The sequence below is a fragment of the Neopsephotus bourkii genome, unplaced genomic scaffold (genome assembly GCF_033783945.1).
Source record: "Neopsephotus bourkii isolate Nb327-2 ecotype Australia unplaced genomic scaffold, CSIRO-AGI_Nbou_v1 NB_212, whole genome shotgun sequence".
NCBI classification, from domain to species: Eukaryota; Metazoa; Chordata; class Aves; order Psittaciformes; family Psittacidae; genus Neopsephotus; species Neopsephotus bourkii.
Window position 1 is genome coordinate 1 of NW_026900724.1, and position 210089 is coordinate 210089.

At 43.2% G+C, this 210089-nt stretch overlaps 3 protein-coding genes across 5 annotated transcripts; 2 read left to right on the forward strand and 1 right to left on the reverse strand.

The window, feature by feature from the left end:
- Positions 1-530: 530 nt before the first annotated feature.
- LOC133207443 (granule associated Rac and RHOG effector protein 1-like) lies at positions 531-32668 on the forward strand (the record flags this gene model as incomplete). The annotated part of the gene is made up of 10 exons (XM_061344357.1): positions 531-632; positions 768-929; positions 3597-3755; positions 10577-10674; positions 11903-12028; positions 12534-13519; positions 24622-24787; positions 26289-26423; positions 31210-31288; positions 31816-32668. Coding segments are annotated over 10 exons (2337 nt in total), but the record flags the coding sequence as incomplete, so codon positions are not given.
- Positions 32669-48712: 16044 nt separating this feature from the next.
- On the reverse strand, positions 48713-71544 carry LOC133207444 (protein LSM14 homolog A-like). Of its 3 annotated transcripts, none has more exons than XM_061344359.1 (9): positions 71315-71544; positions 59824-59987; positions 58180-58312; positions 57355-57474; positions 55801-55977; positions 54567-54746; positions 52704-52875; positions 51048-51276; positions 48713-50083 (listed from the first exon to the last, which is right to left on the reverse strand). In XM_061344359.1, the coding sequence occupies exons 1-9, from the start codon at positions 71433-71435 to the stop codon at positions 50060-50062; spliced, it is 1320 nt and encodes a 439-aa protein (XP_061200343.1). In that variant the 5' UTR covers positions 71436-71544; the 3' UTR covers positions 48713-50059. The 3 variants fall into 3 exon arrangements, with proteins under 3 accessions (XP_061200343.1, XP_061200342.1, XP_061200344.1); XM_061344358.1 differs by having other exon boundaries at positions 57355-57477; positions 71315-71543; XM_061344360.1 differs by lacking the exon at positions 57355-57474.
- A 14348-nt stretch (positions 71545-85892) lies between these two features.
- On the forward strand, positions 85893-179829 carry LOC133207445 (transcription initiation factor TFIID subunit 4-like). The gene is made up of 9 exons (XM_061344361.1): positions 85893-87065; positions 99906-100078; positions 125802-126020; positions 136064-136255; positions 137778-137867; positions 139121-139378; positions 169744-169849; positions 173868-173982; positions 179341-179829. Exons 1-9 carry the CDS (start codon positions 85997-85999, stop codon positions 179534-179536), a joined length of 2418 nt encoding a protein of 805 aa, XP_061200345.1. The 5' UTR covers positions 85893-85996; the 3' UTR covers positions 179537-179829.
- The last annotated feature ends 30260 nt before the right edge of the window (positions 179830-210089 follow it).

Consider the following 210089-nt stretch of genomic DNA (forward strand, 5'->3'; position numbering starts at 1 on the left):
AAAGCTCCACAACAACAACAATGATAAGATAAAATAACAAGGGAAAAGAATACGATACCACCCGCCAAAAAATGAGTCCGACCCAGAAGACACCCTGTCCTTCTGGGTAACTCTCCGTTACATCCTGGACATGACATGCTGTGGTATGGAATACCTCTTTGGTCAGTTTGGGTCAGGTGTCCTGTCTATGCTTCCTCCCGGCTTCCCCTCCTCCCTGACAGAGCATGAGGCTCACAAAGTCCTTGGCCAGACCAAAGCATAATTGTTATCAGCTCTATTGCCAAGCCGAAAGTCAAAACACAGCACTGCACCAGCTACCAAGAAGGAGAAAAATGACTGCTACTGCTAAACCCAGGACAGACAGCCATGAGGTATTTGAGAATTACAGTATTGGAATCTTAAATGATAAGTGTGTATGCTGTAGAACTGAGTAGGGTAATTCCATGTAACAGTTCTTATATATGTATCCAAACGTGGTGACTGGTTGCTTACTTGCTGATATGCCTCTGCTATCTCAAGTTTTTGTTTAATGTCAGGCTTACAAAGTGGCTTTGGAGAGTTTAGGCCATTGTGAATATGCGCTGAAGGCTGGCTTCCACTTGAACCCAAAAGCTATTGAAGCAAGTCTTCAGGTAGGATCTGCTGAACTTATTCTCTCTTTCATCTATCCTCACCTTGAAAATAACTTTTTAAAACATATAAATTGGACTCATATTAGGATTTTCTAATTTCTTCATTTCTTGTAATGGATCTGTGTTATGTCCCAGGGTTGTTGCAGTGAAGCTGAAGCCCAGCAAACAGGAAGGAGACAGACTCCTCCTCAGCCCATTCAGTCTGAACTGCCCACTGTTCCTGTTCAAATAGGATCACATTTTCTGAAAGGAATATCCTTTAATGAGTCTGCAGCAGAAAACCTAAAGCTGAAAACGGTAATAACCTGTATCTAACCACAGGAGTGAATTGTAAAAAGAAACAACACAAACAAAAACCCAAACTTGAATCCCTTAAAATCCAGAGAACAACTGCAGTAGAATTTCAGTGCCAAACTTGTATTTAAAAGTACATAGTTTTAGCCTGACTTCCTGTGGAAGCAAGATCTTGATAACATTGTAGGTACACACCTGCTTCTGATAATGTTTTAATCACCAGGGCAAGTTTAGTTCTATATGAGAGATACATAGAAATCTGGGAGGCATTGAAGCTTCTGTGAACTTTTTGAAAATAGATGGGTTAGGTATCCAGAAGTGGAGGGGAAGGTGAGGCCTTGCTAATGGTCGTCAGAGCACTTATTGTCTTAGGTGCCAAAATAAGTCAGGCCCAGCCTAGTGCTGGGAGGTGGGAGGTATGTTTAAAAAAAAAAAATTGGAACAAAGCTCTTCTTGATGTCTTTTTAGAAACTTTAATCAACTGTTAAAAATTGTGGAGAAAACTCTATTTTCAGTATGAAGGAATGGAAAATATGTCCATGCATTCAGAAGTGATTTGGGCAATTTAAATCAGCATTTTCATATTTATTTATTTATTTATTTATTTATTTAATAAACCCAGTTCCTTGTTCCTGGAAGAATAGTAACAATCCATTGCTCAAAATGCTGCTGTTCTGCTGTCTTTGCAGTGCTTTTTGTAGTTTTAGAATCATAGAATCATAGAATAGTTAGGGTTGGAAAGGACGTTAAGATCATCAAGTTCCAACCCCCCTGCCATGGGCAGGGACACCTCGCTCTAAACCATGTTACCCAAGGCCTCGTCCAACCTGGCCTTGAACACTGCCAGGGATGGAGCATTCACAACCTCCCTGGACAACCTATTCCAGTGCCTCACCACCCTAACAGGAAAGAATTTCCTCCTTATATCCAATCTAAACTTCCCCTGTTTAAGTTTAAACCCCATACCCCTTGTCCTATCACTACAGTCCCTAATGAAGAATTCAGCATCCCTATAGGCCCCCTTCAGATACTGGAAGGCTGCTATGAGGTCTCCACGCAGCCTTCTCTTCTCCAGGCTGAACAGCCCCAACTTTCTCAGCTGATCTTCATATGGGAGGTGCTCCAGTCCCCTGATCATTCTCGTGGCCCTCCTCTGGACTTGTTTCAACAGATCCATGTCCTTTTTATGTTGAGGACACCAGAACTGTACACAATACTCCAAGTGAGGTCCCACAAGAGCAGAATAAAGGGGCAGGATCACCTCCTTGGACCTGCTGGTCACACTCCTTTTGATGCAGCCCAGGAAACGGTTGGCTTTCTGAGCAGCAAGCGCACACTGCAGCCAGCTCATGTTCATTTTCTCATCCACCAGCACCCCCAAGTCCTTCTCTGCAGGGCTGCTCTGAATCTCTTCTCTGCCCAGCCTGTAGCTGTGCCTGGGATTGCTCTGACCCAGGTGTAGGACCTTGCACTTGGCATGGTTAAACTTCATGAGGTTGGCATCAGCCCACCTCACAAGCATGTCAGGGTCCCTCTGCATGGCATTCCTTCCCTCCAGCATATCAACCGAACCACACAGCTTGGTGTCATCGGCAAACTTGCTGAGGGCGCACTCAATCCCACTTTTTATGTCAGCGACGAAGATGTTAAACAAGACTGGTCCCAACACCGATCCCTGAGGGACACCACTTGTAACTGGTCTCCAGCCGGACATTAAGCCACTGACCATAACTCTTTGTGTGTGGCCATCCAGCCAGTTCTTTATCCACCGAGTGGTCCATTCATCAAATTGATGTCTCTCCAATTTAGAGACAAGGATGTCATGTGGGACAGTGTCGAATGCTTTACACAAGTCCAGATAGATGACATCAACTGCTTTACTGCTGTCCATCAGTTCTGCAGCCCCATCATAGAAGGCCACCAAATTGGTCAGGCAGGATTTCCCCTTGATGAAGCCATGCTGGCTGTCACCAAGCACCTTGTTGTTTTTCATGTGCCTTAGCATGCCTTCCAGGAGAATCTGCTCGAAGATTTTGCCAGGCACAGAGGTGAGACTGACTGGCCTGTAATTTCCCGGGTCATCCTTTTTCCCCTTCTTGAAAATGGGGGTTATATTTCCCTTTTTCCAGTCGTCGGGAACTTCACCTGACTGCCATGATTTTTCAAATATGATGGCCAGCAGCTTAGCATCTTCATTCGCCAGCTCCTTCAGGACCCGCGGATGGATTTCATCAGGACCCATGGACTTGTGCACGTTCAGATTTTTAAGATGGTCTCGAACCAATTCCTCTCCTGCAGTGGGCCCAAGGTCTTCATTCTCACAGTCCCTGCGTCTGCCTTCCAAGACTTGGGTGGTGCGGTCAGAGCCTTTGATAGAGAAGACTGAGGCAAAGAAGTCATTCCGAACCTCAGCCTTCTCCAAACTGTTCTGCAAGTTAAGCAAAAATACTCTTTTATTACTTTGGAGGTGCATTGTGTTCCAAATAGCAGAATGTTCTTCTATATTTCTGTTCTGCAGTTGAGCTATTCTAGTTATACAAGACTGTTCAGAGGTAACAGATGCTGCAGTTGTCAGAAAAGCGTATAGAATAGTGCTAAGTACTTGTGGAAGCACTGGTGTTAACATTTCTGAATTGTGTGTTTAGTATGACAAAGTGTTCATTTTTTCAGCATGCGATGCTGCAGTTGATTAAGGAAGCCGGATGCCATAATGGACTTACACCATGGGATGACTCTCCTGTTACTGAAGTACTAAATCAGGTTTGCCCTTCCACTTGGCGAGGAGCCTGCAAAACTGCCGTACAATTGTTGTTTGGCCAAGCTGGACTGGTAAGTGACTATGAATTAGATTTGTTGGGGGAGAGGGGCACTGATCCATCCCAAAACTACCAGTTAGATGCCAGCACCTGTAATGAATGCTCAGAGCGATGCAGAGCTATGTCAGCCACTCTTGCCAATGAGACAGCTTTATTTGGAGCTCTGCTCAGATGCCTCTGTACAAATGCCCATAGTGTGGAGAATAAACGAGGAATTAGATTCTGTTGGAATCACAGAAACATGGTGGAATGGCTCCTATGACTGAGTGTTGGATTAGAAATGTTATAGGCTCTTGAGGAAAGACAGACCAGGCAGATGGCGAGGGGGAGTAGGTATTTATGGCAATGATAGCCTGGAGAGTATGGAACTCTGTATGGGGACAGGTGATGAGTAAAGAGAGAGCTTGTGGGTCAGGGTCAAAGGGAAAACTGCAATCGGGGACATGACTGTGGGGATCTGCTACAGGCCACCTGATCAAGAGGACTCTGTGGATGAAGCTCTCTATAGGCAGATAGGAGCAGCCTCCCATTCGCAGGACCTTGTCCTCATGGGGGACTTCAACCACCTTGATATCAGTTGGAGGAACGGTACTGCCCGTCACAAGCAATCTAGGAAGTTATTTGATTGCATGGAAGACAACTTTCTCTTGCAAGTAATAGAGGAGCTGACAAGGTGAAGTGCCATGCTTGACCTCGTGCTCACCAAAAGGGAAAGGCTGGTGGGGAATGTGATGCTCAGAGGCATCATTGGTTGCAGTGATCACAAGACAGTGGAATTTGGGATCCTCAGGTCACTGAGAAGAGCAGGGATCAAGCTCACTGTCCTGGACTTGAAGGGAGCAGACTCTGGCCTCTTCAGGAACCTGCTTAGTAAGGTTCTGTGAGATAAAGCTCTAGAGGGCAGGGGGGCCCTAGAATATTGGTTCATATTCAGTGATCACCTGCTTCAAGCATATAAGTGTTGTGTCCCAACAAGAAGGAAATGGGGCAAGAAGCCCAGGAGACCTCCTTGGATGGATAAGGAGCTGCTGAGGAAATTTCGAGGGGAAAAAAGAAGCTTGTGGATGGTGGAAGTGAGGACAGGTGGCCTGGGAAGAATACAGGGAAGCTAAGATCAGCTAAGGAAAGCTAAGGCCCAAATAGAACGGAGTCTGGCCAGGGATGTCAGAGATAAGAGAAAAGGCTTCTATAGTGTCATGGTTTAAGGCCAGCCAGTAACTCAAAACCATGCAGCTGCTTGCTCACTCCCTCCGTCTTTCCCTCTACTACCTGAGGGATGGGGAGGCAAACCAAAAGAATGTAAATCCCACGGGTTCAGATAAGAACAGTCCAGTAACTAAGGTATAATACAAAATCACTACTGCTACCACCAATAATAATAATGATGATGAGGGAAATAACAAGGGGAGAGAATCTGGTTGTTCACCATCATCCGGCAGATACCCAGCCTGACCTGAGCAGCGATCTGTGCCTACTGGGTAACTGCCCCCAGTTTATATACTGAGCATGACATACTGTGGTATGGAATACCCCTTTGGCTAGTTTGGGTCAGGTGTCCTGTCTTTGCTTCCTCGCGGCTTCCCATGCCCCTCCTCAATAGCACAGCATGTGAGACTGAAAAGTCCATCATTGGGGTAAGCATTACTTATCAATAACTAAAAGCACTGGTGTGTTATCAGTGTTGTTTCTAGACTGAAGTTGAAAACATAGCAATGCACCAGCTACGAGGAAGGATAAAAATGACTGCTGCCGCTGAACCCAGGACATACAGGTATGTTTCTAACAAAAGACAGACTGGGGATAATGTTGGCTCTGTCTGGAAGGAAATCAAAGAACTGGCTTCCCTGGATTTGGAAAAGGCTGAGGTTCTCAATTACTTCTTGCCTTAATCTTCACCAGCAAGTGATCTGACCATGCTGCCCAAGTCTTGGAAGGCAGATGCAGCAACTGTGAGAATGAAGATCTTGGGCCCACTGTAGGAGAAGATCAGGTCTGAGATCATCTTAAGGACCATGGGACCTGATGAAATCCATCCGTGCATCCTGAAAGAGCTGGCAAATGAAGTTGCTAAGCCACTGTCCATCATATTTGAAAAATCATTGCAGTCAGGTGAAGTTCCCAACAACTGGAAAAAGGGAAATATAACCCCCATTTTCAAGTAGGGGAAAATGGAAGACCTGGAAACTACAGACCAGCCAGTCTCATCTCTGTGGAGACCAGTAACAAGTGGTGTCCCTCAGGGACTGGTGTTGGGACCGGTCTTGTTCAACATCTTTGTCAGCAACATGGACAGTGGGATTGAGTGCACCCTCAGCAAGTTTGCTGATGACACCAAGCTGTGTGGTTCGGTTGATATGCTGGAGGGAAGGAATGCCATTCAGAGGGATCTTGACATGCTTGTGAGGTGGGCTGATGCCAACCTTATGAAGTTTAACCATGCCAAGTGCAAGGTCCTACACCTGGGTCGGAGCAATCCCAGACACAGCTACAGGTTGGGCAGAGAAGAGATTTAGAGCAGCTCTGCAAAGGACTTGGGGATATTGGTTGATGAGAAGATGAATATGAGTCAGCAGTGTGCACTTGCAGCCCAGAAAGCCAACCGTTATCCTGGGCTGCATCAAAAGGAGCATGACCTGCAGGTTGAAGGAGGTGATCCTGCCCCTCTACTCTGCTCTCGTGAGACCTCACTTAGAGTATTCTGTACAGTTCTCGTGTTCTCAACCTAAGAAGGACATGGTACTGTTGGAACAAGTCCAGAGGAGGGCCATGAGGATGATCAGGGGACTGGAGTACCTCCCTTACGAAGATAGTCTGAGAAAGTTGGGGCTGTTCAGCCTGGAGAAGAGGCAGCTTCGTGGAGACCTCATAGCAGCCTTCCAGTGTCTGAAGGGGGCCTATAACGTACTCAGGTGGGACTCTTCATTAGGGACTGTAGTGATAGGACAAGGGGTAACGGGTTAAAACTTAAACAGGGTAAGTTTAGATTGGATAAAAGGAAGAAGTTCTTGACTGTGAGGGTGGTGAGGCACTGGAATGGGTTGCCCAAGTTGTGAATGCTCCATCCCTGGTGGTGTTCCAGGCCAGGTTGGACAGAGCCTTTGGTGACATGGTTTAGTGTAAGGTGTCTCTGCCTATGGCAGGGGGGTTGGAACTTGATGATCTTAAGGTCCATTCCAACCCTAACTATTCTCTGATTCTAAATATTAATAAGTACAAGAACTAGAAAAAAGGCTATGGTTAAGTGGGATTGTGTCTTCACCTGCCATAGTTTGTGCTAGGATGCTGGGAGCCAGAAGTAAGGTATGGGAAATGAGGACAAGAAAGGAACTGCTTCTCAGCAGCCCTGTAGGAATATGCTGTAACTCAGGAGTTCTTGGCTCCTGAGTGTCTACATGCGGAATGCCTTGGAGGATGCTGCACTTTCCACCATTTCCTTTCCAGGGTGTTTCATTTTTCTGCACACCCAAGTCCTGCCCTGATGAGATCTGGGGAGTGGCCCAAGGCACATTCAGACTCGGGAGTTTGAAAATATCTTGGTGTCCCCATCTAGACATAACTAGTTAGACCTGCTGGTAATTAATGTGGTGATGTTCTTCAGGTTTATAATAACATTTAGAGAGTTCTCAGCATAAAAGTTACACATTCCCCCAAATGACAGTGCTGATATATGTAATATTACTTGTGTTGATTCATGAGTGTCTCCAATGCTTTTTGCATGAACCTCAGGTTCTGAAAGTAGCAGGTTTCCATCTTCAAAGACACAGTAATGAACTACCCACATGACAAAATACTTGCCAGCCTTCTTTCCTTCGTTCATTCTCACTTTCATTTGTTGCATTCTGGAAGGGTGTGAGGGTTGAGTTTTTTCTTTATTAACTATGTGCCATAATTTTTTACGAGATTCAATTATGCTTCAATGTAGCCTCATGCAATGATGAGAAATTGTAATTTGCTTCTTTAAAGTATTGATTGGGTGGAAATGAGAGAGGAAGCACTTATAAAAGAAGAATGATAGATGTCTGATGCACAGGAACCTATCCTCTAAGCACCCACCAGGCAGGGAGAATGTGTTTATTTTATTTTGTGTATAACTCAGATAAATGAATCATGGGACAGTGTTATGTAGCATTTGCTTTACAGCTTTTAGAAATTGAGCTGTCTGTATTAGTTCAGAATTGTGTGTAAATTTGTCATTCAAATGCCCAATTTAAAAAAGAACATGACTTGACAGTCTTGCTATCTTTAGCCTATCTTGTGTACCTTTTAAGAACAAACGCATTAAGACTGGAAAGCACAATGAGATGACTTAGTTTGCTTGGTTATTTTAGGCCCCTGGTTTTTTTTTAACATAAGAAATATTTTTTTAAAGTGCAGGTTTTCAGTTTTTACCTTAGCATATATATATATATATTAAGAATTGTGTTTTCATATTTGGGAAGAAATCTCCATGCTTGAATAAGCAATGTATATTAAAATAGTTGAATTCAGAAGATGAGTACAAAAAAAATTTGAATTGGCGTAATGAAGAGAAGGTTTAATTGAGTCTCTAGCCATCCTGTTTTGTGCTAGTAAATCTTTCTGTGTAAAAACCATGCATTGCAAAGCCCTGAATCTTGTAGTAATGTTTATATCCAGATGTCATAACTGACCAAATGTTGAGAGATGTTGAAACTGGTTTTAAGGCAGAGGGAGGGGGATAGAGATGGGATGGACAGAAGATGACACCCCCAGCAAAGCCCAGACTATGAGCACTGCCATGCACCAGAAGCTTCTGTACATCTGCACAAATCAGAATTTTAGTTCTGATTTGCATGTCTGAGATGCAGACAGGATTTTTTTTTTCTTGGGAGCTAAGAACAATAATTCCTAAGATATCTCCTTACCCCAATTATAATTGCAATATATCTGAATTGCAGATTACCAAATTACCTAAAATTAAAATGGTACAAATACAAGGAAAAAGAGTAATGGAGTTGCCCTGTGTCCTGGGTTCAGCTGTAATAGGTATTTTTCTTTTTCTTAGTAGCTGGTGCAGTGCTGTGTTTTTTACTTTAGTCTGAGAACACTGCTGGTAACACACCAATGTTTTTAGTTGTTGCTAAGTAATGCTTACTCCAATCAAGGACTTTTCATTCTCATGCTCTGCCAGTGAGGAGGGGCAGGAGAAGACAGAAGGAAGCAGAGACAGGACACCTAGCCCAAACTAGCCAAAGGGGTATTCCATACCACAGCAAATCATGCCCAGTTTATAAACTGGGGGAATCACCTGGAAGGCCCAGATCGCTGCTCAGGTCAGGCTGTTTATCGGTCGGTGGGTGGTGAGCAGTTACATTGTGCATCACCTGTGTTTATTGTTTTCCTTTCCCCTTTTAGTTTTATATTCTCTCCCCTTGTTATTTCCCTTGTCATGTTTATTATTATTGGCGGTAGTAATAGTGGTTTTGTATTATACCTTAGTTACTGGACTGTTCTTATCTGAACCCGTGGGATTTACATTCTTTCGATTCTCCTCCCCATCCCTCTGGGAGCAGGGGGGAAGAAGGGGTGGAGTGAGCGAGCGGCTACATGGTTCTGAGTTACCAGCTGGGCTTAAACCATGACACCCTGTTATTAAGTATTTTCATAAGTGGATAATAGCATGATGCTTTGTTGGCATGCTTAGACATATTTTACAAGTTTGAATAAACTTGCATAAATGCTTAGAGTCAACTGGACGAAAACTAAGGCTTTATGCTAAAATACCTAAAAGGTAGGAAGTAATTATGCTTGAGTGTCATTGGATGGTTTTGTTAACGCAAGAGAGAGAAAAGACTCTCAGCATTATTAATATTTCACATATCTTCATAACCAGCAGTAGACAGCCAGTTAGAAGTAGAACCAGTGTAGGATGATCGCAAAAGAGCCAGTAATATCCCTTGAGACTTATTTATACCAGAGGACTTTAGCCATTTCAAGAATAAATAGTACAGCTAATCTGCTAGTCACTGAAGCAAGAACTGCTGACAGCTGCCAAAAAGCTCCTGGTTCAGCATGACCAAAATAGGAGATTATGAAAACGATCAAAAAGGCTGACCTGTGCAGACTGGGCAACAACAGAAAGCATGAAACAAATATGGAACTGGTATTAAAGTTTAAATGAAGCTGAAGTGAATCCATTCCTCCGCTATTCCATAAAAAGAAAGATTGATTTTTCAAGACTTTTATCTTCCATGTATCTTCATGATGCCTTACAGAAGGCTCAGAATTCCACAAATTGAACAGTCACTTTTATATAATAAGGAAATAGTACTGTTCCATTAGATAGAATAGATAAATTGTTGGTGTGGGATTTTATAACCTTAAAAGGAAAGGGGGGCTGTTAAGAATTGTGAGCAGTGTGAAGAGTTTCAGAGTCTGTACTATTTGTCTATATCATACCATGCACTGCAGTTAAATTATTTAAAATATTTTGATAAATAGTTGTTTGGGAGCTATTAAAGTAGTAATAGTGCCCAACCTCTCAAATGTAGGGGCTGTCACATGAACCCTGATGACTACCAGATATTTAGGTAAAGCAGCTGGTAACTATGTTGTGATGCATAACTATAATATGTAATTGAGAATAATTAAGTCTTTGAAATATAAGTTACTGTATCAAGCTAATTTTTTTAATTTACTTTTAAAAATATGAATAAACTTACAATGACTTTGTGAGTTGATTTGTTTTTATCTGGTTATGTTTTATACCTGTAGCATGGCAGGTAGATGAGGCTATTGCATCTTGACTACAGTGGTGATAAAATAACTTGAACTGATTCTCAAAATAATTTGTTTTATTTTCATTTTCTCTGTTAGGTGGTTGTGGACACAGCACAGATTGAAAATAAAGAAACTTATGCTCCTCAGATAAGTTTAGAAGGATCCAGAATTGTGGTGCAAGTTCCATCAACTTGGTAAATAAAAATACTGTATTGCAGATTATGCTATTAACGATGACTGAAATATATAGGGGAAAATATTGCAGTACAAGTGAAAGAGAGAATACTAGATAATTAGGGCATATCTTAAGTTCCTTTATCTGGAATTGAGTACAGTTCCTGACAGACCGACAGCTGTGTTTTAGCAGCTGTCTCTGTACTTGTGCTGCCTCCAGAGGCAGCACAAGAGGGGCAGTGATGGGGCACTTAAGACATACTTATAAAGAAAAAACTTGATGATGGAAGAGAAGGTTTAAAAAATAAAAAATAATAATCCAACAATATTCCTGTTATGCTTCTTCCCAGCAGGTCCTCACAGTTCTTGCCTCAGGAAGGCCAGGAATTAGATGAGTTTAATGAGAGCTTTAGCTCTCTTCACTGAGCTGTTCTTTAGACATTGTCATGAACCTCAGAACTCTGTGGTCTGAGACACTCTGTCCCTGTCAGTTTAGTTGACTGCCTAGGGAAGAACGGTAGGATTAATCTGCAGTTTAGGTGAGGCTTTCTTCCCTTCTGAACCAATTATTTGGAATTAGACCACTTCCTTTCTCTTACTTCAGAGTACCCAGTGTTAGGAATTTCAGTACAACACAGTGCATTCATTTGAATCCTTGGTGAGAGCCTGTTACTAGTGGTACCAGTGGTATGTCCAGTAGTGAGAGTCAACTGATAGTCTCTTTACACAAATACATCTTTAATTCTTCTATAGAGTATAAACTGGCACTTCTTTGTTCTCTTCTTGTAAATTGCTGTGTTATGAAAGAACTAAAATCATGTGGAGTGCTTGAACCAGGTGTTGTGCGATATGGAAGATCTCCGCCTGCTGACACACAGTGAGAGTGGCTCTTCACCCCTTTCTGCCCAAATTATGTCTGCTCAGCTAAAGAGCTAATCATTAATTGTTATTTCTAAAATGAATATACAGCTAATCTAACTGTAAGAGTTATATAATTTAACAGTAGAAAGAAACTGAGGCTGAAGGCATAGTCTTTAGGAACCCTCAGTCATCCATACATAATGCTGCCTTTACTAGTTGCACCTCTTTAGGAGCAGTAATAGTGCAGCAGTTGGCCTTTTATTATCTGACTAGTATGGTAAAATTGTCTAAAGTAAAAAAACAAACCAAAACAAACCAACAAACAAACACACAAACCAAAACACAACAAGAAAATTTTTATTTTTAAGTTAAACTTAATGGTTACAGGTGTCTGAAAGAAGATCCAGCAACAATGTCTCTGCTACAGAGGAGTCTGGATCCAGAGAAGACTTTGGGGCTAGTAGATGTGCTCTACACTGCTGTATTCGACATACACAGGTGGAAGGAAGGAAGGTACATCTACTTCTGAAACTTATGCTCTCATGTTCTGGTGTCCTAGTTTAAACAAAGTCATCATTGAAAGATCTATACTGAAGAATTTCTTAGTACCGATTCATCAGGAGGGGAAAACAGTAATCAAAATGAGGGCAGGAAATTGGTATTCTATGTAAGCACCTTGTGGGTATGTACAGAGATACAGCAGTCTTCTTGAAACCAAACCAGCAGCTTATCAAAATGTGCAAAAATATTTGTTTCTCTCTTACAAAAATACTTGATTTTTATTTAATTAGTTACTATTTAAATCTTAAAGCACAATTAAAATGTCTTAATTAATGTAGTTAATGCTATTCCAAATGCCGGTAATAATTTTCATTGTTACCATAAGAAGTAATTGATGAACTCAGCAATTTTTGGTTTTGTTTCTTCCAGTAGCTACTACCCAAATACACATTTTCCTCTGAAGTACAAGCTCAATTATGTATTAGGTGGTTTGATATACATATTTTTGTTTATGCAGGGAGCAAGCTTTGCCTTGTATTCAGATCCAGTTACAGCGTGAAATCTTAGGCTTTGGGAATCAAGTTGACACGCCTTCTGGAAATGGAAGCAAATCTTCAGGTGGTCTGCAAAAGACATTCTCAAAACTGACTTCACGGTTTACAAAAAAAACTTCCTGCACCAGTACAAGTAATATTGGAAGTTACTCAATCCCCAATACATCTTCCAAAAATGTCTTCATAAGTTTCAACACGGAGGAGAAAGCTAAAATGCTCACTAACATAGACGCACGGTTACAAAGCATCTTGAATACTGGTAATTTCCCTAGGACTGCAGATCCACTGCAGTCAGTTCAGAACACAAATAACCAGCTAGTGAATGGGTGTCTAGTTCAAAGATGGGACAATTTCTTCAAACTGGATGATAGCAAGGATGACAAAGTTATGAATTTACCAACTGACCAAGAAATGCAGGATGTTATAGATTTCTTGTCTGGTTTTAACATGGACAAATCCCAGCAGACTTCTCCGATGGTGAAAAGAAGGAACTCTGCATCCTCTACAGCAACAGAACAAAAATCAGGAACAGTACAACAGCAACCGCAGTCTGTTTCTCACTCACCACTGCATCCTTCCCAGCAAGGCTTGTCACAGCAACAACAATCACAAAAGCAGCAGCAGCAAATGCAGTATTACCAACACTTGCTTCAACCCATTGGACCACAGCAACATGTACCTGCCAAATGGCTAACTAATTCCTTGAAGCAGCCAGCCCAAGCTGTTGGAGCTGGACTGTCTCATATACACCAGTGGAACAATCCTGGTTTTTCAGATTTAAGCTCTGATTTGTACAGCTTGGGTCTTGTGAGCAGCTATATGGACAATATGATGTCAGAGAAGTTAGGACAGAAACCACAAGGACCTAGAAATAACACGTGGCCAAATCGTGACCAAACTGATGGAGTGTTTGGGATGCTGGGAGAAATCCTGCCTTTTGACTCTGCAGGTATGCTCCTTTTTCTTCATTGTGATTTTTTTTTTGGGGGGGGAATGTGTTGTTTTTGTTTGGTGGGGGTTGTTTTGGTTGCTTTTGTGGTGGTGGTGTGTTCTTTTTTTTCTGTTTTGGTTTGTTTTGGTTTTTTTTTAAATAAGGCTCTGTCATGGTTTAATCCCAGCTGTTAACTCAGAACCACAGAACCACACCTCCAGGAGGGATGGAGAGGAGAATCAAAATAATGTAAACCCCACAGGTTGAAATAAGAACAGTCCAGTAACTAAATTATAATACAAAATGTAGTACTAATATTACCAATAATAATGATAAGGGAAATAACAAGGGGAGAGAATATAAAACTAAAAAGGGGAAAAGAAAAGAAACCAGTAAACCCAAGTGATGCACAATGCAGTTGCTCACCACCTACCAACCGATACTCAGCCCGACCCAAGCAGTGATCTGAGCCTTCCGGGTGACTCTCCCCAGTTGATATACTGGGCATGATGTACTGTGGTATGGAATACCCCTTTGGCTAGTTTGGGTCAGGTGTCCTGTCTCTCCTTCCTCCTGTCTTCTTGTGCCCTTCCTCACTGGCAGAGCATGAGAGACTGAAAAGTCCTTGATCAGAGTAAGCATCACTTCACAACACCTAAACCACTGGTGTGTTATCAGCATTGTTCTCAGACTAAAGCTAAAATGCAGCACTGCACCATCTACTAGGAAAAAGAAAAATAACTGTTAAGCTGAACCCAGGACAGGATCCTTTCACAAAGAATACTATTATTGCTAGCAATAACTGTCATTTCCTAGTGCTATTCACCAAATCCTAAGGTGCTCACAAAAGCCAGCAGGTATTTATATGTATGCATTCCTAGAGGAACTGAAGTACAAGAAACTTTCATTAAGAATGGGAACAAGTTCCTTTTTTTTCTTGTCCCAGCTAAGTGGTTCTAACCTTTCCTACATGGACCATATCAAAGTACTGAAATGGATACTTACAGATGATGTTCCTCCTATTGATAATTTATGAAATTGCTTAAAACTCAGCTCTTGAACTTGCGTATTTTACCTCTCCCCAGAATGATCCTTAGTGCTCTTTACCAATCCTGCAGTCTGGAGATACAGCCGGATTGCATCTTTTACCATGTCCCCGCATTTCCCCTCCATTACTTTGCAGTTCCATGGGAGTCATACTGGTTCCTGTTCCACAGCTGTGACTGCAGTGAGAAGCTTGGATGCTGAAGGGTTAGAGACTTTAAAAGAGCAAGTGCCATGTGGTTTGTCAGATGTGTTTGAACCACCAATAAATTGTAAATATAGAAGGATTGCTGTCAAAAGATGAAGTGAGATAAAATTTTATAGCCATAAGGAAATAACTAAATTGACTTTAGAGCCTAAGAGGAGGATATTAGTCAATTCTTCTGATAGTAGTACTAAGAACAACTTACAAATCCACTACCTCATAAATGTAATTTCTGTTGGCCGGGAACATTGCTACAGAATCCTTGTAGTATGCATGTAGGAAAATTGCCTGGAGGGAGTCAGTGCTCACACCAACAGGAAAACCTGTTATCAAGCCACAGAATCAGCTTCCCACACTCTTTTGTATGTGCATGTGTGTGAGGACTGTGGAGGCATCTCGGAAACCAGCTCATTTGACTCAGTTTTGATAATTATTTAGTCAGTGGAGTTTATAAAGCAAAAATAGGCAGTGTAGTTATGTTATCAAAAACTTCTTGACGATTTTGAGTCTGAATTAGTGTCATCTTATTTAAATGTACTCGTGCTATATACTTAAGGAGGATCACAACCTTTAAGGGTAAAATTATTTTCACTGAGAGCCAAATACATGTATGTGTAGGGGAAAAAATACATGTATAGAGAGGACTGGCATTTTTAGCATTTTGAATTTCTGTAGGATTTTCCTTTTGATCTTCATAAAGCTACTTGTTCCATTGGATATGTATGATGAATACCAAGGACTTTGATAATTTGAAGAGTTGATAAATAGTGCTGTCGATTAAGACATACGTTTCTACAGTACAAGTGATAAGTAGACAGTATTTAAGCCACAGGGCTTAAAAAAACAACAAAAAACCCTAACTTCCAATCAAGTAGATTCTTCCATTGGAAAGATAACTTTTCTTCATGTAACCTGCCAGGTTGAGCTGTGATGTAGGAGTTTTCAATTTAAGCTCTAGTTAGTGTAGCACAGAAAGCTTTAAAACACGAAACACTTGTTCATTTCCAGACTTTCTTGGGACTTTATACATTTGTCATTTGAAATAAATGGCAATACTTTATTGATAAATATTTTAGAACCTGAAAATGATGTCTCTTTTCAGATGAAAATGTGCTAATTAAGAATTTAAAAAATTGATGGCTTTTCATTTTGAAGGCTTAACTAATGACCAAAAATGTGTTTTGCAGTACTTTTATCATTTGTAAGAACTTGAGGAAGGAATGTTACAGTGAGAACTAGTAGAAGGAATGTTGAATTACTTTCACAGATGTGAAAAAATGAAGGCAAAAACCTCTGATAAAAAGCTGTTTACTTGATATGTTTTTATGAAGGTAAAAATTAACACAAGTTACTATTCTGAATATAAAAGTGATTTAAGACTTATCCAGAGGATAAAAATGTGGGCACCCTTCAGAATCTGTCTAGAATCTATCCTCAGATCTGAGGATCTGTCTATTTTCCAGTCTCATTTTAAATTGACATAAAGATATTTCTCAAAGAGAACAAGTATTAGTGGGAATATTTTGTTTCTGACAGCTTTCAGATAGCTTTGTCCCTTGCTTACATAATAAAGAATGTATAGAAAGAAGTTATTTTCTTTACTGACCTTTGAATTTGCATCCAACAAAACACTGTGGAGCTGTTTTCTGAATGTGCCAAATGAAAACGAGGAAACTTTTCTTCTGAATGCTGAATTGAGTGTAAGGAAGCCATCACATGAAAAACTGGTTTCTGCTTTGAGCTGTGCATACTTGTTGGATGTTCTTCAGTCTCCACTCTTAATTTAAAACTGAGACCAGCAATCCAACAGCTCTGTACTTCCTTCTACAATTACTAGGGTGGTGAGGCACTGGAACGGGTTGCCCAGGGAGGTTGTGAGTGCTCCATCCCTGGTGGTGTTCAAGGCCAGGTTGGACAAAGCCTTGGGTGGCATGGTTTAGTATGAGGTGTCCCTGCCCATGGCAGGGGGGTTGGTACCAGATGATCTTAAGGTCCTTTCCAACCCTAACTATTCTATGATTCTATGCATGTAGTCTAGACATTTTCCATAAATCCAGTCAAATTGCAAAGTTTTCCTTCAGGGGAGGAGAGGGGGGAAAGGCAAAAAGAAAAAGAAGCTGTGTGTCGTGATTTAAACCAAGCCAGACCACTTGTGCACTCACTCCCAGTGAGTGGTGCCAGGCTGCAAGCAATCCAGGCCCACGTTAGTGTCCCCCCCCTTCCCCGCTCCCAGAGGGATGGGGAGGAGAGTCAAAAGAATGCAACTCCCACGGGCTGAGATAAGAACCGTCTAGCAACTAATGTACAATACAAATCACCACCACTACCACCAACGACAACAATGATAAGAGAAAATAGCAAGGGAAAAGAGTACAATACCACGCGCCGAACAACGAGTCCGACCCGGCCGACCCCCTGTCCTTCCGGGTAACTCCCAGTTCCCCCCTGGGCATGATGTGCTGTGGTATGGAGTACCTCTTTGGTCAGTTTGGGTCAGGTGTCCTGTCTCTGCTTCCTCCCGGCCTCCCTTCCTCCCTGGCAGAGCATGAGGCTCACAAAGTCCTTGGCCAAACCAAAACATCATTTTTATCAACATTGTTCCCAGCCCAAAAGTCAAAACACAGCACTGCGCCAGCTACTAAGAAGGAGAAAAAATGACTGCTACTGCTAAACCCAGGACATTATCCACCCCTTATTCCATACCATTCATGTCATGCTCAGATCCCACATTTTCAATATACCATCACTCTGATCTCAGTGCACTTCTATCTTAGTGCATGGACCAATCCCTATAAAGCTGCTGAGTCCATCTGGTCCATGATGTCAGGCTCCATCTCTTGTAACAGTCTTTCAGAACAGGAGAGGCTGTGTGCAGTACTGGGGCGTGGCCTGCTGATGCTGATCATTCCCTTACTGTAGAACTTGCCTGGTTTTGTCAAAGTTCATTCTCTGTTGGGATGATGGTTGAAGGGAAGTCAGGGCTAGTCGCTGCTGGCCTGAAGACATCTGGTTGATGGGCTATTAAAGTATTACACAGCAGGCAACAACATACACTTAAGTTCATTGGTTGTTTTCCCCTAAAATTAAATCCCCTTGAGGAATACATCGGACTTCCCCATCGTCCCGCATTACCCACCAAGTGTATCCAGGTCCCTGAGCAACAGGAATCCCACGAGTGGGTTTGCCTTTACTTGAAGCAGGAATAACCCAGACTGTCTTCCCCAGCAAATTCTTCACATGCACCACAGGAACTTTGTCCCCCTCTACAATATGTAAAAGTTCCGATTGGGCTGGGCCAGCCCTGTTGGCAGATCCCCTCGTGTTGACCAACCATGTGGCCTTTGGTAAGTGTGTATCCCAATGCTTGAAATTTCCCCCACCCATTGCTCTCAGTGTAGTTTTTAACAGCCCATTGTACCTTTCGATTTTCCCAGAGGCTGGTGCATGGTAGGGGATGTGATATACCCACTCAATGCCATGCTCTTTGGCCCAAGTGTCTATAAGGTTATTCCGGAAATGAGTCCCATTGTCTGACTCAATTCTCTCTGGGGTGCCGTGTCGCCACAAAATGTGTTTCTCAAGGCCCAGGATAGTGTTCCGGGCAGTGGCGTGGGGCACAGCGTACGTTTCCAGCCATCCGGTGGTTGCTTCCACCATGGTAAGCACATGGCGCTTACCTTGGCGGGTTGGTGGCAGTGTGATATAGTCAATCTGCCAGGCCTGCCCATATTTATACTTCAGCCATTGTCCTCCATACCAAAGAGGTTTTAACCATTTGGCTTGTTTAATTGCAGCACATGTTTCACACTCATGAATAACCTGGGCAATAGTGTCCATTGTTAAGTCCACCCCTTGATCACGGGCCCATCTATATGTTGCATCTCTGCCCTGATGGCCTGAAGTGTCATGGGCCCACCGGGCCAAAAATAATTCACTTTTATGTTGCCAATCTAAGTCCATCTGAGCCACTTCAATCTTAGCAGCTTTATCCACTTCTTGGTTGTTCTGGTATTCCTCAGTGGCCCAACTCTTGGGTACATGGGCATCTACATGACTTACCTTCACCACCAGGTTCTGCACCAGGGCAGCAATATCTTTCCACAGTGCAGCAGCCCAGATGGGTTTCCCTCTACGTTGCCAGTTGCTCTGCTTCCATTGCTGCAACCACCCCCACAGGGCATTTGCCACCATCCATGAGTCAGTATAAAGTGCTGGCCACTTTTCTTGTTCAGCAATGTCCAGGGCCAGCTGGATGGCTTTCACCTCAGCAAACTGACTCGATTCACCCTCTCCTTCAGCAGTTTCTGCAACTTGTCGTCGACGATTCCATACAGCTGCCTTCCATCTCCGATGTTTTCCCACAATACGGCAGGACCCATCAGTAAACAAGGCATACTGCTTTTCACTTTCTGACAGCTGATTATATGGTGGGGCCTCTTCAGCACACATCACCTCCTCCTCTGGTGACATTCCGAAATCTTTGCCCTCTGGCCAGTCCATGATGACTTCTAGAATGTCTGGACAACTGGGATTTCCTATTCGAGCTCGTTGTGTAATTAGTGCAGCCCATTTACTCCATGTAGCATCAGTTGCATGATGTGTAGAGGAGACCGTGCCTTTGAACATCCAGCCCAGCACAGTCAACTGGGGTGCCAGGAGGAGCTGTGCTTCGGTGCCAATCACTTCCGAAGCAGCTCGAACCCCTTCATAGGCTGCCAGTATCTCTTTCTCAGTTGGCGTATAGCTTGCCTCAGATCCTTTGTATCCCCGACTCCAAAAACCAAGGGGTCGACCTCGAGTCTCTCCTGGAGCTTTCTGCCAGAGGCTCCAGGTAGGGCCATTCTCCCCAGCTGCGGTGTACAACAAATTTTTTACATCTGGACCAGGCCGAACTGGTCCAAGGGCCACTGCATGAACTATCTCGCGTTTAATTTGCTCAAAGGCTTGTTGTTGCTCAGGTCCCCATTTAAAATCATTCTTCTTACGGGTCACGTAATAGAGAGGGCTTACAATCAAACTGTAATTTGGGATGTGCAGTCTCCAGAATCCCACTGCACCCAAGAAAGCTTGTGTTTCTTTCTTACTGGGGGAGACATTGCTGTTATCTTGTTGATTACATCTGTGGGGATCTGGTGATGCCCATCTTGCCATTTTAATCCCAAAAATTGAATCTCCTGTGCAGGTCCCTTGACCTTACTTTGTTTTATGGCAAAACCGGCTTTCAGCAAGATTTGGATTATTTTCCTCCTTTCTCAAAGACTTCTTCTGCTGTATCACCCTACACAATAATGTCATCAATGTATTGCAGGTGTTCTGGAGATTGCCCCTGTTCCAGTGCAGTCTGAATCAGTCCATGGCAAATGGTAGGGCTGTGTTTCCAGCCCTGGGGCAGTCGGTTCCAAGTGAACTGGACACCCTTCCAAGTAAAAGAAAACTGTGGCCTGTAGTCTGCTGCCAAGGGAATTGAGAAAAATGCATTGGCAATATCAGTCGTGGCATACCACTTGGCTGCCTTTGACTCTAATTCATACTGAAGTTCTAGCATATCTGGTACAGCAGCACTCAATAGTGTTGTGACTTCATTGAGGCCACGATAGTCTACTGTTAGTCTCCACTCTCCGTTAGACATTCACACTGGCCATATGGGGCTATTAAAGGGCGAGCGGGTCCTGCTGATCACTCCCTGACTCTGCAGTCTACGGATTAGCTGATGGATGGGAATCAGGGAGTCTCAGTTGGTGCGATATTGCCGCCAGTGCACTGTTGTGGTCGCAATTGGCACTTGTTGTTCTTCGACTTTCAGCAACCCCACAACAGAAGGATCCTCTGAGAGGTCAGGCAAGGTGGACAGCTGTTTAATTTCCTCAGTCTCTAAAGCAGCAATACCAAAAGCCCATTGGTACCCTTTTGGGTCTTTGAAGTACCCTCTCCTGAGGTAGTCTATGCCAAGGATGCATGGAGCCTCTGGACCAGTCACAATAGGGTGCTTTTGCCATTCCCTCCCAGTTAGGCTGATTTCAGCCTCCAGTACAGTCTTGGGATTCTCTTGTCACTCCAGAAATATAGATGGGTTCCACCCCTTGACAGCTTGATGGCATCAGGGTACACTGTGCACCAATATCTACCAGAGCCTTATAGTTCTGTGGGACTGATGTGCCAGAACATCTGATCCACACAGTCCAGTAAATCCAATTGTCCCCTACCTCCACCTGGCTGGAGGCAGGGCCCCTCTAATAGTCATCACAACGTTAGACACTTAAGTCATGTTGAAAGGGATTATTTTCAGTTATCACAGGAGCTGGAGAAAAATCAGCTCTTCCACTCCACCTGGGAAACCGCTCACCAGAGACTGAAGCCGTAGTTCTCATGGGACGATCAGTCTTGGCCCTTGCTCCCCTCTTTAATTCACTCACCCATTCCTCCAAAACTGAAGTAGGTTTTCCATCCCACTTCGTCATATCTTCTCCGTGATCCCACAGGTAAAACTGTAGGGTGGCCCGTGGCGTATACCTCTTGTATCTCCTTTCTCGAACAGTAGGACGCCTTTTGTTAATAGCTGAGATGTGTGTTGGTACATGTGAGGAGCGGGATAAGTCAGATATATTGTCCCTCAGTTGTTTGAGATCCTGGGACAGTTTTTCCACAGCTGAGATGATGGAAGGGGTGAGATTGTCTTCGAACTCGTGGAGTTTATGAACCATTTCATCCACTGTTAGTGGTACTACGTCATTCCAGGTTACTGTTGCCAATGAATGGGCATATGATGATGGTGCATTCCGTGTAAGTTTTCGCCACATGGGTCGTGTACATTCAACTTCATCTGGATCTATGGGTATATCTCCGTTATTCGGCTTGATGTGATAGATCATCTCTACGATGGCTGATTCCCTCAGAGACTGGATGCCTTTGTCTATAGTAGTCCACTTGGCCGAACGACTCATAACATTGTCCTTGTATGGAAACCTTTCTTTGACAGCTGCCAAGAGCCGCCTCCAAAGACTGAGGGACTTTTTCTCTCTTGCAATTGCTTTGTCAATTCCCCCTTCTCTAGCAAGTGATCCCAGCTGCTTGGCTTCTGTACCTTCTAGTTCGTGACCATCGGCCCCATTGTCCCAGCATCGGAGCAACCAGGTGATGATGTGCTCCCCTGGTTGACGGGTAAAATCTTTTCGCATATTCCGTAGCTCGGCTGAGGTCCGAAGTCGAGAAGTCACCTCTCCTTCTTCTTCTTCATCATGTGATGATGACTCCTGATCAGGTTCTGGGTCGAGTAGTGGATACATTGTTTCTTCATCTTGCTTTAACCTTCCTGCCTCCTTTTTGCTTTTTCTCTTGCGTACAGGGGCAACCGATATTGGTACGAATTGGTCCTCTGGTTTAGTTGCAGTGATTATCACTGTGGTTTGAGTAGCGACTGTACTTGTTGCTGGGGGTGGTGTGGCTGCTGTGCTTGGAGCTGGGATAGCTGCGCTGTCTGTTGCAGTCGAAGTTTGAGTAGCTGCTGTACTTGCCGCTGGGGTAGCTGTGCTATCTGCTGCAGCCAAAGTTTGAGTAGCGTCTGTACTTGTTGCTGGGGGTGGTGTAGCTGCTGTACTTGGAGCTGGAGTAACTGTACTGACTGTTGCTTTTCCCTCTGATCCAGCGACATTTTTTTCCTTTTGAAGGTGCTGGAAAGCATTGAACATGGCCCTGTAAGCATAGGCCAAGCCCCAGCACGTTGCCATGATTTGTCCGTCTCTGGTATGGCCAGAATGACCACACACCTCATTTAAGTGTTTTACTAATTCTTCTGGATTTTGCAGTTGTTCTGTGGTGAAATTCCAAAGTACTGGAGGGGCCCACTGACCTAGATACTTGCCCATACTGTCCCACACACCCTGCCACTCATGGCTGTCCAGCCTCAGAGAAAATCTCTTGGTCCTCCTACTTCGTCGTTTAACCCCAGACAAGACCCAAACCTGACTCTGCTTAACTTTTGAAAACAGATGAAATTGCTGTGGGCAAAATACACTCTGTATACGTGCCAACATGGTGATCCCCATCACAATCAGCAAACAAGTCTCAACAGCATTAAGAGGCCATTCAAAACTCTCAAATGATGCTGTAAATGCTCTGGGGGGAGGACTGGGAGGGTAAAAGAATGTCTCCTTCACAGGTTGACCACCCAAGAAGGACAAAAAGATGTGCAATTGCTAAGCACTTCTATTATATACCTCCCAAAGTATAAAGGTGGTGACCATACTGGGAACATAAACGAGAAAAGTTTCATGATCAATGATTCTATTGTATTACAAGTCATTAACATAAAGTACAATGAGACAAAAACTTTAGCCCAAGCCCCACACTTGAAAAACACTAATACAGCAAATACCAGATGGAAGTAAGGTACGATATCCTGAGACTGTGAGATCAAGAGGAACAACTTTGAGAGCCAATAAATCAGCATTGTGACGAGTGACTATTAATCCGGTCAGATCTGTTGTTATCTCAACCTCTTCGTGCCCCACGTTGGGCGCCAAAAAGAACTGTTGTGGTTTAAACCAAGCCAGACAACTTGTGCACTCACTCCCAGTGAGTGGTGTCAGGCTGCAAGGAATCCAGGCCCACGTTAGTCCCCCCCCCTTCCCCAGGGGCTGCCCCCCCCTTCCCCGCTCCCAGAGGGATGGGGAGGAGAGTCGAAAGAATGCAACTCCCACGGGCTGAGATAAGAACCGTCTAGCAACTAATGTACAATACAAATCACCACCGCTACCACCAATGACAACAATGATAAGAGAAAATAGCAAGGGAAAGGAGTACAATACCACGCGCCGAACAATGAGTCCGACCCCTGTCCTACCGGGTAACTCTCAGTTCCCCCCTGGGCATGACGCGCTGTGGTATGGAGTACCTCTTTGGTCAGTTTGGGTCAGGTGTCCTGTCTCTGCTTCCTCCCGGCCTCCCTTCCTCCCTGGCAGAGCATGAGGCTCACAAAGTCCTTGGCCAAACCAAAACATCATTTTAATCAACTTTGTTCCCAGCCCGAAAGTCAAAACACAGCACTGCACCAGCTACCAAGAAGGAGAAAAAATGACTGCTACTGGTAAACCCAGGACACTGTGGAAACTCAATTACACTGACTCACAGCAGCATTCTTTTTAATACAGGAATTACTGGCTCTGATCAGTTGAGCATTTAAACCACTTGGGGATTATTAAGGCTTTTGCTGTCTGTTCAAAATCAGTCTTATCACTTATCAGGTGCTTGGGACACATCAAGCCCTTTAAGTATGGAAAGATTTTTAAGAATTGCTGTTTTTGTTTGTTTGTTTTTCCCTGTATATATCAGTCTTACTCTGAAATATTTTGCAGTTCAGGATCAGAATAGTTTTCAAATTGCTGTCTAGTCTTTTTAGGAAGTAAGGCAGTTTCTGGTCTGTATGTTCTAATATGTTCAATCCGAGATTCTGATTTCTCAGAGTAAGCAGGATCACAGCATAGCTGGAATTCATGTTGCAGTCTGGACTCAACTACAATAACTGGTATGCTCCTTTTCTATGAACTTAAATAAATGTACAGGCTTTAATTACATCAGCATCTGTTGATGGCATGTTGGACCTTTCAGTGTATGGACATGATCATAGTGACAAATACTATTTCCCGGATGGAGGGCAAGGGGCAGGTGTGCTTCTATGTGAGATAATTCACTATGTATGGATGTGCTCTTCACTGTTTCATTAAGAGTTATCAACAGTTGTATGGCATTTATTATCTGTGAGGGAATTACTTTCTGTTGGTGGGGTATGGTCAAGCCTAAAGGATTAAAAGAGGGAGATAACTGCAGTAGAAATAGCTTAATGTCAGCAACTGACTTTTTGGTTTCTTTTGTTCAGTTGGCTCTGACCCAGAATTTGCCTGCTATGTTGCTGGGGTCAACCAGGCTATGCAACAGAAAAGGCAAGCACAGCATGTCCATCGCCCAAGCAACACACGTAACAACTGGCCTCTCCTTGATGATCCTCATAAAACCTGGCCCTTTCCAGAGTATTTCACAGAAGGGTAAGATTTGGAAGACTACACGTTTTTATTGTATGTGAGTCTGCTTTACTCACAAACTTGACAGAATGTGGGAATACCGAGTGTTTTTTCCAATTGCTGCTGCATCTGTGGAAGCTGTACTTTATTATGTTATAGAATCATAGAATCATAGAATAGTTAGGGTTGGAAAGGACCTTAAGATCATCAAGTTCCAACCCCCCTGCCATGGGCAGGGACACCTTGCTCTAAACAATATCACCCAAGGCCTCGTCCAACCTGGCCTTGAACATCGCCAGGGATGGAGCATTCACAACCTCCCTGGGCAACCTATTCCAGGGCCTCGCCACCCTAACAGGAAAGAATTTCTTCCTTATATCCAATCTAAACTTCCCCTGTTTAAGTTTTAACCTGTTACCCCTTGTCCTATCACCACAGTCCCTAATAAAGAGTCCCTCTCCAGCATCCCTATAGGCCCCCTTCAGATACTGGAAGGCTGCTATGAGGTCTCCACACAGCCTTCTCTTCTCCAGGCTGAACAGCCCCAACTTTCTCAGCCTGTCTTCATACTGGAGGTGCTCCAGTCCCCTGATCATTCTCGTGGCCCTCCTCTGGACTTGTTCCAACAGATCCATGTCCTTTTTATGTTGAGGACACCAGAACTGCACACAGTACTCCAAGTGAGGTCTCACGAGAGCAGAGTAGAGGGGCAGGATCACCTCCTTCGACCTGGTGGTCACGCTCCTTTTGATGTTGAGTGAAAAATCTGAGCCCTTCCTGCTTTGCTGATACTGAGGCAGGGACATTTGTTTGATGTCTCCTTTTCAATGGAATGTATATTGACTTTGACTCAAACAAAGGAAATAAAGAATTTATAACACAGATTTATTCAGAATTGTTTTTTTTCCAGCAATTTGAAAACCTGTAAGACCTAGTTTTGATGAAAAGTGATGCTACTGAAGTTGCAGTACTTAACTGAATTCAGCTTTCCTGATTTTAGCTACTCAGTCTTGCTATACTATAAGGCAGGTACCTTACAACAAGTACATTAGTAATTCTTAATCTCTTCCAAATCATAACTATTTATCAGAAAATAAGTGTTTCAAGATCGTCTGTCCGTTTGTCCGTGATGTAAAGCTGTGATTCTCGAGCTAGATTAAAATCAGTAGGACCAAGTATGTGTTCCAGCTCAGTTCTGCAATGAAAAAGTCAAGTGCTTAGTGATCCTGAAATCAAACATCACTTGTTTCTCCTTCCTGACCAAGAGAGGCACTTTAAATTTTTATAATTATTTTAGTAAAATATACATAAAGTGACTGTAACAGACAAAGCGGTTGATGCTCTCATTTCTAAGTGATCACTTATTACAAATTTAAGTTTACAAATTTTACATTTTACAAAGTGTCAAAATGTCTTTGTGCTGTCGGGTATCACCAGTGACTAAGATTCAGCACAACTTCCTAGGGCATGCAGTCTAGACCAGGCACTAAAAATATAACAGCTGATACAACTCTTTGTCTTACAGTGATGTGACAAATAGCTGGTCTGGTACTCAAGGAGACTCTGCCAGCTCAGGCGATGAGACCTCCTCAGCTAATGGAGACAGTTTATTCTCCATGTTCTCAGGACCAGACCTTATTGCTGCTGTGAAGCAGAGAAGGTAAGCAAAATGTATTGCTCCATAAAAATTCTTTTTTTGATGATTTCATTTCAGTAGCCACGCAAAGGGAATCCCTGCTAATTAGATGAAGCTATAAAAATGTCTGTGTGTGTACTACACTGATGATATGGATCACCGTACAGTGTATCTGACTTTAATGCTCCCAAATTGCATTATATTGGTAGCTGTCTCCTTATACAAACTAGCACTAATGCAAGTAACCAGTTGTTAGCTGAAATTCAGCATGTTTAGAAAAGATCTGACACTTTCCCTTTTCCAAGAGATTCTACTTCAGATGGATGCCACTTCTTTCTAAACTCCTGAGGCGTTACAGATCATCTTTGAACTGGCTATCTATCTAAACTGAGTACAGTTTATAATAATAAATGCACACACACACCCCAACCCAAAACAACCAAAATCCAAAACAGAGAGAAAAAGCCCTTCCAGAATGCACGTGTCAAGGACTTCTATTTGATATTAAGTCAGAAATTTAAACCAAAGGTAGAACATTTTTTCCTCAGTAAATTCACTGTGCTTCAGCAGATGTTTCACTTCCTCAATTGTTTCTGTTGTCTTGTGTCCTGGGTTCAGCAGTAGCAATCATTTTTTCCTTAGTAGCTGGTGCACTGCTGTGTTTCTGACTTTCAGCCTGGGAACAATGCTAACAACACCAATGTTTTTAGTTGTTGCTAAGTAATGTTTACTCTGACCAAGGACTTTCTGAGTCTCATGATCTGCCAGGGAGGAGGGGAAGCCAGGAGGAAGCAGAGACAGGACACCTGACCATAACTAACCAAAGGGGTATTTCGTACCACAGCACATCATGCCCAGTATATAAATTGGGGGCAGTTACCCGGAAGGGCTAGATTGCTGCTTGGGTTGGGCTGGGTATCAGTCGGTGGGTGGTAAGGGGTTGTATTCTCTTCCCTTATCATTATTATTATTGGTGGTAGCAGTAGTGGTTATGCATTATACTTAGTTAATGGAATGTACTTATCTCAACCCATGGGAGTTACATTCTTTTGATTCTCCTCCCCATCCCTCTGGGAGCAGGGGAAGAAAGGGGGTTGGATGGCCTTTGGGTACCCTTGAGAACTTCCTGCTGCTGGTGATGGAAATCACCATGTTGGCACACATACAAAGTGTGTTTAACCGACGACCCTTTCGTCTTAACTCGAAAATTAAGCAGAGTCGGGTTTGGGTCTTGACTAGGGTTAGACAACGATATAGAAGGACCAAGAGATTTTCCCCGAGGCTGGACATTCATTAGTGGAAGAGTGTGTGGGAGAGTATGGGCAAGTATCTAGGCCAGTGGGCCCCTCCAGTGCTTTGGAATTTCACCACTGAACAAGTGCAAAATCCAGAAAAATTAGTAAAACACTTAAATGAGGTGCATTGTCATTCTGGTTATACCAGAGAGGGACAAATCATGGCAATGTGCTGGGGCTTGGCCTATGCTTACAGAGCCCTGTTCAACACTATCCAGCATTTTCAAAGGGAAAAAAAGGACACTGGATCTGATGTCAAAGGAACAGACAACGCAGGTACTCCAAATACAGCAACTACACCAACTCCAAGTGACAAGTACAGCAGCTACAGATAATGCAGCTACTCCAACTCCAAGTACAGCAATAACACCAACCCCAGCGACAAGTACAGCAGCTGCCCAAGCCCTGACAGCAAAGGACAGCACAGCTGCTGGTGCTGCTCAAACCCCAAGAACAGGGGCTGCACCAACCCCAACAACAGATACTGCAGCCACTCCAACCACAGTTATAATTACTTCAGCTAAACCAGAGGACTAATTCGTGCCAATATTAGTTGCTCCTGTACACAAGGGGAAAACCAAACAAGAGGCACAAAAAGCAACCCGTACAGTGGGCAAACAAAGAGCCAGTGCACTTACTACATGGGACAGCATCTGAATGAGATGAATTTCAACCTGTGGGATTTATGTTCTTTCGATTCTTCTTCCCACCCCAGATGATCTTTTGAGGTCCCTTCCAATCTCTAACATACTGTGATACTGTGATACTGTGTGATCCCCACAGTTACTGATATTATTGTACAGGTGGTCTTGCATTTGAGCAGCAACCTAAATTCTAAGGAAATAATGAAAAATCTATTATTTCGAATAAAAAGTTGTAACCTGACCATATTTTGCCAAACTATGTCCTACTATGCAAGTCCTGCAACAGGTTGTCAATACTTCAGAGCAGAATGGCTGAGAGCCAGCTGAACACTCCATAAAGACGCTATTAATGTAAGTTCAGTTCCAAATCAGCATTTTCACTTATATCACAACATTGCAGAAGCACCTCCCAAAAGGTTCACGATGTCTTCAACTTCTCTTTCTAAACAGTCATACTGATCAATTAGCATTGCTCTTCCATGGCTGCTTTGTAGTTTGGTTTTGGTTATTTAATACCATCAGATATTTTTCTAGTATGCCATGTAGTTACGTCAAGCTGTCTCCTAACACTTTCTGGTTATGAAGATGATTTGTGAATTCACTGATATAATTTCCTCAAAGCAAGTAGAGGACCTTTTTATATTTTTGTTGCAGAATTCTTTAATTTGCTCTTTCTGTCATCTATAGGAATCAAACATGTTGATCATGTATTTATTTCCTAAATTTTGACTTCACAGGAGTTTATAGTATTCAAGACTACAAGAAACAAAAAACCCCACAAAGATTATCAAATCACGAAGTCATTCAGGTTGGAAGGGGCAACAGGAGAGGTCATCTAACCCAATCTCAGATCAGCCTGTGTAAGGCTTTTTGAAGTCAGGGAAACTGTTTAGAAGGAAGGACTACAAGCTACTGCATTTTCTTCAATGTCCATTAAAAAAAAACCCAACCAAAATAACAAACAAGCAGCAGGATACACTGAAAACATGATTCAACAAGATGTATTCATTGAATGAAGGAAACAGGGTGAAAAAAAAAAAAAAAGCATTGCTAATCTCTTTTCATCTAAACACTTAAAGAGTATACACATTATGTGGAAGCTGGGGGAATATTTAAAAATGCAAACATTTATAAATTAAGAGTGAAAAAGGAACAGATTAAAGCAGCCAAATTGTGAAAAAAATTTCTGAGATAAACAAGGGTAGTTTTTTGGTTATTTTTATTACAAAAAAAAAATCTCAGTTTATGAGCATCAATGGCACAAAATCAGGATGCTAAATGTTACCACTGAGCATTAACTTGCTGTGTATAAACTCTTCAGAATACCAATAAAGAATGAAAATGCAACAGAAATTCAGATACTGTCCTGGGTTCAGCTGTAACAGTTGTTTTTCTCCTTCTTAGTAGCTGGTGCAGTGCTGTGTGTCAGCTTTATTCTGAGAACAATGCTGATAACACACCAGTGGTTTACTTGTTGCTAAGTAATGCTTATCCCAGTCAAAGATTTTACCATCTCTCATGCTCTGCCAGTGAGGAGGGGCACAGGAAGCTGGGTAGAAGCAGACAGGAAACTTGACCCAAACTAGCCAAAGGGGTATTCCATACCACAGCACATCATGCCCAGTATATAAACTGGGGGGAATCACCAAAAAAGGGCAGATAGGTGCTTGTGTCGGGCTGGGTATCGGTTGGCAGGTGGTAAGCAATTGTACTGTGCATCACTTGGGTTTATTGTGTTTTTTTTCCCTTCCCTTTTTGGTTTGATAATCTCTCCCCTTGTTATTTCCCCTATCATCATTACTATTATTAGCAGTAGCGGTAGCAGTTTTGCATTCTACCTTAGTTACTGGACTGTTCTTATGGCCTGGGTTCAGCTATAGCACTAATTTTTCTTCTTCATAGTAGGTGGTGCAGTGCTGTGATTTTCACTTTCAGCTTAGGAACAATGCTGATAACATCAGTGTTTTTAGTTGTTGCTAAGTAATGTTTACTCTGACCAAGGACTTTCTGAGTCTCATGTTCTGCCAGGGAGGAGGGGAAGCCAGGAGGAAGCAGAGACAGGACACCTGACCCAAACTAGCCAAAGAGGTATTCTATACCACAGCACGTCATGCCCAGTATGCAAACTGGGGGCACTTACCCAGAAGGGCTAGATCGCTGCTTGAGTCGGGCTGGGTATCGGTCGGCGGGTGGTGAGCAGTTGTATTCTCTTCCCTTGTTATTTCCCTTATCATTATTATTGGTGGTAGCAGTAGTGGTTACGTGTTACACTTTAGTTACTGGACTGCTCTTAATCCATGGGAGTTACATTCTTTGAATTCTCCTCCCCATTCCTCCAGGAGTAGGTGGAGGAAGGGGGGGAGTGAGTGAGCAGCTGTGTGGTTCTGAGTTACCGGCTGCACTTAAACCAGGACATTTTGTCTGTAAAGTTATTTCAGAAAAGATATGGAAAAAAAACCCAAAACACCCAACAAAACAAACACCCCAAACACACAGAAAATGAGAGCAGATAGAAAAAAGGCAATTTATTTCTTTCTGTTAAATTTCTTCCTGTTAAATTTCTTCAAAGTGGGCAAAAGCTTAGCCCATCTTCCTTTCACCTCTTTAAATGTGTGTGTGTTGCTGAAGCTGTAGCTCAAAGAACTACTGCACTGTCCAGCCTCTGACAGTATTCAGTAATGAATTTCTTTCTGCTTTGCTTCTCCTACCTGGACTGAGCAGATATGAAACAAGACTAAATATCATTACACATCCTAGGCTGTGAAGTATGACATAATGAAGCTGCAGAACGGTATGTGCCAGTGGCAGATTAATGGGTTGATTCATTTAAAAAATAAATAACATAATTAATGTTACTGTCTTTCTGGGCAGAAAACACAGTAGTGGCGAGCAGGTACCTAGTGCATTACCATCAGCAACTCTTCTTTCTGCAGCAGATGACCGCAATCAGGTAAGCTAAGAATGGGTTTGCTTAGTCATTTTTCTTATTTGCATTTTGGGGTGGTTTACACTAGCCTGACAACTGGAGTAGCATCTGTATCTCCAGATAGCTTAGCTAAAACCTAAACCACCAGTAGACAAGTAGTACTAGATGCTTTTATCAAAGTTACCAAGTTTAAATTTAAAATTTGAGTTAAGCTAAGAGGCAGCAGTCAATTTTAATTGTTTGTGCAGAGAAAACTGAAATACCAGTAGATTTATTACCTGTCTTGTTAGAAATCTTGACTTTGAACAGAGCTACTATGTGTCAAATAAATAAAAAGGTTTCTCATTAGGCAGGTATTTTAAGAATTGGTAGTGCTTTATCTATGTATCAATTCTGCTTTCAAACATAAATTTATCTTCTGAAAATGTCTTCAGGAAGGAATAGGGTGATGTGTTAAGTATTGTCACAAAGAAGTGTTTTATTATTGGAACAAACAAACAAACCCCAAACCAAAACCCCACAAATCTCAAGCACAACTAATGTTTTCTCAGGATAAGAAGACCAAGACCTGGCCTCCCAAGGCACCCTGGCAACATCCATCCTCTGTCATGAACACGCTACCCAGTCAGAATACACCTTTGTATCCCATGAGCAGCCCTATCAACCAGTGGAGCGACACCATGCATATCCTGCAGACACCCACGTGGGCAGCAGCCAATGACTGTGCTCAAGCAGCAGGGCTTTCCTCTAACTTTGCTTATGTACAGCAGCAGCAGCAGTCACAGCAGGCTTCCCAGCAAAAACAAATGAATAAGGGCTTTAAAACTTTCCCAGGGAAGCATGAACGCAGACCATCTTGCCTGCATCAGTACTGACTACTTCTCATGACGGGAAATGCAGCACAGGGCCAAACATAAATTACTGGTACTTTGTTTCACAATTGTGTATTGGTTATATCCTGTTTATCTCATTAAATATGGAACTGAGGGGGTTTGGGTGAGATATGCCAAGTCTTGAATTCTGATTTACAGAGAGCTGAGCAAATATGACCAATATGCTTGTTTGATATACAGGAAGCAGCCCAAAACTGTGATGTAGAAATGCTTTTAAAAACATGTATATTTCCATTGCCTTTACTTTCAAAAGTTGGTCGGGTTTTTTTGGTTGGTTTTTTGTTTGTTTTGTTTTAAGTGCTGAAGGACTACCATACAGGAAAGACTATATTTTATAACTATTTTTCATATAGATTTATAATTAAACATCTTACTGAAACACATTGAATATGTTGAAGCAAATATATAATGGTAACTTTGCTCAACACTGTATTTAAATTTATAATGGCCAAGCTGTAAAGCCTTTGTATTCTCCATAAATGGTTGTGGGCAGCTCTTTTTAAATGAAGTGCAGCAGTGATAGCGGAATAGACTCCACAACTTCGTTAAAGTTGTAAAGTAGGTATGCTTTATTCAGCTGAAGACGCACGGGGGATTGGTCCTCCAAAAGTCACGCGTGCCCCAGTGTTGTTTCCCTCTACATTTATAAGGTTGCACCATACGCCTATACATATTCATGTCCTAGCCCCGCTTCGTATTACAGTGAGCTAGAAGGTCCTTTGCGCCTGCGCAGTGCCCCCTCTGGTCATGGGTAGGGGTCTTCAAGATGAAGTAAATGAGTCTTCCTCTTCTTGAACTTTTCACCTTTTAGTCTTCACGTACGGCCTTCGGGTTTGGTCCCAGCCATCAACCATCTGCTTCTCCCCCTTAACAGTAGATTCAGGGGTCTGCTTTTCCCTATCAATAGGTGCTTATCAGTAGAATCAGGTGTCTGCTTTTCCTTATCAATAGCTAGTGCTTTTGTTCTGCTTAGTAGGCATGATAGGTACAGACAATACCTTTGCTTAAGCAATCGAATTCCTACAACCCCCCTGTACATTGGTCAACCCTCTGCATCAGCAGCAGCTTTTTGCGTGCCACACAAGTGCGTTCATGGTAAGCCTGCTGCAGAAAGAGTTGCAAAATTGAGTTTTGTGGTAGTTTCCTTACTCTAAGTAAAGATCAGCAACAAAACCACTCAGTTTGTGTCACAAATGTTACCTGAGCTTAAAGTAGATGGCATCTGTGTGGATAGTAAGACACTGGTTTTCAAACAAATACAGTTTCTTACTGCTTTGTTTGGCCAAAGGCATATCCACACAGTGCTCATTAAGTGTGTGAAAGTATAGCCAAAAAGACTACTTGCATATGTTTAAAGTCTTAGTTCAGGTGCTACAGTTGATTAAAAATTGTGAGCTGGCTCAGAAGATTAAGTACTGAAATGTGGGGTAGCAGTTAGCTAAAAGAACATTTTTTTTAATTTTTAATTTTAATTTTTTTTTAAGAATACTTATTTACAGTCAGTGTGTGCCATTAAGTCAACCTGTGGAATTAGGAATAATCTTCCAACCAAAATGGATCTGGAAGAGTGGTACTTAAAAATTGAAGGACAATGGTAAATGTATGTATAGCTATCCCACTGTATATTAATTGAGATTACAGAAGACTTTATATAGTTAGAGCTTATTTAAATTTTCATTTCATTTTTGAAGAGTCTAAAACCCACACTATTTTCTGGTATAAGAGTTTTGACAGTATTAATCTAATTTTTGTAGCTTTCTAGTTTAACTACTAGTACAATAGGTTATTAGTTCTAACAACATAATTTTTCAATGAACATAAAGAACATTTGTTGGTTTTGGTTTTACAAACCAAGTACATCTATATCTAAAGATACCAAAAATCCAAGTACATTTTATATATGTATATGTGTGTGTGTGTAAAAAGTGTACACAACACTAAAGCTAGTAAACAAACATGGGTATTTAAAACCCATCCATCTTTTTTGTTTGGTGATGGGCTGTACTTGCAGGCCCAGATTGTTACCTTTTGTGCTGTTTGAGGATGCCTATGTTGCTTGTATTTATACTGTCACCATGTTTTCTGAAACTTCATACTTACTATGTTTAAAAAGATTCATTTGCTGTACATAGACTTTTTACAGCAATGTGCTTTGCACAATCCGTGTGGCTTCTGTGTGCAAACTGTTTATGGTCTGTACTACTATGAATTTGAAAACACTCTGCTGAAAATGTTAGTGGTTATTTAACTTGATGAATGGTTTTGAGTTTCCTAAACTTTGTCATTTAGAGCTAATGTTAAAGCCTAAATTTGGTTGTACTTACTAGTTATTCATACTAACATCAAAATGGAAATTAATAACACTTAATTTTGAACTTTTCTAACAAGTGCCAAGATTACTGCTATAGTTTTTGCAGTTTGTTCATAATGACAAATGCTGGCACGTTTCCAGACCTACAGAAGTTGATAGCGGAATAGACTCCACAACTTCGTTAAAGTTGTAAAGTAGGTATGCTTTATTCAGCTGAAGACGCACGGGGGATTGGTCCTCCAAGTCATGCGTGCCCCAGTGTTGTTTCCCTCTACATTTATAAGGTTGCACCATACACCTATACATATTCATGTCCTATCCCCGCTTCGTATTACAGTGAGCTAGAAGGTCCTTTGCGCCTGCGCAGTGCCCCCTCTGGTCATGGGTAGGGGTCTGCAAGGTGAAATAAATGAGTCTTCCTCTTCTTGAACTTTTCACCTTTTAGTCTTCACGTATGGCCTTAGGGTTTGGTCCCAGCCATCAACCATCTGCTTCTCCCCCTTAACAGTAGATTCAGGGGTCTGCTTTTCCCTATCAATAGGTGCTTATCAGTAGAATCAGGTGTCTGCTTTTCCTTGTGGATATTTCCATCCACAGTCTGCTTTTCCTTATCAATAGCTAGTATTGTTTCTGCTTTTTAGTAGGCATGATAGGTACAGACTATACCTTTGCTTAAGCAATCGAATTCCTCCAACCCCCCTGTACAACCTCCCTGTACATTGGTCAACCCTCTGCATCAATCCCCCCTTTTTGTATAAAGTGAGTAAATTCTTTTACTCTATTATTTATTTATGACATAGCTATCCATGTTCCTTCTATCGATTTATGAAGTGATTTCAATATGCATTGTATTATGCAAGGTGCAATCATTAAAATGAGTAATCCTGTAGCTAAGATTAGAAGGCCTTGTTTAAGTATTTCCCTGAACCATCCGGTAACTGCTAGGTTATTTAGCCATTCATCCAATCCGCCTCCAACAATTCTAAGCTCTTGCATATTTTCCTGTGATTTTCACAGCTTAGCATGAATTGATTCAGAATGGTCAGATAAATTTACGGAGCACATACCTTCAAAATCCTCACAACCATCCTGTAACAATATCTTTGTTACCTCCCTGGCTTGTGCGCTTCTACTTGGAAAGGCTTCTGGCCAACCTGAAAAGGTGTCTCTTAGTACCAACAAATGTCTATACCCCTTTTCCTGTCCTTTTGAAAATTCTGTTGCAACATTTTATATACTGCTATTACCATCCAGAGTCTTTTTGAAATAGTTTCCTGTTTCTACTTGATATTTACATTTCATTTCTTTTTCAATCTTCATAATTTATCATAGATCATTTATAATTCCAGGAAGAAAATTATACCACAAGTAATCAATATTAAAACAATTAACATTAATATTCCTGCAACCAGTTGCCTTAACCAGGAGAGATCAGGTAACCATGAAGGTAACTTCTTCAAACCTCAGGAGGTATCATCCTTGGCCATTTTATTAAATATTTTTGTTTGTTTCCAGATTTCCTCCAGATCTGTTTCAGGAACAGGAGTTCTCATTGATCCTTGTTCCACTGGGATTATATCAATGGTTTTACTTTCTATTTCCTATGGTTGCTGCGATATTTATGATTGCCTTCTCTAATTCACTTATTCCGAAAGATGGAATTAGCCATCTCACAAAACTATGAAATGCAGTACTCTGTTCAGCAATAGGGTTAAACCCTCACTTAACCAATACCATCCTTTCCCTTCAGGAACAGGCCACCACTAAACCACAATACCATCTCTATTAATAGTGTGATTACAATGTGAATAGTGACCTACACCTGTGGCATTTAAACAAACAGTCTCCTATTCTGGTTCCTGGTGTAGTACATCTTTCCATGAGATAGTGTTGGAAATTGGAATGCCAATGAATGGAAGGCCCTGATCTTCCCATGATTCAGGCAACCGTGCACACACCCAACAGTCACTACAATTAACAACTTTAGTAACATTCTGCATTAATTTCAGGTATAAGTATTAGTCCCAAGGTGGTATGTCAGTTATCACATAAATCCAAATTATGACTGATATGATTTCATATGCGAGGGTCCTGAAGGTTCGATCCGCCATGTCTTCTCTGGTTCTGGTGCTTTCTTTGTTCCTTTATCTTCACTGCTGTAAAGGTGGTCAATATTATCTGGTACGGTCCGCTCCACTTCTCCCGTAGAGGATCTCCTGAAAAATTCTTAAACCCAGTCGCTGAATCTAAAAGGGTGAGTCTGATAATCCACACCTCTCGCTCTTGTCCTCAGTATTTTCTTCTTTCTTCTAATTGCTTTTCCCAGATTGATCAGAAACTCTAGGAGATAACCTTCTCCCACTTCCAGAAGACTTTCTCCTTTAAACTGGGACTGATATTGTCTTCCATATAAAATTTTACATGGGATAGCCTCTTCTTTCGACCGAGGTTTAGTTCAAATTCTTAATAAAGCCAGTGGTAAGGCTTGGTATCAGTATCTTGACATACTAATCTGTTGTTTTATTATCTTTCCAACTTGCCCACTGGCCTGTATGGAACATGTAGTTGCCAATGAATTTCTAATTTTTGCTAATTTCTTGTACTAAAGGTTGAGCCTCGGTCAGAAGAAATTGCCTCTGGTACTCCAGAACAAGGTATTACACTGTTTAACAATGTTCCAATTACTTGTCTTGCATTATTTATTCTACAAGGGAATGCTTCTGGCCACCCTGAAAAAGTATTCATTAACACCAACAAATATTGGTCTCAATAATTCAGAAAAAAAATTATTTGTCAGTGCTGTCCCAGATAACTTCCTCCCCAATTGTACCAATTTGATTTCTACTTTCAATTTTAGGGTTATTCTTGAGACAGAGCTGACATTGTCACTAATTGAACTATGTTATACAGATTCCTTCCTTCAATTTGTTCATCTAAGTATTTAGACAAAGAGTTGCTACCTCAATGAGTTTTATTATGTTCTTCCTGAACTAGCTTCCAGAGTTGGTTATAGGGGATTATAATTCGCCCATCAGGTATCTGAACCTAATCTTGTTTTTTTTCCTCTCCTTTGAAAGCTCCAATCAATTTTCTATCCTCCTTTGAACACCTAGGTTTAGATTTCTCAATTGTTAGTTTGCCATCAGGGATTAAGGGAATGAGTTTAGATTGTTCAGCTGCTCATTTGGCTTCAAAATTGGCCAAATTATTTCCAATTTCCTGATCAGATTCACCTTGTTGATGCCCTCAATACATAACAGCTACTTCCTCAGGTAGCTGAACAGCTCTTAGTAGTCATAGAATTTCTGTAGCATGTTTAATCTGTTTCTCCTGTGTGTTCAAAAGGTTCTCATTCTTTCCAGATGGCACACTGTGCATGGACCACGCCAAATGCATATTTAGAATCAGTCCAAAGATTTATCCCTTTGCCTTTAGCCAATTGCAGGGCACGTTCCAGAGGTTTCTTTCAAATCTGGTTGGCACAGTTCAGTCGGGTGTGAATAGTTCTGTTGGTTGTTCTGCAAAAGGATTCTGGATTGACAACACTGACCACAATTTCTGTATCATGATGTTGCACAAGGGTGGCCTGGTATTTTAAAAAAACATGACAGTGGGCTTCTTTCTGTTCCAGGACTGCTGATACCACATGGGACACTAGTACAGTAATCCTTTGTCCCAAGGTGAATTTGCGAGCCTCTTCAATATTCATGACAACTGCTGTCACAGCCCTTGGGCATTCAGGCCATTTTTTGCTCACTTCATTCAGCTGTTTTGAAAAATGCACCACTGCCCTCTAATAGGGTCCTAGTTTCTGACTAAGGACCACCAAAGCTATTCCCTGTTCTTCACAGGAATACAGCCAAAAGGATTTAGTCATATCCAGAAGTCAGAGCTGCAGCTCTCATTAGCTCTGCTTTTAAATTTCTAAAGCCCTCCTCTGATGAATAAAGAGAGAGGGGTTTAACAGTTCATCTAGGGGTCTTACCGGAACACCATAATCATACATCCAAAGTCAGCAACATCCAGTCACTGCCAGGAACATACGGAGATTCTTGATGGTTGTTGACAAATGGCTTCTCTTCTAGCAGTTCCAAGTTACAGTATCACAGTATCACAGTATGTTAGAGATTGGAAGGGACCTCAAAAGATCATCTAGTCCAATCCCCCTGCCGGAGCAGGAACACCTAGGTAAGGTTACACAGGAACGTGTCCAGGCGGGTTTTGAATGTCTCCAGAGAAGGAGACTCCACAACCTCCCTGGGCAGCCTGTTCCAGTGTTCTGTCACCCTCACTGAGAAGAAGTTTCTTCTCAAGTTTAAGTGGAGCCTCTTGTGTTCCAGTTTGTACCCATTACCCCTTGTCCTATCATTGTTTGCCACTGAGAAGAGCCTGGCTCCATCCTCGTGACACTCCCCTTTTATATATTTATATACACTAATAAGGTCACCCCTCAATCTCCTCTTCTCCAAACTATAGAGACCCAGCTCCCTCAGTCTTTCCTCATAAGGGAGATGCTCCACTCCCTTAATCATCTTAGTTGCCCTGCGCTGGACTCTCTCCAGCAGGTCCCTGTCCTTTTTAAACTGAGGGGCCCAGAACTGGACACAATATTCCAGATGAGGTCTCACCAGGGCAGAGTAGAGGGGAAGGCGGACCTCTCTCGACCTACTAACCACCCCCCTTCTAATACACCCCAGGATGCCATTGGCCTTCTTGGCCACAAGGGCACAGTGTCGGCTCATGGTCACCCTGTCATCCGCCAGGACCCCCAGGTCCCTCTCCCCTACACTGCTCTCTAACAGGTCGTTCCCCAGCCTATACTGGAACCTGGGGTTGTTCCTGCCCAGATGCAGGACTCTACACTTTCCCTTGTTATATTTCATCAAGTTATTCCCCGCCCAACTCTCCAGCCTGTCCAGGTCTCGCTGGATGGCAGCACAGCCTTCTGGCGTGTCGGCCACTCCTCCCAGCTTAGTGTCATCAGCAAACTTGCTGATAGTACACTCAATTCCCTCATCTAAATTGTTGATGAATATATTAAATAATACTGGTCCCAGTACCGACCCTTGAGGCACTCCACTAGATACAGGCCTCCAACTAGACTCCGCCCCATAGACTACAACTCTCTGGCTTCTCTCCTTCAGCCAGTTCACAGTCCACCTCACTACCCGATCATCCAGACCACACTTCCTCAATTTAGCTGTGAGGATGCTGTGGGAGACCGTGTCAAACGCTTTGCTGAAGTCGAGGTAGACCACATCCACCGCTCTACCATCATCCATCCACCGTGTTATTTCCTCATAAAAGGCTACAAGATTGGTCAAGCACGACTTCCCCTTGGTGAAGCCATGTTGACTGCCCCTCATAACCCTCTTATCCTTGATATGCCTTAAGATGGCACCAAGGATAAGGTGTTCCATTACTTTCCCAGGAATGGAGGTGAGGCTAACCGGTCTATAGTTACCCGGGTCCTCCTTCTTGCCCTTTTTGAAGACAGGAGTGACATTTGCTTTCCTCCAGTTCTCAGGCACCTCTCCCGTTTCCCAAGACTTGGTAAAGATGATGGAGAGCGGTCCAGCAATGACCTCAGCCAGTTCCCTCAGCACCCGCGGGTGCATCCCATCTGGACCCATGGATTTATGGATATCCAGATTGCTCAACTGGTCTTTAACCCATTCCTCATCAACTAAGGCAGACCGCTCCGTTGACCTATCTTCATCCGGGGTCTCAGCGGTACAGGGCTCTTCAGGACTGCCTCCAACAGAGTAGACAGAGACAAAGAAGTCATTCAGTAACTCTGCCATCTCTGTATCTTCTGTCACCAGGGCCCCCATCCCGTTCATCAGCGGGCCTACATTGCCTCTGGTGTTAGTTTTACCTGCCATGTATTTGAAAAAGCTCTTTCTGCTGTCCTTGACCCCTCTCGCCAGCTTTAATTCCAAGGAGGCCTTAGCCATCCTAGCAGCTTTCCTACATCCTCTAGCAGCAGCCTTATATTCTTTCCAAGTGGCCAGCCCTTCTTTCCATGACCTGTAAACTCTCCTCTTCCACTTGAGCATACCGAGCAATTCCCTATTTAGCCACGCAGGTCTCCTGACCCTCTTCCTTGACTTCCTACATGTCGGGATGCTCCGATCTTGAGCTCGGAAAAAGCAGTCCTTGAACGTCAACCAACTATCTTGGGCCCCTTTCCCTTCAAGCAGCCTAGCCCACTGGATTTCCCCTAGCAATCGCTTGAAGAGGCCAAAGTTTGCCCTGCTAAAGTCCAGGGTTGCAATTCTACTTGCTATTCTACTGACCCTACCACACAAGATCCTGAATTCTACCATCTCGTGGTCGCTGCAACCAAGGCAGCCCTCAACCTTCACTCCTTCAACCAGACCCTCCTTGTTAGTGAGGATGAGATCCAGGAGCGCACCTCTCCTGGTTGGCTCATCCACCATTTGCATGAGGAAGTTATCATCCATACACTGGAGGAACCTCCTGGACTGCGGCTGGGTTGCCGAGTAGTCCTTCCAGCAAACATCAGGGAAGTTAAAATCCCCCACGACGACCACGGCCTGCGACCGTGAGGCCGCTGTCAGCTGCCTGTAGAAGGCCTCGTCAACTTCCTCACCCTGATCTGGTGGCCTGTAACAGACCCCCACAACAGTATCGCCCCTGCCAGCCTGCCCCTTAATTCTCACCCACAGACTCTCGACTCGCTCCTCATCTGTCCCCGGACAGAACTCAACGCATTGTAGCTGCCCTCGCGCATAAAGAGCAACCCCACCACCCCGCCTGGCTGGCCTGTCTTTCCTGAAAAGGACATAGCCCTCCATGACTATATTCCAGTCATGTGAGCTGTCCCACCATGTCTCTGTAATTGCCACCAGATCATAATCTCCTGACTTAACACAGGTTTCCAGCTCCTCCTGCTTATTTCCCATGCTGCGCGCATTGGCGTACAGACATTTCAGGGAGCGAGCCGAGCACACCGATTTCACCCTAGGATTACAGGAGGCCTCCCAGTCTTCATCAATTCTGGAGCGCTGTCCCACTGAGGCAAGCCGAGCTACAACCCCATCCCCCTTCAAATCTAGTTTAAAGCTCTCCAAATGAGCCCTGCTAATTCGTGCCCCAGCATCCTTTTACCTCTGTGCGATAAACCTTTCCCACCTGCCAATGTCCAGGCCGGTGCCCTATAAAACTAGCCGTTATCAAAGAATCCAAAGCCCTGCCTGGAGCACCAGCCTCGAAGCCAATCGTTTATGGACTGCATTTTCCCATTCAGTCCCACATCATCAACAGAAGATGGAAGGAGCGAAGAGAAGATCACCTGAGCCCCAGAGTCTTTCACCATCCGCCCCAAGGCCCTGTAGTCTTTCTTCATCTCCCTCAGACTGTGGGAAGCAACTTCCCCTTCACCCGTCTGGAAGACCAGCAGCGGGTAGTAGTCTGTCGGGCGCACCAGGTTGGGGAGTGCCCTGGTGATATCCCTGATCCGGGCTCCAGGCAGACTACAAACTTCCCTATGATGAGGGTCAACTCTGCATATCGGGCCCTCTGTTCCTTTCAGAATGGAATCACCCACTACAATGACCCTTCTTTCTTTCTTACCAGAGGCAGTCTTGAGGTGCGAAGTCAACCGCTTTTTCCTATGTGGCCTTGTAGGCGGGCCTTGCACCACATCCTCACCTACCTCTCCTTCCAGATCCAGGGCCTCAAACCTATTACAGAGGGACACCTGGGGAAGCGGGGCAGGAAGGGAGGAGGGCTGCCCACGACGCCGAACCGGAACTCGCTTCCAACCCTCCTCATCTTTTTGGTCCCCTACCTCCGGGCGACAGCTACATGACAGGGGCTGTCTCAGTCCATCCCCCTCTGTCTGAGAGGGCAGGGGGTCCATCCTCTTTTGGGGGGTATCTCCCTGGAGCCGTTCCAACTGGTTAGCCAGGGAGTTACTCCAGCAGTCGATCTCCCTTTCACACTCCCTGATGCTCCTCAGCCTCTCAACCTCCTCCTTAAGTTCAGCCACTAAGCCAAGCAAATCTTCCACCTGCTCACACCTCACACAGGTGGAATGCTGTCCTCCCTCCCCCGGCAGCAGCAGGCTCTGGCACTCCCTGCATCCAGAGACCTGAACAGCCACGGTTAGGGCCGGGATCTCTGTCTGCGTTGCTACAGCCCTCTTACTGGTAGCTCTCTTTCTGGAGGCGACCATACCGGTCAGCACAACGACCTACCTGTTCCTCCCTGCACCAGGGGGGCAGCGACCCGTCGCTGCCCTCTCAAAGGCTTTTTCAAGTCAAGGGGCAGGGGAGTGGTCGCCGCTCGCCGTGGGAACGCCCCCCGCCACGTCAGCCGCTCTTTCGCAAGGGCTGCTGGAACTTCGGGAATCCGGAAGTGTTGGCTAATGTGGGGAATCGCGGTGGCTCCGCTCTATCCCCTCTGATTTTCCTGATCTCGGTAGAAGATCACGGTCGCTGTAGCGTGCCGGCTGCGGCTCTAGCTAGGCTAGCTCCAATCAGCTGACTGTCCTCCTGTTATTTCATATCCTAGGTAGGAAACTCGGGTTTGGATTAGTTGGGTCTTTGTCTGGTTACCCAATAACCATTCAGTCCCAGAAAATTCAATAATCCCACCATTCACTGAACACATTCTTCCCTTGTTTCAGTAGCAACTGATAGGTCATCCACATATTGTAACAGAGTCCCCGTCTGAGTGGGTGGTTTCCATGATTCTAGTTCCAGTGCTGATTTTGAAAGGACTGTTTTAAAACCCTTGAGATAATACTGTCCAAGTTAATTGGGTTTTTCCTTACTGTGTCAGGATTTTCCCATTCAAAAGCAAATAAATTCTGGTTTTCTTTGGCCAATGGTAAGCAAGAGTCCTTAAATCCAAGATGGCAAATCATTTCTGATTCAATTTAGACAATAAGGAAAATTGATTAGCTATTACTGGATAAATATCCTCTATAAATTTGTTGATTCCTGATATCCTGAACCAATCTGAAACTTTATTTCTTTACTGGCAAGATAGGAGTATTATATTCCAATTCACATTCAATTAATAAATGTGGGTTGTGTTGGATATTATTTTATTCTAATTGGGCAGGTCCCCCTTTTTATTTCTACTTTAACAGGCAAAGCATTTTTCGCCTTACCTGGAACTTCAGATGCCCATACTCCCACATACACCTGGTTAAGGATTTCTTCTATTTCAGGGAGGTCCTCCTGTTTGCTTTCTCTGTTGAATTAAAGATATACTCAAAACTGCAATTAATTGATTTTTAACTCTTAATTCCATTTTGCCTTCTTTAAATGTTGCTTCTTGCCCTAATGAAGATTTCGGAGAATTCAGCATGCATAAAAATTTTATGCATTCCTATTTGTTATCCCAATTTGTACCTCAAGGGTTGTGTCGTTTTGCACTTTTTTTTTTTTTTTTTTTCTTGGTGGCCAGTAGCTCCCACATCTGTAACAAATTCTTTTCCCTCTGATTTAACGCCGAATAAGTTGCTCCTGTATCCACCTAAATTCCACTTTATTTCCTCTAGTCCATAGATTGAATGTAACCAGTGGATCTGCTAGGGTAGATTCCCCAGGTCCCTTGTCAGCCTAGTTCCAATTCAGCCACCGAAGCCACCCCATGGCACTCCCTACCCCGCAGGGCAGTCTCCCTTCCAACGTTCAAAACTCCCCACAGCACACACACACTGATCCGGTCCCATAGAAGAAGAATCCACTTCCCCCACCTTTGCTCGACATTCCTCCTCCATCGGTTTCAAAGCACTTCTGTCCACATTTATTCGACAACCCCTCAGTCCCGTCTGTCGACATGTCTGTTCCCACTTGTTTGTCTGCCCCAGCACCCATCCCGTGATCAAACAGCACAGGAGCTGCGCGAGCTCCCCTCCTTTCAGGTTTCAGATGCCTGCCGCTGCAACAGCACTTCTGGTTTAACCCTTTCTTAACTCTGAATGTGAATGTGCTGCTTGTCGCAGGTGACAGCAATCTCCTCCTCCTTATCAATATCTGATAGGACAGATACAGAGGGTGCTTCTCTCAGAGGTATGTGATACATAATTTTCCTATTTATAACTTTCAAACATCATTCCCCAATATCCCAGGCCAAACAACATCTCTCCAGCTTAGCTTCCAGTTTTTCCTTGTCCTTTTCCAGAGCCAGAATTAGGGATCTGGCAGAGCTATATTAATTTCACATTCTGCCTGCCACTCCGGGTGATCTCCCACAGTGAAAAACATATCTGTATACAGCACTTAATCCCATTTTCATGGCAACCTCAAAACCAACATTCATTGTAACAACGTATTATAATTCAGAGTTCCATTTTTAGGCCATTTCTCCTGATCTTCCAAAGTATATAAAGGCCACCATTGGTTACAGTACTTAATCAGGGTTTTCTTATTTTCTGAGCCCTCGGGCCCTGTAATTTCTTTCCAATTTACCAAAATACACCCTAAGGGGCTCTTTCTTAATATTTCTTTACTTTGGTTTATTCCCATTTTACTTTCTCCTTTGTAATCACGTCTCCTCAAACTTCTTTGATACTTTTACAAACACATTCTCAGGTTTTTCTCACTTCCCGAGAACTCCTCAGGACTCTGTGGCTCCACCACAGATCAATCCACTTATCTTAGTTCCAAGAAATGGCCAACCAGAAATTTCTGATTATCCAGAACAGTATCTAGCCCACTGGAATTTTGTGTGACTAAAATAACAAAAAAACAAACTTTGCAGTAGACACGTTGTCACCACATACTGTTACAGTCACACAGCCACAATATCCACGTGAAATGCAGCCACGCTCCCACACAAGGCACACAGCCACAATACCACCGTTACGTCCACTTAACTCCCACAAGGCACACAGCCACAATACCACCGTCACATCCACTCAACTCCCACAAGTTACCCACGCGGAATGCCACCGTCACATACAGTTACACTCCCACAATACCACCGTACACTTCACTCCCACAAGGCACACATAGGATTTTTTCTTGGTGTCTGGCGTGAAGCTAGCCAACATAGGAGGGGCAGTTGCTCCCTCCCCTAATTTTAAACTACCTTTACTTACAAACAAGACACACAAGACAACAGACAGGAAACATAAACACTTCGTCCGTCTCTGGCCGCTCTCCTCGCGGAGAATACGGAACCGCGGATTAGGACTCCGCACTCGCTTCGTAGCTATGCCACGTCTCAGTCATACAAGGGTACACACGGCATCCCATACATTCACACAGCGGTTTCGCTTACCCTCCTCTTGGCTCCCGAAATCTGAGATGCAGCCAAAACCTGGAACTCGCTTAGTTTACGGCAGCCCCTGCTGGCGAGTTTCTGAACTCACCCGACCCACCACCAGGGTCGCTAGCGGCCGCTCTGTTGGTCGGCGAGTCCGTTTGCAAGCCCTACCTACCAAGGGGAACTACGCTGTGCGCCAGACGTCTCTGCGCGCCTTACCAGCAGCCCCGGGTCAAGCGTACGACTTATAGACCTCCAAAATTACTAAAATAAATTTCAAGCATACCGTTTTTCCACAGCCGGCACAGGTTTTTGTCTGTCCCCGCAGTGAGCGGACGAGAAGTGGAGCTCCTCCAGGCAAGCGGCCTGGGGCGCCCAGGATATCCGTCTCCCAGCCGGTCCTGCAGTCGACAGAGATCTCCTGCCTGGCTCGCCAAATTGATAGCGGAATAAACTCCACAACTTCGTTAAAGTTGTAAAGTAGGTATGCTTTATTCAGCTGAAGACGCACGGGGGACTGGTCCTCCAAAAGTCATGCGTGCCCCAGTGTTGTTTCCCTCTACATTTATAAGGTTGCACCATACGCCTATACATATTCATGTCCTATCCCCGCTTCGTATTACAGTGAGCTAGAAGGTCCTTTGCGCCTGCGCAGTGCCCCCTCTGGTCATAGGTAGGGGTCTTCAAGGTGAAATAAATGAGTCTTCCTCTTCTTGAACTTTTCACCTTTTAGTCTTCACGTATGTCCTTAGGGTTTGGTCCCAGCCATCAACCATCTGCTTCTCCCCCTTAACAGTAGATTCAGGGGTCTGCTTTTCCCTATCAATAGGTGCTTATCAGTAGAATCAGGTGTCTGCTTTTCCTTGTTAATAGAACCAGGTGTCTGCTTTTCCTTATCAATAGCTAGTGCTTTTGTTCTGCTTAGTAGGCATGATAGGTACAGACTATACCTTTGCTTAAGCAATCGAATTCCTCCAACCCCCCTGTACAACCCCCCTGTACATTGGTCAACCCTCTGCATCAAAGTGAATTGTGAAAACAAAGCAAGTCTGTGCAGTTTGACCGCGTTGGTTCTACTCTGGCCTTTGCTTCCATCCTTCTGAACACAGGTAATTTTAAGAATTGTTGCACTTGGCAAATTATTTTTGCCATTAAACTTCATTTACACTGCCAAGTGCAAGGGTTTGGTACTCAGTTAGCTTACCCTTATTGCAGTACTTCTTGTGAATAGTTAATGCTTTTTGTATTTTAAGGCTTCTGTAAAAGCAAACTATTTGCTTTAATAAAGATATACATTTAACAGGACATACCTGTTTAAAATATGCACTTTGCTGAAAATGAACAGCACCTTAAAGTATAACTTCGGTTTGTAAACAAAGATCTTATTTCATTAACATGGCATTATTTAAGTTTGAAAATTGTCAACTGCGTACTTACTGACTCATTGTATAAAGCTGAACTTTATGCACTGTACAATTTAAAGCATCTTTAAGGCTACTTTTCCAAGTAGAATGCACTGAAGAACATGATACAGAAAATACCTTAGCAGTGCCTTTGAACATGCAGTGCTGATGAACATTAGCATACCAACTTACTTGAATTTTTTAGGAATCACAGTGTAAATAACTGATGGTAGTGAGCAAATTGTAAACTTCCCCTAACTCCTAATAAGGCTATATCAATCATGCCACTGAAATACAGTATCTGAGGTGTGCAGGCTATGCTCATTCTGGGTCAGAGGACCCAAGTGTACAGCAGACTGTAATTGCTGACAAACACCCAGGAAAGTGGATGACTCTACTGCAAAAGTTTACTTGTTTAGAGTCTGCAGTACAGAGCATTTCAAGCAAAAAGGAAAAGTCACGACACAAGTAGGGCAAACACACAGACTTCTCCCACTGGAATAAAAGCTTCGTTTCTCCCTTGTGCTTGATTGCCACATTATGCAACAGTCTCACCCTTCCTAGAGACGTTAACATTTCTGCTTTACAAAAACACTGAGCTACTCCTTTTTTAAGGTGTTACATGAATCCAGAATATAATTTACAAAGAACACCTTTAATTTATTAAGTTCCTATGATACAAGGCACAAAACAATCTTCTGCTTCCATCTATGGCAACAATTGACTGACTTTGTTGTGTTGGAGGTAAAAGTTACCCAGCTAAATGCTTCCCTATTATTGTACAGTCTTAGTCATGAAAGTCTACTTCATGAGACTGCACAGGGCCTCCAAACATACCTTTGGTAGCGCTGTCCTGACCACCAGACTATGTTCAGAATTACACTACATGGGAATTTTTCGGGGGGGGGGGGGAAGGGGACTATGATAATTTATTACCCACTGTAACGTCTGCTGGTTCACGTCCACCTTCCCGCGCAGACGCTCCGGCACAAATACCACCGACATGCCTCTGCCCCCACCGCCCCGTGCAAGGGCTGACGGGAACCGACGGCCCGGTCCCAAGCTGGGAACCGCCCCGAGCCGCGACTTCAGCAAACGCTTTATTCGGGTTTAACATAAAAACAAAACAACAAAAGAAATATGGCCTCGGTGTAGCGGCGCAGGGCAGCTGCAGGGAACCCCACCGGAAGGGCCAGATTCTCCTCCCCCCCCCACGGCCGAGCGCCTGTATTTACAACACATGGTTTTTAAATAAGTCTGAGCCATGTCCTATAGTATACAATTATTGCTGCAGTGGCTCTGCCATCCAGCACCCCCCACAGCTGTTCCCATTCATGTTCTGTGGATAGAAAAAGCCAGTGCTGTTAACATGCAAAAACCATTACTAAACACTATTATCTAACTTCTATTTGACCTTACTAAGGAAGCCATTTACAAAATAGTTCCCTGTTGTGCTATACAAAAGCTATAAAATTAAGATTCTATCACCATTTTGAAATATTCCAATATTCCAACAGTGCAGTTTTCCACATTTTATCACCACTGAGCATTTTGGAAAAAAAAAAAAAAAACAACCCACAAAACCAGCAAATTACTTTTTAATCTTTATATCCCTTTATTCCTGTAGCCTTCATACACACAGACACAAACAACTAGGTTTCTATTCCAGTGCATCAAAACATCATAACTAGTTATTCATAATTGGCAGAGTCCATCTTACATCAGCTGTGACTTCAGAGGCTTAGAATTATAAACTTAGAGTCATGATGTCTCCAGGCTATGGCCTAGCAGAATGCAAACAACTTCAAACACTAAGAATTCTTTAAATTGCTTATGTCTACAGGTATTATAACAGTTAACGGCTCACTGTTGACAAATGGAGACATACTTCAGTCCCAGCCACTCCAGAAGAATCACCAACTCATGTGCCTGGTCCATCATTAAAAAAGTTAATATTTATCACTGAGTAAAATTAGCTGCAAATTTGACATATGAAAATTTCTGTTCTCCTTTTCTCCTTATTTCAAAATATTTCCTTTAATTTGGTCAAATCCTGCAATATGCCAGAAACTACAAAAATCAAACCTTGAAAAGAGAAATTGGATACACTCTTCCCTTCATGTGATAGAAGAATGTTTTCACATCTTTATTAGAGTCCAAACATAAAAATCAAAACACTGAAGCCTGAAAAGCTGCTAACAAACCAAGCAAAAAAAAAAAAGCCACAAAACAAACAAAAGAACCCACCCACAAAAACCAACCAATGGATTCAGTGTTCTTCAGCATATCAACTTTTGCAATAACACAGTAGGTTTGCCAACTTAATGTTTATTCTTTAAAGATTAGTTGCTTTTTATGCAGCTATACAAAGGTTGTGATGGCAGTGGGATATAATGGAATTTTACTATATAAAAATGTTCCTTTGCCTAAGAAACAGTATTTACTTTGTGTACATATTTGACTGACAAAGCAAGTTTTGTACTGTTCAGCCCCTAGTTGATAAAAGTACAACTATCTCAAAAGGGATATTACAGGACTTACAAAAACCAACCTTCAGTGGGCCAAAACACTCACAGTATCAACGGCCTTCTGCATACAATTGTCCTTACAACTTGATAATTGCTTCAGATAACAGTTTAGTAATAAGAAAAATCCTTTTAAGGATGAAAAAAATAAACTCCATCAAAGTACGGCTTTATAATTAACTATACATAAGAAATTACTCATCCTTTTGTCTCAAATATATTTAATGCTCACTATTTTCAAAGATGGCCATTTTTCAAAAGTAACTGCATTATACCCCTTTGAAATTAAGTAGTTAAATCGCAGTGCTGGTGACAAGTATACAGTAAGTTAACTTCATTCTTTGTGGAGACTGAAGCTAATTCTCTGGATCAGGAAGATCTAGACATTCACCCAGTTTCAGCTTTTGTGTAGATTAGGCAGCAACTTTGTTGTCTTTCTAGAGGGAACAACAGTAGAAGGTTAATTTTAAGGGGAAAAAAATAAAAACAAATCACAAAATAATCTGGACAACAGCATTAGGCCAAGATGCAACTGTGATGGCTCCTTCCAGTCTTCCACAATGGAAAAGGAGACCTCCCTGTGCAACCAGATTAGGGTCTGGTCAATGCTCCCTCGCCTGGCATATGCTGAAGCAGCTCCTGACTTGGACTAAACCACGTGGCACAAACCCTTGGTCTTTACACCACCTCCCGGTTGTCTGGAAGGCTGTGAAATCCTTTCATGCAGAAATTCAGATCTTTGATCTTCCACTCCTCATTTCAATTCATGCTCAGCTACCAAAAATGTCTTTGAATGACAGGACTAATTGTTGCAAACTAACAAAGGAATAACTGAGGGAGAGTCAAATCTTCAGCCATGAAAAAAAAAAAAAAGCTCCCTCTTCTTTGTTTTTGTTAAAAATATTTAAATCTTCAGACATAATTAACTGCTCATGCAGTAAACTACCAGAGACATTTCTTCTACCCCAGTCAGAGTTGTAAAAGCCTACATTTCCTTGCACCAATATGGGTAATTACATTTGCTACCAATTCTGAACAGGTTGTCAGTATTATTGCTATTGCCTCACAAGCCAATGTTCCAGTTGAATATATGCACTTGATGCCAAGAAAAATGGCTTGCACTGAAACTGTTAAACAATTTTGGCTTTCCAAGCAACTGAGCTCTGCTGACTGAGATCATATGTATGATCCATGAGCTTTTGTATAGAGGAGAATTTACATTGTTTCCAATGTAAACTGGAAAATTTACTTGCAAGATACTATTCAAGAAGTTTTAGTTCAATATAAAATTTAAGAGGAGTTTGTTTTGTTTGGGGTTTTTTGCCTTTTTTGTTTGTTTTTGTTTACTACTAGTTTCCAAGAACAGTTGAATAGGTCATAGTAACATTAAATATATTTTACCCTATATTCAAAGTTGGCAAACTCCCTGCCTCCACGACCTCCTCTGAATCCACCACGGAATCCTCGAGGGGCAGTGAAGCCACCTCTTCCACCTCCTCGTCCTCTTCCACCTCGGAAGCCAATCACCCCTCTGCCTCTGCACCCTCCACGGCCACGATTGGGACGTAGTGGTATCCCAAAAGTCTCTGCATTTAGCCTTCTTTCCTCAACCCAAGTGGGTTGCCGTTCTCTGCCACACAAAAGGAACAAGGATCATTTTAAAACACACTTCAGAAGGAGGACTGCCTGGCTTAGAATCACCAGAAAACCAATGACATAAAAAATGATACATCAATCCCACTGTAAATCTTCATTATCCCTTCTGCAAGAATCTAGGTATCTGCCACAATTAATTTCATTCAATGAAAACAGATGTTACAGTACCACAATTTATATATTAATCATGCTGCAAGTTTCCCCATATAAAAAGACACAATCTGCATACATAATCATATAGTTAAATTTTAAAAATCTGTCTGCAATTTAAAAGAAGAAACAGAAAATAAGAGTTTGGAGTTACAGGTGTTAGTTTATCTAAATGTCAGCACAACACCCCCCACCCCATAATTCACAATAGGTCAACAATACACATCATCTTGTCTGATAATAAGACAGACAACAGCAAAAGATAATCTTTAATTTTCCCAAAATGCTATCTTCCCATTCAAATACCACAACTGGCCAAGACAGTTGTGTGATCTACTTAGAAACCATTACGAAAACAGAGTCATAACTGATTAAAGTGGTAACTTAGTAGCAAAATAAAACAAAACACAACACCTATTTCAGCAAATCTGTAAAGGAGATTCTAGAGTATGGGCACTAAGTTACAGAAGCGTGGCTCTAAAACAACATGTCCTGGGTTCAGCAGTAGCAGTCATTTTTCTCCTTCTTAGTAGCTGGTGCAGTGCTGTGGTTTTCACTTTCAGCCTGAGAACAGCACTGATAACACCGATGTTTTCAGTTGTTGCTCAGTAATGTTTACTGTGACCAAGGACTTTCTCATGCTTTGCCAGGGAAGAGGGGAAGCCAGGAGTAAGCAGAGATAGGACACCTGACACAAACTAGCCAAAAAGGTATTCCATACCACAGCACGTCATGCCCAGGATGTAAAACTGGGGGCAGTTACCCAGAAGGGCTAGATCACTGCTCGGTCAGCGGGCGGTTGTATTCTCTTCCCTTGTTATATCCCTTATTATTATTGCTGGTAGCAGCAGTGGTTTGTGTTATACCTTAATTACTGGACTGTTCTTATCTCAACCCATGGGAGTTACATTCTTTCGATTCTCCTCCCCACCCCTCCAGGAGCAAGGGGGAGGAAGGGGTAGGGGGGGAGAGAAAGCTTTGTGGCTAGGCTTAAGGCATGACAAATATTTTCCAATTTTTTAAATATTTTTTCCTATATTTTAAAATATTTTCCTATTATTGCACTGCACTTGCCTACAAAGAAATTTTGTGCTTGGTATTCCCATTTCTTTTGCCCACTGCATGTGGAAATAGGTTTTACTTGCTTTTGGATCAGAGCCGATTGTAACAAGTAGTGCTGACACTACCTTGCAACATAAACATGCATTAAATAGACTAACAAGCTTCCCTTTACCTATTAATAGGCCATACCTATTGTCATCACAGGAGATGTTGTCAAAGAAGGATTTGGTTTTGTCATAGTAGCAGTTGGGGCCAAGTGGATCTTCCTCATCTGCATTCCCTTCACTATTTTGGTTATTAACACCTGAGTCACCTTTGTCTTCTCCATTTACAGGCTTCTCTGGTTTTTCAAGTTTATCTTCTGGAAAATAAAAATTAAGCAGAAGCTTTCCAGACTATCATACTAAACCAAACAGCACTATTAACTTATTCACAGACAGACAGTAACTATACTGAATGCTCAAAACTACAAAACCCCCTCCAAAATTTAATGGGAAAGTCAAGTAATTTGACACAAATTAGGATGTTTAGCTGCTGCTGTCTGAAGGTTTGATATCCTCTATATTCGATGCGGGTTTAATTAAAGCAAACAAACCAAACAAAACCAAACAAAACAAAAACCAAACACCCCCCCAACAAAAAAAAAACACACACACAAAAAAAAACAAACCCACAAGAAACTAAACAACCAGAAAACACAAAAAACTGCAAACAAAAACCAGCAACAAAACACACACACCTCCCTCAAAACCACCACCAACAAAAAAAATACCCTGTGGTAGAATGGATTTAATAGCTATCTATTTTCTATCATCCCAGCTACCTCTTTTCCAGATTTAAAAGCCTCAGTCATTCCTCACAAAAGCCATTAATGTTTTTGCTCATCCTTGTTGCCCTTCTCTTTTGTTTTCTGCCTTTGCCATTACCTCCTTTGAGACACAGGGCAAGCATTCAAGCTTTGCCATAAACTGACTTTATGATATATTTGTTTCCTAATAATGCCTGAAGTTCAGCTTACTGTTTTGACTGGCACTGAAAAGGAAGCTGGTGGTTCAGCAGAACTAGCTACTGCAAGCTTAAAGTCTCATTCCTAAATGCTTACAAATTTACACCTCATAATGCTATGCATAAAATTCAGATAGCCATCTTAACCTCTCCACAACACACACACAATTACCATTCTGCCTCATAAAATATTTCTATAGCTCTTTACGGTTTGCTTTCAATTTCCTCTTTATTATTCTGAAGAGTAAGAAAAAAATAAATACATAGTATCAACAGCAAACTGTCAACTCTTTTAAAAGTGATCCAGAAAGAAGCAAGCACCAGAGAACAAATCCTAGGGACTCCACTAGTGTTTTTCCTATACTGAAATCTGACCATTTATTCCTACCTTTTGTTTACTGTTTTTTAGAAGTCATTTACTGAAACAGGGAACTCCCTATTTTAACCTATAAGAATTTTGTCCAAAAATAGTAGCAGCACTGTAACGAACAGGTGGCCGGTTACAAGAGAAAGGAGTAATTAAAATAGAAGCCCGCTAGGAAAAATTAAGACAAACATGCTGGCAAGTATGTTTCTCAAATTATGCCTGTTTCTCCTTGGAAAAGGGTAAAAGCAAAATAAATGGTAGAAACTTCCTTACATTGAAACTCTTGTGCGTCCTCCAGCAAAAGTTTTGATCCCAAACTCATGTTTTTGTGACTGCTTTTGGTCTATTAATAATTGAAAACAAAGACAAGTTCTCTTTTATTGCATCTTTTTCAGAGCTCAAAAGTAAACACTGTTGGGACTTCTGCTCAAGTAATCTTAATTTTTAACCAACAGACTTGTTAGATAATGATGTATATTTGCTAGTTAAAATTCCCTCAAAACTCAAATATTGATGCAAATATTTAATTAAACAGATGATCCCGGTTTACTTTCTTTTTGTTGTTAAGAACTGCAAAGAAGACTTCATAGGATATGTCTTTTACAACTTGCTCTTCAAGATAGGATTAAAACAGGAAGACAGTTTTTCCATGGACAAATATAAAACAAAAACTGGTTTACCTTTTAGTTTAAGTTTATTATGAAATTCTCTATCAATTTCCTCCTTGTTGAATTGTGCATTTGCACTTTCGAAGTCAAAGTCCTTCTCAAACTTCATTAGACCATCCCTCCTAATACCAAATCTTCCTCGACCCCCTCTGTGACCTCTACGGCCTCTCCGTGCTGCAAGTCCACCTGGAACTGAAAAGAGAGAAATTCTGTTTAGTTTGTTTGTGGATTGTTTTATCTTTGAGGGTGGGGGGGGGTTGGTGTTTTGGTTTGCTTTTTAAATTCCTGGGTTAACAGGCTGGGACTCCATGCATCCTCTTCCTGCACTTTTGTTATAAGTCCTGTTGAAGCAGCTTGTAATTTGCAAATTCACTTACAGCAATTATGGGAGTAACACCCAGAGCATAATGGTACTAAAGTTGGGTACTAAAAGACATCATAGAAATCATAAAGCTTTTGAAGAAGAGTTAAAATGTTAGTGGCATTTCTGTCCAGTATTTTTGTAGAAAGGTGACAGGTTTTATTTCATGCTATTGTGTTTATAAATCCATGAATACTGCTTGGGTTTGCATTTTTATTCAAACTGCTTAATAGGGAGCAATCAGAAAAGATTTTTCTCTTTAATGTTGACTCTTTGTGCTTGTATGATTCTGACTCAATGCAAAGTTACTGTTATCTGCTAGAAACAATTATGTGAAATAATTCTAAATCCATGAATTTTACTACTGTAATCCAAACTGCAAGTTCTCTAGCTGTTAGAAACAAAGTCCTAATGCTTGGCAAACTACACAATAATGCATGTTAGCAGACTTTTACAGAACTTAATGGAGTCTGGAAACAATGATTGCTATTTCTCAGAATAAGATTTACCAATTTGTCATTTGTTTTCATTTCCGAGTTCACTTTCTGATATTGAAGCCTTGTGTAATTCAGCTAAAGCTGGAAATAAAATATTATTTGTTTATCCAATAAGGTATTTTTGACCATACTTTTGTATATAGGTATATAGTTCAGATTTTAAAAAAAAATCCAAACCTATAAAAAGTAAAACCACAAGTTTAACTTGTAAGAAAAAAAACCTAAATATTTAGAATACATGCTTGACTTCAAAAAGAAAAATACATAATTCAGGACTCTGCCTGCCAGTCAACCAGTAATGGACAGCAAGAAAATTCCTACACGTTAACCTTAAAAAGAACACTTCATACATGTATGTTAAAAAATAAGCCAAATTATTCAAAGCTACCTCGCCTGTGCTCCTGATTCTCTAGTGATTTTTGGCTACCAGACATCAAAGGCCTGGTTGGTACAGGACTCCTCCTCCCAACTGGTGCTGGAGTAGGCAAGTGGGCTGAAGCTGTTTGTACTGTTTGTTCCATGGTGGGGCTCCTTCTCAAATGATCTATCTGAGGGCTTGAACGACCTGGGACAAAGACAAAACAAAACCAAAACCCAAAGAGTTATTTCTCATGTACAAATTTGAGTTAATAGTCTCAACCAATCTAGACTGACAGATTTATCTGCCTTACAGTCAAGACAGCTGTGCCCAAGAAAGAAATAAATATTTCTGTACCTCTGTACCCTCAGATCCACTAATCCAGAATGAAGAACATTCAGCAATTCCCATCCCCCTAGTCTAAAAAACCTAAAAACTAAACAAAACAACCACAATAAAAAAAAAAAATCAACCAAACAAAAATCCACCACACCCAACAAACAGACCACACACTTGCAATCTATGAAGATGACAAATATTTTTAAAAGCAAAAAACAGAGGTAAAAAACTTATTGGTGCCCACAGGAGGTTTGGTGGCAGAACATACGTTCATCTGGAGCATGTGTCATACATTAAGTCCAAGGATCATACAGGTTTTAATTTCACCTACAGAAACCCAAGCTACTCTCTTCAACAGCGAAACAGTAAATGCGCAACATACTTCCCCCCCTTCAATTAATGCAACAAAGTAGAACTTCTTTTTAGCAATCCCCTCAACTAACCCCAGAAAGTAGTCCTAATTGGCATAACAAATCTCAAGTAGAAGTCAGGAAAAACCCTGTTTGCTGTAAGTGCTTTGCCTTTTAACACAACTGCATAAACTTTAAAATACCATTAGGAATATAACTTAGCACACATTTTTTACAAGCAGCAATGAAGAGTGGAAGAGCAGGAAACAATGTCTTTGGTATTTTGAGAAGCAAGGAAAACATCTGCATGAAAAGTGAGGGTGAAGGTGCTCAACATTTAGTTTATTTTTTCTTTGCCACTCAACAAGCATAAAGAATTTCCTTTTTGCTTCTACTTTTTTTCCAGTATTACACAAACTACCCATACATTCTATTACTATTAAGCTGACTTAACTGCCATGTCACTTTCTCTACAGACAATCAGGTCTGTTGTTAATATTTATATAAATATACATTAATAAAGAATTTAAAATTGTAGGCTAAAGGACTTCACAATTCAGTCAGCATGAAGTATCTTGACTTTTGTCATGTCAGCAATAAAACCAGATACTGAATTTCCATATACACTTATTTGCTAACAGTATTCAATGGAATTAAGTCCTACTCTTCAATATAGATGCTTTAAGGAGAAAACCAAATGTGTTGCTAAGTTACCTATAGCACACCAAGATAGGAAAATACTTTTAAAGAAGTGCAAAGCCTCTCAGTGCTTTCTGGTTTCAATATCAAGTGTTTCATAACAGGCTTCAACTGTTTAGTTAGCATTTCTGGCAACCACCTAAGTCACAGGGACACAATTGGTCAAAAATGATCAGAGTTATTAAAAAAGATCTACCTTGAGACATTTGTGGTTTTAGTGATCTTGGATCTGTTGTAAATGCAGAACCAACTGCAGTGCTTTGGGACATGCTACTGCTGGCTGAAGAATCTGTTCCAAAAGATGTTAAAGAATCTCCTGCTTTGAAAGAAATAATATAGTTGTAAAACTTGGTTTAGACTTTTTTTTCTGGGTTTTTTTTTTTTTTGCTTTTTCTTTTAATAAGCACTAAATGATTAGTGAAGTCATATAAGGCAGTTATAGAATACACATAAAACCTGCCCTTCCCATACAATTTAAGAATAACGTGATACATGTATTCATAGAAAGGTGGCAAGACTAATATTTTGATAGTTTTTATAAAAGAAAACAACACAAAAAAGCACCCACCACACACAAAACAAGAACAACCCCCAAAAATATCACCCAAAAAAAACCACCCACTGCTTTTATGTCACAAGTGTTAACATAACATAGTCATGATATCATCTTACAGAGTAACGAACAGTATTAGTATATATTTCCATGTAACATATTTTAAGCAGAAATATGACTGTCACATCTTATTAACTGATGTCAAGTTATGGTCAGTTCTACAGGCTTCCTTTCACCTGGCTAACATTTTCAGTACCAGGAGTAATGATGACACCACAAGAGTTACAGGAATGTAAGTTTCTATGAAAGACACTCTACTTTTGAGCTAAATTGTGGGACTAATACAGATTGAAGACTTTTGATCTGCCTTTAGGGAAAGACAGATGAAATTGTAACACTGATTACTGTCTATGTACACATATGCAACTTGACTTATAGGAAAACACCAAATAATAAAAAGCAACATACCAACTCCAACAGCACTGAACTGCTGCCCCACCAGCAGGCTTGGACTAAACTGACTGTAAGCAGGCATTCTCCCAAAAGAACCATAGGACCCCACATTCTGGAATGAAGATGCAGTCGAAGATCCTAATGAAGACTAAACACAAAACACTTGCAGAAAGTCATGTTTACAGAAAAAGAAATAATTCTGCAGGGCAAGAAATGCCAAAATTAACACTTTTTTAAATTTACCCTACCACTGTGGCTAATACATGTACAAGACCTCAACACTCAAAGTTGCTTCTTTAAATATCAAGAATGTAGCCACTTTAACACAAGTGAAAACAGAACAAAAAAAATATTTGAATTATACACATTACTCTGTATGAAAACTTGTAACAGACAACAGTTAGCAGAAAGCATTTTCACAAGTATTACACAGTTTAGAAAGTACTTTTACCTTTCCAAGATCACAAACTTGTGAAAACAGTACCATAAAATTATGCATTTTTTTCCCTAAAACCTCAGATACTAACTCTTTCGTCAGACATCACAGTATCACAGTATCACAGTAGGTTAGAGATTGGAAGGGACCTCAAAAGATCATCTAGTCCAATCCCCCTGCCGGAGCAGGAACACCTAGATAAGGTTACACAGGAACGTGCATATAAGCTTTTGTCAGCAAGTTTGGAAAATGCCTTAACTTTTTCCCTGAAGTTTCAAATATCACATGAATAACAAATGACCCAATCATACTAGAGAAAATCAGGGTTATTACTATTATTGGGGTTGGCAGTAATGCTATTTCACAGCTCTTAACCCCCACTGACAAAAGAAGTTACATCACATTTAGCAAAAGACCTCAGAGGACTGCAAGGGTACTTTTTAAGGAAGCATCAAGAATTTTATCTTATGGAATAGCTGAACATTAGAAATGCAATCACTTAAACAGAATTACAAAGTTTCATTTAAACCAAGAACTTCCATTTTGCTCTCAGGGGTGATTTTTAAGAGACCCCACAAACAATCAGTACACCAACAAACTTCAATAATCAAAAATAACTAGCCCCATCAGTCCATTTACTACAAAGTAACAGATTAACCTTGAAGGCTTCAAGTTGTAATTTGCTTTCTCAAGCAACAAAGTATTCCTTTTTTAGGTAATTGCCCTTTAGTATGAAGCCTTTTTAAAAACACCTAGCTAGATGAAACACTTTTTAGAGCCAGTCAGCAAAAAAAGACAAACATGAAAAAAAAAAAAAAATACAAAAACCCCCAAACAAACAAAATAAATCACTAATGATTTGGAGAGATCTCAGCTTCTATTCCATTTGACTTATACTAAGCCTGATCTTTCCACCAAGTCTCACACACATGTCCGCCTAAGCCCAGTATCTTTTAGAAAAGGCATCAGTGTCTACCAAAAGTCATTAGTCATTTTAGGAAAAACTGACAAAAAACAGTGCTTTGGGCTATAATTAGATTTCAACCTTAATTTTCACAGTTAAAAGACATGATTCAAAAGAACAAAGTCTTTCCACAGTTCTTTACATTGGGTTGTGAACTTTACAGCAACAAACATTTTATTTTTTAAACACTCAGCTAGAGAGCACTTAAAGCTACCAGGTTATAACAGCAACAAACATCTAAAAATATGCTTTTATTTACCTGAACAATAGCAGGGTCCTGTGGCAAAGAACACTGGGGCTTTGGTGGCTCACAGACAGTCAAATCTTTAATGTCACTGCCACGGAATATAATATACTCAAAGACTTCATCACGGCGTGGTATAGGTCTATCAGTTGGTCTATCCTCTGTACCAAAGGAGCGAACTGCAAAATTGGGAAGGCAGGAAAAAAAATAAAAATCCTACATTCAACAAAAAAGGCTTCAAATATACTTCAGAAAATGAAAAATAAAATTTTTTCAACCATTAAAAAAACACCCCCTAAAAAACAAAATAAAAAACCCCAACAAATCAAACACAAAGAGGCAGCATTGTCTCTGTTATTATCAACTGCTCAGACATAAACAGTCATTTCATCTTAGAAATGACAGTTAAAAAAAAAAAATCAAGCAGAAAGACCTATTTCTCACTGAGACATCACTTACACTATCACTCACATTGATTATTTTGACTATTTTGTGATAAGGGGAAGCAACAAAGCAGATTTTTTGCAAAGTTAATACTTTCTGAAGATTATAGCAATATGAACATCAACAAAGTCTGGTCTGTAATACCTGTGAATCAAGGACTACATGAGTTTCATAGAATCAATTAGGCTGGAATAGACCTTTAAGATCATCAAGTCCAACTATTACCCCAGGACTGCCAAGACCACCATTAAACCATATCACTGAGGGGCTTATCTACACCGTTTCTGAACACTTCCAGGTACAGTGACTCTACTACTTCCCTGGGCAGCTTGTTCCAACACCTGATCACCCTTGCTGTGAAGAAATTGTTCCTAATATCCAATCTAAACCTCCCTGGCACAGCTTGAGGCCTTTATCTCTTGTCCTATCACTTATTACTTGGGAAAAGAGACCAACCCCCACCTCACTACAACCTCCTTTCACAGTATCACAGGTAGTTATAGAGAACAGTAAGGTACACCCTGGGCCTTCTCTTCTCCAGACTCAACACTACCACTTCCCTCAGCCATTCCTCATCAGACTTGTGCTTCAGACCCTTCACCAGCTTTGTTGCCCTTCTCTGGACCTGCTCCAGCACCTCAATGTCTCTCTTTTAGTGAGGGGCCCAGAACTGAAGACAGGATTTGAGGTGCAGCCTCACCAGTGCAGTACAGGGGGATGACTGCTGATACAGGCTAGGATACTGCTAGCCTTCTTGGCTGCCTGGACACAAGCTGGCTCATGTTCAGCTTCATCAATCAGCACCCCCAGGTTCTTTTCCATGAGCAGCCTTCTAGCCACTCTTCCCTGAGCCTGTGGTGTTGCATGAGGTTCTTGTGGTCCAAGTGCAGGTCATGGCACTTTGCCTTAGAATCATAGAATAGTTAGGGTTGGAAAGGAGCTTAAGATCTTAATGTTCAGGCTGAGAGGAAGCAGGACTGCTTGCAAGCCTAAAACTGTACAGGGGCCTCAAGCACACACAGTAGCTCATGCAGTAAAGGAAGTCATTAACTCGGGAAGCTGGGAACTAGTAACAACAACAAAAAAAAAAAAAAAAAGGAGGAAGAGAACAATTAAAAACAAGGGGCTTCCTCCTAAACCTGATGCCCCCACCCAGAACTGTTTTGCAGTTCTGCAGGGGGCTAACAAGGAAACACACCTCACCACACAAACAACCAGCTAATGCAGCGGTAAAGAGGATCACTACTGGTGCCACCAAGAAAAAGCAGCAGGTAATAGGGAACTCTACTTTGAAAGGGACAGAGGCACCCATCTGTCAGCCTAACCCACTCTCAAGGGAGGCATGTTGCCTACCAGGGGCTCGGATCAGGGATGTTGCTGAGAGACTGTCTGCTCTAGTAAGTCCCGCAGACTATTACCCACTTCTAGTGATCCATGTGGGTGCTAGCGATATAGATAGCAGTAGCCCGGAGAACATTAAGGACTACAGAGCCCTGGGAGAGGTAGTTAGGGGCTCTGGAGCTCAGACAGTCTTTTCATCAAATCTCCAGGATAAAGAGGAGGACCTTAAAAGGGCTAGGAGGATTGACCAGGTTAATAAATGGTTAGAAGGGTGGTGCCATAGAAGGGTTTGGGTATCTAGAACATGGGACTCAATTCAGGAAGCCAAGTCTACCGGGGGCTGGTGGAGCTGGTCTGACAGTGAACAGGAAGAGCAGTTTTGGTAGGAGGCTTGCCAGACTGGTCAAGGATGCTTTAAACTAGACATGTTGGGGGAGGGGGGGCATCATTCTATCTTAACACACAGCCAGTTGCTAGCACCTATAATAAATGCTCACAGCAATGTAGTATGAAGAGCAAACAAGAGAAATTACAGATATGTGCACATCTATGGATATGTGGTATCATCAGTATTAAAGAAACATGGTGGGACAGCTCCTATGACTGGAGCTTTGGAATGGAAGGTTACAGGCTCTTTAGAAAAGACAGGGACAGCTGGGGGGGGAGGGGGAGTTGCCCTTTATGTTAAGGATAGGCTGGAGAATATGTAACTGGGCATGACATGATGCGGTATGGAATACAGCTTTGGTTAGTTTGGGTCAGGTGTCCTGCCTCTGCTTCCTCCTGGCTTCCCCTCCTCCCTGGCAGGGCATAAGACTCAGAAAGTCCTTGGTCAGAGTAAATATTACTTAGCAACAACTAAACGCAACTGTGTTATCAGCCTTATTCCCAGGCTGAAAGTCAAAAGCACAGCACTGCACCAGCTACTAAAAAAGGAGAAAAACAACTGCTATTGCAGAACCCAAGAGAGTATCCACCCCTTATTCCATACCATTCACGTCATACTCTGAGTCCACGTTTTTCAATATACCATCAATCTTGTCTCACAGATATATATACACACACGCATGCATACACACACACACACACAGAGAGAGATCATTCCTTAATGCATGGACCAATCCCTATAATGCTGCTGAGTCTATTCGGTCCATGATGTCAGGCTCCATCTCTTGTGATGGTCTTTCAGAGCAGGAGAGACAGTACAGTGTTGGATTGTTGTCTGCTGATGACACTGAGGAAGGTGTCTGGTTTCCACAAAGTTCATTCTTTGTTGAGATGATGGTCCAAGGGAAGTCAGGACCAGTCGCTGGTGATCTCTAGACATCTAATTGGTGGGCTATAAAAGTGCTACATAGCAGGCAACAGCATACAATTGAGTTCATTGGCTGTTTCCCCCTTAAATCAAATCCCCTCAAAGTACAAATTGGACTTTGCCATCTTCTGTCATTACCCACTAAGTATATCCAAGTCCCTAATGAAGGCAATCCCATGAGTGGGTTTGCCTTTCCCTAAAGCAGGAATAACCTAGACTGTCCATTGCTGCAATCACCCCCACAGGGCATTTGCCACCATCCATAAGTCAGTAGAGAGATAAAGTACTGGCCACTTTTCTAGTTCAGCAATGTCCAAGGCCAGCTGGATGGCTTTCACCTCTGCAAATTGACTCGATTCACCCTCTCCTTCAGCAGTTTCTGCAACTTGTCGTTGAGGACTCCATACAGCTGCCTTCCATCTCCAATGCTTTCCCAAAATACAGCAGGACCCATCAGTAAACAAGGCATATTGCTTTTCACTTTCTGACAGTTTCTTTTATATGGTGGGGCCTCCTCAACATGCATCACCTCCTCCTCTGGTGACATTCCGAAGTCTTTGCCCTTTGGCCAGTCTAGGATGACTAAAAAATTCCTTGATGACTGGAATTTCCTACTCAAGCTTGTGTAATTAGTGCAGCCCACTTACTCCATGTAGCATTGGTTGCATGATGTGTAGAGGAGACACTGCCTGTGAACACCCAGCCCAGCATGGGCAACCTGGGTGCCAAAAGGAGCTGTGCTTCAGTGCCAATCACTTCTGAAGCAGCTCAAACCCCTTCATAGGCTGCCAGTACCTCTTCCTCAGTTGGGGTGTAGCTGGCTTCAGATCCTTTTTATCCCCAACTCCAAAAGCCAAAGGGTCAATCTCAAGTCTCCCCTAGAGCTTTCTGCCAGAGCAGAGGCTCCAGGTAGGACCATTCTCCCCAACTGTGGTGTAGAGTACATTTTTTACATCTAGTCTGGTCCAGACTGGTCTAAGGGTTACTGCATGAACTATCTCTCATTTAATTTGCTCAAAGGCTTGTTGTTGCTCAGGGCCCCATTTGAAATCCTTCTTCCAGGTCACATGATAGAGAAGGCTTACAAACAAACTGTAATTTGAGATGCGCATTCTCCAGACCCCCACAACACATAAGAAAGCTTGTGTTTCTTATTAGTTTGTGGAGACATTGCCATTACCTTGTTAATTGCATCTGCAGCCATCTGGTGACACCCGTCTTCCCATTTTATTCCCAAAAATTGAATCTCCTATGCAGGTACCTTTACCTTGAAGTGTTTTATGGCAAAACAGTCTTCCATCAAGATTTGGATTATTTTCCTTCCTTTCTCAGAAAGTTCTCTGACTGTATTGCCCCACACAATAATGTCATCAATACATTGCAGGTATTCTGGAGCTTGTTCCAGTGCAGTTTGGATCACTCCATGGCAAATGGTAGGCTTGTTTCCACCTCTGTGGCATTTGGTTTCAAGTGTACTGGGCACCCCTCCCAGTAAAAGCCTACTGTGGCCTGCACTCTATTGCCAAAGGATTTGAGAAAAATGCACTGGGAATATCAATTCTGTCATCCCACTTAGCTGCCTTTGACTTCTGTTCATATTGAAGTTCTAGCATGTCTAATACAGCAGTACTCAATGGTGGTGTGACTTTATTCAGGCCACGATAGTCTACTGTTAGACTCCACTCACCATTAGACTTTGGGGCATGGGTTGCATACATTTGACTTCATCTTGATCTAGACATGCATTCCCGGCATCCAGCCTATGATAGATCACCTCTAGAATGGCTGATTCCCTCAGAAACTGGGTATTTTTCTCTATCATGGCCCACTTGGAGGAACAACTCATAACGCTGTCCTTTTAAGGAAACCTTTCCTTCACAGCTGCCAGGAGCCACCTCCAAAGGCTGAGGGACCATTTCTCCTTTACAATCGCTTTATTAATTGCTCCTTCCCTAGGAAGGATCCCAGATGCTTGGCTTCCCTACCTTCTAGTTCGTGACCATAAGCACCATTGTCCCAGCATCAGAGCAACCAGATGACTATGTGTTCACCTGGATGAGGGGTGAAATATATCTGCATATTTGGTAGCCTGGTCAAGGTCTGGGATCTATAAGTCATTTCTTCCTCCAGACCCATGTAGTAATAACTCTTGTTCAGATGATGTCCCCTGTAGTAAGTGCATTGACTCTTCAGCTTTCTTCACTGTATGTGTTGCTCTTTGTGCCTCGTTTGCTTTACCCCTTGCTTACAGAGGCAACCGTTATTGGCACAAATTGGTCCTTCAGCTTAGCTGCAGTGAATATCACTGTGGCTGGAGTTGCTGCAATGTCTGTCACTGGAGCTGGATTGGCTGCAGTATCTGTTGTCAGGGTTGGTTCAGCCACTGCTCAGGGGTTTGAATAGCTGCTGTACTTGTCACTGGGACTGGTGTAGTTGCTGTGCTCAGAGGTGGAGAAGCTGCACTGTCTATTTCTTTGCCATCAGATCCCAAGACATTTTTTTCCTCTTTGAAGGCATTGGATAGTGTAGAACAAGGCTACATAAACACAGGCCAAGCCCCAGCACATTGCCATGACTTGTCCCTCTCCAGTATGACAACAAACCTCATTTAAATGTTTTACTAATATTTTCAGATTTTGCACTTGTTCTGTGGTGAAGTTCCAAAGCACTGGAGAGGCCCACTGGCCTGGATACTTGCCCATACTATCCCACACAACCTGCCACTCAGGTTTGTCCAGCCTCAGGGAAAACCTCTTGGTCCTCCTATATCGTCATCTAACCTTAGACAAGACCCAAACTCCAACCTGCTTAACTTGGGAGGTCAGAACAAAATGATCATGGGTAAAACACACTTTGTATGCATGCCAACATGCTGATCCCCATCACAATCAGCAGGCAGGTCTCAAGGGTACCCAAAAGTCATTCAAAAGCTTCAGAATTCTCAAATGATGCCCTAGTCTGGTGGGGGAGCTGGGGGTTTAAGGGAATGTCTCCTTCATAAGTTAACAACACAAGGAGGGGAAAAGAGATGTGTAAATGCTCAAGACTTCCATTATATATCTCCCAAAGTACAGAGGTGGTGACCACACTGGGAATGCAAGCCATATCAGTTTCATGATCAGCAAGTCTATTGAATTACAAGTCATTACCATAAAGTACAGTAAAACAAGAACCATAGCCCTGGCCCCACAGCTGATAAACACTAAAACAACAAATACTGGCTTTAAGTAAGGTACGACATGCTGAAACCCTGAGGTAAAGAGCAACAACTTTGAGAGCCAATAAATAAGCATTGCAATGAGTGACTATTAATCCAAAACAATGAATACTTACCACAAATATTTTAGACACACTCTGGTCAGACCTGTTGTTATCTCAACCCTTCGTGCCCCACAAAGAGCTGTCCTGGTTTAAGCCCATCCGGTAACCAAAACCCATTCAGCCTCTTGCTCACTCCCTCCCTTCTTCCTCCCCCAACTCCAGGAGGGATGGGGAGGACAATCGAAATAATGTTACTCTCACAGGCTGAGGTAAGAACAGCCCAGTAACTAAGACACAAGGCAGAACTACTACTGTTACCACCAACAACAAGGAAAGAGAATACAAGCTCTCACCACCCTCCGACAAATACCCAGCCCCACCAGAGCAGCAATCTGGGCCTTCCAGGTCCCTTCAATTTATATACTGAACATGACATGGTTTGGTATGGAATACCTCTTTGGCTAGTTGGATTCAGGTGTTCTGTCTCTGCTTCCTCCCACCTTCCCCTCCTCCCTGGCATAGTATGATACTCAGGAAGTTCTTGGTCAGAGAAAACATTACTTAGCAACAACTAAAAACATCTGTGTTACCAGCATTGTTCCCAGGCACAGCACTGCACCAGCTACTAAGGAGAAAAGTGACTGCTATAGCTGAATCCAGGACACAGAAATGTTAACTTGTCAGAGTATGAAAACACAAAGTATTGGAGCAGCAGCAGTCTTGGAGCTTTAACCAGCTCTGTCTCTTGGGATACTTCCTCAGACTACATCCTTCTTCCAGAATAAGGTACACTGGTTCATATATAGTAAAACAGTGAAGAGTGACAGGAAATTAAAATAAGCATGTGAAAGATGTAGTCTTTTAACACTTACTAGAATGATGATAAACACATTTAACCTTACCTTGTCAATTTAAGTGTGGTGGGTTTTTCTGTTGGTTTATTGGTTTTTTGATGTTTTTTTTTTCCTGTGTGTGCATTTTCTTTGTATGTTTTGAGGGTGGGGTTTGTTTGTTTGGGGGATTGGTTGGTTGGTTTTAAATGAGCTAAACTGGCTTAGGGGCTTACAAACAAAACACATGCTAAAAGCCAACTCATTAACTTATTTTTTTGTCAGTTTAGATACACACAATTAAGTAGCTACCTAGACAGAAACTAACACCTATGAGCCTAACAGGATTCATGTATATGACATTATGCCCAAGTAGAATCATAGAATCAGCTAGGTTGGAAAAGACCTTTAAGATCATTAAGTCCAGCTCCAGAACAGCCAAGACCACCACTAAACCATATTATCTAGGGCCTCATCTACACAGCTTGTGAACACTTCCAGTTACAGTGACACCACCACTGCCCTGGGCAGCCTGTTCCAATACCTGATCACCCTTTCTGTGAAGAAATTTTTCCTAGTATCCAATCTCAACCTGTTAACTGTCCCTTCTTCCTGAGGTGATAAATTTAACCCTTCCCCTTCCTGCTCCCACCCCTGAACAATAAGAAACACTCTAGTCTCCACAAGAATTTAGCATTCTCTGCCTACATTTCCAAGCCTTTTACCCAATTAATTTTGCATGAAACTCTAAAAGAACAGGAAGTTTCCTTTCATGTGTCATTTAAGCCATGGAAAACACTATCACAAATGGTTAATGCCAGAAAATTAACTACTAAAATTACTGAAAGCGATTTCATTAATATCTATTATTAATGACAATGGTTCCAAGTGCAAGTCTCAATGGTGATAAGTGAAAACTGATGCATTATACCAAAGAGACAGGAACTAATTTTGTTTCTTATACCCACATGGCTACAGATTCACTGCTGCTGTCAGAGAACAAAGCCTTTTCTGACACAATACACCAATAATATATAAAAACCTCAAATATTTGTGTAACTTGCTTAACATCTGTAATCTGATAGAGATAGCTCTCCCTGTTATTTAAGTAACACACTTTAACACTTTGTGAAAGACTGTGCTGCTTTCCCTTATCAGACTCCAGCTTAAGACAAAAATGCTGTTATTTAAACAGTTGCTGTCTTCCTCTAATTTGCAAGAGAGGCCATAACTTCTGCTAGTAAAAGGATCACAGCTTTGTGAATAAAATGCTAATTAGAGAATTATAGGAGACTGTCCCTCAGTAGGCAAAGACAACAATCAGTACCCTGTTAGCAACCAAAAAAATATTATTTTTGTCTAAAACCCCAGAAGACTTAAGCAATTCCATATGTACAAATTTGAGATTAAACTCAGACTTCAGTTTAGCCCACACAAGTCCTACTGTTAGGCAAATCTGTAGTTATTCAACAACAGATGCTACCTCTACTTTTGAGCTTCATGTCACAAAACTTAAGTTAAGAAATAAATAATGATAAAACACCCTGTGCTCAAGCCAGCTACCTAGCAGAGCAACTGAAAAAGCTGAGTCATCTTTTGGGGCTTTTCTTGTCTCTTTCTGGCAGACAGTTTGACATTTGCAGTAAAAATCCATGGTAAACAGTTCTGGTATAACTTCTGGACTCACCACAGGAAGAGATAACTATTATCCAATCAGTATATTCACAGCTACAGACAGTTCAAAAAGGAAGATCTGCCTCTTTTTACATAAGGACCTGACCGTAATGAACCACACTTGCCATCTTACATATAAGCTATCATACTACATTCATGTGATCTAAACCTCCCTTTATTCAGAACCTTCAATACTCTAGTGTTGAGCATTTTGTTCGTGAGCACAGTGAACTGTTTTACAGTCTGATCTGGTTCTTATCAGCTTCCAGATTAATCTCAATATTTTTGGTTCCTGGTGGCCTAGAAATACTGGTACATTCTCTTCTGGATCATGGCACTATATTACAAAACACATTCTTCAGCTAACTCAGCCAAGTTTTATTAAAGCAGATTTAATGATTAAGACATTTCTGATGAGAGCTATAGGAAGAGAGATGATCAGATTTGGAACTGCAGTTTGATCTATCTTACATATGTACACTTCAGTAGATATGCCATAATATGACTTAACCACTCTTGAGAAGTCATGCAAAATTGGCTTGGTCAGCAGTAAACCTGTCCAATTTAAGGCAAGGCTATCACAAGTTCCTTGAGGATGAGAGTCTTCTAAGTGCTTTTGTAAAAACCTTCACAATCACAGCATTCAACTGGAATTTCTAACAGTGCTGTTTTTTTTCTCATATAAATACTAGCTGTGGTTTTTAAACAGATAATACCAACAAGATAATTTAACCAAAAGGCAATTTTAGAAATAAAATATACATCATGAGAGCTAAATGTCCCATAAATTAAGTACGCAAGCCTGGGACCAAACCAACTGTAAGTTGTTTCAGAGCATTTTGAACGTAAGAACTTACAGAACAAAGTAACTGATTTCTTAAATAATACTTGTCAGTGAGGAGAAGGGGAAAAAGAAGGCCTTACAGTGTGACAAGGCACACAAACAAGAATCGCCACAAAGGCCAAAGCGAGATAAAAGCTAACAAACTGCCTCACAGTATCAACTCCACAGCCCAACTATTATAAACACCTATTATGTAAAATACAAGATTATCATTATGGTGAACTGCTAAACTTATCATACTAAACAGGAACTGAGGTTCAGAATACTCTCAGTCTCAAATATTTGGTACACACAATGAGCAATTTTCCCCTTTTCCTAATGGCTAGATAAACTCTCTGCTTACATATATGCATTTAGATTACTTAGGGAGACTTTACAGAGTCAAGTGTAAAATAAAATACCATTGAGTTTTGCAAAATCTATTATTAAAGTTATTAAAAGTTCTGACTTAATTTTTTACCTCAATATTACACAACCACTGCCATGGCTAATACACTTGCATTCAGTTGCTAAGTAATGTTTACTCCGATCAAGGACTTTCTCAGTTTCATGCTCTGCCAGGGAGAAAGGGAAGCTGAGAGGAAGCAGAGACAGGACACCTGACCCAAACTAGCCAAAGGGATATTCCATACCACAACACGTCATGCCCAGTACATAAGCTAGGAGGCGCCACCCAGAAGGCCCAGATCACTGCTCAGGTAGGGCTGAATATCAGCTGGCAGGTGGTGAGCAATTTTACTGGGCATCACTTGTGTTTGTTTCTTCTCCTTTTCCCCTTTTACTTTTCTATTCTCTCCCCTTGTTGTTTCCCTTATTATCATTACTGGTGGTAGTAGCAATACTTTTGTATTATGCCTTAGTTACTGAGCTGTTCTTATCTCAACCTGTGGGAGTTAGATTCTTTCTCCTCCCAATCCCTCCAGGAGTATAGGGAGGAAGAATGGGGGGGAGTGAGCAAGCAGCTGCGTGGTTCCGAGTTACCGGTTGGGCTTAAACCACAGCGCTTACACACACATATTCTCTGGACAATACATTCTCATGCCAGCATCTGTACTCAACTTCAATTTATACAATGCCATAGAGCTACCTCCGAAATTAAGAGCTCACAATCAGCCTTCTCTGTTGATAGCCTAGCACTTACAGGATTCCCTTTAAACCCCAGTTATCTCCTAGCCCAGGATGCATGAGTGCAGTCGTATGCTACCCCGTACCCTGCAGGTCTAAAACTCTTACGATACAAACGACTATTTCCAGCTTCCCCCTCCTACTCCCGTTTACACACTAACTGAACCACTTCCACCGCGAAGGGCATCATTCTTACTCTACTCAAAGATCCTATGAGCAGCCCCTAACTAGGTAATGCTCTTGGCTCCCTTTCGCGACTGTACCACGGCGGCCACTCTGAGCCTTTTACACCACACACACACCACCCTGGAAACCAGGGAACCAGCCCGCGCCGCAGAAGCAAGGGCCTCCGCAGCGCTGTCTCGCCACCGCTCCCAACCCCTCACTCCCACCTCTGCCGGGAAGCGTGGCGGGTAGCCCTAGCCCCACCACAGACATTCCTTCGGGGAAGATGGCAAGAAGACACGCCTCCGGCCGAAAGTACATGAGCTCTTACCAAAGCTCTGCCAAGACTCTCGCAAGTACTAATAGGCTCCCGCAGCCGACAGCCCCCCCCCCCCATCGGCACAATACCACAGACTACCGCAACTTTAAGTTCTTGCTCGATCCCCGACAGGCCCCTAGCGGTCCCACTTCCCTCCCCTAAACATTGCTAGGCCGCCAAATCCTTACCCTTAGCCAACGCCACAGTGGAGTTTTCAGTGTCGATAGTGTATAAGATTCCTTCGTAGCGGATCTCAGCCTTAGAAATAAGACTTATTTTGCTCCCGATGTAGGGCGCTCCCCCGCTCATCGTACTGACTTCCCAGTTCGGAACAAGACTTCTTCCTTTTGAAGCCCAGCACAAACAGCTAAGCAAGCCCGCCGCAGAATCGTAGTAGACGTTCTACGCCTCCCGCTTTGAATCCAGCCTTCCTTCCGCCGAACTCCCAGCGACGGCTTTCCCTGCGCAGGCTCCTTTAACATACCTCGCAATGAAAATACCCTAAAACTCGCAACATGGCAACCACTCTCGTCTTTTCTCAAAGCCACCCCCTCCACTCCAACCGTGAAATGGATGCCGGGAGCGGAAATGATCTCGCGAGAGCGGCCAGCCAGGGTGGGGCTACGCTACGCTACGCCACGGCACTGAGGGTAGGGGGTGATCATTTCGGCTTCACAGTCGTGAGTATCTGGCGTGTTTCCTTTCTGTGTTTAGGGTATGGTTTTCATGGTGATTGGGTTTAGCTGTGCTTCATCGTGTTTTATATACCTGGTTGGTGAGTGGTGTGATGGACTAGGTTTGTGTGCGGCCTGGGACTCTTTTTTCCCCGGGCTCGTGTGCCAGGAGTTCGCAGCTTGGGAATCTCACTCTGGTTCATGATCTGTGAGCATATGTGGATGTGGAAGTAGGTTGGGAGACTTGGGGTTTTCGTTTGTTTTGCCCCCCCTTTTTTTTTTCCACAGAGGCCTAAACTATGTATCATTGAATGCTGTATTCTTGTGATCATTGATAAGCAATTTAGAATCCAGTTATGTGGAGAGATGTGAAAGTTTTCATATCGATAACTATTTAGCTTGTATTTCAGTATTTTACTTGGCTGGCAGTTTTTAGATAGCGGGATCTTGCCAAGCAGCACTAAGCAATGCAACTGTTTATGGTATCTTGACTAAAGTATGGAATTAATCCTGAAAAAAATATTCTTTTAGTACAAGTAAACACACAGAAAATTATGATTTTGAGTTTATTTTTAGGTCGTGCACCTTAAATAAAAATCATAAATGAGGCCTCCTGTTGGAGGCTTTGCCTGTTAAAACATACTGCCTTGGGTGCCCTTTGTATATTTACAGCCTAGAAAATTGCATGCAACAAACTTAACTTCTGGAAAAGGGCACTTAATTGTCGACGCGGGAGTCACAAACAACACAGGAACGATCAGTGTGATCAGCGAATGCCAATTTATTACAAAGCTTTAACTCCTTACATACCATTTCTTACAGGCATTTACAGTGATTTGGCATATTATGATTGGATACATGTCTTGAAGACCCTTAGCGACTAACACATAATTGGTTAAGCACTGGTGTGAGAACTTGACCTTGAAAGCTTGTCAACAGCCCACAGTTCTCATTAACTCAGTGAATTACAGCTTCTTCTTATCTTGCTTGTTTATGCTTTCTCAGGCCTCTCATGGCCTTTCAGGATTATTCAGAGTTTATGTATCAATTATCCATTCTCCCATGAGAACACTGTCTCCACACTTAATAGCTTTTGTTACAGCAACTGGGCACTCATGTTGCAAAGATTCAGCAAGTATTTTTCTCAGAATAGGGCTTTGAAGCACAATAACAAGCCAGATTTTTTTTGGAAGAGTCTGCAGGTTTCAAAATAGGAGCCATATTAGATTTACAGAGACTTTATGCCCAAGTTCAACTGACTGTAAAGTCATGGAGAAATTGAGTACTCAGGGAGCTTTGCTGTGATGTGATTCTAGCATGTCCTGGACTAACTGAAAGATTTTTTGAACAAAGTTGTGCAGTTAATTACTGGATATATATGACCATGTCAAGTCTGGGAGTCCACTGTTGAAAAATCAATACTTGTAACTCAGCAGAAAATAAAGTTTTACATCAAGTCCTGTCTAGATGAGTGCAGTCAAATATTTGCAATGATGATTAACTTTAAAACAAAAGCTCCTAAATTTCCATAATATATGTATATATAAAAGTTACTTGCAACTGAAGTACATGAAACTAAATTTAGACACGTTTCTAGAATACCCTTTGGATGCTCTAGCCATCTTGGTGCTCTCCAGTTTGTGGAACTTAAAGTTTTTAATTCATGCTTAAAATCAGCAGTTGAAAGAATATTTTTATAGCATAAAGTGAATTTCAATTCTGTATGTAAAGACTTCTTTGAATTCATTTTAAGAAGTTACCTCAAAGCCTTATCTAAATCTGGTAGGTACCATTTTAATATTAAATGTAAACTTAAGTGTCCTGGGTTCAGCAGTTGCAGTCATTTTTCTCCTTCTTAGTAGCTGGTGCAGTGCTGTGCTTTTGACTTTCAGCCTGGGAACAGTGCTGATAACACCCATGTTTTTAGTTGCTGCTTAGTAATGTTTACTCTGACCAAGGACTTTCTGAGTCTCATGCTCTGCCAGGGAGGAGGGGAAGCCAGGAGGAAGCAGAGACAAGACACCTGACCAAAACTAGCCAAAGAGGTGTTCCATACCGCAGCACATCATGTCTGGTATATGAACCAGAAGGGTGAGATCACTGCTCGGGTCGGGCTGGGTATCTGTTGGCAGGTAGCAAGCATTTGTATTCTCTTCCCTTGTTATTTCCCTTATCATCATTGTTATTATTGGTGGTAGCAGTAGTGGTTTGTGTTATACCTTAGTTACTGGACTGTTCTTATCTCAACCCATGGGAGTTACATTATTTTGATTCTCCTCCCCATCCCTCTGGGGAGGAAGAGTGAGCGAGCGAGCAGCTGCGTGGTTCTGGGTTGCTGGCTGGACTTAAATCACCCCATTAAGATACTTAAATTGTATATTTGAAGGCACTGAAAGTGTGTATTTGAAAGAAACCCATGTCATTTAACTAGGCAAATAATGCTCCTTCTTAAGTGCTTTCACTCCTTTAGAGGTGTCCTGTTTTTTCTGTGATAGAGTTAACGTTTTTCACAGTAGCTGGTATGGGGCTGTGTTTTGGATTTGGTGAAATGGTATTGGTAATACAGAGATGTTTTAGTTACTGCTGAGCAACTTACACACAGTCAAGAACTTTTCTGCTCCCCACCCCACCAGTGAGCAGGCTGAGGGTGAATAAGGAGTTGGGAGGGGATGCAGCTGAGACAGTTGACTGCAACTGACCCAAGGGATATTCTATGTCATGTGATGTCATGCTCAGTATATAAAGCTGGGGGAAAAAGAAGAAAGGGGGGGGTGTGTGTCAGTGTCAGTCAGTCATTTGGAGTGATGGCATTTTGTTTTCCTCAGTAACCCTTAACATGTGATGGAGCCCTGCTTTCCTAGAGATGGATGAACACCTGCCTGTGGATGGGAAATGCTGAATGAATTCCTTGCTTCACTTTGCTTACGTGTTCAGCTTTTGCTTTACCTGTTAAACTGTCTTTATCTCAACCCATCAGTTTTCTCACTTCTACCCTACCAGTCCTCTCCCCCATCCTACTGGGGGGTGGGAGGGTGAGTGAGTGGCTATGTGGTGCTTAGTTGCCAGCTGGGATTACACCATGACAGTCCTTTTTTGATGCCCAACATAAGACACGAAGGATTTGAGATAATGACAGATCTGATTGGGATGTGCTAGATGGAATTTATAGCTGTGTTTGCTGTTTAGCTATTAATTGACAGAGTGCTATGTTTGCCATGGGGCTTGCTTGCCTTACTGTATATTAGTGTCATGCTCATTAGTGACTGGTTTTTGCTTTCACTGCTTGCTGTCCTGCTTATCATCTGACTGCTGTGCCTGGGAGCATTTTGATAACAGCAGTGGCAATACCCTGGGCTGGCGGATGGCCAGGGCATTGCTGCTGTTTCTGTGCTGCTGTACTACTGGACAGGCTGGAACTCCAGCGTGAACTCTAGTCAAAGGAACTGCGTGACCTATAGATGAGTCCACATGGGAGCAGGACACCCTGAAACACCTGTGGCTGTAGATGAGTCCATGCCAGAGCATCTATGGCCATTGTTATGTCTGAGCCACAGCAGGTATACCTCTGAAGGGATACGGCTCAAGGATGAGTCCACGCTGGAGAAAGTACACCTTGAAGCATCAGTAGCTGTGCATGAGGTCATGCTGCAGCACCACTTGGAGCAGGTGCACCCCTAGGGACAAGGGGAGGAATTCATTGCAGTGTTAAACTATATGGAGACCAGGTGTGGAGATTGTAATGGACCTGCCTTTAAACTGTTGTAAGCCATGATTTGAGTTCCATGTTATAGGAATTACTATAAGCATGTAAATATTTGAAAAATATTTTTATAATAAAGGAATGAATACAAAAGGTCATTGAGATTCTATACTAAAAGTCTCATTCCCTACATAGAAGCACAAGACCAAAGCCAGCTTCAGCAACAAGTTTACATACATTATGTATGTCATAATTTTTTTACTTAGAGTCCAATGTGAATCAGTATACATGTTTTATTAAATTATTCTATTATACTTCCTTATTCTGTGTGTTTATATACATAAAATGGCTCAATTAAGAGGAGGTGAGTGGGAAGAAATATGAAATCATATTTTAGAGATGACCCACCCACAAGTGTAATTTAAAACTAATTAAAGTAAGTAATTTTTTAGGTTTTGCAATATGTTGTATAAATCATGACTTCCCATTTTCTCCCTCTGGTGGGAAAATGACTTTTTATCCTTTAAAGTCACAAAGCAATAATATTTCCTTCTGTGTGTGTGTATTTTTGTTTGTTGTTTTTTTGTTGCTTTTTGTTTTTATTTTTTGTGGGGGTTTTTTTGTTTGTTTTGTTTTTTTAAATAGAGACACCCAGTTTAATGCCAGAATGTTAGAAAAATGTATATGAAAACTCTTCAGATACAGGACTAGTTGCAGAATCATGTCTAGCTTTTCATTATAAAAACTCTGGAGATGGTGGTATACAAATCAAGTCCAGGATCAGGGCAAGTAAGTGAAGGAAGCATGGAGCCTTCTCCAAAGATAATAAAACGTGGGACTCTTAAAATAATTGGACAGATTCTGAAATTTTTTCAACGCAAATATTCTGCAATAGCAAATTGAATTATAGTCTATTAATATATTTAAATTTCAAGGTAGAAACTGTGGAGACAGCGTTCTCACAGGAGAACGCCTAATTGGTACGTAAACTGAATAATCCTGAAAGATACAGCAAGGCCTTGAGAGGCCCAAGGAAGCTTAAGCAAGCAAGATAAGAAGCTGTAATTCACTGAGTTAATGAGAACTGTGGACTGTTGGCAAGCTTTCGAGGTCAAGTTCTCACACCTGTGCTTAACCAATTGTGTTAGTCTCTAAGGGTCGTCAAGACATGCATCCAATCATAATATGCCAAATCACTGTAAATGCCTGTAGGAAATGGTATGTAAGGAGTTAAAGCTTTGTAATAAATTGGCATTCGCTGATCGCATTGATGGTTCCTGCTTTGTCCGTGACTCCCGCATCAACAAATGGCACCCGAACAGGGACCCTCAGATCGGTAACTTGTGGCATGCAAGTTTGAAGGTCCGATCAAAGAAGAGGGAGTGGAGAGCCGGCCGAAATTCAGCACTGCCCTGGCTCTGTGAAAGTCAGGCGTCTGCAAACAGTGGAATAACAGTGGGATCTCGCCCTGATCAAGTGAGCGGCCGGGGAGGAGAAGGGGCACTCTCCTTCCAGAGAGGAACAGGCAGTGATGGAGCTCCTCCAACATAATTCTCTCTAAGAGAGGACTGCAACATGATAGTGCCACCTCACTGAGGCTGTTAAAGTGGGCCCAGGATAGTGGCTTTATCCCCGCAGAGCAAGCCACCTTTGAAGTTTCTGAATGGGAACGTATAGGTCAGGCGTTGTGGGATGAGATCAGTAAAGGGACAAAGGAAGCCCCGAAGTATTCGTTATGGAGATTGATAATTGAGACTTTAAAGGAAATGAAATCGGAAGAGGCAGCAGTGGCATCTGTTTTCCTGGCTGCTGCTCCTTCGCAACATCAGTCAGAGGTAGAGAAGAGTGCTACCTCTATGGTATTTGCCCCCCACCGTTGTGCCTAGCGTGGCACCGCAGAAGGCTCCTCGGTATAAGGGGGGAGATAAAGTGAAACGGTGCTCGCGCCCGAAAGTGCAAACGTGGTCACCTTCGACCTAGAGGAAGAAGGTCCCGAATCAGAATTGGAACCAGACCCAGAGTCTCCGACAGAACTGGACTCGTACCCTCCCCTTCCTGATCCTGACTCAGACGGTTCAGACAGTTCAGCTCATCAGCAGATGTGAATCAGCCTCAGTGATGGTCAACTGCGACAGCTGATGAAGAAATTAAAGTATTGGAGACAAAAGAAACCTCTGAATCCTCTGCCCCACTCCCCTACAATCCAGTAGTAAAGAAAGGGGAGTGGGAGGGGGGTGTTGGGCACGGGATAGGGGATTATGGTAATAACTCTGCTAAACGTTGGCCTGGGATGATCAAAGATGCAATTGTTATGGGGGAATTTTCGACTATGGGTCCCTCAGCATTCCGGGTGTTCAGCACTCCACATGGGAGAAAGGAGTGGGAGGCATTGGATTTAGAGGCAGTAAAGGAGGCGCTCAACTGGTAACATCCTATGGGTTAAAATCATCATATACTCAGGCAATTACTGCACATATTTTTTCTGCATATATCTTAGCACCATATGATATCCGTATGATAGCTCAGTCGTTGCTTACTCCCCACCTTCAGATATGGTTTAAAGGGGGCACAGCAGAGGAAAAGGCTGGATACATGGCTACTGCCTTTGCCGCTGCTGTTAAACCCCTTTTACAATATGGTTAGGGTGATCGTGGGGGTGCTAAAGGTATGAGATGTTATAATTGTGGACGGACGGGACATTTTAAAAAGAAAGTGTACTTTAAAAGAAAATTAGTTCAGCAGCCTGCCCCCCCCCCGGTAGTGTTACTGGTTTTGCAGATAAATGTATTAGATGTGAGAAATTTGGACACAAGACAATTGAATGTCGTTGCTTTGCAACTTAGCTTGCCTAGCCCTTCAATAATACCTCAGGGTTGGGATTTAATAGTAATTGATTTAAAAGACTGTTTTTTCACAATTCCTGTACACCCAAGCAATTGTGAAAAATTTGCTTTCTCTGTCCCAGCAATTAACAAAGGAGAGCCTGCTAAGAGATATGAATGGGTTGTTTTACCTCAAGGTATGAAAAAGTTTCCTGTTCTTTGTCAACTGTATGTTGCCTGGGTACTGCAACTGATCTGATAAAAACTGCAAAAATGTGTTATCTATCACTATATGGATGATATCCTAATTGCAGGCAAAGATTTAAACAAGGACCATCTCCTCTAGCTGCTACAATCAGAATTAGCGAAAGCAGGACTGGTAATTGCACCAGACAGAGAGCAGCATGAAGCCCTTGGAAATATCTGGGGTGGATCATTTCCGGAAGTGAAATTAGGCCTCAAAAAGTTAAAATTACCACAGAGATAAAAACCTTGTCTGATGTGCGGAAATTGATGGGTGATATTCAATAGATCTGCCCTTTGTGTGGAATCACAAATGATGATCTGACTGATCTTATGCCCCTTCTAAAGGGTGAGCCATAGGAAAAACAAAAAAGGTTCTATTAAAAGCTCAGAATGAGGCCTTAGATCACATTATGACAAAAAACACTACCTCTTATGCTGCTCAATGGAATCTAGATTTACAGGTTATTCTGTTTAAAACTCTGGGTATTCTGGTCCAGTAAAAGGCTTTGGAAACTGGCATTTGGAAAGGTCCTGCGGAAGTAAAACTAACTGGTCAAGGTAATATGTGTGTAATTACAGATTCTGGTCTGAGGTGGGTGCCAGCTCGATGGGTGAAACCCTGGAAAGAGGCAGCACTGCCCCAGGACACCCCCCTTGTCAGTGATTGAATGAACTGAAATTTGAGCTTAGGACATCCGTTTTATGGATGTTTTCAGTCCTTCTTAAAGTGAAGGGAGCAACCTTTTTTACGTTAAAGTAAAAAAAAAAACAAAAAAAACCACAAAACACAACCAACACGAAAAACACCACCACCCCCCCAACCCCGTCCCAACATTCGCCGGTTGCCGCTGCGGCTGCTAAGACTGAGGACAGAGATGAAGATGATCCTTTTGACTCAGGCCCTATTGACCCCAAGAAGGAGCCTGTGCACCTCCATCAGACTGCTGTTGCTGCTCCTGAGGTTCTGATGCCTGATAATTCTGATGCTGACCTGGATGGTCCTTTTGACCTGGAGCCTATTCATCTGGAAAAGGAGCCTGATTTATATCCCCTAGATCCTCATGTTAAATGCACAGCTGTAAAGGGAGATGCGAGACCAGTGGGGGATGCAGATGTATTGTGTGCTTTCCTGGTGGTGTATGTTCTGCAGAAAGACCCGCAGTGGGAAGGTCTCTCGTATGCTCTTATCAGGAGTATCGGGCAGACTGTGATGGACTGAGGACTTATGACCCCATATACAACTCATTTAATACATTCTCTCTGTGATACTCATGTACTAGAAGCTGGTAAAAATAAGTATGTCCAGGTTTCTATCGACCTTTGGAGGCCTTTATAAGTACTGCTGGCTACTTCTTCCAACATAGGCTAGCCACCTGTGTCGGAATGAGTGTGCATTTTGGTCAGTATAAAAGCCCAAGCCTCATGCGATGTGGGGGAGGCAGATCCTTTCGAGGGATGCCCGCCAGGGTTAAGCCTGCCACCTTGCACTGTGGCAATGCTTCTCGGAGCTGGTTTTCTTGTTAGTCTCCACAGGGTCCTTGTGCCACGTTCTGTACGTGGGATTGTGTGGTGGAGGTAATGATTGTTGGGATTTTGTGCTTCAGATATTGTAGTTGTGTGGAGTGTGCATGTGGGATCCCACATGTGAGTGTGTGTGTGTGTGTTGAGGGCAGACAGTGTTCTGTGTATTTTTTGTTGTTGGGTTCATGTAAAAGTTTTTAACGGGTAGCAGTTTAACATTTCAGACAAGAAAGGGTTAATGCAAAAGCGCAGTTGCCGGCAGGTATTTATGGTTGCTGCTGAAGCAGGCAGGCAGCTGTAGCTGCTGCCAAGAAGGCCTGCGTTTGTAGCTGTGCAAAGCAGGGTGAGCAACTTTGGGGAAAAAAAAAAAAAAAAAAGTATTTGGTGAGAGTTCAGTCCCCATGTTCAAAAGAAGCTGCCCTCTGATTCGGCTCCCAGTGCTCCACTGGTGGAAGGACCAGGATGGACACCAGAGCCGAGGAGAGAAAAAACAAAACAAAACCAAACCAAGCTTAATATGTTTAGAGTAACCTGGGGATGAATCAAAGACTTGGAGGAACAGATAGATTGGTTGAAACAAGAACTGCTAACTGAAAAAGTGAGAGGGGTAGTGCAACCACAAGCTTTGTGAGCCATCACCTAAGCAGCATGAGGGTGGCAGAGAAAAAAAAAAAAAAAGGCAATGATGCGGCAAACTCCTCGTTTAACTTGTCTACTTCTCAAGAACTGATAACCTGGAGGAGGGGGTGTATTTGTGTCCTCCTGCCTACAGCTCCATGGCGACTGCCTGCAAAGTTTGTCAAGCCTTGCCATGATCTGGACAGACGAATGGAGAAACCTGATGCTTCAGCTACAGGAGCTGATCGTGAATACCCCAAGCAGAATGAGATAGAGGAAGAGAAAAACCAATGATTGCTAAACATCATTTGAGGGCAACGGAAAAGTAACAGCTTGAATATGTGTGCTTGTAAAGTAGCTATTGTTAGAGGCTTTGATTTTGTGTATGAAACCACCTGTATTTACTAGCCAGTTGCTGATAAGAAACTACACCTTGTATTATATGGATTTGTCACTTGTAAAAGAGATGTTAGAGTATGCAAATTTGTAGTAGCTGCTAGAAAATGCTAAAGCAAAAGATAGGAATATTCTAATACAATGGTAGTGTTATAAAGCAGGTAATGGAGCAAATTAAGAGGGTGGGAGAATTCCACTGGTAAGAAATTTCTTTGGCTAGTCCCTTGCTGGCATCAGCATCTTCAACATGCTGCTGCACCCTGTAATAGTTACTCTGCTAATGTAAATCTGTGTGTGTGCCTTGCCATGATAACAACTTGTTACTGGATGAAGCAGGTGAAACTGCATTGACAACAAGGTGCAAGGACTGAGGCTGACCAAATGCCTGCTACCACAATCAAGGGCAAGACTGGGTTGGCCTCTGTGTTTGCCACCAAGAAGAACCTTTAGCTCCACTGCTGGCTGCAACCCAGCAGGCGTGGAGCGGTGGGGACACATGCCATGCCAGACCTTGATGTGAAGGATGGCCTCCCCTGTTACCAGAGAGACATACAGCAGAAAAAAGGGGCAGGCCCAGCAGCCTGTAGTTGGCATATGTTGAAAATATGATCTAGCCCAAATCCCCTGCTCAAGTAGGGTCATCCAAAAGATACATAAAACAAAAAGGGGGAGATGTGGAGACAGTGTTCTCACAGGAGAACGCATAATTGGTACATAAACTGAATAATCCTGAAAGATACAGCAAGGCCGTGGGAGGCCCGAGGAAGCTTAAGCAAGGAAGATAAGAAGAAGCTGTAATTCACTGAGTTAATGAGAACTGTGGACTGTTGGCAAGCTTTTGAGGTCAAGTTCTCACACCTGTGCTTAACCAATTGTGTGTTAGTCTCACTAAGGGTCTTCAAGACATGCATCCAATCATAATATGCCAAATCACTGTAAATGCCTGTAGGAAATGGTATGTAAGGAGTTAAAGCTTTGTAATAAATTGGCATTGGCTGATCACACTGATCGTTCCTGCGTTGTTTGTGACTCCCGCGTCGACAAGAAACATTTTTAAAAGTCCAAATTTCATTCAGCTATATTGTTCTATAAAAGAAAAAAATAAAATACTCATTTCCTAAGCAATTTTTTGATTTCTAGATCTCCTGTGTATACTTAATACCATTTTTCATAAGCACTACTGTGCTTTCACAGTCACTTACTGCACTTTCTCCTGCTTATATATCCTGACCACACCTTTGCGCTTTCAGTACTTCTACTGGCCATTTTATTTAAGAAATATGTACTGGTTTAATTTCAAGAGACTTGTAAACATAATTAACTGGGGCAGCCTATTTTTATTGCCTTTTAAAAGCAGTTTATTTTGATTCATAAACCTGCTTCTAAAGGTATAAACAGATAATCAGGAAAAATTAGCCCAAATAAAAATGTAACATACAGTGAGAGGAAATAGATGGTAATAAATCAGTTATTAGCAGTTTAGTGACTTGACAAGTCATACAATGTCTGACTTAAAAGATTGAGTCTGGGACTGAAGAAGAGTTGCACACTCATACACTGTGAGCCCTTGTCCTGGGTTCAACTGTAACTGGTACAGTACTGTGTTTTGGCTTTAGTCTGAGAACAATGCTGATAACACACCAGTGTTTGAGTTGTTGCTAAGTAACAGTTACTCAGACCAATGACTTTTTAGTCTTATGCTCTGCCAGTGAGGAGGGGCACAAGAAGCCGGGAGGAAGCAGAGATAGCACACCTGACCTAAACTAGCCAAAGGGGTATTCCATACCACAGCACATCATGCCCAGTATATAAACTGGGGGGGTTACCTAGAAGGGAAGATTCCTACTTGGATGGGACTGGCTAATGGTCCATGGGTGGTAAGCAATTTTATTTTGCATCACTGTTCTGCTGACATGCAGAGTATGCCACAAAATGACCATGCATTAGCTGTATAATATGCAGAGTTTATTAAAAAAGCACACTAATGTGAATTAGGTAAATTTATCTATAGTGAATAAGTGCAATAAAGCAAATCGGAGATGGAGGTATACAAGTACTGTAGAAAGTTATCAATGCATCAAATCATTACTGCATAGAGAGAACAGTGATTAAGAAGAAATATATCCCCAATTACCATCATCTAGGCCCACACATCCAGTAGGGAAGTCCCTTTGCAGCTGATGCCAGGAGTGTCAGGTAATTGGGAAAATTAGTATGTGGTGCATCTACCCATAGGTGATGGCTTCTCTAATGGCCACAAGAGGGTCCTGCTTTTATACCCTTAGAAAAACAACTGGTTCTATGCCGGATCTCTAATTATTTACTCATGGGGCCAGGCATTTTCTCATGATGTCACTGTTATCCACGCTGAGAGCAATGGCCAGGCACCCCAGTGCAGCCAAATATAAAGGTCATAGAACAGATGCACACCTGTCTCTTTCCAACAAACAGTCACAAGGAATGTAACTATATATACTCTACTGAATACACTGTGACAAAAGGCATACTTTGTTGTGCCTCTCATGAGAGGGAATCAACTCTAAGCTAGGTTCTCACCCATTACAATCACTTGTGTTTATTGGGGTTTTCCCTCCCTTCCCTTTTTAGTTTTATATTATCTTTCCTTGTTATTTCCCTTAGCAGCACTTGTTATGGTTTAAGCCCAGCTGGTAACTTGGAACCATGCAGTCGCTTGCTCACTTCCCCCTTCTTCCTCCCCCCACTCCCAGAGGGATGGGGAGGAGAACTGAAAAAATGTAACTCCCATGGGTTGAAATCAGAACAGTCCAGTAACTCAGGTATAATACAAAACCACTACTGCTACTACCAATAATAATAAGGGAAATAACAAGGGAAGAGAATACAGTTGCTCACCAGCCAATTCCTAGCCTGACCCAAGCAGCAATCTCCACCTTCTGGGTAACTCCCACCAATTTATATACTGGGCATGATGTGCTGTGGTATGGAATACCCCTTTGGCTAGTTTGGCTCAGGTGTGCCATCTCTACTTCCTCCCAGCTTCCCATGCTCCTCCTCACTGGCAGAGCATGAGACTCAGAAAGTCCTTGGTCAGAGTAAGCATTACTTAGCAACAACTCAAAACATCGGTGTGATCAGCATTTTTCTCAGGCTGAAAGTCAAAACCACAGCACCACCAGCTACTAAGGAGAAAAGTGACTGCTACTGCTGAACCCAGGAGAGTAGTAGTAGTTTTGTATTATTGTAGCAGGATTGATATGTTAAATGGGTATTTGTCTGAACCATTTTGTCCTAACAAAGAAATTATGATTTGGTACCGCCATCTTTCTCTCAAATGGTATTTCTGAATGCATGAGGCAAACTGATAGGAAAAGGGTATATAGGAGTGCAATGGCAAAAGTATTAGTATCAAAATTAACTACCTCAAATTTCTTGTGGGGATGCTGAGGAAATACAGTAGACCAAAACAACTGCTGTGATGATGTAAAGAATCTTATTTTTTGTTTACAAGTCTTCTGTTAATAGCATCCACATTAGAAATTGTATTATTGCAACCATTCTTGTCGAGGTGAAATTAGCATTGAACATACTCTGTGTGCTCTTAAGGATTTCAAACAGCTTCAACAGCCCATGCAGTTACCGCCTTTGAAGGAGTTTGTTTCAGGCACCTGAGCCCCTACAGCTGACTACATGTATGCTTTCAGTTCTTCCTAAGCGTGAAGAAAATTATCCTTGCTGCAACTATCCTCACAGGGTATGAAGTGAAGGCAAAGAACGTAATTATGACAGCTTCTCTACCAAAAGATGATATGAGTGCGTGACATTTCAATTTCTAACGTGCAAACTCATACCCCTTTTATAAAAATTTCGTCTTGGCCATGATCTGATTTAATTAATTTTTTATTACAATTGATTAATTTCGAGAGGCAATAAGCAAGCAGCGCTGGGTGCGCCGGGGAGTCTCCACTCCACCCAAGACGCACACCGAGAGTTCTGGGGTACAGTCTCTTATACTCCTCGGTCTTGGGTTTCAGCCAATCCTGTCGTCTCCTTCACCCAAATACCGATGTGATTCTTTTTCATTGTTCTCCTCCTGTTGCTGGGATCTTATCTTTGGGTGATGAAACTTCTTAAAAAGTCATTGAATTCCTTGGCAATACATTAACAGGGAATGTCTGTCACAAGCTTAACCACTATCTTAGCCCCCTCAATTCCATTTCTTATATAGTTACATATTGAATACACAAGTTCCACCTCATCCCGTAACAGAATGTATCCCTTGATTACCTAACCCCCTTAAGGTATTCAAGCAGTTAAACAAAACACCCTCTGTAGTTAGCAAAGCATTTGAGACATTCAAGTAGTTAAACAAAGTACCCCTTAAAGTAACAAAGACTTTCATTAGGAAGGATTATTCCTTTGTTCCTTCTCTTCTTTTCATCATTGTATTTACAGGAACTTCCATCTTAATCTGATCATTCGTATACATTCTACACATGATTTTCGATTCCTCCCAAAGTGCAATGATGACAAGGACTCCTAAGTTTCTGACACGAATCATTCCTATATACCTCACACCCCTCTTCACCAGGGCGGCAGGTCTCCTCCAAGCCTCAAACCTCCCTTCCAGAAGTTCCTACAGACACAAATAACGTCCGGCTCTCACACACACCACCCATCCGCGTCACTAAGGCACTTGCCCGAGCACACTATCGCTTCCCACAGCGACCAAGACAAAGCCGACTATACTTTCGCTGACACCACTCCTTAGAAAATATACAGATCTCATCGTGCCGCGAAAAGAGGAGAGGAGGAACGAGAAGAAGAGGAAGCTGGTTTCCCCCAGTATGCCTCGCGTGCGGTAGACGTTAGTGCGCTTGCGTGGTGTGTGGCCGGTTTTCAGCTCTACGCAAGATGGCGACGGGCTCCTCGGACCCCTTGGAAGAGATGCTGCTCTTCACTGAGGAAGTGGATGAGAAGGTGATCAGTGATCTGGTGGGCTCTTTAGAATCGCAGCTGACAGGCAGAAAAAATTCCGTCGAGGCGCCTCAGCACAGGACCTTCGCCCCGTCCCAACAGCAGCAGCACCACCAGGGGAGCCTAGTAGGGGGCAGTAGCCCCGTTCGACAGCAGCAAGGACATCCTGTGCCTTCTTCCACTCCCGGAGCAGAGGAGGCGGCGGTGGGGTGCCCCGGAGTCGCGGAGAGCCGAGCCCCTGTTCAGGGGCAGCTCCCGTTCCCCTCGGTGGCGGTAGTGGCGGTGGCAGGGAGGGGAGTGAGTGTAAATAGTAGTAGTGTGCAGCAATCACATGGAGCGGCTCTCAGCAGCGGCGGCGACAACCCCAGAGCGCTCGCCGCCCTTGCACCGCCACAGCCCGCTGCTCCCCCGCCTGCTAGCGTCTCTGCCCAGTCTGTGAACAACCACGTGGCTGTCGGCGCTGCTGCCCGGGACACGGGGAGCCCCATCGGCAATCCGCCCGCCGCCAACAGCGGGGTACTGCCTCTGCAGCGCAATGAGACCGCGGAGGGTAGCGGGACCTCGGCGGGGGGCGGTGGGCCGGAGGGAGCGGCGGAGACTGCTTCTGCCGCCACCACGTCACTCCCCGGCAAGGCGGCGCCCAACGGGGAGGGTGCCTGGGGCCAGCCGGCGGCAGTCCCATTAGCCAGCAGCCACGGCAGAGGCGATGCCGCTACGTCACAGACCAAGCTCGCGCACGGCCCGCTCTCCGCAGTAAACGCACTCGGTACCTCAACTAGCCCCGTGCCTGCCACCCCACCGGGGCAGGGCTCGACTGCCAACTGCACTCCGCCGGGCCCCGCCGCGCCCAAGCTAGCGGTTAGCGCTGCCCCTTCAACCGCCCCCCAGGCCCTATCACCCCGTCTGGCGCTAGGCGCTAGCTCCAGAATCGTGGCCCCGCAGCTGATCGTGAGGCCGCCACAGCAGACCACCATCCAGCTGCAGCCCGGTTTCACCATCCCGCCCGGTAAGTGAATCGCATCTGGAATCAGGATAGCCTTTTCTCTTTTTTTTTTGTTTTTTTTTTTTTTTTTGTTGCCGAGGTTGATTTTATCCCTTGAAGTTGTTTGCTCGACGAGATGGAAACAAAAGAAGAGGCACCTGTTTGACGCACGATGTGTGACAAAAAGGCTGCCGTTAATGAGGGTGTAATTGGTATGGAACGGGCGGTTGCTAATGCAATATAATTGCGACTGTTGTGTGGCGAGTTACTTGTTCTGTTCTAGGGTGAGAGCAGCAGCCACGGTAGAAGTTATTTTGGCTGACTTCGTGGAGAGGGAGGCAAAAGAAAGCATCCTTCAAGTCTAGAACGGTAAAACAAGTTAGCTTTGGTGTTAAGCATGTTAGCAAAGTGTATGGACTTGCTACTATAGGGTAAAGATTCTCTGTTATTTTGTTAACAGCCTGTAAATCCTGTACCACCCGGTATGACCCATCAGGTTTACGAACAGGCAAAATAGGGATGTTAAAATCAAATTGGCACTCTTTTAGCAGTCCTAGCTGTAGGAAATTTTCAGTCATTGGGCAAATTCCTTCCCTATCTTCCTTTTTCAGGGGGTATTGTTTAATCCCGACTGGCTGCTTTCCCTCCTTGAGCTTAATCTGTATCGGGGGTGCATTTTTGGCTTTTCCAGGTATATTTGTCACCCATACTCCTGGGAATACCTGACAGGAATATCTTCCTGGACTTCTTCCTCAGCGTGATTAGTGATCAGAACTAAAAATCTCTATATACTGTTGGTCATTTACTTCTAAAGTGATCTTGACTCCTTTGAAAGTAATAGTTGCACCCAAATGTTCCAGTAAGTCTCTCCCTAGGAGAGCTTTTGGGGAGTTAGGCATATATAAGAATTTATGAATACCCCTTTGCTTTCCCAATTGATATTTCAGTGGTTTAGAAAAATAAGCCTTTTCACTTTGGCCAGTCGCCCCTTTTACCATAATATAATCATCCCCCAAAGGCATTAAAGATTTGTTTAAAACTGAATATGTTGGGCCCATATCAACTAAAAATTCCACTTTCTTTTCTTTGTCCCCTAGCTTCGTTATAGCCAGTGGATCTGCTAGGGAAGATTCCCCCGGTCCCCATCAGTCTAGTTCCAGTTCAGTCACCGGAGCCATCCCATGGCACTTCCCTCCCCAGGGCAGTCTCACTTCCAGCGTCCAAACTGCACACTGATCCGGTTCCACAGAAGAGCCCACTCCCCCACCTCTGCCTGACATTCTTCCTCCACCAGTTTCAAAGCAACCACCGTAGCCGACCCAGCTTTTTCTTTTCTACCTGTCCCCGATTCCTATATGCTCTCCATGCTTCCTCCTTCACTCCCATCCACGTTTATTCAACAACCACTCAGTCCCGTCTGTCAACATGTCTGTTCCCACTTGTTTGCCTGCCCCAGCACCCATCCCATGCTCAAACACAGGAGCGGTGGGAGCTCCCCTCCTTTCCCCCTTGGTTTTCCTTTTCTTTTTTTCTTTTTTTTTCTTCTTCTCTCTCACAGCTGCTCACCCTGCTCTGCAGGGGTTGCAGATGCCTGCCTCTGCAACAGCACTTCTGTTTTAACCCTTTCTTAACTCTGATTGTGAATCTGCTGCTTGTTGCCAGTGACAGCAATCTCCTCCTCCTTATCAATATCTGATAGGACAGATACAGAAGGTGCTCCTCTCAGAGGTACTTGTGATACATGATTTTCCTACCTATCTTCCTGATTACTGGTTTTTGTTTTTTTTTTTTTTGACTTTAAGCATCATTCTCCATCTTAGCTTTCAGTTTTTCTCTGTCCTTTTCCAAAGCCAAAATTAAGGAATCTGGCAGAGAGCTATATTAATTTTGCATTCAGTCTGTCACTCCAGGTGGTTTCTTAAAGTGAAAAACATATCTGCATACATTATTTCCTCCGATTTTCCTTGCTGCCTCAAAACAACATTCATTGTAACAATGTGTTATAGTTCAGAGTTCCATTTTTAGGCCTTCTCTTATACAGCCACTAGGGCGCAGCGAGGGAACTCTTCTTAACCCCCGAATTAGCCACGGTTTACTTTTGTCTGCTTCTCCCCTACTGCTTAAACACAGTAATCTTTAACATTAAGGAGAGACATATACACAAGAACAAATAGATACAATACAAGACAAATAGCTTTGTAGCTATGCCACATCTCAGTCTCACAAAACACTTAGACACAACACAAAACAAATACTCTTTGTCTGTCTCGGGCCGCTCTCCTCATGGAGAACATGGAACCGCGGATCAGGACTCCACACTCGCTTCATAGCTATGCCACATCTCAGCCACACAGAACACTTTTAACCCCACATGGGATCCCACAGACACACTCCACACAGTGGTTCCGCTTACCCTTCTGCTTCCTACACAGTCATTAGCAGGTCCATACTGGCTCCCAAAACCTGGGATGCAGCAGAAACCCTGGACTCACCTGGTCCATGGCCGCTCTGTCAGCCGACGAGTCCTTGGACTTACCTGATCCACCCCCAGGATCGCTAGCGGCTGCTCTATTGGTCGACGAGTCCCCAGCCCTGGACTTGCCTGTTTCACAGCCACTCTATCGGCTGACAGGTCCTTGGACTCACCCGATCCACCCTCAGGATCCCTAGCGGCCGCTCTATCGGTCGACGAGTCCCCAGCCTACTGCTTGCAAGCCTTACCTGCCAAGGGGAACTATGCTGTGCACCAGACATCTCTGCACGGCTTACTAGCAGCCCCAGCCGAGTGTACGACTTATAGGCTCTCCTAAATTACAAGCATACCTTTTCCGCAGCCAGCACAGGTTGTTGTCTGCCCCCGCAGTGAGCGGACGAGAAGCAGAGGTCTTCCAGGCAAATGGCCTGGGGTGTCCAGGATGTCCACCCCTCAGCCGATCCTGCAGCTGAGCAGACATCTCCTGGCTGGCTCTTCAAATTGATATGCGGGTAGACTCCACAACTCGTTAAAGTTGTAAAGTAGGTATATTTTATTCAGTTCTGAGGCACATGGGGGATTGCTTCTCCAAAGGCATGTGCACCTCAGCGTTGTTCTCCTTCATATTTATCCTCTAAATTGTTACATATTAACGAGGTTATGCAACACACCTATACATATTCATGACCTATCCCTGCTTCATATTATAATGAGGTAAAAGGTCCTTGCTTGCATAGTGTCTTCTGGTGGACATGCGCGAGTGTCAAGATGAAGTAAACGAGTCTTCCCTGAACTTTTCATCTCTAGTCGTTACGCATGTTCCCTGGTCATTTAGTCACTGTCCAAACCACAAAGCTGATTTCAGCCAGTTTAGGGGTCCAGAGAACAGGAGTTACTGTTCCTTCCTCTTATCGATAGCCTTGATCCTCCCACCCTGTTCTGGCAAGCACAATAAGTGTGGAGCACACATTTGTAGAGTAAGCAGTGACATTGTTAAGCAACCAGCTTAACCCTAACCCTCCTGTACATCGGTTAACCCTTCGCATCAGTAGTGAGCAGTCATGATCCCGACAAAAAGCTGAGGAAGAGTAGCTTTATATGTGTCTTGAAGCATTCTGTTTACTCCTTGACTTCTGATAGACTTGAAAAGTTTTTCTTCTTCAAAGAGTGTCTTTTGCTATGAATCAGGTGGCAAGATACAGCCTGATGTGTATAATTTAATCTAAAACTTAATTTTTAAAGTTTTTAACTTTGCTGAAGCTACAGGCTGGGCAGAGAAGAGATTCAGAGCAGCCCTGTGGAGAAGGACTTGGGGGGTGTTGGTTGATGAGAAAATGAACGTGAGCAGCCCAGAAAGCCAACCGTATCCTGGGCTGCATCAAAAGGAGTGTGACCAGCAGGTCGAAGGAGGTGATCCTGCCCCTCTACTTTGCTCTTGTGAGACCTCACTTGTGTACAACACAACTTGTGTTCTGGTGTCTTCAACATAAAAAGAACATGGAACTGTTGGAACAAGTGCAGAGGAGGGCCACGAGGATTATCAGGGGACTGGAGCACTCCCGTATGAAGATAGGCTGAGAAAGTTGGGGCTGTTCAGCCTGGAGAAGAGAAGGCTGCGTGGAGACCTCATAGCAGCCTTCCAGTATCTGAAGGGGGCCTATAGGGATGCTGGAGAGGGACTCTTCATTAGGGACTGTAGTGATAGGACAGGGGGTAATGGGTTAAAACTTAAACAGGGGAAGTTTAGATTGGATAAAAGGAAGAAGTTCTTGACTGTGAGGGTGGTGAGGCACTGGAATAGGTTGCCCAAGGAGTTTGTGAATGCTTCATCCCTGGCAGTGTTCAAGGCCAGGTTGGACGAGTCCTTGGATGATATGGTTTAGAGCGAGGTGTTCCTGCCCATGGCAGGGGGGTTGGAACTTGATGATCTTAAGGTCCTTTCCAACCCTAACTATTCTATGATCAGGGAACTGGAACACCTCCTGTATGATGATAGGCTGAGAAAATTGGGGCTGTTCAGCCTGGAGAAGAGAAGGTTGCGTGGAGACCTCATAACAGCCTGCCAGTATCTGAAGGGGGCCTATAGGGATGCTGGGGATGGACTCTTCATTAGGGACTGTAGTGATAGGACAAGGGGTAATGGGTTAAAACTTAAACAGGGGAAGTTTAGATTGGATATAAGGAAGAAATTCTTGACTGTGAGGGTGGTGAGGCACTGGAATAGGTTGCCCAAGGAGGTTGTGAATGCTTCATCCCTGGCAGTGTTCAAGGCCAGGTTGGACGAGTCCTTGGATGATATAGTTTAGAGCGAGGTGTTCCTGCCCATGGCAGGGGGGTTGGAACTTGATGATCTTAAGGTCCTTTCCAACCCTAACTATTCTATGATCAGGGAACTGGAACACCTCCTGTATGATGATAGGCTGAGAAAATTGGGGCTGTTCAGCCTGGAGAAGAGAAGGTTGCGTGGAGACCTCATAACAGCCTGCCAGTATCTGAAGGGGGCCTATAGGGATCCTGGGGATGGACTCTTCATTAGGGACTGTAGTGATAGGACAAGGGGTAATGGGTTAAAACTTAAACAGGGGAAGTTTAGATTGGATATAAGGAAGAAATTCTTGACTGTGAGGGTGGTGAGGCACTGGAATGGGTTGCCCAAAGAAGTTGTGAATGCTCCATCCCTGACAGTGTTCAAGGCCAGGTAGCACAGAGCCTTGGGTGACATACTTTAGTGTGAGGTGTCCTTGCCCATGGCAGGGGGGTTGGAACTAGATGATGTTTAGTTTCTTTCCAACCCTAACTATTCTATGATTCTAAGTGTGATGGTGTCATTCTCTGCTGCGTCTGGGCAGTCTTTACATCACCAATTATATTATTATGTTATATTTTTATATTTATTTCCAATTCTGAAGTAATGGTTGCGTCCTGTTTATTCTTCTCTTAATATCTTAACTTTCATTACTAAAAATGTAAGTTCAGAAAGGTTGTTAACTAACCAAAACAGTATCCCTTCATCCTGGTAACTCCTAATTATGTATTATTTCATCGGAAATTCGGAAGGCTCCTGTGGTCCCCTACTTAAATTTTCATGTTTCAAAAAGCTGGTAACTTTCTGCCTTCTTGATTTAGGAGATGATTTAACATTTGAACTGGTTTTGGTATATATTTGCTATTAATATGAATAGCATGATAATATGTGGAACCATTGATGTAGTCTGAAACATCTTCCATCATGTTTCTTAAAATATTTGATATTTATTAGTGAAGTGTAGCAAAAATGTGATGGTGTAGAAGCTAACTTCTAAGCAAAGGCTCAGCAGTTGTATATTTGGCCATAATTTCTGGAAGTCCTGCTCCATATTCAATGCTCCAAATGTAAAAAGCGCAGTGGTTTCAAACAGATAAGAAGTTGCTATTCAGACTACATTAATGCCTTTGATTTGCCACTGTTAATCTGTTTATCATAATTGCATATGATAATGTGTATCATAACTTTGCATACAGTTGTAGAAGTTTCTTGTGTTGATACTTTGTTCTGCTACTTAATTTTCAAACAGAAGAGAGCCAATAGGCCTTGAAAGCAATCTGGTCCAAGATTTGAATGTTATGGAAATAATACTGTTAAAAGTTATAATTTGAATTTGATTCTATTACAAGTCAGCTTGAAATCCATTATATTTTCGTAAGCATTAAGATAGTATGTTCTAAAATGAAGTTATTCAAAAAATGCTATGTTGTTTTTGAGTTTTCACTCTTAAAATTAGTGGATCATTTATAATTAATTATGGAACTCCCACAATGTAAACTTCTATCTAAAGCAGAAATTTAGAATCACTTTTTGAGAATAAGTTATTTTAGCATATAATAATCATAAATTGGGTGGTTTGTCTTTATGTGGCTGACAGGAAAAAATAATCTCATAATTTAACTGGATTCTAATTTGCATATATTGCTCAGTAAAAGAAATTTCAAGTCCTCCAAACTAAATTAAAACGTAACATTAATACATGAACATTTATGCATCTATAGTAGTAATTATGTCTACAACTTTTATTGAAACTGTGGCATGTGTTGCAATTAATTTGTCCTTTCCATTAAGTTTTGTTTTAGAAAATTGGAAGATAAATTAACAGGCTTGTGAATCTGTGTAATGGAAATAGAACATTTAGTTTTTAATGTGGGGTAGGCATTATTCTATGAGGATTTCTATATAAGGTTCACAGTGTAATGAGAGGAGGGATATCTGTTTGGCCAGTTGTCAGTGTACTGGTATTTTTGTGTCTGGATGGTTTAGGAATGGCATATATCAAGTATATCATGTGCTTACAGAGTTTTCTGCAAATATAAAAGATGTGGTTTGGTGCTTAAATGGCTAATGGACCTTGAAAGTTATGTTTTAAAAGACGTTTTATGGGTTTCTTTCAACTTTTATTTTAAAAATTGCTCTCTGGGCTTAGAGAGTTATGAACATGGCTTTTGCATGTGATCCTTCCTGTAGCACTATATGCCTTTAACCTTAAAGCTTGATTTCCAAAATTCTGTAGTTTGTAGTGGCAGAAATTTGCCTCCTGTTTGTGTTTTTAGTAGGGAGGGCTGCCTGGGAGCACCTAAGACTATGTGAGTGAGGGCTTTTATCGGTGCTGCAGTTCACTCGTCTGTTCATCCCATGATTTGTATTTGTATTTCTATGTTAGAGACCGAAAGACTTGGTATAGGGTACATCTGAAATTTTTTTCTTGTTATGATAGTTTCGGATTTCTTTATCCTGGTGGTATGTTGCAAGCAATGTCCCTTTACTGAGGTGTGGTGGTGGTTGTTTTTTGTGGTTTGTTTGGTTTTGGTTTTTTTGTGTTTTTTTTTTTTGCAATGCGTCATGGTTCAAATCCAGCCAGGCAGCTCGTTCACTCACTCCCCCCCTTCTTGCCCTCCCCCTGCTCCTGGAGGGATGGAGAGGAGAATCGAAAAGAATGCAACTCCCATGGGTTAAGATAAGACCGGTTTAATAACTAAGATATAACACAAATCACTACTGCTACCACCAATACTAATAATGATAAAGGAAATAACAACGGAAGAGAATACAACGCCTCAGCACCAGCCAACTGATAATTCCGGACCCCCCCCCCAGCCCGAATAAGCACCGACTGACACTTCCTCCAACCCCACAGTCCTCTAGCCCTTCCAGGTAACTCCCAGTTACATTCTGGGCATGACATGCTGTGGTATGGAATACCTCTTTGGTCAGTTTGGTTCAGGTGTCCCATCTCTGCTTCCTCCCTGCTTCCCCTCCTCCCTGGCAGAGCATGAGGCTCACAAAGTCCTTGGTTAAACCAAACCATCATTGTTTTCAGCTCTGTTCCCAGGCCGAAAGTCAAAACACAGCACTGCATCAGCTACCAAGGAGAGAAATGACTGCTACTGCTGAACCCAGGACACAATGTTAATTAGAAGTGGATGTATACTTTTACTTTTTTTCCCTTGAAAACTTAAAAAATATATATGAAGCATTTTGCACATGTAGACAAGTTGTGGAAACAGTGTCTACTGACTGTTACCAGCAGAATAAATGTGACTTCTTAGATTCTTATATTTTTTGTTCTCCTGTAGTTGCTTATAGACCTGTTGTACCATATCTAGGTTAAATTATTAACGTGTATTCTGGAACGAACTTGGAAATTCTCTTTAAATAATCTGTCTGGGGAATTGTTCCTCAATAAGGAACATGCTTTGCAGTGATCTTGAGTAAGTGTGAAGCTCCAGGTAATCTAGGGACCAAGTTAGCTATTGTCTTCCCTTTTTCTGGAAAACTTAAAACAAAACTTGATGGCACTGGCTGTGTTGTGTGGAAGGTCTCTGTTTGTGAAATGTGTTACCAGAAAATAATCTGAAAAAAAATATCATTTACTTCCAAAAAGTGTTAGAAAACACTTGCCAAGTACTTGCTAATTTTAAAGCAATTTCTTTGGTGTTTTCCTAAAATACCTGCGCTTGTATCATTTTGCGCTGATGTCCTGGGTTTAGCAGTAGTAGTTATTTTTTCTCCTTTTTGTTAGCTGGTGCAGTGCTGTGTTTTGACTTTCGAGTTGGGAACAAAGCTGATAAAAATGATGTTTTGGTTTGGCCAAGGACTTTGTGAGCCTCATGCTCTGCCAGGGAGGAGGGGAAGCCGGGAGGAAGCAGAGGCAGGATACCTGACTCAAACTGATCAAAGAGGTATTTCATATTACAGCACGTCATGCCGAGGGGGGAACTGGGAGTTTCTGGGAGGATAGGGGGTTGGCCAGGTCGGATTCGTTGTTTGGTGCATGGTATTGTACTTTTTTTCCTTGCTATTTTCTTTTATTATTGTTGTCGTTGGTGGTAGCGGTGGTGATTTGTATTGTACATTAGTTGTTAGACTGTTCTTATCTCAGCCCGTGGGAGTTGCATTTTTTCGATTTTTCTCCCCATTTTTTTGGAAGTAGGGAAGGGGGGGCAGTCCCTGGGTAAGGGGGGGGGACACTAACGTGGGCCTCGATTGCTTCCAGCCTGGCACCATTCACTGGGAGTAAGTGCACAAACTGTCTGGCAGGGTTTAAACCACGACAGTTCTTTTTGGCGCCCAATGTGGGGTGATACAGCATAAGAAGTCTTTGAGAAAGGGAGGAAAATAATCCAAATTCTGCTGAAAGCCGGTTTTGTCATAAAACGAAGGTCAAGGGACCTGCAAAGGAGATTCAATTTCTGGGAATAAAATGGCAAGATGGATGTAGACAGATCCCCACAGATGTAATCAACAAGATAACAGCAATGTCTCCACCAACTAATAAGAAAGAAACACAAGCTTTCTTGGGTGCAGTGGGGTTCTGGAGACTGCACATCCCAAATTACAGTTTGATTGTAAGCCCTCTCTATTATGTGACCCGTAAGAAGAATGATTTTAAATGGGGACCTGAGCAACAACAAGCCTTTGAGCAAATTAAACGCGAGATAGTTCATGCAGTGGCCCTTGGACCAGTTCAGACTGGGCCAGATGTAAAAAATGTATTGTACACCGCAGCTGGGGAGAATGGCCCTACCTGGAGCCTCTGGCAGAAAGCTTCAGGAGAGACTCGAGGTCAACCCCTTGGTTTTTGGAGTCGGGGATACAAAGAATCCAAGGCAAGCTATACCCCAACTGAGAAAGAGATACTGGCAGCCTATGAAGGGGTTCGAGCTGCTTTGGAAGTGATTGGCACCGAAGCACAGCTCCTCCTGGCACCCCGGTTGCCCGTGCTGGGCTGGATGTTCAAAGGCAGGGTCTCCTCTATGCATCATGCAACCAATGCTACATGGAGTAAATGGGCTGCACTAATTACACAACAAGCTCGAATAGGAAATCCCAGTTGTCCAGGCATTCTAGAAGTCATCATGGACTGGCCAGAGGGCAAAGATTTCGGAATGTCACCAGAGGAGGAGGTGACGCGTGCTGAAGAGGCCCCACCATATAATCAGCTGTCAGAAAGTGAAAAGCAGTATGCCTTGTTTACTGATGGGTCCTGCCGTATTGTGGGAAAACATTGGAGATGGAAGGCAGCTGTATGGAATCCTCAACGACAAGTTGCAGAAACTGCTGAAGGAGAGGGTGAATTGAGTCAGTTTGCTGAGGTGAAAGCCATCCAGCTGGCCCTGGACATTGCTGAACGAGAAAAGTGGCCAGTACTTTATCTCTATACTGACTCATAGATGGTGGCAAGTGCCCTGTGGGGGTGGTTGCAGCAGTGGAAGCAGAGCAACTGGCAACGTAGAGGTAAACCTATCTGGGCTGCTGCACTGTGGAAAGATATTGCTGCCCGGGTGCAGAACCTGGTGGTGAAGGTACGTCATGTAGATGCCCATGTACCCAAGAGTCGGGCCACTGAGGAACACCAGAACAACCAACAAGTGGATAAAGCTGCTAAGATTGAAGTGGCTCAGATGGACTTAGATTGGCAACATAAAAGTGAATTATTTTTGGCCCGGTGGGCCCATGACACTTCATGCCATCAGGGCAGAGATGCAACATATAGATGGGCCCGTGATCGAGGGGTGGACTTAACAATGGACACTATTGCCCAGGTTATTCATGAGTGTGAAACGTGCTGCCATTAAACAAGCCAAATAGTTAAAAGCTCTTTGGTATGGAGGACGATGGCTGAAGTATAAATATGGGCAGGCCTGGCAGATTGACTATATCACACTGCCACCAACCCGCCAAGGTAAGCGCCATGTGCTTACCATGGTGGAAGCAACCACCGGATGACTGGAAACGTACGCTGTGCCCCACGCCACTGCCCGGAACACTATCCTGGGCCTTGAGAAACACATTTTGTGGCGACACGGCACCCCAGAGAGAATTGAGTCAGACAATGGGACTCATTTCTGGAATAACCTTATAGACACTTGGGCCAAAGAGCATGGCATTGAGTGGGTATATCACATCCCCTACCATGCACCAGCCTCTGGGAAAATCGAAAGGTACAATGGGCTGTTAAAAACTACACTGAGAGCAATGGGTGGGGGAACTTTCAAGCATTGGGATACACACTTACCAAAGGCCACCTGGTTGGTCAACACCAGAGGATCTGCCAACAGGGCTGGCCCAGCCCAATCGGAACTTTTACATATTGTAGAGGGGGACAAAGTTCCTGTGGTGCATATGAAGAATTTGCTGGGGAAGACAGTCTGGGTTATTCCTGCTTCAAGTAAAGGCAAACCCACTCGTGGGATTGCTTTTGCTCAGGGACCTGGATACACTTGGTGGGTAATGCGGGATGATGGGGAAGTCCGATGTGTACCTCAAGGGGATTTAATTTTAGGGGAAAACAGCCAATGAACTTAATTGTATGTTGTTGCCTGCTGTGTAATACTTTAATAGCCCATCAACCAGATGTCTTCAGGCCACCAGCGACTAGCCCTGACTTCCCTTCAACCATCATCCCAACAGAGAATGAACTTTGACAGAACCAGACAAGTTCTACAGTAAGGGAATGATCAGCATCAGCAGGCAACGACCCAATACTGCACGCAGCCTCTCCTGTTCTGAAAGACTGTTACAAGAGATGGAGCCTGACATCATGGGCCAGATGGACTCAGCAGCTTTATAGGGACTAGTCCATGCACTAAGATAGAAGTGCACTGAGATCAGAGTGATGGTATATTGAAAATGTAGGATCTGAGCATGACGTGAATGGTATGGAATAAGGGGTGGATAATGTCCTGGGTTTAGCAGCAGCAGTCATTTTTTCTCCTTGGTAGCTGGTGCAGTGCTGTGTTTTGACTTTCGGGCTGGGAACAAAGCTGATAAAAATGATGTTTTGGTTTGGCCAAGGACTTTGTGAGTCTCATGCTCTGCCAGGGAGGAGGGGAAGCCGGGAGGAAGCAGAGACAGGACACCTGACCCAAACTGACCAAAGAGGTATTCCATACCACAGCATGTCATGCCCAGGGGGGAACCGGAAGGACAGGGGGTCGGGCAGGTCGGACTCGTTGTTCCGCACGTGGTATTGTACTCCTTTCCCTTGCTATTTTCTCTTATCATTGTTGTCGTTGGTGGTAGCGGTGGTGATTCGTATTGTACATTAGTTGCTAGACTGTTCTTATCTCAGCCCGTGGGAGTTGCATTCTTTCGATTCTCCTCCCCATCCCTCTGGGAGTGGGGAAGGGGGGGTATCCCCTGGGGAAGGGGGGCGCGACTAACGTGGGTCTCGATTGCTTCCAGCCTGGCACCACTCACTGGGAGTAAGTGCACAAACTGTCTGTCAGGGTTTAAACCACGACAGCTGAGGAGTGGCAGTGTTGGTTCTCTGAGTTTGATGATATTTTTTTCTTGATGTCTAAACCACAGGTAGTGCCTCCCAGTATGTTGATGATGGGTGCTAAATAAATTCATCTGTTAATGCTCAACGATTAACTAGATCTGAAATACTGTATGCTCAGAAATGTGGCTGGCCTGATGTTTCTGTGTACACATCCTCTGAAGCTGTTGTTTTAGTAAAGCTGTTGTGTCACTGTCCCTGGTATGATCATGCTGAATTTTATTCTTGGCTTCTGGATTGTTGCTGTAGTTTACTTTTAATGAATATTTCTTTTTAATTTTATTCTGCTGACCCTGACTAGACTGCTGAAAGTATGCCTGTACACTCAAGTGACCTTTTTTTAGTCACTTTTATCCGTAAACTACAGTTATTTGAATTCCAAACTGAATTATTATTTTGTCTGCTGGTGGGGGCTACTTTTCTTCCTTGAAATAACATCTCATGCCATGCCAGAATAAAAAAAGAAGATACAGTATAAATAAAAATGTACAGTGCTATATATAATCTTTATATTCTGTAGTTATAGTTCATTATATATTATTCTTTATTGTGTAGTTATTGTTACTTTGTTCTCCTTAGATATGGTCTTGGTGCGCATGGATGTTGGACAGCTTGTAATGATGCCTCAGCAGGCTCTAGCACAGGCTCAAATGCAGGCTCAAGTACACATGCAGGGACAGGGTCCTGTCAGCATGTCTCAGAGACTTGCTGTGCCCACAACTGGCCCTGTTTTTCACCTATCAACAACTCAGGTATGTCTGGCTTAATTTCACTTTACTCTTATGCATTGTGTTTTCCTCCATCTTACATATTGTTAGTTCCTGTGTGTTTGCAAATGTGCTTTCTTCACCTTTTTTTTTTTTTGTGAAAACATTAAATACTTATTCAAATGCAGTTTCTTTTCTGAGGCCTAATATTTTTTTCATATTTCTGAAAAAAAATAATCTACTTTATAGAGTCTCTCAAGACCTTGTTCAGACTATAAGATCATTGGAACTTAATTTAGACTCTGTACCACTGGTTCAGTAAGTGCCTCTTGTTCCTCTGAATCAGAAGCACTGTGATCCCAACATGCTGAATGGATGCACGGGATAGCTAGATTCTAATAGAAAAGAAAAAGCCAACCACATTCAATACAAGGATTTTCAAGAATTAACTTTTCAAATGCACTTTATTTAAAAAAAAAACCCAAAAAAGGTTTGATTCCTTTTCTTCACCTTTAAGCGTAATAGGTCTACACTTAGTTTTGTCTGTCATGACTACATTTCCTTTTTTTATTTGGATAGACAAAGTCGTGTACTTCTCTACCCCAGAATCTTCAGTGGAGTGTGCTTATTTCAAATCAGAAGTCATGTATATTCAAGGATGAAGGGGTATTGTTTTTTAGATTACTTGGTAGGCTGCACTGTTTTAAAATTGCTTAGGGAGGCTGTTCAGCTTCAGGGCATTTGGGGTTAAAGCTGAACTATCTTACTAAAATGTAGAGGCAAGCATCTTTGGATGTTAGTGCAGGGCAGCTGTGCCATAATAATAGGCAGAATTTAAGGTCGTTTTTCCTACAGTCTATGTTTGCAGAAGTGGTAAATAATTCTGAATGGAAAGCGATGAAGAGATGCCTTTATATTTTTTAACTGATGGTTGCGTAGGTTGCTTGAAATAATTTAAATGTGTGTTTCCTGATGTTTAATATTTGATTACTGTTGTGGTTTAAGCCAAGGTGGTAACTCAGAACGACACAGCTGCTTGCTCGCTCTCCCGTACCCCTTCCTTCCCCCACTCCCAGAGTGATAGGGAGGAGAGTCAAAAGAATGTAACTCCCACGGGTTATGATAGGACGAGTCCAGTAACTGAGGTATAACAAAAAACCACTAATGCTACCACCAATAATAATAATGATAAGGGAAATAGCAAGGGAAGAGAATACAACCGATCACCACCAACCAACCAGTACCGAGCCCGACCCAAGCAGCGATCTAGGCCTTCTGGGATGGAGAAGAGAATCAAAAAGAATGCAACTCCCACGGGTTGAGATAAGAACAGTTTAGTAACTAAGGTATAACACAAATCACTACTGCTACCACCAATAATACTAATGATAAAGGAAATAACAAGGGAAGAGAATACAACACCTCAGCACCAGCCGACCGATAACTCACCTCCCCAGCCCGACCAAGCACCGACCGATACCTCCTCCAACCCTGCAGTCCCCTAGCCCTTCTGGGTAATTCCCAGTTACATCCAGGGCATGACGTGCTGTGGTACGGAATACCTCTTTGGTCAGTTTGGGTCAGGTGTCCTGTCTCTGCTTCCTCCCAGCTTCCCTCCTCCCTGGCAGAGCATGAGGCTCACAAAGTCCTTGGCCAAACCAAAACATCATTGTTTTCAGCTCTGTTCCCAGCCCGAAAGTCAAAACACAGCACTGCACCAGCTGCCAATAAAGAGAAAAATGACTGCTACTACTAAACCCAGGACACCAGGATAGTGTTCTGGGCAGTGGCATGGGGCACAGCATATGTTTCCAGCCATCCTATGGTTGCGTCCACAATGCTAACAACATGGTGCTTGCCTTAGCAGTTTGGGGGGAGGGTGATATAATCAGTCTTACAGGCCTCCCTGTGGCGTACCAAAGACAGGCTCCAGTTCTGGTGAAATCTCAAGACCTTTATTGCTCACAGAATCATAGAATCAGAATCATCATAGAATCATAGAATCATCATAGAATCATAGAATAGTTAGGGTTGGAAAGGACCTTAAGATCATCAAGTTCCAACCCCCCTGCCATGGGCAGGGACACCTCGCTCTAAACCATATCACCCAAGGCCTTGTCCAACCTGGCCTTGAACACTGCCAGGGATGGAGCATTCACAACCTCCCTGGGCAACCTATTCCAGTGCCTCACCACCCTAACAGGAAAGAATTTCCTCCTTATATCCAATCTAAACTTCCCCTGTTTAAGTTTTAACCCATTACCCCTTGTCCTATCACTACAGTCCCTAATGAAGAGTCCATCCCCAGCATCCCTATAGGCCCCCTTCAGATACTGGAAGGCTGCTATGAGGTCTCCACGCAGCCTTCTCTTCTCCAGGCTGAACAGCCCCAACTTCTCAGCCTCTCTTCATATGGGAGGTGCTCCAGTCCCCTGATCATTCTCGTGGCCCTCCTCTGGACTTGTTCCAACAGATCCATGTCCTTTTTATGTTGAGGACACCAGAACTGCACACAATACTCCAAGTGAGGTCTCACGAGAGCAGAATAAAGGGGCAGGATCACCTCCTTCGACCTGCTGGTCACACTCCTTTTGATGCAGCCCAGGATACAGTTGGCTTTCTGGGCTGCAAGCGCACACTGCTGGCTCATGTTCATTTTCTCATCGACCAGCACCCCCAAGTCCTTCTCCGCAGGGCTGCTCTGAATCTCTTCTCTGCCCAGCCTGTAGCTGTGCCTGGGATTGCTCTGACCCAGGTGTAGGACCTTGCACTTGGCATGGTTAAACTTCATGAGGTTGGCATCAGCCCACCTCACATGTGTGTCAAGGTCCCTCTGCATGGCATTCCTTCCCTCCAGGATATCAACCGTACCACACAGCTTGGTGTCATTGGCAAACTTGCTGAGGGCGCACTCAATCTTACTGTCTATGTCAGCGACGAAGATGTTAAACAAGACCGGTCCCAACACTGATCCCTGAGGGACACCACTCGTAACTGGTCTCCAGCCGGACATTGAGCCATTGACCACAACTCTTTGTGTGCGGCCCTCCAGCCAGTTCTTTATCCACCGAGTGGTCTATTCATCAAATTGATGTCTCTCCAATTTAGAGACAAGAATGTCATGTGGGACAGTGTTGAACGCTTTACGCAAGTCCAGGTAGATGACATCAACTGCTCTACCCATGTCTGTCAGTTCTGTAGCCCATCACAGAAGGCCACCAAGTTGGTCAGGCAGGGTTTCCCCTTGGTGAAGCCATGCTGGCTGTCACCAAGCACCTTGTTTTTTTTCATGTGCGTTAGCATGTCTTCCAGAAGAATCTGCTCGAAGATTTTGCCAGGCACAGAGGTGAGACTGACTTGTCTGTAATTGCCCGGGAAATCCATTTTCCCTTCTTGAAAATGGAGGTTATATTTCCCTTTTTCCAGTCATCGGGAACTTCACCTGACTGCCATGATTTTTCAAATATGATGGCCAGCGGCTTAGCAGCTTCATTTGCCAGCTCCTTCAGGACCCATGGATGGATTTCATCAGGACCAATGGACTTGTGCACGTTCAGATTTTTAAGATGGTCTCGAACCAATTCCTCTCCTACAGTGGGCCCAAGGTCTTCATTCTCACAGTCCCTGCGTCTGCCTTCCAAGACTTGGGTGGTGCGGTCAGGGCCTTTCCTAGAGAAGACCGAGGCAAAGAAGTCATTCAGAACCCCAGCCTTCTCCAAATCCTGTGTAACTAGTTCACCTGAGAGCTTCCTGAGGGGGCCTACATTCTCCCTAATCTGTTTTTTATTTGCTATGTATGTGTAGAATCCCTTCCTGTTATCCTTAATATCCCTAGCCAAGTTTAGTTCTAACTGGGCCTTAGCTTTCCTAACCTGGTCTCTAGTTTCCCAGACAGTAACTCTGTACTCTTCCCAGGCCGCCTGTCCTTCCTTCCACTTTTTATAAGGCTCTTTTTTCATTTGAATTTTCCTCAGGATCTCCTTATCCATCCAAGGAGGTCTCCTGGCCCTCCTGTTGCACTTCCTTGTAGTTTGGATGCAACACTCCTGAGCTTGTAGCAGGTGATCCTTGAAGACCAACCAAGAGTCTTGAGCCCCCCTGCCCTCTAGGGCTATATCCCATGGAACCTTACTATGCCAGTTCCTGAAGAGGCCAAAGTCTGCTTTTTTGAAGTCTAGGGCAGTGAGCTTGCTGCACGCTCTTCTCACTGTCCTAAGGATCTGAAATTCAACCATCTCGTGGTCGCTGCATCCAATGCTGCTCTGGAGCACCACATTTCCAACAAGCCCTTCCCTGTTGGTGAGCACAAGGTCAAGCATGGCACCTCTCCTTATCGTTTCCTCTATTACTTGCAGAAGGATGTTGTCTTCCACACAGTCGAGGAACCTCCTGGATTGCTTGTGCCGGTCCGTGCTGTCATTCCAACAGATGTCAGGGTGGTTGAAGTCATCCATGAGAACGAGGGCCTGTGAGCATGAGGCTTTTCCTGTCTGCCTTTGGAGTGCTTCATCTGCAGATTCTTCTTCATCAGGCGGTCTATAACAGATCCCCAAAGTAATGTCTCCCATCGCTGTTTTCCCTTTAACCCTGACCCACAAGCTCTCTGTTATCTGCTCACCTGTCCCCAGAGTTCCATACACTCCAGCCTATCCCTAACATAAAGGGCAACTCCCTGTCCGTGCCTGCCAGGCCTGTCTTTTCTAAAGAGTCTATAACCTTCCATTCCAACACTCCAGTCATAGGAGCCATCCCACCATGTTTCTGTGATGCCTATAATGTCATACCCCCGTAGACAAGCACACATCTCTAATTCCTCTTGTTTGTTCCCCATGCTATGAGCATTTGTTTAGAGGCATCTGAGCTGAGCTCCAAATGAAGCCGGCTCATTGGCTGGAGCAGTCGGAATATCTCTGCATTGGTCCAAGCATTTATTATAGGTGCTGGCAACTGACTGGGAGTGTTGGGATGGAATGATGCCCCCCTCCCCCAACACATCTAGTTGAAAGCCTCCTTAACCAGTCTGGCAAGCCTCCTACCAAAGCTGCTCTTCCTGTTCTTTATCGGACCAGCTCCACCAGCCCCCGCTAGACCTGGCCTACAAACTTGGGTTCCATGTTCAAGACACCCAAACCCCTGACTGTGACACCACCCTTTTAACCATTTATTAACCTGGCTAATCCTTCCAGTTTTTTCTTAATTCCTCCCCGGTATCCTGGAGAATAGATGAGAAGATAATCTGAACTCCAGAGCCCTTAACCACCTCTCCCAGGGCTCTGTAGTCCTTCTTTATGTTCCCCAGGCTACTACTGTCTATATCCCTAGCACCCACATGTATCACCAGAAGTGGGTAATAGTCCATCGGGCTTACCAGAGCAGGCAGCCTCTTTGCCACATCCCTGATCCGTGCTCCTGGTAGGCAACACACCTCCCTTGAGACCGGGTCAGGCCGACAGACGAGTGCTTCTGTCCCTTTCAAAGTAGAATCCCCTACCACTACGTCTCGCCTCTTTTTTCTGGCAGCACCAGTAGAAATCTTCTTTACTACTGTATCACCAGGCTGTTTCTGGTGCAACTGCGTTTCCTCATGAGCCCCCTGCAGGACAGCAAAGCGGTTCTGCGTGGGGGCAACAGGATCAGGAGGAAGTCCATTGCTTTTAATTGTCCTTTTCCTCCTTTTTTGTTGGTTTTTTTTGGTCACCAATTCCCAGCTTCGAGGGTTAACAACCTCCTTCTTTCCTCCATGAGCTACAGGGGAAGCTTGAGGACTCTGCACAGTTTGGGCAGGGAGCAAGCATTCCTGTTTTCTCTCAGCTACCCTGACATCTTGTAGCCTATTAATAGCTTCCCGCAGCTCAGCCACCTGCTGCAGGAGAACCTCCACCAGGGAGCACCCAGTGCAGTCCTGCCCATTGTGTACCTTTCCCTCACCAGAGCAGTGCAGGCACTCTCTACACCCCGAAGTCTGCACTGCAGCCTCCCCTCTCATCGGCTCTGTCTGGGTGCCTATGGTGGCCACTGCCGGGGCAGCCAGAGCAGAGCTCCCAGACCGGGCCCTGGTCATGCGGCGTGTGCTCACCATCCCGCTCGAACTGCCACGCAAACTGCCTCTCCGCGCTCCCTGGGGTAGGTTTTTAACCAATCAGGGCTGGTGCTGTTCCTCCTGGCTCCGGCCCCGGTGAGTCAGCTGCTCACATCAGCTGAGCTGCCGGCTCCTGGGCAGGTCCTGTCGAGGACTTGAGGCTCCCTCGGTGGCTCTGCTCTTGTCGCTCTGAGTTGAGGCTCCTGGACGCTGATCTCCCCCGCTCCGGTGTTCAAGGCGTCCTCTCTTGAGCTACTCACCTCAGCAATTGACTCACATCCCTTTTATAGTCTACTAAGCTCTAAGCAATAATTTCCCACTCATCGTACTTGCTTGTCATCCTGATTCAGCAAAACCAGTAAGGGTTACTGTTGTGGTTTAAACCCAGTCAGCCACACAGTTTCTACTCTCCCCTCCCTCATTGGTCCCGGAGGGATGAGGAGGAGAATCGAAAGAAGGTAACTGCCATGGGTTGAGATAAGAACAGTCCAGTAACTAAGGTATAACACAAATCACTACTGCTACCACCAATGATAATAATGATAAGATAAATAACAAGGGAAGAGAATACGATACCACCCACTGAAACGAGCCCGAACCAGAAGAGAGGGAGTGCCCTTCCAGGTAACTCCCAGTTACCTCCCTGAGCATGGTGTGCTGTGATATGGAATACCTCTTTGGCTAGCTTGGGTCAGGTGTCCTGTCTCTGCTTCCTCCTGGCCTCCTCTCCTCCCTGGCAGAGCATGAGACTCCCAAAGTCCTTGGTCAGAGTAAACATTACTTAGCAACAACTAAAAACATCGGTGTTATCAGCTCTGTTCCCAAGCTGAAAGTCAAAACGCAATGCTGCACCAGCTACTAAGAAGGAGAAAAATTGGCTGCTATTGTTAAACCCAGGACAGTATCAACCCCTTATTCCATACCATTCACATCATGCTTAGATCCCATATTTTCAGTATACCATCGCTCTTGCATATATATCCATCCACATACACACAGAGGCAGAGAGAAAAAGATCATTTCTTAGTGCATGGACCAATCCCTATAATGCTGCTGAGTCCATCTGGTCCATGATGTCAGGCTCCATCTCTTGTAACAGTCTTTCAGAACAGGAGAGGCTGTGTGCAGTACTGGGTCGTGGCCTGCTGATGCTGATTGTTCCTTTACTGCAGAACTTGTTTGGTTGTGTCATAGTTCATCCTCTGTTGGGATAATGATTGGAGCGAAGACAGGGCCAGTCGCTGGTGACCTGAAGACATCTAGTTGGTGGGCTATAAAATTATTACATAGCAGGTAACAGCATATAATTGAGTTCATTGGCTGTTTTCCCCTAAAATCAAATCCCCTTGAGGTATACATTGGTCTTCCCCATCTTCCCGCATTGCCCACCAAGTATATCAGTGTCCCTGAGCAAAAGCAATCCCACGAGTGGGTTTGCCTTTACCTGAAGCAGGAATAACCCAGACTGTCTTTCCTAGCAAATTTTTTATGTGCACCACAGGAACGGTGTCCCCTTCTAGTTCTGAATGAACTGAGCCAGCCCTGTTGGCAGATCCTCTGGTGCTGACCAACCAGGTGGCCTTTGGTGTATATCCCCATGCTTGAAAGTTCCCCAACCCATTGCTTTCAGTGTAGTTTTTAACAGGCCATTGTACCTTTCGATTTTTCCAGAGGCTGGTGCATGGTAGGGGATGTGATATACCCACTCAATGCCATGCTCTTTGGCCCAAGTGTCTATATGGTTATTCTGGAAATGAGTCCCATTGTCTGACTCAATTCTCTCTGGGGTGCCGTGTCACCAAAAAACCTGTTTCTCAAGGCCCAGGATAGTGTTTTGGGCAGTGGCGTGGGGCAGAGCGTATGTTTCCAGCCATCCGGTGGTTGCTTCCACCATGGTAAGCACATGGCGCTTGCCTTGGTGGGTTGGTGGCAGTGTGATATAGTCAGTCTTCCAGGCCTCTTCATATTTATGCTTCGGCCATTGTCCTCCATACCAATGAGGCTTTAACCATTTAGCTTGTTTAATTGCAACATGTTTCACAGTTGTGAATAACCTGGGCAGTAGTGTCCATTGTTAAATTCACCCCTCGATCATGAGCCCATGTATATGTTGCATCTCTCCCCTGATGGCATGAAGTGTCATGGGCCCATCGGGCCAAAAATAATTCACCCTTATGCTGCCAATCTAAGTCCATCAGAGCCACTTCAATCTTAGCAGCTTTATCCACTTGTTGGTTGTTCTGGTGTTCCTTAGAGGCCTGACTCTTGGGGACACGGGCATCTATATGACTTACCTTCACCACCAGGTTCTGCACCCGGGCAGCGATATCTTTCCATAGTGCAGCAGCCCAGATGGGTTTCCTTCTGCATTGCCAGTTGCTCTGCTTCCATTGCTGCAACCACCCCCACAGGGCATTTGCCGCCATCCATGAGTCAGTATAGAGATAAAGTACTGGCCACTTTTCTCGTTCAGCAATATCCAAGGTCAACTGGATGGCTTTCACCTTGGCAAACTGACTCGATTAACCTTCTCCTTCAGCAGTTTCTGCAACTTGTCTTTGGAGACTCCATGCAGCTGCCTTCCATCTCTGATGATTTCCCACAATACGGCAGGACCCATCAGTAAACAAGGCATACTGTTTTTCAGTTTCTGACAGTTTATTATATGGTGGGGCCTCTTCGGCACGCATTGCCTCCTCCTCTGGTGACATTCCAAAATCTTTGGCCTCTGGCCAATCCATGATGACTTCTAGAATTCCTGAACGAATGGGATTTCCTATTCGAGCTCATTGTGTAATTAGTGCAGCCCACTTACTCCATGTAGCATCGGTTGCATGATATGTAGAGGAAACCCTGCTTTTGAGCATCCAGCGCTGTATGGGCAACCGGCCTGCCAGGAAGAGCTGCTTTTCAGTGCCAATCACTTCTGAAGCAGCTTGAACCCCTTCATGGTCTGCCAGTACCTCTTTTTCAGTTGGGGTATAGCTGGCCTATCTCCTGGAGCTTTCTGCCAGAGCAGAGGCTCCAGGTAGGACCATTCTCCCTGGCTGCAGTATAGAGTATGTTTTTTACATCTGGCCTGGTCTGGACTTGTCAGGGGCTACTGTCTGAACTATCTCGCATTTAATTTGCTCAATGGCTTGTTGTTGCTCAGGGCCCCATTTGAAATCCTTCTTCGTCCAGGTCACGTGATAGAGAGGTCTTACAATCAAACTGTAATTTGGGATGTGCATTCTCCAGAACCCCACAACACCCAAGAAAGCTTGTATTTCTTTCTTGTGAGATGGTGGAGACTTTGCTGTTATCTTGTTTGTCACGTCTATGGGAATCCTGCGATGCCTGTCTTGCCATTTTATTCCCAAGCATTTTATCTTCTGTGCAGGTCCCTTGACATCACTCGTTTTATGGTAAAACTGGCTTTCAGCAGGATTTGGATTATTTTCCTCCGTTTCTCAAAAACTGCTTCCCCTGTATTACTCCACCCGATAATGTCATGAACGCATTGCAGGTGTTCTGGAGCTTGCCCCTGTTCGTGTGCAGTCTGGATCAGTCCATTGCAGATGGTAGGGCTGTGTTTCCACCCCTGTGGCATTTGGTTTCAAGTGCACTGGACGCCCCTCCAATGAAAAGTGAACTGTGGCCTGCACTCTGCTGCCAAAGGAATTAAGAAACATATATTTGCAGTGTCAGCTGTAGCATACCACTTGGCTGCCTTTGACTCCAGTTCATATTGAAGTTCTAGCATGTCTGGTATGGCAGCACTCAATGGTGATGTGACTTCAGTAAGGCCACGATAGTTTGCTGTTAGTCTTCACTCTCCGTTAGACTTTTGCACTGGTCATATGGGGCCAATAAAGGGTGAGCGGGTCCTGCTGATCACTCCCTGACTCTCCAGTCTACGGATCAGCTTATATATGGGAATCAGGGTGTGTCAGTTGGTGTGATATTGCCACTGGTGCACTGTTGTGGTCGCAATTGGCACTTGTTGTTTTTCGACCTTCAGCAACCCCATGACAGGGGAATCCTCTGACAGACCAGGCAAGGTGGACAGCTGCTCAGTTTCCTCTATCTCCAAAGCTGCTTTTGGGTCTTTGAAGTAACTTCTGAGGTACTGTGTGCTAAGGGTGCATGGAGCCTCTGGACCAGTCTCAGTGGGGTGCTTTTGCCGGTTCCTCCCAGTCAGGGTTATTGAAGCCTCCAGTACAGTCAACTTTTGGGATCCTCCTTTCACTCCAGAAATATAAATGGGTTCCACCCCTTGACAGCTTGATGGTATTAGGGTACACTGTGTACCGGTATCTACTAGAGCCTTATACTTCTGTGGGACTGATGTGCCACCTGATACATACTGTCCAGTAAATCCAGTTGTCCCTCTCTTCCACCTGGCTAGAGGTAGGGCCTCTCTAATAAGATCACAAGATTGTTCTATTATATCTTGTAGAAAGGCATTAGTCGTCTTTATCACAGGAGCTGTAGTGAAATCAGCTCTTCCACTCTATCTGTGAAACTGCTTACCAGAAACTTGAGCTGCAGCTTTCATGGGATGATCATCCTTGACCTTTGTTCACCTCTTCAATTCATGCACCCATTCATCCAGAGCTGCGGTAGGTTTTTCTCAGTTGTAGGTGGGATTGTCTCTCAATTGTTTGAGGTCCTGGGACAGTTTTTCCACAGCTTGATTGATGGAAGGGTTGAGATTGTCTTCAGACTCTCAGAGCTGATGAATCACTTCATCCACTGTTGGTGGTGCTATGTCATGTCAAGTTATTCCTGCCAATGAGTGGACAATGCATTCTGTGTAAATTTCTGCCACATGTGTTGTGTATGTTCGACTTCATCTGGATCTACGGATGCATCCCTGCCACCCTGCCTGCGATAGATCATCTCTACAATGGCTCATTCCCTCAGACACTGGATGTCTTTCTCTAGCGTGGTCCATTTCGCTGAATGACTCATAACATCTTCCTTGTAGGGAAACCTTTTCTTCACAGCTGCCAAGAGCCGCCTCCAAAGGCTGAGGGACCATTTATCTTTTGCAATTGCTTTGTCAATTTCCCCTTCCCTAGCAAGTGATCCCAGCTGTTTGGCTTCCCTGCCTCCTAGTTCGTGACCATTGGCCCCATTGTCCCAGCACTGGGGCAAGTAGGTGATGATGAGCTCCCCTGGTTGATGGGTAAAATCTTTCTGCATAATCCGTAGCTCAGTTGAGGTCCAGGGTCAAGAAGTCACCTCTTCTTCTTCTTCTTCCTCTGATTCTCATAATAATAACTCTTTTTCAGATGCTGTCTTGTGTTGTAAGTGCATTGTTAATTCATCTTTTGTTGTTGTGCGGGTTTCTCTTTGTTCCTCTTGTTTGCTTTTTCCCTTGCGTATAGGGACAACTGATATTGGCACGAATTGGTCCTCTAGTTTAGCTGCAGTGATTATCATTGTGGTTGGAGTGGCTGCAGTATCAGTTGTTGGGATTGGTGCAGGCACTGTGCTTGGGGTTTGAGTAGCACCAGCAGCTGGTCATTAACATAAAGTACAGGGAAAGAAGAACCTTAGCACAGGCCCCCCAGCCAATGAATACTAAAGCAGCAAATACCGTCTGTAAGTAAGGTACAATGTGCTGAAACTCTGAGATCAAGGGCAGCAACTTTGAGAGCCAATAAATCAGCATTGTGAGGAGTGACTATTAATCCAAAACAATGAATGCTTATCACAAATACAGTTAGACACTCTCCAGTCAGATCTGTCATTATCTCAACCCTTCGTGCCTCACGTTGGTCGCCACAGAGAACTGTCATGGTTTAAGCCCAGCTGGCAACCCAGAACCACAGAGCCCTTCGCTCACTCCTCCCACTTCCTCCCCCCCTCTCCTGGAGTGACGGGGAGGAGAGTATACATAATGTAACTCCCACAGGTTGAGATAAGAACAGTCCAGTAACTAAGGTATAGCACAAAACCACTACTGCTACCACCAATAATAATAATGATAAGGGAAATAACAAGGGAAGAGAATACAACCGCTCACCACCTGCGACCGATACCCAGCCCGACCCCAGCAGTGATCTAACCCTTCCAGGTAACTGCTCCCAGTTCTACGTTGTGGGCATGATGTGCTGTGGTATGGAATACCTCTTTGGTTAGTTTGGGTCAGGTGTCCTGTCTCTGCTTCCTTTTGGCTTCCCTTCCTCCCTGGCAGAGCATGAGACGAAGAAAGTCCTTGGTCAGAGTAAACATTACTTAGCAACAACTATTATCAACGCTTTTCCCAGGCTCAAAGTAAAAAACACAGCACTGCTCCAGCTATTATGACTAAGATAAATGACTGCTACTGCTGAACCCAGGACAGTGTTCAGTCATTATTAGAAGACTAAAGTTTGGATCCCAAAGTCAACCTTAAGATGTGTGCAGGGCAAATACTGGGAATTGATTATCTTGGCCTCAGGCAGTTATGTGAAGCAACTAAAGTTGCAGGAAGAATATAATCTAACTTGCTGGATTTATATAATACTAAATGTGTGAGGATACTCCACCTTCGTGTGTTTGTAGAGATACCTGAAATCTGAAGGAGTTCATGTATTATAAGGATGAATTTGTTTTTGTGCGGGGTTCTGCCTCCATAGATACCCCACTGCATTACAGATACTGCTTTACAGTTGTTAGTGCTAATAAGGTGGTTGAGAATAGAGGAAACCTGCAAGATCTTATGAATGATAAATGTCTTACAGGATGCAAAAGTTTGATTATTTTAGTGTAGTGGGATTAGAATCATGGTATTGCAGCTTGTCAAGATTCATTTCCTTTGACATATCTTTGTAGTAGCTGCCCAAACTGTACTGTATCATTTCTTTCTTTGTTGTAATTAGCAAGGATAATAATTTTGTCCTTCGAAAATTTGCATTGAACTTCCATGGCTTTGCATGTGATCTGTAGACTCTTCTTTCGTTTTGACAGTGCTTATGTTTTATAAATGTTTGACCTTACTGAAGCACGAAATCGGACTCTACAACTCAGACAAAGTTATAAAGCATCTATGTTTTTACGGGCCCAGGTGCAAGGGGGATCACTCCTCCTAACTTGCACACCGAGGGGTTAAGCAAGCAGATATTTATTACACACAAACATGCATATTCATTAGGTTCCTGAGAGAGCAGTGGGGATATTACAGTTAGTTTAGGTACTCATTATCATAAGTCTCCTCCCTTTTGGCGCTTGTGCACTGCCCTCCAACGGTCATGGGCAGGGGTTTTCAAGATGATATAAGTAGTCTTCCTCATGTGGACAGGGGTCTTCAAGATGAAGTAAGCAGTCTTCCTGACAGTGCACTTTTCACCATTGGCACAGTTGGATGCCCCAGTAATCACAAAGCTAGCTGAAACTAGCCATATCTGCAGGTGTCTGATAGCTGTCAAAGATTTAGAACAGTGTGACCTTCATACAAAATTTATTGCAAGCAGAAAAGGCTGGGCAGACAATGAGTATCCAAAGCTATGTTCGGGAGTCACTGTCTCCAAACTAACTGATAAGTAGAAGGATGGTAAGAAACAATTCACTCATTAGAAGTATGGAAAGAAATAATTCACTCTTGTTAGTAAGACTACTAAATTCTGTTATCACACCACAGGCTTACAACACAAATATTGTTCTCTATCTTAGACCTAAGTTAAAAGTATCTTAATCCTATGTTTTCCAGGCACTCGCTTTCCTTATATCAAGTATCTTAACCCTATGTTTTCCAGGCCCTTGCTTTCTTTATATCATTACAGTGCTTTTTAATAATGATGGTCGATGGCCTTTTAAAACCAGGTTGTAACGCTTTCAAGTCTAAAGGTTTATCATATCAGAATTAGACACTAGAGTGATTAGGCGGATGGTTTATAACCAGAGACATTTCCTTGGTTATCTGGAAGAAATGTCCAATGACAATTATTATGCTAAGTTTTTAGAAGTGTCAGTTATTTGAGTAGTCATGATTAATCAAGAAAAGTGTTCAAGTTCTAAAACACAGGCAGTCATATGTCCTGAAAAGTAAACTTTTTCAGTAAGTTTATGAATAATCTTTTTTCTTTCAGAATCAAATTTTGATGTATCAGCTAAATTCTGTGAATTATTTTTTCAGTAGGAATTTAGTATGTATTGAAAATAGTATCTTACAGTTTTATGTCCTTGAAGTATAATATTCAAGAATCCTAGCCTCCACTGTGACTGAGACAGAAAAATTGTGTGTGCCATTAAGTCAAGACAGACAGAATATAAACATTACTTCTGTGAGTCCTGCAAAATATTTTGCAAGATTCAGGAACATTGCAGGATATGCAGTTTTTAACCTCTAGAACATCAAATGCCTATATCTTCAGTATGTTAGTGGGATGATTGTTATTTTACTGTGCAGAGTTCAGATCCACTATTGTGGTTTTATTCACTTATTTTAAGGTAGTTTTATTTGAATTAAATTGCAAGGTGCTGTAAATGTGTAAAATTTAATAATAAACTTCAGTCACTGACTTTATGTTTTACTCTTTTACTTATGTAGAAAATCTATGCAGGTGGAAATTTACAGTCTGCTGTGAGTATTGTAGAAAATAGTATAGAATCATAGAATACTTAGGGCTAGAAAGGACCTTAAGATCATCAAGTTCCAACCCCCCTGCCATGGGCAGGGACACCTCACACTAAACCATATCACCCAAGGCCTCGTCCAGCCTGGTCTTGAACACTGCCAGGGATGGAGCATTCACAACATCCCTGGGAAACCTATTCCAGTGCCTCACCACCCTAACAGGAAAGAATTTCCTTCTTATATCCAATCTAAACTTCCCCTGTTTAAGTTTTAACCCGTTACCCCTTGTCCTATCACTACAGTCCCTAATGAAGAGTCCCTCCCCAGCATCCCTATAGGCCCCCTTCAGATACTGGAAGGCTGCTATGAGGTCTCCACACAGCCTTCTCTTTTCCAGGCTGAACAGCCCCAACTTTCTCATCCTGTCCTCATATGGGAGGTGCTTCAGTCCCATGATCATCCTCGTGACCCTTCTTTGGACTTGTTCCAACAGTTCCATGTCCTTTTTATGTTGAGGACACCAGAACTGCACACAGTACTCCAAGTGAGGTCTCACAAGAGCAGAGTAAGGGGCAGCATCACCTCCTTTGACCTGCTGGTCACACTCCTCTTGATGCAGCCCAGGATACGGTTGGATTTCTGGGCTGCAAGTGGACACTGCTGGCTCATGTTCATTTTCTCATCGACCAGCACCCCCAAGTCCTCCACAAGGCTGCTTTGAATCTCTTCTTTGCCAACCTGTAGCTGTGCCTGGGATTGCTCCGACCCAGGTGTAGGACCTTGCACTTGGCACGGTTAAACTTCATGAGGTTGGCATCAGCCTACCTCACAAGCGTGTCAAGGTCCCTCTGGGTGGCATTCCTTCCCTCAAGTGTATCAACCGAACCACACAGCTTGGTGTCATTGGCAAACTTGCCGAGAGTGCATTCAATCCCACTGTCCATGTCAGCAACAAAGATGTTAAACAAGACCGGTCCCAACACTGATCCCTGAGGGACACCACTGGTCTCCAGCTGGACACTGAGCCATTGACTATAACTCTTTGTGTGCGGCCCTCCAGCCAGTTCTTTATCCACCGAGTGGTCCATCCATCAAATTGATGTCTCTCCAATTTAGAGACAAGAATGTCGTGTGAGACAGTGTCGAACGCTTTACACAAGTCCAGGTAGATGACATCAACTGCTCTACCCATGTCCATCAGTTCTGTAGCCCCATCATAGAAGGCCACCAAGTTGGTCAGGCAGGATTTCCCCTTGGTGAAGCCATGCTGGCTGTCACCAAGCACCTTGTTGTTTTTCACGTGCCTTCCAGGAAAATCTGCTCGAAGATTTTGCCTGGCACAGAGGTGAGACTGACTGGTCTGTAATTCCCCGGGTGATCACCTTTCCCCTTCTTGAAAATGGGGTTTGTATTTCCCTTTTTCCAGTCATCAGGAACTTCACCTGACTGCCATGATTTTTTTCAAATATCATAGCCAGCGGCTTAGCAACTTCATTTGCCAGCTCCTTCAGGATCCGCGTATGGATTTCATCAGGGCCCATGGACTTGTGCATTTTCAGATTTTTAAGAGGGTCTCAATCCAATACCTCTCCTACAGTGGTGTCGAGGCGGGAGTCACGGACAGTGCAGGAATGATCAATGTGATCAGCCAATGCCAATTTATTACAGAGCTTTAACTCCTTATATACATTTCTTACAGGCACTTACAGTGATTTGGCATATTATGATTGGATGCATGTCTTGAAGACCCTTAGTGACTAACACACAATTGGTTAAGCACAGGTGTGACAATTTGACCTCGAAAGCTTGCCAACAGTCCACAGTTCTCATTAACTCAGTGAATTACAGCTTCTTCTTATCTTGCTTGCTTAAGCTTCCTCCACCCTCTCAAAGCCTTGCTGTATCTTTCAGGATTATTCAGTTTTTGCACCAATTATCCATACTCCCATGAGAACGCTGTCTCCACATCTTCCCCTTTTTGTTTCATATATGTTTTGGATGACCCTACTTGAGTAGGGGATTTGAGCTAGATCATATTTTCAACATATGCCAACAACAGGCTGCTGGGCCTGTACCCTTTTTCTCCTGCATGGCTCTCTGATAACAGGGTTGGCCATCCCTCACATCAAGGTCTGGCATGGCATGTGTCCCCACCGCTCCACGCCTGCTGGGTTGCAGCCAGCAGCAGAGTTAAAGGTTCTTCTTGGTGGCAAACCCAGTCTTGCCCTTGATTGTGGTAGCAGGCATTTGGTCATCCTCAGTCCTTCCACCTTGTTGTCAATGCAGTTTCACCTGCTTCATCCAATAACAAGTTGTTATTATGGCAAGGCACACGCACAGATTTAAATTATCAGAGTAACTATTACAGGGTGCAGCAGCATGTTGAAGATGCTGATTGCAGTGAGGGACTAGCCAAAGAAATTTCTTACCAGTGGAATTCTCCCACCCTCTTAATTTGTTCCATTACCTGCTTTATAACACTACCATTGTATTAGAATATTTCTATCTATTGCTTTAGCATTTTCTAGCAGCTACTACAAATTTGCATACTCTAACATCTCTTTTGCAAGTGACAAATCCATATAATACAAGGTGTAGTTTCTTATCAGCAACTGGCTAGTAAATACAGGTGGTTTCATACACAAAATCAAAGCCTCTAACAATAGCTACTTTACAAGCACACATATTCAAGCTGTTACTTCTCAGTTGCCTCCAAATGATGTTTAGCAGTCACTGTTTTTTCTCTTCCTCTATCTCATTCTGCTTGGCGTATTCACATTCAGCTCCTGCTGCTGAGGCATCAGGTTCCTCCATTCATCTGTCCAGCTCACGGTAAGGCTTGACAAACTTTGCAGGCAGTCGCCATGGAGCTGTAGGCAGGAGGACACAAATACACCCCCTCCTCCAGGTTATCATTTCTTGAGAAGTAGACAGGTTAAACGAGGAGTTTGCCACATCATTGCTCTTTTTTTTTTTTTTTTCTTTTCTACCACCCTGATGCTTCTTAGGTGACGGCTCATAAAGCTTTTGGTTGCACTCCCCCTCTCACTTTTTCAGTTAGCAGTTCTTGTTTCAACCCATCTATCTGTTCCTTCAGATCTTGGATTCACCCCCAGGTTGCTTTAAATATACTAAGCTTGGTTTTGTTTTGTTTTGTTTTTTCACTCCTCTGCTCTGGTGTCCATCCTGGCCGTACCACCGGTGAAGTACCAGGAGCTGAAATGGAGGGCAGCTTCTTTTGAACATGGGTACCAAACTCTCATCAAATCTTTTTTTTTTTTTTTTTTCCCCAAGTTGCTCACCCTGCTTTGCAGCGGCTACAAACGCCTGCCTGCTAGGCAGCAGCTACATCTGCCTGCCTGCTTCAGCAGCAACCATAAATACCTGCTGGCAACCCCACTTTTGCATTAACCCTTTCTTGGCCTAAATATTAAACTGCTACCCGTTAAAAACTTTTACATGAAGCCAACAACAAAAAAAAAAATACACAGAACACCGTCTGCCCTCAACACAAGCACACATGCACACGTATGGGATCTAAAAAGCACACTCCACACAACTACAATATTTGAAGCACAAAATCCAGACAATCATTACTCCCACTACACAATCCCACATACAGAATGTGGCACAAGGACCCTGTGGAGACTAACAGGAAACCAGCTCTGAGAAGCATCATCGCAGTGCAAGGTGGCAGGCTCAACCTTAGCAGGCGTCCCCGCAGAGGCTCTGCCTCCCCCACATCGCATGAGGCTTGGGCTTTTATACTGACCAAAATGCACACTCATTCTGACACAGGTGGCCAGCCTATGTTGGAAGAAGTGGCCAGCAATATCTATAAAGGTCTCCAAAGGTCGATAGAAACCTGGACATACTTATATTTACCAACTTCTAGTACATGAGTATCACAGAGAGACTGTATTAAATGAGTTGTATATGGGGTCCCAAGTCCACAGTCCATCACAGTCTGCCCGATACCCCTGATAAGAGCATACGAGAGACCTTCCCACCTACAGCACCCGCTGCTGGTCTTGCTTCTTTGGGGGGGGGTGTGGGGGTGGGGTGGTTTTTTTTGTTTGTTTTTTTGTTTTTTTTTGGTTTTTTTTTTTTTTTTTTTACTTTAACGTAAAAAAGGTTGCTCCCTTCATTTTAAGAAGGACTGAAAACATCCATAAAACGGATGTCCTAAGCTCAAATTTCAATTCATTCAATCACTGACAAGGGGGGTGTCCTGGGGCAGTGCTGACTCTTTCCAGGGTTTCACCTATCGAGCTGGCACCCACCGCAGACCAGAATCTGTAATTACACACATATTACCTTGACCAGTTAGTTTTACTTCCGCAGGACCTTTCCAAATGCCAGTTTCCAAATCCTTGTACTGGACCAGAATACCCAGAGTTTTAGTCATATAACCTGAACCTAATGCCTGACCATGTATTATAGCAGGGGGTGTCATTAAAATCTCCTGTCAATTGCAAAAAATTCATAACATATACAGCTTTCTGTATCCTTGCTATTGGTGTAAGTCCTTCTTCCCCCGTTTTTTGTTTTTCCAACAACTGTTTCAAAGTTTGATGTGTTCGTTCAATAATAGCTTGTCCTGTAGGAGAATGAGGAATACCAGTGATATGAGAAATACCCCAAGTATTCAAAAATCTAGAAAGTGTAGCTAGATGCATTGTCTGTTTTTAGCTGTAAAGGTACTCCCATAGCTGCAAAACAACCACATAGATGTATGATTACATGGCGCGCAGTCTCACCAGCCAGGGGAGTGGCCCAGACAAAGTGAGAAAAAGTGTCAATAGTAACATGGACATATTTCAATTTCCTGAAAGAGGGTGCATGAGTCACATCCATTTGCCAAAGCTGAAGAGGCTGGAGGCCTCGAGGGTTGACTCCAAGGCCTATACCTACTGCTTGGCCTTGACAATCAGGACAAGATTGCACAATGCCTCGCGCATCTGTTAAGGACAGTCCAAACTGTCAAACTAACATCTTTGCTGATTGATGGAAGAAGGCATGGGATGCTTGAGCTTGTTGAAAGATATCTACAGAGGGTTCTGCCCATGCTGGGGCAGCTAATTTATCCACTTTGTTATTGCCTTCACTAAGGCTTCCTGGAAGGCCTGAATGACTGCGAATATGCATAATAAAATATGTACATTTATGAGTAATCACAAGATGTAATAAGGTTTTTAACAAGATACACAACCTGTGATTAGTGACTTCTTGTAAAATTGCCCTTTCTGTACGTTGATAATTCTTACAACATATAAAGAATCGTAGACAGTACTAAGAGGGGCGTCAGGCCATTGTTGAAATACTGCAATAACAGCACTTAGCTCTAGTGTTTGTAGCAAATTGGAAAAATGACCAAATATCTTCTGCTCTTTCCAACCATCATCTGTTTGTCAAGCATATCCGGCTGTGTGATTGATTTTGCTTGCATCTGTAAAGACAGTTAATCCTACAACAGGTTTACTAGGATAAAAGGTAGCATCTTCAAACTGATTATTCTTTAGGATTGTAAACATCTTATGAGGTGGAAAATGTATATTAAGAGGACCAACAAAACCTATCAGAGCAAACTGAACAGCAGAGTTAGATTGTTGTGCCCAGTCTAACCATACCCTGGTAAGTGGCAAACAAATTTGTGATGGATCACAGCCCTTAATTTCCTGAGAATGTGAACGACCTCGTATAATCAAACGAGCAAATACTTCTAAGCGAGTAGTTACAGTTTTACATAGGAAAATCCATTCTAAAATGCATAAAGGATTAGTCTTTTGAAGATCCCACTGTGCTAGTAGACTAAATGGATAATACTCACTGTTAACAATAAACAGAATAACCTGTAAATCTGGATTCCATTGAGCAGCATAAGAGGTGGTGATTTTTGTCATGATGTGATCTAAGGCCTCATTTTGACCTTTTAATCGAATTTTTTTTTTTCCTTTGACTCACCCTTTAAAAGGGGCATAAGATCAGTCAGATCATCATTTGTGATTCCACACAAAGGGCAGATCTATTGAATATCACCCATCAATTTCTGCACGTCAGACAAGGTTTTTATCTCTGTGGTAATTTTAACTTTTTGAGGCCTAATTTCAGTTCCGGAAATGATTTACCCGAGATATTTCCAAGGGCTTCATGCTGCTCTCTGTCTGGTGCAATTACCAGTCCTGCTTTCACTAATTCTGATTGTAGCAGGTAAAGCAGATGGTCCTTGTTTAAATCTTTGCCTGCAATTAGGATATCATCCATATAGTGATAACAGATTTTTGCAGTTTTCATCGGATCGGTTGCAATACTCAGGCAATATACAGTTGACAAAGAACAGGAGAATTTTTCATACCTTGAAGTAAAACAACCCATTCATATCTCTTAGCAGGCTCTCCTTTGTTAATTGCTGGGACAGAGAAAGCAAATTTTTCACAATTGCTTGGGTGTAGAAGAATTGTGAAAAAACAGTCTTTAAAATCAATTACTATTAAATCCCAACCCTGAGGTATTATTAAAGGGCTAGGCATGGTAGGTTGCAAAGCAACGACATTCAATTGTCTTGTGTCCAAATTTGTCATATCTAATACATTTATCTGCAAAACCAGTAACACTACCGTGTGGGGGGGGTGGGTGGGGGCGGAGGGCTGCTGAACTAATTTTCATTACAGTACACTGTTTCTTTTTAAAATGTCCCGTCCGTCCACAATTATAACATCTCATACCTTTAGTACCCCCACGATCGCCCTAACCGCATTGTAAAAGGGGTTTAACAGCAGCAGCGAAGGCAGTAGCCATGTATCCAGACTTTTCCTCTGCTGTGCCCCCTTTAAACCATATCTGAAGGTGGGGAGTAAGCAACGACTGAGGTATCATACGGATATCATATGGAGCTAAGATATATGCAGAAAAAATATGTGCAGTAATTGCCTGAGTATACGAACTGTCTGAACCGTCTGAGTCTGAGTTGGTATCAGGAAGGGGAGGGTACAAGTCCGGTTCTGCTGGAGACTCTGGGTCTGGTTCCAATTCTGATTCGGGGCCTTCTTCCTCTAGGTCAAAGGTGACCGCGTTTGCACTTTCTACTTGTACTTTCGGGCGCGAGCGCCGTTTCACTTTATCTTCCCCCTTATGCCGAGGAGGCTTCTGTGATGCCATGCCAGGCACAATGGTGGGGGGCAAATACCATAGAAATAGCACTCTTCTCTACCTCTGACTGACTTTGTGAAGGAGCAGTGGCCAGGAAAACAGATGCCACTGCTGCCTGTTCTGATTTCATTTCCTTTAAAGTCTCAATTATCAATTTCCATAACGAATACTTTGGGGCTTCCTTTGTCCCTTTACTAATCTCATCCCACAACGCCTGACCTATACGTTCCCATTCAGAAACTTCAAAGGTGGCTTGCTCTGCGGGGATAAAGCTACGATCCTGGGCCCACTTTAACAGCCTCAGTGAGGTGGCACTATCATGTTGCAGTCCTCTCTTAGAGAGAATTATGTTGGAGGAGCTCCATCACTGCCTATTCCTCTTTGGAAGGTGAGTGCTTCTTCTCCTCCCCAGCCGCTCACCTGATCAGGGTGAGATCCCACTGTTATTCCACTGTTTGCAGATGTCTGACTTTCACAGCGCCGGGGCAGTGCTGACTTTCGGCCGACTCTCCGCCCCCTCTTCTTTTGATCAGACCTTCAAACTTGCATGCCACAAGTTACCGATCTGAGGATCCCTGTTCGGGCACCATTTGTGGACGCGGGAGTCACGGACAACGCAGGAACCATCAATGTGATCAGCGAATGCCAATTTATTACAAAGCTTTAACTCCTTATATACCATTTCTTACAGGCATTTACAGTGATTTGGCATATTATGATTGGATACATGTCTTGAAGACCCTTAGCGACTAACACACAATTGGTTAAGCAGAGGTGTGAGAACTTGACCTGGAAAGCTTGCCAACAGTCCACAGTTCTCATTAACTCAGTAAATTACAGCTGCTTCTTCTTATCTTGCTTGCTTAAGCTTCCTTGGGCCTCTCAAGGCCTTGCTGTATGTTTCTGGATTATTCAGTTTTTGCACCAATTATCCATTCTCCCATGAGAACACTGTCTCCACACAGTGGGGCTGAGGTCTTCATTCTCACAGGCCCTGCGTCTGCCTTCCAAGACTTGGGTGCTGTGGTCGGAGCCTTTGCCAGTGAAGACTGAGGCACAGAAGTCATTCAGAACCTCAGCCTTCTCCAAATACTGTGTAGCTAGTTCTCCCGAGAGCTTCCTGAGGGGTCTACATTCTCTCTAGTCTGTTTTTTATTTGCTATGTACCTGTAGAATCCCTTCCTGTTATCCTTAATATCCCTAGCCAAGTTTAATTCTAACTGGTCCTTAGGTTTCCTTAACTCGTCCCTAGCTTCCCGGACAACATCCCTGTACCCTTCCAGGCCTCCTGTCCTTGCTTCCACCTTTTATAAGCCTCTTTTTTCTTTAGAATTTTCCTCAGAAGCTCCTTATCCATTCAAGGAGGTCTCCTGGCCCTCCTGTTGCACTTCCTTGTAGTTTGGATGCAACACTCCTGAGCTTGTAGCAGCTGATCCTTGAATATCAACCATGAGTCTTGGGCCCCCGTGGCCTCTAGGGCTATATCCCATGGAACATTTCTAAGCAGGTTCCTGAAGATGCCAAAGTCTGCTCTTTTGAAGTCCAGGGCAGTGAGTTTGCCTCACGCTCTTCTCACTGTCCTAAGGATCTCAAATTCAACCATCTTGTAATGGCTGCATCCAAGGCTTCCCTGCAGTGCCACATTTCCAACGAGCCCTTCCCTATTGGTGAGCACAAGGTCAAGCATGGCACCTCTCTTTGTCGGTTCCTCTATTACTTGCAGAAGGAAGTTGTCTTCCACACAATCGAGGAACCTCCTGGATTGCTTGTGCCAGTCCGTGCTGTCATTCCAACAGATGTCAGGGTGGTTGAAGTCCCCCATGAGAACAAGGGCCTGTGAGCGTGAGGCTTTTCCTATCTGTCTATAGAGTGCTTCATCCGCAGGCTCTCCTTGATCAGGCGGTCTGTAACATATCCCCACAGTAATGTCTCCCATCGCTGTTTTCCCTTTAACCCTGACCCACAAACTCTCTGTTATCTGCTCACCTGTCCCCAGACAGAGTTCCATACTCTCCAGCCTATCCGTAACAAAAGGGCAACTCCCCCTCCCCACCTGCCAGGCCTGTCTTTTCTAAAGAGCCTGTAACCTTCCATTCCAACACTCCAGTCATAGGAGCCATCCCACCATGTTTCTGCAATGCCTATTATATCATACCCCTGTAGACATGCACACAACTCTAATTTCTCTTGTTTGTTCTTTCTTGTTTGCTCTTTCTCTTCTTTATCAGACCAGCTTCACCATCCCCAGTAGGCCTTGTGTACAATCTTGGGTTCCATGTTCAAGACACCCAATCCCCTGACTATGACACCACCCTTTTAACCGTTTACTAACTTAGCTAATCCTCCTAGTTTTTTTTAGGTCCTCCCCTGTATCCTGGACATTTGACGAAAAGACTATCTGAGCTCCAGAGCCCTTAGCCACTTCTCCCAGGGCTTTGTAGTCTTTCTTTATGTTCCCCAGGCTTCTTCTGTCTATATCCCTATCACCCACATGTATCACCAAAAGTGGGTAATCTTACTGTGAAGAACATATCAGAAAAAGTCATAGGTTTCATGCTTCATAAGTAGTATGGTTGCTTTTTTTCGCCTTGTCTTAATTCCTAGTCACTGTCAGAAGTTACTCAGCTAAGTGATTGCTTTCAGTGTTAATTTTATATACACTTTAAATAATTATTGTGTTTAAAAATGTTTGTTATGAGCTATGTAACTACACGTAAACCCCAGGTTATTAAATAACATGCTAAAGAAGTTGCAAAAGCTCGGCTAATTTGGCAACTCATAAGAGTGATAACTGGAGAATATAAAATGAATTATGTGTTACATTCTTTAAAAACAATTAAGAAAGGTTGTCTGAAAAGTTATCAAATTTGACAGCTCTATGAATTGCTCCTCTTGACAACTAATTCCTCCTTCACTTGCAAAAACAGAGGAAGGGAAAATAAGGTAATGTTTAAAATGCTCTTGAATGAGATTGGTTTGGTTGATATGTACAGAACTGTCCAGGTTCTAAACTGCTTCTGCAGCCTGGTAATACAGGTTTTTCTTCACATATCCCAGGGCCATAATTTGCCAGATCTTCTCCCAACTGTTTGGGAGGAAAAGGAATTGGGTTTCTCATGAAAATTTATCTCGTTTCATCAGCTAGGCCTATATTCAGGACAGAATGTGAGGAAGGAGCCACCTTTCTCTAGGAACAGTGGAAGCTCCTGAAATAGAGAAGGTGCAGTCTGTTTTCCCTTAGGATTTTAGTATATGGGCTTAGGATAATACTTAGGATATAGTATACTTTACTATATCCTTTACTATATAGTATATAGATATCCTTTGGTATATGGGCTTAGGAGAAAGACAGTGGTTTTATCCTTATATCTTGCATTGATGAAGGTTCAGAATTCATTCCTCTGTACAGTAGTATTTACCTTTGTAGGGAATTAATACAGCCATCCTCTTCCCAAGTTTAAGAAAAGATACTTTGATTGCAGTGCCAAACACAGAAGTTCAGAAAGCTTGCAATATATAACTTCCCATTCATCCTACACTAATCTCTTCTGTACATATGCAGTGAATTCCTTGCAGTCTGTGTGTGATAAATGCACAAAAATAAAAGCTTCAGCTGTGTAATCAAGGCACACAGAAGGCAATTATAAACTCAAATATTGATGAATACCGACAAGTAAATGTTATAACCGAACTAATGAATCAAATGTAATATCAGTTTTTTTCAGGTCACATTGTGATTTTCCTGATCTTTTCCAAGTAACTGTACGAAAAAAAGCTTTTAGGAGAAATATTGCGAACATATCATTGAACATAAGAAAACTCATTTTTGTATTATTTATGAATATATATTTGAGAACATATTACTGGTTTGTCTGGTTTTGTTTTTTTCAGCATTAATAATGATTACTCATGCAATTGCTGTTATTAAAAAGTCTTGGAGATCAAGTTACTAAGGAGGAATATAAATAAAATGCTTGTTTTTCCTTTATTAGCAACCAACTTCTGTAGCCACATCTACTGTTCACCTGGGACTTCCAGTGCAAGCCAAATTTGTTCAGTCAGCTGTTACACCTGTCAGTGGTACATCTGCTGCGACTCTGCCAGGAGGCTCTATTCTCTCCCATACCACAGTAAGTAGTAACAATATAAAAACCAAAAGATGTGTGAAGAAAAGGATGTTTGTAATTACATGTTTTTTCAGAAGTGAATTTTAATGTCCTTATGTTTAATGTTCATGTAGGACATGCAGCGAGAGGACAAGGGGGAATGGGTTTAAGCTGAAAGAGGGGAGATTTAGATTAGGTATTGGGAAGAAATTCTTCCCTGTGAGGGTGGCGAGGCACTATCACAGCTTGCCCAGAGAAACTGTGCCTGCCCTATCCCTGGCAGTGTTCAAGGCTTGGTTAGATGGGGCTTTGAGCAACCTGGTCTAGTGGAAGGTGTCCATGCCCATGACAGGGGATTGGAACTAGCCGAGCTTTAAAGTCCCTTCCAACCCAAACTATTATATGATTCTATGTTTGCTTTTATCAGGAACATAATCCCAGAAATTGATAATGAATGTATAGTCACGCTGTTACACAGGTGTTGAGCGATTGTGGTGTCTGTAAAGAAAGAGGCTAAACATACACACACACAAACACACTGCTTTCACAATTAGTTCTACTTTATGTACTCAAGCGTGGTAATATATAGCATACAGATATGGGTCTGAGCCATGAAACCAAACAGCAACTACATCTTTCCCAGTGACTGTTTTCAGTCACTATAAATTCCATTCTATAAACAGTCACTCCCCAGGCTGTTTCCCAGCTCAACCTTGCACCCAAATGCTCCCTGGCTTACTCAAGATCCAGGTGCACTGTCAGTAATTCTTCTTTAATTATCCATGTAGTCGGAACAGGATGGTTTGCAGTTCCCGCATCTCCCCCTTTTTTGTTTTGCATGATACTTTGACTTCAATTCTTCACAAGTTGGCAACAAATCTCTAGGTACTATCTCTGGCAGTGTTCAAGGACGGTTTGGACAGAGCCTTGGGTGACATGATCTAGTGTGAGGCATCCCTGCCCATGGCAGGAGGGTTGGAACTAGATAATCTTAAGGTCTTTTCCAACCCTAACCATTCTATGATTCTATGATATGGAGGAAAAGCAAAGCAAAGCGGCGATGTCCAGGCTGCAAAGACTGGGAGGCCTCCTGTAATCCTAGGGTGAAATCGGTGTGCTCAGCTCGCTCCCTGAAATGTCTGTACGCCAATGCGCGCAGCATGGGAAATAAGCAGGAAGTGTTAGAAAACTGTGTTAAGTCAGGAGATTATGACCTGGTGGCAATTACAGAGACATGGTGGGACAGCTCACATGACTGGAATATAGTCATGGAGGGCTATGTCCTTTTCAGGAAAGACAGGCCAGCTAGGCGGGGTGGTGGGGTTGCTCTTTATGTGCGAGAGCAGCTACAATGCATTGAGTTCTGTCCGGGGACAGATGACAAGTAAGTTGAGAGTCTGTGGGCGAGAATGAAGGGGCAGGCTGGCAGGGTGGGTGGGTGTCTGTTACAGGCCACCAGATCAGGGTGAGGAAGTTGACGATGCCTTCTACAGGCAGCTGAGAGTGGCCTCACAGTCACAGGCCGTGGTCGTCATGGGAGATTTTAACTTCCCTGATGTTTGCTGGAAGGACTACTCGGCAACCCAACCACAGTCCAGGAGGTTCCTCCAGTGTATGGATGATAACTTCCTCATGCAAATGGTGGATGAGCCAACTAGGAGAGGAGCGCTGCTAGATCTCATCCTCACTAACAAGGAGGGTCTGGTCAAAGCAGTAAAGGTTGGGGGCTGCCTTGGTTGCAGCGACCACGAGATGGTGGAATTCAGGATCTTGTGTGGTAGGACCAGTAGAATAGCAAGTAGAATTGCAACCCTGGACTTTAGCAGGGCAAACTTTGGCCTTTACAAGCAATTGCCAGGCTCTACTCAGTTGCTGTCGTGGTTTAACCCCAGCCAGACAGCTTGTTCACCTACTCCCCCCCTCTTCTTGCCCTCTCCCTACTTCTGGAGGGATGGAGAGGAGAATCAGAAAGAATGCAACTCCCACGGGTTGAGGTAAGAACAGTTTAATAACTAAGGTATAACACAAATCACTACTGCTGCAGCCAATAATAGTAATGATAAAGGAAATAACAAGGGAAGAGAATACAACACCTCATCACCAGCCGACCGATAACTCGCCCCCCCCCCCAGCCTGACCAAGCACCGACCGATACCTAGTCCAACCCTGCAGTCCACCTAGCCCTTCCGGCTAACTCCCAGTTACATCCTGGGCATGACATGCTGTGGTATGGAATACTTCTTTGGTCAGTTTGGGTCAGGTGTCCTGCCTCTGCTTCCTCCTGTCTTCCCCTCCTCCCTGGCAGAGCATGAGGCTCACAAAGTCCTTGGCCAAACCAAAACATCATTTTTATCAGCTTTGTTCCCAGATGAAAGTCAAAACACAGCACTGCACCAGCTACCAAGAAAGAAAAATGACTGCTACTGCTAAACCCAGGACATTATCCACCCCTTATTCCATACCATTCACGTCATGCTCAGATCCTACATTTTCAATATACCATCACTCTTATCTAAGTGCAATTCTATCTTAGTGCATGGACTAGTCCCTATAAAGCTGCTGAGTCCATCTGGTCCATGATGTCAGGCTCCATCTCTTGTAACAGTCTTTCAGAGCAGGAGAGGCTGTGTGCAGTGTTCACACTCATGAATAACCTGGGCAGTAGTGTCCATTGCTAAGTCCACCCCTTGATCATGAGTCCATCTCTATGTTGCACCTCTGCTCTGTTGGCCTTAAGGGTCATGGGCCCACCAGGCTCAAAATAATTCACTGTCCTTCCATCTCCAATGCTTCCAAAGCACTGGAGGGGCCCAGTGGACTAGATACTTGCCCATACTGTCCCACATGCCCTGCCACTCATGACTGTCCAGCCTTGGGGGAAACCTCTTGGTCCTCCCATATCGTTGTCTAACCCCAGACAAGACCCAAACCCGACTCTGCTTAACTTTTGAGATCAGACAAAATGGTGGTGGGTAAAACACAGTCTGTGTGTGTGCCAACATGCTGATCACCATCACAATCAGCAGGCAGGTCCCAAGGGTACCCAAAGGCCATTCAAAACCTTCAGAACTCTCAAGCGATGCTGCTGTACTTGTCACTGGGGCTGGTGTAGCTGCTGTGCTTGCCGGCTCTCTCACCACCAGCTTCTCTTTTTCTGAGTCCAGCTCTTCCTCCTCTGCCTTGCTGGGAAATGCTGCGGGGTCTCCTGCGTCCTCCTGGGGCTCGGCGGGCGGCTTCCGGGGAATGCTCTCGGCCGTCGCGGGGCTGGGCTCGGCCGCGGGGCTCGGCTCCTCCACGGGGCTCGGCTCCTCCGCCTCCTTCTCCCGCTGCTCGGCAGCCGCCTCCTTCCGCTCCTCGACCGCCCCGACCTCCTCCACCGGCAGCCGTCCCCTTGCGGCCTCCGGTCCCTCTCCCGCTTGGTCCCCGGGGCCGCTCTCCCGGGCCGCTTCAGCAGCTGCCGGCTCCCGGGGCCGCTCCCCCTCGGCTCCCCGTGGCCTCACGCAGACGGAGGCGAGGGCGAGGGCCAGGACGGTGAGGAGCAGCCGGACGGCCAGGTACCAGTCCACGGCCACGTCCGTCCCGCCCTGCTGCTGGAGCTCGCCCGTATTACAAGTCATTGCCATAAAGTACAGTGAGACAGGAACCTTAGCCCAAGCCCCACACTTGATAAACACTAACACAGCAAATACCGGCTCTAAGTAAGTTACAACATTCTGAAGCTGTGAGATCAAGAGGAACAACTCTGAGAGCCAATAAATCAGCATTGTGATGAGTGACTATTAATCCGGTCAGATCTGTCATTATCTCAAACCTTTGTGCCCCACGTTGGGTGCCAAAAAGAACTGTTGTGGTTTAACCCCAGCCAGACAGCTTGTTCACCGACTCTCCCCCTCTTCTTGCCCTCCCCCTACTTCTGGAGGGACAGAGAGGAGAATCAGAAAGAATGCAACTCCCACGGGTTGAGATAAGAACAGTTTATTAACTAAGGTATAACACAAATCACTACTGCTACCACCAATAATAGTAATGATAAAGGAAATAACAAGGGAAGAGAATACAACACCTCATCACCAGCTGACCGATAACTCGCCCCACCAGCCCGACCAAGCACCGACCGATACCTAGTCCAACCCTGTAGTCCACCTAGCCCTTCCGGCTAACTCCCAGTTACATCCTGGGCATGACATGCTGTGGTATGGAATACTTCTTTGTCATTTTGGGTCAGGTGTCCTGTCTCTGCTTCCTCCCGGCTTCCCCTCCTCCCTGGAAGAGCATGAGGCTCACAAAGTCCTTGGCCAAACCAAAACATCATTTCTATCGGCTCTGCTCCCAGCCCGAAAGTTATAACACAGCACTGCACCATCTACCAAGAAGGAGAAAAATGACTGCTACTGCTAAACCCAGCACAGTTGCAAACAATGATAGGACAAGAGGTAATAGGTACAAACTGGAACACAAGAGGTTCCAATTAAACTTGAGAAGAAACTTCTTCTCAGTGAGGGTGACAGAACACTGGAACAGGCTGCCCAGGGAGGTTGTGGAGTCTCCTCTGGAGACATTCAAAACCTGCCTGGACACATTCCTTGTAACCTCATCTAGGCGTTCCTGCTCCGGCAGGGGGATTGGACTAGATGATCTTTTGAGGTCCCTTCCAATCTCTAGCATACTGTGATACTGTGATACAAGATCTCACTAATGCATTGGCCAAATGGACTGGGAGTCTTGGGAACCTGGAGAATAGATGCTATTGCTTCCAAAAGCACAGTCCTTGGCTTTCCTTATCCCCTTCTCTGCTTGAGGAGTCTTAAATCACACAAGATCAGTTTCTTGACATTAGCATTTAAAGATGGAAAGTTCAAATACAATAGTTACTTATTATATTATTATTACTTATAATAGTTATTTGTGCTAACTTTTGCTTTTTTACTGTGAGAATGATGAAACCTGCTTTAGGTGACCCTGCTTGTGCAGGGGATTTGGACTAAATCATCTCTCATGCCAACTGCAGGCTGCTTGGCCTGCCCTTCCCTCCTGGATGGCCCTGTTATAACAGAGGAGGCCATACCTCACATCAAGGTTTGGCATGGCATGTGTTCCCACTGCTCAATGCTTGCCGGGTTGCAGCCAACAGCAGAGCTAAAGGTTCTTCTTGGTGGCAAACAGAGGCCAACCCAGTCTTACCGTTAAATATGGTAGGAGGCATTTGGCCAACCTTAGTCCTTGCACCTTGTTGTCAGTGGAGTTTCACCTGCCTCTTCCAGTATGTTACTATGTCGCTACTATGGCAAAGCACACACAGATTTACATTAGCAGTATAACTACTACAGGGTACAGCAGTGCTTTGAAGATGCTCGTGGCAGTGAAGGACCAGCCAAAGAAATTTCCTACCAGTGGTGTTCTCCCACCATCTTAATTTGTTCCGTTACCTATTTTAAAACACTGTCATTGTGATATACAGTTACTAGGATTTTTCTAGCTTCTGCCTTAGCATTTTCTAGCTGCTGCTGTAAATTTCCATGCTCTAACATCTCTTCTACAAGTGACAAATCCAAAGGCCACAAGGTGTTGTTTCTTATTAGCAACTGGATAGTAAATACAGGTGGTTTATGCACAAAATCACAGCCTCTAATAATAGCTGTGTTGCAAGCACACATATTTGAATTGTTAACCACAATCTGGTTACAGAGACTTTTCAATTGCCCCCAAGTGATGTTTTACAAATCATGCCTTTTTCTCTTCCTCTGTCTCATTCTGCTTGGGGTCTTCAAGGTCAGCTCCTGCAGCTGAGGCATCGGGTCCTTTAACTTGTCTGTTCAGCTCATGGTATGGCTTGACAAACTTTGCAGGCAGCTGCCATGGACCTGTAGGTAGGAGGGCACAAGCATACCCCTTCCCCCAGGTTATCAGTTATACTGGCCCTTCCCATTTCTGTGGGCCCAAAGGACCACAATACCACACTTTAGCACGTTCTGAAGGTGGACTGTCAGAGCCAAAATGTCATTACAGTGCAGTGACAGGAGTATTCATGGAAGATTGAGTGCAATTTAAAAAATTCAATGTATAGATGGCATTGTCTAATTGTTCTTGAGGGACTATATTCCCCCTTTTTTGTTTTTGTAGCATGGATTTCAGAACAGCATGAGTTCATTCCACAATCCCCTGGCCTGTAGGGGAGTGGGGAATATCAGTGACATGTGTGACACCCCATTGCTGTAAAAATCGTGATAAAGCCAATGAATTATATGCAGGGCCATTACCCGTTTTCAACTGGGAAGGAACTCCTAAGGTACAAAGGCACGCGTTAAATGTTGGATAACATCACGAGCCTTCTTTCCTTTATGGGCAGAGGCTGAAATCATACGTGAAAATGTGTCAACAGACACATGAACATATTTAAAGGCACCAAAGGAAGCAATGTGTGTAACATCTATTTGCCAAATCTCATTCGCCTTTAAGCCATGAGGATTTAAACCCATGGCAAATGAGGACTGAGCTGTTGACTGACAGGGCAAGACCTGACAACTTGCTTTGCTGGAGAAGAAGAGAGGTTAAACTGTTTCTTTAAAGCAGAGTCATTCTGATGAAAAAAGGAAGGTGAAGCAGCTGCAGAAGTAAACTGCACAGTGTTAACAGTCAAGGAGTCTGCTATGTCATTACCTGCAGTTAAAGGGCGAGGCAGGTTGGAATGCGATCTAATATGACCAATAAAAACAGAATAATTCCTAATTTCCAAACAGTGTTTTAGCTTCAGCAAAATGTCAGAAAGTGCACAGTTATTGATTTCTTTTAAGACACTAAAAGGGAGGTGTGGTAACAATCAAACAACGTATTCTCAGTCACAAACAATATTTAAGGATTCTGCAGGGAACAACTGTAGCCCATGTAAGACTGCAGCAATTTCAACAAGCTATGTAGAGCCATCCACATGTATAACAGAGGATTGCCAGGAATCATTTTCAAACCAAACAACAGCAGCTTTGCCAGTTTTTCCAGAACCATCAACAAAAATGGTTTTAGTATCCTGAATGGGTTGTGTTTGAATTACAAATAGCTCCTGTAGGTCAAAATCTGAAAAAGCTTTTAGCAATTTATGTTTCAGAGTACCATAATTATTTTTTTTCCTGTAAAGTCTACTAACACTATTTGGAAAGAAACAGACTGAGCAAAAAGGAACTGAAAGTCTGTTACAGTTAATGGTAAATACAATTCTGCAGGGTCACTGCCTGTTAAATGTTGAACCCTCGTAGGGCCTTTGGCGATTAAGTCAGCAATCATATCTAACAGTCCTGTCACAGTCTTTCTCTGGGTATGTGGTAAAAAATCCCATTCCAAAAAGTAAACAGAGTTACTGTCAATTTGACATATAACTCCTAATGGCCTTCGTTGCATATTAACAATGAGTAGAGAAATCGGCAAGTGTAAATGCACTTTATCTGCCTGTAGCCTCTCAATTTTTTGAGTCATTATATTCAAAGCTTCAGTAGCTTTAGGGGCAAGCTAGCAAGGAGAATTCACGTCTGAGTCCCCTTATAATAAATCAAAGAGTGGTTCAAGGTCGGCATTAGTAATACCCAACATAGGACGCACCCAATTAATAGTACCTAACAGCTTCTGTAAATCATTCTATTTTGTGATTTTGTTTGCCAATTTTAGCTTCTGAGACTTTACTGTTCTTTCAGTTAGCACCCACCCCAAATATTTCCAGGGTGGCATTCTTTGTATTTTTTCCTGGGCAATTTGTAGTCAAAACCAACATAAATTTTCTGTTAAATGATTAACAGTAGTTTCTAAATATTGTTCCATTTCTGCACAGACCAAAATGTCATCCATATAATGATAAATTATCGATTCAGGAAATGCACTCTTAGTTGGTGATATAGTTGTGGAAACTACTAGCTGACAGATTGCTGGACTGTTCTTCATTCCTCGTGGCAAAACAGTCCATTGATATCTTTGCATAGGAGCAGCACAGTTGACGGTGCTTGTTGCCAAATCCAACCCAGTGCTGCCTATTGTGGCAGCTGCAAGGTTGGAGATGGAGTGTTTGCTGCAAAAACCCTGTTGTTTTGAGGGGCACCGGGTTTCGCCGTGCTCCCCCTGGATTTTCCCAACAAAGGATTCCCATCCTTATCAAATTTATATTTACACTGATTGCTCCAGTGATATCCTTTCTTGCATCTGGGACAGAGTTGACATTTTCTTTCTGCTTTTGTTTCTTTTTGGGACACATTTTACTAATATATCCTTCCTGTCATATAATCATAGAAAAGTTAGGGCTGGAAAGGACCTTAAGATCATCAAGTTCCAACCCCCCTGCCATGGGCAGGGACACCTCACTCTAAACCATATCACCCAAGGCCTCGTCCAACCTGGCCTTGAACACTGCCAGGGATGGAGCATTCACAACCTCCTTGGGCAACCTATTCCAGTGCCTCACCACCCTAACAGGAAAGAATTTCCTTCTTATATCCAATTTAAACTTTCCCCGTTTAAGTTTTAACGCATTACCCCTTGTCCTATCACTACAGTCCCTAATGAAGATTCCATCCTCAGCATCCTTATATGCCCCCTTCAGATACTGGAAGGCTGCTATGAGGTCTCCACTCAGCCTTGTCTTCTCCAGGCTGAACAGTCCCTACTTTCTCAGCCGATCTTCATATGGGAGGTGCTCCAGTCCCCTGATCATTCTCGTGGCTTTCCTCTGGACTTGTTCCAACAGATCCATGTCTTTTTTATGTTGAGGACACCAGAACTGTACACAGTACTCCAAGTGAGGTCTCATGAGAGCAGAATAAAGGGGCAGGATCACCTCCTTCAACCTGCTGGTCATACTCCTTTTGATGCAGCCCAGGATACGGTTGGGTTTCTGGGCTGCAACCGCACACTGCTGGCTCATGTTCATTTTCTCATCCACCAGCACCCTCAAGTCCTTCTCCGCAGAGCTGCTCTGAATCTCTTATCTGCCCAGTCTGTAGCTGTGTCTGGGATTGCTCTGACCCAGGTGTAGGACCTTGCACTTGGCATGGTTAAACTTCATGAGGTTGGCATCAGCCCACCTCACAAGCGTGTCAAGGTCCCTCTGGGTGGCATTCCTTCCCTCCAGCGTATCAACCGAACCACACAGCTTGGTGTCATCGGCAAACTTGCTGAGGGCGCACTCAATCCCAATGTCCATGTCAGCGACGAAGATGTTAAACAAGACCGGTCCCAACACCGATCCCTGAGGGCCACCACTCGTTACAGGTCTCCAGCCGGACATTGAGCCATTGACCACAACTCTGTGTGCGGCCATTCAGCCAGTTCTTTATCCACCGAGTGGTCCATCCATCAAATTATAATCAAACATATTAGAAGCTTAGTTTTCTTAGTACTTTATAATCTTCTCAGGTCTATTCAGAAGCAGGAAGAACTTTTTCTTCATGCAAGCGTACTTTCTGTGATGGAACAAATATTTTACAAACAAGAAACCTTGCCCTTCGTTTCAGCTAAATGGGATATGTATTCTGAGATGAACACTTGTGATCAGCTTTACCCATCCTACCATGTATGTGTCAGTAGTGAAAGAACTATTCTCTTTCTGCTGACAGACCAGTCAGGCCTTCAGTCTATGAACTTCATTATTATCATGTTGCTGGGCCTCAAAACTGTGGTTGCGCTGAACTGTAACGTCTTTGTTTCTAGGAGTAATTAATTTTTTCAGGCCTTTATTTTTATTGGTGTAAAGCATTTCTTTTCCTACTGATGAATAAAAGATTAGATATTTTAGGACTATTTCTAATTTGATTTTACTGCTGTAGCTGCATTATATAGAAACATACTGAATCAATAATTTAACAAATTAAGATAGCTTGGGGAACATTGTACATTGTGTTTTGGGCATATCAAAGGAGAATGCATCTCCAACAGATTGTTGTTTTACTTCTCATATTTAAGGTTATTTTTATCGAAACAAACTGAAAAATATTAAATATATTTCTCTGATTTTTTCTTTGTTGTTTGTTTGTTAATATTTGTGAGGTATGATGTTCTGTTACATAAAAATTGAAAAAAATGTCAGGTACCTAGCAGCCTTAGTAAAATAGCTGTAGATGTATTTCAGTGTCCTGCCTCAATTAGAGCAATTTCATCATTTTTCCTATTTATAGTGATCAGAGCATGCATTGATCCTGATTGCAAAATATCATAGGTCTGATACTTCTTTTCTTTGGCTTTTGCAGGAAATGCAAGAGAATGTGAAAAAATGCAAAAACTTCTTAGCTACCCTTATAAAACTTGCTTCTCATAATTCACCATCTCCAGAAACATCCCATAATGTGAAAGCTCTAGTTCAAGATTTGTTGGTAAATAATTTGGTTATCTTTCATTTTGTCATTTATCTATTAAGCTTGTTATTTATTCAGAAAAAGATAGTAAAATACAGGATTTTTCCTTGAGGACTCACTAAGTTTCTTTTCCTCCAAACCATAGTCTTTTCTTAAACACTAAGAAGCTATTTAATGTTTTAACCACAGATTGAATGTAGATGCATGCCTCCACAATGTGATTTAGAGTTTTTAGGGCTGAAGGAAAAGTGTTTTGCTAAGCTGTTGAGTCCAGGCAGTTCTGCAGACAGGTGCCCCTGCATGGAGCCTTAACTGTAAGTGGATTTCAAGAGGCAAAGTTGTGTTTCAGCTAGACAGAGTCCTTGGGCCCAGAAAAAAATATGACTTACAGTAGTCTCCAGTGCAATATGTGTTTCAGTGAATTGTATAAGTGAGTTGCACACAGATGTTACTGTAGAGCGGAACAAAATGGTCAAGCTTCTTAAAAAGATTAAATGTAGTCTATGAAGAACTTAGATTTAAAAGCAGTTGATACATATTTTTTTGAATTGATTGACAAAGAAACCTGTGTATTTAGACAAGCCTAAGACTTTTTTCAAGTAGGTGCCACATTCAGTGGTTCCTGTAAAAACTTGTTTTAATTTTTGAAAACTAAGATTAGTTAAGTAAAGGTAATGACTTAAAATATTTTAAACAAAGTAATGAGATATATATATTTATATATATAAAAATAAATAAATTTATTGAAGGTTGGTTTTGTTCTTGTTCTATATCAGTCCAGAAAAGCTAATCAGTGTATTTATTGCAACCTAAGATTGTAACTGTCCTGGGTTCAAACCATGACAGTAACTAATGATACTTTAGAAGTATTATAAAATACACCTGAGTTAGAGTTCTTCTGTATTAGCTACTAAACAAACTACTGAATATATATTTCATATATTTAAGTGTATATTTTGTGAGTATATACATATATATGCATACATTTATGTAGGTGGAAATTATATATACTTATATGTATACTTTTATATATGCAGATGCTTTACATATATAGCTTTATGTATATGTATACACATATTCTACTAAGTTAAACTGAACCTTCAAAATTGGTTTTGGAATTAAGTAAAGGTAATTTTTGTATTACAAGGGCTGGGGAATTTTATAATGGCTTGTAAGCTTACTTCAACAGCCTGTTTTTTTTAATCAATTTTTTAATTTTTTAAAAAGAATGCACTATGTAAATGTTAGCATGAGAATGGAATCCTGAAAAAAGACTTAAGTGTGTGTGGGATCTCATTGTGTCTTGAATTGTGCATGCCTGAGGGAGCTCCCTAAATTCTGAGGGGCTTCTTACATATACATATTAGCTTTTGACAGAAGGATTTTATAGATACAGAGGAGTTGAGGGACTTCAGCTTTGAAAGTTTTTCTTGATATGGTAGCCTATTTAGCTAGAGATATATACATATACATTATCTAGAAAAAAAACAACAAAACAGCTCATCTGAGTTGTTGATGCTTTTTCTTCTTCCCCCTGAAGGATGCAAAGATTGATCCAGAAGAATTTACAGGCCGCCTTCAATCAGAACTCAGGTCATCTCCTCAGCCGTATCTCATACCTTTCCTTAAGGTAATGCAAATATTGCTTATATAAATCTATTTCAATGAAAATGTCAATGCATTAAGTTTTAGAATATACTTTTAAAAAATATGTTTAAAATAATTGATTAGCTGATCCTGCTTGTAATCTGGAACTAATCTAAGATCGAAATTCTGATGTAATACCAAATGGATTTATTGTTGGGTCCTAAGTTAGTATATGTGGGGGTAAATTTAACTTTTAATTGGTTCTTGTACATAAGCTACAATAGCATCCATATGCAAGATTATATGCAAATGTACAGAGTGTGTTTAATTATGCCCCAACAATACCACAACTGTAATTCTAAAAGCGTTTTTCTTCTAGTCCAAAACTTCTCAGTTTAGGGCAGATCTCCTCTCTTCTCTCCCTGCAGCTTTTCAGATCTCTCTCCCTGTGCTTATGTTTTTTCAAGTATCATTAACCCTTATTTGTGCCTTTTCCTGCTTTTACACTGCAGTCACTTATGGAATCATGATAAGTTTTATCTTGTTTCCTTTCTTTGAAGTCCTTTCTTGGCAACAGGCACTAAGTTTTTAAATAAATATTAGAAGTTTAGAAAGAACTGTAGCTTGGGTTAGATGCACTTGCATTCTACAACTGCCTGGGGCGAGCAATTCGAAAGAACTCTACTACCACTTAAAATAGTAAAAAGTTTGTGAAGGTACAGTATAGCCTTTTAGAACTGTTTTTTTTGTTGAACTGGTCTGAACATGAAACATACAATAGTACATTTTTTCTAATCCAGTCAGAATACATTAGATCAGTAAAAATGCAGTAAACAGCTATTGATGTAAGGCACCAGCAGCTGAATCATCTTGTTCTAGGTACTGGAGGCATGTCAGAAGTAAATTGGTGCAGCTTACTACTTCCAGCATGCAATGGGAATAGGGCTGTTCTATGGTTTTGCTGCTTTTATTTCCAGTTGTTACCCTTCCAAAGACCTAAGCTACAAGTTCTAGATAGTTTTGAGGAGGGGAGTGTTCTATTTTATGGCTATGGTGGAGTTAGGCCACATCAAAATCTACAGGGTTGCTAAATCCAAATTGAAAGCTTATTAAAAAGATAAATGGATTCTTGCCTCTTACAAGATATGTTCAATCTTATTTCTTTTTATTGAATAGGCTGATAGAAAAATGGGAAAGCAAGCTGCATTCTTTTAATTATGTTTACAGCAAATTTAAATGTGTTTTTTTGTCAACCTGCTAAATTTTGTTATTACATAAACTTTCTTCTGTTTTTAGAAAAGTCTACCTGCACTGAGACAATCTTTACTGAACAGTCAACATTCAGTTTTGCAAGGACAGCCATCTCAGCAGTCACTTCAACAAACCAGGCTATCACAAGTTATACCTCAATCTGCCTCTGGAAGCATTTCCTCTGTTGTCACCAAACAGACAATAGGAATAAGGCAACCAAACAACATTTGCACAGTCTCTGTATCAAATACAGTGCAGCCTCCTCAGGTTAAGTTGGTACAATCCAATCAGAGTTCTCAACTGGTAGGTACTGTAGTATAAAAGAATTTCTTAAACTGAATAGCAGTTTTCAATGTTATTGCAGCTTGTTTGGGAAAATACTTTTTTGTTTGTATCATACTGTTGTGGCTTAAGTCCAGCCAGTAACTCAGAACCATGCAGCCACTCGTTCACTCCCCCCACTTCTTCCTTCCCCTGCTCCCAGAGGGATGGGGAAGAGAATTGAAAGAATGTATCTCCCATGGGTTGAGATAAGAACAGTCCAGTAACTAGGGTATAATACAAAACTACTACTACTACCACCAGTAATAATAAAGGTAAGGGAAATAACAAAGGGAGAGAATACAATTGCTCACTGCCTGCTGACCGATACCCAGCCTGACCCAAGCAGCAATCTGTGCCTTCTGGGTAACTCCCCCCAGTTTATATACTGGGCATGATGTGCTGTGGTATGGAAGACCCTTTTGGGTTGTTTGGGTCAGGTGTCCTGTCTCTGCTTCCTCCCGGCTTCCTGTGCCTTTTCTCCCTGGCAGAGCATGAGACTGAAAAAGTCCTTGATTGGGGTAAGAATTACTTAGCAATAACCAAAAGCATTGGTGTGTTATCAGCACTGTTCCCAGTCTAAAGTGAAAAACATAGCACTGCTGCAGCTACTAAGAAGGAGGAAATGTCTGCTACTGCTGAACCTAGGACACATATTCTGTGATATATAGTAGTACCTCATTTTATGTCAGTTAACATGTATGTTCAACCATTAGTTTAGGCAACATTACTGACATAGACTAAATTTAAGAAACTACACTCTTGGCCTTTTTGACTGGAATACAGTGATTGTTATGAGCACAGTAGAATGTGAGCTAATTACAAATGTAGAACAGAAAGTTTTTCAATACTTAGACAAGTGTATAATTTTTAGTATGTCATTAGATATGCTGCTTTGCTCAGATTCATCTGTATAAAAATTAGTTCTTATTTTAAACTCTTCTACATATAGTTAGAAAATCTTGTAGAAGAATAGCTGTACTGTACCATAATGTTTTGTTTGGAAAAAGTTCCATAATTTGCTATGAAATATCATTGCTGTGTATACTGGAGAATTATGCGCTTAGACTCCTTAATTTCAAAGGCACTATCAATAAGGCAACTTTACAGCCAGTTACTCATTGAGTATTGGTATGGCTGCTGTTACATAGGATCTTGCACGTGTGTTTATAGTTGTAATTATAGGTTTACAGGATTAGGATTTTTATTAGGTATATAGTGAACTGGCTGAAGGAGAGAAGCCAGAGAGTTGTAGTCTATGGGGCGGAGTCTAGTTGGAGGCCTGTATCTAGTGGAGTGCCTCAAGGGTCGGTACTGGGACCAGTATTATTTAATATATTCATCAACAATTTAGATGAGGGAATTGAGTGTACTATCAGCAAGTTTGCTGATGACACTAAGCTTGGAGGAGTGGCCGACACGCCAGAAGGCTGTGCTGCCATTCAGCGAGACCTGGACAGGCTGGAGAGTTGGGTGGGGAATAACTTGATGAAATATAACAAGGGAAAGCGTAGAGTCCTGCATCTGGGCAGGAACAACCCCAGGTTCCAGTATAGATTGGGGAATGACCTGTTAGAGAGCAGTGTAGGGGAGAGGGACCTGGGGGTCCTGGTGTACGACAGGGTGACCATGAGCCGACACTGTGCCCTTGTGGCCAAGAAGGCCAATGGCATCCTGGGTTGTATTAGAAGGGGGGTGGTTAGTAGGTCGAGAGAGGTCCTCCTTCCCCTCTACTCAGCCCTGGTGAGACCTCATCTGGAATATTGTGTCCAGTTCTGGGCCCCTCAGTTTAAGAAGGACAGGGACCTGCTGGAGAGAGTCCAGCGCAGGGCAACTAAGATGATTAAGGGAGTGGAGCATCTCCCTTATGAGGAAAGACTGAGGGAGCTGGGTCTCTATAGTTTGGAGAAGAGGAGATTGAGGGGTGACCTTATTAGTGCATATAAATATATAAAGGGGGAGTGTCACGAGGATGGAGCCAGGCTCTTCTCAGTGGCAAACAATGATAGGACAAGGGGCAATGGGTGCAAACTGGAACACAAGAGGTTCCACTTAAACTTGAGAAGAAACTTCTTCTCAGTGAGGGTGACAGAACACTGGAACAGGCTGCCCAGGGAGGTTGTGGAGTCTCCTTCTCTGGAGACACTCAAAACCCGCCTGGACACGTTCCTGTGTAACCTTATCTAGGTGTTCCTGCTCCGGCAGGGGGATTGGACTAGATGATCTTTTGAGGTCCCTTCCAATCTCTAACATACTGTGATACTGTGATATAGGTTTAGGATTTTTATGAGGCCTTGAGTTTACACAGGCATTATTATCCTTCAGGCAAAGACATAAAAGTTTCTATGTGGTTTCTGTGTATGTATGAGTGAAGTACTTGACTTAGGTTTCAAAATCAAATTGACAAGTTCAGGAAGGTGTATCATATTGGTAAAAATTTATATTGTGATGATTCAGAAATGCACATATGATAATGTAAAATCTTACAATGACCTGTCCTTGAGTTTATAGGCACTATAAAGGATGTAAATAATTTGTAGGGTGTATTTAGAGAGAATATTTCCTTTGCTTTCATTTGTAAGTGGCAATGCACAATTTGAAAATGTCTGAGCCATCGGAACCAAGTCTTTGAACCTTACAAATACTTACAAGCTAAATTACAAACTTAAAAAAAATAATAGAATTTTGCCATCCTTTAGTGAGCATGGTTTTAATGTGTAAGAACATCTTAGGTGCTAAGTCTTCTGACTCTGGTTTTTGTAATACACACAGACATTTGGATATTTTGCACCTTAACTTGGCTGCTTTCTGTTCAGCCACTTGCAGTCTTTCTTTTCCTAAGGTGGATTCTCCCCACTCCTTGTGGACTGTTGCATTAATTAGAATCATAGAATCATAGAATAGTTAGGGTTGGAAAGGACCTTAAGATCATCAAGTTCCAACCCCCCTGCCATGGGCAAGGACACCTCGCTCTAAACCATATCACCCAAGGCCTCATCCAACCTGGCCTTGAACACTGCCAGGGATGGAGCATTCACAACCTCCTTGGGCAACCTATTCCAGTGCCTCACCACCCAAACAGGAAAGAATTTCCTCCTTATATCCAGTCTAAACTTCCCCTGTTTAAGTTTTAACCCAATACCCCTTGTCCTATCACTACAGTCCCTAACGAAGAGTCCATCCCCAGCATCCCTATAGGCCCCCTTCAGATACTGGAAGGCTGCTATGAGGTCTCCACTCAGCCTTCTCTTTTCCAGGCTGAACAGTTCCAATAACTTTGGTTCTTCGAGATAGGGAGCAGGAACTGGTTGCAATTGCAGGCAGCAAATGTAAAAATTACTCCATTTCCTGGGGAAGGCAAATTTCTGACAGCAGCTGACAGGTTTCTTAAAAGTATAAATGTTCATGGCCAATAAGTGTAGCTTTATCTCATGCAACAGTCTTGGGACTAACCTACTTCCAGGTAGCACAGTTTTTTCCAGTGTTCTGCAACCCACTTGAAACACTCCTCTGCCTATTAGCCAACTAGTGCCCCACCTTTTGACAAACACTGACATATAATGAAAATGTCTTAGTAAGTCTGCAGGAATTCTTACTCTTATGATTATAGTTTTTGTGGAATATTTTCTGAATGGGATAAAGCCAAATTTTTGGGGGAGAGAATTTTGGAGTCCGTCTCTCTCACATGTTGGTGCTTACTCAAAGCAAGCAATTATGATGTTAACCTCAGTAGAGATTAGCAATATGAAGAGTTGCTCTGTAGTTTTGACATACCTGTGTGTCGTGGTTTAAGCCCAGCTGGTAACTCAGAACCACGCAGCTGCTCACTCACTCCCCCCCTTACCCCCCACCCACTCTGGGTGGGATGGGGAGGAGAAGCGAATGAATGTAAATCCCATGGGTTAAGATGAGAACAGTCCAGTAACTAAAGTATAATATAAAACTACTACTACTAATAATAATAACAGAAGTGACAAGGCAAGAGAATATAAAACTAAAAGGGAAGGGAAAAAATACCCAATAAACACAAGTGATGCATAATACAACTGCTCACCACCTGCCGACTGATACCCAGCCCGACTCAGTGATCTGCCCTTCTGGGTGACCCCCCCTAGTTTATATACTGGGCATGATGTGGTGTGGTATGGAAAACCCCTATAGCTAGTTTGGGCCAGGTGTCCTTTCTCTGCTTCCTCCTGTCTTCTTGTGCCCCTCCTCATTGGCAGAGCATGAGAGACTGAAAAGTCCTTGATTAGAGTAAGCATTACTTACAAACAACTAAGCATTGTTATCAGACTAAAGCTGAAACACAGCACTACACCAGCTACTAAGAAGGAGAAAAATAACTTACAGCTGAACCCAGGACAGTATCCACCCCTTATTCCATACCATACATGGTATGGAATATACCATGTATATTCATATACATGTATACATATACATTCATATACATGTATACATATACATACCATGTATATTCATATACATGTATATTCATATACTCATATCCCACATTTTACAATATACCATCACTTTTTGTCTTTTTGTCTCTTGGTACATATATATATATATACACACACACATATGCAAACACACATAGAGACAGATATCACTCCTTAATTCATGGGGCAGGAGAGGCTGTGTGTTGTGTTGGATTGTTGCCTGCTGATGACACCACTGAACTCATCTGGTCACTGCTGAGCTCGTTTGGTTTCATCAAAGTTCACTCTTTGTTAGGGTAATGATTGGAGGGAACTCAGGGTCAGTTGATGGTGGCCTGAGAACAGTTGTAGGAGAATCCTGCTGCTGCTGGCTTTTCCCATGACTGTTCTCCGGTGATGATCATGATGTCATATATAGAAGTGTTATATAGCAGGCAACAGCATATAATTGAGTTCATTGACTGTTTTACCCTAAAATCAAATCCCCTTGAGGTACACAACATATTTTCCCATCTCCCCACATTACCCTTCAAGTATATCCAGGTATAAAACCACAAGTGTGTTTGACTTTACCTGAAGCAGGAATAACCCACTGTCTTCCCCATCAGTTACTTCCCCTTTATGTGCACCACTGGCACTTTATCCCCCTCTACTGTACATAGAAGTACATTGGGCTGGGCCAACCCTGTTGGCAGATCCCCTAGTGTTGACCAACCAGGTGGCTTTTGGTAAATGTGTATCCCAATGTTTGAAAGTCCCACCACCCATTGCTCTCAGTATAGTTTTTAGCAGCCCATTGTACTGTTCGATTTTCCCGGAGGCTGGTGCATGGTAGGGGATGTGATATACCCACTCAATGCCATGCTCTTTGGCCCAAGTGTCTATAAGGTTATTCTGGAAATGAGTCCCATTGCCTCACTCAGTTCTTTCTGGGGTGCCATGATGCCACAAAACCTGTTTCTCAAGGCCCAGGATAGTATTCCGGGCAGTGGCGTGGGGCACAGTGTATGTTTCCAGCCATCTGGTGGTTGCTTCCACCATGGTAAGCACATACTGCTTGCCTTGGCAGGTTGGTGGGAGTGTGATATAGTTAATCTGCCAGGCCTCCCCATATTTGCACTTCAGCCATTGTCCTCCATACCAGAGAAGCTTTAACTGCTTGGCTTGCTTAATTGCAGCATATGTTTCACATTCATGAATAACCTGGGCAATAGTGTCCATTAAGTCCACCCCTCGATCACAAGCCCATCTGTATGTTGCATCTCTGCCCTGATGGCCTGAGGTGTCATGGGACATTGGGCATTTGCCAGCATCCATGAGTCAATGTAAAGTACTGGCCATTTTTCTCGTTTAGCATTGTCCAAGGACAGCTGGGTGGCTTTCACCTCTGCGAACTGACTCAATTCACCCTCTCTTTCATCAGTTTCTGAAACTTGGAAGGCAGTTATATGGAGTCCCCTAAATCTCCGATGCATTGCTACAATACGACAGGATCCATTAGTAAACAAGACATATTGCTTCTCACTTTCTGGCAGTTCATTTTATGGTGGGGACTCTTCAGCAGGCATCACCTCCTCCTCTGGTAACATTCCAAAATCTTTGGCCTCTGGCCAGTCCATGATGACTCCTAGAATTCCTGGATGACTGGGATTTCGTATTCGATCTCATTGTGTAATTAGCGCAGCCCACTCCATGTAGCATCAGTTGCATGATGTGTAGAGGAGACTATGCCTTTTAACACCCAGCCCAGCACAGGCAACCAGGGTGCCAGGAGGTGCTGTGCTTCAGTGCCAATCACTTCTGTAGCAGCTCGAACCCCTTCATAGGCCTCCAGTGTCTCTTTTCAGTTGGGGTATAGTTGGCCTTGGATCCGCTGTATCCCCAGCTCCAAAAGATGAGGTGTTGACTTTGAGTATCCCCTGGAGCTTTCTGCCAGAGGCAGTTTGAGGACTCGTTTCTCTTTCGCAATTCCTCTGTCAATTCCCCCTTCTCTAGAAAGTGATCCCAGCTGCTTGTCTTCCTTGCCCTCTAGTTGGTAACTGTCGGCCCTGTTGTCCCAACATTGGAGCATCCAGGTGACGATGTGCTCATTTGGAATGTGGCTGAAATCTTTTTGCATATTCCACATCTCAGTCAGGGTTAGGGATAGTGAAGTTCTTGTTCTGCCTCTTCCTCTGATTCTTGTACTGTGTCTTCTCATTCTTATGTCATGCCCTCTAGTTCTGGCATTGAATCTTTATCTTCCTTCTCTACACAAGTTGCTTTTCTGCTTTTTGTTTGCTTTCCCCCTTGCTTATATGGCCAAGTGGTATTAGCACAGATTGGTCCTTTGTTTCTGCTGCAGTGCCTGCAGCTGGGGTTGGAGTGGCTGCAGTGTCTGTTGTTGGAGGTGGAGTAGCTGCTGTGGTTGTCACTGGGGCTGGGGTAGGTGCTGTGCTTGTTGCTTGGGATGAAGTAGCCATGTTGTCTGTTGTTTTGCCATCATATCCAGGGACATCTTTTTTCACTTGTGGGTACTGGATAGTGTTGAGCAGGGCTCTGTAGGCCAAGCCTCAGAACACTGTAGTGAGTTGTTCCTCTCTGGTATTGTCCTTGTCTAAGGGTTTTACTGTTTATTCTGAGTTTTGCACGAGTTCAGGGGTGAAGTTCCAAAGCACTGGAGGGGCCCACTGGCCTAGGGACTTGCCCATATGATCCCATGCACCCTGCCACTTATGTCTGTCCAGCCTTAGGGAAGATCTCTTGGTGGTCCTTTTAGATTGTGGTTTAACTTTAGGCAAGATCTGAGCCTGACCCTGATTAGCTTGAGGTTAGATGAGATTGGGCATCTTTGAAGTGCCCTTTCCTGAGATAGTCTATGCCAACGATGCGTGGAGCCTCTGGATCAGTCATGATGGCATGCTTTTGCCACTCCTTCGCAGGTAGGCTATTTTCAGCTTTCAGTACAGTCAACTCTTGGGATTCTCCTGTCACTCCAGAAATAGAAATGGGTTCTACCTCTTGACAGCTTGATGGCATCAGGGTACACCTTGCACTCGTGTCTACTACAGTCACATACTACTGTGGGACTGATGTGCCAGGCCATCTGATCCACACAGTCAAGTAAACCTGATTGTCTCACACTAAAACAGCAAACACTGGCTGCAAGTAAAGTGTGACAAAAAAAACCCTCTGAGACAAAGCACAACTCCGAGAGGAAATAAATCAACATTGTGACTATCAATCACAAAGTGATCGCCAAAGTTAGTGGCTATCAATCCAAAACAATGAATGCTTATCACAAATACGTTATCTGTCGTTATCTCAACCCTTCAAGGCCCATGTTGGGCACCACAAATGACTGTCATGGTTTAAGCCTAGCCAGTAACTTGAACCATGTAGCTCCTCACTCACTCCCCCCTTCTGCCCACCCCCCCCCCCCACCGGTTCTGGGCAAGATAGGATGAATCAGGAGAATTTAAACCCCACATATTGAGATATGAACAGTTCAATAACTAAAGTATAATATGAAATTACTGCTACTACTAACAATAAGGGAAGTAACAAGGTGAGAAAATATAAAATTTAAAAGGAGCTAAAAGCTGCTAAAGCAATTTATCATCTAAATTGGTTTGATGGGCTAAAGAATTTGTTTTTCTGTCTGTAAGCAAGTCATAGGTCTAGGACTGAATTTTCATCTTACTGGGTGCATTTTCCAGAAGGTAGGAAACTGCGCAGAGGAAACCTATGCTTAGTAGTACTATTCCTTTTCTAGAAAATATTTAGGGAGAAGCAAATGCCTTCAAAATTGTAAATTGTTATTTTATTGCAAAACTGGCATTCAGTATTTGCTTTCAACTTATCAGTAATTAGTTAATTGAACCAAACATTGCATTTAAGCAGGCACTTCTTAATGGCCCTCAAATTAATTCTATATAGACAAAAGCAGCATCAGGCAGTAAGACCTGTTGCAAAAAAAACAACCAACTTGCACAGCACAACAACCATCAACTCAGGTGCTACGTAGTCAACCCAGCAGGATCTCCATATCACACTTGTAATTGTTCCTAAGTATTGACTTTTTTTGTGGTTACAGTTATCACATTCTTCATACTTAGTGCTCCCTAAAATCAGAGCATGGCGAAGAGCTGCTGGCCATCTTGCATGGGACTTTTCTGGAGGAGGAAGATTACAGCTGGCTTGCCTAGGGGTGGCCAGCACTGGAGGAAGCTGGCTGAGCTCCAGATTTTCCAAACCTGAAGCTCACTGGAGAGAGTTCCAGCTGGCTTTGCAAACTGTACAGCTGTAGAAGGGCAAGCCTGTTTTGGAATATAGATCCTTCTATACCAGCCACTTTACAGTAATCTGGTTTCTTTAAAAATTTGGAGACTCTGTTAGCTGTTTGATTCTTTTGACTCTCTTTTACAAAGGGGTCAGATCTAGTGATACTTCTTGCAGTTACATGGAGGTATCTTATGACATGGGAATTCTGTGTATGCTGTTCAGCATACAGTGTAGATTGCACAAAGGAGACCAGCATTAAAATGTATAGTGTTAGTAGAGATGAAAGGGGAGACTAGTTTATTTATCTGGTTTGTAAAGTACTAGAATCACATTTCAAAACGGTGAAAAAGCTATGCTTTAAAGAGCTAGATAGTGCTGTTAGTACTGGTAACTACTGCTAGCTAGGGAAAAGGAGAATAATCTTAGGCTAATATTTTATTGATGAGATACTAATGAGATAAGCCAGCAATCTTTTTTTTTTTTTTAATTGTTCTAAGAGCAGCTTTCAAAGTTTGTCTAAATTGTCATTCTTAAGGTGCGGGAGCCCTATATAGCCCTATATATGCAGATGTTGCCTGTCTCGTTCTGGCTTTTACAGCAGGTAAAATTTCTATGAATGAGAGATGTTCTCTATTAAATGTGTTGAAGTTTTAAGTAGATTGATGAGTAACGGAGAGCAATGAATGCTTTATATATTGAGTTGACACTGCATTGTAAGGAGAAAGCACTCCTGAAGGTTGAAGCCAATCATTAAATGACAAAGGAACAGTAAGAAATTGAAAGTGATTCATCTTAATTAAAAAAAAAATTAATTATATGCAAGGTTATATAAAGATTTGTGCAGTTCTGGGATTAGGAAAGATGTGTAGAAATACATCTGGACGTTTCTTGCTGCAGTACACTGTGTACAGTGTCTGGAGGGAAGATTTCACCATCTTCTAAGTTACATTGGAACAGTACTTGCTAAAACATTTACTAATGCTTTTCCAGAGACTGTCATAGGGGTCGGAGGCTCCCAAGGGTGAAGTAGAGTGATAATGGAGTTTGGAAACAAGATACAGCAGCAGAGTAAGCATTATGCTATATGGGGATGTTCTGCTTTGCTTTTTAATTCTCTATTGAAACTTAGATTATCATAATTTGTACACATTTTAGCAACTCACAAGAAATAGTTTTCTTCTTGTCCTGTGTACAAGGCAGCTTAGGAAGGGAAGAGTAAAATGTGGCTATTTGGATAAAAGAAGTAGTTTCTATTAACGAACTAATAAAGATTTAGTTGATGTCTTAGAATTTGGTGTACAGTAAAATTTAAATAAAAATGGCTCTTGAGCAGTAGATGTCTAAGTACCACTAACAGGAGCAAAGCCGATATTTGACAAATTGTATGCCTATTTGAAATACAGCCTAGTAGTTTTCCTAGTTATTATAGACATTACTTTCAAAATTTTGAGGGCTGTACCTTAATATAAGGAGGATATTGGCATAGAATGCTGTGTGGAAATGAGTGAAAAAGATGTCAATTAAAGGTCAGACTTGAAAGCAAAGACTGAAAGAAAAGATTAAGAGAATTAAACCCATGTAACTTGATCAAATGCTGACTAGAAAGGAGCATAAAAACAATTTACAAATATTTTAAAGGTTTAAACATCAAAGTATATCAATGAATTATTTAGAGCGGTCTGGGAGACTGTAAATATCAATAACAGGATATAATTAAGCAAAGTAGGATTTAAGCAGGATATAAACCGAAATATCTTTACAGAAAGACAGATAGTTAGATGGTAGGTAGATCAGGCTCCCAAAGGCAGTGATGAAATAAGCTACACTGAAAATGTTCAAAATTAGACCAGATAAAACACTGTAGGAAGACAGACTAGGGACAGCATGGGCCCTCTCCGGAAGCTATCAGAACTGGCTACCCTGGATTTTGAGAAGGCTGAGGTTCTTAATGACTTCTTTGCCTCAACCTTCACTAGCAAATGCTCTCACCACACGACCTAAGTCTTGGAAGGCAGATGAAGGTACTGTGAGAATGAAGACCTGGGGCCCACTGTAGGAGAGTATCTGGTTCAAGAGCATCTTAAGAACCTGAACATACACAAGTCCATGGGACCTGATGAAATCCATCTGCAGGTTCTGAAGGAGCTGGCAAATGAAGTTGCTAAGCCACTGTCCATCATATTTGAAAAATCATGTCAGTCAGGTGAAGTTCCCGACGACTGGAAACAGGGTAATATAACCACCATTTTCAATAAGGGGAAAATGGATGACCCAGGGAATTACAGACCAGTCAGTCTCACCTCTGTGCCTGGCAAAATCTTGGAGCAGATTCTCCTGGAAGGAATGCTAAGGCACATGAAAAACAAGAGGGTGCTTGGTGACAGCCAGCATGGCTTCACCAATGGGAAATCCTGCCTGAACAATTTGCTGGTTTCTATGACAGGGCTACGGAACTGGGTAGAGCAGTTGAGGTCACCTACTTGGACTTGTGAAAAGCATTCAACACTATCCACATGACACCCTTGTCTCTAAATATGAGAGACATCAGTTTGAAAGGTGGACCACTTTGCAGATAACGCACTGGTTGGATGGCTGCACGCAAAGAGTTGTGGTCAATGGCTCAATGTCTGGCTGTTTACCCGTAAGGAGCGGTGTCCCTCGGGGATCGGTGTTGGGACCGGTCTTGTTCAACGTCTTTGTCAGTGACATGGACAGTAGGATTGAGTGCACCCTCAGCAACTTTGCCGATGACACCAAGCTGTGTGGTTCGGTTGATACACTTGAGGGAAGGAATGCCATCCAGAGGGACCTTGACATGCTTGTGAGGTGGGCTGATGCCAACTTTATGAAGTTTAACCTCAGTTCTCCAGGACACATGGGAGGACCCTAAAAAGGCTAGGAGGATTGGCCAGGTTAATAAATGGTTAGAATGGTGATGCTGTAGTCAGGGGTTTGGGTATCTTGAACATGGGACCCAAGTTAGTAGACCAGGTCTACTGGTGGAGCTGGTCTGACAAAGGGGAAGAGCCGTTTTGGTAGGAGCCTTGCCAGACTGGTCAGGATGGTTTACACTATATGTGTTGGAGGAAGGGGGCATCATTCCATCCCAACACACCAAATCAGTTGAAAGCACCTATAATAACTGCTTGGAGAAATGGAGAGATTTTCCAGCCGCTCCAGCCATTGAGCTGGCTTCATTTGGAGCTCGGCTCGGATGCCTCTATACAAACACCTGTAGCATGGGGATCAAACAAGAGGAATTAAAGATGTGTGCATGTCTACGGGGGTATGATATAATAGGCATCACAGAAACATGGTGGGATGGCTCCTATGACTGGAGTATTGGAATGGAAGGTTACAGGCTCTTTAGAAAACACAGGTCCAGCAGACGGGGAGGGGGAGTTACCCTTTATTTTAGGAATAGGCTGGAGAATATGGAACTCTGTCTGGGGACAGGTGAGCAGTCAACAGAGGGTTCTTAAGAACCTGAACCTTGCTGATGACACCAAGCTGTGTGGTTCGGTTGATACACTGGTGGGAAGGAATGCCATCCAGAGGGACCTTGACACACTTGTCAGGTGGCCTGATGCCAACCTTATGAAGTTTAACCATGACAAGTGCAAGGTCCAAAACCTGGGTCAGAGCAATGTCAGGCACAGCTAAGGGCTGGGCAGAGAAGAGATTCAGAGCAGCCTTGTGGAGAAGGACTTGGGGGTATTGGTTGATGCAAAAATGAACATGAGCCGGCAGCGTGCGCTTGCAGCCCAGAAATCTAACCGTATCCTGGGCCGCATCAAAAGGTGCATGACCAGCAGGTTGAAGGAGGTGATCCTGCTCCTCTACTCTGCTCTCGTGAGATGTCACTTGGAGTATTGTGTGCACTTCTGGTGTCCTCAGCATAAAAAGGACATGGAACTGTTGGAACAAGGCCAGAGGAGGGCCACAAGGATGATCAGGGGGCTGGAGTACCTCCTGTATGCAGACAGGCTGAGAAAGTTGGGGCTGTTCAGCCTGGAGAAGAAAAGGCTGCGTGGAGACCTCATAGCAGCCTTCTAATTTCTGAAGTTGGCCTATAAGGATGCTGGGGATGGACTCTTCATTAGGGACTGTAGTGATAGGTCAAGGAGTAATGGGTCCAAACTTAAACAGGGGAAGTTTAGATTGTATATAAGGAAGAAGTTCTTTAAGGGTGGTGAGGCACTGAAATGTGTTGCCCAGGGAGGTTGTGAAAGCTCCATCCCTGGCAGCGTTCAAGGCCAGGTTGGAAGAGGCCTTGGGTGACATGGTTTAGTGTGAGGTGTCTCTGCTCATGGTAGGGGGGTTGGAACTAGATGATCTTAAGATCCTTTCCAACTGTAAGTATATATGTTTCTATGATTTAGGTGAATAATGAATGACCACATCTCTGACTTCTAAGGATGCTTTGGAGAAAGGAAAAGAGAAACAGTATTTTCAAATGATATGTAAAAATCAGCAGGATGCAGGACTTCCATAAGGAAGAGGTGAAAACTAGAAACAAGAGTAATGAGGGAACATGACCTGTGATGTAGTCTGGAGAAAAAAAAAAAACACCAACAAACAACCCAAAACAAACAAACATGGCCATTTTGAAGTTACAAGATTGCATTCTGTATATCGTAAAATACTGGAATTTTAAAAGCCATAATAAACCTGTGGATGTATAAGTATTACCTATAGCTACCTTGCAGAAAGAGAAAAGGCATAAAAAAGATTAAGGATTCAGCTTCAACTACGGACAATGAAGGAAAATGTACTAAGCATAAAAACTGAACAAATGAATGTAAATTTACTTGGTCAAGACAAGAACTGAGCAAATAGTGACACTGAGGGGAAAGAGTAAAGTAGCTACCATGCTTAAAACAGGAAAGAAATATAGGTGGTAAGTGAAAATGAGGGGGGCAAAGTGGAATTTGACTGCATTTTGATGCACGAGAAGCATGTACAAGTATATTTTAATAAGGAGACAGAACAGCCTATAGGGGAAGGGTGGGAAAGCAGAGGGAAAGGGAGGAGAGACTGCATTGGTATGGGAAAGCAAGGTGAATGCTACCACTTTTACAATAATTTATTGGATAAAATTTTAGAGAATAGTTAAGAAAAGCAGACATACCTTAACTGGCCAGAAGCCAGACCAAAAAGATGTGTGTGACATGTGGATAGAATTTTTACCTGGTATTACAGTAATCATCTGCAATTCCATTTTTTTTCCTCTGTGAAGCAAGCAGCTTCTACAGTTCAGAGTCAAGTTGTTTCACCTGTTTAATATTTCCATGTGAATGCCCTAAAATATTAACCACTAACACCATAAAAGGTAGAACAGTATTTAACCATGTAAGATTACATGAACAATGGCAATGTTTTCTTTGCTATCAAATACATTCAAAAAATGTCCTTTAATAATTACTGTACGAGGACTTCAACGTATGTAGAAGTGCTGAAAGAGTAGAAAACTACTGAGAAATAAAGGGGCACAGATCAAAATCATCACCTTAAATTCCATACAGAAACCAATCAGCAACAAGCACGTACTCTCTAAAAGGAACAAATACACCTGAACTCAGAGCAATATTTTACAGTAACTTAAATTCCAGTTTGTATACAGTTTAAAGATACCTTTCAACACAGACATAACCTTCAGAACTAGAAGTGATTAAGGAATGAGCATTAGCAATTTGTTTCTGAAACAGAATGCGTAATCTCTGGCAGCAAACAAGGAACATAGTAAAAACTGATGAATCAAAGTTACTTGACTGCATTATAATTTATAAACAACCTAAACCACTCTTCATCAATTAAAATAATTCAAACTGTTCTAACCCTCTTGCCTATTTTCCTAACAGCAAACACAGTATTATTATGCCCTTAACTCAGCATGAAAAGTGTAGACAATCAACAAAGTACTAGCAAGCTAGTCTGGGATATGATTAAATTATTTCATATTTCTCACAGCCTAAAAACACACACAATGAGTGTACCCCATCTAATGCTATCTATTCATATGCTGAACCAATGCTGAATCCCAAATGATCCATTCATAAGAACCAATTTACTAACCCAGACTGATCTAGAAGATTCAGAAGTAGATGTTTTAGTATGCTGAAGTTATTAGAGACATTACTTCAGCCTTCAGAAAAGGGGAAATCTCATTGCTGTTTGCAACCACCTCATGGGAAGATGCACAGAAGATAGAGCCAGACTCTCTCAGAGGTGCAGAGCAGAAGGATGTGAAACAATGGACACAAGTTGGAATATGGGAAATTTCAGTTTAATGTAAGGAAAAGAAAATTTACCACAAGGGTGGGCAAGCACTGGAACAGGTTGCCCAGATAAGTTGTGTAATCTCATCTTGAAGATGTCCAAAACATCAAGGCACTGGGCAACATGCTAACCTGTAAGGAGGAGGTTTGACCAGACACCTCCAGAAGTCCTTTCCAGCCGTTTACCACTACATCCATAACCATATTATCAGTGATCTTATAAAAGTGCTTAGTCACATCAACATATGATCATACACAGTGCTGAGACAGCAACATGATCAACAGTGATCAACAGTGCTGAGACTGTAATATACTTCTTCCTTTCATTCCCCTTAATTTACCAATCAAAAGGTGAAGAATCATCTAGACTGCTACACTTTGGAGCTCTTCAAGGAACGCACTGAAGTAAGTTCCTTTTCTAACTTTCTGAATGCTTCAAGCTACTACTCTGTCCACTGCTAAAGTTAACTTTATTTTCACACGTGTTAAAGGATGTTTATACAAGGCTGTTTACACAAATCAATCAGACTTATAAAGATGTAAAAAGGGTATTTAAAAAGGGTATTTAAAAGTCATGCTACTGATAACCAGAAAAACAAAGTGGTGACAGCTGAAATACTCATTTTTCTTAAGGCCCTTCTTGAAAAAGGATTCAATAACTATATGACAACAAAGTAACAGTGCTTTCTGGTCCCAGTCTCAAGCCAAAAGGTGATGATCACACTATGACAGGTGTGAATCTTCTACCATATGTGCTATTACAAGAAAAAGAACACAAACCACTAATTAACAGCACAAATGTCCAAGAAATTCAGGCTGAGAAAGAATTCAGCCAAAGGACAGAAAATGTATAAAAGCAGAAAGACTGATAACATCTGTTCTCTTTCTCTTATGCAAACAGGAGATACCAACTGAAAATGAAAGCTACTACCTACAAAACACTGAAAATAAAAATTCTTTAGGACAATTACATTAGAACTCACTAATAAAGTTTTTGAGGAGAAGTCTTTTGCAAGCCTTCAAGAATCTAGATGCTCCTTTACCAAGGCAGGTGCATGGGGCCCCAGCGATATGCCTCCACTTACTTAACAAGGGCTGCAATATCGGTAACTCAACAAATCACACCTTGCAAAAAAACCCCACTTCAGCCAAAAACTTAAGCATAGCAAATACAGCAATAAAAACAAAAGCATAGGAAATGGAATCTTTTGCAAAGAGAGAATAATAAAATAGAATAGAATCATAGAATAGTTAGGGTTGCAAAGAATGTTAAGATCATCTAGTTCCAACCCCCCTGCCATGAGCAGGGACACCTCACACTAAACCATACCACACAAGGCTTCGTCCAACCTGGCCTTGAGCACCGCCAGGGATGGAACATTCACAACTTTTTTGGGCAAAATATTCCAGTGCCTCACCACCCTAACAGGAAAGAATTTCCTCCTTATATCCAATCTGAACTTCACCTGTTTAAGTTTTAACCCATTACCCCTTGTCCTATCACTACAGTCCCTAATGAAAAGTCCCACCTGAGTATCCTTATAGCCCCCTTCAGATACTGTAAGGCTGCTATGAGGTCTCCATGCAGCCTCCTCTTCTCCAGGCTGAACAGCCCCAACTTTCTCAGCCTGTCTGCTTACTGGAGGTACTCCAGTCCCCTGATCATCCTCGTGGCCTTCCTCTGGCCTTGTTCCAACAGTTCCATGTCCTTCTTATGTTGAGGACACCAGAACTGCACACAGTACTCCAGGTGAGGTCTCATGAGAGCAGAGTAGAGGGGCAGGATCACCTCCTTCAACCTGCTGGTCACACTCCTTTTGATGCAGCCCAGTATAACAGTTGGCTTTCTGGGCTGCAAGCGCACACTGCTGGCTCATGTTCATTTTCTCATCAAACAACACCCCCAAGTCCTTCTCCGCAAGGCTGCTCTGAATCTCATCCTTGCCCAACCTGTAGCTGTGCCTGGAATTGCTCCGACCCAGGTGTAGGACCTTGCACATGGCATGGTTAAACTTCGTAAGGCTGGCATCAGCCCACCTGACAAGTGTGTCAAGGTCCCTCTGGATGGCATTCCTTCCCTCAAGTGTATCAACCGAACCACACAGCTTGGTGTCATCGGCAAACTTGCTGAGGGTGCACTCAGTCCCACTGTCCATGTCAGCAACAAAGATGTTAAACAAGACCGGTCCCAGCACCGATCCCTGAGGGACACCGCTCCTTACTGGTCAACAGCCGGACACTGAGCCATTGACCACAACTCTTTGTATGCAACCATCCAGCCAGTGTGTTCTCTGCAAAGTGACCCACCTATCAAATTGACATCTCTCTTATTTAGAGACAAGGATGTCATATGGGATAGTGTCGAATGCTTTGCACAAGTCCAGGTAGGTGACCTCTACCCCTGTCCATCAGTTCCGTAGCCCCGTCATAGAAGACCAGCAAATTGGTCAAGCAGGATTTCCCATTGGTGAAGCCATGCTGGCTGTCCCCAAGCACCTTGTTGTTTTTCATGTGCCTTTGCATGCCTTCCAGGCGAATCTGCTCCAAGATTTTGCCAGGCACAGAGGTGAGACTGACTGGTCTGTAATTCCCCGGGTCATCCATTTTCCCCTTCTTGAAAATGGGGGTTATATTACCCTTTTACTAGTCGTCGGGAACTTCACCTGACTGCCATGATTTTTCAAATATGATGGACAGTGGCTTAGCAACTTTATTTGCCAGCTCCTTCAGAACCTGCAGATGGATTTCATCAGGTCCCATGGACTTGTGCATTTTCAAGTTCTTAAGATGCTCTCAAACCAGATGCTCTCCTACAGTGGGCCCAAGGTCTTCATTCTCAGAGTCCCTGCGTCTGCCTTCCAAGACTTGGGTTAGTTTAATTTTAACTGGGCCTTAGCTTTCTTAACCTGTTCCCTAGCTTCCCGGACAACATCCCTATATTCTTCCCATGCCTCCTGTCCTTGCTTCCACCTTTTATAAGCCTCTTTTTTCCTTCGAAGTTTCCTCAGCAGCTCCTTATTTATCCAAGGTGGTTTCCTTGCCCTCCTGCTGCACTACTTTCTAGTTGGGATGCAACACTCCTGAGCTTGTAGCAGGTGAGCCTTGAGTATCAACCAACAGTCTTGGGTCCCCCTGCCCTCTAGGGCTTTATCCCATGGAACGTTACTAAGCAGGTTCCTGAAGAGGCCAAAGTCTGCTCTTTTGAAGTCCAGAGCAGTGAGCTTGCTGCCTGCTCTTCTCGCTGTTCTGAGGATCTCGAACTCAACCATCTCATGGTCGCTACAACCAAAGCTGCCCTGGAGTGTCACATTTCCATCCCTCCAATGGATGTCAGGGTGGTTGAAGTCCCCCATGTGGACATGGGTCTGTGAGCATGAGGCTGTTCCTATCAGTCTGTAGAGTGCTTCATCCATAGATTTCTCTTGATCAGGCGGTCTGTAACGCATCCACACAGTAATGTCTCCTATCGCTGTTCTCTCTTTAACCCTGACCCACAAACTCTCTATTGACTGCTCATCTGTCCCCAGACAGAGTTCCATACTCTCCAGCCTATCCCTAACATAAATAGCAACTCCCCCTCCCCGTCTGCTGGGCCTGTCTTTTCTGAAGAGCCTGTAATCTTCCATTTCAACACTCCAGTCATAGGAGCCATCCCACCATGTTTCTGTGATTCCTATTATATTATACCCCCGTAGACGTGCACACATCTCTAATTCCTCGTTTGTTTCTCATGCTACTGGCGTTTATATAGAGGCATCTGTGCCAAGCTCCAAATGAAGCCAGCTCATGAACTGGAGCCACTGACTGAAGCCATCTCTGCATTGCTCTGAGCATGTATTATAGGTGCTGGCAACTGACTGGGAGTGCTGGGATGGAATGATGCCCCCCTCCCCCAACACATCTAGTTTAAAGCTTTCTTGACCAGCCTGGCAATCTTCCTTCCAAAACCACAGTTTTAGTACAGTTTTAGTTACACTTCATAAGAATAATGCTAACTGGTGCTGAACAAAGTTAAAGTGGTTCCTGTTTGCTTCAAGTAGCTGTGTAGTGTGGCATGTTGCCCTCTAGGAGGGAAAACTGCATCCTGTGGGTGAGAGATTATTATGTGTAATTTAGGAACAGCAGGCACATTATTCAGTGGGAGTACAGTAATTGTGACTGTGAAGAGCACAAAACCTCTGAAGTTGTCATGCCAGAGCTGTGGTTATAGTCTTATTTGCAGCTGCTTGCCTGTGTTTCATTTTTAAAGTTTATTTATGGACTTTGTTCCAGCTCTGCAGCATCCACAGATCTTTTACTCTTCTGTTCATTACATCTGTGCCTACTTTGTCCTTGATTTCATGAGTATGCGTTTTGCTGTTGCTTACACGTGACCCTTGCAGTTTTTTGCTTTTTGATTTAATTTGTTTATGGATCAAATTCTAAGTTTCTAACCCAGTTTTACTTTTGGGTAATGACTTGAGAAATTAGCTTAGTAGTAGAGAGAAACCATGAGAATATCCAATTAACAGTTAAAAGATGAATAGTATATGATTGCTACAAAACATTGTTTTCTGTCTTGTGTATATCTGACTTTAGAACCCGTAATATTTTAGAATTTACTTCTAGTATTTTATTTTTTTTTAAAGCATAGCTATATAGTGAAAGGCCTCATGGTTGTAGGTGGATACCACTGAAGTTATTTGTCCTGGGTTCAGCAGTAGCAGTCATTTTTCTCCTTCTTAGTAGCTGGTGCAGTGCTGTGTTTTTGACTTTCAGCCTGGGAACAGCGCTGATAACACCGATGCTTTTAGTTGCTGCTCAATAATGTTTAGCATGACCAAGGACTTTCTGAGTCTTATGCTCTGCCAGGGAGGAGGGGAAGCTGGGAGGAAGCAGAGACAGGACACTTGACCCAAACTAACCAAAGAGGTATTCCATACCTCAGCACATCATGCCCATTATATAAACTGTGGGGCAGTTACCCGGCTACTCGGGTCAGGGTGGGTATTGGTCGGTGGATGGTGAGCAGTTTTATTCTCTCCCCTTGATATTTCCCTTATCATTATTATTATTGGTCAGTATGTCTAGGTGGGATTCTGACTTAGAGGCATTCAGTCATAAGCCCGCAGACAGTACCCTCGTGCCAGTGGCTCTTCAGCCAAGCACACGCACCAGGGGTCTGAACATGTGTTTCCTCTCATACTGAGCAGGACTATTATTGCAACAAAACATCATCAGTAGGGTAAAACTAGCTTGTCTCACGACTTTACAACTGGATTTTCCTATCCCACATTGCCTTTTTAGTCCCCATCGCGCTTGTAGTAATTGTGGGTAAAGCCCTTCCCAAAACTTTGTTTGCGAAGCCAAGCCATCAATCAGTTATTACTGGTGGTAGCAGTAGTGGTTTGTGTCATACCTTAGTTACAGGACTGTTCTTATCTCAGCCCATGGGAGTTACATTCTTTCTATTCTTCTTCTCTTCCCTCCAGGAGCAGGGGGAGGAAGGGGGTGGAGGTGGTGGTGAGCAAACGGCTGTGTGGTTCTTGTTGCCAGCTGGGCTTAAACCACAACAGTTCTTTGTGGCACTCAACGTGGAGCACAAAGAGTTGAAATAACAGCAGATCTGACTGGAGAGTGTCTAATCGTATTTGTGATAAACATTCATTGTTTCGGATTAATAGTCACTCCTCACAATGCTTATTTGTTGGCCCTCAAAGTTGTTGCTCTTGATCTCGCAGTTTCAGCATGTCATACCTTATTTACAGCCGGTATTTGCTGTCTTAGTGTTTATCGGTTGGGGGCCTTGAGCTAAGGTTCTTGTTTCATTGTGCTTTATGGTAATGACTTGTAATACAATAGAATCATTGAGCATGAAACTAATCTTGCTTGCGTTCCCAGTGTGGTCACCACATCTATACTTTGGGAGGTATATATCACACAGTATCACAGTATCACAGTATGTTAGAGATTGGAAGGGACCTCAAGAGATCATCTAGTCCAGTCCCCCTGCCGGAGCAGGAACACCTAGATAAGGTTACACAGGAACGTGTCCAGGTGGGCTTTGAATGTCTCCAAAGAAGGAGATTCCACAACCTCCCTGGGCAGCCTGTTCCAGTGTTCCGTCACCCTCACTGATAAGAAGTTTCTTCTCAGGTTTAAGTGGAACCTCTTGTGCTCCAATTTGTACCCATTACCCCTTGTCCTTTCATTGTTTGCCACTGAGAAGAGCCTGGCTCCATCCTCGTGACACTCCCCCTTTACATATTTATATACACTAATAAGGTCACCCCTCAATCTCCTCTTCTCCAAACTATAGAGACCCAGCTCCCTCAGTCTTTCCTCATAAGGGAGATGCTCCACTCCCTTAATCATCTTAGTTGCCCTGCGCTGGACTCTCTCCAGCAGGTCCCTGTCCTTCTTGAACTGAGGGGCCCAGAACTGGACACAAGATTCCAGATGAGGTCTCACCAGGGCAGAGTAGAGGGGAAGGAGGACCTCTCTCGACCTACTAACCACCCCCCTTCTAATACAACCCAGGATGCCATTGGCCTTCTTGGCCACAAGGGCACAGTGTCGGCTCATGGTCACCCTGTCGTCCACCAAGACCCCCAGGTCCCTCTCCCCTACACTGCTCTGTAACAGGTCGTTCCCCAACCTATACTGGAACCTGGGGTTGTTCCTGCCCAGATGCAGGACTCTACACTTTCCCTTGTTATATTTCATCAAGTTATTCCCCGCCCAACTCTCCAGCCTGTCCAGGTCTCTCTGGATGGCAGCACAGCCTTCTGGCGTGTCGGCCACTCCTCCCAGCTTAGTGTCATCAGCAAACTTGCTGATAGTACACTCAATTCCCTCATCTAAATCATTGATGAATATATTAAATAATACTGGTCCCAGTACCGACCCTTGAGGCACTCCACTAGATACAGCTCTCCAACTAGACTCTGCCCCATAGACTACAACTCTCTGGCTTCTCTCCTTCAGCCAGTTCAAAGTCCACCTCACTACCCGATCATCCAGACCACACTTCCTCAATTTAGCCGCAAGGATGCTGTGGGAGACCGTGTCAAACGCTTTGCTGAAGTCAAGGTAGACCACATCCACCGCTCTGCCATCATCCATCCACCGTGTTATTTCCTCATAAAAGGCTACGAGATTGGTCAAGCAGGACTTCCCCTTGGTGAAGCCATGTTGACTGCCCCTCATAACCCTCTTATCCTTGATATGCCTTAAGATGGCACCAAGGATAAGATGTTCCATCACTTTGCCAGAAATGGAGGTGAGGCTAACCGGTCTATAGTTACCCGGGTCCTCCTTCTTGCCCTTTTTGAAGACAGGAGTGACATTTGCTTTCCTCCAGTCCTCAGGCACCTCTCCCGTTTCCCAAGACTTGGTAAAGATGATGGAGAGTGGTCTAGCAATGACCTCCGCCCCTCAGCACCCGCGGGTGCATCCCATCTGGACCCATGGATTTATGGATGTCCAGATTGCTCAACTGGTCTTTAACCCATTCCTCATCGACTAAGGCAGACCGCTCCGTTGACCTATCTTCATCTGAGGTCTCAGCGGTACAGGGCTCTTCAGGACTGCCTCCGGCAGAGTAGACAGAGACAAAGAAGGCATTAAGTAACTCTGCCATCTCTGTATCTTCTGTCACCAGGGCACCCGTCCCGTTCATCAGCGGGCCTACATTGCCTCTGGTGTTAGTTTTACCTGCCATGTATTTGAAAAAGCTCTTTCTGCTGTCCTTGACCCCTCTCGCCAGCTTTAATTCCAAGGAGGCCTTAGTCATCCTAGCAGCTTTCCTACATCCTCTAGCAGCAGCCTTATATTCTTCCCAAGTGGCCAGCCCTTCCTTCCATGACCTGTAAACTCTCCTCTTCCACTTGAGCATACCGAGCAATTCCCTATTTAGCCACGCAGGTCTCCTGACCCTCTTCCTTGACTTCCTACATGTCGGGATGCTCCGATCTTGAGCTCGGAAAAAGCAGTCCTTGAACGTCAACCAACTATCTTGGGCCCCTTTACCTTCAAGCAGCCTAGCCCACTGGATTTCCCCTAGCAATCGCTTGAAGAGGCCAAAGTTTGCCCTGCTGAAGTCCAGGGTTGCGATTCTACTTGCTATTCTACTGACCCTACCACACAAGATCCTGAATTCCACCATCTCGTGGTCGCTGCAACCAAGGCAGCCCTCAACCTTCACTCCTTCAACCAGACCCTCCTTGTTAGTGAGGATGAGATCCAGCAGCGCACCTCTCCTGGTTGGCTCATCCACCATTTGCATGAGGAAGTTATCATCCATACACTGGAGGAACCTCCTGGACTGCGGCTGGGTTGCCGAGTAATCCTTCCAGCAAACATCAGGGAAGTTAAAATCCCCCTCGACGACCACGGCCTGTGACTGTGAGGCCGCTCTCAGCTGCCTGTAGAAGGCCTCGTCAACTTCCTCACCCTGATCCGGTGGCCTGTAACAGACCCCCACAACAGTATCGCCCCTGCCAGCCTGCCCCTTAATTCTCACCCACAGACTCTCAACTCGCTCATCATCTGTCCCCGGACAGAACTCAATGCATTGTAGCTGCTCTCGCACATAAAGAGCAACCCCACCACCCCGCCTGGCTGGCCTGTCTTTCCTGAAAAGGACATAGCCCTCCATGACTATATTCCAGTCATGTGAGCTGTCCCACCACGTCTCTGTAATTGCCACCAGATCATAATCTCCCAACTTAACACAGGTTTCTAGCTCCTCCTGCTTATTTCCCATGCTGCGCGCATTGGCGTACAGACATTTCAGGGAGCGAGCTGAGCACACCGATTTCACCCTAGGATTACAGGAGGCCTCCCAGTCTTCATCAATTCCAGAGCGCTGTCCCACTGAGGCAAGCCCAGCTACAACAATAGAAGTCTTTAGAAAATACACATTTTTTCCCCTCCTTGGGTGGTCAACCTGTGAAGGAGACATTCCCTTACCTTCCCTGCCCTCTCACGAGACCGTTTACAGCATCATTTGAGAGTTCTGAAGTTTTTGAATGGCCTTTGGGTACCCTTGAGACCTGCCTGCTGATTGTGATGGGGATCACTGTGTTGGCATGCTTACAGAGTGTATTTTGTCCACGACCATTTCATCTGATTTTGAATGTTAAGCAGAGTTGGGTTTGGGTCTTGTCTAGGATTAGACGACAATATAGGAGGACCAAGAGATTTTCCCAGAGGCTGGACAGTCATGAGTGGCAAGGTGTGTGAGATAGTATGGGAAGTATCCAGGCCAGTGGGCCCCTCCAGTGCTTTTGAACTTCACCACTCCACAAGTGCAAAATCCAGTAAAATTAGCAAAACACTTAAATGAGGTGTGTTGTCATTCTGGTCATACCAGAGAGGGACAAACCATGGCAATGTGGTGGGGCTTGGCCTATGCTTACAGAGTTCTTTTCAACATCGTCCAGGACATACAAAGGGAAAAATATGTCTCTGGCTCTGAAGGCAAAGCAACCAACAATGCAGCTACTCTAACACCAAATACAGCATCTACTCCAACTCTAAATACAGCAGCTACACCAGCCCCAGTGACAAGTACTCAGCTACTCAAAGTCTGACCTCAATAGGCAGCACAGCTACTCCAGCTCCAAGCACAGCAGCTACACCAACCCCAGCGACAACTACAGCACCTACTCAAACTCTGACTGCAACAGACAGTGCAGCTACTCCAGATCCAAATGCAGCAGCTATACCAGCACCAGTGACAAGCACAGCAGCTACTCAAAGTTTGTCAACAGATACTGCAGCCACTCCAACCACAGTGTTAATCACTGCAGCTAAACCAGAGGACCAATATCAATTGCCCCTGTATGCAAGGGAAAAAGCAAAAAAGAGGCAAGAAAGACGAAGAAGCAAGATGAAGAAACAATGTACTCACCACCGACAGGATGTGACCGGAAGTTATTACTACGTGAATCAGAGGAAGAAGGGGTGATTTCTTGATCCCAGACCTCAATCGAGCTACAGAATATGCAAAAGGATTTTACACGTCAACCAGGGAGCACATCATCACCTGGTTGCTCCGATGCTGGGACAATGGGGCCGACAGTCACGAACTAGGAGGTAGGGAAGCCAAGAAGCAGGGATCACTTGCTAGGGAAGGGGGAACTGACAAAGCAATTGCAAAAGAGAAAAAGTCCCTCAGTCTTTGGAGGCAGCTCTTGGCAGCTGTGAAAGAAAGGTTTCCATGCAATGATGATGTTATGTGTCGTTTGGCCAACTGGACCATGATAGAGAAAGGCATCCAGTCTCTGAGGGAATCAGCCATTGTAGAGATGATTTATCAAAAGCTGGATGCCAGGGATACACCTATAGATCCATATGGAGTCAAATGTACAAGATCCATGTGGTTGAAATTTACATGGAATGCACCCTCATCACATGCCCACTCATTGGCAGCAATAACCTGACATGATGTAGCACCACCAACAGTGGATGAAATGGTTCATCAACTCCAAGATTTCGAAGACAATCTCACCCCTTCCCTCATTTCAGCTGTGGAAAAACTGTATCAGGAGTTCAGACAATTGAGAGATGATCTATCTGATCTATCCAGTTCCCCACATGTACCAACCCACATCTCAGCTATTAACAGAAGGCATCGTACTGCTCGAGAGAGAAGATATAGGAGGTATACGCCATGTGCCACCCTATGGTTTTACCTGTGCGATCACGGAGAAGACATGAGGAAGTGGGATGGAAAACCTACCTCAGCTCTGGAGGAATGGGTGTGTGAATTGAAGAGGAGAACAAAGGTCAAGGATGATCATCCCATGAAAGCTGCGACTTCGGTCTCTGGTGAGCAGGTTCCCAGATGGAGTGGAAGAGCTGATTTTACTTCAGCTCCTGTGATAAAGAAGGCTAAACCCTGTCAACAAGACGTAAGTGACCAATGGGATGACTGTTGGAGGAGCCCTGCCTCCAGCCAGGTGGAGGTAGGGGACAATCTGATTTACTGGACTGTGTGGATCGGATGGCCCGACACATCAGTCCCACTGAAATATAAGGTGCTAGTAGATATCGGTGCACAGTGTACCCTGATGCCATCAAGCTGTCAAGGGGTGGAACCAATTTTTATATATCTGTAGTGACAGGATAATCCCAACAGTTGACAGTACTGGAGGCTGAAATCAGCCTGACTGGGAGAGAATGGCAAAAGCACCCCATTGTGACTAATCCAGAGGCTCCATGCATCCTTGGCATAGATTACCTCAGGAGATGGTACTTCAATGACCCAAAAGGGTACCAATGGGCTTTTAGTATTGCTGCTCTGGAGACAGAGGAAATGGAGCAGCTGTCCCCCTTGCCTGGTCTCTCAGAGTATCCTTCTGTTGTGGGGTTACTGAATGTCGAAAAACAACTAGTGCCAGTCGCTATCACAACAGTGCACCGGCGACAATATCATGCCAGTCAAGACTCCGATTCTCATCCATAAGCTGACCCATAGACTGGAGAGCCAAGGATTGATCAGTAGGACATGCTCACCCTTTATTGGCCTCATATGACCAGTGTGAAAGTCTAAGAGAGAGTGGAGACTAACAGCAGACTATCGTGGCCTGACTGAAGTCACACCACCATTGAGTGCTGCGGTACCAGGCATGCTAGAACTTCAATAGGAACTGGAGTCAAAGGCAGCCAAGTGGTATGCCACAAATGATATTGCCAATACATTCTTCTCAATTCCTTTGGTAGCATAGTGCAGGCCACAGTTTGCTTTTACTTGGAGGGGTGTCCAGTACACTTAAGAACTGACTGCCCAGGGGTGGAAACACAGCCCTGTCATCTGCCATGGAGTGATCCAGACTGCACTGGAACAGGGGAAAGATCCAGAACGCCTGCAATACATTGATGACATTATTGTGTGGGATGATACAGGGGGATAAGTTTTTGAGAAAGGGAGGAAAATAATCCAAATTCTGCTGAAAGCTGGTTTTGCCATAAAACAGAGTGAGGTCAAGGGATCAATAACATAACAGCAATGTCTCCACCAACTCATAACAAAGAAACATGAGCTTTCTTGGGTTTTGTGGGGTTCTGGAGAATGCACATCCCAAATTACAGTTTGATTGTAAGACCTCTCTATCATGTGACCCAGAAGAAGAATGATTTTAAAAGGGGCCATGAGCAACAATAAGCCTTTGAACAATTTAAATGAGAGATAGTTCATGCAGTAGCCCTTGGACCAGTCCAGACCTATCCAGATGTAAAAATGTACTCTACACCTCAGCTGGGGGGAATGGTCCTACCTGGAGCCTCTAACAGAAAGCTCCAGGGGAAACTCGAGGTCGTCTCCTCGTTTTTTGGAGTTGGCAATACAGAGAATCCGAGGCCAGCTAAACCCCAACTGAAAAACAGATACTGGCAGTCTCTGAAGTGGTTCGACCTGCTTCAGAAGTGATTGGCAGTGAAGCACAGCTCCTCTTGGCACTCAGGTTGCCCATGCTGGGCTGGATGTTCAAAGGCAAGAGTTTCCCCTAAACATCATGCAACCAATGCTACATGGAGTAAGTGGGCTGCACTAATTACACAACAAGCTTGAGTAAGAAATTCCAGTCATCAAGGAATTTTTGTAGTCATCCTGGACTGGCCAGAGGGCAAAGATTTTGAACTGTCACCAGAGGAGTAGGTGATGCATGCTGAAGAGACCCTACCATATAAAAAAGTGTCCGAAAGTGAAAAGCAATATGCCTTGTTTCCTGATAGGTCCTGCCGTATTGTGGGAAATCATCGGAGATGGAAGGCAGTTTCATGGAGTCTCTGACAACTTGCAGAAAGTGCAGGGTGAATCAAGTCAGTTTGGAGAGGTGAAAGCCAACCAGCTCGCCTTGGAAACTGCTGAATGAGAAAAGTGGCCAGTACTTTATCTCTATACTGACTCATGGATAGTGGCAAATGCCCTGTGGGGGTGGTTGCAGCAATGGAAGCAGAGCAACTGGCAGTGCAGTGGTAATCCCATGTGGGCTGCTGCACTGTGGCAAGATATCGCTGCCTGGGTACAGAACCTTGTGGTGAAGGTATGCCATGTAGATGCTCATGTACCCAGGGGTCGGCCCTCTGAGGAACACCAGAACAACCAACAAGTGGATAAAGCTGCTAAGACTGATGTGGCTCAGATGGACTTAGATTGCAGCATGAGGGTTAATTGTTTTTGGCCCGGTGGGCCCATGACACTTCAGGCCAGCAGGGCAGAGATGCAATATACAGATGGGCTCCTGATCAAGGGGTGGACTTAACAATGGACATTGTTGACCAGGTTATTCATGAGTGTGAAACGTGTTGCAATTAAGCAAGCTAAATGGTTAAGGCCTCATTGGTATGGAGGACAATGGCTGAAGCATAAATATGAAGAGGCCTGGAAGACTGACTCTTTCACACTCCCACCAACCCACCAAGGCAAGCGCCATGTGCTTACCATGGTGGAGGCAACCACTGGATGACTGGAAAAATATGCTGTGCCCCACGCCGCTGCCGGGAACACTGTCCTGGGCCTTGAGAAACAGATTTTGTGGTGACAAGGCACCCCAGAGAGAACTGAGTCAGACAGTGGGACGGCCTTATGAACACTTGGGCCAAAGAGCATGGCATTGAGTGGCTATATCACATCCCCTACCATGCTCCAGCCTCTGGGAAAATCAAACAGTACAATAGGCTGTTAAAAACTACACTGAGAGCAATGGGTGGTGGGACTTTCAAACATTGGGATACACGTTTACCAAAAGTCACCTGGTTGGTCAGCACCAGAGGATCTGCCAACAGGGCTGGCTCAGTTTATTCAGAACTAGAAGGGGACACCAATCCTGTGGTGCACATAAAGAATTTGCTGGGGAAGACAGCCTGAGTTATTCCTGCTTCAGGTAAAGGCAAACCTACTCGTGGGATTGCTTTTGCTCAGGGACCCAGATGTACTTGGTGGGTAATGTGGGAAGATGGGGAAGTTTGATGTGTACCTCAAGGGGATTTGATTTTAGGGGAAAACAGCCAATGAACTCAATTGTATGCTGTTGCCTGCTATGTAGCACTTTTATAGCCCACCAACTAGATATCTTCAGGTCACCAGCAAGTGTCCCTCACTTCCCTCTAACCATCTTCCCAACAAAGAATGAACTTTGATTAAACCAGACGAGTTCTGCGGTATCATCAGCAGGCAACGATCCAACACTGCACATCGTCTCTCCTTCTCTGAAAGACTGTTACAAGAGATGGGGCCTGACATCACGGACCGGATGGACTCAGCAGCTTTATAGGGACTGATCCATGCACTAAGGAATGATATCTTTGTGTGTGTGTGTGTATGTATATGTATATATATAAACGTATGAGATAAGAGTGATGGTATATTAAAAATGTGGGATCTTAGCATGATGTGAATGGTATGGAGTAAGGGGTGGATACTGTTCTGGGTTCAGCAGTAGCAGTCATTTTTCTCCTCCTTAGTAGCTGCTGCAGTGCCATGCTTTTGACTTTCATCCTGGGAACAGAGCTGATAACACCTATGTTTTTAATTTTTGCTAAGTGATGTTTAGTCTGACCAAGGACTTTCTGAGTCTTATGCTCTGCCAGAGAGGAGGGGAAGCCAGGTGGAAGCAGAGACAGGACACCTGACCCAAACTAACCAAAGAGGTATTCCATACCACAGCATGTGATGCCCAATATATAAACCGTGGGGCAGTTCCCCAGAAGGGCTAGATTGCTTCTCGGGTCAGGGTGGGTATTGGTCGGTGGATTGTGAGCTCTTGTAGTCTCTTCCCTTGTTATTTCCCTTATCATTATTATTATTGGTGGTATCAGTAGTGGTTTGTGCTATACCTTAGTTGCTGGACTGTTCTTATCTCAACCTGTGGGAGTTACATTCTTTTGATTCTCCTCCTCATACCTCTGGGAGTGGGGGGAGGAAGAGGGGGGGGGTGAGTGAACGTCTGTGTGGTTCTTGTTGCCGGCTGGGCTTAAACCATGACCTTATTGCAGCATTTTCTTCTTAAAAAATGCTTTTCTTCCTCAGAAATGCTTTTCTTCCTAGTAAAATTTTTGAAGACAGAAGTCTGAACTTAAATGCTAGCCTTAGTACTTTGAAATAGATTTTTGATGAAGGTTGTGACATAACATTTATGTCAAATATGAGGTTTTGTTGTTTTTTTTTTAATTTATAATGACAAAATAGGTATGTACACACTCACAGAACCATATGCATTACATGAATAAGAACCATATGCATTACATGAATATGACTTTTGTCAATAGCTGGTTGTGCTTTTGGAGATCTAGATGCTTATATTAGTTATTACAGGTATTAGTATGTTTATGTTGTGTGTGTGTATAAAGAATATAATATACTTTTTTTTAATAATAGCATATTATCCAGTCAACCTCTGCTCAAACTGTGAAACGAACCCCTGCTTGCCAGACTACCCAGATTAGGATGCCAGTGGTAATAACTCAGACCATTAGACCACAAGGTACGGGTTTAAATGTTTTAGTAAGATTGTTACCTTTGTATGAATTTCATTGTAATTTCAAGCTAGTAGCATGGGAAAAACTTAGTGTTGACATTGGAAAGCTTGACATTTATTTTCTACTTCATACTGGCTGTGGAATGCATGTTTTTACTATGTCATTTCAAGCTATTTCAGACCAACACAGCAAAATGTTTCAGAACTCACTTGCTTAGGTCCTTACTCAGCAGTTTTTTATGGAAGGTTCTGATACAAGTCAGAATCTTGTCTCTTGCTGTCCTATGCTCTTAAGTCTGGGCCAAAAACGCCTAGAGGATGCCTCAGTTTAATCACCCTACTTCTAACTCTTACTGCTGAAGCAGAACATGATAGTCACTGTCTCTGCAACTACAGAGGTCAAGGTAGGAACCCTAAAGAAATTTCTTAAACCCCAACTGCAGCAAGCTGACATGCCATGATTAGCTAGGGGAGCAAGAAGTGTGATTTGAACACAACTTCCTCATCTCTCTTTGCACAGTTGGATTAATGCCTGGCTGATACATCCTACTTTCTAAGAGGGTTCTTGAAGCATTCTTACTTTCTAATAACACATTTGTTTCTTTCCACCACTAGACCTGTTAGGCTTCTTTTTTATTTTTTCTGATTATGTGTATCTTTTTGGATTTGGGCATGTAGATGCTTGAGGGTTTGTAATGGAATTCAGAGCTTGTCATTTTTAAGTATTTCATCAGAAATCTAACTAGTTTAAACATACATAAAATCTATTCCTGCCTATTTGATCTTTTGGTCCTACTGCTCGGTATTTTCTGTCCTCCTTGGAAAAAGACAGCATCAAAACCAGTTAACAGCAGTTGATGTTCTGCTCGCTCTCTTCGCTTCAGAGAATCCAAAGTTTGAATGGACATGGAGACCAAGCTGTCATTGTATTCCTGTAGGCTATTTTTCCAAGTTAGGGGAAGAAATGCCATAAAAGGTATATATTTGATAGCACTGATACATCCTGAGTTTATTAACAGGGAAGGTATTCAACATCTTACGGAATGAACTTCCACTTCTGACTAATGTTTCTCAGAGTGAAGGCTGATTTAATTTCTTTGCTTGTTCAGTCTCCTAAGTTGTGAAACTCAACAGTGTGCTGAGAATTTGCATGATAAGGGCATGTGCTTTTTAAACACTGGTTTCACAATACAAATTTATTAATGGTAACCATTGATCAGCCAATGAAATGCAACTTAACTGGCAGTTTGGCTTAAGGAAGACAGTGGTTCATAAAGGTAAATTCATGCAAAGCCCTGTTTTCAGGTGAGCTTATTCCTAATTACAAGCTTGTTTAAGCCCACCACTGTATTCTTTTAATTACACAGAAATTTACAAAACATCCCATTGTAAAACTGCTCATCCTGCACCCCATGTCTGGCAAAATATCTGCCTGTGTGCTTGCAGCTTTAAGAAATGCCACTATAGCATACTTTCAGATACCAGATTATTTTGATCTTGATGTATTGTTCAAACTTTCTATGGTAAACAGCGGTATAATGATATTTTATACTGGCCTAGGTATTCCTCTAGAAGGAAGTAAAATGCTGTAATAGGATGGGGTCTGTATAGAAAACTGAAGTAGTGTAATTTGGTGGAGTTTGGAGTGTTTTTTTGTTGGGTGTTTTGGTTGTGGTTTTTGTTTCATTTTGTTTTTTATTTTGGGGTTTTTTTTAAGACTAGTTACATCAGAACTGAGCTAACTTCCACTGAGCGATGCATTTTCCTTCTCAAATTGGAGTGAATCTGCTAGTGTATTGTATATTAATGCATCCATGTGAACAGACTATAATGCTTTTTAAAATAGTAGTATAGATAAAGTAGGCAGGATTTAAGGACTTTGATATTAATAAAATTACTTCCACACCAGGGAAATTAACACTATAGTGATGGCATAAAAATTTCACACTCCTTTATCAAATTACTTATCAGTATAATAATTAGGTGAATTGCATCTTATGGATGGGGGAATTAAGCCATATTCATTGCAGCTATTTAACTTGCACAGAAATACAACTAAGCTCATAAATTTGGGCTTATTTCTCTAGATCATTCTACTTAAAGTTTGAAACAAGGATGCAGTGGTGAAAGACTCTGTATGTCATTACCAATCACATGAAATATCTAAGCCCACAGGTGATTTGTGATTTAAACCAGAAAACTTCTATGTCAACCTAAAACTTATATTTACTTTGCCAGACCCATTTGAGTATATTACATATACATGGGGTGAAAGAAAGTGAGACACTATTTCCAGTGTAGACATACTCTTTTCCTGAGACCAAGAATTTAACTTATCTATTGCTGTACCTTTTGGGCACTTTTTACCAAAATTTATCATATCATCTGTAGGAAACAAACTGTTGATACTAGTTCTAAAGGAATATAATATTAATTCTGGAGGAGTGCCACTGTTACCTTAATCTTCTAGATGTTAATTGTAGAAAGCAGAGATCTGCTAATTTTTAATATTCTGTTGATTCTTTCCTTCCAGTTCACTTAGTACTTTTCACATACCTTTCAATTAGTTCGTGTTAGTAGATAAATGAAGTGTTTGGTCTGTGAACTAATGTTATCTGTGACATCTCATGGACCCTGAATATTTTGATGACAAAATATTTTTGTTCCCCAGGCTTGGAGCCCGAAGTCCTAAATTGGGTTTTGTATTTGCTCATGTTGAGAGTCAACACAACAGTTTATTTATCCAGATTGAAGAACTGAACAAACACTCAAATCAGTTTTGCTTTATGATCATATGTTAAAGTTGATGAAGACTTCAAAATAAAAAAAGTAATGCTGGATTCATTCAAAGCTAACATTTTTTTTTAGCAAAGAACTGTTTTCACAAGGATTTGTTTAGATAATTACATTTCAGGGTTTTATAATTCATGAAAGAAAAATAATGTAATTACTAAGGTTCATACAATGTCATTTATATGCAGTTGAGTCACAGATGTGTGACTTGTGCTTCTCAAAGTCTTAAGCACTATGTGTATGTAAGCTCAATAAAATTGAAAAGAAGAGGTGAGATCTTTTAAGTGAAGTAGACATTAATTATTTTCACATGCCAAATCACAGGTGTGATTAAAGAAAACACAAAATATAACCCAAGTAAACATGTGTTTAAGCGGTAAAGGAGGGCTTACTCCAAAAGTTTCATTTGTTAGTGCTTTTTCAGTTGTACACTGATGAAATATTTTTAATAGTAATAATGCAGGTCTGTTATTTTTTCTAATTAGCAACATAAATTTGCAGTTATTTTTGTTAGATATTGCCAAATGTCAGAGGAGGAATTAATACATTTTTTTTTTTAATTTACTGTCACGAGGAGCTGAATGGTCCACCACACTGGCTCATTTAGAAAGCCCAGTTTTACTTCTACACATAGACCTGTAAAGCCTGAATAGAGATATGAACAACTTTAAAATCATTGTTTTCAAAATAAGAAAGTAAAAGATGACCTTTATGATGGGGATGTCAAATTTTACAATAGTATTTTTTCTTTTGCATACAATATAAAGCACTAAAATATTTAAAATAATGTTTTCAACTCTGAAAATACATTTTTTCACCGCAACAAAGAACAATGACTATATAAAAAATATAAAAGGCATAGTTAGTACCCTGAGTGACTGTGACTTACAGTGTCTGTATCAAGACCATTTCAAATTCTGTTTATTCTGTGCAGATTATCTAGAAAAGTGGTTTACTGGCAATTGCAAACACACTTGTAGCCATTATGTGTTTTATAACCAATTATTGCAAATAGTTTTCAGTTTTGGAATCTTCAGTATCCTGTAAATATTGAACAAAATGTAATATTAATATAAATTTTGTATTTGAAATTGTTCTTCAGCAGTGTAATCTTTAAAAAGAATAACTTCCTTTGTTTTCAATTTACAGTTAAATGTAGTTTCTGGACAGGAGGTTCTTTGATGTAAATTGTCTAAGACTTCTCATAATAACATTGCTTGGTGTTTTTCAGGCACACTAGGGAAGGCACCAACAATACAAGCCAGCAAAAGTCCTGGCGGCTTTTGTGTTCAGGTCTCTGCAAATCAGAAAAACAAGCTGAATGACCCTGGAGGTGGTTCTTTCAGGTAAAAAAAAAAAGGAAAAAAAAGAAGAAAAAAACATGCAGGGGGGTGCTTGGGGGTGGGGGATCTTAAATACAAAATAGAATTTAGAATTGTCTTAGCACCAGAGGGCAATGTTTTACAATAATTCCTACCTTATCTTATGGTGATTGGGTGACAATTTTCTTACTTAGTTCTATTTTAAAAATAGGGAGGAGGGGGTCATGACATGTCTGAAGGATTTTTCCCTAAAAGCACTTTTAAATGTTTAGTAAAGCCTTCAATTCTGTGGGTTATAATAAAACTTACGGTGAATTGAATCATGTGTATGAAGTTTTTTAAAAATACATGGTTGGTTTCATGTTATCAGATTCTAACATTCATGTGAATCGTATCTTGCTGAGAAGGTACTGAGTGTGATGAGAAGGCATCCTGTCGATAGGCTTCTTCAGCTAAGCTGCAGCATCAGCATAGAGAAAATGCTGTATGGTTTTGGTAATGGGTTTTGGGGTTGTTTTTTTGTGTTTGTTTGTCTGTGTATAGGATTGTTGTTCTTGATTTTAAAGAGAAGACATCTCTATATATTTTTCGCATGCTTATCCTTTGGTATCAGAGATTGGAGCATTCTGTGGGTCCCTGTACTAAGTAGGTGTTGCAAAGGTTCAACACAGTAGCATTGATGCTACACCAGTTCTTTTGTACTTCAAACTTTTTTTTTAATATGTATTTTGATATTTTTAATTTTTGTAGTGAAAAACTAATCTTGTTTACTGCATTTTGCTTACACTACCATAATTTTTTTTTCCATTGATGAAAGTACATTTTATTTGTGTTTAAACATTTTTGTCTTTGCTAAATGGCAAAATATTCCTAGATTTTCATATTCCAGATGTCTTATATTGCTCCAACATCATCAAACTAGTAATTAAGTTTCAGGCTTATGCTTTTGCAGGTAAAGTAGAAGAGAATTTGTAGCTCTTTGAAATATCTCTGCTTTGAGGCATGTCAGTATTGCAACTAATACTGGTAGTACTTGGTATTAATCTAGAAGCAAAATAATTAATTTTCTTATTTTCCAATGCTTTTGCCTTCCACTGAGTATTTAAATGATTTAAAATGTCTGTTGGGTTCAGTTGTACTGTCTTAATAAGTATTTTTTATGTTTGCAAGCAACACGAACATTTATTCTTTGTTAGTATAGCTTTCAATTTTACATACACCAAAAGGGACAACATTTTTTTAACTGGATGTTGTAAACTGTGCCAGGATTGATTCTTGCATTCACTTAGTTTATACATAGAATATATTAAGTTAGCTGGAATTGCTAATTTTCCCTTGGGGAGAAGCAAATGCTTAAGGCACTGATTCATAAATCAGTAAATCTTTAGTGAGTTGGGTAAATAAGCTGTCAAGGGTTTATGTCATTTTTCCTCTAGAGAACAAATTTTAGTCAGAATGAATGTTCTTATTTCCTTTCATCGTTTTCTCCTTCAAAATAGTAAGACACAAAGCTGCATTTAAATAAGTCCATAACATTGCAAGGATTTATTAAAAAACAGCAAAGATAAAGCTTTTCCTTGATATTCTAACAAAGAACTCAGTTGTTTGCATATTTGCATTTCAACCCCTAACCTCTCCCGAGGACAAATAGATGTCTGACTAGTAAGCCTAAAAGCACAGAGCTGGAAATCTGTATTAATCCTCTGATGACTAATTTTTCCTCAACATTCCCAGTGTGTGTGTGAAGAATGTGTTTTTTAGCCAGAAGGCAAACTGGCATCTGAAGCAAAGCAAGATTTTTGAAAAATAGTTATGTATAAATTTTTTTGACCCTAGTGTTTTATTATTTGTTTCATTATTTTATATTCTGCTTTTTTAAAAATAGCTTACTTGTGCTTTTAAGTTTTGTGAGCAAAATGTTGGTCACTAGAAATGGAAATGTAAACTTGATTTTCAGTTTCCTCTATTATGGACTGTGGAAAATAGAAGAAAGAATTACATAAAAGATGTAGCAATGAGGAATTTTGCAAATTACAGCTTAGCCTTTAATGTCAGCGTTTATTAATGAACTCTTATATGGATATTATAGTAGCTGTTCTATAATTCAAAGTTTTCAACTGAGAACTTCTGTAAGAAAGTTGTATTGATGAAATTTTGTTACCTTTTCGGTATTAAACTTTATTGTTGCTAATTTTTTCAGAGAGAACTACAGATAACTCCATCTAGTTGACTTTTCAACTGTGTTAATACCTAATGATGGAAATTTGAATTCTGTTTCTTATAATTGTTTGTTTTACAGTAGACATCCAGACTTGCACTTGCACCATAATAATCAGCTAGAGGTTTCTGTAGTCAAGAGAGATGAACATACTAACATAATCTACCATTGATGACAGTGAAAGTAGCAAACTGTCAAAGTAATTAGTAGCCATAGTTCAGACTGTGGCAAATATAAAGAACTAGTGGAAACATTTGTTCTCCTTGATACTGAGTCAAAATAATTTCAGTTGGAAGGGACCTTGGGAGGTCAACTAGACAAACTTCTAACTCAGAGCAGGTTTGGTTAGATCTGGGACTGGTCCAATCTACATATCTCCAAGGATGGAGATACATGTTTGTACTCTTGTATTATCCTACTACTTCCTAACTGTATTGAGTAAGGCTCAGTGTCATTACATGTACAACAAGGCAAGAAGTGGACAGAACAATTCTTTATGTGTTATGGGCAACTGTGCAAATACTTTGATTTTTCTTTCTTATTTTCAGATAAGATTATTTTTTGTAATTGCAAAAATCTTTTTAATGAAGAAGAGAGGGGAGGTGTTACAAGAGGTTGAATGTAGGAGAGAGCTGAACTCAGACTATTTTAAGATGTAGCTTGCTTTTTGAAAGAATTTGAGAAACCATGCTACCTTCTTAAAAATAGCATGTATGTTGGAATGTTAGATTTATCCCATAAGACTTGGAATTTAATCCAGTAAAACCCAGAAATAATTACTGAAATAATATAATTGGTATGAGCACAGTAATATACACCAAGAAATATGAAATAGTTAAATACTGTTCTGGGATGAAAAGGGAAAGATAGACAGTAATTATCAATCTAGATGACCACTGGATGGCCTCTTTGTTCCACAGAATGAATTCTGAAAACTCCCTCTGGACTTAAAAGTTGACTTTCATAGGAAATAATAGTTTTGTGAGAATGCCAGCCCTCTTAATATATGTGTGTGTTTCAGTATCCAAATCCAAGCTCTTATTCATGAAGTTCCTCAAGGTCAAAAAACCACATTTTGATAGTTTTCCCCTTTAGACTGAAAAAATTGTAGTCCCAACTATGATTAAAATATCTTATATCTATCATTTGAGAACTATCAAGGTGGGAGATCAGTTTTGTGACATTGTCCTCAGGAATTTCATTCTTAGAGATCAAGTGCTTAGCACTCATGGGAAGTAATAAAAGCTCATTTGTGTAGCATTTTTCTGACAATCATTGTAAAATTTTCCATTTTCTGCCTCAAGTGTTCAGCACATTTATCTAGGTTTATACCAGCAAAAATCCCTTCTTGAAAAAAGCAGTATCTAACAAACCAAAGAAGTCTTCCACCAAAATTTGCTGCTGTAGTGCGGATATCAAGGAGAGTATAGGAGGACAGGGAGGACTTAGATAATGGATTTCTAGATTTATCTCCTTTTGTCCTCAGACCTTACTTGTAGCTTTTGTTTTTTACTGTAGGCATTAAACTTGTTACAAGTGACAGAAAGTATTTTAGGATGACATCTATGTAATTTTTTATTTTTTTCTTAAATCTTTCAAATTAAGTTTTTATTTGTTTGCTTTATGCAGTAGTTGGAGTCTGGACTTGGATGTACGTGAATCTTTTCCATATATATATTCTCAAAAGTTGTCTAATAACTCCTAGAATATGCTGAAATACAGTGTTCTTGTCAGTAACAGCTCCTAAACAAAATGTACCAAAAACAGATGGTTGTTTCCACAGTTATGACTCATACCTCATAGAAGTAAAAGATGCTTGGGAAATACAGGTGTGGAAACTCAGATTTTTTAGTCAGTACTTCCTCAAGCTGTTAGGAATGGTACTGAAGAGCAAATAAGTGAAGTGCTGCTATCATCTTATCAGAATAGTTAGGGTTGGAAAGGACCTTAGGATCTTCTCAAATGCAGCTCATTTTTCTAAAACTACTTGACATATTCAGCTGATTTTTGTATGTTGCCATAGAAAAATACCCGTGCGTATTCAAACCACACTTGGAACCTAAACTTACCTATGACTTACATGGTCAAAGAATCTTTCCTGACTATTGCTGAAAATACTTTGGTGCCCATTTTGATAGGAACTTGTGAAACAGTGCAGGATTCCAAATTCATGTTTTTGCTTTTAATGTTGTCATGGTTTAAACCCAGCCAGACAGCTTGTGCACTCACTCCCAGTGAGTGGTGCCAGGCTGGAAGCAACCGAGGCCCACGTCCCGTCCCCCCCCTCCCCAGGGGCTCCCTCCCTTCCCCGCTCCCGGAGGGATGGGGAGGAGAATCGAAAGAATGCAACTCCCACGGGCTGAGATAATAACAGTCCAGCAATCAGTGTACAATATAAATCACCATTGCTACCACCACCAACAACAACAATGATAAGAGATAATAGCAAGAAAAAAGAGTACAATACCACCCGCCAAACAACGAGTCCGACCCAGCAGACCATCTGTCCTTCCAGGGTGACTCCCAGTTACCTCCTGGGCATGACGTGCTGTGGTATGGAATACTTCTTTGGTCAGTTTGGGTCAGGTGTCCTGTCTCTGCTTTCTCCCAGCTTCCCTCCTCCCTGGCAGAGCATGAGGATCACAAAGTCCTTGGACAAACCAAAACATTGTTTTCAGCTCTGTTCCCAGCCCGAAAGTCAAAACACAGCACTGCACCAGCTACCAAGAAAGAGAAAAATGACTGCTACTGCTAAACCCAGGACAAATGTCTATGGTCTTTTTATTTATTTTATAATTTTGCTCCTAGTTTTCAGCATAAAGAGAATAGCCAAATGCTCTCTGTCTTTAGTGGTGATCATTGCCTGACCATCCTTGTTTCATTAATATCATTGATTCTCAGATGAAGAAAGGACACCTCTGTCATACCTTCTGGTACAGACAAATTGTCCTGCTTCTAAAGTTGTTCAAATGTGTTCAAAGAAATATTTAGTTATTTCTGAATTTAGAATATATTCTATGAAAATTGTGAACGTGGTGGTTGTGCCTCAAGTTGGCCCAGCCACCAGGTATATTGCAATGACAATGACTTCTTGAGAAGCAGATAATATACAAAATAAATATACCACATGCAGAATTATTTTTTTGCTTGTTTTGTTATTATAGAGATGATGATGATGTCAATGATGTTGTCTCTGTGGCTGGTGTTAATCTTAATGAAGAAAGTGCCTGCATTATGGCTACCAACTCTGACTTGGTTGGAACCCAGATACAGTCTTGTAAAGATGAACCCTTTCTTGCTGCCATGCCTCTACATAAACGCATACTTGAAATGGGTGAGAACCATGTCCTTTCCTTTTGATAGTGTTTCCTTTGGAGTAATGGAATATGCTTAGCACTTGAGATTGTTTTTAAAGCATTTTATTACATGATCTTGTATTACTAAACTTTCACGGTTTTTGTAATAAAAGTTACTTAGTCTGGTTACGTCCCTCACGTCTTCGACTGCCTGTATTCCCACAATTTAGTTATATCAAGTTGCAAAAAAATAGTATACTGGTGCTTTTAAACTTCAAGCTTTCCCTGTGCTTTTTGTGTTCAAGGATCTCAAAGCTCTTTGCAAACATTATTTCTCTCACAATCCTCCTTCATGTTTTACACATGAGAAGACTGGAAGAGAGAGGTAAAGTAAGTTCAGCCTGGAAAATAGAAGGCTGAGTGGAGACCTCATAGCAGCCTTCCAGTATCTGAAGGGGGCATATAGGGATGCTGGGGATGGACTCTTCGTTAGGGACTGTAGTGGTAGGACAAGGGGTAATGGGTTAAAACTTAAACAGGGGAAGTTTAGATTGGATATAAGGAGGAAATTCTTTCCTGTTAGGGTGGTGAGGCACTGGAATAGGTTGCTCAGGAGGTTGTGAATGCTCCATCCCTGGCAGTGTTCAAGGCCAGGTTGGACGAGTCCTTGGGTGATATGGTTTAGAGCGAGGTGTCCCTGCCCATGGCAGGGGGGTTGGAACTTGATGATCTTAAGGTCCTTTCCAACCCTAACTATTCTATGATTCTATGATTCTAAGTAGTATAGGTCACAGAGTGACCTCTGAATAACATTTAACAGAATGTTGAATTTATCTGTCAAGATTTTCTTTTCCCATGCAAATCAGTTACTCAGTTCCTAACACCTTCATCTACTTAAGTTCATAGTGATTTTCTCATAGCATTTTTTTCCAAAATGGTGTATTTATTTGTCCTGGTGATAAAGTATATTTATTTATTCTGCCATTTGAAAACAGAAGTTTAAAACTTTAGTGGAAAAAATAACTCATCAGTATTAGTGATGTTTTAGGGTTTGTAAGTATCCTCAGAATGTATTTTATGACATTCTTAATATTCTATATATGTTCTACTACCTAAATGTATCTTTTTCAACATAATTTTGGTAATATTTTTAGAACTATCAGTGTCTTCAGATATTAAGCTCAAAGTATTTAGGGGTGTGAATTGTTCTTTTAGAACTATACTTATATCACTAGTGAAATCTGTCAAATTTTTAGGGATCTAGTTCTGTAATTTTAGAGATTGAACAAAAATCCTGTTACAAATAGGTACAGTTGGGTTTTTAAGTCATGTGGTTACTTCTGAAATGTTATTTGTGTTCACTGAATTAATGGAAGCCTTTTTTATATAGCAGTTGCAGGTAAAGTTCTTCATTGACTTATTGTCAAGCTTCGCTCTTGTATTTTAACTAGTGCCCTTTTAAGCTCTCAGTCAGAGAAATAAATTATTTTGCATGCTGTAGTTATCACTTTGTGATGATGGCATTATGTGATGCTGTCTGGGAAAGCATACGTGCAGCATTTTGTGAGATGGTTCACCACCACCTGAGATAGGAAGCCAGCAAGGTTTCAGTTAAATCTGAGTAACTGTTGTGGGGAATGCTCACACAATAGATAATGCCGGTGTAAGGAAACATAAAAGGATGCACACATAAAACTATTAAAAAGAAGAGGAAATCAGTAAAAAATTTGCCATATAAGCCTTAATGAACCTCCTGGGTGTAACAATTGCTGTACAACATGAAGCTCTAATTACAAGTGCAGGATTTACAGGAACCTGTACATACTTTAAGAGCCACAGAACCCATCACTCCATTCATCGCCGCCTTTTGGGGTTTGCTCCTCTGAGGAACAAATCCCTATGGCTGTTTTTGAAGCTTTGTTGATTTTGATAATTGAAATGAAACTTTCAAAGCTTTTAAAAGCAGCTGTAGGGATTTATTTCTCAAAATCAGTGAATCCAGAAGAGCAGCCACTCCTAGTTATCTCCTGCAGCCACTTTTGCAGCTTTATTTTGTCTTTATGTGAAGCCTTTTATAGTTTTGAAAGTGGCTGTGAGGTTCACTAGTGGCTACTGTCTGGGATCTCTGGCTCTTGAGGAGAGAATTCCCTCATCTGATTTTGAAGTTTTAGAAGCTTGGTTTTTACTGTGTGTGGCCAGATTCATTGTTTGCATAGGTCCACACACAAATTTAGTGGTTTGTGCTACTGGGCACTTAAAATAATGTCATTCTAAGTTAATGAAAAAACTCAGTCTTACCATATGTTGCTGTGCCTAGACACACCAGAACTAACCAAAGGAAGCTGTGACCTTCTCAAGCACATTAGGAAAAAGAATGTTATGTGAGTCCTCATTCTTCTCTTTTTTTTTCTTATGTCTGTTGACAAATTGTCAACGCGGGAGTCACAGACAATGCAGGAACAATCAATGTGATCGGCAAATGCCAATTTATTACAAAGCTTTAACTCCTTATATACCATTTCTTACAGGCACTTACAGTGATTTGGGTATTATGATTGTATACATGTCTTGAAGACCCTTAGTAATTAACACCTAATTGGTTAAGCACAGGTGTGAGAACTTGACCTTTAAAGCTTGCCAACAGTCCACAGTTCTCATTAACTCAGTGAATTACAGCTGCTTCTTATCTTGCTTGCTTAAGGTACCTTGGGCCTCTCACGGCCTTGCTGTATCTGTCAGGATTATTCAGTTTTTGCACCAATTATCCATTCTTCCGTGATAACACTGTCTCCACATCTCCCCCTTTTTGTTTTATGTATCTTTTGGATGACCCTACTTGAGCAGGGGATTTGGGCTAGATCATATTTTCAACATATGCCAACTACAGGCTGCTAGGACTGCTCTTTTTTTCTGCTGTATGGCTCTCTGGTAACAGGGGAGGCCATCCTTCACATCAAGGTCTGGCATGGCATGTGTCCCCACCGCTCCATGCCTGCTGGGTTGCAGCCAGCAGCAGAGCTAAAGGTTCTTCTTGGTGACAAACACAGAGGCCAACCCAGTCTTGCCCTTGATTGTGGTAGCAGGCATTTGGTCAGCCTCAGTCCTTCCACCTTGTTGTCAATGCAGAGTTTCACCTGCTTCATCCAATAACAAGTTGTTATTATGGCAAGGCACACACACAGATTTACATTAGCAGAGTAACTATTACAGGGTGCAGCAGCATGTTGAAGATGCTGATGCCAGCAAGGGACTAGCCAAAGAAATTTCTTACCAGTGGAATTCTCCCACCCTCTTAATTTGCTCCATTACCTGCTTTATAACACTACCATTGTATTAGAATATTCCTATCTTTTGCTTTAGCATTTTCTAGCAGCTACTACAAATTTGCATACTCTAACATCTCTTTTACAAGTGACAAATCCATATAATACAAGGTGTAGTTTCTTATCAGCAACTGGCTAGTAAATACAGGTGGTTTCATACACAATATCAAAGCCTTTAGCAATAGCTACTTTACAAACACACATATTCAAGCTGTAACATTTCAGTTGCCCTCAAATGACGTTTAGCAATCATTGGTTTTTCTCTTCCTCTATCTCATTCTGCTTGGGGTATTCACGGTCAGCTCCTGTAGCTGAAGCATCAGGTTCCTCCATTCATCTGTCCAGCTCATGGTAAGGCTTAACAAACTTTGCAGGCAGTCGCCATGGACCTGTAGGCAGGAGGACACAAATACACCCCCTCCTCCAGGTTATCATTTCTTGAGAAGTAGTCAGGTTAAACGAGGAGTTTGCTGCATCATTGCCTTTTTTTTTTTTTCTTTTATTTCTCTGCCACCCTCATGCTGCTTAGGTGATGGCTCACAAAGCTTGTGGTTGCACTACCCCTCTCACTTTTTCAGTTAGCAGTTCTTGTTTCAACCAATCTATCTGTTCCTCCAAGTCTTGGATTCATCCCCAGGTTACTCTAAACATATTAAGCTTGGTTTGGTTTTGTTTTGTTTTTTCACTCCTCGGATCTGGTGTCCATCCTGGTCCTTCCACCGGTGGAGCATCGGGAGCCGAATCGGAGGGCAGCTTCTTTTGAACATGGGGACCGAACTCTTATCAAATAACTTTTTCTTTTTTTTTTTTTTCTCCGAAGTCGCTCACCCTGCTGTGCACGGCTACAAACGCGGGCCTTCTTTGCAGCAGCTACAGCTGCCTGCCTGCTTCAGCAGCAACCATAAATATCTGCCAGCAACCGCACTTTTGCATTAACCCTTTCTTGCCTGAAATGTTAAACTGCTACCCGTTAAAAACTTTTACATGAACCCAACAAGAAAAAAATACAGAGAACACCGTCTGCCCTCAACACACACACACACACACACACACACACACACACACACGTATGGGATCCCACAAGCACACTCCACACAACTACAGTATTTGAAGCACAAAATCCCAACAATCATTACTTCCAATACACAATCCCACATACAGAACGTAGCACAAGGACTCTGTGGAGACTAACAAGAAACCAGCTACAAGAAGCATCATCGCAGTGCGAGGTGGCAGGCTCAGCCTTAGCGGGCGTCCCCGCAGAGGCTCTGCCTCCCCCACATCGCATGAGTCTTGGGCTTTTATACTGACCAAAATGCACACTCATTCTGACAGAGGTGGCCAGCCTATGTTGCAAGAAGTAGCCTGCAGTATTTATACAGGTCACCAAAGGTCGATAGAAACCTGGACATCCTTATTTTTACCAACTTCTAGCACATGAGTATCACAGAGAGAATGTATTAAATGAGTTGTATATGGGGTCATAAGTCCACAGTCCATCACAGTGTGCCCGGGATATCATATGGTGCTAAGATATATGCAGAAAAAATATGTGCAGTAATTGCCTGAGTATATGATGATTTTAACCCGTAGGATGTTACCGGTTGACGCGCCTCCTTTCCTACCTTTAAATCCAGTGCCTCCCACTCCTTTCTCCCCTGTGGAGTGTTAAACACCGGGAATGCGGTGGGACCCATAGCCGAAAATTCCCCCATAACAATTGCATCTTTGATCATCCCACACCAACCTTTAGCAGGGTTATTACCAGACTCCCCTGCCCTTGTGCCCAACACCCCCCTCCCACTCCCCTTTCTTTACTACTGGATTGTAGGAGGGTGGGGCAGAAGGTTCGGAGGTTTCTTTTGTCTCTAATACTTCTAATTTCCTCAGCAGCTGTCGCAGTTGACCATCACTGAGGCTGGTTCACATCTGCCGACGAGCCAAACTGTCTGAACCGTCTGAGTTGGGATCAGGAAGGGGAGGGTACAAGTCCGGTTCTGACGGAGACTCTGGGTCTGGTTTTAATTCCGATTCAGGGTCTTCTTCCTCTAGGTCGAAGGTGACCGCATTTGTACTTTCTACTTGTACTTTCGGACGCGAGCGCCGTTTCACTTTATCTTCCCCCTTATACCGAGGAGGCTTCTGGAATTACATCCCATGCACAACGGTGGGGGATAAATACCATAGACATAGCACTTTTCTCTACCTCTGACTGACTTTGTGAAGGAGCAGCGGCCAGGAAAACAGATGCCACTGCTGCCTGTTCCGATTTCATTTCCTTTAAAGTCTCAATTATCAATCTCCATAACGAATACTTCAGGGCTTCCTTTCTCCCTTTACTAATCTCATCCCACAACGCCAGGCCTGTAAGTTCCCATTCAGAAACCTCAGAGGTAGCTTGCGCTGTTGGGCCCACTTTAACAGCCTCTGTAAGGTGGCACTATCATGTTGCAATCCTCTCTTAGAGAGAATGTGTTGGAGGAGCTCCATCACTGCCTGTTCCTCTTTGGGTAGCAAGTGCCCCATCTCCTCCCCAGCTGCTCACCTGATTAGGGCGAGATCCCACTGTTCTTCCACTGTTATTCCACTGTTTGCAGACGTCTGACTTTCACAGCGCCGGGGCAGCGCCGAATTTCAGCCGGCTCTCCGCCCCCTCTTCTTTGATCGGATCTTCAAACTTGCATGCTGCGAGTTACCAATCTGAGGGTCCCTCTTCGGGTGCCATTTGTCGACGCGGGAGTCACAGAGAACGCAGGAACGATCAATGTGATCAGCGAATGCCAATTTATTACAAAGCTTTAACTCCTTATATACCGTTTCTCACAGGCACTTACAGTTATTTGGTTTATTATGATTGGATACATGTCTTGAAGACCCTTAGTGACTAACACCCAATTGGTTAAGCACAGATGTGAGAACTTGACCTTTAAAGCTTGCCAACAGTGCACAGTTCTCATTAACTCAGTGAATTACAGCTGCTTCTTATCTTGCTCGCTGAAAGTTCCTGGGGCTTTTCACGGCCTTGATGTATCATGATTATTCAGTTTTTGCACCAGTTATCCATTCTCCCGTGAGAACACTATCTCCACAGGCAAATGAGGTAAAATACATTATTTCTTCTTACTTTTACCTGAACAGGACTTAAACAGACCTTATTTTCTACCTTTAGGTCTATTCATATTTAATCACTTTAGTTTTAGGGCATGCTTTTAATGTTTTAGCAAAAGAGAGATTTGTGGTATGTACAGTATTAGGAAACTGCTCTTCTTTCCTTTCTCAGAAGCTAGATCTTTCAAGTTTTTGTTATATTAATCTCCTTCTCTCTTTTCTGAGTAAGAGCTCTGTCAAGCAACTCAGTAGAGTTCCCCAAAGGGAACTCCATACAGCTGCCTTCTATCTCCAATGCTTCCAAAGCACTGGAGGGGCCCAGTGGACTAGATTCTTGCCCATGCTGTCCCACACACCCTGCCACTCATGACTCTCCAGCCTTGGGGAAAATCTCCTGGCCCTCCTATATCATCGTCTAACCCCAGACAAGACCCAAACCTGACTCTGCTTAACTTTTGAGATCAGATAAAATGGTGGTGGGTAAAACACACTATGTGTGCCAACATGCTGATCCCCATCACAATCAGCAGGCAGATCCCAAGGATACCCAAAGGCCATTCAAAACCTTCAGAACTCTCAAGCGATGCTGCTGTACTTGTCACTGGGGCTGGTGTATCTGCTGTGCTTGCCGGTTCTCCCACCACCAGCTTCTCTTTTTCTGAGTCCAGATCTTCCTACTCTGCCTTCCTGGGAAATGTTGCGTGGTCTCCTGCATCCTCCTGGAGCTCGGCGGGCGGCTTCCACGGAATGCTCTCGGCCGTCATGGGGCTCGGCACGGCCACGGGGCTTGCCTCCTCCGCAGGGCTCGAATCCTCCGCCGCCTTCTCCCGCTGCTTGGCAGCCGCCTCCTTCCACTCCTCAACCGCTCCGATCTCCTCCACTGGCAGCCACTCCCTGCCTTCCTCCGGCCCCGCTCCTGCCACCATTTGGTCCCTGGGGCTGCTCTCCCGGGCCGCTTCAGCAGTCACCGGCTCCGGGGGTGCTCCCCCTCGGCTCCTGGCGGCCTCACGCAGACAGAGGTGAGGGCCAGGATGGTGAAGAGCAGCCGAACAGCCAGGTACCAGTCCACAGCCATGTCCATCCTGCCCTGCTGCTGGAGCCCGCCTGTATTACAAGTCATTGCCATAAAGTACAGTGAGACAAGAACCTTAGCCAAAGCCCCACACTTGATAAACACTAACACAGAAAATACTGGGTCTAAGTAATGTACTGCATTCTGAAACTGTGAGATCAAGAGGAACAACTCTGAGAGCCAATAAATCAGCATTGTGACGAGTGACTATTAATCCGGTCAGATCTCTCGTTACCTCAACCCCTTGTGCCCCACATTGGGCGCCAAAAAGAACTGTCATGATTTAATCCCAGCCAGACAGCTTTTCACTCACTCCCCTCCTTCTTGCCCTCCCCCTATTCCCAAAGGGACGGAGAGGAGAATCAGAAAGAAATGCAACTCCCACGGGTTGAGATAAGAACAGTTTAGTAACTAAGGTATAACATAAATCACTACTGCTACCACCAATAATAATAATGATAAAGGAAATAACAAGGGAAGAAAATACACCACCTCACCACCAGCCGACCGGTAACTTGCCCCCCCAGCCCGACCAAGCACCGACCGATACCTCCTCCAACCCTGCCCTTCCGGATAAATCTCCCTTACATCCTGGGCATGATGTGCTGTGGTATGGAATACCTCTTTGGTCTATTTGGGTCAGGTGTCCTGTCTCTGCTTCCTCCCAGCTTCCCCTCCTCCCTGGCAGAGCATGAGGCTCACAAAGTCCTTGGCCAAACCAAAACATCATTTTTATCAGCTCTGTTCCCAGGCCGAAAGTCAAAACACAGCACTGCACCAGCTACCAAGAAAGAGAAAAATGACTGCTACTGCTGAACCCAGGACAAGATGCTATTGAGTCAGATGCCTCAAAGTTATAGCAAAAGAGGTTTCTTAATATTTTGCACATTCTTTTCTCTACTGTATCTTGGCAGTGTTATTATCCAAACTTTATTTTAGATCTAAATGGCTAATATTATTACTGATCCTTTTAAATGTGAGAAGTGAAAGGTAATTCATTACAAAGATATTGATCCACTTCCCACTTGCTTCCTTATCCAATTCTGTATCTTGTCATCTTTGGCTGGTAATCATTGCCACTTGCTCATGTAGGAAGACAGGGTTGTGACTGCTTCAAATGCTTTTGATGCAAAATCAAGAGTGGGTATTTCTTAGCATTTAATGTATTTCTTTCACTATTCCATTCAGGATCGTAAAACTTTAATCCCTGATATTTCTACATGACAGCACAGCACAATGAAATGTATGCAAAGAGTTGTAAGTCTTCTATTTTTGGGAAGCTGGGAGACAGAGGTTGATGTTCTTCATGCATGTGCATGCTGATGTGCATACAAACTCTTAAACTTTAAAGGTCTTTAACTCTGTTAGTAAAATGGGTAGTATTTCTTTAAAGGGCAGGATAAGCCTATTAGGCCCTCACAAATAAATAATGCTGAAAAATCCTAGCTTTTTCATGTGGTTTTATGTGGAAAAACGACGGGAGACCAGTCCATCCTATAATGCAACTAGTCTCGTTTATTGAGCGTTGGGTTACAGGTTATATAGCGTCTATAATGAGCTCATTATTGGTTAATTGCTAACCATCAGCGCCGCCCTTTTTGTGGTTAACTTCAGCAGTTTAGAGCCTCTTTGTTACACCTTGTTATTGTAATTAGGGACTTTCCAGCCGGCACAAAGACACAACGACCTTGCCTATGATTGGTTGCCTAGCTATTGCTTACACCTTGCTCCTGTTACTGGCCCACAAGTCGTACCTGCTCTTCATGCCCCCGCTCTCCAAACCATGTGTCAATAAAACTCTCCACATTTCCCCCGTTTTCTTTTTGGACAATTCTTTTGTCAAATATGGCATGTGCCAAAGCTTCCATACGGGATGTTAAACACCTTAACAGACACGGTCCAAAAAGACATTAATATTATCAGTACAGGCATGGCTAGTGTCATTAATATGCTCCGAAACCAGGGTCCTAAACCTAATATAGTTACAAAAATGATCAAGTTACTCAACATCATTTCTTTGTTCTCTGCCAACTCTCAAAATTATAATCGAAATTACAACTACTAGACCAAAAATCATGCAATAACAATTGTTCTATCCAAAAGGTTTGAGTACATCCCCCACACAATAGTGCTACCCAAGCAGAGCAGTTTACCTGACCACAGTCAAGGCAGCGGTAATATGCTGGTCCTCTCCTATTAAAAGTCTGTAGAGAGTGAGGCAATTCGATAAAGTCCTCAAGACCTCTGCGCCGGATGATATCTCGGTCAAGCTGTCTGTGATATCCCTTCAGCTGCGACAGCAGGGATATCAGGATGAGCTTTGCCTTCTCTCTGATTCTCCTGCTGGTCCCTGCAGTTGTCGCAAGAGGGAGGCGTTGCATCAGCGACAGGCTTTGTCCAGCGCGCGGGTACCCACACCGCTCCTGTCGGGGTAGAAACGCAAAGATATCCCCTCCCCCAATATATAACTTTAGCTGGATCTTGCCAAACACCCGTTTTTGGGTCCTTATATTTAACCCAAACCTCTTTTTCATTTCCTAATGGCTTTCCCTGACCATAATGCTGCTCTGTGGGGGACTGAGTTGCGTCTCCGAAAATGCACAAATAATTAATAACAAACAGACTCTTTTGCAATCTGGAATAAATATCCTTAACCTCTTTATGTTTTTCCAAGTATCGCTTTAGAGTACCATTTGCACGTTCAACTATCGCCTGACCTGTTGGCGAGTGAGGAATCCCGGTTACATGCTCTATCTCCCAAGTTAACAAAAACCGCTTTATTCTATCACTTATATAAGCGGGACCATTATCTGTTTTTACTCTTTTAGGGATTCCCATTACCGCAAAACAACTGAGTAGATGACGCTCCACATGTAATGCCTTTTCTCCAGTTTGGGCTGTTGCCCAGATAAACCGACTATACGTATCTATGGTAACATGTACATATTTCAGACGCCCGAACTCAGATACATGAGTAACATCCATCTGCCAAATTTCGTTTGCCTCCAGGCCTCGTGGATTTACACCGACTCCGAGGCCAAGACCACTATTATGATGGCTACAAATAGGGCAGGCTCTTATCAGCGCTTTTGCTTCAGATAGAGGTATTTTGAATTCCTTAACCAAGCCCTTAGCATTTTGATGGAACATAGTAGGCCTCTTGAGCCAATTTTAATTTGGATATCGGTGTCTTTTGAGCCACCGAGACTAATTTATCCACTCTGGCATTTCCTTCACCCAGGCCCACTTCCCATTTGTGGCTCCTAACATGAATAATGGCATATGCGTGTTCTCGCAACTTAGTTGCTCTTTTTAGTTGCATCAATAATTCAAACAGTCTAGGGTTTTTCACTTCTCTTACATAAGCATCCTCAATTCTATCAGCCACTCCTGCCACATATAATGAATCTGTTACCACATTTAATGGTCCCTTCAGATTCATTAATGCCCAAACAACAGCCAGGAGTTCCATTGTTTGTAGGCTATCTGATTCCCTTGCCTTTAACACCCGATGCTTCCACCCCCCTTTATCTTGCCAGGTCACTGCGGCAGTTCGCGATTTCCTCCCAGCATCAGTAAAGGCGGTTATCGCCCCTGAAATAGGTTGACTCTCTCTCTGTGGACGAACTATCCAATCCCAACCTCCCATCCATTGTATAGGTGGTGGCCTCAATTTATCTGTTTCAATCAAACTACTTACCAACAAAAGGGCCTTCTGCAGATCAGGACTATTTCTTAAATACCACTCAAAACTGTCCTTTTTCATAGGAATCCTGATTACTGCAGGCTCTTGGACTGTTATCTGAGTCAACTGCTCGCGACCTTTCTTAATCAAGGCCGCCATATTTTCAATTTTTTGTACAAGAGTTTTTGTTTGTTGTAATGGCAGGGAGATCCACTCTAATACCCATATCTCCCCCGTTTTCTTTTTCAATTGTGTGAGAGCCCCAAGAAGGTAAACCGGGCCATTCCAAATAGTTAAGTCGATAGAAAGAGTCGGATCACGGCGAAAAACCTGTCCGTGGGTAACACAGTCTAGCATCTCTTGCAGGGCTTGTCGGTGTTCTGCATTAAGGTGTATACACCAGGTTGGATCTGTGCCTCTTAACAAAGGACGCAGGACAGATAGGAGCTCATTAGGGATTCCCACTATGGGTTTAAGCCATTGAAGATCCCCAAGCAGCTTCTGTGCATCGTTCAGAGTTCGAATGTCAGTGCTGAGTTGCACCTTTTGAGGTGTTATAATCCGTTCTGATATCGTCCACCCCAGATATTTCCAGGGAGCTGTAAACTGGATCTTCTCAGGAGCTATGACAAGGGAAGCCTGCGCTAGCGTGTCCCGGATTTCCATAATTTGCGTCTCTGAAAATGGGGTTGGTTGCGTAAATAAGATGTCATCCATATAGTGATATATAATTACATGAGTCCATTTTTGTTGAAGAGGCTGTAAGGCTGCATCCACATATATTTGACACAAGGTGGGGCTATTGCCCATGCCCTGGGGAAGTACAGTCCATTCAAATCGTTGATCCGGACCTTCTCAATTGAGTGAAGGCAATGTAAAAGCAAACCGCTTCATGTCTTGTGGGTGGAGAGGTATAGTAAAAACGCAAACTTTTAAATCAATAACCAATAAGGGCCATTCTCTCGGAATCATGGCAGGATTAGGCAGTCCAGGCTGTAGGGCCCCCATTGGTTCCATTTGTTTGTTAACAGCTCTTAAGTCGTGTAAAAGACGAAATTTTCCAGATTTTTTCTTAATTACAAAAATAGGTGTATTCCAGGGACTGGTAGACAATTGTAAATGCCCTTGTTCAAACTGTTCTCTGGCTAAGTCATGGGCATGTTGAAGACTCTCCCTTTTCAGAGGCCACTGCTTAACCCACACCGGTTCATTTGTAGTCCAGGTAATGGGAATTGGGAAAGTCCAAGCAATGGCCATTAGTCCAAAGGGTGCTCGTTTGGCAAAACCACCCCCAATTGAGCCAGAATGTCTCTGCCTATTAAACACTGAACAGCAGGGGGCAGCGTTACAACGGAAAAAACTGCAGTGATCTGTTTCCCATCCATCAGCACCTGCAGTGGTGGAGATTGGCTAGCCAGCTGCAACCCCCCCACTCCAGTCACCGTGGTGGTTGTGGGCTGTATTGGCCATTCGTGTGGCCAATAATGTGGGCTAATAATGCTAGAGTCCGCCCCGGTATCCAAGAGTCCCATAAGGGTTTTTCGTTGGCCTTGAAATTGCAATTCAATCTTTTTCTTTGGCCTGTCATTTAGATTCATAGTTAGAAGGGTAAGACCACCGGTAGACCCAAAACCATTATCTCCCCTCTCATTCTTTACCTCCTTCACAAGGTTTCTAGTCATTTGCTCTAAAGGTATTAATTGGGCAATCCGCTGCCCCGCTTTAATACTCATAGGTGGAAATGGGGTATATGCCATAATCATAATTTCCCCGCGATAATCAGCATCAATTATACCTGGAAGAACAAACAGTCCAAGCATGGAGGCTGACGAGCGTCCCAGCAACAAAGCTCCCATAACCTTTCCGTGGATCTGAATCGGGCCGTAAACGCCGGTAGGGACCTTAGCTGGGTGATTAGTCATTAGGGTGACATCTACTGAGGCTGCCAGGTCCAAGCTGAGGCTCCCGCTGGTGGCTGGCTGGAGGCAACTGAAGGTGTCTGCGCTGCAGCGGCGACTTGTGTCGGAGCGCGGCCGCTGGGTCCCACACTCTTCTTGGAGTTTCCCGGTCCGCGCCGGCAAATTGTGGTATTGTGACTGTCGGTCTGACATTTCTGGCACCACACTCCTGTCGCCGTACAATCACGATGGAAATGTCTCATTCCTCCACATCGGTAACAACGAGCGTGGCCATAGTTACGACGGCCCACACTAGCCGAAGCTTGAAGGGCCGAAGCTTGAAGGGGAGCAAGAGCGGCTAACACCTGAGTCTGAGAGGCTTTTGCCTGTTCCTGGAGCCCTACCGCTAATTCTTTTATAGCCTCCACAATTAAAGCTTGCGGTCCCACTGGAATTGAAGCCATTTTTTCTGGTGCTTCCTCTATAGTCCAATTAGCCCCTAACGTATTTAGCACTGATCTAGTTGCTTGATTACAATTCTGCAAAACACATTGCTTCAATAACATTCCCTTCATAAACTCTGGAACTCTGGCCCTTTCTATAGCAGCGGCGGCTTTATCAACAAAAGATCCGAGAGACTCATCCCTGCCCTGCTTAATGCCCATATATGACGGAATTCCCCCTGGTTCTTTAACTCGATCTATTGCCAGGCGAACGAGCCGCATGGCTTCTCGGCACTTTTCTGGCCCTATTAACGCCTGTGCCTCAGTTCGGAGAAAGGGACCTAAGCCCATTAGCTCATCTATTGTAATCCCTGCCAGAGGATCTCCTGGTCCCCTCTGTATGGCAATGCACTCGCTGACTAAACCCTGCCAGTGGGCGTTGAAAAGTAACTGCTGGTGCTGGGTAAAGATCAATTTAGCTATGCCGCGACAATCGGCCGGTAACAAAATTTGAGTCCCCCCAATATAATCTAACATTTGACGTACTGGCGCACTCGTTACCCCGTATTGACTAACGGTTGAGCGTAATTGAGACAAAAGCTTCCAATCAAGTGCGGTGACTGTTGCTAGCAAACTTCCTCCTGGGTTCGGTTGAAAAATTACTGGGCACGCTAGGAAGTTGCCACCGCGAGCGCCTCAGTATCCCCCTGGTTAATACCCTCTCTAGCCAGCGCAGCCCAAGCCTCTCTCCTTTCTTTAGCAATAGCCTCCGCTAGGTCACTTTCTGCCCCAGGGATAGGCTCATTGCAAATTGGAGGGGCTGACGGCAGGGCTGAATGCGGTAATGACTCCACAGGGGGTGCAGCGGGCTCCGCATTTTGACCAACGACCCCATTGTCCGGCGCAGGAGGAGGCAGCACCATTTGCGTGAATGCGGGGGGCATAGGGGTGGAGGGAGACCAGTTATTTTCATAATTGCGATTCTTGCCCTGAGCAGCAGCAGCTTGCTCGGCTGCCCGTTTCTCATCCTGATATTGTAAGAGCTCATTATGAACCACCCTCCATAACTTTCCCAACTTTCTAGCAGTTTTATCATCTTCTAAAGTGCTTTCCCAAAGAATATCACCAAATTTACGCCATTCCGCTAGCTCATGGACAGTGTGAGGGTTGGCAAAAAGCCCCTTTGCCTGCCCGTAAGCTAACAGCCCTGGCAATTCCTTTTGTAAATCAATTCCCTTAACCTGTCGTTTCCCCAAAAAGGAAATAAATAAATCATATGCCGCTTGCCTTTCCATTATTCTTTGTGTCAGCGCGCTGTTGCAGCCCTTCAAGGTATCAGCGGCACGTATCGGCCGGGCTCGTCTATACGGTCACCCGGGGCTCTCCTCGACTTAACGACGTCCGTCCGGCGGCTGCGATCGGGACCCGAACTCCTTCGTCGTCCACCATGGTGCTCGAGTGCTACGTCGGGGTCACCAGTTGTGGAAAAACGACGGGAAACCAATCCATCCTATAATGCAACTAGTCTCGTTTATTGAGCGTTTGGTTACAGGTTATATAGCGTCTATAATGAGCTCATTATTGGTTAATTGCTAACGGTCAGCGCTGCCCCTTTTGTGGTTAACTTCAGCAATTTAGAGCCTCTTTTTACACCTTGTTATTGTAATTAGGGACTTTCCAGCGGGCACAATGACACAACGACCTTGCCTATGATTGGTTGCCTGGCTATTGCTTACACCTTGCTCCTGTTACCTGCCCACAAGTCCTACGTGCTCTTCATGCCCCCGCTCTCCAAACCATGTATCAATAAAACTCTCCACAGTTTTATGGGAAAGAAATAAGAAAAACAACCTCCGTAATTGTTTCACCTTCATTCATAAGGTATTTTTTTTGTGGGTAAGAATGCTGTATTACTGAGGTTTTAGAAGCTGTTTTGTGACATGCTACATTTCCAGTGTTTACCAAAAGGGGTGACTCTTTAACGAATAAAACAATATTACTTACCAGGTTATTTTAAGCATAATAGTTTTCTCTGGTTTGTAACCATCTTGTGAAAATAGAAACCCTTTGGCTTGGGAATTACCTTGTTTACAGCATTGTTTCTGAGAGTGGATAAGAATTGGGATGCCCTGTATTTTATATTTAGTATTTGTTATCAGTGAAAGATAGCAGGACACAGTGAAGGATGGGATAAAAGCTGACTATTTTTATATTGACTGCTAACTAAATCATGGGAAAGGGAACAGTTATGTTGTGTGCTTTCCTGAGAAGTCTTTTGACTGGGAGTGGGTGGTCTCTAGAACATCTAGTTGTTCTAAAACGTTTGCTTTATATTTTGTGGTCAACCAAGCATGATATCCTCACAACCTCAGAATCTGCATCAGTTTATTAATTCCCACAGCTTTTGTTTTAATTCTGATTTCTCCTGCAGCCAGGTGGTGCCATTTTATTTTTATTTGCTATCCCTAAAATGTCACAACTTGTGGAGAATCTTAACCGTAAATTAACAGTCTTAATGCAATAACACTGAAACTCAAGTTAGGCATACTGTATTCTTTGACTTAGACTGTTTCTTTCTCTTCACTTTCAGTGTTCTTCACCCTCTTTTTCTACTTCATTTTTTATTGTTAAAGAGCACTGGCTAAATAGAATAATTGCAAATGTGAAATTCTAAGAAATGTGAGACTGATTTGGCCATACTGAGTACATTTTAATTGCCCATCTTGTATTTTCCAAATTATCTTAAATATATCTAAAAATGTATTTGAAGATCATCAATTATATTTTTATTTTATGTTCATTTGGAATTATTTTTACACCTGCTTTAAGAAATATGTTTTTCTTTTGCATGATTTTATAAAATATTGTAATTGTGTTTGTTTTCTAGCCTTCTTATAAATTTCCTTTGTGTCCTGGGTTTAGCGGTGGCAGTCATTTTTCTTTTTCTTGGTAGCTGGTGCAGTGCTGTGTTTTGACTTTCAGCTGGGAACATAGCTGATAAAAATGATGTTTTGGTTTGGCCAAGGACTTTGTGAGTCTCATGCTCTGCCAGGGAGGAGGGGGAGCCGGGAGGAAGCAGAGACAGGACACCTGACCCAAACTGACCAAAGAGGTATTCCATACCACAGCATGTCATGCCCAGGATGTAACTGGGGAGTTACCCGGAAAGGCTAAGTGGACTGCAGGGTTGGAGGAGGTATCGGTCGGTGCTTGGTCAGGCTGGGGGGGGGCGAGTTATCAGTCGCCTGGTGATGGGGTGTTGTATTCTCTTCCCTTGTTATTTCCTTTATCATTACTATTATTGGTGGTAGCAGTAGTGATTTGTGTTATACCTTAGTTACTAAACTGTTCTTATCTCAACCCGTGGGAGTTGCATTCTTTTTGATTCTCCTCTCCATCCCTCTGACAGTAGGGGGAGGGCAGGAAGGAGGAGGGAGTAAGTGGACAAGCTCTCTGGCTGGGTTCAAACCACGACAGTTCTTTTTGGCGCCCAACGTGGGGCACAAGGGGTTGAGATAATGGCAGATCTGACTGTCACAATGCTGATTTATTGGCTCTCAGAGTTGTTCCTCTTGATCTCACAGTTTCAGAATGTTGTAACTTACTTAGAGCCGGTATTTGCTGTGTTAGTGTTTATCAAGTGTGGGGTTTGGGCTAAGGTTTTTGTCTCACTGTACTTTATGGCAATGACTTGTAATACGGGCGGGCTCCAGCAGCAGGGCGGGACGGACGTGGCCGTGGACTGGTACCTGGCCATCCGGCTGCTCCTCACCGTCCTGGCCCTCGCCCTCGCCTCCGTCTGTGTGAGGCTCTGGGGAGCCGAGGGGGAGTGGCCCCGGGAGCCTGCGTCTGCTGAAGAGTCCCGGGAGAGCGGCCCCGGGGACCAAGCGGGAGCGGGACTGGAGGCCGCAAGGGGACGGCTGCCGGTGGAGGAGGTCGGGGCGGTCGAGGAGCAGGAAGAGGCGGCGGAGGAGCCGAGCCCCGCGGCCGAGCCCTGCCCCGCGACGGCCGAGAGCATTCCCCGGAAGCCGCCCGCCGAGCCCCAGGAGGACGCAGGAGACCCCGCAGCATTTCCCAGCAAAGCAGAGGAGGAAGAGCTGCACTCAGGAAAAGAGAAGATGGTGGTGGGAGAGCCGGCAAGCACAGCAGCTACACCAGCCCCAATGACAAGTACAGCAGTATCGTTTGAGAGTTCTAAAGGTTTTGGATGGCTTTTGGGTACCCTTGGGACCTGCCTGCTGATTGTGATGGGGATCAGCATGTTGGCACACACACAGGGTGTGTTTTACCCACCACCATTTTGTCTGATCCCAAAATTTAAGCAGAGTCAGGTTTGGGTCTTGTCTGGGGTTAGACAACGATATGGGAGGACCAAGAGGTTTCCCCCAAGGCTGGACAGCCATGAGTGGCAGGGCGTGTGGGACAGTATGGGCAAGTATCTAGTCCACTGGGCCCCTCCAGTGCTTTGGAAGCATTGGAGATGGAAGGCAGCTCTATGGAGTCCCCAGCTACAAGTTGCAGAAACTGCTGAAGGGGACAGTAAATTATTTTGAGCCTGGTGGGCCCATGGCACTTCAGGCCAACAGAGCAGAGATGCAACATAGAGATGGACTCATGATCAAGGGGTGGACTTAGCTATGGACACTACTGCCCAGGTTATTCATGCGTGTGAACACTGCACACAGCCTCTCCTGCTCTGAAAGACTGTTACAAGAGATAGAGCCTGACATTATGGACCAGATGGACTCAGCAGCTTTATAGGGACCTGTCCATGGACTAAGATAAGCGTGCACTTAAGTAAGTGTGATGGTATATTGAAAATGTAGGATCTGAGCATGACGTGAATGGTATGGAATAAGGGGTGGATAATTGTGACGAGTGACTATTAATCCAGTCAGATCTGTTGTTATCTCAACCCCTTTGTGCCCCACGTTGGGCGCCAAAAGGAACTGTCGTGGTTTAACCCCAACCAAGACAGCTTGTGCACTAACTCCCAGTGAGTGGTGCCAGGCTGGAAGCAATCGAGGCCCACGTTAGTCCGTCCCCCCCCCCACCTTCCCCAGGGGCTGCCCCCCCCTTCCCCGCTCCCAGAGGGATGGGGAGAAGAATCGAAGGAATACAACTCCCACGGGCTGAGATAAGAACAGTCTAGCAACTAATGTACAATACGAATCACCACCGCTACCACCAACGACAACAATGATAAGAGAAAATAGCAAGGGAAAGGAGTGCAATACCACGCGCCAAACCACCAGTCCGACCCGGCCGACCCCCTGTCCTTCTGGGTCCCTCCCATTTCCCCCCTGGGCATGATGTATGTGGTATGGAATACCCCTTTGGTCAGTTTGGGTCAGGTGTCCTGTCTCTGCTTCCTCCCGGCTTCCCCTCCTCCCTGGCAGAGCATGAGACTCACAAAGTCCTTGGCCAAACCAAAACATCATTTTTATCAGCTTTGTTCCCAGCCCGAAAGTCAAAACACAGCACTGCACCAGCTACCAAGAAGGAGAAAAAATGACTGCTGCTGCTAAACCCAGGACAAGGGGGCATGCAAGGTTGCTGGGGAGGGACTATTCACTAGGGACTGTAGTGATAGGACAAGGAGTAATGGGTTAAAACTTAAACTGGTGAAGTTTAGACTGGATATAAGGAAGAAGTTCTTTACTGTAAGGGTGGTGAGGCACTGGAATGGGTTGCCCAGGGAAGTTGTGAATGCTCCATCCCTGGCGGTGTTCAAGGCCAGGTTTGAGAGAGCCTTGGGTGGCATGGTTTAGTGTGAGGTGCCCCTGCCCATGGCAGGGGGTTTGTAGCTAGATGATCTTAAGGTCCTTTCCAACCCTAGTCTATGATTCTATTCTATGATTTATAATTGTTCTGCCTTGATTCCTTCTTTGTTCAGTCACACTCAAATTGCATGTCTGCTGTAAAAATTCATGTTAAAACATAAGGAAATACCTTATCTGTTTTTTCTGTGTTCTGGAGTGTATTGAATCTACTGTGTATGTTGCATCACAGTGGTAGCCCAGCTGTATGCATATGTATATATTTTAAATTTGGATACTCTAGGGGACATTTTACATTGCTAAATCATCTAAAAATTGATTGGGATATCCTTCATGGAACCAGGCCAGTAGATTTTAGAGCCTCTATTTAAAGCATTTGTTTGAATGAGATAAACTGTACTATTGATGATTGCTCTTTCATATACAGAGCAGTTCTAACATAAAAGTGCACTTATTTCTCTGGTTGATTTACTTTAGAGGGTTTTTATAGCTGCTTAGATTACAGTTGTGGGTTCTGAAATTCTGAGCTACTGGATTGCCTGTGAATGTAATTGTTTTTACTGCACTTTTTGTTGATGTGACTTGGTTGTTTTCATTGCTAACTTTTAAGTTTTTATCCATGAGTTGTTTTGTCTTCAAACTGAAATATTCTTTTTAATATCCGTTTTTCTACCAGTATTTTTCTATCAGGGCGACCTCCTTAAATACTTGTGGACATAACTTTTGATTGTGTTTGGAGATAGTTCTAACATGTTCTTGTAGTTAAACATAGCATTCTGAAGTCGTGCATTGTCCTAATGACGTGTTTAGGTCCACTTGAAATGTACCTAGAGGGGTGTTTACTGTCATTCTAGTTGCTCTTTCTCAGGAAAAAAAGTTGTTGGGTATTGTATAGTCCAAATCACACGTTATTGAGCATGCCAAATACATTGACTTTCTCTAGTTCCTATAAACTTCAGTATGTCACCTGCAGAGATGTGGCAGGTGAGGAGATGTATCTACATTCTGACATCTGGAATAGTTATGTAGCTTAGTACAGAGTTAGGGTTGGACTGTGGTTTTTTTTCATTAGTAAAATTTCTAACAAATTGATTCATTTATATTTAGAATAGGTGCCAACTGCTCCCAATCTTCTTATCAATGTCTATAGTTGTAATAATTTAGTTTCTTATGCTGAGATTGGAGTTTCCTGTGCATGTTCATTAGAGAATATGGTTTTATATACCAACTTAATTGATTGCTAATGTTACAACATTATAAGACAGTTATGTTAAAACTTATAAGGGGAGGGGGCTGGAGCACCTCCCATATGAAGACAGGCTGAGGAAGTTGGGGCTGTTCAGCCTGGAGAAGGCTAAGTGGTTGGTCTTCCAATATCTAGGGAGCATACAAGAATGTCAGAGAGGGACTCTTCATCAGGGACTGTAATGATAGGACAAGGGGTAATAGGTTCAGACTTAAGCAGGGGATGTTCATGTTAGATATAAGGAAGAAGTTCTTTACTCTGAGGGTGGTGAGGCACTGGAGCAGGTTGCCCAAAGAAGTAGTAAATGCTCCATCTCTGGCAGTATTCAAGGACAGTTCTGTGACTAGTGGAGTACCTCAGGGGTCGGTGCTGGGACAAGTGCTGTTTAATATTTTCATCAGCGACCTGGATGAGGGAACTGAGTGTACCCTCAGCAAGTTTGCTGATGATACTAAACTGGGAGGAGTGGCTGACACACCAGAAGGCTGTGTTGCCATTCAGCGAGACCTAGACAGGCTGGAGAGTTGGGCAGGGAGAAACCTGATGAAATTCAACAAGGGCAAGTATAGAGTCTTGTATTTGGGGAAGAACAACCCCATGTACCAGTACAGGTTGGGGGTTGACCTGCTGGAAAGTAGTGAAGGGGAAAGGGACCTGGGGGTCCTGGTGGATAGGAGGATGACCATGAGCCAGCAATGTGCCTTTGTGGCCAAGAAAACCAATGGCATCCTAGGGAGTATTAGAAAGAGTGTGGTTAGTAGGTCAAGGAAGGTTCTCCTCCCCCTCTACTCTGCCTTGGTGAGGCTGCATCTGGAATATTGTGTCCAGTTCTGGGCCCCTCAGTTCAAGGACAGGGAATTGCTTGAAAGAGTCCAGAGCAGAGCCACAAAGATGATTAAGGGAGTGGAACATCTCCCTTATGAGGAGAGGCTGAGGGAGCTGGGTCTCTTTAGCTTGGAGAAGAGGAGACTGAGGGGTGACCTCATCAGTGTTTACAAATATGTGCCCAGGGTGGTTGTGGAGTCTCCTACGTTGGAGACATTCAAGGCCTGACTGGACGAGTTCCTGTGTGATGTACTCTAGGTTACCCTGCTCTTGCAGGGGGGTTGGACTAGATGGTCTTTTGAGGTCCCTTCCAACCCTTGGTATTCTGTGATTCTGTGACAGTTTGGACAGGTCCTTGGGTGACATGGTCTAGTGTGATGCGTTGTCATGGTTTAAGTCCAGTCAGTAATTCAGAAAAACCATGTAGCCGTTAACTCACTCTCCTACCCTTCTTCACCCCTGCTCCTAGATGGATGGGGAGGAGAATCAAAAGAATGTAACTCCCATGGGTTGAGATAAGAACAGTCCACTAACTAAGGTACAACACAAAACCACTACTGCTACCACCAGTAATAATAATGATAAGGGAAATAACAAGGGAAGATAATAAAACTGCTTACCACCCACCGATTGATACCCAGCCCAAACCCAGCAGTGATCTAGCCCTTCTGTATAAACTGCCCCCAGTTTATATACTGGGCATGATGTGCTGTGGTATGGAATACCTCTTTGGTCAGTTTGGGTCAGGTGTCCTGTCTCTGATTCCTCCCGGCTTCCCCTCCTCCCTGGCAGAGCATGAGACTCAGGAAGTCCTTGGTCAGGCTAAACATCACTGAGCACTATTGGTGTTATCAGCGCTGTTCCCAGGCTGAAAGTCAAAAACAAGGCACTGCACCAGCTACTAAGAAGGAGAAAAATGACTGCTACTGCTGAACCCAGGACAGTATTCACCCCTTATTCCACACCATTCACATCATGCTCAGATCCCACATTTTCAGTATACCATCACTCTTATATATATACATATATATACATCAACACAGAGAATGTTAGAGAGAGAGGTCATTCCTTAGTGCATGGACCAATCCCTATAAAGCTGCTGAGTCCATCTGGTCCATGATGTCAGGCTCCATCTCTTGTAACCGTCTTTCAGACAACTAAGATCACTGGTGTTATCAGCATTGTTCCCAGGCTGAAAGTCAAAAACACAGCCCTGCACCAGCTACTGAGCAGGAGAAAAATGATTGCTACTGCTGAACCCAGGACAGGCATCCTTGCCCATGGCAGTGGGGTTGGAACTTCATGATCTTAAGGTCCTTTCCGACCTTAACCATTCTATGATTCTATGTTTCTTATGTAGGATAGTGTGACTCAAATGATTGCTTTAGTAGCATTTGATGCCTCTGACAGTGTTTTGAAACTCAGCCATGCTACTAAGAATTGTAGTGTTCATGCCATCAGTCATTAATTCTTGATGATCTTGTACATCTCTGGTGTAGTAGAGATCTGTCAAGAACACATGAATGAAAAAAGTGACCATAGTTATGTCTTTAAAAATATGAAAAGTCAAATTCAAGTGGAGAGAGTGGTTAAAATTATAACTTGGAGCATTGCTTTGCTCTAGCTCTATTTCTGTTGTTATCCTTGATGATGTTTTTATCCTAGCTCTAGGAGAAGTTCAGAATTGCATTGCTAAAGTAATTTGAAAGACTTGAAGCATATACTTGTTATCAAAAATGTCTAAATTTAACAAATTTATTGTTTAAAAGCAAGCAACTATTTTTCAAATTACACATATCGTGATGTTTTGCTTTCAAGCATATGGCTCCTTACTGCTTAAATGCAGAATTTTGGTCATAAAACTACAAATTAAGGCAGCCACATTATTGAACTTTAAGAACACATTAAGTTGATCACCTAAAAGTCAGAAACAAGTTAAACTTTTATTAACTAAAGACAGATTATAGCAGTCTGTTGATAGAACTAAGGTGGTCTGGGTTTGGGTTTTTTGGTTGGTTGGTTGGGTTTTTTTGGTTTTTTTTGGGGGGTGGTTTGTTTGTTTGTTTAATCCTAATTTTCTCTTTGAGTTTTGTTTCTGTATGTAAGTGTATATATTATGACTGACTATTGCAATGGTCAAATGGTGCAGTTAAGACTGGAATCCAGAATACTAGGACCTAAATAAAAATACCTGTAGATGAACCAATGACCTGGTTAGAATGATGAATAATATATTGAGGGTATTTGTGGTTTGTTATACAATTAAGTATATGTAGTATTATATAGGTGTATACACACATTCCTGAAAACTGTAATTTATATTTCTTTTTTATCATCATCAGTCTAGGGAAACTTGCAAAGGGAAGAGAAGCCTCTCTTCCATCTCTCTTGATGATATTAAAACTGTTAAAAGTAATTATGCAGACTACTAGAATAATTTTTATTCAGAGGTCAGCATTATTTTCCTTTGATGGAAGACAGAATTCCAGTATGCTTTTTATAAATGAGAGTGGATAAAACTCCTCTTTCACGGACACCCCCTTGTCGTGGGGAAAGAGCTTGCGTGCCCTTGTGAAGTTGGGAGTTATGCTGGTGGTGGCTTATGCTTCTGGTAGGGTCTCCCATGCCAGTCAGCTTTCAAATGAAGGGTCAGACAAAGTGTGTCCATGAGCAGGATGGGCTCACTAGCCTTCAGGCAACCATCCTAGGAGAAGGACAACTCCAACTTCAACCCCGGGCAGATGGAGCTCGTGTAGCCCTGTAAGGCCATCCATCTAAGAGAAGGATACTCTAATTAAACCTGCAACCTGAGGACTTTGCTGTCACCGTCCAAGCTCACTAGGCCCTGGCAGATAAAGCTCAGGTGTAAAGGGTGAGGCCAGTTCTGCGCACGCTGTGCCTCACCTAAAATAAATCCACTGCGCAGGCCCGAAGGGTTTACCCACACTTGCAAAGCGCTGTAGCGACAGGCGAGGGGCGAAACGGCAGGTGATAAGGTGCACTGGAAGTCTCAGACCCAACCCTGCATGCAGGCGGTTCAGGACATTGGTCGCTCAAGTCTGACCCAGGAGATGACAGTCTTGTTCGGCAGCATCCTGAATGACCAAGCAGCCTTTTTCAAGGACAGCACTGCTTGCTCCATATGGAGAGAGGCCTAGAAAAGGTGGCCTAACCAAAGTTCATCTCCCCCTCCACCTGGTTGGCTAGCCGCGGCCAACGGGCATCTTCTATTGCGGTCAATTAAAGACAAAGAGACAAAGGCATACACCTGCCTCCAAAGGTGTGTCCAGATTGACACTCGCATGTTGGAACATCAGAACCATGCTTGATACAGTGAACAGTGGGCGTCCTGAGCGCCGTTCTGCGCTAATTGCCCATGAATTGTCACGACTTAACATCGATATCGCTGCTCTCAGTGAAGTTCGCCTTCATGAGGAAGGTAGCCTCAAAGAACATGGTGCTGGCTATACACTCTACTGGTCAGGCAAACCCAAAACTGAAAGTCATCTTTCTGGAGTCGGCTTCATGATTAAAAAGTCCATCATCTCTAAACTTCAAAATTTGCCAATAGGTCATTCCAACCGTATTATCTCCTTACGTCTTCCACTACACAATAAGCAACACGTTGTTCTTTTCAGCATATATGCTCCAACTCTGCAATCTGACCCTGCAGAAAAAGAAAAATTCTACTCCGACCTGCGTCACCTCACTCAGAATGTTCCTATAGAAGATAAGATCATAATCCTTGGTGACTTCAACGCCCGAGTAGGAAAGAACTTTGAAGCCTGGAAAGGAGTACTAGGCAAGCACGGTGTTGGCAACTGCAATGATAACGGTCGTCTCTTACTAGAGTTCTGTGCAGAGCAACAGCTTACCATCACCAACACTATCTTCCAGCAGAAAGACAGCTGGAAGACAACCTGGATGCATCCTCGATCTAAACATTGGCACCTTATTGACTATGTTTTAGTGCGCCAGAGAAATATTTGTGATGTCTGCCAGACCAGAGTGATGCCTAGTGCAGAATGCCAAACAGACCACCGCCTTGTGCGTTGCAAACTTAAGTTCCACTTCAAGCCCAAACCTAAGAGGGGCGGCATTCCAAGGAGGAGGCTCAATGTTGATAATCTTCAAATAGCTGCAGTGAGGGACAGCTTTCAGGCTAACCTTCAAACTAGGCTTGAAGACCAACTTATAGATTCTTCTCCTGAAGCGCTTTGGCAACATATCAAAAACAGCATCCTGCAGTCCTCCGTAGAATCCATTGGGTTCTCCTCAAAGAAAAACAAAGACTGGTTTGACGATAGCAACCAGGAGGTCCAGGAATTGCTGACAAAAAAAGAGATCTGCTCATCAAGCACACCTCGCTCAGCCACTCTGCCATGTAAGAAAAGCAGCCTTTCGTCTTGCATGTAGCAAACTCCAACAGAAACTTAGAGACATCCAGAACAAGTGGTGGCTCAACCTAGCAGAAAAGACTCAACTATGTGCAGATTTAGGTGACCACAGAGGATTCTATGAGGCTCTGATGGCAGTGTATGGGCCCATATTCCAGGTGCAAAGCCCCTTACTTGGTGCAGATGGCCAAACGCTTCTTACAGATAAAATCTCCATCCTGAATCGTTGGTCTGAACATTTTCAAACCCTCTTTAGTGCTAATCGTGTAGTCCAAGGCGAAGGAATCCAGCACATTCTGCAACATCCAGTGAAAAACGAATTGGATTTAGCCCCTACCATGGGAGAGACTCTTAAGGCCATACAGCAGGTGAAAACTGGCAAGGCAGCTGGGGTTGATGGAGTCCCACCTGAAATATGGAAGCATGGACGCCAAGCACTTAATACTAAATTTCATGAGCTAGTTGTGTGCTGTTGGGAACAAGGCAAAATACCGTCAGACTTTCGTGACGCAATCATCGTCACTCTGTATAAGAAAAAAGGTGCCAAGTCAGACTGCTCAAACTACCGTGGTATAACTCTGCTCTCCATTGCTGGTAAAATTCTTGCAAGAATACTATTGAACAGACTAGTACCTGCTATCGCAGAAGAACTTCTACCTGAAAGTCAGTGTGGTTTCAGGGCTAATAGAAGTACCACAGACATGGTATTTGTTCTCAGACAATTGCAAGAAAAGTGTAGAGAACAGAATAAGGGGTTATACGTAACTTTCGTTGACCTCACCAAAGCTTTTGACACTGTGAGCAGGAAAGGCTTGTGGCTGATCTTAGAACGATTAGGTTGTCCCCCCAAGTTCCTCAAAATGATTATTCTGTTACATGAGGATCAGCAAGGCCAAGTCAGGTATGGCGATGCACTCTCTGAGCCTTTCCCAATAACCAATGGTGTGAAACAAGGTTGCGTTCTCGCACCGACCTTATTCACAATCTTCTTTAGCATGATGCTCCAAAGGGCTACAGCAGACCTCGACGAACAAGACGGCATTTATATTCGATATCGTACCGATGGTAGCCTATTCAATCTAAGGCGACTGAAGGCCCACACTAAGACCCTAAACCATCTTGTCCGTGAACTGCTCTTTGCTGATGATGCCGCCCTTGTTGCCCACACAGAAGCAGCTCTGCAGCGTTTAACATCTTGCTTTGCGGAGGCGGCTGAGGTTTTTGGGCTGGAAGTCAGCTTGAAGAAGACAGTAGTCCTCTACCAACCTGCACCGCAAGAAGATCATCGCCATCCCCATATTACCATCGGCGAGTCAGACCTTAAGACAGTTCAGCAGTTCAGCTATCTGGGAAGCATCATTTCCTCGGATGCCACGATCGACAAAGAGATAGACAACAGAATAGCAAAGGCATATAGAGCCTTTGGAAAACTCCATAAAAGAGTCTGGTGTAATAAACACCTGAAGAAAAGTACAAAGGTCAGTGTCTACAGAGCCATTGTATTGTCTACTCTTTTATATGGGTCTGAATCATGGGTCATCTACCGTCATCACCTGCGACTCCTGGAACGCTTTCATCAGCGCTGCCTCCGTACAATTCTAAACATCCATTGGACTGACTATGTGTCTAATGTCACTGTCCTCGAACAGGCAGGGGTCACCAGCATCGAGGCCATATTGCTGAAATTGCAGCTGCGCTGGGCAGGGCACGTCTCTAGAATGAAGGATCACCGCCTCCCCAAGATCGTGTTTTATGGTGAACTTGCCACCGGTAGCCACAAGAGAGGTGCCCCAAAGAAGAGATATAAGGACTCCCTGAAACAATACCTTAGCCTTGGCCATATTGACTACCATCAGTGGTCCACCTTGGCCTCCAATCGGGAGACTTGGAGGCACACCATACATAATGCCGCTGACTCCTTTGAGTGCTCATGAAGAACTAGTCTCGAGGAGAAAAGACAACGCAGGAAGAATCGTGTCCCACCTGTTCCACCCAAGGAGACCTTCTGCTGTGCTTTTTGTAGCCGGATTTGCCTATCCCACATTGGCCTTCTTAGTCATCAGCGCGCTTGTAGTAAGCGTGGGTAAAAGCCCTTCCCAAATCTTATAAAACTCAGGAGGAAAGGTAGCAGCTAAGACAAAAAACCAAACAACCTAAGACTGCAATACAGAAACACGAAAAATAGCAGTTACACCCCTTTGCAAAGATTCAGTTTCTACTTGGCATTTTCTCTGTGTAGCGGAAAGCAAAAGGTGATGATCTCTAAATGTTGGTATGAGAACTTTTCTTAGGTCAGCAGATCAATAAAAGGGGTATGCATGACTGTTTATGAAAGTATAACTAGGCCAGCATTTCCAAGTGTAGATGAGATTGGTGATTTTCCTATCCTTGCCCCAAATAAAATACAACAATTTAAGTAGTGTGCCAAATCATCATGTAGTATACAGCTTTGGAATGCACCCTGCTTCTGATACCCGGGGAGCAGGGAAGACATGCTGATGCTTCCACACGTGATGAATGTTGTGAACGACAATTTGACTTTTAAAAAATTTATCTTTTTGTCTTTTTGTAGTCTGGTTTCTTGACACTATTTCATTTTTTGGGGAAAATTTGTTTTGAATTCTTTCTTCCTTAGCCTGTTTTCCAAAGAAAGCTAGCCTTAAGTAAGTAATTGAACAGTCTATTCATCTGCCTTCTCTTTCCCTTCAGGTAACTTTTGAATCCATTCATAAATCAGCAGGTGAGGGGGAAATCAACCTTTTTCTTTGCTTTTCTGTCTGGTTGGCTGCCAATCAGCACTCTTGTACAGACTAGCCAGGGTGTCCTCAGGCTGAAGAAACTGTGCCCAGCTAGCAAGCTATGGACTAGGAGACATGGCAGGGGGTGATCCTAGATGTATGAAGGAACTAAGGGTATTGTTCAGTAAGGGGCATGGGAGGAAGTTGGAGCTATGCAGGAGGACAGGGATCATTGAATCACTCAGGTTGGAAGAGAACTTGAGTGGTCATCTAGCCCAGCCTTTTGCTCAAAGCTGGGTCAACGTTCAATTCAACCAAGGTTGTTTAGGGTGTTGTCTGGCTGAGTCTTAAAAACCTGGAAGATGGGAGAGTCTTTTTTGTGCAAAGTGTGCCAGTACTTAATTATCTTCATAACAAGGAATTCTTCTCTATATGCAGTTAGACCCTCTGTTGTTTTAGTTTGTGAATTTATTTCTCATTTTTCGTCCAAGCACCCTCAATAAAGAGCCTGGCTCAATCGCCTTGATAACCTTTCCCTTAAGCCTTCTCTAGGCAAAAGAACGCTCAGGTTGTCCTCATATAGGTTATATGCTCTAATCCCATGGAATCATAGCTCCATAACTGTCTTGGTGACTTTTCCTCAGACTCAAGTGTTTCCAAGTCTTGTACCAGGTGACCCAAAACTGATTGCAATATTCTAGATGTGGGATGATTGAAAAGGAATTTCTTCCCTTGATGTATTGATTACTGTTGATCTACCATTTTGCTGCTGATAAAACCACTATGCTGTTAGTCTTCATTGTTGCCAGGATACACTGCTAAATCCTGGTTAGCCTCCTGACCACCAGACTCTCATGTGCTTTCCATCAGTGCTACTGCCCTGGTAGGCAGTTGTCATGGTTCAAGCCCATCCGATAAGTCAGGACCATGCAGCCACTTGCTCACTCTTCCCCCTTTTTCCTCCCCCCCACTCCCAGAGGGATGGGGAGGAGAATCAAAAGAATGTAACTCCCATGGGTTGAGATAAAAACAGTCCAGTAACTAAGGTATAACACAAAACCACTGCTGCTACCACCAATAATAATAACAATAAGGGAAATAACAAGGGAAGAGAATACAGCTGCTCACCACCCACCGATTGATACCCAGCCCGACCCCAGCAGTGATCTAGCCCTTCTGGGTAACTGCCTCCAGTTTATATACTGGGCATGACATGCTGTGGTATGGAATACCTCTTTGGCTAGTTTGGGTCAGGTGTCCTGTCTGCTCTGTGATGGAAAAATCCCATCACAGATTCCTGAGGGACTACATTTATAACTGGCCTTCAGCTAGTTTTCTGAACTTTAAAATACTGTGTTGAGGGATTTCAGGAATAGAACTGGGATATTGCAGAGGCTGATGATGAGGCTAGAGGGCAAGAATCTTTAGGAACCAAGCATCTCAGGGAATAGTTCTTTGATTATTGAATTTCTGACGAGCTGAATAGGTGACAAACCATATAATGGTTGAATTTACTTAGAACAAAAGTCTTTAAAATTAGGAAAACCTTTATTGTGGAAAAACCAAGATGGTGATCGTTCTTTATTATGAAAAGATTGTGTGTGTTCAGGGAAGTTGGGTAGCTGTAGTTACACTGATGAAATTCAAAGAATGATTATTTTAAGTTATTCATTCATACCCTTACCTGGAATACTCAGCAGAATATTCCATCTCACACCTCTTTGCTGGACACTAGTTAATGAAATTACCTTTCTTACTTACATTTTACCTTTCAGACTAGAGTTTTTTGTTTGATAGCTTTGCTTACAGGTTTGCATAATAAAATGGTGCATGCTCAAGTAGGTCTTGATATTGCAAGTCTGACTTGCACAAATAGCTCGTACCAATATGAATAGTCCTTCTGACTTGAAGTACTTAATTTGTATGAGTAACAGTTGCAGCATGGGGATCTGAATACGTATGCCTGCTTTCCATTACACACGTTCAGCTCTCAGCAACTCCAGCAGAGTTCCTTCTCTATTACAGGAGACAAATTGGGCACCAAGAAAGATGTAATTTCTTTCTGCAATAAAGCAGAAATCAGCTTAAAAAAGCATATGTAC

What these genes read in the sequence shown, in the direction of transcription:
- LOC133207444 (XM_061344358.1), bottom strand. Translation starts at nt 71,435, where the DNA reads ATGAGCGGGGGAGCGCCCTACATCGGGAGCAAAATAAGTCTTATTTCT. An exon ending in CACTGTGGCGTTGGCTAAGG is followed by an intron (nt 59,988 to 71,314) that starts GTAAGGATTTGG and finishes CCAATTTTGCAG; the next exon opens with TTCGCTCCTTTGGTACAGAG. An exon ending in TAATAAACTTAAACTAAAAG is followed by an intron (nt 52,876 to 54,566) that starts GTAAACCAGTTT and finishes TTTATTTTCCAG; the next exon opens with AAGATAAACTTGAAAAACCA.
- LOC133207445 (XM_061344361.1), top strand. Translation starts at nt 85,997, where the DNA reads ATGGCGACGGGCTCCTCGGACCCCTTGGAAGAGATGCTGCTCTTCACT. An exon ending in CCAATCAGAGTTCTCAACTG is followed by an intron (nt 139,379 to 169,743) that starts GTAGGTACTGTA and finishes TTTTAATAATAG; the next exon opens with CATATTATCCAGTCAACCTC. An exon ending in CCTGGAGGTGGTTCTTTCAG is followed by an intron (nt 173,983 to 179,340) that starts GTAAAAAAAAAA and finishes TTGTTATTATAG; the next exon opens with AGATGATGATGATGTCAATG.